At 42.1% G+C, this 245,534-nt stretch overlaps 8 protein-coding genes and 1 long non-coding RNA gene across 46 annotated transcripts; 4 read left to right on the plus strand and 5 right to left on the minus strand.

The window, feature by feature from the left end:
• Positions 1-17,787: 17,787 nt before the first annotated feature.
• Positions 17,788-21,137, plus strand: ZFAND2A (zinc finger AN1-type containing 2A). 3 transcript variants are annotated; one of them, XM_075104919.1, is made up of 6 exons: positions 17,788-18,087; positions 18,703-18,797; positions 19,449-19,580; positions 19,786-19,937; positions 20,466-20,555; positions 20,966-21,137. In XM_075104919.1, the coding sequence occupies exons 1-6, from the start codon at positions 17,793-17,795 to the stop codon at positions 21,033-21,035; spliced, it is 834 nt and encodes a 277-aa protein (XP_074961020.1). In that variant the 5' UTR covers positions 17,788-17,792; the 3' UTR covers positions 21,036-21,137. The 3 variants fall into 3 exon arrangements, with proteins under 3 accessions (XP_074961020.1, XP_074961021.1, XP_074961023.1); XM_075104920.1 differs by having other exon boundaries at positions 20,986-21,137; XM_075104922.1 differs by lacking the exons at positions 20,466-20,555; positions 20,966-21,137 and having other exon boundaries at positions 19,786-19,941.
• Positions 21,138-23,865: 2,728 nt separating this feature from the next.
• Positions 23,866-164,616, plus strand: CHLSN (cholesin). 15 transcript variants are annotated; one of them, XM_075104944.1, is made up of 5 exons: positions 23,866-24,080; positions 25,557-25,702; positions 130,272-130,447; positions 159,821-159,902; positions 164,232-164,616. In XM_075104944.1, exons 2-5 carry the CDS (start codon positions 25,574-25,576, stop codon positions 164,412-164,414), a joined length of 570 nt encoding a protein of 189 aa, XP_074961045.1. In that variant the 5' UTR covers positions 23,866-24,080; positions 25,557-25,573; the 3' UTR covers positions 164,415-164,616. The 15 variants fall into 15 exon arrangements, with proteins under 15 accessions (XP_074961045.1, XP_074961047.1, XP_074961046.1 ...); XM_075104946.1 differs by lacking the exon at positions 23,866-24,080 and adding an exon at positions 24,100-24,350; XM_075104945.1 differs by lacking the exon at positions 23,866-24,080 and adding an exon at positions 24,381-24,398.
• Positions 37,145-66,785, minus strand: GPER1 (G protein-coupled estrogen receptor 1). Its single transcript, XM_075104923.1, has 4 exons — positions 59,632-66,785; positions 43,380-53,154; positions 42,680-42,826; positions 37,145-41,318 (listed from the first exon to the last, which is right to left on the minus strand). Exon 4 carries the CDS (start codon positions 40,881-40,883, stop codon positions 39,813-39,815), a length of 1,071 nt encoding a protein of 356 aa, XP_074961024.1. The 5' UTR covers positions 40,884-41,318; positions 42,680-42,826; positions 43,380-53,154; positions 59,632-66,785; the 3' UTR covers positions 37,145-39,812.
• GPR146 (G protein-coupled receptor 146) lies at positions 68,547-123,191 on the minus strand. Of its 16 annotated transcripts, XM_075104934.1 has the most exons (9): positions 120,969-121,043; positions 118,801-118,854; positions 97,913-97,954; positions 95,673-95,799; positions 91,716-91,826; positions 86,074-86,125; positions 85,396-85,503; positions 77,833-77,967; positions 75,775-76,213 (listed from the first exon to the last, which is right to left on the minus strand). In XM_075104934.1, exons 1-7 carry the CDS (start codon positions 121,006-121,008, stop codon positions 85,465-85,467), a joined length of 465 nt encoding a protein of 154 aa, XP_074961035.1. In that variant the 5' UTR covers positions 121,009-121,043; the 3' UTR covers positions 75,775-76,213; positions 77,833-77,967; positions 85,396-85,464. The 16 variants fall into 16 exon arrangements, with proteins under 16 accessions (XP_074961027.1, XP_074961028.1, XP_074961029.1 ...); XM_075104935.1 differs by lacking the exons at positions 77,833-77,967; positions 120,969-121,043 and adding an exon at positions 121,454-122,732; XM_075104926.1 differs by lacking the exons at positions 77,833-77,967; positions 91,716-91,826; positions 118,801-118,854; positions 120,969-121,043 and adding exons at positions 68,547-73,060; positions 121,454-121,530.
• LOC142062499 (uncharacterized) lies at positions 152,518-157,942 on the minus strand. The gene is made up of 3 exons (XR_012662457.1): positions 157,736-157,942; positions 154,894-155,005; positions 152,518-152,748 (listed from the first exon to the last, which is right to left on the minus strand). It is a non-coding gene; the product is annotated as an uncharacterized LOC142062499 (long non-coding RNA).
• Positions 164,617-181,324: 16,708 nt separating the features above from the next.
• On the plus strand, positions 181,325-195,516 carry CYP2W1 (cytochrome P450 family 2 subfamily W member 1). Of its 5 annotated transcripts, none has more exons than XM_075104963.1 (9): positions 181,325-181,393; positions 186,075-186,237; positions 187,517-187,666; positions 187,777-187,934; positions 190,359-190,529; positions 191,563-191,704; positions 192,029-192,213; positions 192,798-192,939; positions 193,441-195,516. In XM_075104963.1, the coding sequence occupies exons 1-9, from the start codon at positions 181,340-181,342 to the stop codon at positions 193,626-193,628; spliced, it is 1,353 nt and encodes a 450-aa protein (XP_074961064.1). In that variant the 5' UTR covers positions 181,325-181,339; the 3' UTR covers positions 193,629-195,516. The 5 variants fall into 5 exon arrangements, with proteins under 5 accessions (XP_074961064.1, XP_074961065.1, XP_074961062.1 ...); XM_075104961.1 differs by lacking the exon at positions 181,325-181,393 and adding an exon at positions 181,858-183,647; XM_075104966.1 differs by lacking the exon at positions 181,325-181,393 and adding an exon at positions 186,549-186,658 and having other exon boundaries at positions 186,151-186,237.
• Positions 195,517-196,489: 973 nt separating this feature from the next.
• Positions 196,490-210,501, minus strand: LOC142062501 (cytochrome P450 2W1-like). The gene is made up of 9 exons (XM_075104960.1): positions 210,170-210,501; positions 207,572-207,734; positions 205,558-205,707; positions 205,307-205,464; positions 204,335-204,508; positions 202,418-202,559; positions 201,857-202,041; positions 201,205-201,346; positions 196,490-199,431 (listed from the first exon to the last, which is right to left on the minus strand). Exons 1-9 carry the CDS (start codon positions 210,365-210,367, stop codon positions 199,241-199,243), a joined length of 1,503 nt encoding a protein of 500 aa, XP_074961061.1. The 5' UTR covers positions 210,368-210,501; the 3' UTR covers positions 196,490-199,240.
• A 4,639-nt stretch (positions 210,502-215,140) lies between these two features.
• Positions 215,141-225,157, minus strand: LOC142062500 (cytochrome P450 2K4-like). The gene is made up of 9 exons (XM_075104959.1): positions 224,838-225,157; positions 222,415-222,577; positions 222,064-222,213; positions 221,609-221,769; positions 220,190-220,363; positions 219,522-219,663; positions 218,779-218,966; positions 218,143-218,284; positions 215,141-217,727 (listed from the first exon to the last, which is right to left on the minus strand). Exons 1-9 carry the CDS (start codon positions 225,033-225,035, stop codon positions 217,522-217,524), a joined length of 1,524 nt encoding a protein of 507 aa, XP_074961060.1. The 5' UTR covers positions 225,036-225,157; the 3' UTR covers positions 215,141-217,521.
• A 7,007-nt stretch (positions 225,158-232,164) lies between these two features.
• On the plus strand, positions 232,165-235,472 carry COX19 (cytochrome c oxidase assembly factor COX19). 3 transcript variants are annotated; one of them, XM_075104968.1, is made up of 4 exons: positions 232,165-232,403; positions 232,534-232,645; positions 233,608-233,721; positions 233,913-235,472. In XM_075104968.1, the coding sequence occupies exons 1-3, from the start codon at positions 232,322-232,324 to the stop codon at positions 233,693-233,695; spliced, it is 282 nt and encodes a 93-aa protein (XP_074961069.1). In that variant the 5' UTR covers positions 232,165-232,321; the 3' UTR covers positions 233,696-233,721; positions 233,913-235,472. The 3 variants fall into 3 exon arrangements, 2 of the variants coding, with proteins under 2 accessions (XP_074961069.1, XP_074961068.1); XR_012662458.1 differs by having other exon boundaries at positions 232,168-232,403; positions 233,608-233,755; XM_075104967.1 differs by having other exon boundaries at positions 232,169-232,403; positions 233,608-235,472.
• Positions 235,473-245,534: the final 10,062 nt, after the last annotated feature.

Here is a 245,534-nt window from a genome sequence, read left to right on the forward strand (position 1 = left end):
CCAGGATTTAGGTTTTTGCTTTTAACTAGAATAAAAGCAATTTGCAAAGGTAAAACTGTTGTGGGAATGGAGGAACATTTCAGCTGATCACTAGAAGAAGCAAATATTTACCAGCTCACTCTGAAGAATTGGAGACTGATGTGGAGAGCATGGTCTTTGTCCTGCCTACAGCTTTGCTGACTTCATCAAATCAGACCATCTTCATTTACAGCTATATTTTCCTCTAAAACATAGCATTCCTGGGAAAAAAGAAATTGTCTTCTGAAACTTGCACTTTTGCATAGTTTATTTAAAAGAATTTCTGCTTGGCTGATCCCAAGGATTCAGGTAGGTCATTCAAGCTCCGGTCTGACTAGCTAGCTCAGGTTCCCTGCTCCAGGCTTCAGCCTTCCTTGTCTCTTCATACAGAAAAGTTGCACACACAAAGCTGTTCCCAGGGTATATCCTCTGCTAAGTTCATAGCTGCATCAAAACTGAGTGTCACAGGGAGATGTGAACTGTTGCCCTTTCACCAAAACCAGAGGAGATGGAAAGGAAAATGGACGGAGAACAGGTCAATGAGGGGCTGGTGCCAGCAGAAGCGCTACTGCCCTGTGCTACCCCATGTTGGGGGTTATGTCCCTGTGTGTGCTGCTGAGGATACTCCATAACCCACACCAAACGGATCAAGTCAGATTACCAAAACCTTCATGTTTAACTTCAGGTCATTCTGATGAAGGTGATTAGGGACCAACCACACAAGCCAACAGCAGGCACGTCGGCAGGGACAGTGACCCTGGGCAATGAGGGTGAGTGGAGGCATGCAACCTCGTCAGCTGGGCAATGCATATTGGTAGCAGCCCCTTGACTTGTGTCTTTATTGCCTTTCCCATAACCTTGGCTCAAAAAAAAACGTCCTTGTGACATGCTCGGAATTGGCTCTGTTGCAAATAATAATGCAGCGATGACATGGCACAGAGCAGTGGATCTAAACAGAAGAATAGTAATGACTGAGGCAAAATTGGTAACAAACCCCTTTGTCTAATCCTCTTTCTTTTCCTTCACTGTCTCTTGTTATTTTGATAATAGTTAAAGTTGAAGACATCAAGGAAAATGGTGACCCTCCAAACAGCCACTCAGCTGCAGCCAGCACGATGGGAGCCGAGAGGTAACCTGCCCCTGTGACTGTTCCCAGCTCTGCTGCTGGAAGTTTGTGTGGGTAAAGGTGACCCTTTGGGTCATCTCCCACCCTTTTCCCCTTGTCTAGTCCATGAACAACATCTCCTGGTGGAGCCCATCTCGCCATGCAGAGGGGCTCAGCCCTGCAGGAGAGGGGGCTTCGTCAGCAAGCACTGCAGAAGCAACTGTAATGCAGATAAAAAAGTAGGAATAGGAAATAAAAGCTACTGAAATTGAGCAGTGGTTGACACTGAGAGAGGAAGAAAAAGCCTCAAACTTTAAAGGCAGTGTTAAAACAGGGCATGCAGAAAGTGAAGTCAATTAGGCAAAAGAATCGTTTGCTGACGGAGGTCGCCAGGCCGAATTCCTAAAAGGATTCATGAATCGACTGAAAATACCCTTGGGATAGTTTGAGCACGGACTGAGTTACTGAAGGGCAATGCCCCAGATGACCCAGGAGACCCTTTCCAATCCTACAGTATAAACAATGACGCTATTAACATTTGTACTAAGTACCTGCTCGGGCTCCCCTCCTGCCACCGCAGCACTTCAGCTCCCACCCAGAGCAGGAGCAGAGGCTGCGAGATGTGCTCTGCTCCCTACCTTAGCCCAAAGAGCATCCTTCAGGTTCCAAGTGATTGCTCTGGTTCCTTACCCCTAAAACCACCCCTGTAGACAGGGAATTATGGAAAACCCTCATGACAATGGCAGGAGCAGAGAGAGGCCAGAAAGATCAGTGGAAAAGCCTGATGGAAACCCTGCAGAGCTGAAAAGAACAACGGGAAGGCTGGAGAAAATCACTGGCAAGAGAAGACACCCAGGGCATGGAGACCTTAATGGCCCTGTCATGCCGAGAAGGCACTTGCAGGGGATGGGGGACAATCTGGGGAATTAGCAGGCATGTATCATAATCGTAGAAACAAAGCCAACTACATCTGAGGGAACCAAAAAAAGCCAGATGGAGTTTGGATACCACATTAGGAAATGCAGCAGGATCGTGGGGCTGACCAAGATGCTGCAGGTGACCTTTGCTGTTGGGATGTGCCATCCCACTGGGGAGGATTTATCAGTGTTCAGACCCCGCATGGACTAGGGGCTGGTTGGGGAGTGTTGTATTGTCTATGGCAGGGGCAAAGCCATTTTGTTATTAACTACTTCTCTTTCCCATAACATCCCTGAGGACTAGACCTGCCTGAAATGACACCCCATGGTGTCACCGTTGGGCACTGTCCTGGGAGGGGACAGAGCACTGTTGCACCTCGTGTAGATGTACAGGTCTGGGTTTAACGTGAAGGCAAACCTGCAGCCCTAAATCTCCAACTTGTAATTCAGGTACTGAGGATAAAAATGAAAACAAGGTTAGATAAAAACATTCACTATCTGAACTTAATTATGCATCCACAGGCTGAGGCACATTATTCATCCTCCAACCTGGAAACAAATTAGTCTAATGAAGCCATGAGTTAAACTGGAGAAAGGATGTAAAGGCTGGAGAATATTTGTGCTGTGCTTGAGTGTCAAAACCAGCACTGAGCTCTGGGTGTGACATTTGTCACCAGAATCAGATGCTTCCTACGTGTGGTGGTGTGTCCAGGACCTGGGTTTTGCTAAGAGCAGGTTACAGTTGCTCATAAGTGGGAATCTGAGGTGATTAGAGACTGATGAAATGTGAAGGCTTGGTGCAGGCACAGGGACTCATCAAAACCAGAGGCCATCAGAGGCCATGGGTCTATGGAAACCCAAACAGCAGTGACAGCTGCCACTGAGTCAACCCAACTTGAGGGACACATTTAGCCCCGGCACAAGTTCCCCGGTGGCAGCCAGCATAGCCCCATGGAGAGTTTGGCTCCAGTGACCTCTAGTAAATGTGGAACCAAATCACACAGGCTGGGAAGAAAAGAAACCGATAACTAACTATAGTGGGATGGCAGCTCTCTCTGGGTTTATTGCACAAGTGTTTAAGAAGCTGAAAACTGTAATTAAACTGCCTGGGAATGTATAATCACAGAAAGGAAGGTCTTTTGCCCTGCTCCTTCCCTGCAGAATTTGGAGAGAAATGCAATTACATCATAGGAAATGGACTTGATAGGCATTTAACCCACACCGCCCAGCACCTCCGTTTTGGTCTGGTTGCTTTGGCCACCTATAAAAGTCACCCATAAACTATAACTCCTGGCACAAGTGGGAGAAGCCTGGGTTTGAGGATAGTTAGGGGTTTATCCGCAGCACACCACGACAAGTCTGGTGATATATAGCCCAGGTCTGAGCTCTGCAGCAGAGCGCAAAAGGTTCAAGCAACCTAGTAAAGACCGTGCCAGTACCAGAGAACAAGTCCCTGTAGGCCCCTGGCTGAGCCATTCTCACCGCTTTATTTTCTCACTCCTATCCTAATGTGCTTAACTATAAATGACCCCTTTATTTTTTATATCTCCATTTCATTTTTCCCCTTCTTCCAAGGAAGCAGTAAAACAGGGAAGCCGAGAAGCAGGGCTCTTATTGTAAAGTGAGTGCTGACACGGAGCAATTCTGGGGACCTCACAGCTCATGTTGAACATTTGTATCATCACAAGGAGGCTCTGGGCTTCTCCTCTGAGACCCAAGCCCTAATCCTGCTCCTAGGTTCCCAGAAGAAGCCTGTTGTGATCACACAGGCAGAGGTGAGCTGCATCTGGGCCAGAGGCCCTGACATTCACTGCATGAGCTTGGCACTATTTTATTTCCAGTTTTGCTGGGTGTTTTATTCTGTGCTGTCCTGGGGTTCATCACAAGGATGGCAGATTGGGGGGAAGACAACCCAGCTGAGCACAGCCCCCCAGACACAGCCCCTCTGTTGTGCTCTTTGTCTCCAATATGCAGAAGATGCTCAGCCACCCTGGGCAGAAGAACAACAGCTTGCTGTTTATTAGTATAATTTTTAAAGGTGCCTCGTTGTATTTATTTGCTGTGTGGTTAAACATTTATTATTTATATTTAATTTTCCCAGATTCAAAGGGGCATCACTAGGGGCTGAGTGTCTGCAGATTCAGTGCAGCTCCTTCACACACTTATTTATGTAACCTTGGCCTCCCCCAAGGGGCTCCCGTTTCACTATGTGCCATCGGCCTCTTAATTGGCCTCACAGATCACACCTTCTCCTTCAGCTCACCCAGGTTCCTGCAACTTGTAATTTCTAAGATATTAAATGTGGTTGAAACACAAGAGTTCAGTGAATTAAAGCCAGGAAGTTTCCTATCCCTCCTAAACCTTTACTTTCAATTCCCTCTCCAGGGCAATGGCCAGACTGGGGTCATCGCAGTTGGTCTGGAGGGCTCAGAGAGGACCAGGCTGTGTCCTGGGCAGGAGATGGACATCCCAGCTGGTGTGCCCAGCTGTTGGTGTGCCTGGCTTCACACCCAGCCGTGTCTTCTTGATAAGAGTGTTTGGCACTAATTAGGCTCCAAGCAGCTGATGAACCTGCAGGGATGTATGGAAGCTGTTTTTGCTATAAGATACTACAAGAGAGGCAGGACCCTCTCCTTGGGACCCTTTTGCACAGCCAGTCCAGCCCCCTTGGATAGACAGTGAGTGGTGGGATAGAGGAGAGCCATCCTCTGCCTCTGAGCCACCCCAAAGCCACCTCTCCCCGCTCCCTAGTACTGTAGCTCTCGCCCAGCTAATGGTTTGGGTACCAAGCTTGTACAGGCAACCAGGCTGGGCCCCCTACCAGGACACAGACTCAGTGGTCTAAAAATGCAATTTTCAGAACCGGGGAGACAAGGAACTCCCATTGATGTTTCCCCAAGAAGTAAAACCATGTCGAGGTGATGGCTTGGGATATTCCTTTTGCAATACATCCTCCTGCCAATGCACCCGGAGCACCTTAGGGACACCTCTGACCCAAAGATGCTGCAGTTCTCTTCCAGCCACTAGCCATGGTGCTTCATGAACAGATCATCCAGGGGTTCCATCCAAACACAGCCTAGAAAATGCACTTACAGCTGTTAAACTTTATTTTAGACAATACAGATCCTGTAGCAAGGAGCTCCACGTGTCAGCAATAAGGCAAAGACATCTGGAGAACTCAACCATGTGAGCTTTTCACCAGAGTAACTAAATCTCCAGGTGAGGGGCATTGATATCCCTGGTACATTTTTACACAGTTGCCAGCTGTTTGGGTTTAAAAAGAAACTTCACTTCTATAGGTAGAGCTATTTCAATATTAATGGTTTTATACCTTCTCCTTAAATATATCACAGGCTACACTTGGAGATAGAGCTTGAGAGTAAACATTGTTATGCTGGAGCTGTCATCTGTGAGTAATCACAGACCTAATTGAAGCTGGCCAGCCTATTAAATAAACATTCAGCATAAACGAGGGAGCAAAGAAATACCCTTTAGTTTGGTAATAGTTGAAATGATGGAAACCAGTACCTGAGTCAGGGACTAGGATGATGGGGCTGGAGTAGCAGGAGAGGCAGGGAGGAAGGTTTCCCTGCGGCAGCTCACAGCAGCATGTTGCAAAGCAGCAAGAACCAGAAAACATCAGCAACCAGCTTTTGGAGGGAGAGCAAAGAGGGAGCTTCCATGGGGCAGGGTACTGGCCATGGCAGGCCTGGATTTTGGGGCAAGGAGACCACAGCCTCAAGGAGTCTGGCTTTATTGCATCCAGGGAGATATGACTTCCCACCACCTACTGTTAATAGCTGGGCTAATGCCTGCAAAATAGCCTAACAGAAATCATCCTCCCAGCATCAAATACTGCCTAATCACCCCACTGAAATGGGCAATGATACAATCTTGAGCATTTCTTGCGTTCCTTGGGGAATTGCCTAATCCTCCCTGTTGTCTGCCAGTTTTTCCTGTCCTTGGGAATTTCATGTATAGAAAAGGCTCTAGCTTTTGAGAGTGAGGCACTCACTGCTGGCGGCTCTCGCAGCTTGCTGCAGTGCCGCGGGCAGCACTGAGGCACATGGGCATCCGAGGCTGCGCTCTGGGGCACGTAATGCAGAACAGGCAAATCTTCGCCCCAGTGAATCTCACGGCATCCTGCCCCTCCTCATCCTCTCGCCAGATGTTGCACGGATGTGTGCAAGCGGCGCTGCCTCTTTGGGAGGTGATGAGAAGAGGGTGATGCACCGAAGTGACATGCTCAATTTCCCTCAAAGATGGTGCAGCCACAATAACATTTTTCCTGCTGATGGCGTCCATGTGTCTCTCCCTTTTCACTGGAGCTCTGTTACACACCAGGATGTGGCACAAGCGTGTGTGCACCTTCTGTTCCCCAAGCTGTCCCTGCCTTTCTGGGGAGGATGAGGTGCCTGGCCTTCCGTGGTTAGTTTAAGAAAAACACTCTCCCAGTGATCAGTGCCTGTATGAAGTAGATGTATGGTTTCAATTCTGTCCTTGAGCCATGGATCATTTAATGTTGTCAACACATATACATCCTTCTCAAACATCCCACTGAGAATTTCTAGGGACTGTAGACAGCTTAAAGCTAGCATTACAGCAGCAGCTTCATATTTGCTTTCAGATCCACGTGCATTTTTTAATACTAAAGCTTGCATAATTGCTGCTGAGTATCTAAGCAACTTCTTCAAAGGGACAGAGGCGTGTTAGCAGTAGAAGAACTGGTGGCAGAGCAGGAACAAGGCCCATTGTTGGCTTACAGTTTCCCAGCAGCTGCTCAGAGATGGTGTTTGAGGAGCCCTGAAGAAGCGCTGGGTTGGGACCTCCCAGCTTGGCGTGTGTTTGAGCATGTTTTCTTCCTAACCATGGGGCGGCTGGGGTGGGCTCGCCAAACAGCCGCTGATGCTAGGTGTCCGCATTAACAGCATTTTAGCGCTGCACATATCTTGCCGTGGGAGCTTGCACTGACATTCTGCTTTGAAAAGTGGGATAGGGTGCTACCAGCTTTTTTTTTTTTTTTGGGGGGGGGGAGGTCTGGATGTGCTTAGAACCACAGGGAGATGCTTTGTGCAATGAAGATGACCTGGCATGTGAAAGCTCCATCACAGGGCTGACTGAGGCAGGACTATGAAAGGGGAGACAAGGTGGTTCCTCAGTGCAAGAGAAGGATCTCCTGATGTTTCCCAGCTGGGGAAATGGAGTTGCAGCTAGGTGGGGGCTTTTACCTTCTGGTTTTGAGCATTGCAGTCTCTCTGCAACTTTCCACTGAGGTGGGAGGTGTGCTGCTGTTCCATGGCAGAGGCATTAAGCTCTGGTTGGGATGCCCATCCCCACAGGCATCAGTCCCCTCTGGATAAAGGGCAGTGACCACACCAGGGAGCAGGTCACCCTCCTCCTCGTTAGCTTCCACCTGCTCTCTTGGGCACCAGGGAAAGAGATTGATGTGAGGTGGTGATGTCCGGTGGCTGGAGCGTGAGAACGGGAGGCTGTGGGTTTGCTGGCGAACCTGTAGCAGCTGATGACCGCTGAGAGGTATCGATGAAGCTCGGTACCCAAATGCTTCTCGTGCCTTTGGAAATGTAGAAGGGCTGTGGGTGATGATGGCTCCCTGGCTGCGCACCCAGTGGCAGGGCTTGGGGCTGCAGGGCTCTGCTGCAGGCATGGGGGGCAGCTCCTTCCCACCTGAGGAAGGGCATTTCTGGGGCCAACACCAACTTGAGACGTCACCCTGTACCGAGGGTCCTGTCCTCTCTTCATCCCGCTGGCAGCCGCAGGGCCCTGCGCAGTGCCACGTCAAAGGCACCTGGTCAGCCAAACTCCATTTACTGTGTCTATGTATTTATTATATTGAAGCCCAGGGTAATTACTTTACAACCCTGAACATTAAATATCATTTGTCTTATTCCAGTAGGTGCAAATCTTTATGAATTTTATCTGACGCTTGCTCCCTTCAATTATCTGCCATCAGAAAAAGTTTACCATTGCTGCAAAAATATCAATTTGCCAGAGGTTGCAATACATTTACTCTCCACCTCTGTAATTTACAAACTTACATTCTGTGATTAGAAAGAAAAATGGCTAATAGGAGAAATATTCATGCAAAATCGATACTGAATAAGATGCTGCCACCTTTTGGCTTAACCTAATTCTACATCTGGGGCCAAATTCATCCCTGGTGTAACTGCTTTGCTGGGAGAGGAGCTACAGCTGCACTAGGACTGGCTGTGAGGGATGGTGTGGGATGGGGAGATGAGGCATGATCTGGAAGGCTCACACCATGACTGTGAATGGGGTTTGGGAAGATGATGTGGTGGGGTTTGCAGGCTCTATTAAGAGGAAATTTTCCATGACTGTGCTTTTGTAACTGAAGTTTCCTTCTTGCCCACCCAGAGCCAAAGTGTTGGTTCCCAGCAGGTTTTTCTCTCCTTCCAGCTCCTCAGGAGGCTGTTCCTGGAGCTGTGTCCTGGGCACAGGGACAGGCACTGGGTTGTGGGCTTGTGTCTGTGCTGATGCGCTGGGAAAGATGGTCTGGGGTCTGACGAGATTCAGCATGTGGGTGAAGGTGTCTAACCAAGGTCTGAACTGGTTAGATGGTTCATTTAAGCTTGTAGGCAACCTCCACTCTGTCTGTCTGCAGTACAGTTAGACAGTATGCAACGCAGTGGGACTTGCAACACTGTCAGTCTTGGTAGCTATTGAATGTGCTTCTTCAATTACATGCCACTGCAATGGGCCGTGGTGCCCAAATACTGCTATGCTTTCAAAAGAAAACAAAAAAGCATTTAATTTTTGTAGTACAGGTATTCCAAAGTGCTAAGTACTACAGCAGAGCAATTGCAGTGCTGCTCTGTCTCCTTGCCCAATGACACAGGTTTTTTTTCCAGCTGAATACCCGCAAGCACACGATTAAAAGCTCTTAGGATTCTGTGGTTGTGGGATTTCCAGCAGAACTTGCTATTTCTCTCATATCTTGCCCCTTTGTTTCCCCAAGTCCAGGGCAGAGTCTGAATTCGGTAATTGCCACCTGGATTTCCTTTGCTGTCTTCCCAAGGAACTTGTTTGAATAAATTGAATTGGCAAATGTATTGTTCAGCTGCAGAGCATTGTGTCAGGAATAATGCAGGTATTACCAGTCGGTCTATTACAGCACTGAGCGCACTGCCAGGGACAGCAAGCCGATGCGGGAGAGCTCCCTTTGAACAGCTTCCTCTGTTTCCTCTTCAGAAAGAAGTGCACTTTTTTTGGCTGGTTGCTCCATGCTCTAAAGCAAGAGCAGAAGGAGCTACTTGGAGCTTACTCAGCGTGTGCAGAAACTCTCCTCCACTGGGGAATTTTCTGCTAATAGTTTCCTATGGCTTATATTTGTGTTTCCTTCACTAGGTGAGACTTGGGTGCTGCCGTCACCTTGTTTTCCATGGAGCATCTGAGCAGTCAGTCCCACCGATGCCAATGTCACATCTGTGTTATCAGAGATCAGGGCAGAGTGGTGAGGACAGGCAGCTCCTGAGGCTGTGCTCCCTGAGGAGAACAGGGCATTCAGCTGTAGGGCTTTGCTGAAGGACTCCAAGGACTACGCTAGGCTGTGGAAACTCAGCAATTGGGAGCTCAGGAGCTTAATCAAGGCACTGACCAGGTGCTGGGCAAGCTCTTTGAGTTAGGAACTGTCACCCACTACATTTCTTTTCTGCACCAGTGCTCCCAAGATGGAGGTGACCTGAATGTGCCAAGGCATGAAGTTTAAAGTTCCTCAGGGATGTAGGCTCACCTGAATCCTCCCTACCTTGACAAGATCAAGCTCTATGGGAGAAACAAGCTCTCCTGTGTGTAGGTCCCTGCTGGGTGGGGGCACTGGCAGGTCAGCACACACCAGCTGAGCGCAGTCACCACCATGACACTGACATCTCTCCCAGTGCCAACAAACGACTGTGACAGCAGGGACAAGAGTCCAGCCCAGGACCTCCCCAAGGAGAGCTTTAACCAGTGGGAGACAGCAAACCTTGTGCCCTCAGCTGCAGTTTTCTGCAGGAGATGCAGAGGGTTCTCACAGGCGAGTGGTCCTGCTGGGAGGATGCTCCATGGGACAGGGCAGTGGCACCACCTCCTCCCTCAGCTGGATCTTACAGCACGGAGGGCTGCCCAGTTATTGAAAAAAAAGCTCAGTGTGGGGATTCTAGCAAAGGGGCTGTCTGGAGGCCCAAGGCCCGCCAGGTGAGCAGGGTTCTGCAGAAGCTCCATGGCCGCGGAGGTGACCCCGCCATGCGGGTTAGCAGTGACATGGTGCCACCTCGTGGCACTCGTCTCCGAGTGTCACACGGCCTTGTCCTTGTGGGATGGACATCTTTACAAGGGGAGCATCGCCCTGCGGATGCTCCACCACCTCCCAGGGCTGCCTGGTGCCTCCACGGATGTGGCTGGTCCGTGGGCTGGTAAAGGCCACCAGTAAATGGGTGGTTAGGACTAACGGGTGAGGGACTACTCTCTGGAAAAAAAGGGAAATAGCTAAAACTGTTGTCCTATCCCCTAGCCTGAGTTGCACCTGCAAAGGAGGGGCTGACCCAAACTCATGCAGTCTGATTCAGAGTCATCGCTTTTGGAGATGATTTCTTCAGGGCTGTCTGCCCACTATGGGATCCTTGTGTGAAGGGTGTCTCCTCCCCAGCTCAGCTATTCCCCATCCCGATCTATCCTTTTTCCCTCTGGCTCCCAAGGGACCAGGACTCCCCTAACCACGCTCCCCTGCTCACTCACAGGAGACCCACTCATCTGCACAAGAGATGGATTTGTTCCTGTTCTGCACACACGGCATAAACCAAACCCCACTTACGAGGGTTCAGGTTTATCTCTTAGTGCTACAAAATGGGAAAGAAGGATGGCTCCATTTATCTACATTAAAAAAAAAACAACAAAAAAAAAGACAATGCTGAGGCACTGCTGTTAAATCATTATCAGTGGAAGTACTTAAGGACAGAATCTCAGTTTTCAGTGAAATGCTTTAATTTGAAGCCATCAATGTCATAAATCAGGAGGATCTGGGGTCTAATTTCCCTTGCTGATTGATGGTATCATGGTAGTGTCTAGGAACTCTGGGGCTCAGTAGTCATGGACTGGGTCCTGTTGTGCCATTTGCAGTACAGACCCAACAAAAAGACAGTTGTTATCCCAGAGATGTCTGCCATGGAGCCCCCTAATCTATTTTCTGCTAGGTATTGGCAGCTGACATTATAAGACATTAATGTTTGATCTGTGACCAGAAATCACCTGATAAGGGATTTATTTTTCCACTACTATTGGAAAGGCTGTTGCAACATTTCCCACCCTTTGACACAGCCTTTTCGGAGCTATGTGCCCTCTCTACCTGCCCTGCTGCCAGCTTGGCTGCTATCTGTGCTCTTTCCTTCTGGGCTGGGACATTCCCAAACAGCAAAGCAAATGGCTCAATTCTGCTGATTTTTTGTTCCTCCTATACAGTACAGAGTGATACTGAAGAAGGAGATGCCTCTTCTTTCTAAAAGGATGCCCCTTTTAGAGCACCCTGCCTGGATGCTCTAGAAGGGGGTTGGAGACATAGTGGGTGTCAGAAGCAGTGGGAGGTATGTTGGGGTTTACCTCTAAAAAGCCAAATCTGAGGTTTCCCCTGGAGGGCTAAGAGCTGGGAATTAGGAGTACTTGGTCTCTAACTGAAGTTCAGTCTACAAATCAAAGTATTTTTTTTTAGTATAACCCAAGGAGAGAATGTAACTCTTTCATACAGGTATATATCACCAAAAATTAACAATCAGAGCAGGCCCTTTCCAGTTTACTTCATCATTTAGGAAGGGGGTTTTAAACAGGAGATTCTTTTATCGAAGAACTGAGCTTATGCTGGTATAATAGTATCTGCGTAAATCCAGTGGCATAACAGTGGCTGTGGCGATGAGCCCTTAGGCACTTAGCAAGGATTTGCCAAGGAGCCTAAGGGCTGATGCACACTTGAAACTCAATGGGCTTTAGGTGCCTAAATGCATTAGGCTGCTTGGAAAATCCCGGCCTTTGAAGTTAAAGTAGGCACTAACAAAAAATGGCTAAAAAAATTTGAAATAATAGAAGTCAGGCTAACGCTGCTGTGAAGGGACCTGAAACAAGGCAGCGGGAGGTGGCTACCAAAGGTGGCCAAGAGGCTCCCCAGCATGAGGGTTCAGGTGAGCTCCATCCGAGATGTCTCTTGTCCCATCAGGAATTGCAGGATGGCCTGTCTGAACCATTTCCTCTTCCAACGGGTGTCTGCTTTTGTGGGAATGATCCAAGGCGTTTGGCTGGGGACATCCGCCTTGTGAGTGTATGAGGAAACATTAAAAATGTCTTTTTTTTTCTTTTTTTTGTTGAGAAGAATCTTAGGACATTAAAAGTTGGAGAACTCATCTTCATTATTTCTCTTTAAAGTTACTTATGAATTGAGAAAGGCTCTGCTCATATTTCTCTTTTATTTGCTATCTCCCCAGGCTAAAGTGTTGTCTATTTATCTTACAGATTAGGTTACTTTTTATGGGGATCCTGCTATTATATTTCACCTCTAACTTTGTTAGTTTGTGTTTGATATTAAATTATGTTGAATAAAATGAGCAGCTCAAGGACATTTTTCAGCTTCATCCTGAAATGAGGTTCTTAATCCTGTTTCTGGGTCTGCCCCTGTAGTCCAGCCCACGGGGACAGGATTGGGTATGCGAGAAGGGCAGCAGAAGTGTTTGTATCAACCATGGCCTTTGCAGGGTGAAGCTGCAGTAGAATCGTGCCTGCAAAAGCAGTCGGTTCATGTACAGTGATTTTGGAGGCATCTCTTTAGAAATGGGTTCTAATAATATTGACATCATCACAAGATAAGATCCAGGACTAGATAAATCACAGCCTCGCAACTCAGTGCTCCTTTGGGGATTAGAAGAAGTCGCTGAGCTGTCACTCTAAAGCTGATCATGGGCTCGTTTAACTATGTCATCCCATAAGACAGCCCTTTCAATTATGTCAACCTGTCTGCTCTCCCTAGACTCTAATTTTAGAGCAGCAGTAGCTAATATTCTTGGAAAACTGATCCGCCTCCACAGATCTCTCCTCTCTGTCTGCTGCTGTTAACGGAGTATCCTGTGGGGAGATCGGACTGCTTTACTTCCCTTCCTGTAATAAACCTAATAAAAATAGGTACCATTAGGTTCCTTTGTGTGTGGTCTCTTTAAGACACTTATCTGAGCTATGTAATGGAGATGTCACTTCTCCTCCACAGAGGGATCTGGCAGCACCACAGGGTCACTGCAATAAAAATAAAATTCAGTTTTAAAAGCCTGGTATGAAATTATGAGCTGAAAAGCAGGACGATGGGATTGGAGTTCAGAGACCCGGAAAAGGCAAATGTGAGCTGGAGTCACCCGAATGTTAATGCTGCAGCAGAGGCTCTGCAAGCTGCAGCAGCAAGCAGGGTGCTCCTGGATGGTGCGGAAGGACTGCAGGCGATGGGGTGGCCCTGGGGACCCCGGGGACAGGGGACTTGTCCATGTCTTCTGGATGGTGCTGGGAGGAGTTTGGGGCACACAAGGCAGAGGGGAGGTGGATGGAGCTGGCTGTCTTGGCCATGGGCATCTCTGTGCTGTGCTGCCCATCATAACACACCTTGGTGGGAAGGGGACAGACCCTGCCCTGAGAGATAGGATGGAGCCAGCTGCATCCCTGGCTCCCCATCCATGCCATGCCTGTGGCTGATGGTGATGTGGGACAGTCATCCCTGTGCCATCCCACAAATGTCCCCCTGCCCTCACAGGCTGGCAGCACAAGAGAAAACGATGCCACCCTTGGGCTGTCCCATTTGGGTAAATCATCATGTCTGCCATGGCATTCAAGAGCAGCAAAGACTTTCTTCAGCCATGCAATTAGACCTGCTCTCTCTCCTGGGCAATGTGACAGTCCCTTCAGCCAGGTCAAGTCTCCCTCGGCCATTGCTCCTCTGTGCTTGGCCTCCACCAGGCTGGACTGGCCATACTGGAGTACAGTGGTGTGTAGGTCTGAGGCTGTCAGAGGATTTTGTGTTTTCTGCAGAGCAATTCTAGCCTTCTCCAAAATAACGACTCTTTGGGGCCCTGTTTGAAGGAGCAAACATCCGTGAAGCTGAGGAAGGCTGTGATCCTCCTCAGAGATGTTTTACTCCCTCTTTAGGATGCAGTGTGGGTCCTAAGGCAGACCATGCTGGCAAGGTGGGGTGGATGGTGGCATTTAACTCCCTGCAGAGCCACCAAGAGGCAATCCCAGGTCCCACGGGAGAGGAAAGGAGGGACAAAAAGCAGAACCACAGGACAAAGGAAAAAGCAATAGCCCTTCTTCCTGAAAAAAACTAGAAAAGGAGTAAAACAGACAGAGGGGAAGAAGAGACAGCAGAGAGACCGTGCAGAGACAAGGGAGGGAGGTGATTCCCCATCCATCCCACCCAGCATCACCACTCTGGTGGCAAAGGCCAGGCCTTCCCTTTGCAGATCAGGTTATATAAAGGCCACATGCCGTGGGCTGCCGGGGAAGGATACCTCCCCCAGACTCCAGCAAGTTAGTTACACGTAGCTTTCCTTTCATAAATCCATGTTGGCTGCCCCTAATCAAATTCTGCTTCTCAAGCAATTTCCCTTGCTAATTCCTCCCGAATCAGTTTTAACCCACCTATCCCCCTTGTTGCTAAGCTAGCCAGCCTCTAATCACATGCTGCACTGTGTGATCCTTTCCTGAGTAATACGGGGTTTGGCACTTTCCTCCGGTTCTCAGCAGCCTAACCTGTCAGGAGCAACCTTCTAAAAATATCACTAAAGACCTCGGCTAATTTCTAATCCTCGTTTCTATTAAGATGGCTGCCTGTACTGTGTGGGTTTCTAGACTTGGGATTTACAGTCTTCCTTAAGAGCATCTAATCTGCACAGAGCCATTTCTGTTGTTATCCATACAGAAACTCCTCCCTTCCCCACCATAAAACATGATCCCTTTGGCAGCGGCTCTCCAATTTGCAGGGCAGCATCAGCCAGCCAGCGAAGACACCAGCCTCTTCCTCTCCACCTAGCTCACCCCGCTGCTTTTTGGCAGGCCTTCTTGGGGGAGATCACTGGGGTCCTGCTCCTCTTGGGTTCTGGGTAGGTGCTTTATATGAGAAAAATCAGCTTGTGAGCTCAACGGGGCAAGTGATTTTCTTTGCACTTCCCAAGTTCTCAAGTGTTATGTAAATAGTATAACGGAGCTGATGTATGGATGCATAATGGAGGGAAGTTCTTGAAGTACCTCATACAACTGGACTTTCAATTACTGTTTTTATTTGGATATTTTTTGCTGTTTCCTCTTTCTTTTTAACACTCCCTAGCCGCCAGTTCTCAAAACCAACCAGGTCAGAAGAACAAAGCTGGGGACAGTGCCATGCTCTGGCTGCTCCCCACTGCCCCTGTATACACTAGGTAGCTGGCTCAGCTCAGTCAAGTGAAATCCTTTTAATCGCATGCTGTTGGCCAAAGGAATCCGGTGGAAGATGCTGCATGACTGTATTGTCAAGAACCAGACACATCTGTGTGCTGGAAGGAGCACTGACTGCTAATGCTCTCCCTGGGCTTGAAACCACCAGGGTTTGCACTGAACGTAACTTGAGAGGCAGGTTCTGCCAGCAGGGAGAAGGGCACCCTCAGCCCACAGATGGGACCATCAACAGATCAACAGTGCAACATCTGATGGAAACATCTACCACCGCTGCACAACGCTCTTCTAGGACACAGCTGGGCAACAATGGCTCTAACTTACACAGTCAAAGCAGTGTCAGCCTGGTTCCTTCAGCTGCTGGTTAAACAGACAGGGCGAGGAGAAACCATGTAAATCAAAGGACAACACTGCTTTGAAGGCAGGTGGCCAGGGAAACATTTACACTAGGGACTGGAAGCTTCTTTCCATCATGAGAGCAGTGAGGTTGTGGGACAGCCTTCTGATGGGAACGAACTGTTGTTAACATTGGGTTTGGTTTGTCTATGAAGCGAATTAGATGAAGTAGTTATATGTCTAATAGAAGCTTGAATTGAATGACCCAGAAGATCTCTTCTAACATCAGTCTCCGAAGTCTACCTGCCTATAGCCATGCTGGGCAGAGGGGCAGGGCTCAGTCTGCTCGGCACAGCACTGCCTTCCATGCTGCTCCCAGACTTGAGCTGGTATCTCCCTGTGGGGCTACATCGCACCCCCAGGTTGTCCCCAGGGCGGGTTGTGGGTGCTCCCAGCATGGACAAGGCGTGGCTGTCTGGGAAGACCCCATGCAGTAAGCGCCACAGCGAAGATGCAGTCAGTTTGCCCTTTGCGAACCAAGGACCTGCAGCAGACTGCAATGCTCTGCCATCACAGTTGTTCTTTGGAGGAAGGGCTTTAAATGAGGATCTTTGGTAATTTTACGGGTCCAGGTGGGAAAATTAATATGTGCAGGAAGGCCTGGGAAGAGCGTTTGGCTGATGATGCAGTACCATTTAATCCAGCAGGACTGTGCTGTTGGGAAGACCGTAGTGCTGGCACGGCCGGCTGTAAGCTGGCACGCACCGCAGGAGTCATGTGAATGCCGCGTGGCAGGGTGATGTGGAAGATAGATGACTGGCACATGCCATTTCCAGACTTTGACAGCATAAATTGACCTTTGCAGTCAGTCACCACATGCCTTCCTAAAGCTCCTCTTTGATCCCATAGCTCCACCCTGCATCTGAGTCATGTACCACAGGAGAAAGTCAGGTGTTTTCTGGGGAGAACAGGGGCAGAACAATATTTTGTTATTTCTCAATCTTGTAACAAATGTCATTAAATGAATAGCTCTCACCTCCTCCATGCGAAGCCAGTGTTGTTACACACATTCAAAGATCAATGTTTCTAAACTACACTTCGATCCTGACGTGCCTCATTACAGTGAGATAACTATTTAAAAACAGAGACCAACTGGGAAAGTTTTTATCCAGCTGACTTGTACAAACCAAAAACAGAGACCAACTGGGAAAGTTTTTATCCAGCTGACTTGTACAAACCCACAGCTGCAGCTGAGGCTTGTCCACCCAAACCAGTTAGCACATGCTTAAGTCCTGCAGCAGGGCCTTGAGCATCAGCCTGCTGTGATGAAAACACCCCTTCGCACTGCACCCTCTGGATTTATTTTTAAGTTTGGAAGTAACATGAGTTAAGCATTGCAATCCAGAGGGATGGTGCAGCAGCCTAAGCCCTGATGAAGAAATGAAGTGAAAACGGATGAGGTAAAGGGCTGTGACACTCCAGTGTCCTCTGGAGCAAACCAGCCCAACATGGGCTTTTACGGGACACTCTCCCACACGTGCTTATTTGGGACACGTGTCCCACAGCCAGGACACCCCCCCCGCCATTCCTTTAAGCGCCTGTTCCATAGGGTGTTCACAGCAGCAGGACTGCTTGTGTCAGGTGGAGTGTCAGGTGGACGTGATCCTCTGGGGATGCTGGTAAGGCCCTCGTCTTCATCAGCAGCACCGTCGTCACCGCCACCTCTTTCATCCCCACCCTGAACTTATCTCCATGCCCTTCCCCGTGCCCTGTTGCCTTCCCTTCCCGCTCCCCTATTCCTATCTCTCATCTCCACCTCCGTCCCTTTCCCTTTCCCTTTCCCCTTCCCCAGCCCACGCCCACGCCCACGCCCACGCCCACGCCCACGCCCACGCCCACGCCCATTCCGCGCCGCTTCCACGCCCACCCCAGATCTGCGCCGTCACGGCCCCCAGCGCATGACTCAGCACAGCCCCCGGCCGCCGATTGGCCGCCTGCCTAGAATGCGTACTGGACGGCGACGGAGGGCGGGGGGCGCCATTGGCTCGGCGCGCCGTGACGTCATCCGCGGCGGCCGGGGCGGGCGGGAGCGTGACTCAGCACGTGGGCGCGGGCCGGGGCCGGCGCATAAAGGCGGCGGCGGCGGCGCCGTGCCCGTTGCGGTGCCCCCGGGGCGAGCGTCCCGCCGCGCCGCCCGAATGGAGCTCCCGGGGCTGGGCGAGCACTGCTCGGAGAGCGCCTGTCGGCAGCTGGGTAAGGGGCGGCGGGGCGCGGCTGGGGGCTGCCGCGGGGAGCCGGGCTCCGGGGGGCTGCCCCGGGGAGGCGGGCTCTCTGCCCCCGAGCGGCGCCCGGTTGGGTTGCGCTCGTACGGGACGGGCAGCCGGTGTCCTGGGGAGGCCCGAGCCCTGTGCCCCCGGGCGGCACCGGGGCGCTCCGGTTGGTGACGGGTACCGGTGCTGCTTCTGCAACCCCGCTTAGATAGGTCCAGCAGTTGGGCCAGGGCGTCTTGTTCTCCTGTGTGGTTAAACCGTTCAGGGGTGTTCTTTTCCTAAAGAATAAAAAGACTCTGGAGTCTGGGCTTCGGGTTTGTGCTTCAGCTCTTGGCTACTGCCTCGCTAAAAGTTTCTGTGCTGAAGGAGCTCCTGAGGTATTTATAGCTTGTGTTAGTCTAATGCTGGATAAAGAGATAAAATGTATAACTCTTAGTTCTTTAGTTTTAACATTCATGAAGAATGATGCTTTTTCTAGAGATAATTCAATTGTCACTAGGCAAAGACTTGCTCTATAACTAATTTGTAGTCTTCTGCAAGTACTACAGCTTTTAGCTCTGCTCTATTAACATCTGTTTTTCTTTTATTCTTCTCCCAGACTTCCTTCCTCTGAGATGTGATGCATGTGGGGAAGTCTTCTGTAAAGATCACATCCGCTATGATGATCACAAGTGTAGCTCTGCCTACAAGAAGGTAAGTTCCTGTGCAAGAGGCAGTAATTCATGCTGCAGAAATGCTAAGTCATGTATAAGGGCTGCTCTGAAACTTGACTTATGGTTTCAATAAAAGTGGATGGGCGATCCATAAGATGTAAGTTAATGATAGAGCTGAATTTCAAATATATAGAAACATAACACTGTGGATGTCAGTACCACTAGATTCTAGTTTCTTTCACTTATGCTGCATCTTCCCAGAGATGAGTGCCTTATATTTTAAGTCCTGTATTGTGGCCTAAAACTTTCTGCAGCCCCTGTCCTTTAAGTTGAAGGACAGCAAATATGAAACTACAGAAGGGATAAATAGAATAAGTGGAGCCAGACCTTGACCTCTGGCCCATACTTGGGCTTTGAAGTCTTCAAAGGCTGTATTTCTAGAAAGCCTAGAAGCATATTTAAAGTCAACCTACCAAATACATTGCTACAAATTGATTTGACAAAGCATGCCTGACTAATTTTTTGGATAACGATTTGCTTTTACCCATGTGAAGTATACCTTTAAGAGCGTTAGTAAATGAGTAGAACATAAATCACTTTTGAATATGCTTCTATCACCCATGGCTAAGAGAAGGGGGAAGGACAGAAAAAAAATTGGGTGGGACTTCTGATCTGTGTTGTGTGTTCTTAGAATGTGCAGGTTCCAGTGTGTCTGCTCTGTAACATGCCTGTCCCGGTTCAGAGAGGGGAAATACCAGATATTGTGGTTGGAGCCCACATGGACAAGGACTGCAAATACAATCCAGCACAGCAAAAGCAGAGGGTAAGGAAACTGCTGTTGAAGTCCAAACTGTCTGGCTAATGCTTGTTAAGTTGGGTTTTCTGACAGCAAAATGTGCAGAAGCTTGTTCTGTTTCGTCTTAATTCTACGGGTGCTTGAGCATTCATGCTTCGGCTTGGTTACTACTTGAGAAGCTGGTCACGGAAAGCAAGTGAGCATTGCCAACTTTGTGTCCTCTGTTATTTAGATATTCACAAACAAGTGCTTAAAGCCAGGCTGCAAAAGGAAAGAGATGATGGAAGTACTTTGTGAACAGTGTGGTGGCAACTTCTGCATAAAACATAGGCATCCTCTGGATCATGACTGTAAAGGGAGCAGCCATCCCACCTCCAAGGCAGGGTAAGCTGCATTTCTGATACTTTGAGCTCAGGCTGAAATTTCAGAGTATCAGGTTGGTGGGGAGCTCAGACAAATAGGGAATTCTGTAAACTACTGGTCACTTCAATAAAATAGCTACTATTTTCTCTTTTGGGCCTAACTTCTGACAGTCTGAGCGCCAAGATAAAAAGCTTCTTGTGAAATGCCTTCACAAAATTCTTCCAAGCTTACCTATCTTGATAGTGTGACTCAGTGTCTCCTAACTGCAAGTAGATACTGCCATCCCAAGTACCCTTTGGGATCTGGATCTAAATACTAGAATCCTAAAGCTTTCCCAGCACCCTGAAGTAACAAAGAACAAAATACCTTGCTTAGCAAAATTTAAACTTAGTTTTAATAAAAATCTGTCTCTTGCAGGCAGATGTACCTTCTTGTTCTGTGCAATAGGACTGTAAGACTTGTGTGACAGGTGCAGATAATTAAACTGGAAGAGTGAAACTACTGGCAGCGTGTGTAAGAGGTGCTGAGCCTGGTTATATTTCTTTGCAGATATGCTGCTCTGATGAGAGCCTCTCAAACTGCCTTCAAGTCAATGGGAGCAATTGGAGTGCCATCTAATGGGAGTCTTCAGCACAACAGGTATAAGCTGTAGAATGAGAAAAAACAAGGTGGTTTAAAAATAGTCTTGTGTCAACATGGAGTAGGAGTGCCACTGTCATACCACTAACTGCTCTAGAGCTGGTAGCTGACCTTTAGTTGGTGTTAGGAATGTGGTAGAGGGGTTCTGACAGCAGAAGTGAATCTTTACTTCTCTGTACTGTAGTGATTAAAACAGCTATGTAGACATAAGTATTAGGACATCAAGTGGTTGTAACAGCAGGCTGGTCTCCCACCTGATCTGTGTGATGATCGGTTAACTTCTGGAAAAATGGTATATCCTCAATGCTGAGGAAGTACAGCAAGCATCTGAATTAAAATGAATGGCTCAAGCCCTTCCCTGCCACGGTGTATCCTTGTGACTGAAAGTTTTCATTGTGAAACTCTTACAGTGTGTTCTTCTGTCTTTCAGATGCAGATAGTAGAGGCTCTTCATCTGGATCAAACCTCTGTCTAATTTAAAGTTAATCTTGTATATAAGTCTTTAAAATTTTCTATGCATTAACTTATTTTTGTATCATACAGTTTTATGCATTCAATAAACTGTCACCGTTTTCAAGCCAACTTTATTTGTTCCTATATTTGGAATAACAACTGTAATACTATGAAATCCTTGGTGGAGGAAACTGGGGAGTGGTGGTAGGAAGAAGACTTAAATTAGTATGAAACACAGCCAGCTTTGTGTAGGAAACGCCTAGTTCAGGCTTACATGATCTAAGATGAAAGTCTGAAATACAAGCCACTGTCATATCTCAATCCTTTTGGAAATGAACTGGCACACAATGCAGCATTCTGCTTGACAAACAGCATACATCAACATGAAGCCAGTTTTATATAAGCTGCCTCTTGGTTTCTGAATGTCATTGGAAGTACTTGATTTACAAAGTCATACCTCATTTTTCTAAGCCTTCCCTAAGCAATTCACTGAAGGCTAGTGCTCATAGAGGCATGCATAGCATACTACTTAATAATTTATTGCCCCTTAGATAGAAACCTAGATTTGCATGGGTATTCCTTGCAGTTGGGGTAAAAGGAAGCCAGAGGAAGTAGTGTTAACTGTTTGTGTCCCATGTAATGAGAATGAGGCAAAAAACTGGCATAATCTAGGGAGGCTCCTCTTGCTGTCTTCCTGAAAAGCTTAAACAAGTGAAGACATAACAGATCTGCTCCATCTATTGTCTTGATCGGCAGTCTTGGCTCTTTAAAACTGCATGAATATCCAGCTGCTTAGCTTGAGGCCTGAAATATTGGAGGTTGATGAAATGGAAATGTGCTGTTAATGAACAATGTTAATTCCCCAGCTGGGATCGAAGTAGACCTCTCATCCAGCTAATTGTGAGAAAAATGCCAAGGCCTACTGATGATGTCAGGGGTCAAGACCTCAATTTCATGTGTCATTGGAGCCATTCCTCTGCACACTGGGGATGGTGGGCTGGTGTGTTGGTATAGGACTGCCTGAAGGGTAATTGCAGTGTCTTGAATCACCTGCAGCTGTGAGAGCCCAGTGCGGTTCTGCTGAGGTGGGAGGATGAGCAGTTTGCATAGCAGAGAATGCTGTGTTCCTTGTCCTGGCAAAAATAATCCTTGGTAATACTGTGAGAGATGTGAGCATAAGTGCAGTTAACGCATGTGCTTTGTACAGCCATGAGGTGTGCTGCAGTTGCGCAAAGACTGTTGTGTGCCTTGTTTCTCTTTGAAGAGTACAAATGCTGCTTAAAGTGGAAATGTGGATTTATGGTCCTTCACAGAGATAGCATGTGAACAACCAACATGCTGAGTTGTGGGCCTTTCATCAGAAAGTGCAGAGATGATGTAATTCCTGGCCAACGCAGAACAAAATATCTGTGCTGTCTCATATTTGTGTTTGGCTCAATGTGACTTCTCATCCAGGAGTTGTTTTTGGAGATGATCAAAGCTATTTGGAAGGTTTTTGTCGGCCAAACTGAATATATAATGTAGGTATGAGTTACTACTGCTAGTTCCATACAGTCTCATTTTATGTAATTGTAGTCAAAATTGTGACTTGACAGTATCTGTAATACTGTCTTTAACCACAGGATGTCACAATAGGATGCATGATAAAACAATCATTCTAGGAAGTCTAAACATAGAAAATATGTTTTCCCTATTCACATTGGAACAAAAGCTTAAATTACAACTTATTTTAGATACCGCTACCTACTGATTATCCTGTGTGTTCCAACACTGTAACTCAGCCCTAGCGCATTGCTACTGTACTAGGACTTTTATTGTCATCTTTGTAATATGTAACAGGCCACAGGTTCCCAAACAGTGCTGTGTGACCCACTGGTGGTATGGGAAGGGGTTCCCAGTGGATGGAGAGCAGGTGCTGGCCCTGGCGCGAGGATATGGACCCGGACTGAGAGGCTCTGCCTGGCCCAGCAGCAATGGGTGGGGAACAGGACTGGCACCCTGTGGCGTGGGGAGGAGGAAGCAGAGATGTAAGGTTTACCTCTTCCTGTCAGTGCATATAATGGCACAGAGAGCTGTTACAACCAGCGTCCCAGCTCTGACAGGGAGCAAAGCAAATGGAAACAAAAACCCTGTTTCAGGTTGTCATGAAAAAAACACTCCACCTACATGTCTGGTTTTGGTAAATATTTTTGCCTTTAAGTTACCAAGGGGAAATGGAAATGTTTGTGCACATGGTATTTATAGAAAATGAAAACATGGAAACCAATTTGTTCCCTGGAAACCTTGTCCTCGGAGATGTTTTCTCATCCCCTCATACTGCAGCGTTTGCCTCTTCCCAGCGCATTCCCTCAGACCTGGTCAGAACAGCAGATAACGCTCTTTCTGACACAAAACCTCCAGGATCTGCTGCCTAAAAGGAATCGCCACCATTCTCCAGAGGGCTGCACCTCACTGTGTTAGCAGCCAGCATGGCACCTGCGCGGCCATGCGCAGGCCTGCTGCAGCCCCTGGCTTCTGTGGGGAGCACTGGGGCCGGCCTACCCCGGGGTGTCCCTCAGGGACAGTGTAGGGGGGTGCTGCCAGGTCCGGAGGGGACCCCAGTCAGGCCCCGGGTGGGGTCCGTGTCAGGGGGGGTGTGTGTGTGTGTGTATCCTGTCAGGCCCCGAAGGGGTCTCTCTCAGGGCAAGGGTGGATCCCTGTCGGGCCCGGAGGGGATCCGTGTCAGGGGGCGGGAGGAGCCCGGCCCGGGCCGCGGCCGCAGTCCAGCCTGGCGCTGACCACGCACGCAGCGAGGGGTGGGGCCTTGCCCCACCCTTCCACGGGAGGCGGGGACATCAGCCGTGGCGGATCTCGGCGCAGAAAGGTGACGTCAAGCGCGCCTCCAAAAGCCGGCGCCTCCGGGTAGGCGCTGTAAGACTGAACGTGGCTTCCTATTGGCCACTCAGGAGATTGGCATGGCTAGGACCAACCAGACGCCTCCCTTCTCTCCTTGTAGCCAGTGAGAGGGAGGGGGCGGGCTGCGGCGCCAAGCGTGGGGCTCAGTTAAATGTACAGAGGAGGCGGGCCGGAGAGGTGGGTGCAGGGCGGGGGTGCGGGGAGGGCACGTGCTCTGCGCCTGCAGCCCCGCCATTAGGCGTCCGATGGCGGCAGGAGTTCTGGGGTCTCTGTGCCTCGCCGGGCCTGGCTGGGGACTGTGAGAGGGTTGGGGGGGCTCCGCCACAGGCGCGGCGGTGGCCGGGAGGTCGCTGCTCCCGCCGCCCCCTGTGCAGCCGCCTTCTCGCGTCCCCCCGGCCCCTCAGGGGGGGTTGCTCGGTGCCGGCTGTGCGCTGCTGCGAGGAGCTGGTGGGTGGTGCTGGAGGCAGGATAGTAACGCTGCTTTTCCCGTGAAAGGTGGTCTGGTGGCTGCTTTTGAGAACATACCACTCGAATTAAGAAAATTCCTAGTCACGAAGTCTTCACTCACTCCTCAATAAAAGGAAAAGCGACCCCAGGGGTCTGGTGTTAGAAAGCCAGTGGCTCGGTGCCTCCCAAGGGCTCCCCACCAGCTGAGGCCGTACGTTCCTGTCCGGGTCCGGGTCTAGGCCTGGCCTAGCAGGGGTGTCGCTAACTGAGGCGCTGCTGTGGCGGAGGTGTCAAGGGCTTGGGTCCCTGTGCGTTGTGGGGAGGTTCCCACCCGTCAGTTCCGCGAGTTCAGCTGTATCGGTGCCTACCAAAGTGGGTTTGTGGGTTGTTCTATCTTTCAGAGTGTGCCTTGAGTTAAGTATTTGTGGTTGAGTCAACTATTGTATTTGTGCTGTGGCTGAGAGAGTGACTCTTCTGGAGCAGCTGTTGAAAACCACTTAAATCGGTTTTCTCTCAGAGAAATAATACGCAATTAGGGCTAGAGCTGGTTTCTGAGCCAGGTTTTCAGTAACTCCTGTTTGCCTGTGCCCTTATGTCAGTGTAAAATGAAAGATAAAGCTCGTAATTCTTCAAGCATAGTCCTTCCACATTCTGTATAAAAACAGAAAAAATTTCAGTATAAACAGAACCGGTAGTTTAAAACTGTCTGTTTAGTGATAAAGTAGGCTTACTTTTTTGCTTGTGGGTATGTGTGTATGCACACATAGGTATGTTAATAAGATGGCTAACGGTCCCATTAATGTGTTTTGAGAAGAGGGAGGTCTGATCGGTGTTGTCTGAGGTAGACAGTTGATGAAACAGTTCAATATGGCACGTTACAATGTGCAGAAAGCAGTTATGGGGGATTGCTACCAGGAGGGTCAGCGAAGCATTTTCCACAACGGCATCTGTGAGGACAATAGGCGTTGAGTTTTCTACAGGAGGATGACATTCTAGTTTTACAGTAGCTTAGCTATAATATATTCCTAAGGCAAACATGATGAAAATTCTCCAAAATGGATCAAAATTCAGTGCAGATGTACATTTCATAGTTAAGTAGTCACAAATAATCCCCGTGCCAGTGCAATTACAGTATAACTCTGTCTGTGTGCAACACTGACAATATAAAAAAAGATTCTAATTGCAGTTTTGTGGTTTCTGTTACAGAATAGCTCTATTTTAGAATGCCAAAAATGAAGGTGGAAAAAAAAGAAAAGAAGGCAGAAAAAAGAAAAAAGCTAAAGCAACACATAGCCCAAAAGGGAGAGCTGGAATCAGAAACTGAACCAAAGAAAAAGAAACAAAAGCTGCAGGTAGGTTCTCCCAGTTTTGACTTTAATTCAATAAAATGTGGATATATTGTTACCTGTGATGTGATGGGTTTAGAGATTCAGTACTGAATCTGAATGTACAATATTTGCTTCAGTTGCATTGATTCATTGGATGTGATATACCTAGAGTGAAAGTTAGAAGAAGATAAATTAAGGCAAACCTGGATATGATTGTAGCAGTCAGAGTACATGACCTCTGTTTGTTTTGGATGCTTCTGTGAAAGGCAGAGGGTGGATGAGAGAATGTGTGTGAAAGGCGAACCAAATGGCTTTAAGCAACTGTCATACGGCAATATAGGCGTAGCTTAAGTATTCATGTGATCCTGAGGGGTTGGAAAAACATGAAAGATGCTTTCTTGGAAATCCTCTTGATTTTTGGACAGAATGTCAAGTGGCCAGAAGGTGTCAGCAGTCTCTTTGTATTACTGAACATTTTATGAATTAATTTTATGAGAATGAAATTATCAATATTGAGATGTCATTTAAGTGGAAATTTAAAGCTGTAAGTTTTTTGTGATTGAAATGATAAATAAACAGGGTGATTCAGTTCTTCTGAGTGGTTACTGTAGAACGTGGATCAAAGAAATACGAAGCAGTTTGGTATGGTTGAGAAGTGGAGAAGGAAAAGAAAGGTTTTTTTCTTCAGGAATTATCAAGGTGATGTTAAGCCATGGTCTTAAAAACTCTCTTATCCTGGCCTAACATAAAATAGATGTGAAAGCTGCTTGTTACCTCATTTATTACGAGATGTTTAGCTCAATGGAGGTCATATAACTAAAAAGCAGTACTTCCTGTTTTGTTATTTAAGCTCATTGGCAAGAATATTTTTGAGAGCTTTTGCACACGTGTCTCTAGCTGTAACATTTAGACTTTGTGAAGCATAATATATGAAAAGCCAACCTATTGATAGTAGCTATTCAGAGGTCCGTAAATTCTTGCAGTTTTGAACTCAGCAGAAATGTTCCTAACTAAACTAGGGAAAGATTGCATCTTTGTCTATATCAAAGCAAAAATAGAAAATCTGGTATTTATAGCTTAATAAGAGGGAATGTTTCTCCTTTCGTTTGTGGGGTGTGTATTACAGACTTTAGATTCACAGTACTACAACTTAATTTGAGTGAAAATAATTTTCCAGGATAAAACAGTGTGAAATTGAAACGTCAACATTAAAATTTTATTGCCTGTGACAATCTGTATCATTTCGTGTGAAAGGAAAAAAAAAATCCCAAGTGGGCTTCAAACCGCTAGCAAGTGGGGCCTTTTTGGACCATCCAATGTGAAGTGATAAGTTCTTAGAACCCCCAAATTTTTGTTGGCCATGCAGACTCCAGGACCGTGAAAGAAAGAGCAAATATTAAATGGAAAAGAATCCTTAATACTATTAGGAGACACCAGTAGGCACAACAGTTCTAAAAATTACAAAAGTTGGAGTCAGTGGGTGGCTTAAATATGTATATAGTGTTAGTTTTAGGGAATACTATATAAGGTCTATGACAAGCCATTTTTAGCATCAGCTTTATAAACTGTAGCTGTTGATAGTACGAAAGTATAAGTTAGTAGACCGTATTGTTTTGTTTGAAATGGCTGTTGAGAATGAAAAATGTTAGTCAGATCTTAAACAATTTTACTTCAGAAATGGTTAATGAAAGTTAGCTGTTTACCAGTTTACGATTGTCACTTAGCATGTGTGCTCCCAGCTTTGTGTGAAATACTCAGTTAAGCCACAATGGCAGTTATGCTTTAAAATGCTTTTGGTCATCAAACCTTGTCAGCATGCAAAATATAGTAAAAAACTGAAGTAATATTGCTCTGTGTGTATAGGAAGATCAGGAGGAGCTCTGAGGCTGCAGTGGTGTACTCAGTTAGTCTGGATGGTTCCAAAGAAGAAATTTGGAACAAAAATTAAGGCAACTGCTGAGAGTGTTTATTCTGCAGCCTTACTGACCTTGATTTTATTTCTGTTACTTTAAAATAAGCTGGAACCTTGGTAGATCTACAGAAATTCCTGAAGCATGATGGCTGAATTGTGATGAGCTTTGATTGACTTTTAATGCAGTAACTAAATTAGAGAAAACTTTTTTTGGCGTTCTTAAAGTAAGAATGGGTAGACTCCAGTTTCTCCTACGGATTCTCATATGTGATGGAAAGAACTCAAAAGATAGCTATATAATAGCTATATATATATAATATACATTGCTCTTGGTGGGAGAGAGGTTTCACTGGTTCATTAAGTTGCTTTACTTTCCCATTATTTACTTTTTCCTATTCTAGTACAGCAATTTTAGTCTCCAAAGTGGAGAATGTAAATCTCTAATTGATTTTGTTATAGAGCTGCAGGCAGGCAAGCTGAAATGTGTCTGCAGTGATGGGATTTAGTGTGCATTGATCATTCCTTCATGAAATTTGTTTCAAAAAGTCTTATCAGCCAAAGACTAAAGCATTTTTCCTTGGAACAACTTGACCTTTCAGAGTAATCTTGATGTTTTATTGATTTTTGTCTACTCAATTTCTTCTGTTTACATTAAATAGCAATGAGCAATTCAAGACCGATATAAATGTTTTCATGAATGATCTTAGAACCACACAGCTCTAAATGACACATTTCTAGTGGAGCTGAGCAATGCAAGTTTTTAAGCTTAATTCAGCCTTGTTTTTTTCTGACATTTTCATAATGGTACTATTTTATTTAGCTACTTGGCAATAAACCCCACATTTTAAACATTGATTTTTTTTTAAATGCCTGGGCATGAGTTTTACTTGGTTTTTAATGATTTTGTACTTTACTAACATACTTGTATGTTAAACCTTCATATAGTTGGTGATTATTCTTTTGAATTGTCACATAACATAGGTATAAAGTAAAGATATTTTAAATGTGCTATCTAGACTGGTGGTTTGAAGTTAAATACTGGCTTCTTGCATAAAAAATTCCTGATGGACCTTGTCTGAGACAAATTAATTTTGTTTCAGTTCTCTGAAAAAAATATTTACAATGTTATTAAAACTTGAAATAACAGAAACATTAGAAGTGCTGGTTTGCAATTATCTGTGTCTTGCTTCTGTTTACGGATTTTGTCACTCTTCAAAATTTCAGCTGCTTTAGTGCCATGAAGCTTATCGAAACAGCAGTACTGACACTTACAACACTGTAGGTAGGGAAAAACATGTTGTGGTTGGTTCGTTTATGAAGCATATTTGAGTTCTACCAAGAATGACCTTACTGTATCAAAGGATCTTTTAACCTTGTAATTTAAGGGTAGATCTTGTTTCTCCAGTACTGTTTTCAGAGCTGCAGGCTTTCTATAGAACAGTAAGAGATTCATCCAGAGTTGAACATCTATTAGGCAAGACTTAAAATTCATGATCCATAGAAAACAAAATTAATTTCCTGTTCGCTCCCAATTTAGTCTAGCAAACATTGTAATTTTAAGGAAAATTACAATGACTAAGAGGCAATCAATCTTTATAAATCAAATCCCGTTGTTCATGCTGTTCATGGTTGAAGGGTACTTTAGGTAATGCTCGTGCACTCAGTGGGTGTTTCCTTGTATGTTCCTTGTTATCTTCAGCATTGCAAATGGCTGGAGGAGGAAGAATCAACATTTTCCCCAGATAAAGGCAAAATCAGTGGGAAAGGAATTTAATTTTTGAGATTCCATACAGATAGTACAAACAATGGCAAATAAACAAGTAGCTCATGGTGTTTCTTTAGGCTAGTGTGCAGGTGCCCAAACAGTAAGATCTGTTTACTAAATGGAAAATGGCAAAATTAGTAGGGAAAGGGTTTTTCTGTTCAGCTTTTTGGAGGTTATCGTAAAGGCCAATAAGGAGTTATTAAGCTAGTACTACACAAAGCAAACCACAAAAAAATATTCTTTAAAATCATTGTTTGCTTGTAGTGGTGGAAAACCCCATAAACTTATGTGTAAGCTGTGGAGATAAGCATTTTGGCATGAGCTTGGTGGAATAGCTAGGAATGCTACTTGGATACTATCTGTAATGCTGCTTGTAATCAGGTAACTAGGTTAGTAATTTGAATGATTAATGAATACAAACCAGATATTCATGCTACAAAACCTATCAAGCAGATACTGTAAAGCTATCATAGGAAAGTGTGCTTATTTATTTGACAACTCACTAATTCATACCAGAGCCAGTTGTTGAAATAACGAGTTGTAGATGATTGGCAGACACACTCTGTTATCCTCTGTTTTTCTATTAATTTATTTTTTTTAAATAATGGGAAGCTTATCTTGTAACCATCAAAATAACTTGTTTTGTGTCTTCACATCCTCAAAAATGCCACGAAGGTACAACTTAGTGTGGTGTTGACAGATTTTCTTCTGATCACCAGGCTACCGATATTAGCTGTATTTTATATACGTTAAAAATATATTTTGGATACTGCTTGCATTGCAATTCTGCTATCAACTCTTCCTGCCTTTGTTTAGTTTTGCTTTACTAGCTTAATCCTCTGTTGTATGCATTAGTGTTATCCATGTTTATGAAATTTTAAGACATATGTAGAAAACCAATCTTAAATGCTGAAAAAAAAATTCCAAAAAGTTCATTTTATTTAGCATAACCTCCTAAAATGAGAATCTTGTCTTGTACTGGGTTTTTTGACAATTGTTACAATATCTCCAACATACAAATAGAGTTTTGTCCAGGTTATGAAGAGAAGATGACACAATCTTTCATCTTCCCCCCCCATCCCTCCATCTCCCCCCATGCCTTGATGTAAGGATACATCAGCAGTTAGCAGTTTTCTGGTGTAAAAAGGGGGTGATAGCTATTTCTCAAAATGGCAAAGTTAAATGTCAGTATGGATATTAGTGCGCTCTTGTTAGTTTGCTTGTTTTGGTCAGCCTGTAATTGAAATGTTGGACCTATTTCTCTTTTCCTTGATCTACCTTTCAGTTGAATGTTTATTCTTGTTCTATTTGTATTTTTTCTTACTTGTACAGAGAGACGTGTGCTGGCCCACTGGCTTCTGATTCCTTCGCTGCACGATGGCCTTCTGATAGTTGAAAAAAATTATGATGCTCTAAACCCATTTGGCATTTATGGCAGTGTGACATCTTACTTGGTTTGTCTGCTTTCTTAACATCTGTGCAATATTTCTCAAATTAGGAAAAAGGAAATAAAAAAAACCCCAAACTTTGAAGGCAGCTGCTTATGGGACTGAAACTTTTGTTTCCTGCTAACATGTTTTCATCAGAATATTGACAGAGTTGCTTTAAATTATTTTATTAAATTAACCATACATTTATTTATTTTTAAAAAGAGGTAAATTTGATTGTGACACCATATAGTGTTTATAGAGAATAGTAGGCCTTTTGTAAACAGACATGTCTAAGAAGGTACAAAATTGTGTCTGAAATACGGATATGCATAGATTAGGCTGAATAATTTTACATGCCTTTGAAAATTATTTTTGTAATGGTAGGAATAGATTTCCCAGGAAAGAGTATTCACAGCTGGGAAAACAGTTGCTACTTTGAAGATGGTTTTCCCAAGCGAAAGGCTCACGTCCCCAACTGTGTTTGGTATAAACAATATGTGGTGTATTTCTTACTTTTGTTTAAAGGAATTGTGCATTCTTCATTACATATTAACCAGCAAGAGCTTCATGCTAATTCCGGGTATTTGCCTTAATCTGTATGCATTCAAAGTTAATTCCTTACTGTTATTAATATAGCCAGGGTATTAAAGTGATGGGGAGTTTGGTGGTGAAACACAGCAGTCCCTCCTTTGCTGTTATGAGGGGAAATTCATCCTTCTCTTGGAGCACATACTTGACGTTTCCTCTCGGCTCCCATTCTTTACTTAGTGGTGAGACCTTCCTTGATGGTTTTTGTTAGGTTTCCAGTATAAATCCTTGCTTTCATGACTTAGCTGCAAATATATTCACAAAATTGAAATTCAGTACAGGATTCCCACTTGTGGGCTGAATTTGTTGAGTAACGGTCTTTGAGTAGTTGTTGAAGTAAGGAGCAGAGGCTAAGTCTGCTTGACTGTGTGACACCCAGCTCTAGTCCAGTGAGAACACTTTTTTTGTCCTTTGTCAATTATGATTTCTTCTGGTTCTATGTTAATGACTTCTAACTCATAATAGAGAGAGGCATCATAAATTAAAATTGCTGGAAAAGGCCCAAATTGCTGAATATAGAAAATTTGGCACAAAACCTCCAAATATGTATAACTTCAGTTAAAAAAAAAAAGTCCCATTACATGTTTGAATTCATAAAACACATTCCACTTGGCAAGAAACTAAGTTGTAAGCTTGAAAGGATAAATGTTTGCTACATTCTGATACAGGATAAAGAACAGAGAAATGGGCATTCAAAGGCAATTGTAATTGACAGGGCTTCAAACTTGGAAGTGTGGACAGTATAAAAAATTAATGCAAGCCTGATTCTTATGGATTTGTTAGTTCCTTTTTATTGCTCTTGGTACTATTTTGTTAACGTTAATTTGCTCAAGAAAACCCTAAAATGGCATGGACTGTGGTATTTAAAATATGTTTATTCTAAAAAGCAGCAATTTTCCCTGTCCTTGACAGAATGCTGCTGCTTTTTTAAACAACATAAGAGTCTGGTATAAGGATTTTTATAGAATACAAATTATTCTGTATTGATGGAATATATTTAAAAATCATTTAAAAACACCCGAAACAAAACATTTTGGAGTAGGTAAAAGGGGAATGATAGTTGCTTCCACAGTATGAATGAGAAACTAGAATTGCTTCACCAGAAACTTCCTCCTCCAAAATACCTTTTGGGTTTAGATGCAAAATTGTGAACCACGTGAAAGATGAGTGTATATTTATGTATGTTAATTAATAAATTACAGCATAGATAAAATGGCTCTTGGGTATTAGATCAAAGCCACACAGATTAATAAATACTTGGGAAGTGCTTGTCTGTTACATCTAACAGGTAATTAGAACAGAAAACTAATCTTTTGACTTTTAGAAGCTGCCTGAAATACCAAGGATACAAACATGGATGTAGTCAACAGGGAAACCTCTTGCTTAAAGAACCAGACTCCGTCTTTGAATGCATTTGCCCGTTTCTAATTGAATCTCACAAGAGTTCTGTAGGATATCAAACAGAAGATCATCAACCAACAGTTTATTAAATTTCTCAGCATTGCCTTAATACTTTGCATCTGTAAACCAGGCTTTTGCAGACAGCACATACACAGAAGGGAAGACAAAGCTCTGCTCCTACCGTCTTACAGTTTGAAACATGTCAAAACTATTCAGAGAATGTACCAAAGACTTAGAGGTGCATCGCTTAAAAAGCAGCAGAGTGGTTATATAAAAGAGAATAGAAAATTTTAAGTATGTGGGGAAAATACATGCTTTTAATAACTGTCATTCTATCCTACCTTTACATCAGGTACTGAATCATAAATAGAAATTATTCATATTTACCTACTTGTAAAATAACTAGGTGGTTACAGAACTGTTATACTGAACTGTAACACAAAGCTCACTGAAATCGGTCATGGCCTTTTTGTGGACTCAGAGTAGACTTTGGAACCTTCGTGTAACTCATTAGCTGGTTCTGTTCCAGTTACATTTGGAATAGACGAGTTTTTCCTATATTAGTATGTGTCCCATCTTCCATGGCTATTCTTACGTCCAAGTCTGTAGCTCCATGATTTTCTAAAGGCATTTTTAATAAACGTGTGGGTTTTGTTTGTTTTCACAGTAAAAGTTTATCATGCTTCATTTAAAACATGGTCTTTTCTTTAGAAAGATTTGTCTAGATTAAGTTATGGTCTAGTTTGGGCTTAGAATAGGAGTGGCTGACTGTCCTGATCCTATACGCCTTGAAATAAAGTCCCCTGGCCAAGAACCAAAACACCTCAAAATCAGTGAGAGTTGAGAAGAGCACAAATGTAGCAGGAGACAAGGACAGTTTTCCATGGATCTTTCTGGACCACCTCTTACAGGCTGAGTGTGCAGTTGGGTCCTGTGTGATATGATGCCAACTTTAGCAGCATCTTGGCCAGCAAGTTTGCGCTTCTGACTGCATGACACTTCAACAGTGTCATGCCTCATCAGCCATCTTTACATTAGAATAAGAAAATAACATGTCATGTTTTCTCACCGTTTGAAGAATATGAAGCTCTTAATATCAGAATTTTTCTGACTTTATGTATTTTAAAGCCAAGCAAGTTTACAAATTAAGTTTCCACATACGTCACTGTCTATCTGTATCTTCCTGTCTTGCTACTCAGTCATTGGGTGGATGTTTGGAATATCTTCACACTGTTTAAGTGAGCTTTTTACTTGGTTATTCACTCAGTTTGCTCTGTGCAATTCACTCATAGCGAAGTACTGGAACACAAGCGTTAAAAGGCTTCTATAGTCAGGTGAGGGCTGTTTCTGTTTTGTAGTTCTGAATGGAGAGAGAATGAAAGCAAGAAAATCTTATTTGCCATTATATTACTGTTTCTATTGAGAGAACGCTCAGGAAAGGAAATGCTTCTGCTGCCGAGACAGAGAACAAATCTATCTCTACCACTGTTAGGCAATTCTACACTGAGCTCTCTTTGTAAAAATACCGTAACTCCAATTTCTAAGGATAATTTAACAATATCCCAGTAATTTTCCTGTTTCTCTAGTATCTCTTTTTTCCACAGTTTTTCTGAAGTCCTTCCAGAAAACACAATCCATGCAATTTGAAAGGGTTTTAGGCCTTTTCAGTGATTTTGCTTGCAGGTCAAGTGAGCTGGGACTTGTAAGCAAAGTTGCTGCTTTGGAAAGGCTTACCCTGCTGCATTAAATATTTATTTAGAGTAGGTATATTAAAAAAGTTAGGGCTTACTTTTTGGTAATGAACAGTTCAGTAGTTTGTTAATTTAGGACTTCAAAACTTCTGTGTGTGTACATATATATACCTGTAGCAGACTGTTTGAACAATTAGAGAAAATAGATTGGAAACCTGAACATTGTTTTATGACCTGGGTTGAACAACTTCAAAAGCCGCTCTAAACACACAGGTTACTTTGTCAGACTTGGAGAATCATGTTTAAATTTTGTAGTGGAATTCACTGGACATAAGTAAAATAACTGAAGTAGCATGTAAGAGACTGAGTTGAAAGTAATGAGCTGATCCTGCACTGTCTGACGTCCTGAGAAGGCATTGCTTTTTTGTTGTCATCTTGGGTGGTTGGCTCAGTATGTAGCTGTTTATTCTTTAGCTCCTGGCTGTGTCATGCTGCCATATGATGGAATGGCAGTCTAAAAGAAGCCAAAAGCCAAGGGCTAAAAGTTTGGTGTATCATATGTCAGTGTGGAATAAATAGTTTGGACAACAGTGTTGAAGAAAGGACCTACATTAAAAATATGAATGGAGGGTGTTCGGATTTTCAAATCCAGCATTCCCCTCTTTAAAACATAGCACAGGGCATGTACCACAAAATACCTCCCTGGCAGCAGAGCGTAAGAATATACAGAAAAGATGGTCTGCTTGCACGTCTTAAAAATTACTTGCTCCCTATCATCTGATGTTGCAGATTTAACATAAAAAAGATAAAGTGCAATTCCAAGGTGGAAATGGTTTATTGGTGACATATTTATTAAACAGAAGGCAAAAAATAATAATAATTTCATAATGTAAACAATCTTTGAATGAGGAACAGCTAGGTCTAACTGTGTACTGATAGGCTGCTCTAGATGTAATTGGTAATGGAAGTGTAAACTTCGATTAAAGAAATAATTTAATCAATTGAATTAAACAGTGAATTTGGCCCTATCCTCTTCTATGATAAAAATTTAAAATATTTGTCTGATGGTCTGAATGGGTAAGGTGAGACTTTTGGAGTGGAAGGAGAGGACACTGCCTCTTAAAATGAAGCTATTTGTAATTTTCAATCAAAATCAAATTAATTCATTGGTTCACCTTCATGAATAGCTATTGAAATTCAAAGATGACTTCTTCATATACTCACTTGTTCTTCCTACTTAGGCAGAAACAAGTTCAAATGGAATTAAATGATAATCAGGGTTGAACTTGACAATCCTTACGGGAAACCACTTTTTAACACATTTCCTGTGCGACAGTCCTAACCATTCAAAATTCTCCAGACAACTTTTTCACTTCTGCAATCTTAAAAAACAGCTGAGAGAATACAGCAAAATCCTTACACGGGAAAAAATTCAGTTAGCTTCTAAAAGATTGGAGCCTGCACTGTACAGCCACTGAATTTTGTTTAAAACACAGATACTTAGTCTGACATTCTAAAAGCATTTCCATGTTAAAACTTCGTGTTCGTTTTTTTTTTAAAGCTTGTGTATTTGCAAGTTTAGCAGAATGGATTTCATATGCCGGATAAGCCATATTCAATTAATAATATAAACATCAGATTGGCGGAATACAAGATGAACCTGTATCTCCTACATTTGATAGAAACAGTATTGAAGAAAACCATGTTTTAAGAATTCTGATTTTTGCTTTTTTAAAAAATATTTATCCTATACTGTATGTTGTCTTTTGGAATTGGTAGATTGACTGTTCTGAATGCTAGTCTTCTGAGTTTCTGTGGACCAGAAAGGGGAAGGAAAGGGTGACTTTTCTTGTCTCTTGCCCATATTATGTCAAAGTACTGTGTAGAATCTGGGATCTCCCGACTCACTGATTCAAATTCCCTGTCACGTGCCCTCATGTCATGTAATGCTTTTCATAAATCAATCAAGCTTCATCTTTAAACTGACTGACTTTGGTTTTCCTAGATGTAGATGTGTTGTGCCTGCACAGTCAGTATTTAGTGTATCTTCTGAAACTGTTAAAAGGGTGCAAGGTTACAGCAGCTCTTTAACATGTTAAAATGGTCGGAGGTAACTATTTCTCTCCTGTCTTTCCACGTGGCTGAGGGAAGACTGTTGCTTTCAGTCACATCAGGTTCAGCCTGGTGCTAGTTTGTGGTGTTAGGATTTAGTTTGTTCCTAGATATTCAATAATACTCTGTGCATTCAAGACATTTTTGTGTTAAGGGATTATTTTCAAGAGCGGTTAACTGTTTCAGGGATTCTTTGATTTCTTTTTCTTTCTTCTGTGTGCTTGTCCTAACACTAGACTTTTGTCTGGAAACTTGATATAGAATATTGTAGCTAAGATTGTAAGCATCTGTGATAAGCAGGTTTTTAAATCTCATAGTTGTCATCAGTCCAGCATTTAGAAAGGCATATGGAATCCTTTCCTTAAATTAAACAGTTTGTGAGAGACCAGGGAGAAAAGTTAAGTGAAGTAGTTATATCAAAATCCTTACTCTCCGTTCCCCTTTCCCCTATACTCCAGAAAAGGTTTTGTTTACTCATGATCATGCTCTTTAATTTTAAAGAAAACTATATAGAGCACAGGTCTTTTGGTTTGTGGATAAGCCATGGTAATGAGTTATTGCAAGACGATGGGCTGCAGAAAGCATGTTATAAATATATGAAAGTTCTATGGCATTTCTGTAAATATTACTTTGTACATAGTTGCTGCTAAAAAAGTTTTGGGAAGAAGTGTGCCATTTTTTCACCTGGGAGAGGACTTTTTCTTCATTTATAGTAAGTAGTACATTTAAATTTAGTCATTTCAGGCACAGTTCCTAAGTCTGTACTGAAATATCAACAGTAGGAACCTCATCGGGTAGTTTAGGCTTTTAATTTGGATTTTAATGTGCAGTAAGTTGTTTCAGGTTGAGTAAATATTGTTTTCTTTATGCTATAGTAATCTGATCTTTCCTAGATTTCAATGTGATATCAGGACATTACTGAATATGATCATGTGGAAACAAACTATTTCATAGTATGTATGAGCAGGCATTTGCTATTACTGTCTGTTTATTATTATAAGCTGCTGAACAAAGACTCTTGATTTGTTATCTGCAGTGGTGATGAAAGGGCTTCTAGCATAGCTGTGATCAAAAAACAGATTCCTATATTGGGAGGGAGGACAAGGGGAAAGGAGTTTACTCCAATGAAAACAAAATGAGCAACAACTACAGTTGGCAAAGTGCATTCCTGTAATCCCAAATAAGTTATTTATTCATGGCAAGTGTCGAGATGACACAAGCCTAATATACCTCTAAGCTCAGGTGTGTCTTACTTCATGGCATTGCATTGCCAAGAGAATTATCCACTCCTTCAGTTCTGTGTTGTCTGAAATAGCCATCTTCCAAGGTGTCATTAATGTACAGTCAATAGGATGTGAGGAATTGTGGCTAATTCCAAAAGTGAAAATAATGAGGAAAAGGGCTATGTGTGATGTAGCACAATGGTGTGAGATTTCTTTGCCTAGTGTTGTTTAGCAACTCATTCTATGCAGAGGAGGCACGGCAGTGCAGGCATCTTTCTTCAGAGAAGATATGTTTGGTGTTCTACAGGGAAGATGTGACTCAGTTACGTTTTTCCTTGGACTGTGATTAGCAGTCACTTGCAAATAAATCAGCTGTTGCTGCAAATTCCACCCTGCAGTTCCTGTTTCAGTTGCAGGAATAGCTAGCTAGCTATCTCAAATTCAGCCACTGTCTTGTGGCCTTTCTGTTTATAGGTCAAGTCTTCTGTGGCCAAAGCTTCCACTAGGAAACTAAGTGTTTCGTGAGAAATATGAGTGGAATCATTGTTTTCACTGTTTTCTTTATTGCTTAGTAACTTTAGTTATTGTTTTAAGTGTCTAACTATAAAAATCCTTTAAAATCCGTTCATGTGCTAATTAATTCATATGACATTTGAAAACAGGACAAAGCATCTTATTCTGCAGAGTTCTGGTGCGTAAGTCAATGAACACAGAGGTGAAATGAGTTTGTTCACTTCAGAGGTGCAGCAAGTGATGTTTTAATTTTAATGATCTTGCACACTAATCTCTAGTAACTTTATAGCTTTCTCTGAGTTCAGCAGTAACTTGTGCTAAATATGAATCGGATTTAAAACCCAATTATTTTCTAGCAGGATTTAAAAACTATTGTTTTGAAGTATGTGATGCTAACATTTGTTTCCTTAATCTTCAAATGAACAAAGCAACCAACATGCATCTTAAAATCTTGAAAGGCCAGTGGTTCTGGAGGTGGGATAGATGGTACACAAAGGGCAAATCTGATGACAGCTAATCACACTCCCCATTATGTAAATTCTTCCTTTCTAAAATCTAAGGCTTCTGTCATTTTCATGAGCAGTTCTTATACTTTTTTGCAGAACCTGACTCTTTTTAAAGCCACAGCATTCTGTTCTGTGCCATCAAAATAGGCCTGCTAAATGTAAGGAGATCTCATGCAACGTCAATTTAAATCCAAGGGCAGATATGAATGTACATAGGTACACGCACTGGCATTTTTGACAAAAGGCCCAATTATGTCTACCCTGGGAAAGATTGTCATGGGCAATCCTTAAAAGACAGAATGAAGCTTTGCAGTTTGCTTCTGTGAAGTTCTTTGAGATGAGCTATATAGTTAGATTATTTCAGTTTTGATCGAGTACTGATGTAAACAGTAGCTTACATCTGTGTGACAAAAACTCTCCACTGTGCTAGATTATATTAAGATTAAAAAAAAGTTAATAATGGAAGACATGCTAGAATACAGTGACGATAATACTATGTAGTTCTTCTAACCAAAGTCATTTATCTTAACATATTTGGATGAAAAAAATCAATGTTTTCTGCATCTCCACACCAATATGTTGTAATGATTTTTCCCCACTGTTATGGCAGCTTCATTATTTCAGTGGAAGTACCTTATATACACCAGCGAAGTAGCGTCTCTGATAATCAGGTTACATCTAGAGTCTTCCTAACTTGATAAAATTTTCTTCTGTATTGTCATTCATACATGTATAATACAACATAAAGCTCCTTCAGTGCTCAGCTTTTAATAATCCTGTTCATAATTAAATATAAATCTGACTAAAACATATTCTTCTACATTAAAGTCTTGTCATAAAAACATTTTGAATATAAACCTTCAGTACTCGGTAGAGCAATACAATATATATATACACACACACACAAACGCACTTTTTTTCTGTTAGTTGTAAGCATCTTGTTCAATATTTGCACAACTTCACAGTCGTATGTTTTATACAACTGCTACTAAATCAGACTTCTGATTGCTCATTACTGTCAGGAATGACAGACGTTAAGGCAGCCTGGCAAAAGCGATGTAATGTTGACATTTTTGTTTTCTGTTCAATATACAGTCGCAGTTTGTCTCTGAAGGTTTCCCCTAGAAAACTGTAAATTAAGGGGTTCAAACAGCTATTAGAAAAAGCTGCTAGGTTCACAATATGCCCTGTTAAAGGATAATCATGTCTGAAGGATGGGCTGCTTGAAGAGGCAGGCTCGCTTTTCTTTTGAAGAAGTTGGACACTAATGAAGACATTTTCAGGTAGCCAGCAGATAAAGAAAACCAAGACAACAACAAAAATCATTCGAAGGGCCTTTTGTCGCCGCAGACGAAGACTCCTATGCTTGTGTGCTTTTATAAGAACTCGAACAATTAACGAGTAACAAAGACCGATGATCACAAAGGGGATAATAAACCCCAAGGTTATTTCTAGCCACTGGATTTCTTTTACATCTGCAAAACAAAAATAGACCTCTCCGGTGTGTTGTAAATGCACAGCTGTAAATGGAACTAGTGCTGCAGAAATAGACGCCATCCATATGAGACCACAGCTTAATCTAGCGTGTTGCATAGTGCGAAATATGTTGGACCTCATTACTTTTGCCAGTGCTATGTATCTGTCAAAACTCATCCATGTCAGAAAGAAAATGCTGCTATACATGTTGATCTGAAGGAACAAAGACATAAAGGTACAAATAATAGTGATATCGTAATACTTTTCATCAAGATTAAAAACCTCAATGAGAGAATCAGCAACTAAAATGAGATCCGCTACTGCAAGATTTATGAAGTAAAGGTCTGGAATAGTCATTTTTTCACGAAAGCTTATGTTGACAACCAGTATCAGAATGTTTCCTACAAAACCAATAGGAAAAAGAAATATTGTGTAAAGACATGATAAGAAAAGACCAATGACATATTGTTGGTGTTCCGATTTATCATCTAATCTAGAAGATATGCTTTCATTACACAAATGTGATCCATTTAGGTTAAAAGTGCTGTTACATATAACAGGTGATATTGAGACAGAGTAAGTTTCCATGGTTAAAATATCTGCAGAAAAGATATTAGTGCTCACAGTTTGGTGGTAATGCCAAAAAAATCAGGTTTTTGGTTGTTTTCAACTAAGTTCATAGGAAGCATTTTCAGTGGAATGGAAAAAGATGTACAGTTTTGTATAGGAAATGAAAATTCTTTAGAAGTCAAATTAATTAGACTTAAAATTGACTGAACTATAACAATAACAGTACAAATAGTGAATTTCTTAAATTTTTTTACAGATACTATATAAATTGCAAATGAGAGAATTTGCAGTTCTTGTATGCCTTAAGATCATGTAGGAATCCTTTTACCATTATGGTACTTGGATCTCTTTAACAAAAGCTTTTCATCATCAGTGTTTCTTCATGCAAGTTGGAAGGTAGTAGAATTTTAGCTCCATTTGTTTTCTTTTAATAATCAATGAACATCCTTGGACCTGCAATTTGCAAATGGAGAATCATTAATCTCATACTCCAGCATTGTACCATATGCTTCTGCTAACTTCACATACACAGCTGAGGCTGTAGGAAATGTCATGTTTGAATATGCGAACGTTTGGCTAAAAGAATTTCAGTTGTTCTAGATGGTAATATATTGTGAGGGCAGATCTGTTATAATTTTGTGTACCCTTCAGGGACTCACTATTGGAAAATGTAGAAATATAGAAAATCAGATGAGTGAGTTTAGCCTCCTGAAGAAAAACTTTATTTTTTAATGTTTAGATACATGTAAAAAAATTATTTAATCATCGGCTTGTAATTAATTAATTGCTATTAAAGTAGCAGAGTCTGTGGCTGAGAAGGCAATGGAGGTGAAAATCAGTTGGTTCCTTCTGCTTTCAGGGGGAAGGAAAAGGCAAATTTTAGAAATGAAAGTGATGCAAGCAGCATATTGATTTACACCAACATTATTATACTCGATTTGCTTTTCTTTGTGATTAATTATGTTGCACTGACTTCCAGATAGGAATGGAAAATATCAGTTATTCGATTTGTTTACTTACAAATGTTGAATGCTAGGGACTTGAAGCATTGCTAGAATTTCTTTATTTAAAAGAAAAAAACCCAACCAAACAAAAGACACCCCAAACAAATAGAACAGCAAGAAAATTATAACCTAGGGTATTTTGTGTTAAATTTTAAATATTTTGAATTGCTTTAATCTTCATTTTACTACCAAAATCTTGATTTTTTTTTTTTTAAATACACTAAAACATATTAAAAAATTAAATTGTTTACTAGTAAAATCCATGTATATTTCCACATTTTAATGACTTAGTCCTGCTGATACACAGTCTAGGGGAGGAAAAGGAGCAGAGCACTAATGGAGTAGGAGTGTTAGAATATTTTCGGTCAGAAATATAGCTCTGAGTTTGCTTAGATGTATTAAAGTTATCAGAAGTAGCTAGCAGATACTTAAGTACCGATATCTGTTCCAGAGCTTTTATTTCTTAATGACATAGGCATAAGTACACAGTAGCTGTTGCTATGTTTTGAATAATTTTCATAATATGAATCGTTATGCTATGAAATTACACTTATTTGAAGAAGGTTCAGGGTTTATTTCAAGCAGCTCTGGAAGTCAGACGTGAACTATTGTCTTCTATGTAACATCCTTTCATTTTTGAATAAGGCAGTAAAACTGCTTTAAATACAATAAAAGATAAGTTAACAGTCTAAGCAATTGATTTTAAAGATCGGTCTGTGGTCAGATTTTAATTACATCTGAAAGGCCACCAAAAGCCAAGCAATTACAAGCATTACAGGTAACCATGTACTGTGAAACACTTTATTTTACCTTAATTCCATTTCTCCAGAGCTGATTTTCCTCCAAACAACAGAAGGCTGGTTCTTGCTCAGGTACACGCTTAATGGATGTGTCAACTTCGACTGTCGTGTCAGTAAAAACTTGTATTTAGGTGTGCAAAGCTGCAGTGAATGCCACCTGTTGACGATTCAGCAGTAAAAAAAAAAATCATATAAAGTCTATTCTGCTTTAAAACGTCTTAAATAAAGGATAGTTTACAACAGGAAAATGCAGATCTTGCTGCATGTCCTTGGCAATAAAACAAGCTTTATAGATTCCCAGGGTTGTTCTAATTTGTGTGCAGTTGAAGTGCTGCTGAACAGCCTTATAAGGCTAGAATTAACCCTGTTTCTGCTGGTTTCTTTTTTACTAGAACTAGTCAAGCATCTTTTCTCTCAGATTTGTCAGTTTTATTTTGCCTAATGTTCATTTTACCCTCCTTTCTGCCTTTCAGAAGGCATTTTTTTCAAATTATATAGTCCGTTCAAACCTACAGCTCAGCTGATCAAGAATATTTATTTGCAAATCATAGCTATGCGTATTTTACATAGCTATAAAGCAATAATTACTGTTAAATGCGGTATTTTTTAGAAGCTCTGGGCAATATAAAGAGAACTATTCAACTGAGGGAAATCTAGCAGCTGAGAAGGGTCACTTGCTAAACTGACAGCATACATTTGAGTTTTCTTACCTTCAAGTCGATCCCATTTTGCCTCTTTGTATTTTAATTTTCAGGTACACATCATCATCATCACACTTCTTAGAATTACTCATGTCAAAATCACATGGATAAAATAAGCTTATTTTGCAGAGAACGTGGAACCTCAGTCTTGCATAAAAACACCAGTATTGCAGGTGGAGTTTTGCATTTCATCTGCGGGGGGGGGCGAAACTACTTGACGTTTCCAGAAACACCACCTACCGGTGGCCAGAAGTCTTAGAACGGAAAGTAAACCTTTTTTCTCACAAGAGAGAAAAGTTATTTGTGTAAGTTCCTTTTTATGATTATATTGATCTGATACATGCATATTGAGTGCCATTAATGGATATGCTCTATATTGATGCAGCATTCTGCTGCTACTGGAATAAGATGAGTTGGATCTCGGCATTTAGGATTTCAAGAGCCAGTATTACAGTTTCAGAAGTGTGGAGGAAACAATTAACATGTCATTATAATGGATGTATTACATCTATAACAATGGCAAAATATTTTTAGGTTACAAAAGATCTCATCTGTAGAAAAGCGAAGCAAAAGTTCTTTACACAAGTGGCTTTGGGAGTAGAAAGCACTTTGTCCTCTAGTGCCATTGAGGCAAATATATTATTTGCTGGTCTATTGTAACACACTGTGCATAGGAACACAGCATTTTGGCAGTGTTACTAAAAATGATTTTTAGGATGTTCTTACACAATGGCTCTTCATAAATAGTTTTGATATAAATTATTATTTAGGTTAAAAGAAAGTTTGTGCAAATTCGTGCTGGTAAAGATTTTCTGACCAGAAGACTTCCACTGTGTGTGGAATGGCTTTCTGGAGTGTCTTTCTACAGGGTTATGAGGGCAGACAGCCTGAAGTATTTTGCTTTGAGAAGTGTACAAATATGATTGCATTATAGCACTTGAATAATTGTAATGTTAGAAAAATCTTGTGATACCAGCTTTGAAGGTCTTAATTTTTCTCTGTGGTAAAGAACAGGATTATAAAGTCTTTATTGTTGTTTGTTGATCATGTGGTTTTGCTGTACTTAATTCTGTCCTTCAGAGCTTTCACTGATCTTGTAAGGGCCAGAAGGATTTTTTTACTTTGCTTTATGCATAATGTTAGCTTCGGGGTGTTACTTGTTTGTAATTATGGGGGCCTGGATTTGATAATTGGCTGGTCTGTCTGTCCTTGTTTTTCTAGCTGTGAATATCAGCTGATTTGATATTAAAATGTGTAATTCTGAGTGCTGATTTTCCTGCTTGAATTCATTATAAGAAATATGTCACTTTGCCATGCTTCCAGGATTGTTAGGAAATTATCTTTTGAAAGACCCATGAGGTAGCTTTTTCCTGCTGGTAGAACTATGAAGCATAAAAGGCCAAATCTAGTATTATTCTATTGTAATTAGTGAGTTCTGCATTTCACTAAATATTTTATGAGATGATCACGTGAATTCTCTGAATCCTGTTTCCTAAAATGGATGAGAATATCTTCAGGCTCTTGTTTATGCACTTAGATTATTGTTACTGATTAATCTATCTTAATCTCACTGTTTGTCACTTCCATATTCCATAAAATGCTTATAAGTAATTTTAGCAGCTGCTGAACATTGTGCCCTTTCTCTTTCCCTGTCAGTTGCTGATATTCCATGGGACTTTATAGGGAGTGCCTTAATGATCCATAACTAGTCACAGTTGTGATTAAGTATTACAGGTCTCCCTGTTGTACCTTGGTGGTTGCTGAGAATATGCATGAAAGCAACTGGTGCGACAGTGTTCATATAATGTCAGACCTTGATAATCCAGCATTTAAAGTTTTCCTAGCAGTGTTTTTTAGATCTGTAGTAGTCAACTTCTAGGACGCTGTATATAGATCAATAAACATGTCCAACACTATAGAGTCCTTAAGGAATGCTAGTGTAATTGTCTATGATGTACTTGGGTGCACCAGGAGGCTTAAAGTGGGGTATAATAGAAGATATTCTATGTAATTCAGCAGGCTTCAACATATGTGCCTGCTATTGTGTGGCAAAAAGGTGACAGCTGAGGAGGAAGAAAGTGGGAGATGTAAGTAAAGGAGAGAACAACACAAGCGGTCTGGTGTATCACAGCTCTTAAGCCACCACTATACAGCAGCCTTTCCAGCGGGGTGATAAGTGGGATAAACCCTGTGGGATGTAGGAGCTGTTAGATTCTGTCAGAAGTGTAGAAGTGCTGTGGGTATGAAGCTGTTGAGTCCTGGAGTAGTTATATCAGGGCTAGGGTGTATGAAGCTGAAAAAAGTAAAGTACTGTATTGCATGGAGCGGGAAGGAAGCATAAAATTGTGTTGGAATGCTTACAGTGTAATATAACCATATGCAGAAGAAATAAGATTTGTATGAGAATGCCTACTGATATTATCTCCAGAGGAAATACAGATGCTGTTGTAAAGTTCATGAAGTTTCGCAGGTAGATTGATGTCCTCCAAATTCTCATCTTTTTGTTAGCATGGTGTCCTGGTTTCAGCTGGGATAAAGTTAATTTTCCTCCTAGTAGCTGGTATAGTACTGACTCTGACCTCTTTCAGCCACTGAATGACATCTGTCTGTGTCCATTACCCTGTTCTAGAGCACCCTCATACTTTATCCTGTCCAGCCTCAGTAACTTTCTCTTTCTTGCAAATAATCAAACTTAGTTTAACTGAGTTGGAATTAATTGTGTTCTATACCTGCAGAAAACCTTGGACAGAGTGTATTTTGTGTTTAGGCTTTTCAGCTGCTGATAATTCTGAGAATGCATTTTTCTTACTAAAAATAATTTTTAAAAGTTCAGCCTTTTCTTTTGCAGGGACAACACCTGTACACATTCAAACTCTTCTAGTAAAAACTTTTTGTTTTTCTTAAAGTGTATATCACAAAACTCTTGGGGGATAATATGCAAATTTTACAAAATTGGATCACAAAATGTTGTACAGTGAAAGATGATTCATCACAGGACTTCAGGTTCTATCCAAATGCGATTAAAAAAAAAATAAAATTCGCAAAGCTTCAATCGTCCTTACCTTAATAGTTGAGTCTCGCAGTCCTTTGATGGACACTTGTGCCGTGGAAGTGAAACGCATTCTTTCATTCTAGCCAATTTATGAATCAATTTGCTGTGCAACATATACGGTGTAAACATTATATAGAGTACTTATTTTGGCTGAATTGCTTGAGCTTTCACCCTACCCCAAGTCTTCTGCAACTACCTCAAAATCAAGATAAATAATGCTGTAGCCCTTTCATGGTCTGTAAGTTTGCAATTAGAATGTAACTAAGGCCAGGTTTAGTAATACATGTAGGGGTGTAGCAGCTTGAGTTATGATTCAAGTGTGCAAATCCAGTCTCTCTGCAGCTCAGATGTTGTTTTGCAATGGGATCAGATCAAATTTGAGCCAGCTGTTTCAGTAAAGATGAGTCCTTAGTCTCTACATGTTCTTTTCCAAAGCATGTTACCAACTCAGAAATTCATGCTTAAACTTGAGCAGCCTGCTCATTTCTCCTCTTTTACTCAATGGAACGGTTTTTTTCAAAAGCAGGCCAAAGTCTTAGAAAGATACGAATATTACCAGTACAGAAGTAATATATTCTTCCTTGAATTTTCCAGTGTATCCCTTCAGTTAATTTTGACAGCATGCCTATGAAAATATATGCTCTATTTCTTCTGGAACATCCTGTTCTAAACTAGGTGAAGCCTGGAAGAAGTAAGCGTTCAACAAAGCTGTTGCTGGTATAGTGGAAAAGGAAAAATCTCTCCAAGCAGGAGGATTTTATTTTGTTCCTAAAAATACACTTCAAATTACTAATAATTCAAAAACTCTTAATCTTAGCCAAAACTGCTTTTTTCTCCCTCATATAAGACTATTTTAGAATGCCTTTTGGGGACTGTTTCTGTTCCTTCCCCTATTGCACATAGGGGTGTTTGCCCTCATATTCTAGCTGGATGCAAATAGATTTTTATCTAGGACTGTATGTTCATTGTCTTGAATTTTAATGTAAGCTCTGAGTAACTTTATCAAAAATGATTTAATGAAACGTTTCTGTATTGCTTTAAGTTATATTTGTAACTATTTGAATTATTGTTCTGCATTTTTCAACCTCTTCTCTCCTGTTTATCTCTGTTTTCTCCTATTCTGTTGCAAAGTCTTTTCATTGTACACAGAGATTTCTTTATGACATTATAACCAGCCATCCAGAAGATAGCCTGTTTTTTCCCATGACAGTAGCTGTGGACAGGGAAGAGACCAGAGAACATTCACTCGCGTCTCTCAGATTGCAACCAGAAGCTATACCCAGGAGTACTCATACTTATACATAGCAGTTCATTCTTGACAAGATGTACTTGTTCCCAAATCCTAGATCTGGCAGTAGGCCCCTACAGGTTTTATTTCTCTGTGAGGTTTGGTTATAGTTCTGCATTAGCTGTGTACCTTTCTGAGAGTATCATGAAGCATCCTTCCACCCATGTTGAATCTTCAGGCTCCTTACAGGTGCATTATTATGATTCACTCACCATTAAAGCAGATTCCAGGTCCCAGCCAACCTTTACTAGAGCCAACATTTACTGACTAGGTTTTCTTTTAAACGCCTTTAACAGTAACTCAGGACTCAACACCGTATTTATTCTTTCATCTTCAAATATAAAATATATGGAAGCGGTGAATAAAGAGGAATCCTTTGTGCATCGTTACCATCCTAGAAAATAACCTCCTTACCCGCGGTGCAGCTGAAACTATGATACTCTGTCTGAATTGGGATAAACAGCTTGCATCTTCTGACATACTCTTTCACTCAGCCTGTCAGCTTTTTCAATGATGTACAGCTCTTACAACTCATCTCTTCAAACTTCTTTTTGCAGGGCTGATCTTCAGTCCATGTTGTTTAATCTCTCTCTTCTCAGGTACAGTACAAAACCTCTGATGCCAGCTGAGAAATCCTTTCACAAGTATGAAATGGGCTCTTGTATTCAGAGAGATGATTCTTACCTACGTACTTCCTTTCTCACCAGGTTCTATAATAGTCTGTTTATACGTAGTGTTCTTTAATTACCCATCTGTTCATGCTGGCAGCAGAACAAAATTGAACAGGAAAACAAGCTGACATAATACAATGCAGACATCTTACCAGTTGATTTTTACATCTTGCAGAAATGTTCGTCCTTATGGTCCTAGTTAGTGAGACTATGTATTGCCCTTCATTTGCATGCGATGCAGTCATGGCCCATAAGTTGCGCAACTTGGATGTCTAAGACTAGATCCACAGATCTAGATACTAGATCTATATACTGTATTATTATTGAACAAATGTCCTTTATTTTTCCATTTATGCACTTGGCTGTTGTTTTGGGGAAGATATTCCTCTTGATCTATCAGTGCTCACTTTTCTCTGTCCTAGGCAGCCTATGCTGATTTACACCAGCTCGCCATGCAAATCTGGACCCTGTCAAGAAGACCTTCCAAAGCATACAACTGCAAAAAAATACCTATCAGTTTTGTTAGCATCTGGGTATCATGCAAAGGCACATATGTAAGCATCAAAGCGGCTTTTCTCAGAACCCTATCAGTCACTTGAGCCTTCCACATCACACCACTGTATTTTTATAACTTTGCAATCTAAGTCTTCGTCTTTATCCAAGATGTAGCAAAATTCTGTGCCTTCCCTGTTTCCATTCTCTCCACCTCTGTGAGGAAAAGCTGAAACTGAAACTAAATGTATAAGATGGCTCCTGGCCAAATTCAATTACAGTAACAATGTGCTCAAAGCAAGCGTTTAAAACTTTGCACCTACATCTCACCCTGCACTGGCTACTGATTCTGCAGGGCTACATCTGAACTCCTATAGCACAGCTGTTTTATTCTCTGATGCAGATTTGTTCCCCCATTGAGCACCATTTACCCATGACTTTTCATTTAAACCTATAATGCTCCTATCTTGTCTCCAGCAGAGCCCTGATTTCAGTTTGGAACTGGGGCTTTGCTTTTAGAATCACAGAATTATTAAGGTTGGAAAAGAGCTCTAGGATCATCAAGGCCAACTGTCAGCCCAACACCCCCAGGCCTCCTAAGCCATTCCCTGAAGTGCCACGTCTACAAGTTTTTTTTGAACACCTCCAGGGATGGTGACTCCCCCACCTCTCTGGGCAGCCTGTTCCAATGCCTGACCACTCTTTCAGTGATGACATTTTTCCTAATATCCAATCTAACCTCCCCTGAGGCAGCTTGAGGCCATTTCCTCTCATCCTATCACTGGTTACTTGGGAGAAAAGACCAGCCCCCACCTCACTACCACCTCCTTGCAGGTAGTTGCAGAGAGCGATAAGGTCTCCCCTCAGCCTCCTCTTCTCCAGGCTAAACACCCCCAGCTCCCTCAGCCGCTCCCCATCAGACTCACTTTCCAGACCCTTCCCCAGTTCCGTTGCACATCCCTGGACACGCTCCAGCACCTCAATGTCCTTCTTGTCCTGAGGGGCCCAAAACTGAACACAGTACTCGAGGTGCGGCCTCACCAGTGCCGAGCACAGGGGCATGATCACTGCCCTGCTCCTGCTGGCCACACCGTTCTTGATACAAGCTGGGATGCTGTTGGCCTTCTTGGCCACCTGGGCACGCTCTGCTGGCTCACGCTCAGCCATGTGCTGACCAGCACCCCCAGGTCCTTCTCTGCTGGGCAGCTTTCCAGTTGCTCTTCCCCAAGCCTGTAGCGTTGCATGGGGCTGTTGTGAATCAAGTGCAGGACCCAGCACTTGGCCTTGTTAAACCTCATACAACTGGCCTTGGCCCATCGATCCAGCCTGTCCAGGTCCCTCTGCAGAGCCTTCCTACCCTCAGGCAGATCAACACTCCTGCCCAATTTGCTGTTGTCTGCAAACTTACTGAGAGTGCACTCGATCCCCTCATCCAGATAATTGATAAAGATATTGAACAAGACTGAGCCCTCAGGGACCCTGCTCGTGACTGGCCACCAGCTGGATTTAGCTCCGTTCACCACAACTCTCTGGGCTCGGCCATCCAGCCAGTTTTCTACCCAGCAAAGAATAACCCCATCTAAGCCATGAGCCACCAGCTTCTCCCGGAGGATGCTGTGGGAGACAGTGTCAAAGGCTTTGCTAAAGTCCAGGCAGACAACACCCACAGCCTTTCCCTCACCCACTAGGAAGGTCACCTGGTCATAGGAGGAGATCAGGTTGGTCAGGCAGGACCTGCCTTTCATGGACCCATGCTGGCTGGGCCTGATCCCCTGCTTGTCCTGCATGTGCCTGGTGTGCGCACTCAAGATGAACCGCTCCATAATCTTCCCCTGTGCTGAGGTCAGACTGACAGGCCTGTAGTTCCCCGGATCCTCCTTCCAGCTGTTCTTGTAGATGGGCATCACATCGGCAAGCCTCAGTCGTCTGGGTCCTCCCCTGTTAACCAGGACTGCTGGTAAATGATGGAGAGTGGCTTGGTGAGCTCCTCTGCCAGCTCCCTCAGTACTCTCGGGTGGGTCCCATCCGGTCCCATAGACTTGTGAGTGTCCAGGCGGCTCAGCAGGTCATAAACTGCTTCCTCCTGGATTATGAGGGGTTTATTCTGTTTCCATCCCTGCCTTTCAGCTCGAGGGGCTGAATACCCTGGTGACAACTGGTCTGACTATTAAAGACTGAGGCAAAGGAAAGCATTAAGTACCTTAGTTGCCTTTTTAAAAACATGCTTCAGTTATACTGTTCTGGGCTGACTTTCCTGGTTTTTTAGTTAGTATATTAATGAATGTGACTCTTCCAAGGCATGTGACTTCATACCTCTGAATGGACTCATCAAGAATGGATTAAATCAATAATTGTCATTAGTCTTAATGCAAAGTTGAAGCTGAGAGTACATTAGCAAAAAGCTTTCATTCTTGCACAAAGTTTTAATTATCCATCCTGTTGGTCTTTCCAGTTCAGTGCCTCACAAAGGACCTGAAGCTTTCCTTCATGGACCAGCATTTCCATTAATTTGAATTTTTTTTTGTGGCATAAGAATTCAGACAAAAACCTTAAGGGTTACAATAAAAATCTAAGAGGAAAATGGAAAAAGGGAAGAAATGCTCAGTTTGGGGATGTGTGTGTATATATATAATATAATCAAGTGGTACAGTAGACTTATAGTATTAAATACTGTTTCAGGATTATAATGGATTCTTAAGCCTTACTTCACTGTTGCTGCTACTGGGCTTTACCAATGTTATAAAAATAAGCTGTTTGTAGGGCAAGAAGTCAAAAGAGGAAGCACACCTGAGAAAATGCTTTGGCTGTGGATTTTTACCTTTGTTCAAAGTTGCTTTCTGCTATGTTTTTGTTTGGATCTTTGCCGGGGCATTGATATTATTACAAAAGCATGCTTCTATGGCAACAGTACTTTTCTTTCTACTTGGCTTTGAAGTAATACTTGCAGAAAATAGGCGCTTACAAAAAAACCCATATATATATGAAAAACACCCCAAACAACCCCAGACCATACATGTTTTCTCATAGATCACTGCAAATACTAGAACTAAATATTTTTTTTCTTCTAGTACTGCTAGCTGTAAGATAGTCCAAGTTTGGGTTCTAAAGGAGGAACAGTTATCCTTTTTTGAAGAAGTAAAGAACCAAACCAAAGCCCACAAAAAAACCCTAAAAAGTAAAGTGGATTGACAGTTCTTCAGAACAGCAAGTATTACTGAGACCCACTTTCAAGTGTTGTAGTTGTTACTGGTATTTCAAGGTGATTGTCGGCAGTGTTTTCCCTTCGGCACTTCTGTATGACTTTAAGTACTTCATCCTTGCATGGTTTATGAAAACAAAGTATAAATAGCAAGCTAACACAGCTCTCACAGAACAACACTATTTCTGCGATATTCATCACAAGCTCATTCTTTTGAGTTCCAATGCTCTTCTGTAATTTGAACGTTGTCCTGAAGAGAATCATAACATTATAAAATAGACGGCATATAAATGTTGTTATGCTTATAATGTATGCAGCAGGGTAAGTACGGATGTGCTGTTGTAAGGCCGTTGCTTCAGCAGGTGCTTCTTTAGCGAAGAGAATGGTAAAACAGAGTATCTGAAGGTATGACGGGATTCCAAATCCAAAGGTGAATTTAATGATCTCATATTCAGGCCATGCAAATAATGGATCTAACTGGCAGTCTGTTTCCAAGGAATAGTTGTCTGTGCCAACCAGTACTGCCTCAGTCAGTGACAAACAGAAGGTATATATAAGTACAAATCCAACACACAATATGGGTCTTTGGGTTGCATTGCGAAGAGTAGTCCCTGTTGGAAATCTCTTAAGTAATAGTATGAGAAGTGTCAAAATCAAAACATACTGAGAATTGAAATAACTGAAGTTGAAAAAAAATGACAGTACATTACATGTGAGGCGGGTTACTTTTAAATAGTCAGGTCTAGTAATGACAGTAAATGATAAAAAAATCATTGTAATATTGCTGATGGTGAAGTGTAGAAGGAGTAAGTCTAAGTTTTCTATGGCTTTGTGCTGCAAATAATTCTTTATGAAAATGATCAAAATGCATATGCCAGCTATTAATCCTGTTGGTACAAAAAAGGCAATGTAACAGTGCATAAGTCTTGATATGATGTTTTGTGACGCTATGAAGGCTTCGATTTCTTCTGCGGGGATGAAAGTCAAGTTCTTGCTCGGGTAGCTGATCCATGTCATGCTGTGAGGTGTCATCCTTCCTTCCTTCTGTACTGCCCTTATTTCCTGTTCAGCGGAGTTTGAAACTGAAATGGAAAAGGAAGGTGAAACAGGTTTTAAAGTACAGTTTGTAACATCTCTAATTTGTGTGTTAAATATTAAGTCCAGTCAGGAGTATGAACCATTTGTTCAGAATAAATGTAGTGATTTTTTTCTGTGATTATTATGTTCTTATGTTAATTTCAAGCTAACCTGCGTATTATCTTTTGCCAGAGAAATCTGGCTTTTTATTTTTTTTACCTGGTTCCTGCTCCCACCACTGTCCCCTCCCTTTTCCTCACTTGATGCCGACAGGACTTTACTGCAGCTCAGCTTTGTAGACAACAGCCAGGATTCTGCGCAGTCATGTCTCCTGTAGAATAAACGGGCGAGTTGGCCGTTCGGTGGGTGAGGAAGGAGTTGGCTCTGTGATTAGGTGGAGCCGCTTTTCCTCACCATCTTGCCACAGAACGATAAGGCAGTACACAGGGCAATTCCAGTGTGGGGGTTGCGGCTACAGCCACAAAATAGCTTCACTGTACTGTCGCAAGGGTGGGAATTTTGTATCATTTGAACCCAGCTGACAGTCTCAAGGCTCACACCCCATGCTGAGGAAAATGCAGAGATAATCACAATATGAGGCAAGAGTTGCATTCCTTCCTTTGTTTTGGTTTTGCTTCCTTTCTGTTATGAAAAAAGCCTTTCATAACTGCAGTCTGTACTGAGGAGCCCATATAAAATTAATGTGAATGTTTAAGAACTGTTATGAACAAACTGCTTTCATACTAAAACATCTTTATACATTAATAATGCTGTCATTTTTAGATGTAGCTCTTGCATAAATCTGCAAAAAATAATGCTTTTCTACATGCTTGACTTTGAGAAAATTATTACCGGTGCATTAAAAGTCTATTGATAAAGTTTTAGCAAGGAACATTTTTTACAGCTGAATTATAGATTCCTCAAAATAGGAAATTTTAAGGCTGTTAGATGTAATGACTCTATGCTATGTTGATATAATAATTCTGCTACCCTACAAACATTCGGAGGATCCTTTTTGAAGCCAAAAAGCTTTGTAGGAGAACATGGTATGTACTCAAGGAAAATTGAGTGTAACAGATATGGGTATATAAATATTACAGACCATCTTAAAGGATCATTAACTCGATTTCTAAAAGAAAACTTCTGTGCACCTTGTACTGATTGATGCAGAGGATAGCATACTTTTTTTTCAGTTACAAAGGATAAATACTTTCAAACGTAAAAATGAAGTCACTATTCTAATAAATTTTGAATGTCTGATTAAGCGTGGTCCTTAGTACCAGAAAAAGTTAAACATACAGGCATTTTTACAGCGTAGAATGTTGGTTTTTTTTGAAAAAAACCCTTCTTTATTCACAAGGCTTTCCATTTTGTATTAGAGTTTGGTGTTTTTACTTTGTTCCATTGTACGCAAAGGTGGTCTGTACAAGGAATGTACGTGGTGCATCAGGCAAAGACCAGACAGTGGAGTTCTTATAGAAGTTTCTGTACAGTTGTATTAGTAATAAGAGCGATGTACTTAGTTGTACATAACGCATTTTCCATAAAGGGGTTCTAGTGAGGTTAACTCTTAAAGTGAAAGGAACTTTAAATTGGTAAAAGTTCATAAAGAGAGATTAATGTTTTTAAGCAGTGTTCATTATAGATAAGTCAGTGTCTTAATACTGTTTGACAGTTCATTTATGGTTGTTACCTCTGACACTACTTCACATTTCTGATATTTCTAATCTCTCCTCAAAATTGGAATTCTAATACTGGTTTTAATTAGAAAGTGGACTTATCAAAGTGGCTTTGATTAAGTGTATATATAATCTTATATAATTATAATTTCATTTATATAAAACCATGGAGTTATGTTTTGATTCAGCAGTGTTCTTTGTCCCCTTTTAAAGACGGAGTTTATTCCTTTCAATGAAAGGATATTTTTGGAGAGGCTTTACTACAGGAAGGACTGATGCATCCAGGGAAGTTTTTGTTACAGGTGCACTCACACACAGGAGGGGAGAATTTGGCTGGTTGGACTCTGGCTGTGTTCTAAGTACTGAACTGGAGTACGCCATGCAGGAAAGCACTGATGGGCAAAACTGGTGGAAGTCTTGGAAGGAAGTGAAGAGTCAATATAATGTTGAAGCTTAAAAATAGATTGTTAAATATGAACAATCGTAAGAAAAATTAAGTGAAAAATCTTTTCAGAGATGATAGGTCTTGGGAGGAAATACTGTTGTCATCTTAATTGAGGAAATATATCCTAAATGCTTGCAGTAGAGCTTTTGTTTCTGTTCAGCTCATTTTTAATATGAACCACTAAGAAGGACTCAGGTTTGTATTAAGTACTCAAACTGAAAAGTGAGAATAGTTAAAAGGAAAAAAACCCAAACCACACACGCAAAACCTCACAACTGTAGTCAACTGGTTGGCCTCTTTTATTTCTTCATACTAGTGATTTCCCCCTTCTAGATTTTCATTTCGAAGTATCTCTTTTGAAATAAAGCTGAGCAGTCTGATTTCTAAATTGTGTTCTAGGCTTAATACTGAAGAACTTGGGGGGAAAAATGTAGATGTCTCATTAATCAGGTAGCTGCAATACTCTCTACTTCCCTCTTGCTCTATGACTGAAAGTGATCTACTGTGCAGAAAGAGGATGTGGAACCATCTGAGCATCTGCAGAAAGCTTGTCATTATCATTCCACACAGTAGTTTCAGGAGGTTAAGAAGTATTTATGTTTTGAGAAGCTCTTTCACCAGTCTCTAGTGAGACTATCTTCTAGTCCCATCAGGTCTTTTGCAGGATCGAAGATTTTAATTTAGTTCCGGCACTGTGAAGGTTTCCATTATCTTCTCAACAGCTTTCACACCCTGAGCCAACTAACCACATTCACTGTGCTTGCAAAGAATCTCAGAATAGCTTAGCAACATTCAACTTTTATGGTAGCATAATTGCAAAGGAAACAAAAGAGACAGTTTCACAGGAAATCATAAAGCCTTACATCAAATTACAGGAAAACCAAGGTGCCAAAACCTGGTTAAATTTGCTCAGAGTATAGCTTTGGTACTGATACTGGGTTCATCTTTGACCATAGCAAGGTATTTTTTGTTTAGCTACTCTGGGCATTTAAGACAAAGTAAGGAATATTAGACTTAATGAAGTATATTCCAGCGGTTGCAACCTACTGTGTAAGAAAGTGCATGTATCATCTTGGTTTTTCTTTCTGTATCCACCAGTTTGCATGTTGCGATATTTTAATGATGGACCAGCACAGTGTTATGGAGAGGCTATTGATGTGTTTAGGCCTCATTTGTTACAGATGTCAAGATGAATGCCTGAAATAGTTTCAGCTGGGTTGTAACTCTCTTTTATTGACAGACCATTATTTAACATTACTGTTTAATGATAACAATGATGTTGTAACAACTCTCCACCTCGACATTGCTATTCTAACAAAAGTGTGTGTCTCTCAACTTACCTCATCCGGGGAGGGATATAAACGAAATAAAAGTAATCTCTTCAACCTAGAATTAAAATACTCAATTGAGGGGAAATAACAGTGCAACTGTATGTCTATAATTATAATCAGTGTAAATATTTAAATTCTGACTTAAGGAAAAATTTCTGGGTGCGCTGTTTTAAAGGGAACTTCCAGAAAATGACACAAACCACACAAACCAAATCTGACCAAAACAACGAACTGCAGCTTTGCTATGGTTAGTCAGTATGAGCATGATGCTTGCTTGAATTCAGTAATTCAGTTTAATCACAGAAGAAAAAATACCTGCTAGCAGATTGTAGCTTATTCTGAAATATTTTTGGTTTGGTGAATAAGATTAAAGTTAACACTGTAGACATTAATTTTTCCCCCCTTAAATTATTTCTATAAGTTATCGTTCTGCTTTAAAAAAGAAAAACCACCAACATAATAATAATGTCACACTGTTTTCTTATTTCGTTCTGGTTTCTTACTAAGTATTTGAAAGAGAGCAAATGGCAGTTTTGATTTCGGATTGTGGTAGGAAAGGTTGTGTGCAGATGTCAGCAATCGAATATGCCTAATACTTCATACAAGCTAATAAGAGTACGTTCTTCTCTCTAACATGGTCACCCTAGATACATATTTCTGATTTATGAACTTATACTACAATCTAATTTTTTTCAATATTTTGTCTCTTCATAACTATTTCAGTGAAATTTGAGGATATATAGCACATTACAAGATGTATTGCTCATCACCTCATGAAGTCGCTGCATTATGTTTTTTCTAGCTGAGATTATAAATTGGACCCTGTCAGAAACGTCTGACTCCTCTGAAGTCTCTGCACCTGGTTGATTGAATGTAGTCACAGATGGCATAACCTCTCTATATATTTGTTTACATCAGAATGGATAGTTTTAGAAAGTCTTATGACTGTAAGGTGCTCATCGATCATGTAAAGCAATTCTTAGAAATTGTAAGCCTTTGGAGTTTCAGAACATTGCCAAAGCATTGTTTGTTCCTTGCACTAAAGTAAATATATGCTTAGAATAATAATGGGATGAAGGAGCTCACAACTGTTGCTGTGATAAGATGAACACATTGGCAATTTTTTATAGACTTTTGGTAACACTCATTTAATTTAAAGTAAAAAGATAAGTTCCTTGGGAGCAGCAGAGCACTAGAGGGTGGTTTATTTCTCACATCTTTTATATCAGAATCTCCACGCTGCCAACCACAGCATGGTTTTCAAAGTGCTTTGCATTACCATCATAAAAAAAATAAGGAATTTATTATGTAATTTTTCTCTGCTATGAGAAAAACTGGTACTCCCTCAGTTCTTGTCTGGTTCTTGGATTTACTGCAAGGACATTTTTTTCAAAATGCATGTCATGTTTATGCTTTGCTTGGTGGGGGGCCCAAGTCCTTTACTCTTTCTGTGGGTTCTGTCAGCTTAGAGTGCAAACACCTCAAGACCTGAATGATTTTTTTTTTTCTCACAACATACGATGACATAAACTGACTTTGTTATTTCTATTTACTCACTGGTAACTGAGAGTAATACATAGTGCGTCAAAGCTCACATATGTTGAAGCTATGGCAGAACCCAGGCCTATTACCATTTCTCCTAATATTAATTAATTAGTGAAATCTGCAATATGCTACTTGCGTTATCTTTCCCTGTGTTGTCATGCTCCAATATTTTGTCCCTCCTTTACCTCTACCCCCCCTCACTTTACTTTAATTGACCACCATTCACATGTTGCGAATCTTTCCTTAACTTCATGTGGCCTCACTTTTTTTCTCTTGTTTTCCTCTTTCTGGCTCTGATCCCCCACTATCATCCACTCTGCCTTTTGTGTCAGCAGTTAAAGCAAATACGTTTGATTTTTACTTTCTGAAGCACAGTGAATACATTATCCTTCACTTCCAACAGATGGAGCTGAGCAAATGGGCATAGTGTTCAGAAGGCAGTTTAAAAATAGCAAGTTGTGAAAAGACTACTTTCAGTAGCAAGAGGACCTAGTCTCTAAGATTTCACTGCTTTTGGTCCCCTGTCACCACTTGAATGGTTAACTCCTGCAAACAGAGAGCCTGGTTTAAAGAAAACTTTTGTTTATTTAAAGTCTAGAAAGAAGAGCTCTTAAAATGGGGAGTTTTTCCCTGGTAGCCAGAGCTCTTCCTCTATAAAGGTTTGGCAGGGCAGTCTTCCTGCATTCTGTCACCAGCCTTTAGAAGAAAAATATTCTTTCATCCAGTCATAAAGCAGTGCACATAATATTCTTTGTGAAACTCGGCTCTTGGTGGCCATGTCCAGCATCGACCCTTGAAAACACTTCATGTAATTTGGGGGGTGAATTTGTCCTTTCTGTTCATACTATGCCTGCCAAGTTAAAAGGTGGGGCCAGCTTGCAGTATATGAGAGACTGAAATGTAAAATACTGTATTAATCTTTCTTGTAATGTCAGAATTCCTACACTTGGGCAAATATTTGAGGTTGTAAAGGTTTAAGTAATCCTACCCATAACCTCTGAAAAATTATCAGTTTCTGAGAAACTGAAAGCTTTTGTTTTTACTTTTCCGGAATACAAATGAATCGGCAGTAACTGAACATAATCTCCAAGCAGCATCGCTGACGTGTTTCCTGTCCTATACAATCCCTGTGGTGTGGTTAGGATTATCCAACAATGTCCATCCTTTAAAGGACTGCTCTTAGGCAATGGTTGGAGCCTTTTGTCCAGAGCACTGAACGGTATTTCATCATCTAGCTATCATCAGGAGTTAAGTACTTACCAGAAAACAGTCTTCACATTCATGCTATTTAATATTTTATAACTTTATAATAAATTTCAGCTTTCTGAGGATGTTTCCCAGATATAGTATTTTACTTCGTGTAGTTCAAATGCGCTTAAAGAAGGGAAAACTAAAAACTTTACATCATAACCTTAGCTTCACAATTTTAGCCTCTTGTGTTGAATAAAACATTGCATATTCAAAGTAATATAAAGCACTTACCTTTTGAAGAAAATGCTCCACAGATAGAGCCGGCTGAGACTTTCACTGTGAATAGTCAGATGAAATATAATTATTGTTTGGAGCATATAGCCCTTTTTATTTATGTAGAAAGCAGGGTGTATATATTACAATAACTTCTTTAGCTGCTGTACATCACGATGAAAAATCCAGACGCTCGCTGACTACAAAAACATACAGTTCTGTAAAGGAAACAAGAACTTGGTTTAAGTCATTCAAACCATAGGCGTTGCATGTTTAGCAAACCTATGGTTTCATCATGTGACTCTGAAGTTCAAATTATCCTCTGCAGTGAGATATTTTAGAACAGAAAAGTAGTGTTTGTCCCTGCCATTTCTAAGTATGCGAGGCCATCCAGTGGATTTTTTTTTTTCCTGTTCATGAAGTAATCCTATGCGTATTGGCCAGCGTTTGCAATTACATTTTTTTCTAGTGTGCTGTTTTAAGTGCTAGAGGTCTAGAAAAGGAGAAGCCTGTTGAAAAAATACCAAGCAAGGCCTCTTGCTTAACAAGTCAAAAACTCAAAACAAAGTAGTGCATGTCAAAAATATTAAGATTCCTTCTTAGAAATAGGGTGTATTTCTATTTTCCCATGGATATTAGCTCTCGGAACACTCCCAGTATTGTACACATGCAATAAATTATTTTTCCAGATACTCTGCAATGAGCACAAGGTGTTAAAAACCAGCATTTTGACCCTTTAGTCTGGCTCATCATCAGTATTCTTAGTGACTATGTTGAATAGTGTTCTTAAAACCTCAGATATAAATGAGCAAGATAGGGTTGGCTCGTGTTTTTTTTAGTGCATGCAGCCTTGCTGTCTGGAAACCATAGGTAGCATCATGTTTTCTCATACCAGCACATGGGGAAGAACATTTTTATTGTAACCTTTTAATAATCTGCAGTGGCTTTTGTAGGCTGAGACGATAATTTGTGGCTTGATCAGAACTTTCTGTTTTCATGGCATCTTATTTATTGCACTTTTAACAAGTGCTGTTGAAAAACGTGTGGAAAGAGCCAAAACACTTCGAAGAAATGAAATGAGAGAAATGTGTACAAGTCTAGATTTCAAAATTGGAGTTGTGGATTACCTGAAGAAAATATTCCAGCACTATGTCTACATTTCCACCTGAAGGTCAGCACTGCAGTAGCTCCAAATACTGTTTTGAAACTAGAGGTGTGCATGGAGGGTCTTGGGTTGCAGCAGTGGCCCAGAGACATTTCAGCTTTCAGGTTGAAGGTGCGTGTTCTTTGTGAAGTAGCTGTCCTCCAAAACAGCTCTTCAGTAGCTCAGTGGCTCTGTGAAATGTGGTGTCCAATGATCTTGTTGTTCAGAACACCCTAATTTCCATACTGACTTTGGTTTTGATCATCTTAGCATAGTAGTTTGTTGGACTGGGTAGATTGTTTCCCTTATATTTACAGTAGTTCCTCCAAACTGTTACTGAAAAACCTGGATAAAGCTGGCAGTGTAGTATAGGTGTTTTGTATGTAGCATTTGCTTTTGAGGGTACCCACATCGAGGTTTATTTTGTTGGTGTTAATTTCTCGTAGATAAGAATGGTAAAGAAAAAATACACATTGGAATTTTATGCCTGCCAGGCAATTCCCAACTCCCCCCCGCCCCCAACCTCCCCTGTTGATTTTCCATGAAAGACTGAAATTTGAAGCATCACCTTATTTTTTCTAGGACTTAGGGCTGTGCAGGCAGCACTCTAAACTGTGTAAGTGTAGTCAAATGATTGTTTTTGAAATTGCAGTAAAATTTCAGAAGGCATTTGGTCATCAACTGGTAGATACTAACTTGACTTTTTAGCTTCCAGAATGGATCACACGTGTGCATGAGGCAATGCTGAACAGCTATGGCATCGGTTTGCTGTACTTTCACTGAGGTGGTCTGAATAGGCACGTGATTGATAACCGTGACTCTGCTGGGGGTCAGGGAGTGAGTAAAATTATTTCTTGGCTGAGGGCCCCCAGCAAACTGCTGGATTTTGTACTTTTTTTTGAATTTGCATTGGGTGGATGTACACAAGGCTACCCGGCTGTGCCCTCTGTGATTATTAGGAAAATAAATGCAAATTAATGGCTGCACCAAAAGTTTAAGGAATAATCAAACCACTATATATAAAGGTTTAAATTACTCAGAGTTAATTAGCAGTTAGTGATCAAGGAGTAACTCAAGTGAAGATACACCCTAACACAGCAGTATTAAGACATTTCCTGTTTTTCAGTAACCGCTTTTCTGACAGTGCAAGGTGTAGCAAAGCAGAGCTGCAGGGGAACTTATCGTCTACTGAGAAAAAAATATAAATAAAACCAGAAAAGCAAAAAGAGAAAAGTTATTTCTTTTTCCTCCCATCTTTAAAAAGAAAAAAATAATCTAAGAGAAAGCTCACATCTTCAAAACTTTGTTCATATTTACAAACATTATTTCATACTTTAACTGAAACCTTTATTAAACCTCATTATTCAGTGGTATTTAAAGGGCAAGAACATTTATCATACTTTGAATCAGGAGCAAGTAGCACATTACAATTTCGGAATGTGTACATAGATTCAAAAAAATCACATCAGAAAGTATCCCCATTTTACAGGTGGAGAAACTTGGCTACTGAGGAGTTTATTCTTCCAAGTTGATGGAATAAATTGAATGCCAGAGAAGAAATAGAGGTTAGAAAATCAAGGTTTCCCAACTCTGTATTCTTTATTTTGTTTAGACCATGCTGATTCCCCTCTTGCTAGCTGCAATTCTGCCAATGGAAACGGACAAAACTCAGTCTGAGGTATCTTAACAGCTATATGGTGTGCTTTTGGCAGCAGCTCACTGTGCTGTTATTGTCACAGTTAATGCGTTACTAAAAGAAAAGCAAGCTAGTGCTGTTGCGTGACCAGCTGTGTCTTTCGTTAAATAATAAAACAGTTTATTTAACTTGCTTAAATGATCACAGGGTGCAAGTCATATGAGAACAGTGGCAAACAGACTAGTGTTTAGGTGTATAAATGTTTCAAAAAACTACAAAATGTTTTTTGGTGGTTAAGTGACTGTGTTTGGCATGATGCATAATTTTACTATTTTTATTAGTGATTTATGATTTCTTGGTTAGTATGTATTAGTATACATGCTCTCAAGGGAAGAGGTTGATTTATGATAATGATGTTCTGGATGGGGTTGGAAAGGTTGAAGTTGCAGAAGTTAAATAATTGTGAGATGCTGTGACAGTATTTAAGGATTCGCTGATAACGCATACAATTCCATTAGCCACCTACAATGTGTTGTGGTGGGCAAAACTCTTGTTTATTGTATAGCACATCTTGTTGTTATGGCAAAATATATCCAGTACTGAGTGACAGATGTTACTATAAATAAAGCAGATGTGAGCCACTTTTCTCTTGACCAAACCTGATAATTTTTCTCAGTTGACCCATATTACCGATGTGTGTAGCAAAGTGCAGATGCCTGACAGTAGGTTTAATTTGAAGTGAGGTCTCTCTCGCTCATATACGTGTTTGCCAGATGAGAGAAACTTCCGCATCTTCTCTAACAAACACCTTTCAATGCTTCTGGCTTGTGAGAGGCTGAAACCAGGGAGATTTCAGTCTTTTTATACTCTGCCTTAAATCAGATACATCCAGTAAAGTATTATGGAGATTGTGATTCTGTCTTGCTCACCTTCCTTCTGAATTGCTGTGATGAGTTGTTCAGCAAAGAGTCGCAACACTCAGTTGAGCAGCAGAGCTCTTGTTCGCTTGGTGCACCATCGAACACCACCGTCATCAAGGACAGAGGCCAAAGGCTGCAGTAAACTTGCAGTTAGTCTAAGGATTGGGCTGGATTGCTCTAGGGTAATCATCATTGTTAGGGAGCTAATCCTGCATGAGAAGCCTGAAGTCTGTTTATGGGCTATGCTGTTGTCTTCTGTTCTTGATTAACATATCTCTTCCTTCCTTTTTGATGTAATATTGTTAAGAAAACCGTTCCTGTGTACTATGATGGAATTGTTTTAGAATATTAAATGGCTGTTATTGCCTGTTCCTCGGTGTATTAGGATGAAAAGCAGTTGCTGTGTTACTGGAATTTTGAATTATGAAATAGTCTAAAATGCTTTTCAAATATATTTTTCATAAACTAACATGTATTTCCATCCTAATTTTTCCTCTAGTGTTGTTATGTAATGACAAAAAAAAACCCCAAAACACACTTGAGTGTGTGATATTAGCCACAGTTAGTCAAAGATTGTTTTGACTCTATTCGAGAGCTGAGCTTACATATTGGAAGCCTTTCTTGGTGGCATTTTAGCACCTTAAGGCTACTTGTATTAATGCAATTACTCAAGATTCCTGGAAAAATATAATTTTTGAGAAGAGCATCTATTCTAAGGCTTTTGTTATATTGATGCACAGTTGCCAGTCACTTTGTAAAATTGTTCTTGTGAAAGGCCTTATTTTTAATATTCTGTATGTTTAGTTCTTTTTTACTTGAGAGCAAGCAAATTTGTGTCCTTGATTAAAAGAACATGGAACATTAGGCCTTTGACATAAAAAATGGAAAGAAAAAAAAAAAGGCAGAGAAGTTGTACACAAAACCAAGAATTGTTAGCTTGAAAAAAGTTAAAGGAATTTTGTTTATGGATTAATTTTAGAATAAAAAACCTTGCATGTCTTCAGCGTATTATATTCCCTGCATGTTTGGTTTTGGGATTTTTTTTGAGTGTGGGTTTTTAAAATGGAATTCCGATGCTTGTACTGATTTATAAGGTACATGAAGCTATGTAAATTTGTAAAATTTGATAATCCTACTGCCTCTGCTTGAACAGGGTTAAAAAAGAACGAGTTGGAGATGTGTATACATAAGCACTTGTATTAATAATTACCTACGCCTCAGAGGCTGGTCATAAATCGACATTTCTTCCTTTTATTCTAGAACAGCCGTGCTCTGTGCTGTGTGATTGCTGCCTTCACGTCTCAGGATTGCTTGCCCATGATTCAGTATTAGTGATTTTATATTGGCTTATTTGGGCATTGTTTGTAATGTAAGTTGTTTTATAAACAGTATTTTGTTATTATTACTATACAGTAATGTTTCCATCAATCATTCCTCAGTATGGGTAGATGACCTATGTAACTCAGCTATGAGAGCTCAAAAATTGCCTGTACTTCCAAATAATATTCTACTTCTATTAAAAGGCGGAAAAAAGCTTTTTCTGATGGCATGTTTCAGAAGAGAGCTGGTCTCTGCGTAGCACACTGCAGGTGCTAGAATGATTATTTAACTGCACACAGGCTGACCTGAAAAATCTCAGAAACTTCTGTATTCATTATGAAATCTATTTCATTGTGAATTAGTGAAACCATAACTTAATTAGAAAGAATTACAATGCTCTGGAGCTGAATGGGAATGGCACTTCCTTTGATCATCTTGTCAACCACAATGACTGGTACCAGATGTTTCATAAAACAATACAAGAAACATATGCTTTTTAATAAATATTTCTTTCTTGTGAATAATCAGACCTAACAGCCTGGTTAAATATCCTTCTGTCACATTCAGAACCAAAATTAACCGTTGCAGAGATTTGTTTCCTCTTACCTGCCTCATTCCAACATCAGTTGTAGAAGTTATGGTTAATTTTGTTTCTTCTTACAACTACTTGCAGCAATCCCCTTACTGCTTGCAGGCAGGACCAGCTAGTACAAATCTGCGTTCAACCAGAAACTGGGAATCATTTTAATTTTTTTTAAAATAATGATTAACTTAAATCCTTTAATTAGTTTTACTGATCTTACTGCTTTTGGGAACTGCAAGAGTATTCTGCGAGTGACCACCAGGTGGAGTTTCTGAAACAGCTTTGATAACCTAATACCAGAATTAAGTTCAGAATGATCTTTTAAAGGTTTTGGAGGTGAGTTAAGAGACAGTTGTGGAAATTCTACCAGCTTCAAGATAAATTTTAGCTTAAATTTACAAATGTTGTTGTTAAAATTGGGCTTTTTGATTAATTTCGTAATTGATAACACATAGGCTAACATGCAAGTGATGGGCAGAAGAACTTCCTATTGTGAGATTTGTGAGAAAACCACTTCAATTTAGGAAGTTTATTTTGTATTTTCCAAGGTTAACTTTATTCAGAGTTGAGCACTTTCTCTGCATTTTTATAGCAGAATTATTTCAACTGTTGGGCAGTATACTTGCAGGTACAGTTTCTCCAAGATGTCACTAATAGTGTGTTTTTCTTTCTTTTCTTATTAGTCGTCTCTCCAGGTCTCTGAGTTGGGAGTATTTATGCTGCTGCTTATTTGTCTTTCCATATAATGCATCATCAAGCACTTTTAAACTAGCTAAAATGGCTTCTCTTTCTGGGTATAAATTTTGTTTGCTGTAAAGAATTTTTGGTTGGAAGGTTTGTTTTCTTTTTAATAAATACATTTGTCTATTTAATTCATAAATACTCTAAGAATCTGGTGTTTAAAAAATCTTACTGTCATGATTTGTAATACTACAAGAATTCTGTCTGCTGTAGACTGTGAATAATTTTGACCATTCTTGTGAACGTAATTAAAAGTGCCAGTTCTTTAGAAGGAAGGAATATAAGGAAATCACGTGGAATTCCAAGGTAAGGAAAGGACTTGGGAAAGGAAGAAAGTGGAATGACAAAGTAGATAATAAATCCGCTTCTGTCCTGATGGGAAAAGAATGTATTCAGCATATGTCAAAGCATTTTGATATATGTCAGGGAAATCTAAAGGAAATACAACAGACGAAACATTTCACACTTCAAATTTGTTGCCATGGCACTCTGCAGAGCTGGTTTTGTATGTTTAGATTGCTTTCACTTGGAAAAAGTATTGCATGAGATAGTTAAGAAATACACAAGGTTTCCCTTACTAAGAAACTGCCGAAATTAATCTTAGAGCGTATGTTTCAGACTCATCAGTGCGTTGAGCATTTTACAGCTGCAGAAGCTTAGGCAGAAGTCAGTAGTTCTCCAAGTCCTAGCTAACAGCAGAACTGAGAGCAGCACTTGGCCAGGTTCTGCTTTTGTTTTCTCTTACCAGTCCTGTGCTGCTCATGAGGAGGCCTGCAGCCTGAGCACTCTACTGCTCTCATTTTTAATGAGCAATGAGAAATGGGGTTTTAGCTATGTCCTTACCCATAGCACAAAAACAATTTCATTGAATTGTAGTTCCCCCGCACTCCCCACCCCCACCTGCCCCCCCCAAAAGTGTTATTTCCGTTTGAGTTTTCTGTTAGTCGTATTTTTTTGTAACCTTGGGACCTATTTTCCTATGATATGATAGTTAAACGTGTGTTTTCTGTGAGTGCTCCAGAATGTGGTTGTCTTCAGTAAATCTCTTTGTATGGACAAAAGAGGGCAGATTCTGGTGCCATGTTGGCCTGGTTTGTACTAGTGTAAACCTATTGACTTGGTTATACCTGATCAACTCTTTTTACTTGCATTTCTGTAGGGGTTCACCCTTCGCAAATTTGTTACCTGCTGCTTATTAACTAGCCTAGCCCTCTTCTCGTTTAAGATCTTCAAGTCTGTTGTATAAAAGGATGAAAAATCCAGATGAGAAACATAGGCTTTTTACATATAATTGTTATACCTTCAAGCTCTGAGGAATGAAGCGTAAGAAAATCAGTACTCTGTGTTTGTTTAGAGGTGCTGGGTCTCCAGTTAGAGTAACAGAAAATACTCTTCAAGTCATTGTATGGAAGTAAGGGCATTTTGTCAGATACTAGGCTTTGACCAAATGATATAATATTGCAATTTCCATTTTCACAGTTGCCATTTTCATTTATTTCTCACTGTGCCTTGGACTAAGATTTTTTCTTTAAGGAATTCAACAATAACTATTTTAAATAGAGTTTACTTTTCCTTGCTGATTTCCTATACTTTACAGAAAATTTAAAGGGCACAAATTAATAATTTTGAAAGTATTGCCAGGAGAATATTTTCATGTACGTGGGGTAGACTAACTGTTCCATGGTGAGTGATCTTTTGGTTCTATGCAGTTGTTACTGCAATAAATGTATTATGAGTTACGTCATATTCTTAAAGCTAAATTTTCTTCTGGATGCCAAAGGTAGGGGTTATTATATTATCTTGTTCTGGGAACCTGAGAATTTCTGCAGGGAGCTGATTTCCGAGATCTCATTTGTGGCAGCACAAAAGAGAGGAAGTGACAAGGACATGGCCGATGTATTCATTAATCAGCAGCCTTGTGTGTCTGTGGTGCAATGTTACTCTGTCCTGTGAGTTGCAGGATTCTTTATGCTGAAAAGGGTTGGAGAGTGTGTGCCTTTTTGCTTTCATTCCCAGCTAACTTCATGATGCTGAATAATGAGATTTTAATGATGTAAAAATTATGGCCTGGGAAACCCGGTAACTTAACATGTCTGATTTGACATCCGAGCCATGCAATTTGTTATGTTTTGATTCAGTGAAGCAACATGGGTTTAACCTCATCTACAACAGGTTTTTATCAAGAAGTATCCCCCACCCCCAAAATGACACAGCTTAGTGACCAGATACGCTTTAACACTTTTTATTGAGAACTTATTGTGAGTCAATAGTTCCTTTATGAGGCTTTGCAGAACAACCATTTCTATAGTATTTTGACATAATATTGAAGGCCACTCTCTTCATTTTAACAGAACCAGAAATTTTCTAGGGGTTGATCACTTTCTTTCATTAACTGAAATTATGTCTTCAGAGACCAACTCGATTCTCAGAGGAAAACTTTTGAAACTAGGACCTCTACTAGGTTAGTCAACAAGGACTTGTCTTGAGCTAGCTATGTTAATAATTTAAGCAGAAGCAGAGAACAATGTTTTTGTTAGTTCATTGATTTTACTTAATTGGTGGCTCAGCAAGAGGGCTATAAGCCATAGATCAGCTCACAAAATCAAATTTAATATTTAAGAAAATAACACTGTTAATAATGGCACTGAACTAGTGCGTACTTTCTCGTATACAGTATATACATACAGAAACATACAGTACACCTTACCGTTCAGAGGTTTACATTTAAATGATACACTTTAAGAAATAATTTAATAAATTCTTTGCAAATTCTTTTTACATCAGTAGGCTGATTTTTATCTTTTATATATACAGTATTTTACTCATTTATTTAAATGTGAAATAGATAAGCTCCTATTTACAGTCATCAGAAACCTTCAGCTAAGTGAAATGGAAAGGCCCCGTTCTTGAGAACTTTGTGTTAAAGGTTTGTCCATAAAAATTCTTCCATATTTATAATACCATGTATTTCCGTAAATATTTTACTGCACTTGCTTACCTACTGTTTTTTATATAAATATTGCAAAGTTCTTGCTTTTTAGGATACTGCTTTTTAAGAGATACCGTGCGAGGGTGCTGCAGTTAAGTTCAGAATTTCCTTAAAAGAACAGCAGTCAGGCAGCTCCATGGCACAGTTTCTTTGAGACAACTAATACAACAAATTAACTCTGAAAAATATTAAGCGGATATCAGTCTTGTTCATTAACTTACGGAAGTTGTTCATCTATATGATTGCCATCGCATTTAGTATATTATCAAGGATACATGCAAACATACTTAACTGCTGCCATAAAAAAGGTCAGGAAAAAACATTGGAATTTCAAGGGTAAATTATATAAAAAAACCCCTTGTCCTTTCTCCATCTGTTAAATAGCAGCTTCCATTTTACTACATAAATTCGTATGTAATGTCAAATCATTGAATAAGATTTGGATCATCGTAAAGGAGTCAGTCTAGTCAGGTAAATGTGAGTGGTGAATGGCACCAAGCGGGCAAGACCAAGCACGGACAGAAACAGAGGAACAAAATGAAAATTAAATAAAATAGCACATTCAGATAGAAAAGTGGAAAAGATGAGAGGAGAAGCTAAAGAGAGATGATAGAAGAGCCATGTTCTGAAACTGGGGATTTAACATGGAGAAAAAGGAACAGAAATAAATGCAACAGTCCTGTTAGAGACAGAAAGTAAGATGTCTTACGAGAGGGGGGAAATAGAGGTAAGGAAGCAACACAGAGGTTAAAATTGCACTTAATGTCACCAGTTCAGCTACACCATCCTGGCAGTGTCCCAGTTCTGGAAGTTTCTATTCACACCAGATAAGCCAGTTCCTCCCTGCTGGAATTTTTCCTGCATAATAGGATGGAATTTCTTTAACAGATTTTACATGAGAGATTTAATGTGGTGCATTAGGAAACCTGATTTTCCTCAGATGGGAGGAAGAGGAGCCTATTTGCTTGACAGTTTTAAGGAAAGACTTATTTCTTAAGCACTTTTGTGTGGAAGTGAGCTTGAATATTCAAGATGTGTAGAAATTAATAGCAAACCTCTCAAGTTAAGTGGGAAAAAACCAACCGACCAACCCAATGGCTTACCAAAGCAGCCAGTATCATGTCAGCATAGAGGCACTGTAAATTAGTGTGTGACTCAGACACAGTGATAAAGAAAGGCTTAATTCCTTAACATGGTTTTCATCAGTGGGCTAAAACTATGAAGTAAATTCATGTAGTTGCACTGGATAGTTTTCAGGTGGAGAAAACCCCACAGAAATAGGTGTTTTACTGTACAGGATGTAAGGGTTAAAAAAAATTTCAATAAAATATGAAAAATTATTTAAAAAGTAAAGATTAATGGAGAGTCTTCCACCAGGCTGTTGATAACTTAGAGATGCTTGTATATGAAGAAGATAAGCAATTACTGAATAATGTTGAAGGGAAAAGATCCAAAAAGGCTGTCCCTCACCTGCTTCTCACTTAGAACTTAAGCATGTCTCTATGCTGACAAATTAGGACCGATTATCAGATGAGATTGTGCTATAAGCAATGGAAAGGGTTCAGTTCTGGTTTTGCTCTGTGGTTTTTTTTTAATTCCAGAAGCTTGAAAAGCCACGGTTTTTTAATAAAGTCATGTGGAACTTGAGTTGTGTTATGGCAGATTAAGCAACGAAATGATTCTGCTGTGTGGCAGGGCGAGTGACAAAGATGTCTTGCTGCCCCAAAATCAGTAGGAGAATATCCGTTTAACTTCTGCCCTTCCTCAGTCATTAATAATGCAACAACAGCACAGCAACAGGTAATCCTTGGGTGAATTTTTTGTGGTTTGCTGTTGTGGGCAACTGTTAATTCATGTTTGTGTTTCTTACATATTTCATATACTCAGTAAAATTTGGCAATCTGGATTGGATTTCTTCATCCCCACCATGAAATATAGAAACTATACTTCTATTGTGTATTCAAGAATCACATTAGGAGGCAGTCCATTTCTGCAAGGTCAGCAAAAAGCTGATGCTGACTAGGACTCCAATATATTGCTCCCTTTTTAAAATCTTGTATGTATTGAGGGATCTTTTTATGGTTTCCAAACTTCCAGTGATGCCCTAGATTAAAGAGGATTCATTTGTTGCAAACATATCCCTTGAAAATACAAAATGTTAATCATAAACATATTTATTTTTTAGATAATTACTCTTGTTACATGAACATATGTGGACCATAACACTTAGCCAGAGTCTTTACTAGTTAAATTTTGATTTAACTTTGTAAACCACTGTGTCCTTCATCTTAATATGCGCCACAAACATCTCTCAGTTCCCCTAGAATTAGTTAATAAATATTTCTGAATTCTTGAAATGTTTTAGGATGCAAACAAAGCACTTGAAAAATAAAACATGTTTTTGTTAATTGTTATATCTAGAAAAAATCGATTTACCATAAACGTTAAAACTTAGGTTAGTTTGTGCGAGAAAATAGTTTCTGAAAATGGTAAATTAGGCTTCTTTGAGAGGGGATTCAGTGAAGGAGAGAGAAATTAAATAATTTAATTTATAATTAACATTTACTACTTGGGCATGTATAATTGGATAATATGATCTTTAGTAAAGATCAACTATATCGTCTTCATTGAAAAATGCTATTTACTTCATCACGGATAGCACGGTTACTTCTTTGTACAGAAAATAAGGTAATGCCTTTTTCTATACAAGATAAAAGGTGCTGTGTCTTCAGTCAAGGCTTCAATAAACTGGGTGGTGGTTTCTTCAGACAGGAATATGAGAACGCTGAAGACAGCGTTTAGGCTTTGTAACCAGTTCAGTGCACTGAAGTATTAGATGTCACAGGTATTACAGCACATAGGCCAGAGTCTCACGAGATTTCAGCAAACAATTAACTATTTGAAAATTAAGACTGTTTTCATTTAACTGTAATGGAGAGCTCCTTCTAGCCACTTGGTTGGGACTCTCATGTTAATGACTCCTGAGTGCCGACACAGCAATATCACGGTCCCAGTACTGGTATGCTAAGTACTGCAGGAACAGGGCACCAGAAGGCTTTTTCATACCTACGTCATAACTTGCTGTACTACTGTGCGTTCATGAGAACACCCTTGATTCCCACAGTGTATCTTTTTAAGCAAACGTCGAAATTTGTTGGGAAAGTTTTTGTTAATGTATCTGTAGAGCAGAGGCATTACAAAGCTGCTTGAGAAAGCCAAGAATTTTGATAAAATCTTGGTAAAATGTAATATTCGACTGTAATTTTCATCTGCAATTCTTCCTTGTGCATTAGTAAATGTGCTTACCAAGAGAATAACATAATAGGGTGTCCATAATGTGAACTGTGTACAGACTGTGGCAATCAAAAGCCTGTGAACCGACGGATCTAATCGTCCAGTGTCTTGATCTAGTGGTGTAGCCTCTTTGCGTAGTCGCAGGATTAATACAAGTGCATACAGTACAGCGATAGCTGGTACGACATACCCGATAAAGACCATAATGGCATCTGCTGCTTCTTTGTTCTGCATCTTGGAACATTCAGTTATTTTAGTGGATACGTGATTGCAGACGTAGAACAGGAGAGATGAAAAACTTGTAAGCATGGCACCACCCCATATGAATCCACAAACATGTTTGGTGTTGTACACACTTGACATGTAAGTTCTAGGCAGAGCACGTTCAATGTAGTAGTCCAAACTGAGTAATGTAGTAGAGTACATGGTAACTAAAGACGAGACGTTGAATAAAATAAGTAAGGTAATATAAACTTCATTGTTAGAATTCCAGACGGCCCATTTTGTATTGGCAAGACCTAGAAGGTACATTGGTGCCAGAGCATTGATGATGAGACCAGCAATGGCAATGTTGACAAAGTAAACATCTGGCATAGTCATGGTAGCTTTGTTATAGAGATTGACTAGGACCAGCAAGCCATTGTAACAAAGGCCAATTGGGAAACATATAATGAGGTAGAGTAGGGAAAAGACGGAAAGCACAAGGTGGAATTCATGGCAGAGATGCCGGTCCTCACTGTTCTCGGTACTGTTGTTTAAGGTTTCACAGCTCCACATAGTGATTTTAGCTTTGTATCTTCTCGGCTGGTTACCAGCTTTTCTGTAGAGAGAAATAGTGAAAGTATTGATGAACTGTTATATTCTAAGTGAAATACAATGTAGTACAAAGAAAATGTTTTAAAGATAGAGATTATATGCTTCACGTAACCGATCAACTGATCAATTTAAGGTTCGTTTCTGAAATGCCTTTTGATCTTCTGAGTCTAGAAGAAAGTAATCTGTGAATAAAAATTTTATTAGACTAGTAAACGTTATGAAGTTTTAATTTAAGTTAAATTAGTGGCAAATTAGTTGATGCAGGACACACCAGAAGTAAATAATAAATTGTGCATCTTCAAGATAACTACCGATGTAATATACATGAAGATTAGTACAATGTTCTTTAAAATTATTAAACAGTACATTTTAAATAGCTAATAATATATAAGGGTAGTGCTGAAGGATTGAAGGGTATAAGCTGAAGCACACATCTTAGCAATAAGATAAATAGAGTTCTCTAAGGTGTTAAATAAGCTTTCTCTTGAAAAGCTAGTTTCTTGGGAGGCACATCCAAGGCAGTATGGTAGATGTATACTGGATCACTGATAAAATTGACAGAGACTAGAGGAAACTGGGAAATGAGGTGAGGGGTTTTTTTTAATAGGTCAGTTCATATTCAGACTTCCAACCTATAACCATTTAGTTCTGAACAATGGACCTCTGTAGTCTAGGGGACCTAATATCAGGGCAGCCTGACTTTCCAAAAAGGCAAGAATTTGCTATCATTGCCTCTCAAATAGCTTGAATTCTTTAAAAAGTATGCTAGTATCAGTTGTTGTTGTCCAGCTATCTTTGCTTTATCGTCAGTAAAGAGATAACATTTCAACTGAAATCAGTGAACTTCAAAGCAATCATGAAAAGTCTGTTTCCAAAATGCAGAAATAAGTAATCTCTAAAGTACAGCTGAAAACATTCACAGCCTTAAAATCATGGTTATTATTCCTGCCAGCCCAGTTCTGGGACGGTGTAGAATTTGTGCAGCAGGTGACTTCCCACGTCATGTGTACTCTGATACTGTCAGATACCCAGCATTGTTTTGTGTTCTTCCCATTTAGCACGTATAGGAAAGTATAAGTACACATCCCTGCATTCTTTCCAGAGAGAGAACAAGTTTTAATCAAATCCACAATAAACATTGTGCAATTAAAATGAATGTTACTAGACAACATGCTATACCATATGGCTAAATTATACAGTATGGGTTCTGTAAGCATACAGATAACGTGGTTGCATCTGTAGTGCTAATCCTTTGACACTTCAGCCATAGCACAGAATTTGTTCCAGAATCATGTCAACTTCCATTTTTTTAGTTCCCATTGCAGTTGTTTTGTGTGCATTTTTTTCTGAACACCATAGCCCGTGCCAGATATCTGGCTAAAAATGCAGTCATTTTAGCTGGGCAAACAAATTTTTATTCCGCTGCCATGTGTTACATCTCCTCGGGTAAGTGGCTTCTGTGGCAGTAGCACAAGATGCAGTTCTGCTGTTTTCAAAGCTTTCTTTCACCTTTGTGGAAAAACTTACTTTTTTGTTTGTTTTTCTCAAAGCAGTTCTTTAGCTGTAGTATTGCACATGAGTAGAAAGTATGATATCTTTATGTTGTCTTTCAATCCTCATACTATTCTTGAGCACTGAAAACAACCCAGTTTATTTTCAGGAAGCGTCTGTTGCTTTAAGTTTTTAAGAAAGTTGGGGTTATTTTTTTAAAGAAAAGCTGTTTTGCACAGTTGAAGGCAACCAAAATTACATCTCATTGAACTGTTATGACTTGATTCAACCAAAGCAGCAGACTGGACTAGATATTGCAAATATATGCATTACAGTGAGTGCAAGGGTGACTAAGCACAGGCACAGATACAATCATGTAATTCCATTAGGTAGGTTTATTCTTAAGCATGTAGCTTTGATTACTCCAGACTGAATTACATCAGCCACAGAATACTTGCCTGTAAATTGTCTCAGATGATCAACAGTCTTTGCTACCATGCTTTACCTTTCATAGAGCGGGGGATGGCTGGTTTCACAAATGTTTTTAATGATTACCCCTTTTTTCTTTACATCCTCAAAATGCAGTTAAATAAGGCAATTCTATTTTAAAGATAGAATGGTAGGCAATTCATTGTGTTAAATAGTAATCTTATGAAATTACAAAACTTACCTCCAAAATGAATAAAAATAAAATAAAAATTTCTGGAGAAATTTGAATTACTTCTAAAATTACCAGACGAGGTATTTTTGCCACTAATGTAGAAATCACCCATTTTTAATTGTCGCTTACCTGTGAAGGCACTGAACCTGTTTGCTGTGCTGTCCCGGCCCAGCTCAGCATTTCTTACCCTGCCATCTCTTTTGTCGTTTTAAAGCAAGTTTTGTCTTCACAGACCCTGGCTGGGTACACCCTTGCGATGCTTCGGATGCAGCAGTTTGACTCGATCAATCTAAACTAACCCCTTCTCCAGCCAGAAGTAGTTTTGCAGCCCCAGGTTGATTGCGTTGCATAAGTGAACGCTGCAGTCCTCTTGTTTACTGTGGGCTGACTCAGCCTTCCCTAATGCTTCCTCTGGTCTTGTCTGCTTTTATACTTTTATCACATTGAAAATTAAAATCAGAACTTAAAACGTAGAAGGAAAGCGCATCCTGGCAGCTGCTGCACTCTCTCCAGCCTTCCTTTCCCACGGCCCTAATCTCAGCAGCGTTGCTGTTAAAGCCTCTTACCTTTAATTCACGTTTTACATTCCTCCGCGCTGCCGGATCCGCACGCGTTTGATAAGCAGCATTTCTGAGGAAGGAAGCCGGCTGCAAAGCCCTGTCTTGTTTCTCTTTGAAAACATGGTGATCGCCTCTTGCCAGCGCCTGGGCAGCGTGCTACTCTGCGCGCCCGCCGTGCTGCACTTGTTTTTCCTCTATAAGTTACCCACAAGTTTCTGCTTGGCTTGGCAGGCGGCAGGCCCCTCCCTTTCCCTGTTTACAGCCAGTTTCAAGAAGTGAGAGGCTGTGCTTGGAGGGGAGCGAGCCGTTGGATCCAGCTCGGTTTAGTCTCTGGGTTTCAGATTTACCACTTAAAATATACGGGCTGCTGGAGCATGCAGGTTTGTTATGGTATTGTCATCTGCGCTGGGGTTCTCCGGAGACATCGGAGAGGCTGTTCCATTCCCTGCAAGTGCAATCAACAGCTCTCATTCAGGAGTGTGGGTTTTATTTTTAACCTGGGTTGAGAATATGTGGCTTTGAGGTTTCATTTTTATAGGCCATGCATCCTCAAACAATCAGTTTTTTTAAATTACTGTATTATGAAGCACGCAGGTGTTTGTGCTGCTTGCAAAGGTGAGCTAGCTTGTAATACAAGCTAGGAAGAAAAGTTTCTGAGCATTTACTTTGAATGTGAAGATTTTTTTTTTTGGTGTTGTGAAAAGGCATTAAGTGAGCCTCATTTTGTGATGGTGTTATGGATTCCATTCTGGTTCCTTGTTTGAAAAGTTGAAAAGACAATTGTTCTCAGTATTTGCATGTCATTTGTAATTAATGGATGTGAGTGGGTATATTCTCTACACCTTTAAAACTGATCATTTTTTGAAAGAGTTTTTGAACTGTAGGTTGATAACTTATCCCATACTGAATTTGGTACTGTGGTGCATCTGTTGTTCATGTGGAAACCCCTTAGACTTATGCACTAAAGTTACTACCTTCAAAGTATGTTTTTAACTGGTATCATCAACCAACACCAAGAGCTGCCTTATTTTTTCAAAATAATTAGTCTTATATTTAGAGATTCTGAGGCTTTATTCCATAGGAAATAAACACCAATGCAAAATCCCTGAATTAAAAATTAAGCTGGTGTTTATGGAATGAATACCAGAGAAACACGGAAAATGGTTACTCAGGGTGGGCTGAGTTACTCCATCTGACTGCAGCTTGATTTTTTTAGGCAAGGTCTGTGCTTCTTGGTTTGTATTTAACAATTCATTGTGAGTATTGTAAAACCACTGCAACTCCCAAATGGCACAAAACTCCTCAGTTCCTATTTGATACATAGTCCACAGATAGAATTGCGTATGTGCTAAAGATAACTCTGTTACAAACTAGCATCGAGTCTTTGCTGCCTCAAAACTTTAGAAGGACTTCAATCATAGTAAATTCACTGGGGAAACTGCAAAATAGGAAAGGTATTAGTGTAGAAGTACTTTTAGAGTTCTGGTACTTGGCCAAAAGTCAATTTCTTTACATGACATAGAAATTGAACCTGGTTTTATTTAGATAAAAACTAGCACGAGGTACTTAAGAAAAACTTCTTACAACACCGCACAAAAAGTTAAGAGCACTTGGTGGCAAAGATTATTTTAGAAAAGATGCATAAATGATATTCAATTAATGAGAAAAACAGCGAACTGCTGCTTAGGTGTATTACAGAGTCCGTAGCTGCAGTCAGGGTTTTTTCAGGCATTTTCATTCATCATGCAGCACTAAGTTGCAGAGCAGGTTGGGTAACAGTTTCAAGCATGACCATTCTACACTCTGATTGTTTTGTTTGACTAAAAAACCCCAAACCTTTATCCAGCTGTAGCACTATCTCATGCTCTGCAGATTTTTTTTTGTTTAGACAATAAATGATTTGTTTACTTGCTCTGTTATTGTCTATATGTGAAATAGCTCTTCTCTAGGTTGTCTAACCTCTGAATATGTGTTTTCACAAGCTGTAATATCATTAGAAACCTTACATAGCTAATCAAGCTGTTGCCAAGAAAGTAAGTCTCTAAACAGGCCTAACACTCCTACCTTCATCAGGTCTTCTAGAGTTCTCACAGGATCTCTTAATTTCTATAGAGACTAAAACCCGAGTGTCCTGCATAGAGGAACGCTGAGCGCTGTGCAGAGCTTTGCTGGATGGCACAAGTTTCTTTCAGATCAAGACTAAGAAAACAGAAAAGATTGGCCTGAAGTGTTAAATATATGCATAAACCATGACTTAGTAGATTGTCAGCTATTCATCAGTTTGTAAGGTGCTTTTTGAAAGTGACAGGCTAATTATTATTTATGGATTAATTCTTAAAAATGTAACTAATGGATGATCGGTATTTCTGGAAAATAGCATACCTGCAGTTAGTTGTACCTTAAGGGGAGCACTCTGAGCTCTCAAGTGCGAGAGAGTGAAGTGTTGCACTGCCATTACCTCGCAGTCTGGGTAACGTGACTTTTTTTTAGGCTCACCAGCTTATACACATGCCATAGGGACTAACAGAAGACTTGCTGGCTGGACATACAGAAAAGTAAAACTATACTGCCCAAGTTAGGTGTGAGGGGAAAAAATGCAGCAGTGCAGGCAAGTAGGTTTCAGAATATACTTTCCTTATGCAGTTGCTGAGTTGCTGCTGTTTATAATATAATGATACAGCTCAGATAAAATGCTTTTAGCATTAGTGGAGAAGAAAATCCTGCTTGATACTGGGTGCTGGGCTGAAAAACAGGCCCCTTCCAACCCTATCATTTCTGTCTTTGTGGTGCAATCATTGACCAGTTTGGCAGGTGGTATGTTTATAATTGATATCGGTTCCATTTTATAATGTAGTTAATTCAGCGCAATATGATGTGAAAGAACCCATGACTGAACAAAAAGAATAATTGATATAAAGTAGCATTGACTATAACCCTGTCTTGGATGTTTAAAATAAAGCACAAATTAAAAAAAGCAATAAAAAAGGTCAGTTGGAAAAGGGGTGGTTTTTTTCTTTCCACAGAAGCACTTTCTGTCTGTCGCGCTGTGAGAGGGAGCATGGAACAAGGAGTTTGCCACCCCTGGCAAGTGAACTCATGGGAAGAGCAGGTGCCCAGCCTCCTGGTCCCGCTGATTTCACCCTCGCCATTAGGCACAGTTTTTGGCTTTCTAAACCCATTCCCTTTGCAGTATGAACTTGCTTTAGTAGCAGCATAACAATAATTAAAAACTTTGAAAAATGACCTTTGACTCATACCATCCGACTGTTGCCTACCCCTGCTTAATTCTGCACAATGCTGTGAGTCTATTTCCAGCTTTATAACTTCTTGCCTCGCCTTCGTCCAGTGTTATTCCTTAAGTGTTCATTCTGTCCAGACATAAATGCTTACATGCATTTCCCTGTTTTTTTAAAAAGTACATTTCCTTGTTTTTCACATCTGCCTGGCCCTTATTTTCCGCTTTATCTCTCCCTGATGACTCCATTACAGTTAAGGCTGCACCTCCCATCATCGTTTGCTCGTATGACACACATGATGTCATATCAGACTTATCACAGGTTTTCTGACTACGATACTCTTTCACTTCTTACTTCTCTTACTTTCCCATGGGACATCTCAGGCTGTTCTTAGGCATGGTGAGTCAACAACAAAAATTGAATTCTCAAGAACTATAAGGGTGTATTCCTGTCATGTGTGGAATGAATACAGAGGTACTCATGCTTCTGAAATCGATCTTCGCATTTTGCTCTGGTCATCCTTTGAGGTTGCTCACTCTCTGTTTTTCCAGAAATTCTGAATATATATAGTCTTCAGAGCACTCAAAAACTTAACTCCTTCTTGTGGGCCCTCTCTCACTTGCTAGGTGACCTTTTCATTGTTCCACAGATGTTGGCAGCTGTTGTCACTTGTTTATTCTTTCATTCTGTAAGCACCATCTTTGTGGCAAATCATCTGCACAGCAGCTACCTGCTCATTCAGATCCCACTTGTGCCATCATAATCTGCTTACTGCCCCGGCCTCTTGGCAGCCTTCTGAACAGATGCAACGTTCTTCTGTTTTAACCTTTCGTTTACATTAATGTTGTTGTTGTTATTATTATTACATAATTCCATATAATATAAAAGTGTTAACAATGGCAGCTGCACACTTTGTTTCTGTTCAGATTTTTCATATCTTTGGGAGTCCGAGTTCATGTAAGGCCATGTCAGAAGTAAGTCTCTGCAAATTGCTGTCACAGATCAGTAAGCATCAACAAATGAGTTCAGATGCTCCTTTGGTTTGGAAGAAAGAGAGGAAAACTTGATTTTAAGTTATGGCAACTGCTTTTCAAGATGTGCACCTTTGGTATATTAGGTTAGAACTGAAGAACTTTCTTCTGTGTTCAGAGTTCATAGAAGATAGCTCAAAACAACACGTGTATCCATCAGAAACGGATAACTGTATTTTCTCTCTTTTCACTTTTTCCCCCCTTAGTTTTTAAGCAGCTTACAGCTTATGAGAACAGATAATATACTCCAGTAAAAAAAAAAGACAAAAAGATCAACTACTCTGGAAACAACAATAAAAACTGCCAAAGGGTGTTTTTAAGAGCCTGTTATATGTGTTAGAGAGTGGCAGGATGGTAGTGGTCTGGAAGGCTGTAATAACCAAGTACTGCAGGGCAGAAGTGACAAAGAAAATTCCTTCAAAATGGGGAGACTGAGTTCTGTGGAGAGGAGATAGCCCAGCATTAAGGCCCCTAAAGATTTGTGTGGAAGGAGTCCCATGTTCAGACACATGCTATCTGCCAGGCACATCTGCCACTCCCAGATAAATCCTTTTTTTAATGCTGTTTATTTCTTTGTAATAGGGCCTCTGCAGGAGTTAGGTTGCCAATGGCTGTGTCCTCCTCACAGCTGCTCAGAAACAGCTGCTCTGGGGGCTCTGCATGGGTTAACTCTATAAACTCAATCATGTTTTGTTAAATTCTCTGTGTCCCAGTGTCTGATGAGTGTGACTGGTCGTCTGCTCCACCTCTTCCTGACTTAGCTTTATCACTGAATTCCAAAAGATCCTCTATATGGAAAACCTGACATCTTTTCTTTTTTTGTTCACCATGAGTGAACAGTGCAGCTTTTAATACATCATAGATGTGTTGTGGCTTAAGATTTCATTACTGCAAGAAGTGAAATGAATTCTATTTTTGTGCAGTTCTAAAGATAGGGTATTCCATCGGGCAGAATGAATTTACGCAGCGGTTACCTGTATTAGTCTACAAGCATTAGCTGCCTGCGTTTCTGAAATGAGACACAATGTTGAGATGCTCAAATATCTACTAGGCAATAATTTTCTTAAAAAAATGAGCTATATGCCAAACAAAACCCCTGTAATTTTACTAGTATTCATATTCACTTCCAGTAAGTTATGGTGTATTAAATAACAAGAATAATTAGAATGAATGTAGTATTAGAAAAAAGGCTTCATAAGGTGCTTTGAGTTCCGGATTTTATAAAATTGACTAATTGGAATAGAACTGACAGCTTTTAAGCATCAGCAGAGTAGATGGCACCTTTCAGACTGTTGAATACAAACAGCCAGTTAGTGCTACTACAGTTACTGGTCCATGTTTTCAGAGCACTTGGAAGCTGATTTTGATGCAGCTATCCTACTTTAAATCTAAGTGGCAACAAACTTAAATAAAATTCAGTGTCAAGATGATTGAAAGTTGCTATATATATTTAGGTTTTTAACTGGTTCAGTGAAAAAAGATCTTTTAAAAAATTTAATCTCTGGCAGAATTTTCACTGTGTTTGTAACTGGTGAGCCACAGAAACCAAAAGACTTAATTAACACATAAAATTTCAGTTTCTTGGAGAGCGCACAAGCCCATTAACTGTAGCAAATATTTTCATTCAATGTAAAACTGAACGTAAGTTGTAGTTTCTTTTCATAGGAACTACTTCAACTCAATGGATCCTTCAAGGATAACATGCACCTTCAGAAAGCATTCTTACTATCATGATGTTGATGTTCAGAGTAGCTGGGACTGAGTAGATTTACATGATAGATGCACTTCGTCCCACTGTTTTTAATAAGATTATTTAGTTCATTTTTCTGACTTAAGGCATTGAATATAGTAGGTGGGTGATTTCATTAAAGGATCTTGCTTACATGATAATCACCAATATTTAACTATAGGGTTGTTTTCCCCACAGTACCTACAGACACTTAAACTGTTGAACAACAAGTCAGTTAAGACTGGTTTTGGGGTAAAAATGTTTATGAAACTTATAAATTCCTCCTTTTTATGTAAAGATCACCAGATCATGGAGACAAATTTAAAATCATTTGCTGAGGCCTTTTTCATATTTGAGAAAATATAAAATTACAAGACTTCGTTTCACTGATTACTTTGTTTGGATCGTTGGTGCAAACAGATCACTTGCACCTCTTATGAGAGAGGAAGTGGCTAGATCTCTGCATTTCCAGCATTTTCGCGTTGCCCGGGTTCCAGGTAAGGAATGTGTATGAACTGAACTTTGTGCTTCTGGTCCATGTAAATCAGCATCACTCCAGTAAAGAAGACAGATTCTTACCAATCAGAATTAATGCAAATTATCCGTATTCTAGATATTGCAGACTGAATTTATCCGGGGACAGAGCATCAAAGCACACTGACTCTGCTGGAATTACTCTGTAAATGAGTTGGCCCAGTGAGTTGGCAAGGTGGAAACAGCAGCTCTTATCTTAACCGATTGTTGTTAGCTTCACCCATGCCTGGGACTTGTGACAGGGAACACTGCTGAAATTTGGCAGTATGAAAACATTCCCCAGAGATATTTTGCTGCCAGTTGCAAAGACTGACAGGAGGCACAGATGGTAGTTTTCCTGGAAACTATAATATAATGCCATTTCCTGTTAGAAACATTGGTGAAAGCTGACCTAGTGACTCATCAACAAGACTTCGCGTTGACTGTGTAGGAAACTCTTGTGAAACAGACTTAGACTGCAGAGACCAGGCTTTCAGTAAATGCAAAAATATTGACATAGTTCTTTCTCAGATAATATTTATAATAATGAATATAAAACTGATTTGAGTTTAGAGTTTGAAGGGGAAAATTGGCCCTCAGCAGAGTTGTACTGAGGCTAAAGTAACTTCAAATATTGTTACATCCATTGAAGATAAACAGATATCTTTCCGATAATTGCCAGCAAGCCTGAGACATCTTGTTCTTGACACTCGTGGCTTTTAATTTCTATTGCTTGGTGAAGGAAATCCCATTTTCTAGCTGCCTCTTGAAGAAACTTGTGTATTTACTGATTACATGTTACTACATTTACAATGACTGAATAAAACTTTTTAATTTTACCTTCTATGAGGGCTAGTATAATATTAATGCTGATCTGAAGGTCGCTATTATTAGACTGTAAGATTTGGAGTAGGAATTTTTATTTACCAGAGGCTTGAAATTAAATAAGAGGCATCTTACCGACAGGAATGGGTTCTGATTTGTCCATCTACTGCTGCTACTCCCCACTCCACTTTATCAGGGATGTTTTTTTACCACTATTTACCAAAATTTTCTACCAAGAGTCTTGATTTCTTATAAGGCTCCCCGTTGCACCGATTATATATGGAACAGCCCTGCTATCAAACTTGAAAAAGCCAGTAATAACATTTAGCACTTTTTGTTACAGGATGCTGCAAAGGGTTTGACAGTTTTAAGTGTTTGATGATTTGATTTGAGTCCTTGGCTATACTTCACAGGTGTGTGGGTGGGGATGCTTCCTTAGATATTCTTAATGGATGTCAATTTTTCCAGCCCAGTATGAGGCTGGGTAAATGTTTCCAAGGGCAAAGAAACCAAAACTATTTTTGGGGAAAGAAATGCCTAAAGGAGCCTGGAAGCTTTGTAAACCAGGACTCTCTAAACCTAAAGTCTCCCATTCAAAACCATCTGTGAAGTTACACCTTGAGTGTACTACCTGTAGCCACCTGTTACCTGCATTCTGTCCAATCCACAGTATTTTGAGAAGCCATGGTTAGGATTTGTACAAATTCTTGGGACTATAGCCAAATAAATGACGTTGAAATAAATACTAGTGCTTGCTAATTGCAGTGTATCAATTCACACACCATACAGCATTTTCTGTGGGTTTTTTTTTTGGTGGGTATTTTTTTTCCCTCTAATTTGAACAGGTTTTTTTTAAAAGATTTCTTAGTGTCCTCGATAGGTACACATGTTTTTAAAAGTCTTGCACACCGCAGGAAGAAAGCACAACTTCTGTAGCAGATTTTGTTACTGCAGGAGCTGTATAGAGGCTTGATATATAAAATAAACTTATAATCTGCTTCCTCCTGTGCTAATGGGTGGAAGCCTGAGGAGTAATTAGTTTGTCACAGAGCCAGTTTCTTAGTAATGATTGATAAATGGTTGTTTGTACATAGCCCACACAGACACAGGGTGCATACCAACAGTAAACCACAGATTGCAGGGAGGTCACTGGAGCCTCCTAGCCTATCTTCACTTAAACGAGCATTACATTTAGCTGCTGCGGAAAATATCCAGACTATTCTGATAAACTCTTATCTGATGTTCGGGTCCTGTATGCAGAATTCAGATGAATCATTCTGATGTGCAGATCACATAGATGTTCACATGAATCACTTTGTCCAGACATTTCATTAGGTTTTTTTCACCATTTCAGAATCAGTCCAACTTCTGTTGAAATCATGGGGTACTGTTTTGACTAAAATGATGGGGCCAATCAAATATGTGAAGGATGTGATGCTGGCATGAGAAATAGGGTGCTGCCTTTTTATGCTGGTTTAGCATTTATATAAAAAGGACATAAAGTTCAGCTGACAGAGCCCTAAAGGAAAGTAGGTCTTCTGCTAAGTACAGTAGAAAACAGATTTGCAATTATCATGGTGATTAGCATAGTTATAAATGCTTATGGAGGCTGAAAAGGACAGCAGTCGTTCTGCTTATTCAAAGCTTCTGCTGCAAGCAGTTAGGAAATTTTTGGTGCTTTGAAGTTTGCCTTTGGCTTACCTTCTTTTACAATATAAATGAAAATGCAGCTTAATTGTGATTAATTAGTTAATTAGTTACTGCTGTGTCTTTTAGCTGCTTCGCAGTAATATTTTAAAGTATGGTTTGCTGTGTGTTTTATTATTATGCTACGAATAGAAGATTCATAAGTATCTCACTTTCATTGATAATTTTGCTTTATTAAAGACTAATTAGATTAACTTTTGATCAGTTCCTCTGCTATACTGTTATACTTCTAGATCTAATATACAGAAAAACTGAGATCTCATCTATTCGGAGCAATTAATAAAACACTTAAAAGCACATGCTCAGTACATAAAGAAATAGTAAATAAGAAATCCAGCCTGATGTGCAAAAGCATGAAAATATGCCTAAGAAAAAGCCTAATGTAACTTTCTTTTGGACAGCCAGATAACAAATTTAAACAATGACCTTTTTCCTGAAAAACTGCTATCTAAACACTGAACATTGGTTTGTAGAGATGGCACTATTCATTTTCACTGATCCACGTTTTATATGCATTAATGTAAACTGTTTCTAGGCTCTTAAAAACCAAAAGCAATCTAAAAGGTGAACTTCTTAAAATTCTCACCTGGTCGGCACGGCCTTGTTGTTTCTTGATGGCTGGCAGTAACATTTTGCCCATCAAGTTAGACCCTTTTCAAAGTGAGCTCAGTAGAAACTCCAATCTCTCATTTCTCTAGTAGGAGTAAACAATGGGAGAGCTTAGAACAAGACCGCTGACGCCGCTGCACTGCCCTCGGTGGTGGCACCAAACTCTGTGTATACATGTGATTTCCCCTGCACATACATACACATAATCCTTTAAGCTTCAGCTGCACGCTCTTATTGGCACAGAGGGCTGTTGCAAAAACAGGGGGCCTGATCCTGCCATAAGGACAGTTCTGCGTACTGTGTTCATAATTGTGAAAGGGATTTTTAGGGGTCTTTTTTTGGAACGGACATACTGAAAGGACATTCCTGTGGTTCGAGAACAGTTCAGCCTTTGGTGTAGTTACGTAACAGGAGACAAATAGCGGCTGCATCAAACTGGGAGAGCGTTTTCAGTGCAAGAAAATAATTTTTGCCATAGGAGTAGCTATTCTGCTGTGCATGTTACAGAGTAATAAACCTGGAGCAAAATAAGCCAAACTAGCAAAAATATTATGTTAGTAAAATTTTATTTTCTTTAGAGCTACTCATCACAGCTGTGTTTCTGGAGAGTCATATCCCTTCCCGCCTTTGAAAAACAATGCTATTTAGCAAAAACCTGTAACATCCACTTGCCCTCTGGAGAGTTCAGACAGTAACCAACATCAGACCTGAAAAAGAGCCAATGTGTGCTTTAAAAAATATTTACTGTAAACCTCAGAATTATTTTAAGCATTCAGAAATAACATTTTAATTAAAAGAAAAAAAGTAAGGAAAATGCTACTGCTGTATCATCTTACTTTAATGAGATGCTAGGTAAATGTAAATTCTTTCAATTTGAATAAAAAGCATGTAATACCATGGTTCTGGCTACTTAGCTTGAATACAAACAGTCCTTAAATAATTTACCTTTTTAAACTGCAATAAAGAATTAATTTATGTGTTTTCCTTCCTCCTCAAAGCAATAAAGTGTAATATATGCTTTTACTTATCAACCAAAAATGAGCTGACCCCTAAAATGAATGCAGAATTTGTCATTCATGTTAGGCATGTATATAGCATCTGTATTTTCTTTAGTGTATTTAACATACCTGTATTTTTTTTACTTTATACCATTAGTTGCTTATTTTTATTCTTACAGTATCTTATAAGCTAAAACTTCACAACGGGACTCTAAGACAAACTCTAAGGTTAACACCTGGGAACTTGAGAACTTTTTTGATTGTTAATATTTACGACCTAACTGTTTGCCTAGTTCAGGTTTTTTTTTTTTTGTTCCTTTTGGCTAAGCTTTTATTGTTTATATAAAAGTAAAAAAACCCCAAGTCTCTATTTACAATCTTTATAACATAGCGGCTCGGTTTGTAGGTCCCACGTTAATATTTTCCATTAAAGGCTCTATTGTTGGAGAATGGTCAAATTGTAAAATAAACAAGCACTTCTTTAATCTCAGAAGTAATATTTCTATGAGAAGGCAATGTGGGGCAGCCCGGGATTATGCTTTTTTCTTTTTTTTTATGGTTTGTAATATTTTATGCTTATCACTCGTTTGGTTAAGCCACTATGCATGGTTTGTATTTTGAAATACAGAGCAAAACCCCCAAACCTTGTTGATTTACGTTTGATAACATAGCAGTGACAGCTGGGCATAGAGTTTAAGGTAAAGTGTGCTTTCCTTCTGAAATTCAGACCTCATAAACTCTAGCGCATAGGCTTTTTGCAGGAGAGAAATGCAGAGATTGGGAGATGGAATAATACTCTTTTGGTCTCTAGGGAGAGCAGAGGGTAATAACGTGGCTCCTTCAAGTCTGTTGCTCTCTTGGTTTTACAGAGGCGACTGCTTGCTGTCATAGGCCCTGCCAGTCATCACTTACTTCAGTTTGCACTGTCCACAACCTGCTAGTTTTGACATGATCCTGGTCAGGTTTGTCTAACACACTTCCCTGAGGCTTGTTTGAGTGTGCAGATACTTAATCCCCTACATGGTTATGCTCTGTAACTATCACTTGTCAGTGATCGTCTGGAGTAACCTGGGGTAGTTGTGGGGCAGAGGAGACTGTCATGCTTTGACCAAAAAGGTCCAAATTTTAACAATATCCTCACTTGTAGAACTTGCCCAAGTATTTCTTGGGGCAGACCCATGGGGCTTTGTGCTGAGACTCTGTCCTGGCCAGACAGCTGCAAGGGGGCTGCGTGAAACAGTGAACGAAGGTGTTTGAGGTTTACTTTAGCGACTTATTTAACTCTGCCTCATTGCAAAGTAAGCAAGTGCCAGCCTCAGTAAAGGTGGAGCCTTTTCTGTGATCTGCCAGAAAAATTAGCCCATACTTAAAACACCTTTAAACACAAGCCAGATGTTTTTTCTGTGCATGTGGTAGAAGTCCAGCTGGATGGGAGTCCAGCCTGAGAGTGAAACACATACATAACCTATCATACTTTACCACCACTGAGCAGCAGGGATCACAGAAGCCTTGGGTGTCTCCTCACATGTTTAATTTTCAGATGCAGTATACTGTTGCTATTGGCTTGATTAACATGCTGAATTAAATATGGCAGTTCCCTGTCCATCCTCCCCCAAATACAGTTCTCATTGTCGATGGTTCTATGAAGTTAACGCACAGTCCTAAAGTTCCTAATTACAAGTAACTTTTTTTCATATGAAATTTGTAATTGAGCAGTGCACGTTTTCATTTACAGAATAATTCATAGTGGTTCAGATGACGAAGTCACCACATTTTTGAGGTGCTGATGTTTCTGACATGCTGCCATATCTGATATGAATTGATAGACAATTCTGGTAATACTTTTTACTTAAAGGAGCTAAATAAGACGAAACCTAGGAAGTTCTGTTCAGTTTTGTTTGGCAATACAATGACTTTCAGAAGTTCATCTTTTAGGAGTGCTCTATGGAGTAACTTAGACTTAGGTACTGAGTTAGTGATTCAGATGGATTAAACAAATCACAAGGTTAAAGTGAAAGTAGTTATTTAGGACTGTGGTTGCCAGAATATTATTTTTATGAGCTGAAGTGGTTTCGTTGAAGCATCACTATGGCATTAGTGAATTAGTGGGTGTACATTTGGACCCATGTGTAAATTGTCTGTAGAGAATAGTTATTCATATAAAAGGATTATCAGAAATATTCCTCAATATACATTTATCTTAAGCTGAAATGATGGTACCTTCAGAGGAACGCAAACTGTTGGTGCTACATGGCAAAGGGACTGTGGTGTGGGCAAAGATCTCCTTGTTCAGTGCACAGAATTTGGCCAGTCCCCACTGACATTTCTTCTTATTTTTCAGTACTGTTGTTTTAAGTGTAGAAGTAAGATGTAATATTAATGGGATCCATTCAGGACTGTTTGTGTTTTATCTTAGTGTGAGTATTCACCAAGGTCATATTTGGTTATAACATGCCTGAAAATGCATTAATTACTTAAAAAATGAAATTGCATGTGCAGATCAGCTGAAGTAAGCAAGGCTTAATTGTAAATTTTAGAGTAGTTGCTTTAGAACTGCCTTTTATACAAGCACACCTTTTGGTCCTCTTCATTTTTTTTAATCTGATACAATATTTCAGGTTGTAAGCACTTTGATGGAAAACCTTAAAAAGGCGACCACAATTGTACCAGTGCTGCAACCCTATTAATCATACGTTCATTCTTCAGAACCAGCGTCTCTGGTTTGAGAAATTCAACCAGCTTTCCCTAAGGGCCATCTGCAAACAAGCTCTGCTGAAACTTGCTGCGGTGGCTGGATGCGCCGCTGCCCTGACGGGACGGCACAGCCTCCCTCCTGCCAAGGGTTACTGGCCTCGTGGCAGCCTCAGCAGAGGGACACATGTCCCTGCACTCTCGCAGTCTGACTTCCAAAATGGACCACAAAAGTCCACCCTTTTAAGGGGCATTGCAGTGAACTCAAGCTGCTGAGTCAGGTGCATAAACGTAATTTTCCTTGCCCTGGCTCCATCACTACAGGAGTGGGAACCTCCAGTGGGTCAGTGGCAAACAGGCTGGGAGAGGAGCGATAGCATCTGGATCCATCACAGCTCCTTCCTCTGCTGGCATGATTCAGGATCCTCATGTGGTTTTCATGAATATCCCTCACACCTGCTAACCCAGCTAATTCAGAGAAGCTTTCCAAAAGTATTCAGAGCTTCTGATTCACTTCAGCAGCATGCCTTTTATTTATTTATTTTGAAAAGACCATGATTCTGTTTCAAAAATGTGGTTCTCTGCTAAAAACGTAGGACAAAAACTGAGCGTTGCATACAAATAGGAGTGATAATAATGGGCAAGGCAGGAGTATTTGTGTCTTTTCTAGTGAGTAGGCTTTATAACTTGGGCTCCTTTATATTTGACATCTAATTTGAATGGCCAAACGACGAAATTCACTGTTAGGTCATTGCTTGTGTAGATGTATTAAGAGACGTATTCTGGTGCATCTATGTGCATCTTTTGTCTCTGCATACTTTGGATAATTTTATTAGTTATTGTTTGAAAATGTCATTTGGCATTAAATCAGTTTATTTAGCTATTGTGGGCTAATCCAAACATACAGAATACACTGCTCCTGACCTTCTCCTGTCAGGCTTTCAGCAGCTCTTCCCTTTGCAGACCTCAGGTGGTGGGGACAGTGGAAGGGCTTTAACCCTCTGGGTGTATTTTGTGAAGACTACAGGACAGGGTGCAGGCACTACAGCTCACCTTGCAGCACAGGAGAGGAGATGTATAAGAAGGGAAGAAGTCTAGGCCTTACTGTCTTCCTTAAGAAAATGCTTGGGTACAGCCTCCCCACCCTTCAACCCTGTAAAAAAGATGTAAAGCAGGCAGACTGCATGCTCTAGACGTGGCTAGCTGGCAGGATTTCATAGCCAGCTGACCATGAAGCGCTCCTAGCTTCTAAATCTGCTTGACTGAGCATTGTTTCTTGAAGCCTTCCAGATTTTGGTGAAAATTATTGCACACAAATCTTTTTAAAAGAGGTTGTATGGTTGAAGAACTATTTCTTTTAAAGGATACGGAGAATGGAAATGGACTTAAAACATCATTTCCTCTAGCTGTCCATTTTACTGTTGCCACTTTTGATCTATGTTCATTTGAAAATACAATTTATTAATAAATCTCTACCCCGACAGGTATTCTGATAGCGTGAATCTGTTGTATTTGTTGTTAATAGCAAATTTTAAAGGGAAGAAAAAAACAGAGGAAGAATGCAACAAAAATCTTGACTGCAATGAGTAAAAATTAGACTGTTTGTACTATGAGAAAATGAGATAATTATGGCTATATCCTGTGCTCAAAGAATGAAAATATACAACATACATGCTATGTGGAAATGGGAGAGCCATGACACTAGGACAGATTCACTGAAATATTTTCTCCAAAATAGTACTTAATAACGTGGGGGTATATTTTCAGTTGAGGACTAAAACTGACCTGGAGAGTGTTCCTGGAGTTTGGCAGCAGGAAAGAGGATGGTTTACAAACATTCCAGACCAGGAAAATATTTGGAAACCAGTAATGCAGGCTTTGGCCACTACTTGTAAGCAGCAGTAGGTGCGTGTTTTGTTGCACTACAGCCACCTGGTAGGTAAGTGCTCCATTTGTGCGTTAACAAAAACTTCCCAGCCAGTCTACTTTGCAGTTGTTCCATATCAAATTTAATTTTAGGCTTACTCTTCTTTTAAATCTGCAGAGTAGGTAGAGCCATTGTGGAGTCTGACTCTTTGTTTCTAGATTTTAGAACTATTTTTTGCCTTTAAGTGGTAGCGAAATCGTTATCTGGAATTGTTTGTGTTACATGAACCATATCAGAACAGTCTATAAAGTTCAGCATTTTCTCCAGAGTGTCTGAGATCCTACTACAAAGAGTACTCGCATCTTAAGAGTCTGACACCAAGTAGAAATAAAAGGCTGAAATAACAACACCACTAGCTTTCTTTAATTAATTGTATGTTTCTGTACTTAAGCTTTAATAGTGGAAAGTATTGCTTTGAAGACTACCTACAGAACTGGTGGATGAGCAGCCACTTAGGGTGGCACTTCAAAGAGAAATACCCAAAAGACCAACAGAAGGGAAGCTGCTTTTGGATTCTCTCGGTTCCTCCTGGCAGCCCAGAGCTTGCAAAGGAAAACAACCTAGAAATGGTTGTCCTAGTTTGTACGACTTACATAACCAGCTCCCAGCATATAAAACAGGAGGTGGAGCAGCCATACAAAGATCCACCTGTGCCTACCATAGCTGCTGGGAGAATCTTACCTGACTTTAGCAGTTTTTCCCTTCCTAGATAAGGGAGATCCCTCACACTGTCTCCAGACAAGAAACTGGTAACATTCAGGAGCCAGCTGTAGCCCTTGGTTGCACTGGTGCCTATTTGAGATTCAAGCCTTTGCGGTTACTCCAGATTTATATCTTATTGCTGAAGCAAGTCGAACAGATCTTGATTTCTACCACTTTTTTTTTTCTGTTTCTCTATGTGCAATATTGCTGTAGTTGATACTAAAGAAGTAGAAAAAAGTATCTGGAAATGGAAACCTGAATTTTACAAGAGTGCTCAGTCTTTTTCCTTTAGGATCAATTGAAGCTCCAAGAATTGTGCTTTCATGCTAATCGTCCTGTCCTATTCTTAAACTTCACCTTTGCAGCCATGCTGTAGCTCCCATTAACCAGCATCCCAGACACAGGCTAGTACTTTGTTGCTGTAGGTGACAGCTCCAGCTGGTCAGCATCCTTCGTCTTGGCAATTGTGCTCTTTGCCTCCCTGTTGGTGTCAGCCATCCTCCCAGCTACCCGCCACAGCACATCCTCTGCGCTGACCTAGTCAGCTTGCAGCTTGCTGTCTCTGTCTCCTTTGTTATTTTCTTCCCACAGCTCTGCTAATTCTGGAATTACATGCATGCTCTATCATTGTCTTCAGGTGTCAGCTGTAACACTACTGCAGAGGTGTTGAAGTTTAGTGCCATCATTTAAGGGACAATTAGGAGACCAGGCTGAGGGTAGCTGTTACTGATGATATAATAGGTAAAAAGGATTGAGAAAATTTATGCATTTGGCAGTTCTAACCAGTTTTTACACTTTATGTGAAATTAGACCCTGAAAGGAGGGACTTTTTAATAAGTATGAAATTCTAAAATGTCACCTGTGCCCAACTTCTACAGACTTTATTATCATTACCTCTGTAAGAATTAAAAGACAGTTCATGTCGTCCAGAGCAGCAAATATTGTCAGACAATGTGTAATGGAAATTTATAAGAGCCAATATTTAACATCTTGAAATGAGAAGCATCCAGGATATTTTTTTTTAATCACTTCTCTTGAATTCAGTATACATTACAGAAAAATATGAAGGTAAATATTAAGGTATTTTCATCAGATGGTTTTAAATTAATCTTTGGATTTCCTTTAAAAAAAGAAAATAAAGAACGTTTGATTAATGGAGGGACAGGGTACTCTTCAAATTGCTGTCACTCTAAAGTGTGACACTGAGAGAAAAATTACATAGAAATAATTCCATTTCCATGTTTAAAGCTCTGGTTATTTGAGTCCAGAATGCTTTTAAAACATCTGTTCTAGGCCTTCATAATGCAAATTAACTTTTGGTAGTTAGATTAATTTATAGAGGCAGAACAAAACCCCACTGAAATTAGTAGATCTGGTGTGGCCTGGGGTTCTGTCTCATAGGGCTGTTTGCAGTACTTTTTTTACTTTTGAAGTGGTTTAGAATGCTTTTTCCAACTACATATATGATGTTCTGTATATGACAGATGAGTGGTACCAAACCTGAAACCATCCGACAAAGTAGTTTTCCTTTGCTTTGTTTAGGAAGATCTTTTTGACTGTACTTTTATTTAAAGTGCACTGCTGGGTAATCATGGAACATATATCTGTTTAAGCCAAATTCAAAGAGTATCATGAACTGACACCTGCTTAAGTCTTTAATTAAAAGCAGCTTAATCTCTAACAATCTCTACATACATAAGCAGAAGGTATCTGTGTTTAATGTGTACTTTGAACTGCCATTCATTTAGAAATCAAAGATTTGTAAATGAAACACAGTATGCTAGACATGATGATGTTTGACTGGAATCTCTTCTTGGTGGCGTAGCCTAATTTTCCGGATGCTGTCAGCCCCTGGGAACAAATTCTTGTTAAAAGTTATGTATAAAGTGAAAATATAAAAAGGCTATCTTAAAAAAAGTGTGTGTATCAACTAGATATAAAACATATTTAAAATAGGCAAATATATACAGCGGGGCATGTAGTGGTGAATTGCTCTTCCTTGGAAGGGTCAGCAGAGGGAATGCTGTTTATATTTCCAGACATATATATCCTATAGAAAGAGATGGATTTTTTGTATTTTTCCCAACTGTGTGAATTTTGCTGGGATAATGTGTCTTAAAATTAAAGGCTGATCTTAGTTTAGTTAATGTTCAGTTAATGCTTATGAATGTTGGTTCATATTCTCTTTCTCAAAACTCTCAGCTTTTCTACTCCTAAAGACATCCCCAGTGTTCTTGAAAGAAATGTATAGACAATCTTGTATTTTCTTTTCCTTTTTATTTTTTCTTTTTTTTTGGCAGCTGGGGATGGTAAATGGCAGTAAGTGATAATAAGCATCGGTTTTAACTATGGAAGAGAAAAAGAAAAAAGAAGAGCAGCCTCTAAAGGTTTTGCAGACCCATAGCTGCAGTTACCCACTGGCGGCATCTGTAATGATTTCCAGCATAATACTATGTCTGATCTCACCTCTGCTATCCTCACAATCAAGTTTAACGTGGTGTTTGAGAACCTCAGGCTCTCTCCCAAATAAAAAACATTTAGTAATGATTCTTTTTACAAAATGAACATGGTCTCCTCTGCCAGGAAGGGAGACTGAAACTTTATAAGGGAAAGATGAACAAAGCCCTTCATTTGTGAGAGGGAGGAAGCTGGTAGGGAGAGAATGAAGGTTTATAATAATACAGAAATGAGTATGAAGGGGATGTAGATCTCAGCAGGAAGGAGATTGGGGCAAGCTGGAGGCATAAAGCTCAGTGGTGATAAATAGAGAGGAGTAACTTGTGAAGGAGACATGGATAATGAAAGGAGGCCCTGGCCTGGCTGTGGAATGGAAGGTGGCACATGTACCAAGCCAGTGGGGTGGAACAGGGGGATGTGAGGAAATCCCCAGTACGTGTAGTGAGCTTGGCTTGCATGAGCTTGGAAGCGTGTAACCCTTTCAACATGCTCACCTTGTCTATCTTGAATCATTGCAGTGTCTGTGTTATGTGCATGTTGAGTTAAATTACTAGCAAGGACCTGTGGTAATGCATCCAGAAAGGAGATGAACATTCCTTGAAAACACTTCAGAGCTGATGTTTGAGAGTACAATGTTAAAGGCGTTTGCTTTTGACCTCCTGCAGAGCTCACCAAACTAGTTTTGGGTAAGACAAGACAGCACAAAGAACTTTGGCTTGATTTAAATGTGAGTAGTCATGCTTTTAGGATGGAGACTTAAAATGCTGAAATGTTAGGTGGTTGGTTTGGTTTTTTGTTTGGTGGTTGGTTTTTTTAAGAAACTTTCTGTCACCCTCATTCTATGGTTTGTTTATATTGCTAGTTTTAAAGTATTTGGGATATTGTTTGGGTCACTGTTACCTGCCGTTTATAAATACGTTTGTACTTGCTGGGGCCAATTTACACTGTGATACAAAGAACTCAGTGTGATAATCAAAGGATCATGGTACTTCACCTTTGGAAAGATCAGACCTAGTGTCTCTACAAGCTGCATTCACGGAAAGGCAGCTGAGGTTATTGGGGGGGGGCGGGGAAGTATTTTAACTGAGACACAGATATTTTACTACGAAGTTGATTGATGGCTGTTGTCATTGCATGTCCAAAACTCATTAAGGTAGATCTTTGTTTGCCCTCTTTTCTCCTGTCTGAACTTTGATTCAAAAGCTATACCCCCCAGTGGAAGATTTCACTTCAGATTTCAATTAGGAAATTGGGAGTATGAGATTAAATATTATCCACAGCTGTTTTTCTATGATTATTTAAAAACCTACTGCACCACAGTATTAGCAAACTAATATGTCTATGATTATAATAGGTGGCGGGAATAAATGAAAAGATAGTCTGAATAAATTCTGAATGCATTCTGTTTAATATATTTAAAATCTTAACTATTTTTTACTGGACTGAATCAATCATAGAATAATTCAGGTTGGAACGGACCTAGGAGGTTGTGTGTCCAAATTCCTGCCCAAAGCAGGGTCAGCTATGAGATCAGACCAGATCCTGAAAACCTCTGAGAATGGAGACTGTGCATCCTCTGGGCAACCTGTTACAACGCTCGATTGTCCTAATGGTAAAAAGAAAAAAAATATTCCCTTATATGTTGGAATCCATGTGTTTTTCAACTTAGGCCCATTGTCTTTTTTCATCTCACCACGCAGCGTTGTAAAGAGCCTCAATCAGTCTTCTTAATAAGCATCCTGTAGGTGCCACGTGGTGTTTGTTAGGTCCACCCAAAACCTTCTCTTCTCCAACGTGAGCAGGCCCAGTTCCCTCAGCCTGTCATCACAGGGCAAGTGTTCCTGCCCCCTGGCTGTCTTGGTGCCCTCCCCCATTCAGCTTGCTCCAGTTTATTGAAAACTTTCTTGTGTGATGGGGGTGGTGGTGGGGTGGGACAGACCCAAAACTATGCAGAGAAGTATTAGGTTGGTCTCTATGCAAGAAAATACTTTTTTTATAATTCTGTTACGTGGAGGCTTAGGGAGGTTTTCATATGTTTTGTATCTGGCCAATGGGATCAGACTTTTTTAGTAGAGTGTCTTGCAGGTGTATACCTTATGGAAGTCTTTTCTAGGCCAACTTGAGGTTTTGGGATAATGGACTTTTTATCTTTTTGACAATGGCACCTGAAAGGATGGCTGTTCATGGAGTTGCATGCATGTAATGGGTTTATGATCAGCCTTCAGTGAAGAATATAAATTAGAAGCTTGTCTTGCCATAGCTGATATCTTACTCAACATATCCTTTCTGTCTTTACACATAGACTCTAAGATTAGTGTGGTCAAGTATATTGAAAGTAATAGAAAACAGACACAGAAAAAATTGTTGCATGTTTAAAAAAAATCATAAAATGAAGGAGGAAGAGGAAGTGCATCATTTATTATAACACCATGTAGACTAATGAAAAACATACTGCGGACTGGAAATTTGTTAAAAGCTGAACTCAAAAAGTTTCCATTCCCAAAAATGCCTCGGGGCCTCTGGCTGTAAGCTTGTGGCTAAAGAGGCCCTTTGGTAAACTGACATAAAAAATAACTACTCCATAAACATTCAGCTCCTGTTTCACAATAGTTGGAAATAAGTTTTTAAAAAGTGTTACCTATTGATACTGACTGTACTTTATCAAAGGGAGTCAGTGCATTTATGGCTAGAATATTAAATTGGGAATTAAACACTGGGGAGATGGGCACTGGGCACAAAAATGTTACGTTCATTGGACATAGGAGAAAACAAAAAAGATTAAGTGACTTGCTGAGAGCAATAGAGCAGCACTTGGTACTGGCAGAGCTGCTGTTAACATTAAATAATTCCTGGCTTCTAGTCCTTTGCTTGTTAACTACACCTGGGTGAACAACTCACCTACTCCCCACCACTCTGAGCAGGTGCCAGCCTTTGCACTTGAGCACGTTCTTCAGGCTGCACACAATTACACCCACAGAGTGCTGATGGTATTTGCACCGTCAGTGCTCAGATGATGGTACTGGCCACTTGGAGAAGACTGAGTTTTGTGTCTCCCTTTAATCTGTTTGGCTCTCTTACAGGTGCATCTTCCCTGCAGACTTAGCCCAAGCTGATTGACTGGGTGTTGGCTTTGCCTTTCTCTTCCTCCCTGATCAGCCCATGTCAATGTATAAAAATCATTAATGTGGGCTGTGGGCTTTCAGGCACCTTTAACTGTCATGATGGGCCAGTGGTGCAGGTGGTGGGGACCATCATAGCTTTGATTCCTTCTTCGGATGGACTGGCAAGCAGTTTGCACAAATAATGCTGGTTAAACCTTCTGAGTGTTGATATTCCTCCAGTCTGTTTCTGCAGTTCCTCTGCATGACAGAGGTTCCCCTGCCTGGCAAGGAGCGCTGGAGTGCCTCAAGATCATGGGACACTTCCATGAAGTCCAGATTTCACAGACCTGTAAAGATGTAGTAAATTGGATATATGTTTGTAGGAGACTGCTTAGGTGGCTGGTTTGTAATCTCTGAGGAGGAGGACGATCTGGGAGTAAATATTGCTTGCCTTAGTTAACTCTTCAGTGAGGGCTTAGTAAATTCTTACAGTGCCTTTCCACAGAAGTGAACAGTAGGTCGAGAAGTCCCAATTTTGGTAATTATTTTCACTGTTGTATATTGGTGAAATAAACATATACAAAAATAGTCACAGTGTATTGCTATAGCTGTACTTACGTGAGGTGCAGCCCAGGAGAATGTCAGTCTGAGATTGAGCCACTGGGAGGAAAAAGAAAAGAAAGAACAGGTTAAGCAATTGTTCGTCAGTGGTTGAAAGAAATTAAAAGAAAATGTAATCAATTCTGATAAATACAGATGACTTTTTTTTGTCTTATGTCTCACTGTACCATGCTCTGTGTAGCATTTACACTATCCAATGTTTTCATCCAATGTTTAGAAAATCTAGAACATAATTGTTAATGATGTTTGGTGTTGTGTTGCTGCATGTACTGACTTGACTGTAGCTGAAAAATGTGATAGAATTACAGTATCACACTGGTGTTGATGGTTTTATTTACATTTTTGAGGTGAACCGAGGATCTTGAATAAAAATTATAGATTGGTCTAAAAATAGAGACATACCTTCCTTCTCCTCACTGAAGATGTCATGCTTGGTGGGTTAAAACTGACACGTAACAGTTCCGATACGAAATATTTGTCATGTAATATGATACTATGATAAATGTCAGTTTGGTTTGTTATTGTAGAAAGTAGTGGTTTTGGCATACTGTGTTACGCTAATTTGCCTTGGATACTAAGTGTGTATTTTCCCCTTTGCGCATTGTGGGGAAAAAAATATGGAGAACAAGTATATTTTATTAAATAATAAAAAGAAAAGTATAATATATCTGACAGCTCAAAATTTGTAACCATTATTTCAATATGCAGATGTAACTTACCTAAAGGAGAAGAAAAATGAAGTAAACCACTAATTTCCCTATGTCTTACAGTAAATGTATATGTATACCCACATATATATGTAGGCATTAAAGACGTTTAAGGGTTTTAGCTTAGATAAATGATTGAACAGTAGTATTAGGAGAACAAGATAACTTTTAAGGATAGATGGGTTTTCCCCTAAAAAGAAAGATTAACTAGTTCAAGGGTACTTACCTATGACTGAATTTTGAGGTAAGCAGGATGCTTTATTTGGGAAAAAATTGTTTTAAGATAGCAGCCTGTGCCATTTCATTCTTTTATATTAAAGTTTTATTGAGATGTGCATTAATGGTCTGTTAAAGATCTGATCTCTTTCTGATGCACATTTTTCCTTCCCCTTTTCTCTACTATTAGCACTGGTTCTGCTCTTTACTACCAGATGTTACAGTCAGAGCTACCCAGCATCTCCCCTGCTCCACTTGGCCTCTCTTTGTCCTCTGTTTCACATATTGTGGCTGACATTTCAGGACCGAAGGAAAATAAACGGTGCAACCAGTATTTTGCTTGCAATTTTAGTCTCACAATTTGATGAAGAATAGTAAATAGAAGCATGAACTGCTATTATTATGTGGTCTTGATCTTAAGAGAAAGGGATTTCTGTGTATCTGACATGGCTAAATTGTATTTGTGGTGTGTCACACAGGTGGAAATCACCTAACACCAACGGTAGTGGTCTTAAACTATGCTGTAGTGGCTGGCTGCTTGGCCACAGACTGGCTAGCATCTCTTCTCAAGCACAAAAATAAATGTGTCACTAATTCATGTGAAGAAAAAGCCAATCTTCTGTTTATACTGTCATACAAATTTAAGTTGTGTTGAAGGCCCTAGTAAGTCAGCTGCTCCACACATTAGAGCAGAAAATGTATGTGGAGAGCTCTTTTCCTCTGTTTGTTAGATGGGAAGGAGGTTTTAAGTAGGTAGCGGTGGATGTGAAAAGGCCTGGCTCTCATTGCTGAAGTCCCACGTGTGGAAGAGCTGCAATATCTTCTGGAGCTCTGGGAGCTCCGCCCATGGAGGGACAGGCGATAGGAGATAACTTCTCCTGACTAATGCAGTCCTTCAGTGCCTTAGCTGTGGCCAGTGGCCTCATATCCATGGATGTAGGGATATGACTGGAATTTGACATGTGAATTGTTGTGAATTCAGCTGGCTAAGCTGCACAAACTTAGTTGTATGCATGGCAAGGTGCAATACTGAGATGTGCATTCCAAGGGCTGCTGTCGTGTGCTCATGGAGCAATTACGGGTGGGTTGGAAAAACGACCTGTCCACAGTGGTCACCCAGCAGTCACCAAAGAAAAGCTTTGCTGCTGCTAACCTACTCCAGATTCATGAGACTAACGTGTATCTCATTGACTTCCTCCTTAGTGACTCAGTAGCTCTTCTGGATTGATTTGATTTTCTTGCTTTCTGATCCTTGTTGAAGTACAGTTTCTTTTATGTAGTAAACAATGTTTCAAGAAAGATTAAATCACAACATGAATCATAACTGAAATGCTGAGCTGTACACACTGCTCTTCACGTCTGTAAGCCTGTGGAAATGAATAACAAGTTTTGTAGTGACAGGCTTAAAGTGGGTTTGCAGTTTTGCTGGGGGCTGAACCCACTGGCTTTTGTCTTTTAATGTAAGCAACTTCAGTGGAATAAAAAGCTGGTTAATCACTTTGAAGTGAAGTTGTGGCATGGACAGAATGAGCATAGTATTTCTAGATAGCTGAAAGAATGGAGTACTTTTTCAAATGTCATATGTAATGTATAATTTTATTCGTGAGGCCTGTTTTATATTCTAACAAATATAAATCATGTATCGTATTCATCCTATATAATTCTGAATCACAACATAAAATTTTGCAGCACTATAATTAAGAAAAATGAAAGAGATAAGGAGTAGCAGCTGTACAGCTAATGCAGGAGTTAATTTCGATGCGTGTTTTAGACCATTAAGTACAATAAAGCAAAAAGCGTTGTGTTGCCAGCACAAACCAAAGGAAGGCAGTTAACTACCACTCCCTTCCCCTGACCAGCATCGCTGGGGATACCGTAGAGCCCAGGCTTCACTAAAATTGATTCATTAGTTCAGGCAGTAGCATGTACTAGGAATGTGGAAGAAGATATAAATCATTGTTGCAGATTGTCTTTTAGCAAGGAAAATATTTTTTATTCTGCATGGGAATATAAATTTTTCTCTATGAAAATGTTTTTATCCTTTCAGGTTGGAATACATTTTATAAACTTATTTAACAGTTTGAGAGCCAGGAGTTCAGGGCTTTTTTTTCTGCCTGTCAGGACTCTCCGGAGGCTGAGATCTGCAGGCCATCCAATACATCATTGTTCGCATTGTACTTTTTTTTTTAACAAGTCTGAAATGTTTTCCTTGTGTGGTTTCGCAACCCCATATTCTTTTTCCAAACAGCGTGAGTCCTATCGCTAGATCAAATTTAGAATTCACTGCTTCCAACAATTGTCTGATGCATCCACATGTTTACACAGCATGACATTGGCATCCAGATAGCGTTGTCAAAGACTCCAGTCAGTACTACTGTTTCATGCTTCCTCCCTACTTAAAAAAAAACAACACAAAGCTACAGGCGCAGTTATTCTGGTGTTTAGGGAAGCCGTGAATGGCCCCTCTACTTCAGCCACCAGTATTGTCTCACAACATTCTGAAAACAAACTTTTTTAATCTGGTATAAATGAAAACGTCAACTCTCAGGTGTTTTATCATTCCTTGTTGTATCAATAAATAGATCTTAAAATGCTACTGGATGGGAGACTGGGAAATAACACTTCCAGACCCAATCCTTTTTCTGTCCTGAGTTCCCCAGACTGAATGAAAACTTTTATCTGCCTATGGCCCTACTACCAGCATGAGTACTGCTGTCTTGCTAAAGGTCCCAGCTACTTCTCCCTGCCACTGTATCTGTCTTTGTGTTGATATAAGCATTTGCGTAGCCTTATGGTGAATCAACTCACCCATCTGATGCGTCTGAAAACCAACCTACCAAGTGGCAGGCTCAATCGCCTGGCATTTGCATAGCATGGGAAGACCTTTTGTAATTAACTTGCCCATGTATTTTGCAAAGTGTGTAATTCCTGTTCTCTGTGATTGGATGTAAATAAATCAGTAGCAATTACTTGGCAGCAACCTTCCACAGTCGTTTGCTCTGAAGAAACTTAGTCCCTTGTAACATTAAGTGAAGGAAGGGGGGTTTGGCTAGGACACCAAAACCGTTCTTTTTTTAAATGCCCTCATGGGATCTTTCACTTCCACACAAGCAACTGCTTGAACTGGCCAAGTGGTCTTGATTTAATGCTGCTTTATGAACACTACTTGTCCCAGCTGCAGGATGTCATAACCTCTATTTCCTTAGCTTAGATTTGAAATCTGGAGCCATATGATTCAGATAAACCACAACTGCCCTCACTTTAACTTGATGTATTTGTTTTGAAAATACCATTGTTCGCTCCAAGTTTTAGCTCCTAAGTAAATTAAGCTGATTTGCACTGGTAAATTGGGAGTACTTACCAATTTGATTTAAAAAGAAATAAAAAATCCTGCAAAGAAAGCTGACGTAATTTTTAACTCACGAGTGCCAATGACAATACTTAAAAAAAAAGATTTTTTTAAAATAAAAAATTATAGATTGTCCATAAGATAAGTGTAGCTCTTATGCAAAAATAATTTCTTAAAAAAATAATTGCATGTTGTACAGTATTTCAGTGAAGGACAGGAAGCTCCCAAAAAAGCTGTTGCTGTGGACAGGTTTCAGAACAGAGGATGAGGAGCAGAACTGGGTTGGCTTTGCATTCAAAATTTGACTTTATGTGGGCTCCTGTCCTTGTGCAGCTTAGAAGCAACCTTTTGGATTCGAAGCAAAGCCAACTTGATTTGTAAAAGTGTTTATCTTGTTCTCTGGCCATGTTCAAATCACAAGAAAATATTAGGGCTGACAAGCCTAACTTGATATGCTTCTCAATTAATATTTTTATGCTAGATTACAGTACACATAGATATGAACAAATATGAGATTTGTAGGGACTCAGGCGGTATGTGTAAGTGGCAGATACTTGCTGCCTTTGCTACTGTGGTGTAACCACGTATGTCTACGCTCCACAAATACAGTCACTGCAAATACTAGTGTCGGAGTTTAGTGCCTTTGCATGTAACTTGTTGAGTTACAGAAATCTCAATTTCTCTGGCAAGAAAACTTTACTATGGCACTCAACTTTTCAGTTCTAGGCTCATATGTACAATGTGTGTCAGGTCCTCTCAACTACCTGTCCTTTTTGGCATTCTGGCTCCCGTTGAAATTTATGTGCTTGTTTGTTGGTTTTTAATTATTTTTTAAGAGTAATTTAATCCTGAGTAAGTGGGCAGAATAAACGCTGTGCCACGTCCTCTCAGAAGATATTTGATGGTTTGCTTAAAAAATGTAAAATTAAAATAACCCATGAAAAAAGTCTTTGCCACGCCTGAAGCCTGTTTAAAAAAAAAACCAACTACAAACACACCCCCCCCCCCCCCCTTTTATTCTAACAATTGAGACATAGCACAAAAAATAGAAAACCCAAGAGGGTCTGCATGTTTACCCCATCACTGAAGGTCAGTCTAAATGGCCAGTATGTCCTATCCTATGAGGTTCTTGTCATTACTCATTACATAAAGATGTATTTACAAGCTCTAATTTGTAGAAATCTCTTGCAATTAATCTTATAAACTTAATAATCTAATTACATTATTTACCTTCATTTTCTATAATTTCCAGTTTGTAGTGGTATTATGTAAATTTTCTTTTTATTCATAAATGCTCGGAGAGACTAAACGAAGTTTGAGGGCTGGGATACTTCCCCAAATACATTTTAGAGCTGTTGGTCAATCGATGAACTGATGCTGCAGTCTGAAATATAAGTAGGCCCAGCCCCAGCAGCACCTGCTGGTACAGCGCGTACAGGATGATAAGTTTGGCAAATCAGGATTTTTGTTCAGATAACCTGCAGGCGGAGCAGTCTTAGGGTGTCTGCAGAGTTGCTTCTTGTTGTCAGGCATATCTTACAGAGTGGAAAAGTACTGAGGAACTTGCACTCAAATGCTGCAAGTGGCCTTACAATTAAGATGCAATTTTACTTGACGGATTTATGCAAGTCTACCTGCTGCCATACTACACGGACTGAGTGAAGTTTTTCTTCCTCTTTCTACTTCCCCTCTGGGAAATACCTCTCCAAGGGTAATGCGGTGTACTGGTTCTGAGTTTGGTGTAAGCCAATGCAACTATTACAGATTTAAAAGCTGGTTTTGGTGTCTGAAGGCAATGCTATGGCACTGGGGCATGAGCTGAGTTCCTTAGCAGTGGTTACATGACACACACACAGAGCTTACATTTCTCATGTCTCTTTAAGTCAGACCTGCAAAGCGTATAACTGGGAGAGTGCTTTCTCTAACCTTCTGGCAGCTGAGAGGCAGTGGGTGCTGCTGGGCTAAATGGCACCATTGCTGGCCCTGGCCAAGCAGCTCCCCAGAAGGGCCCGTGTGTGCCTCCTGGCTCACTAGCTGATTTGAACACAGGCATTTTCTTGCCAAGCAGCTGCTCATCTGAACATGACTACCTCCTGCAAGCTGTAGCTGGGATGTCTGCCTTGCCTCCCTTTCTGGTATAAGCCTGATGGTATGTGATTACTTCTCAGCTAACCTGCTGCTGGGACAGACAGCAACAAGAGAGAGCTGTCTTTGTGTCTTTTATTAGTAATCGGCATTCCTGAAGGTAAGGATTGTAGAAGGGAGGGTGAAGAAAGGATGAGGAGTGCTGTAGTGCTTGTGAATGGAGAAGCTGGAGGTGGGTTGAACGTGTTATGATAGAAAAGAAGGATGGGATTTTGCAACGAGAAGGAAATGGTGTGGTTGATATTGCCACATCAGAGTTCTCAGGGGCCCACCCATTTGTTTTGACATAAATACCTACTCTGAGCTGTGTGGAGGCATGAAGACTAGACCTTCAGACATGTGGTCTTCAGGTTTTGTTATTACTCTTTGAAGCTTGAGCTTGATGTTTTAATATTTTGTTTGGAGACTTAAGCATTTAGTTTTATAATTCTGCCCTGATTTACCTTGATTCCCCTGATTTACCTTGCAGAGCAAACTTTCGTTCCTTTTTCCAGACTTCCTTTTCCTTTTCTTTGCTGCTGTTTTAATTTTGAGATATGATATACAAGTCAGAGGTAAGAGTCTCTCTGGGAGCGAAAGAAAAAACCAGCTAAGGATTTGAGTGAGCTAACTATTTTCTCTGTTTATAAGCAATAGCTAATTTTTAGTATTCTGCAAGTCCTCAAACACAGGTCCTGCCAAAGGCACTGACTTTAACAGCAGCAGCACTTTGGAGAACATGCTCGGGTTTTCTGGCAGTGCTTACAGGCCACTTAGAAAAAACAGGCATATTGGTTGTAGCGAGTGCCTCACAGTTTGGAAAGCACTGCTTAAGACAAATTTGCAAAGAATTTCTTTTTGTGATTATAGTTATCCATTTTCGTTTCATCTACAGTAGGCCCAGTTTCCACAGTGTTTGATATCTAGGATCTGAACATCAAATCTGTAATTAATACAGCTACATTTAGAGACTAAGACGTTTGCAGTGTTTATAGCAATAATTCACTGTGTTGCGCAGTGTGGAACTCAGCATGTTTTAAACATTCTCCGCTTGTGCATGTACAGATTTTTATAGTTGAATTAAGAATTTATAACATGCTGGGTCTCATATTCCATGTCTGTTTCTAAAGCTATATGCAGAACTTGGACTAGGTCATAAATTTCTGTAGACGAAATGAAGGCTGATTAGAATTTTAATATTAAGGAAGGAAATGGCCTTGGGTAGCACACTCTGGAGCAGAACAGGCCTTCTGTTAATACACAAGAGTATTACTGTTTTCTTGAACTTTGCCTTCCAATCCAATTACTACTTGTGCCTAGAAATCATAACTCTGATGCCTCCCATTTGATAATGTTGAATGTCATCCTTGTCCAAGTTTATATCATTCCCAGTAGTAAACATGATCTTGATTGTAAAACTGCTAGATAATACTAAAATTGAATTATCGGCAGTAGTACATGGTATTTGTTGATAAACAAAGCAGAGTCATGATGGTATATCAAATTGGCCCAGTTCTGTCCCTTTTTAAATTAAATGAAATCAAGAGGTTTTCTTGTGACATGCTTTTCTTGTGATAACATATTGTATATTGTACTCTTAGTGATATGAATGAAGACAAAACATTCAGTGTAAATTTTTTTTTTTTTGGTCAAGTAAAATAACAGGAATCTATATTGTCAGCTTTCATATTAAGCACTTCTGCGATAGCATCACACTCGCAGTACATAAAGAGTTTTTATGAGGTGTAGTTCCAGCCAGCTCCTTTATCAGCGTAAGCCATCGTAGCTCAGTATGTGTCCTCCTGCGTCCTCCTCCCCTGCCCTCATGGGGTAACTGGATTGGACTAGATGCTGCATAATTCTCTGGATTTGTATTACTGAGCCTTCACTGCACACATCTTTGTTGCACATTTACAGCAGAATGTTATTACTGGAGTGTGGAATCACATTCTGGTATTATTACATGAAAATTGATTCTGATTCCTCAGTGTTTCAGAGCATATTATTAGCGTAGTTCCACTAATCATTTTCTTACAAGGGGAATGACAGTTGTAGCCTTCTTTAGATGCTGCATGTGTATTCGTAGGATCCTGATGCCCAAATATGGTGGCTAAACTTGGCTGCTTCTCCTGCTGGTTTCTGTGGTTTTGTTTCATTGTCCAGAAAAAGTAACAACATTCTCAACTCCGTAGCATCCATCACCAGCATTCATGTGATGTCCGCTTTTGGCAGGAGAAGAAAGATGTATATTTGTTTATTTGGTCCTTTAAATGTTATAGCAGCCTTCATAGATTATTATCTATCTTTAGGAAGTTTTGTTTATAGTTCTCACACCATTAAAATGTCACATTAGTGGCACAGTCTGAAACGCATTTATCCCACTCAAAAGACCCAACAGTTTATGCATAGTCTGTTATGCATGTAGCATTACTTTAGATTTCTTCCCTTTTTTTCTTTGATCACTTGTGTAGTGTGTTTGAAATGTATGCCTGATGTTGGTTCCTTTTTGTGTTCCATTGGGTGCATTTGGTTTTGCAGCTAAAAGGATTGAATACTAAATGTCCTTTTCACATGTGTATATAATAGCATTTTAGTTTTCTTCTTTGAGACAGAGCAAGGGAATTCCTAGGATTTAAGGCCTGATAAAGTAATAAAAAATATAGCAAAACCAGAAAGACTAAAATAGAAATATATTTTTATAAGGTTTGGGATTTTATACTGTCAATCAGAGCAGAAGGAATAAACCATTTCAGAGATAATACTGAAAATGAAAAAAATGCAAATAATTACAGTGTCATCCACATTTTAAGAACAGTACAGATAAATTCTGACTTTCTTAGCATATTTTTTTCCCCTATATTAACCCACCAGTGTCTTGGTAACCAGGAATGTACGGGTTTATGGTGACTTGGTATAACAAATCCAGTGCTGAGAAAAAGAGTTGTATTCAAAGATTTTTGTCATCCCCTTCTTTATTAAAGTAGAAAAATGCTAATGTTTCCTTTCCTTTCTAATCTTCCAGACTGGAACAGTATTTAATAAGCTGGCTCCCAGGGTACAAGTGCCCTTCAGAGATCCTCTTTGTAGAGCATATTAATTTTTTTTGTTTCATTTGTTGCTGTTTTTAGGCACAGCACAGCAAGTTTACTTTAGTTTTGGTATCTGCATTAGACATAGCATCTCAATAACGTTCCTGTTAAAGAGTTCTGTAGTGATTCAGTGCTGAATGTGCAATGATTCTACAGCTCTGGAGAGACTAATTTCTTTCTCGTCCCGTATGTTATCTTTAATCAGGAAGCAAGAACGAAACCATTTGAACTGAGATGCCTTCAGTTATAATATGAGCAAATATAGAACTTCAGACCTTACTAGACAGTTTTATAAACTGCAAGGGAGGATCCAATTGTGGTTTTGCCTACAAACACTTTTTATCTGTTGAGTTACAGTTTTTAATTACTCACAACTGTGAGTGATTTTGTCAGCCATGTGAGCTGTATGAGCATTCAAAACTGAATTATCATTACAAGTTTTCCATGCATTTTTACTTCTTTCCCCTCCTCAATTCACTTCACTGAAAAGCCGAGAAGAAAGGAGCACTGGTCTTGAGCAACTGGAGGGATCGCTCTTCCTTTGGTAGACAAAAATGGAAAGCCTAAGCCAGTGGTCCAGCTGACATATCATACCAAAGGCTTCCCAAATGATCCAGGCATCATACAAAATGCTAGCGTGAAACCAGCCAGGGTGGAGCTACCCAGCACTACCAAAAGTGAACAGTACTGCTCTTAGCAAAAGACACCAAGAGGCCCTGTGCTACATCATGTACCAGGAACAGTGTTCCTGGTCCTAACTGTGGAGAACTTCCCACCCTCAGTGGTACCTGCCCTGCTGGACATGGACATTGAACAACCACCCAACTGCAGAACCAGCTGAGCATGTGTGTGTAGACCAGAGTGCCCCCACGAGCATTGAAAGACTATTTGCAGCTTTGTCGAAGTTGTCTCCATGTAAGAGTTTACAGAAGAACTGGTGGGAGTCCAGCTCACACCTTCAGCCATCATTTCTTCCTGAAGGATCATGCTACCTCCAATGCTTGTTCTGGCAAAGCCATCTTAGTCTCATTGTAATAGTTTCTAATTACTCATTTCTGCAAGATCCCTGCCTGAGAGTCACCACAAGCCAAATGTTCTGTGAACAATTATCCCAAGTTGTTGTTAATTACTGTGGAGCCACTACAGCTCTTTAAAATGTATTGCCTGTACTGATACCATAAATCTACTTTCCACTTATTAGGAAGCCCTTTGTATTCTGGATTCTGTGTTAATGAAGGTACTGAAGTGCTGCTGTGGCTTATTCCTCAAGATGCTGGCTGTCATGTACAGATGACAGGTGAGGTGGAGACACAGCTACAAAAGACCCTGCTAACCAAGCAAGTTAGGTATTTGATGGTCTAAGCGTTTTTTTATTCTGATTATCAGTCTGGAGGAAGAGCCACTAATACGCTACAAAACTTTCTATCTTTGTAGTGGATTTTGCGGCTTCCTATTTGCAACATTTGTTGCATGTAAATTTTTGCACTTTGGCCAAAACAAGACTGTTTTTATTACTTTACTTCCAAATGTGTTGAAAGCGTATGTTGCTGTATTATTTATTGAACAGCACTTAAATAACTTTATATACTGAACGTATGCTAAAGCAGAATTCACAATGGCATCTCCCTCAGTGTAACTTTTGAAGTACAGTTGGTGTCCTACTGTAACTGCGTAGCTTTGTAAGGAAGACCAAACATTTAAAAGTTCTTGGACAGAATTATGAAAATTATCAATATTTTTAATTGTTGCAGTACCAGGAACATTAAGGCTAATTTGATTGAAATCCAAATACAAACCTTAATCTAAAAAGCTAAAAAGAAAGTAATGAAAGTTTTAAAGCTTTTACGATGGCTGAAGGATTTCAGAAGCCTTTAGAGGTCTGTGTGCTTTTTATATGGGTTATGTTTCTGACACCTCTCAATGTGGGTTTTAAAGCAGTTTTTTTATTTAAAAGGAAAGATAAACAAACAGTTTGGCAGCAGATCTACTCTTTGAATAGATAAAAATGCTTCTAATTGCTTATTAGAAAGTTATTTTCTTCTTTTATTTCTTGTAAATTTATAGGTTGAACAGCTTAGGTTAATTATTCATTTGCAAGTAACAACTTTTCAGTCTTTTGATCGTACTTCCAGTTTTAAACTGAAGATAAACCTTGAGATAATTATGCTTTTTGCTTCTCTAGACTTCGTCTTTTTCAGCCTGTCATAAATTTTGCATAGATTTTAATATGAAAGTTTCTACTGACAAATGTTTATTCTTTTTCCCTAGGCTGTAAAGTGACATGTTCCACTGCTGTAAGGATAGGTGTTCTCTGGTTCAAAATTTAGCCAGCAGTAATGTGTACCTGCACTTCAGTAAAGCTTCTGGAATACCTGAGTGGCATGTTATTAATTGCATCTGTATTTTTTTAAGGAAACTTTATAGATTTGCACTTAAAATATTTACTTGAGTACTGTATTGTTCAAAAGAATATTTAGGTAAATATTATGGATAAAAACATTCTAGTAGAACAGTAATGTAGTAACTGGTGTATAATTCCTTTTCTACTTTTGGCCAAATCCCTTCCCTACGAGGAGGCCCCCAAGAAGGTGGAGCCAGGCTCCTCGCTGAGGTGCACAGCAGGAGAATGTGAGAAACGGTCATCACGTGAAACAGGGTGTTTGTTATAGCTGAGTATGAGGAAAACATTTTTCACTGTAATCAAGCACACTGCCCAGGGAGGATGGGGGACCTCTCTGCTCTGGGAGGCTTCCCACACCCAGCTGGAGGAAGTCCCAAGTCACCTCACCTGCAGCCAGCACTGGCAGACCAGGAGTGGGGAGCAGATCCTGATTTCTGTGTGCCCCTTGCTTGCTCAAATTCCCCACACATAGACTCACCTTCATATAGCAATTGCTATCAAAGCTGTCTCTAATGAAATCTTGCTGTGCTGTAGAAGTTGATCTCAAGACTTTGTCTGAGACCAAATTTAATTTGCGATACTTTGGATACTGAACTTCTTTGCCCTGACATGAGGGGAAAGAGATCAGCTGCACGGGTGGAGACAACCTGAAATACGTCTAAGAATATCATCGATGTGCTTGAAGGGGATTGCAAGGAGAATAGAGGTGTAGCGTTTCTTTTAAGCAGACGAACAAATTTTACTTGCAGGCATAACCGGAAGATATCATGATTCCTCCAGACATCAGTTTTGCAGTAGAAATCACCATGAAAAGCAGCTTGTACTTAATAATACCTGATTCAATGGTAAAACATGACATAAACTGGCTGTTCTTATTTAAGTGGTAGATGAAAAGTCTTTTGCCATATCAGTTCTTACAGCATACCTGTTCTCTCTTCTTAAAGCACTCCTGATTCCTAAAGCATTTCCCATTAGGCACCAATGTCCTTACAGCGATAATCTGTTAGGAAGGGTCTAATTCAAGACCAGGTAAAAAAATCTTGAAGTCTTGTGAGCTCAGTCTAAATTTTTTTTTTTTTGTGGTCCCTGAGGGGGAAAAGTCCTTTTAGATAAATTTGTTCTCTTTCTAAATAGATAACTAGCCAAATGCCTTTCAAATATTTGTTCAACTGATCAAATATTGGTTTAGGTTTAGACAACAAATTAACCTAGTGTTTGAAGAATTAGACATTTTGTACCTGGTCACTTTTCTGTGTCATTACTTCTGTACCAATGACCTCAAGTACTTTGGTCAAAATAAAAGACCCTTCTGATGAAAATTAGTCAAACATTTCTGCAACTTGGATAATTCTTCCTGTTGCGTGCACTTGTGTTAAATTAGCGCAGTTGTATGTTTAAATTCTAGTACTATCACTAGTGAAAGCCCAGTCAAATTGCAGTGCTCTTTAATGCTGGTAATGTGGATTATTTTTTTTTCCTGAAGGAACTGAAAATATAAAGAATAGATACAATTACAGTGTTTTGTTAGTCTGTTGGTATTGGGTGAAATCAGTTTCATATGCCTATATGTAATATTTAAATGAGAAAACAAAGTCGTAAGATGGAGTAATTTTACAGTAAAGTTGATTAAAATTACTCAGCTAACTTGTTTGCTTTTTTTAAAATTTTTATGAAGTTCTGTATAAAACAAGAAAACTATGGAAGTTCTTACTCATTTTCTTTTACCCTTCTGCTTATGAGAAAGGTGCACCAGTGTGTCTAATTTATTACTTTTACTGTAGATACACTAATTAGCTGGGTTACTTTTATATAAGCTACATATTTTTGGCAAAAAAACCCACTTGGTAGTTGAACATCAGTTCAATTTTGTGATGAACACATTTCTAAGTGAGTGGGTTCAAAAGGGAGAGCAGTCTTCTGTCCTGAGACTAAATACAACCAGTCCCAGGTGGAAATTCTCCCTTTATTTGGAGGGATGTTTGATTGAGACAGGTGCCTGGTTGCCTTCTATCCCAATGGCTGTGCCTCAAGATCCTGGTAGGTATTTAAGCTGGGTTAGATACCATTCCCCTTCCTATTCTTGAAGTAGAAGCCATGAACTCCTTTTTATCAGTGTAAGTGTAAAATTTTCTACTAAGTAGCTAACAGTGTGAGCGTACTCAGAAACAGAGGCATATAGAACGCACCTTTTGCATGCTTCCTGTGACTCAGAGTTATAAGTAGATGACATTAAAGTTTTTGCAATAACATTTGAAATTCTCTCGTGATGCTCATGATTCCTCTGCTGTCTAGAGCTGGTTGTACAGCACATCACAGTGTGTGTCCGCTGTGAGTTACAGACTGCAGCGATTATTGTATGTTGTGTTTACATAATTATGACCCTTTCTAAAAGGTTGCTAGAGTTTAACCTTTAACAGGGTACTGCCGCTTGCTTTGAGTCGTTGCTGAACTGAACAATGCCTTCAGGCGTGATGCAATTGCAAGAGGAAATGCAAATGGTAGGACAGAGGATGGCAACGCGTATTGTTCTCCTCTCTTTAACTTCCTTGACCACATCTTGTCATATATTTGTCTTTGTATGGTATGTGAAGATAATTTGTTTTCTTTATTAGATTAAATACCTTAATAAAGTTCTGGGTACTGGTTATTATTAGATGGTGGCATTTGTTTATTTAATTAGCTTATTAATAAAAGCAAAATTTTATTTTGAACTCTGTTATCTTCAGTTAAACTACTGGAGCAGTTTAATAATTGACTGCTGCCATTACCCAACCCAGAATTAGAAGGCCAAAAAGAAAAAAAAAGAATTTTTACAACAGAAGGAAAAAATTGTTTCTGATGTGCTCGTTGACCACGGATCGGTAGGTGGTCAGTGAAGGGGATTTTCTCGCTCATTCTAAAATGCAGGAAGCTAACCAGCATCTTCTCACTGCAGTTATAACTTCAAAAGGCTAGAAAACCTGACAGCTGCAATTGGAGTCTGTCTCTTTCCCGGGCTGTTTGTTTCCTGGCTGTGCTTCAGAGTTTTTGATGGGCAGGAAGTCAGTGTATATGCTGAATAGCTAAACACTGTGATTCAAGGAATAACAGCTGTAGCAGCCAGAGAGCATCATCTAAAGGGAGAAAATAAATGAACATATAGCTCACCTAAGAGGACTAAGGTGAGAGAAGGACTTCCCCTTTATACTAATGCTTTCAGTATTGTGAAAATGTGAATTCTGCATGCTATAAAAATCTATAAATTGCTGTATTGAATATTGAAGTTTTTTGAATTTCTATGTTTGTGTTTGCAAGAAAAACAGCTTTTTCAAAGTGTTGTTCTTACGAAGGTATTAGGTCCATGTTGTTATTGTCTTATTGCAAATGCTCACTCTCTATGTAGAAGGAAAATTTTCTTGGATTCCTGATGGACTGATTCTTCCCTGACACATTTTGAATAATAAAAATGTGATGTATACAATATTGCCAGTCTTGGGTTAAATCACAAATTGGAAATTGTGCATTTAAAAATACTACCTCGTTGTTTGCTCTCTGATTTGCTTAATTTTCAGAAATAGTATCTGCTTTCTGGGTGATGTTCTCAGATTCTGTACTCAATGTTAATCATCCATATCTGAGCAACGAACAGGGTGAGCTGCCTGTTCTCCGTTTGGAGGTGGTTCTGTTTACCTGCTCTGTCCTGTGCTTTGTTTGGGGAGGTGTCATCTTTACTCTTGACCATCTCTCTAAACACAGATGAACACCTATTCCAGTCATATTACTTACGTGCTCAAGGTTTTTATGTCCTCCACTTTTCTCACATGTTTACTTTTGCCTTTGTTCCCCATTTTTCCATTGCACTCTCCCTTTGTGGCATTTCATATCCATCAACCTTTTTTTGCTCCTTGTGTTACCCCATCAGGGTCCCCATTCCTACCCCACAGTGTCTTCCCGTGTGCTTACAGATACTCTTGCTCTTTGTACTTTCAGTTCTCCTTCTGTTCTCTCGTGCATATAAACATTAGTTCTTCTGACTCCCTTCAGTTTCTTGTTCCTTTTTACTATAACGTTTCCCACTCCCTACTGCCTCCTTTGTCTAGCTTTTCGCAGCCTCTGACTGAGGTCATTGGAAATGTTGTCACCAGTCTTGATGACTGACATACCCTCGTGCTTCGTGGGAACAGCCTGAGTTCAGGCCCTCAGAAGCAAAAATTGTTTTCTGCCTTTGTTAGGCCTCTACTGTTTGGAAATTAGAGGGAGATAATTAAAGCCCCAAACAGTGCAATGCATGGCGCTCCTGAAAAGCAGCAAATACCAAAAGATCTGTGATAATTTGAGAGTTGGCAAGCTGAAGTTCATCATCCCTATACTTAAAAGGTAGGACACACATAGCAACATTCCATATTTTACACTGATATTTATTACATTATGTATTTTACACTTATATTTATTTTAAGGCATGTGTCTTCAGCTGCAAAAATGGGATCCCACAAGCTGCACAGGCACTTGCTTCCACCTTTCTATCACCTCCTCTGTTTGCTGCCAGAAATATTCACAGTGAATTGAATTAAGGAACTGATTTGGTTTTAAAGCAACCTTTGGGGGAGCGTAGAGAGGTAATTTTAACCCAGATGAGTTTACAAAACTGTACAAACACTTGTGTCGACCCAAGGAAGAGGTGGGAGAAAATGGAGAGTGTGTCTTTTGGCAGCAGTACTAACTTATGCAGGTTTAAATTGTTCCTGAAACTATTACCTGAGATTCTTTTATTCACAAGTAAAGCTTTCTTTAGAGCCTAAACAGAAGTATTTGGTTGTGTAATCTTTCACTGTAAGCAAATATACTACATCTGATTTGTAAGCATTTGTTTGTACTGCTGCCATCACTGAGTGACTATATTTCTTCCAGTAAGTTAATATTTCTCTTTTATATAATGTGGATATTCTAGTGTAAGGTGGGAAAGGAAGAAATCAGAGCTCTGTGTAATGATGTTAAGCTTTTAGGCGTATAGGCAGTTTAAACGGACTCACAGCTGCTTAACATATGCCCTCTGCCTGAACTCGTTTTATCACTTGGTATCTGACTTCTCTCAATATATAAAAAGTTGATGTGATTGATAGTTGGTTATACAATATTTGTCAGGGTGAACTGAATCATTATGTGCATAGATTCAAGAATATGGAAAAATAAAGCTGAAAGAACAACAACAAATCCTGACATTTTTTCCATTCATTAAGCTTACTTAAAGCAACTCTTTTTGTTTGCTGGAGTTAGTGGTTGCTGGTTTTTCTAAGCAGCAATTGCTGAGTGATTTAGGGTACATCTCTGCTCTTTTGTTTGGATTTCATTTGCGAAACCATTTACAATTATAAAACTGTCAACTTAAGAATATTCTATATTTTTTTGCCAGCGAGGGCCTCATGTGTGCTGCGTTTATATTTTTCTCTCCATTCTGTGTGCCGTTTGAATTCTTCAGTATATATCACTGTTCTCCTTTGCGCTGGTCATTAGAACAAGTCCCATGGCCTTCTTTAAAGCCGCAAGAATCTTCAGAGTAATTATGAAGTTGCATCTCAGATTAGTCATTAGATAAACAAATGTGTAAGGTCTGCTAGCCATGATATCTTGCCCATGGCTGAGCCTAGCGTAGCCGTGTAGTAATAATTGAAGGCTCTGCTGATACTTAAAACACATGACATTTAGAAGGCCAGGCTGCATCTAGGATTGAATCATACATGTAAACATTAGAAAGCATAGACCAGAACTGTTAGTTATGTTAATTACAGTAGTTAAAACACAGTCTGGTACCTTTCTGAACTCTCAGATTCCCTAAAATAACTACCAGCTGGGAGCTGGAAAATCCTATGCAAACTGTATTCGCTGCTACTTAGAGTTCTGCTCACTATGTTCCTCCTCTGCAGAATTCCTCTGGCGGCTAAGCTCAGCTTTGCATTGCGCGGAAGTTGTAGGGCCCAGGTCTATTGTCATTCTGAACGAGGGTCATCTCTCATGCCCTTCCTGCTGGTTCTGTGTGCAGAAAACTTTGGAATATTATCCATGTGGTTTCATGTATTTATTTCAGATTTACTTTTCCTATTGTTCATAAGGTATGGTGGATTTAAGATATCAAGTACTTAATCAAATTATATAAATGTTGATGTGACAAATCTAGAACGAGGGAGGAGCTGTATCACCTTTGGGGACTGAACTGCATTGTGGCTAGCTCTTTAAGGTACTTTGGTGTTCGGTTTGGTTGGTTTTTTATTTGTTTCGGGTTTGGGTTTTTTGTTTGTTTTTTTTTTTTTTCTTTGTTTTTTTAATCTCCGAGCAGCATTTCCATCTTGTTGAAGAATTCTCTCTGTTGTGTATGTTTTACCAAGCACAACAGGACTTCAGGCTTTGTTGCTGTATTTCCTGAGCCGAGGGCTCCCTGCAAGGGACGGGGAGTGCAAAAGGCCCTGGGTGGGATGCAGGAAGCAGTGGTTGTCAGCTCTGTTTGCCGCGTTGGGCCAAGCTAATTGCAGCTAAGTAGGGCAGACAAAAAGGTGCAAAAGAGCTGGCATGCAAAAATGTATACAAAACAAAATAGTTATCCAGTTGGATGCTGTAGGAGCTATTACCTTTTTTGATTTTATAGATGTAAAAATTAATGCATACTATATGAAAGGAAAAAATGTAGTTCTGTGATATATTGTTGTGCTGAACATGTGCCTGAAAGTTAGGAATTTTTAAGCGCAGAAATTCCACAATTGGTTTAAATTTGTGTTGCTTTGGGCAAGTAGCAAAGTTTGGCTTAAAACTGCCAACATAAACCATACTTCCTGTCATGAAAGCTGTCAAGAGTGATTGATGAATCAGATTATTATCTTTCATTTCCAGTTGTATCCCACGTCTAATCATAGCAAGATCTGGGTGTAGAGGTACCAAAAAAAAAATATGTTGTAAACATTTTCAAAGCCAGGAAAAGTATGAATCATGCTCCTCTTTGTAACTTGAAAGTTAGAATTTATCATGAATTTGCACCTCTTGTTGTTACTGGATGCCTGGTTGGTCATGTACAGTGGGAGATAAGTCAGTGCTTCAAAACTGGTTTGGAATTTTTGGAGTCAATTAATAGACGTTTTTAAGGATCAATGACAATTTTTATGAAAGCATTAGATAAAGGCAGAGCTCATTCAGAGAATCTGGAAGAATCCTGTGCAGGAAGTATAATATTTTTGTCTTTGCTATCTTGAAAGAAAACTAGGTGTTGACTTTCCTGGCTTCTCTCACTTTTCCAGTGTTCCCTGTTCACCTTGACTTCACATTTCAGTAACGGTGCTGCCTGCATCACTGGCAGGAGGTCATCTCTCCATTTCTACCATATGGCCCTTCCAGTATGATCTTAGCTCCCAGTATTCCATGGGAAAGTACTCATTTCTAAAGAAAGTTTATTAAAAAGAACAGGGAAAAATGAGAAAATCTCATTGTCAAACTTCAATTTTTTTTTTTTCTTTTGGAGATTGCACTTTTATTTCAAGTGTTTTAGGAAACATCTTGACTTCTAGTTTAATCTTCAGAGAAGTATGATATCTACTTTCTCATTTCACATTTGTAATACTGGAACGTCTCATGTTAAGGTAGGATCTTTATTTTAATTTTGATTTTAGTTTGATTTTTTTGTCTTAAAGTATGTTGTATTGTTTGCAAGTAAAAAGGAATACGAAGCTTTTCTGTTGCCATTCAGAAAAAGAATTCTGACATCTTGGCTTTTCTCTGGACTAGTTAAATTTAAAAAAAACTTCTTGAAGATCAGAATTTCCCTTGAGATGGACCTTCCATTTGCTATTAATCTCCTCTTCTTTTACTCTCCTTTTCTTCTGCCAAGCATGAACAACTTCACTCGCAAAGCTTTGCAACCTATTCCCACTCTAGCCATTATCCCATGTCTGCTATGGAAATGTTGACTCTTCTTTCACTCACAATTCAAATGTTTACCTTTGACAGTCTGCATTTTTAGTGCTTTTTGCTGTGCTGCCCTGGGTGCTATGAAGAAGTTGCTTGCTGTTCCTACCTTAAAATTTCCCTTTCCTTTGATCCCTGTACATGATAACAGAACAGGTATGTGATAAACTGAATCCTCCTGCTAGTAGGTTGGTCCGTGCTTTCTGGTATGTCCTGTATGATTCCGTCTGTAATTATCCACTCTATTTTATACTTAACTTTAAAATGATGTGGGCAACCGCCATTTTCTGTTGTGTTTCTACTTGGTGTATCAAAGATGTAAAATGTAGCTTCTGCATGTAAAGCTTGACTTCGAAACTAATGTGAGTTGTCAATTCAATCCACATGAATTACAGTATTTATCTTATAAATATGTATAAGCTACTTATTACTGAAATGTAGATTAACACAGTTTTGTTTTAGGATAACTTGCTAGGTGCCTTAATTCCAAAATAAGCAAACACAACACCTTGTTTTGTGCTGCTTTTCCAATGATATTCTTCAGTGTGGTCTGTTGAAATACAAACAGGCTTTATGGAGTATTTTTACTAAACAGTTGACAGGTTCTAATTTAGGGTCCTAAATCATAATTGTTTTTCAATTTTCTGCTCTGCCTCACAAAAGCATAATGAGGGCACACCTGATGCTATAAAAACCAGATGTCATTTCAGTGTTCCAGGACTGTGTGATAAATTTGGAGAGCTTAAGAGTTAGTATCATAGACATAGTTATCAGGGAGCTCACAAGAACAGAAAGCATGTAAAGCGTTGCTAAATAAATAGGATTTATAGGAATGGGTGGCACTTTCATTTCAGAGACTTTCAAAATGCAGAAAATATGGGTGGAATTGTCGTAACTTTCAGGAGACCATTTCAAACTGACAAACAATATATTCAATTTCTTTCTTCCTACCAGTCATGTTTAATGAGACAGTACTACTTGCACTTGATCATTGTGGTTGGAAGAGCAGCAAGCAGACCTGGGGGAAAGCTAGACTGTGTAATTCATGCCAACTCTTAGAAACATTATTCCTTTACCTTTCTCCTTCCGACAAAACTTCTGAAAACAGGGTGTTCGGTGGGAGCTGAACTCTGCATGAGATACAAGTGGAGCTTTATAGTACTTGTTTCTTGAAACAGGTGTAGATGCTGCATATAGGTGTTCAAAGGTCTATTCGTGGAAATTATGTATATTTACAAGAATAATCATTTCACTGGAGGTAATTGTGACAGTCTGTCACCCATCTCTGGTTATCATGGGACATAAAGTCAAATGCAAAAGTCTGTCATGTCCATCACATCCATTCCTTATTTGTATTAAGCCGTCTCTCTTTTAATAACCAAACTTAGGGTCCAATTCTCTCTCCCAAACTATTTACCCTACTGTAAAGCAAATCAGGTGGCAAGACGTGAGTAGAGGTTGTTGACACCTTTATGCCCAGTGGTTACAGTATGAATGTGCAGGACAGTTGAGGGGCTGCTTGTGTTGTGGGTGTTGCTGTGAGCGTCTATTTTAGGGTTGTTGAATCATGAAATGAGCACATTCTGCCAAAGAAATGAGTCCTGCCCACTCTGTTTCCTTGAGTGTCTCCTTTTGGGCCTTGTTCATCACAAATTGAAAACTTGTGTGTGCAGTTGAATGTTTAAATAGATGTATGAAATACATTCTTGAATATTTAACTATTCTTTTAAAAAGGCCTTAGGCCTTAGCAGGGCAAAGTACAGTGATACTAGTTTTGTTAAATAAGAAATTAATGAATAGGAATTTGTTGAAGTATTTTTTTTTTCCTTTAATTGAATGGAAGCACACAGAGAGTCTGAAAGTAGAGGATATGTACTACATTAACTCCTTTTCGCTACACATCCTATTGAACTCTGAAGCTGAAGCTAATGACAACTTGTTGGTAAAGAGGTATGAGGGTTTTTTTAGGGCTTTTGATAACTTTTTTTTGTTTTTAACAAAAAAAAAATTATTCTTAAGTAAAACATAAGGTTTCCTGTTTGAATAGTAAGAAAACTGCCTTTCCTAGGGATTGAAAATCCTTTATTATATTTTATATTATATTTATAATAATTAGTCTCCTGCTTCACTAGTCTTTCCCATAGATGGGGGAAAATGTGCCATCTCCAACTGTATGTTTAACTATGTTCCATTTTTGAGTCAGAATGGGTACCTTACAGAGAAGCTGTCAGTTTGAGACTGAGCAAACTAGTACTCAGCTGAATGAATTCGGTACTGTGAACATGAACCACTGATATAAAAAGAAAGGAGATACCTTGAAGCTTTACAGTGTTCAAGAAGTGTTAAGTCATCTTCATTTGCAAGGGATGGCAATACTCCTCTTCCACCAGTGCAGACACAAATATTATGTTTCACCCCAGATGGGCTATCCAGGTCTGTAGCAGACCCCTGGTATTTGCCCTTTGATTGTTGAATTTCAGCATTTTTGGAATAGCCATTCAACTTGTTTTGTAGAATCCTAGATCTTTCCATTCATGAAGATTTAGCTAGATGAGATTAAAACAAAATGTTTGTCCTTCCACTTCTGAAAGCGTTTAATCTACTTGGCTAACTGTTACAAAACCTTATGTACTGTTTTTAAAAAGCTCTTTTACCAACGTACATTGCTGTAAGGATGATTGACATGGACTATTAGGAACTCTTGACTATGGTGAAGACATGATTTGTTGTTGAGGACAAAGTACTCCTGATGATATGAGACTTTCAAGACTAGTAGAACTGTGAGAAATAGGTTCCCATTGGTTCTGTATTGTTGTATGCAATTCAGCAAAGCAACATGGGATTCCTCCAGATCTCCAGACTCTAAAGGAGGAGTCTGAAGGACTGGGTCACTGTTCAGGAAATCTGCCTTAATAGCATTGCATGACTGAAAAACTTTGACAAGTCTTGCCTTGTGGTATGACTGCTAGAATATCTGTATTTGGTCAAACTGTCTTCTGAGCAAGAAAACACATGATAGTTCTTTTCTATGTTGTGTATTTGAGAAAGAGCACATTCCATTAACAGTAAATGCTGTGGAAACTCATACCACTTAGCTTCTGAAAAATGCATCACTATGAACAAAAATACCCTGCACTCTGCCTTAAAGGTAATATTTACATTTTCTGCTGACAGACTATCATCTGAGTATATCATCTGAGCTTGAGAACGTCGGTACAAGTGATATGCATTGTCTAAGTCTCACCTAAGCTTTCCTTGTTTGAAATTTTAAGTAAAGACTTCATTGAGTTCCTCTTCGTAAGGATAAATTTAGCTCCAAGAGCAGTGCAAGACAGGCTTGTTGATTGGTGTGGGAGTGATTGCTGTGATTCCCGAACTAGGAAGGTGCTGTCATTTCTGCAAAGGATCTGTCAGCGGGGAGGCAAAACATGGAACAGTTTTTGAAAACTGTGGAAAGTGAGGTGAGTCTTGGGTCTGTGGATATGCCCAAAACCTCATATGGGGCCATCTTCTGTTATGAATCACAACTTTGCCTTTTTTAGTTGTAAATTAGTATTCTTTAATTACATCTGCAGGTATAATTTTGTGACTGTTCTGTATGAAGAATTCAAAACTAGACGGATAAGATCGGCGTAGAAACTTCTTACTATTTAAATTTAGCCTCAGTTATTTTCATAGCTTGATCAGAACAGTTAAAGGTTTAAAAATTCAAAAATAACAGTCCCTTACTTTTGATCATGGGGATGTTCTCCAGGTCAGTCTTTAAGTGTGTGGGTTGTTTCCATTTCCATGTGATGAGAAGATAAAATCACCCTTGAAAAGGCTGCATTTTCCAAAGAAAGAGCAACATTTGCACCTGCAGAAATACATATGCTCTTGCTATACTGAATTCTTGTGTTCCGTCAGGTGGTACTGAAATGGAGGAGATGCTAGGAAGTCTCTTCTCTCTACCATCAGAGTCATTCAGACTGTGTTTGTACCCTACAGGTTTGGGATAATGAGGTGCCTAAGCAGCCTCTTGGGGGTCCTGAGTGGAAGTGGAGGCATGCAGGTCGCCCTCCGGCTCTCCCTGGCAGTGAGCGTGTGTGTTGCTGTCATCATCTAATGATGGCCAGCACAGAGGGGGAAAGCATGGTTGCTCTTGCTCCATAGGTACCTATTTATTGTCTGTCCCTGTGAATTCCTGCCATTGCTGGGAAAGAGATGTAGCTATCATCATTTTTGCTTGCCTTGCAAAAGGCAGGCTTTGATTTCACCCTTCATGTCTCACTGAAGTCTAGATAAATCATCTGAAGTTGTCCAAAAACTTCAGAAGGATGTTGTGATCTGCAGCCGTGATCTGTGTCTTTCCCATTTTTGTAGGGGGTATCTGTGTAAAAACTGCATGCATTAGGGTAATGGCAGAATATACATGTGCTGGGTAAACTTGTGTCGGTTATTCCTAAACAACATGCCAGAAATCCCCCTTGGCTGAATTAACAAGTAATTGCAAAGGGTTTTTTTGACAAAACAATCAGACTAGCCCCCGTGCATGCAGGTTGCTGTAATTGGTGATACAGATCAGCACGTGGAACTCGGTGCAAATATGTACTCTATGTGGCTGCTATGGTGATTAAAATACATAAATAAAATAGATAAATATGGACCATATTAGAAATTCATTACTGGCACTCTATCAGATCACAGTCAGCTCCAGCGTGCGGTGTCAGTCCTCACTCCGAGCAGGCCCTCCTGGTCCGGGAGCGTGAGCCCCTCCTGAAGGGGCTGGAGTTACGCAATGGCCCTGTCCTACCTTGTCAACCAGCAAATTCAACGCAAAAACGGTAAACAAAGGGCTTTTGTGCATGTTTTATGGTTCAGTGAGGATTAGTGGCCCAACACCATTTTCAGACAGGACAAGCTTAGTGTTAACTTGCCTGAGGTTAACGAGGGAGGACGTGGGGCTCTGCAGAGCCTGAAGCGGAAAGGTTTCGGACGCGGTGCAGAGGAATCGTTAAAAGCGGGTTCTGCTTACCTGGGTCGGCGCGTTGGTCATGTGTTCCCTAATGTTTCGGCTGCTTTAGGATGCAGATTGTGCTGATCTCAGGCACTTGCTTGCAGTCCTTCCTGCAGTTTCAGAGGTCCCCTCTGCTCTGGGGGACATCCTAGCCTGTACGTGGGCTCTGGCTGAATCAGATTGCTGCTTTTCTTTCTCCTCTCACCTCTTAGCATTCTCTGACTGTAAAATCCATCCCTTTCCTGAAATGCAGAACGATGCACTTGTCCGATGAAGTTTTTCCAGGCGGGATTCAAATTCCAAACAAGCCTTTCATTTCCTTCGCACTGGGGGGAGAGCGAAGGCAGGGAGGCGAAGGAAAGCCCTTGCTTCCTTTAAATCCCCACCAGCGTCTTCCCTGTGCTGGAAGCAGAGCAGCTTGTCATGGTGATCTTCAGAGTTTAACTTTAGGGGGGAGGGAGAAAGTGGAAAGCAAACTGAATGCTGTAGTGGAGGTTTCTCTCTTCCCCCACTGGGCCCCTTGCCGACTGTTTTTATTGATTTCAATCACTGGAGGCTAGCTGGCTCTCAGAAGAAACACTGTGTAATGTGTTCTTTCCTGGCTTTCATTAAAGAAACTCAATGCAGTGCGGTCACGCTGCCGAGCTCGCCTGGCAACCTGCCTACACCCTGTGGTACCTCTTTCATTGGAGGAGATTGAGCTCGTGGTTTGGGGTTGTTTTATTTATTTATTTTTTTTAAAATTCTCCAGCAAGGATTTCAAAACAGCCTGTGCTCTGCTTCTACCTCCTCTTGCAGCCCAAAGCCTTTTTAAACTTCGGAAGAAATTGTCAGCACCCCTAAAGGGGACGACTTTGGTGGTGATGAAAACGCCAAGTGCTGCGACAGTCTCATGCTCCTTCTATTAAAATTCCTCTGTGCGTTTTTGGGGAGGGGTTAAAAGGGCTATGTGTAAGCCACAGGGATGTGGATACAAATGATTTCCGAGGGTTTTCCTATTTTTTTTTTTTTAATTCCATCTTCTCCTGATTGGTTAACATGGTTTAATTAAGGGTAAGAAAGTAAGCGAAATCCTTTGACAAATATGTGAAAATTCCTGGCAGTGCTGTAGTTGCAAATGAAGCAAAACTGCATTCCCCAAGCCTGCAGTCGCAGTGTTGTTTTAAATATTTCTGTTGTATTTAGGACTGTGATACTGGTGGAGAAAAATGAGAAATAAAATATGGTACTAATTTATGCCTAAGAGCTTAATCTGCTACAGTATGTATTTTATAGGAGCAAACAATCTATAAAGTGGTATTCAACAACCTAGGTTCTGTAAATCGTATTGTTCTGTGTGCCTATAAATGCTTTCATTTAATTTAGTAAATTGTTCAATTTCTCTTATTCAGCAGTTCCTAAAGATAACACTTTATGTGCTATTCAGCATCGAATGTAGATCTATCAAACATGTAAAGATCACGTAGCTATAAATTAAGCCTGGTTTCCAGCTGATAAAGGTGCATCTATTCTAAATTATAGCTGCAAATTTAGGGTGCTACCTGATCACTTGTGCTTGTAAGATACTATAGCTGTGTACATAAGGACACTTTAAAAAAAAAATAATTTACATGACCACTAAAAGAATCCTTTCCTGGATCAGAAAGATGAAAAGCTTGTTCTTATTTAAATCTGGCTTCCTGCAGAACTTGTTTGAGGCTTTGCAACCCAGGCAGTATCTACAGAAACCTTTCCACATCAACTTAATGTAAGTTATTCCCAATGTTTTTGTCATGAGGAGTTGAGATTCTAAAAATGCCTACCTTTTATGAAAACTTGTAATTTTTTCTTTGAGCGATGTTACAAAAAATCTTCTTTTAGTGCTAGAGACATGATGTAAGGAGGCACACTTCTACAAATGTTACTTTCATTCAAAATTTTCTTCCTGCATGGTACGGAAATTTCTTATGCCCTCTCTCGTCATCCTTCTTCTTTTCATAAGGTGCCAAATGATAGAAAATAGTTATTTAAATTCAATATGGCCATGAACTATTTTATGTAAATTCTGTAGCTGTAGTTGTAGCGCGGTTCTTTGGCAAGCCTCAGATAGTAAATAATTTGTCGATCTTCCTTTTATGAACCTTGCACCTAAGGATTTGCCAGTGTTTCTTCTCTGTAGATTTTGAACTGTGTTTATAGATTCCGCTTTTTGTTTTTAAGCTGGCAGATGGCCAGTTATTTATCTGGGTTCATATATATTGTGTAAGAAACAGAACATTTTGTATGCTGATACCATGCACGGAGCATTTTTGGGGCAAAAGTCTACTTGTAAGCAGGAGCCGTTACGTGACAGGTCGGTGGCTCCTCGTCAGTTCTTGGTCAGTGAACAAAGTCCCTTTTGACATTTCTCTATATTAAAAGTTATGAAGTAACATGAGCTTAATGAACAAACAAGGCGATACAATGCTCCTACTATGAAGCATTTCCCCATCTTTCTCTTTGGAGTTGAAAAATTTGATGCCCTCTTTATACGTTTGTCACTGTTAGTCAAGTTATAATTTATTCCTCTGAATTTCTGATGTTGCTTGCTTTGCTGTTGTACAGACTTGTGTTGCTGTGCTGGTAGAAAAGGATACAAGTCCATTGGTTTTTGGAGGAGCTGGATTCACTGGGACTAATAAGTAGTAAATTTGGTGCTGTGGCTTGGACTGTGGTTACTTGCATAGGTTTGGCAGCAAAGCTGAACCCCTGAACGGGGAGAAAGCTCAGACCTGCACAGGCAAATCCCAAAGGCAAATTTGTAATAAATGAGTATTTCGTTCATTGTGGCAATTCTTCAGAGTTTCTGACTCTGTCAACCTTGTTCTATGCTGGCAACAGACAGCTGGGGATGCAAATGTGGGAGTCTTTGAAACAGTGACAAGTGAGGAGGAGGAACAGAAGTCTTTAGATGATGTCTTCAATTCTACTGAAGTATGAGGCACGCAGGGACTTCTGGGTAACCATAAATCTGGAAACAAATTAAAAAATGTACTTACCGCTCTACTGAAACACAGTACAATTAGTGGGTTTTTATGAGTGTAAGTGTTAAAGATTTGGGAGTCTGTCTTTTACTCAGAATATGGCATCCAGTGGCAATATCCCTTTTAGCACCTTTTCAGGCCTTTGGGAAAGTTTCCAGGTGGAAGACTCCCACCTCCTTAATCACGAGAAAACACTGGCTGTCCTCTGAATGTCATTCATTCAAGTGTACTGACCTAGCCTGACCTTGTTTAGATTGAGATCTAATGAGCCCACGATCCAAGGTGGTGTGGTAGCTCTCAGCAGGCTTTGCAAATAAGCAAGTGTTGTGTTTTTCTATATGCATATGGTTTAAATTTATCACATCAATAAACAAGTGTCTCACACTCAAATATGGACTTTACAATGTTGTAGTTAAGGCTAAATTGTAGCTCTACAAATTGTGATGTCACTTTATAAATATAGAAGGAGACAACATGGAATATTTATGACCTCTAAACAATGAAGTCCTGTTGGTTAGGGTTTTTAAAATTTAAATAATGACATAATACTAAAAACCTGAATGGCTCACAAACTTGGGACACATCTTTCAGAAAAACAGTCGGGCTAATGGTGCATGGAAAGTGAAATAAAAAATTAAGGCTGTTGATATAATGAAGGAGAGGTGCATCAATAGAGTAGCGTAGGAGAGATCATCCAAGTTAAAATAAATACAGCTAGGCTTTACATTCCAGTGAAAGGTATGGTTTTATTTTCTTTTGAGTCCCAGGTTTTGGGGGAGGTTGCTTTTGCTTCTGTTGTGTTTTGGGTTTTTTTATGGTTTGGTTTTTTTTTGGTTGGGTTTTTTTGGGGTGTGTGGGGTTTGTTTTTTTTTTAATTGCAATAAAACTACCCTCAGCTTCAGTGGAGAATATACCAACAAATGTAGGTATTTTATGAAGCAAAAAAAACTTGAGGCTTTCAAATTAAAAACTGGTCAGGGACAGATTGTGGTAGGTACTACTAGGTTACTCAAGTTGACGTGGATGGATAGAAGCATAGGTGCAACTAGAAAAGTTGTTTGAGCTGTAAAGTTGTGAGTGCTTTCTCAGTATGTGTGCTGGGAGTCCCAGACAGAAGCCTGATGAATCCGATTTTCCTTGGATGATGCTCTGGGCTAGCAGAAGGTACCGCCAGCTGTAAATCCTGACTCTTTCATGCCCAGGATGGCACCAGTCCCACAGGGAGAACAATGCTCTTGCTTCAGCCAGCCCACGGCTCATCGATGGTGATGCTGGAAACAAATGTTGTTAGGGGTTGGTATTTACGTTGGGACCTACAGGGAGGGAGTAACTTGTTTTGTTTTTAATGGAGTGGTGGGGGAGAGGGATAAAAAGCTTTCTCGTAATGCAAGGAATGTGGGGGGAAGGGAGGGTACAGAGATACACGTTTACTGTAAGTATGAAGAAGCAGAGGCCTCTTTATCAGACGGGCTCTAATGATGTGCCACAGTAACTTTATTTGAAAGCTTCATGGCTCACGGAAAAGTAAACAAATTCATTACATTATTTTTAAAAGAAGATTAACTGTAGTGTGTCGTCTGTTGGACAGCTGCTGTAGTACTCTTTTACAAACACTTTATAAATGACCACCCTCAGTGTTTTCCTGGGCTTTGTGTGGCTGGATTGTTATTTTATTAAGTACCAGGGTGGCTTTTCCAATGAAAACGTTTTTTCCTGTATAACAATTATGTACCTGCCTTCACCCTAAATATTATTTTATTCTCAGCATGAGTTATAAAATGTCTTTTATAAGAATACAATATATGCTGCATTTTTGCATGTGTTTGCACATGAATGCTGGCTTTTCCATAAAAATAGCTAAAAAGTATTTTAAACAAAAAAAGCAAATCCTCTTTACTGTCCCACTTATTCTACCTTCTGCTTTGTTGCCCTTTTTTGAGCTTTGAAAGCAGAAAGTTGAAAAGATGACCCAGAGTAAACTTAGATGATACAACAATTTGTGCTGAACCAAAGTTTACATTAGACACAAAGCAGGTGTCTTTGGCAAATAAGATTGCGTTCAGGTATTGTCTTGTTTATCCACCCTTTGCTTGAATGTCACCAAGAAGAATGTTATTTAGTGCCATGTCTGGATTTTCGTTTGAAAGCATTCAACAAACACTAATTGATATAACACTAAGGATTTGTCAGTTTATAAAGTGTTTTAATCAGTCTCTCCATAAACCAATTTATCTTCTTGTGCATTCAGGTTTCAGTTATGGGTTCCTCAAACAGGTGAGGAGGGAGCAGACAGAGGAGGAAGAGCGGTCTTTTCACAGTCAGTTTGGCCTCCAGGGGTTTGCAGTGCTCTTGCAGAGCACCCCAAGTAGAGTGCTATACTAAAGCTGCTGGAGTTGAACCCAGTCTGCTCTGTGAATGTAATTCTTGTTCTTCGCCATGTTTGTGGTGGTTACATTCCTTTATTTTGGGCTGCGAGATGCTAATAGAGGCGTGGGTGAACCTCCAGACTGCCTTACTTCCTTCTGTATACTCCACCTTCATTGGCTTGTAGCAGGAGAGTCTGAGGGACATGCAGATTTGGAAGCAGTATCAGAAAGTATTTATTTTGAGGGGAAGAATTATGCATTTAAATAACTCAACAAACACTTGCATGCAATATCCCGTTTTGCTGTCCTTGTCATAGAGGAGTCTGCTTCAAAGTCCACTTGTGTACAGAGAAGGTAGACATTTCCTGGGCTACCTTACATCTGTGCCATTTCCACTGCTGCCGGCAGGTGGGTTTTTTCCTACCCAGAGACCCCATCATAGAACTATTGCCTGGCCTCGCAGGAATCTGTTACTTGCTCAGGTTGTCTTAACAAACCTGGTACAGCCGTTGCTGAGGAAGTGGATTAATTAATGGAGACATTGGCAACATCTCTATCTCATTTCACACTACTGCAAACACTGTTTCCACAGTGTTGCCTGCAGCCCAGTCTCTTCTTGTTAAATGTAATGAGCAGGACTTTAAATGGTCTTTACAGAAAGTGCTGAATATGGTTAGATAAAAAGATGGGAGCCTGACAGCCTATTCCAATCTAAGCCCGTAATTTGGAATTGTGTCAGTTTGCAATTTTGAGGTTTTGCTACTGGATTTCTGTTCTTAACTTGGAAGAGTAGGTGATATTTAAATGTTCTTTTTGTGTAGCCTGCATTTTATCACAGTGCCTGACCCATGGAGGTGGCAGTTCCTTAAACCATGATGAAGGTTATCAAAGTTTTATTTGGGACTGTGTGAGGTCTATAACCATCATATAAGCTAAGAATTAGCACCACCCCTTCAATCTTGGACTTGGAAATATCTAAAAGCAAGCCCTATACAGTGTAAGAGTTGTTTGCAGAATTCCATACTTTTTACGTTGCTCAGTTGTTACTGGGAGGTTGTGCAGAAGAGGTGGCTTAATAGTGTCCAAATCCCTCCTGCTTCCTGAGGTACATAGGGGTTTGGATACCCAGAAGCTACTTTGTCTACAGTTTTGTTAAGGTCTACGTACGATGATCATCAGAGTAGTTAGGGTCTGTAATGTGTAAATCTGTCTCTTACAGAAATCTTGAGGACGACATAGAGTAAACAGCCACCTTTTATTAGACCAGCTGTGATCTTTTTTATGCTTCTAGTCCATACTTAACAATTCAGGGGGACTATCTACTGGAAAGATACGAATGAAGCTGTCACAGACTTCTAAGAGTCCCTGGAGTCAGGGACTCGCTATATCTTGCTATGGAACAGCTTTTTATTCCTACACTGCATGATCTCACGCTAGATTTTCCTTGATAAACTCAGCCCATCTATTTAATGCTCTTCATCTGTACATGAAATAAATATTTTCATTTGGGGTATACTTAGACATTTACAGTAAATTGGTTTTCAATATGAATAATTAACTGTTCTGTCTGCAAACTTAAGGGAACTTCAGCCTTTGTGGGATATATATGTATATGTGTATGCAAGATTATGCATATGTTTACCCAAGATTGCTAAAGGATCTCCAAGAGGTCTTGGATGAAGATGGTAGTTGTCACGTCTTCTCCTTTGGCATAATGGAGATGAAGCCCCTGTGTGACAGAGAGAAGTTTTCTCAGTCCAGGGAAGTGTGAGGGTACACAACAAACAGAGTCTAAGGATCCTGAGAAAACCCTATACCCTCTCTCCTCTACGAAACAGCTGCTGCTGTTCACATTCCCCCCTTAGGTTTGAGTAAGAAAGAACAAAAAGCACAACAAATCTTAGATATGATATTTAATACATAGCTAGAAGATGCCCAGGTTACTGTACTGCCGAGAAGAGTATAATCATCTATAGAAGGCAATTTTGCAGATTTCTGCAAGTGCAGTATTTACTGTTCTGTGCATTGAGCGGAGTAGAGAGGTGATGGAAGTGTAGTGAACAGTAAAATCATGAAGCTTGAAGCTTCTTGTTTTAAATGTTACCTGTGCCCTTCAATTGCATCTATGCATATTTTGTTCCTGTGGAAATATAAACACTTTATTTAAATGTTGATTATTTCAGGCAATGAAAGAAGAGGAAGAACTTACAGCAGAGGAAAGAAGGAAACTGGAAAGAAAATTAAAAAAAGAGCGCAAGAAGAAAGAAAAACAGCTGATGAGGGAAGCTGGAATCTCTACTAAAAAGGTGGAGCCCAAAAAGCAGTCGGGATCTGAGCTGGCTCTGGCCTATTTAACCAGGTAAGAATACTAAAACCAGGTGCAGGTGCTCCCTACGGAAGTAAGCTGTAAACCATGCCAGAAATCCAGAACAAGTAATAACACATTAAAGGAAATTGCTGCAGTTAAGTACTAAGTTAATGTTTCATCTCAGTTGACACCCTCACATACAATTGATCACACCATTGCATTTATGTGACAGGAACAACTGAAGGATGTTAAGTATGGTGCAAACATTTTATGGAAAGACAGCTCCTGTCCTGAAGATCTTATTGTTGATATATAAATATTATGGGGTTAGCTGCACTTACAAAGATGAAAGGCACATCACAGAAAAGATTGCATGGAGGAAATTAGTTTTGTTTCTTAAGTGTGCTGTTTTAAGTAGAGGCCTTTCAGGTATTTATATAAGCGAATTGCATGAAGTGGTTAAGCATGAATTTAACTGCCTGCATGATATTTGGATATTTGTAAATTAAGATGGTATTATGCCACTGTTTTAAAGTTAATAGTGTACAATGTCTTTTTTTTTTGCATACCAAAGTATATAGCAAATGTAGTGGCTGATTTCAGATAGGAAGCAGTTACTTCATCTAGTTAGCGCACTTTTTTAGAATACTTAAAATTCCAACATAAAGCAAAGTCTATGGTTGAAATAATGAACTGCAGCACAGCATTCATAGTACTCTACAGACAGTAAGAGGTCATGTATAAACAGGACGATAGTGTTTATTTTTTTCCAAACTACAAAATATACCCTTTCTGTAAGACCTCCAGGAGACTGGCCTGTTACAAATAGTGGGTTACCACATGGAATAACTCCAGGGTTGCATCTCTGGCCATGCTCAAAACTGAAGCATCCAGACTGTCTGAACTGTTACTTACCACTCTCAGCGGGGAGGGAGGAAATTAATTGCATTCCAGGCAGAGGGACTTTTGCATTTTTGTTACATAACCCTCAGCACACAGCGATACCAAAATGACAATAATATTTTTGATCTGGAAAACAGCTGGAGTAGTTCACCACTGTTTTGAACTGCAAACGGATTGACAGTTAGCTTTGAACCATCTGCTCAGACTGTACTCTGGTATGTGTGCTAGTAAGTGGTGGATCTAGAGATAATGGCTTTCAGGTTTGGAAAGCAAAGGAACAAGCTGTGGGTTTTTGTTTGATATTCCACTGTTATCTGTATGGATTTTTGCCTTGTTAGGTGGGAGAATATGAAACTGTATTTGAACTAATATTTGAACCAGTTTGACTCTAGAGTTTCACTTAACTCGTACCAAATTACCTTCAAATAATAAACCTGCTACGTCATTTGGTCTTGTCATGTACAGAGTCCAAGGGCTGTAGGTACAGCAATAGGTTTTGTGGGATTATTTCAGCAAGACAATTTGAATTGTCTAGATTTAACAGGGATAGTCATAAGATGCTGAACTGCCAAGCAAACATAACCATAGACAGCATTCAAGACCCAAATGTCCCAGGACCCTCTAGCACTGTTGTAAATTACAGAAAAACAGCTTAATCCCTTTACACCTCAGATGTTTTTTCAACCCAGCAAGATTGGAAAAAGAAACAACTGGATTTAAAGTGATCAGAGTAGTAATATATTAGCTGGGGAAGGGATACTAAAATCCAAGCTCTCAAAGTCCATTGTAAAACCCCCAGCAACTTCAAGGATTTCAGTCTGTGTGTTTTTGTGGGGCTACAGGCGTGAATAATATGTGGGAGGATAACTTAATCTTATAGATGCAAGAGATTAATATAATTGGAAGTAAACAAAAGGGTGCTGTGGATTTATGTTTTGCTCCACCTGCAATAAAAAGCCTTACATGACAGAAGCGTTGCTAACTGAAGTGACATCTTAATTCCCTGATGACATGTGAACCTCCTGTAGGACAGGTGGAGCTTGAAGTACCATATGATAACTAAAACTGTAATTTTTATTTACTAAGAGATGATTCACAGCATGAGAGCACAACCATATCAAGCTTTAGCCTATGACAGGAAAATACTGAATTTGTTTTAGTGAAATTTTGTTTGATACCTTTAAAAGAAAAATGTTAGAAAGCATTCAGGGAAAGACTTTTGTTACCCATCTAGACTTTTGACATGCAAGGGAAAATTCAACTTATTTTATAGGTCATGCATATTTTAAGAGGTAGTAGTTCCGTCAGATTGCAGAATCATCTTTTCCAGCGTGTGGGATTCTTTACCAGGAGAATAAATTTCCGTTTCAATCAGTAAAGTCAAGAAGAAGTAGCAAAACTTTACTTGAAGGAAATAAACCATGGTTAACAGTTACTGTTTTGTGGCAGGTCCTGTGCTTAGAAAGCCCTGCTTCTGCAATAGCTTTGTGTGTTCTATTTAAAAAACAAAATGGAAGTAGCAGGCAGCCCACAGGCAGCACTCTTCTCTTCGCTGAGGCACAAGGTGACTTTCCCAGAGATGTGCCTCATCCTTTTAGTCAAGATGAGTTAATGAAGACAGCATTGATGAGAGGGAGTAAGTCATGCAGCGTGTGGGGGGCAGGACTGCTAATTGCATACTGCCCTTCCTGATGGCTTTGAGACCAGCGCTGCAGCAACGGAGCTAGATTCAGGGTGATGCTTCGCACAAAGAGCAATGTTAGACCAGGGCACGTGGCTGTCCGTGACAGCACTGCCGCTGTGTGTCCCCGCTGCCAGGGGCTGCTGAGGGTCCTCATAAACCTCTCTAACTGCTGGGTACAGTATGCTACAAGCTGACCAGTTCTTCCAGTTTTCCAGGTTTGTTATTAGAGTCTAAAAACAAATAGTCCGTGATGCTTTGCCAGCCTCCAGAGAGGTCAAATTATCATTTTATTGGAGGACCATGCTGGCAATTGAGAGAGACTTTTTCCCCCGTGCATATGGGATGGCCACTTGCAGCACACTAGCACACTGCAGTCCCTAGCTAGACCTGAGGGTGCTGAAGGGTTTCCCCTGTGAGCTGGGTGACATTGATAGCCCAGGCTTTTCAGCTGCTTTCTCATTTGAATGAGACCAGGATGGGTATCCACCAGGCTTTGCACTCCTGATGGAGGAGAAGCAGCCAAAAAGCTCCTGGATTTTTCCTCTCTCACTTTGGTTGGCCTATGGGAAAAGGAAAGGGGGAGAAAAAAGGTCTTTGCTTCACCATTTTTATCTCACCTTTTTCCTCGATGAGATAAGCTCAGGCGCTTTCCCAGCGTCTTCTGTCTAACGCGGCGATCACAGCATGCTTGTGGAAAGGGAAGAAAGTCACCACTGTCAGCTTCTCCACCTTGCTGGGGGAGCAGAGAGGTAGATGTGAAGATATACAGAGGATTAAAAATAGGGAGCTTAAGTGAAAAAGGGAAGCAGAAAGGTTATAAAACTATGAGAAGGAAAAAAGAAAAGTAGAATAATGAAAAAACCCAGCATGGTACTGAACAGAAGAGAAAAAAACTGGTAAAATCACTGCTGAGGAATAGGGAAGAGCATGAGTAAGGAAGGTACTAGTGGTTGAATGCACTGCACAAATATCATACTTTTAATGATGGCAGGCCTTTTTTCTTTATGATGGTAACTGATGATACAGGTTTAAAGCCAAGACTGGAATGTCTCATTACTTTGATTCTTGGAAAATATAAAATAAAAATTCATCATTTTCTGAGCATTAATCACGTTCAAGTGAAAAAATGTTGCAATTCATGAGAATGATAATTAGACTTAATTATAACCTAACTGACCTTCTGTGTTGTTAAAATGTTGGCAGAACTTGTTTGTCTTGGCAAGCCACTCTCTCCTAGAAATGTTTCTATTCTTTTTTTTGGCTAAGAAAGTTCATTGCTGTATGGATCTGCCCATATGGTTTTCTTCATCGCCCATCAAAGGAACAGACAGAGATCTGAAAAGATGTCACTAAAAGTATGTGGAATTACAAGATTGATATCATCTGAAGTAGAAGCAATAGATAATATCGTTATCTGGATATTGCTGTGAATTACCTAACTCTCTACTGGGTCTGCATGGCAAGGTTTTGGTAGTGAGGGGGTTACAGGGATGGCTTCTGTGAGAAGCTGCTAGAAGCTTCCCCCATGTCTGACAGAGCCAGTGCCAGCTGGCTCCAAGATGGACCCGCTGCTGGCCAAGGCTGAGCCCATCAGCAATGGTGGTGGCACCTCTGGGGTAACATACATAAGAAGGGGAAAAAACCTGCACAGCAGCAATTGCAGTCAGGGAGGTAAGTAAGAATATGGGAGAGGAACAACCCTGCAGACCCCAAGGTCAGGGAAGGAGGAGGGGAGGCAGAGCAGAGCAGGTGCCGGAGCAGAGATTCCCCTGCAGCCCCTGCTGAAGACCATGGTGAGGCAGGCTGGGCCCCTGCAGCCCGTGGAGGTTAATGGTGGAGCAGCTATCCACCTGCAGCCCATGGAGGGCTCCATGCCAGAGCCGGTGGGTGCCAAAGGAGGCGGTGACCCTGTGGGAAGCCCATTCTGGAGCCAGCTCCTGGCAGGACCTGTGGACAGAGAGAGCCCTTGCTGGAGCAGATTTGCTGGCAGGACTTGTGACCCCGTGGGGGACCCACGCTGGAGCAGCCTGTTCCTGAAGGGCTGCACCCCATGGAAGGGACCCACGCTGGAGCAGTTCATGGAGACCTGCAGTCTGTGGGAGGGACTCACGTTGAAGTTTGTGGAGGACTGTCTCCTGTGGGAGGGACCCCACGCTGGAGCAGAAGAGTGTGAGGAGTCCTTCCCCAGAGGAGGAAGGAGCAGCAGAGACAATGTGTGATGGACTGACCGCCACCCCCGTTCCCTGTTCCCTTGTGGTGCTAGGGCAGAGGAGGTAGAGAAACTGGGAATAAAGTTAAGCGTGGAAAGAAGGGAGGGATGGGGGGAAGGTGTTTTAAGATTTAGTTTTTATTTTTCATTATCCTACTCTGATTTGATTAGTAATTACTTTTCCCCAAGCCGGGTCTGTTTTGCCCATGACGGTAATTGGTGAGTGATCTCTCTCTGCCCTTATCTCAACCCATGAGCCTTCTGTTACATTTTCTCTCCCCTGTCCAGCTGGAGAGGGGAGGTGGGTACCCGGCATCCAGCCAGGGTCAGCCCACCACAGCCTTGCAATAGTATTATCATGCATTAAAATATCAAAATTAAGCTGCTGGAGTACATTTCTCTCCAATTATTTATGTTATGCTAGTAATATATGTCACTACGATGTTTCCCAAGGCATTGTATTTTCAGTTTCCTTTATAGATCTTACTTTTCTCGTCCCTAACTTAAATTTAGGTGAGATTCAGAGAATGTCAGAGACTTCTTTAGGGGGGAAAAATGCTTATAATAATACAAAGCAAGGACACATTACAGAAACACAAAAATGAGACACAGAATTTCTCATCAAGTGGGGAAATAGTCTGACTCTGCAGAACACAAGGTGGTTTTTGCTGAGCGCAGTGGCAATACAGCTGAAAGCAGTGTACAACCCAGGGCGATTGTTTATCTGCTGTTTGCAGAATGGAAACGTTCCAGTCCTCGGTCAAACTTCATTACAAACAGTGCCAAGCATGGGAGATTTTAAAGCTGAAACATTGCTCTTCCTTTCAAAGAACATAGAAATCTGAGGAACTTTGCTGTATGTGTCTATTTATTTATTTGTTTGTTTTTTATATATGTATGTATAATATATTATCAAGCTGATATTTATTCCTGCTGGAGCAGAGGCCATCTGGAGAAGGGAATTAATAGGTAGCTTAATGTTCATTCAGTGTTAGCAGCTAGGAAGTTTCTGATTTTTGAAGGAACCAGTGGAAGCTCGTCCTGGTCTGTAAAGAAGGCAGCAGTATTTGAGGTTTGTGACCGAACAGCTGAGATGAAGGTGGCCCTTCAGAAAATAACAGAACCATTCATCCTACCGCATTTGGGACCGGGTGACTATACTGAGACAGCTTCTGCACAAATACAACCACACTTACTAGTGTTGAAAAATAGTTTCTACGTTTATATTGGGTGGGCTTGTGTCAGATTTAGTTTGCTTTGTTGATCCATAACATTTTGAAGCTGATTTTCCTCTCACAGTTTAAGTACTTTTTTTAGCTGTGGTCAGTGATGACTTTTGGTGTTTGATTCTGAACTTAAGTCATTCTCATTGCTCCTGGCCTTAATCTTTATTAATTTCAAACTTGGCACTGGTGTTGATGTTTCACCATCAGTGGCTTAAGCTTTTCGATATTAAGAGCAACTGATGCACTAGAAATCTAAACATAAACAGATTTTTTTTCTCCCTCCAGAGACTGACGGTTTGGGTTCGATAGCAACTAACATTAGCATTTAATGTCATTTCTCCTTCTTCCACCCTCCAGGAAGGAGACTGATTTTCCTTCCTGCCAGGGAGGTACAGCCTATGTAAAAGCTCATCCGTTATCTTGAATTTCATAAACTATTGGAGAACTGCTCAAGTGATGAATCTCAATTAACCAGTAGCAAAAACTGTGTGTGAACTTAGGAGGAGCTATTGTAATTAGACACAGCAATGTTGCTGAATTCCCTTCAACAACTGGGGCTTTAAGGTGTCTTTGAAAAAGCGGGTTTTCCTCAACGATTAGGGGAATAGTGATGCAGGCTAATTTTCCTTTAATAATCATAGGGCTATTTTTTAAAGGTTCTAGGGCAAGCATTAACTATGGATGTAATTAATCTATTCATACATGCTTTTAGTCATTTTGTCACATTCATTAGTTCCAAAAGAAGCCTCATGAATCCGGAGAGTCAGATACAGGATAAATTTGCATTTGATGTTGTTATGTGGCTTTGTTTTATGTGAACTTGGGCAGGTACTTGCTACTATCTGTTTCCAAAGGCTTGCACTTTTTCTAATACTCTAGAGATCAGTGAATTTGTTTTAGCACTTCTCCAACATTCTATATTGCTTGACTTTTAATTTCTACCAGGGCCAGACCTGCCTCTAAGTGGGATTCCTCTTCTTGACCTAAATCAGCATGTCTGTAAAACTGTTTTTCCATTGATCCTAATAGTTGGACAGATCTTCCTCATTTGAAAGGAAGCCACTGTCTCTGTTCATGGCAGAAAAAAATGAGTCTCATCTTAAAGAGTGAGTTACCTTATCATTATCCTGCACTCCCTTGTGTAACTTCAGTACCCCATGGCATCTGATGAAGCCACCTCAGTTTGTTTGCAGTTCCCTAGCAGCCCCGGTGTTACTCAGAAACTCTACAAAGCTCTCTGCTGCAATGCCCACACCGTTCCTATTTTTAGGGTGCTGGTATGCTGGTAGTTAGTCTTATGGGGGTAGGTGGAGAGGGCATATTCACTGTACAGATCTGGTGCTGCTTATGGCTATTCTGCAAATGTACTCAAGCATATTCTGCAGAAGGCAAAGCTTGCTGTTAGGGGATATGAAACAGAAAAATTATTTTGCTATGTTGGACCTGTTATTGAGCAGGGCTTTCTAAATCATTGTATTGCCCCACACTTTGTAAATAGCTGCTTCTCTTCCTGGTGTTTACATCCTTCCCATGGCTGTATCGGTTTTCTCAATCTCGCTGCCCCTTCGGTGAAGTGGTACATCCGTAATCCTTCATCCGTTGCTAGTCCTTCCAGACACTGATATGCTCTGTTGCTCTTCTTTGAACTTCTGTGTCCGTGATTGTTCTGGAAATGTGAGACCTGGAACCAAATATGCTGTTTTACTGGAGCAGCCTTCCAGCTTCACGCAGAAGGGACTGAGAGTCTGCGATTCCTTCCTGCTCCCTGTCACTCTGGCTTTGGTTTATGGGCAGCAATGTTGGATTCATCTTTGAGCGATAGCACATTGAGATTTCACATTTAATTTGCTGCATGCTGAAAACCTTTTCTTTTTTTCTCCCCCAAACTATGATTCAGTTTTGTGTTAATGACAATGTTGGCACAAACATGCCAACTATAGCTGTAATAAATTTTTCGCTGACTATAAAAGGGACGGTGCTTCTCACCCTACTTCAGTCTGGCTGCAGCGAGTCAGATACCCTACTGCTTCAGAGTTGGTTTATGATATACATTTCCAGATGTTAGTGTTCTCATTATCATCTGATTATTCAAACTATGCATTTCAGATTCTATGAATGTCACGTTACACTCTCAGTAATAGCACCATACAGCTTTTCCCTGTTTAATCAAGATGTCTGATGGCAGCCTGACTTGATGATTTTCAGTCCCTGTGATACACTCGTTGACTTCTGGATTCACTTTTCTGTATCTTGGTGGCAAGTTATATGCAGAACTGTGTTGGAGCCATGCCAATGTTTTTCTAACCCCTGCATGACATCCACAGGATGTCATATTGTGCAAGAATTGCTTTCAAACCGTTATTAACTTCTTGGTGGGTTAGCTGCTTTTTATGGTTCCAATTCAACAATTTGCTGCTTTGCAAGAAGCACGTTAACATCTCACTGTTAATTTTCTGTTCCTTATGTATATCGTGTCTCTTTTTCCATATACAAATATTACAGCTATTCAGAGATCCAGGCTTTGCCTGAAGTAAGCTCACCAAAAAAGGAAGGCAACAATTTTGGTCTGCAGCTCTTCCACACGAGTCCAACGTTGCAATGCAGGTGGTTAAAGAGATGCTGGCACTGAACGGAGGAAGGTGCCTGCATGGCACAGTGCTGTGCAGAAATACTGACTCGGGTCTGGAAGCTGAATAACCGGGTTAAAACCCAGATGAGCCTGAATTAAGAAGTCATGGCTCTTGGCAAATGAGCTCAGACACTGTGTGGAGTTGATTTATAAGTTAGTTATATTGCTTCCAGTGCCAGAGCAGGCACTGAGGCTTCTTTAGCTGATACTGAAGATAAACTTGGTGTCAGTTAAAGCTAATGCTGACAAATAATAGTATTATTTACTACAGAATTCTAAAGCCAGCAACCAAAAGTAAGAATAAAAAACAACTTTAAGTAGCTTGGCTCCAATCTCAGCTATTTTTACCAATAATTTTGGGGAAGAAAATGAACCATGGGATTATATTCTGGGTATCTGTAATACTGTCCTGGAAATGTTCCAGGATGTTTGCTGGAAATGACTGAAACTATTAAAAAGTCTTCTCCGTACTAGTGTATCAAGTTTTGAAGAACCTAAGTACTTAGAAATATTTTTTAATGTATTTTGACATTTCTAGCTTGCTGGGTAAACAACTCTGGTTTCTAGAGAGAAAACAGGTGATTGCTTTGAAGATTCTGAAGTGCAAGGTTTTAAGACTTTTAAGCTTAGTTATATGTGGAAATTCTCAGATGTTGCAGATATTTCTGAGGTATTTTCAACTCATTTAGAAGTAGGAAGTTTCAGAAACATGAATGATTGCATAATTTTCCAGCCAAATTAGTAAATGCTTCTGATGCAATTCATTCAACTGAGCTTTGGAAATGCAGCGGGACCAACACTACTTTCCCTGAACCAAACCTCTTATGGTTTAGCTATTAACATTATTCTGGGTGAACCCCTTTCTATAGGGAGTGGTTTTGGAGTAGCTTTCTTACCCCTTTGCTTAGTACTAATGTACAGCTTAAAAGGTGAAAGCAAGGGAAGCTTGTGTCCATGCTAAATTTGTCTCGGTCAGAGTCAGTAGCTGTCCTATCTTTCTAAATCTGCTCATTGTCCTATTTAGTTTATGACAGAGGAAAGAGATTTCTTCTTGTAATTTCCATAACCATAAATGGTTGCTAAATTTAACAAAAAGGGAGAAATAGATTAGGAAACTCTAATCCTGCTTTATGGCTCCAAATCAAATAATTTGTCTTTCTAAATCTTTGAATTAGTTTTATGGAAGGTCACAAGCACACATCTCAAAGCATATTTCAGTAAAAGCTGCAGAGTGATTTACTTTGAAACATTCTCTCTCTTTGCGCTTCTACCATTTTTTCAGTGTGAAACTAAGCTGTCAAAATATTTACTTGGGCATTTGGTTCAAACATTCTCATAGGGAAATACTGTATTTAATAGCATCATTAACATGAATTCACAAATCCTTTCATCTGACATCTATCATTTGCAGGATCAGCTGAAAAATATGTCATCTTTAAAGGGATTTTTATTTTTGTTTTTTAAAAAATATTTTATCTATCTTCTCCCTGTCATAATAATGGTAATTTGCTCTTCCATAATACCTTTCCTGATAGCATATCATGACTGTATTTTGACAAAATAAATGAAAAATATTTTGACACTAATTTATTCACTCTTGTTATGACAGCTTTTGAGAAATTTTTATATTACCCCATTTTGCAGATGGATAAATTAAACAGTTATGAAGTTTGTGACTCACCAAAGTCCTTGCACTATCCCAAGGCCTCCTTTCGAGCAAGTGACATGAGGGAAACTAGACATAACTTTCTTCTCATCTGAACACAGGCTTTGTTTTCTTTGGCCCTATGTAAATGTCTGGTCCCAACAGATCTGTAGGATTTTGCATGGATTTTTTTTTTTTTCTTCTTTCCTGTAGCGGTGTCTCAAGACAGGCCATGAAAGGCCACTAGCATCTATACTAATCTCTAGGTGGGCATGCAATGTATGGATTAATATTCCAGATCCTCCTAGCTACTTTGCGAGAGGTTTCTGTCTTCCATGGTTGGGCTCTCCTTGCAGTTGTGGTCCTTTGCACTATTGCTGCAAATGACCAGAGCAGCTTTATTCCACTTTATTGCCGCTGAACAAAAATTCGCAGGTAGCCGGCTGGAGATTACAGACAGCATTTTTATTCTCAGTCACATACGCAAGATTTTTCTGCTGCATATGATTTTGTATCCCATGAGATTGGTGGCTCTTAAGATAAATCATAGAATCACAGAACCATTAAGGTTGGAAAAGACCTCCTGGATCACCAGGTCCAACCATCAATCCAACACCCCCAGGCCTCCTAAATCGTGCCCTGAAGTGCCACGTCTACATGTCTTTTAAGTATCTCCAGGGATGGTGACTCCCCCACTTCCCTGGGCAGCCTGTTCCAATGCCTGACCAGCCTTTCAGTGAGGACATTTTCCCTAATATCCAATCTAACCTCCCCTGAGGCAGCTCGTGGCCATTTCCTCTTGTCCTATTGCTGGTTACTAGGGAGAAGAGACCAACCCCCACCTCACCACAACCTCCTTTCAGGTACTTGTAGAGAGCGATAAGGTCTCCCCTCAGCCTCCTCTTCTCCAGGCTAAACCCCCCCAGCTCCCTCAGCCGCTCCCCATCAGACTTGTTCTCCAGACCCTTCACCAACTTTGCTGCCCTCAACATTCTCTGTGCCTGAAGAGGCTTCCCACACATCCTTGGTTTTCTTTTAACTTTTTCAAAGTTTAGTTAAACTTTTTCAAATTTTAGTTTGCTTGTGCTTATTTTTTTAATATATTTTAGCAGTAGGATTTTTAAGATTCCTCATAAATTTTCACATATATGTTGTCATAGCTATAAATTTTATTAACAGTTATTAGCCATTGTGCTGTAAAGAGCTTCCCCAAATGGGGAAAACTAGATTACACGTGTTAAGTCCATAAATATTGGGGTAAAAGTAGTTAAGGTTTCTTTGCCTGATTCTCTTTCCTGTAAAAAGTCTTTGTTTCCAAATCTAGTTAAGAAAATTTAATGCATCCTTTCTTAATGACTCTTATTTCCAGTAAAATTAAATTTAGTATTGTCGTGGTTTAGCGGCAGCTCAGCCCCACACAGCCGCTCGCTCACTCCCCCACCGGTAGATGGGGGAGAGAATCAGAAGGGTAACGCTCGTGGGTTGCGATAAGAACAGTTTAATAATGAAAATTAAAAGAAACAACAGTAGAAATGCAATGTAAAGGAGAACAACGAGAGGCGCAAAGCCCCGGGGGAGGGGGGAAGGGAGGGGAGAGGGGGAACGAACCGCCGGAACAAACCGCACGCGCCGCAGCCGCTCGCCGCCCGCCGACCCGACGCCGCGCCGCCTGCGCGCTGCCACTGCCCCCCCTCAATATACTGGTCATGGTGTCACATGGTATGGAATGAACCTGCCATTGGCCAGTCGGGGTCAGCCGCCCCCACCATGGCCCTGCCCCTCCCAGCCCCCCCTGCCACGCCACGCGGCAGAGCGCGGGAAGCTGGAAAGGTAGCTGACCCCCACAGTGAGGAGAATTAACCCCTTCTCAGCCAAAACCAGCACATTCTCCACCCCTTATTCCATACCACTTACACCATGCCCAGGTCCCATATGATGCAATACAACCGTACCAACCACCACCCCTCCCCTTCCCATCCTTTAACATAATACACAGACATCATTCCCTTAGTTCATGGATCTTCCCTGTAAAATGTCCATTAAAATGTCCATTGAGTTCACGCAGTCCATGACTCTGGGCTCCATCTGTTGTATCAGTCTTTCCGGGTGGGAGAGATGGTGTGTGGCGTTGGGTTGCTGCATACCGAGTCAGTCATCGTTCCATCACTGCTGCACGGCTTGTTTCATAGTTGATCTTCCATGGGTTGGGAGGCTCGTACTCTGATATCATTGATACAACACAGAGGTGACACACAATATTATATAGCAGTTCACATTGTGCCATTCAGTTCATTGACTGTTTTCACCCAAAATCAAATCCCCTTGAGGCACACATCGGATTTCTCCATCCTCCCGCATCACCCACCAAGTGCACCCAGGTCCTCGAGCAAAAGCAATCCCATGAATGGGTTTGCCTTTGCCAGAGGCAGGAAGAACCCAGACTGTTTTGCCCAGCATACTTTTTGTGTGCACTACAGGGACTCTATCCCCTTCCACAGTATGTAGGATTTCTGACTGGGCAGGGCCAGCTCGGTTGGCAGATCCCCTCGTGTTGACTAACCACGTGGCTTTTGCTAAATGTGTATCCCAGTGCTTGAATGTCCCACCCCCCATTGCTCTCAGTGTGGTTTTTAACAGTCCATTGTACCTTTCAATTTTCCCAGAGGCTGGTGCGTGATAGGGGATGTGATACACCCACTCAATGCCGTGCTCTTTGGCCCAGGTGTCTATGAGGCTATTTCGGAAATGAGTCCCATTGTCTGACTCAATCCTCTCTGGGGTGCCATGTCGCCACAGGACTTGTTTCTCAAGACCCAGGATAGTGTTCCGGGCAGTGGCGTGGGGGACAGGATATGTTTCCAGCCAGCCAGTCGTTGTTTCTACCATTGTAAGCACATGGCGCTTGCCTTGGCGGGTCTGTGGGAGTGTGATATAGTCAATTTGCCAGGCCTCCCCATATTTATATTTCAGCCATCGTCCCCCATACCACAGAGGCTTTACCCGCTTCGCTTGCTTGATTGCAGCGCATGTGTCACATTCGTGGATAACCTGTGCAATAATATCCATGGTCAAGTCCACCCCTCGATCACGAGCCCACCTGTATGTTGCATCTCTCCCTTGATGGCCTGAGGTGTCATGGGCCCACCGAGCTAGAAATAGTTCACCCTTATGCTGCCAGTCCAGATCCACCTCAGCCACTTCAATCTTGGCAGCCCGATCTACCTGCTGGTTGTTTCGATGTTCTTCAGTGGCCCGACTCTTGGGGACGTGAGCATCCACATGCCGTACCTTTACAACCAGTTTCTCTACCCGGGCAGCAATATCTTGCCACAATGTGGCAGCCCAGATGGGTTTGCCTCTGCGCTGCCAGTTGCTTTGCTTCCATTGCTGCAGCCAGCCCCACAAGGCATTTGCCACCATCCAGGAGTCAGTATAGAGATAGAGCACTGGCCACTTTTCCCGTTCAGCGATGTCTAAGGCCAGCTGGATGGCCTTTACCTCTGCAAACTGGCTCGATTCACCTTCTCCTTCAGCAGTTTCTGCTACTTGTCGTGTAGGACTCCATACAGCAGCCTTCCATCTCCGGTGCTTTCCCACAAGGCGACAGGACCCATCAGTGAACAGGGCATATTGCTTCTCATCTTCTGGCAGTTTGTTATACAGTGGGGCTTCTTCAGCACGTGTCACCTCCTCCTCTGGTGATAATCCAAAATCTTTGCCTTCTGGCCAGTCCATAATCACTTCCAAGATTCCTGGGCGACTGGGGTTTCCTACTCGAGCCCGCTGGGTGATCAGTGCAACCCATTTACTCCACGTAGCATCAGTTGCATGGTGTGTAGAGGGGATGTTTCCTTTGAACATCCAGCCCAGCACTGGCAGTCGGGGTGCCAGGAGCAACTGTGCTTCAGTACCAACCACTTCTGAAGCAGCTCGAACCCCTTCATATGCTGCCAATATCTCTTTTTCAGTTGGAGTATAGCGGGCTTCAGACCCTCTGTATCCCCGACTCCAAAACCCTAGGGGTCGACCCCGGGTCTCCCCAGGTGCTTTCTGCCAGAGACTCCAGGTAGGGCCATTCTCCCCGGCTGCAGTGTAGAGCACATTTTTTACATCTTGTCCTGCCCGGACTGGCCCAAGAGCTACTGCATGGACTATTTCTCGTTTAATCTGTTCAAAGGCTTGTCGTTGCTCAGGGCCCCATTTGAAATCATTCTTTTTCCGGGTCACTTGATAGAGAGGGCTCACGATCAGACTGTAATTTGGAATATGCATTCTCCAAAAACCCACAACGCCCAAGAAAGCTTGTGTTTCCTTTTTGCTAGTTGGTGGAGACATGGCTGCTATTTTGTTGATCACATCCATTGGAATCTGACGACGACCGTCTTGCCATTTAATTCCTAAGAACTGGATTTCTCGTGCAGGTCCCTTCACCTTACTTTGTTTTATGGCAAAACCAGCTTTCAGAAGGATTTGGACTATTTTCTCACCTTTCTCAAAAACTTCTTCTGCTGTGCTGCCCCACACAATGATGTCATCAATGTATTGAAGGTGTTCTGGAGCTTCTCCCTGTTCCAGTACAGTCTGAATCAGTCCATGGCAAATGGTAGGACTGTGTTTCCACCCCTGGGGCAGTCGATTCCAGGTGTACTGGACGCCCCTCCAAGTGAAAGCAAACTGTGGCCTGCACTCTGCTGCCAGAGGGATTGAGAAGAATGCATTAGCAATATCAATTGTGGCATACCACTTGGCCGCCTTTGACTCCAGTTCGTATTGAAGTTCTAGCATGTCTGGCACAGCAGCACTCAACGGTGGAGTGACTTCATTCAGGCCACGATAGTCTACTGTTAGTCTCCACTCTCCATTAGACTTCCGGACTGGCCATATGGGACTGTTAAAGGGTGAGTGGGTCTTACTGATGACTCCTTGGCTCCTCAGTTGGTGAATGAGTTTATGGATGGGGATCAGAGAGTCTCTGTTGGTGCGATATTGCCGCCGGTGCACTGTTGTGGTGGCGATTGGCACCTGTTGTTCTTTGACCTTCAGCAACCCCACCACAGAAGGGTCCTTTGAGAGACCGGGCAAGGTAGACAGCTGTTCAGTTTCCTCCGTCTCCAAGGCAGCTACACCAAAAGCCCACTTGTAACCTTTTGGGTCCTTGAAATACCCTCTCCTGAGGTAGTCTATACCAAGGATGCACGGAGCCTCTGGGCCAGTCACAATGGGGTGCTTCTGCCACTCATTGCCAGTTAGGCTCACTTCGGCCTCCAATACAGTTAGCTCTTGAGATCCCCCTGTCACTCCAGCAATGCTGATGGGTTCTGCCCCTATATAGTTTGATGGCATTAAGGTGCACTGTGCGCCGGTGTCCACTAAAGCCTTATACTCCTGTGGGTCGGACGTGCCAGGCCATCGGATCCACACAGTCCAGTAAGCCCGGTTATCCCTTTCCTCCACCCGGCTGGAGGCAGGGCCCCTCTAGTCCTGATCATGGCAGTCACAACTCACTTCCTGTAAATGTGAATCAGGAGTCCCTCTATTACACTTAGAAATAAAATCTGCGCTTCTACTCCTCTGTCTGGGGACTTGCTCGCTGGAAACTGGAGCAGCAGCTTTCCTGGAAGAGCCTCCCTGAGTGACTGTTCTTCCTTGCAGTTCATGTACTCGTGCCTGTAGGGTCGAAGTAGGCTTGCCATCCCACCTCATCATGTCCTCTCCGTGGTCACGCAGGTAGAACCATAGGGTGGCCCGTGGTGTGTATCCCCTTCTTTGAGCCAAAGGACGCTTATTCCTAACAGCTGAGACACTGCTCTGTCGAGGTGGGGAGTAGGACAGATCTTCTTTGAGTTGCTGGACCTCTTGGGATAGTTTCTCCACAGCAGAGACAAGCGAGGAAGAGATATTTGTGTCATAATCCCGGAGTCTATCTATCACCTCTGCCACCGTTGGTGTCTCGTCATCTTTCCAGGACATCACTGCCAATGAGTTTGCATGCGAAGATGGTGCGCTCCGTACAAACTTCCGCCACATGGGTCGTGTGCACTCGGCTTCATCTGGATCTTTGGATGACCGTTGATCATCCAGGTCACCATAAATCACCTCAAACACAGCTAATTCCCTGAGATACTGGATGCCTTTCTCCATAGTTGTCCATTTTCCTGGGCGATATGTAACATCTTCTTTAAAGGGATACCTTTCCTTCACTCCCGACAGGAGTCGCCTCCAGAGGCTGAGGGCTTGTGGTTTTTTTCCAATTGCTTTGTCAACGCCCCCTTCCCCAGAAAGGGATCCCAATTGTTTGGCTTCTTTTCCCTCTAGTTCCAGGCTACTGGCCCCATTATCCCAGCATCGGAGCAGCCAGGTGGCAATGTGCTCACCTGAACGACGGCTATAATCTTTTCGCATATCTCGCAACTCGCTTAAGGACAGGGATCGGGTGGTCTCTATTTCATTTATTACTTCTCCCTCCTCTCCCCGCGATGGCCCTGGTTCTTCATCATCCCGTTCTAAACGAGTTGATGTCCGCTTCCAATATTTCGTCTTATGTATGGGGGCAACTGATACTGGTACGGGTTTATTTTCTGAGCTAGCTCCGGTACTTGTTGTGGGGGTTTGAGTGGCTGCAGTGCCTGTTGTCAGGGCTGGATTGTCTACAGTGCCAGTCACTTTGCATTTCAATCCAGAGACATTCTCTTCCCCCTGGGGGCACTGAATACTGTTGAGCAGGGCTCGGTATGCATGGGCCAGACCCCAGCACGTTGCAGTTATCTGTGTCTCTCTGGAGTTCCCAGCGTAACAACATACTTTCTCCAAATATTCTACTAGTTTTTTAGGATTCTGCACTTGCTCGGGGGTGAAACTCCAAAACACTGGGGGTGCCCACTGCCCTAGGTATTTGCCCATGCTATCCCACATGCCCTGCCACTCGTAACTATCAAGCCTCGGGGCAGATTTCTGGGTGATATTCTTAAGTTGCTTAGTCAAAACCAAAACAACATGCCCAAAAACTAACAATGACTGCACCTTAACCACCCAAGGATGTTCAAGATACAAAAACGTTGTTGTAACAAAGGCACAGACATCATAGAACAAAGTTGCAAAGGTATTATTCTGTATTTCCTCCATATAAAATCTCTCAGAGGAGGAGGTATAATTGCTAATTGCCTCAACAAGGTGGTATCCGAAGTACAGTAACGGTTTCAGCAAAAACCCCAAATACCAGATAAAGCTGAAAACGAGTGTTTGTATAACAAATCTCGTAGGCAAAACATTACTAATCACAGCAGAACACAGCAGACTCAAACAACCAACACCGATTTTTAACACCAACTGCAAAAAGGACAACATGGTGCTGGGACCAGCAGCTGTTGTTATCTCCAACCCTCGAGCCCCACGTTGGGCGCCAAAACGACTGTCGTGGTTTAGCGGCAGCTCAGCCCCACACAGCCGCTCGCTCACTCCCCCACCGGTAGATGGGGGAGAGAATCAGAAGGGTAACGCTCGTGGGTTGCGATAAGAACAGTTTAATAATGAAAATTAAAAGAAACAACAGTAGAAATGCAATGTAAAGGAGAACAACGAGAGGCGCAAAGCCCCGGGGGAGGGGGGAAGGGAGGGGAGAGGGGGAACGAACCGCCGGAACAAACCGCACGCGCCGCAGCCGCTCGCCGCCCGCCGACCCGGCGCCGCGCCGCCTCCGCGCTGCCACTGCCCCCCCTCAATATACTGGTCATGGTGTCACATGGTATGGAATGAACCTGCCATTGGCCAGTCGGGGTCAGCCGCCCCCACCATGGCCCTGCCCCTCCCAGCCCCCCCTGCCACGCCACGCGGCAGAGCGCGGGAAGCTGGAAAGGTAGCTGACCCCCACAGTGAGGAGAATTAACCCCTTCTCAGCCAAAACCAGCACAAGTATAAATGAATTTTTATTAACAGTTTATTAAATGTAGTCATTAGATATTTATCATTGAGATCCATCTTTCATCTGTCCATAGTATTATACAAAAAAGACTGCATCTAATAGAATAATTAAGCAGCTTTAATATATTAATTTCATCTGAAATGACTTTTAGAAACCTTGTAAGATATATTAGGGAGGTTCAGATGTAGAACCTGTAATAGCAGGCCAGCCTGCTTCAGGACCGTATCCTGACGGTAACTAGACACCTTCATTGCCCACTGAAGTTGTGGGTGCTCAACACTTCAAACACTTGGATCTTTCCCGTTTGACTTGAGGAAAATTTGGGCATTATTCAGGTCAAATAAAACCAGAATAATTAAAATTACCGATTTCCCATATAAGTATTACAACAAACTACCTCTGGATATTTTTAAACTAAAAGCAGATTGCAGGGATTATTTACTTTATTTGAGTGAAATACCATTTGCAGTGAGTGTTTGCTCGAGGAGTATGAAGCATAGCTCTGAGGTCTGCTCTCCCCTGGCTCTCCAAACCCCTTGCCTATCACCTGGTTATGTGCCCAGGCGTGCCGTCCATAACCCGTCTTCTGGATTCAGGGAGAGGCATTTTCTGCTCTCCCATCTTCTTCCATTCAGACTATGTTCTTGATATGGCAGAAATGCAAAAGGAAGGTTGTATGTTTTCTCTGTGTCATAAAATTTAGATTGAGGAGAATTAACACTGCTGCTCACTTCCTCAAACACATTTAAACTATTCATCCGATGCCCAAATACTCAAAATTGTGGAGAGTAGTTTCATAGCTCTAGGCAATCGTTTAGTCAGCCAAAGCCAAAATTAAAATTTAAAATGCAGTTGGCAATGATTATTAATCAATTAGCTCCAGGGAGCCGTCAGGGCTTCCTAGCCAGAGTTAGAATAACAAGCAATATTTTTAAAATAATAAAACTGGATCCTTAATAAAACTTGTCTCCTGCTTCACACATTTATTAATATGATGGTGCCCAAAAAGGTATCAGTAATTACTTCTATATGAATAAAACTGAATTGGAATGAGAGCCATCTGCAGGAAGCAGTAATTGGCAGATCAGCTTCTCTAAGCATAGATTACTTAAAATCTTAGTAGTGCAATGCATATCTCAGGATATTAGAAGAGGAGAATCTGATACTGTCCTGAATACCGTAGTGCTGTGGCAGATTTTATTATGCACTGAGAGATACCTGAACATACCAGCTAAATCAAGAAAATGTGAGTGGGCTGTCAACTGCTGTACACTTTTAGGTTGATCTTGGTATTTTCTTTGGCTTGTCGCTTTTTAGAACTTCTAACTGCAAAAAGAAGAGTAAATAATTCTGCAAAGTTACAGCTTTGGAGATTCAGATGTCCAGGGGTCTGCAACACTCTCTCTCCTTCTGCCTCTGCCATCCTTCATAATGAATGCAGTGTGGGATGTCCAAATTGGGATATGAAAAATGACAAAGATGATTGATGGGTCATTTTTAAAAAAGCTTCTATATGTGTCTTTGCCATTGCTCCAGAATAACCCCAAATGTGGGATCCTCTCAGATGCACTGTAAAAGCCATCTGTGTGATGGATTATGTGAAGAGGGCTGCATGGGGCTTCCTGTAACAAAGATGAGCTATGTCTAATTAGCCAGCAATAAAAATACTCGGGTTTCATTTAAAAAAAAAAAAAAAAAAAAGCCTGCCAATGTAATTTCTGCAACAGTGCATTTAGGGCTGGCATCCAAATTATCTGCTCTTTAATACTGTCCTAAGAGAAATCAGTTAAGTAAAGGGGCTAGGTAAGAATTTGACAATCCAGGATGTCTTCTATATGCCAACAGAATATTGTTACCAGAACAGGCCAACAGTACAGAAAAGGTGAAGGTCCAGTCCTACAGCATAGGCTCAAAGTTCAGCTTCCCTTTTGTAAGAGAACAACCCCCCCTTGGAAAGAAGGGGTATTGTATATGTTTAATTAGCCTGAATCTTTGAGGGAGGGATTTCTCCTTACCTGGAGGCTTCAGCCAGAGCCCCCGGACATCACAACGGATGGTGTTGATTTGGGACCAGCTATTTGTCACTGTGAGTATCTCTGTCTGTCAAGCGAGGAGAGGACACAGGAGCTACTTCTTCACAGATGCTGCTGGCACCCAGCCTGCCTGGCCATCCTCCAGATTGCAGAGGGTGGGTTTCACCCCTTGCACCCCTCAAGCATACTGGTCTCCATGATCTAAGCAGCTCCTCTTCCTCGAGGATGTGAGGAAGCCCAGTTGGAAAGTCTGCAGGAATAGGATTTGAATCTTGTGGAGAAGAAAGGCCAGTCAGCTCCCTGCAACTGGGGCTAGATGTCCTGGATGCTGAGAGTCAGAAAGGAAGAATGTGCATGGTGCTGACTCTTAGTGCAGGTAGGCATTTGGCACGCGGGCATCTCGTTAGCATGATGAGAGAGCATTGCTTTTTCATATTTTAGTTGAATGTTACTGTGGAGCTTGGGACTGCAGATGAGCACTTCTGGTTTTGTTGCCTATGGAAGTCCATTAGGTCTTTGCAAAGGTGGAAACGGCACAGAAACGCCCAACCTGAAGTTAAATTAAAGACATCTGATTACAAAAAAGCAACGCATTTTTCCGCAGTGTTGCTGATCAGAGGCCTAGCTGGATTAGACACCTTATAGGGTGCCAGCCTCACTTCGTAGCTTCAGGGCTTCTTGAAATAGCCTGTGCATAATAACTAAATAACACAAACTTTCAACTCCATATACTAAGCAATAAATTGGCACTTTGGCATCCTGGCTGCTTCAAAGCAAAATCAGTCAGCCAACATCTTCAGTAGTCTTCATCCCTTCTCAAAAACTTTCACAGATAAATTTCCCCATGAAGTTGGTTTCTCTTCCAGCTTTTTCCTACAGCATCACTATATGGAAAACATGACACTTTCATACATTTCTGGTGTTTTCTTATTAAAAGCCCAAAATATTTGTTTATCATTGCTAGCTTTGAGATGGACCTTGAAAATTGTATAGACTTCTTTATTACATTAGTAAATATTTGACTTCTCATAGCAGCTTTTTGTAGCTTGTCTAGCTCTTCTTGCATTAACACTGTAATATTCTAAGTAGAGCTAGTAGAGGTATGAGCCAGTGCTGCTGAAATTGTAGAATTTTTTTGCATTGACACCCAGATCAAGATTAGGGTGTATTAACGCTCCAGTAACTGTATGCCCATGACTAAGTGCTACGGTTGTAGTTTTGTGGCACTGAACAATAGAATTGAACCTTCTAGATCTAGCTTGAAAGGACTTGCATTGATTGTCCTGGTGAGCAGTAAAATCCAGAGATTATTTGCTTTAGCTGAGAACCACCCCAGACCTAGTCTTCTCCCAGCAGCATAGAATTATAGTGTCAGAAGCAGTGATTTCAGCCTGATTTCAATCCACATGCCCTTCACATCCCTCCTTTGAAATGCAACCATTAGTTTAAGAGATTTTTTTTTCATTTGTTCTTAATTGTTTAATCTCACCTATTATTCTTTTCTTCTTTGAGAAGCTAGGAGGGAGAATCTTTAAAAGTTATAAAAGCTAATTTAAAATTAAAAAAAAAAGCAGTGAAAATGAGCTACTCTTTGTAACTAAGCTTGAATCCATGCCTTGGCAGGAGTGTTCTGTACCACAGTTGGACTTCATTTGGTGTAGTGGTAAGACAGAAGATAAGTGACCATATTTGTTTTTCCTGGGCCCGGTAGCATATCCTTCATCTGATCATCAGAAAGCATTTATATAAATGGATTGTTGCCAACTTTTGAAAACTATTTTACTTGCAGCTGGTTTCGTACATGATTTTCAAACAGGCTATGGGGCCCTCTTTATCTCCTCGTACCCCCCAGGATGTTCTTCATGGGAGGGAGGCATAACAGTTGTTTTCATTTTTTCCTTTCCTTATTTCTGGTCTGGGCATCAGTGTGACCAGAATTAAGTGCAAGAAAAGATGGACATCTGGAGAGGAGATGGGACTTCAGCACAGCATTGGGATAGGACTTAGTTTTATATTCCTTGCAGGAGCAGAACAGATTGGCTGTGAAGGGCTCAAATTCTGCTCTTTATTCTTCTTCTGTGATAATTCAACTCCTGCTTTGTCTTCTTTTATGAATGTATGTAAAATAAAAAACATGTTTAGCTTAGTAATATTAGCTGTCATCTTTCAAGTCTACTGCTGACCTTTTTGTTATTACTGAAAACAGCAGAAAGTTCTCAACATGTTATTACTGCTATATATATTTTCAGATCAAAATGCAATATTGCTGCAGGCAGGCTAGTACAGATACCAGCAACTAAATAATTGTACTAGAAAAAGAATTAAAAAAGAAAAAAAAAAGGAAAAGGTTTTTTTTCCCAGTGGAATGCTGGTGGCATTTGCAGGTAGGTTGGTGTTTATGAAAAGCTGACAAGTTGAATCACAGTAAGATACCCTGCATGTATTGTACTAGATAGAAGAGATATGAGCTCTGCTGATGACCTGCTGTATGATTTGGAGGCATTGTTACAATTTTCTGGGTCAACTTCCCTTTCCACTTATCATCCGTCTCATCTGTTTATACTCGAAGCTCTTCAAGGGCATGTCTCATGTTGCTTTTGAAGGGTGCCTGTAGTGGGGGAGGAAGGGGATTTCTAGCTTGGCTGAAGCTTCAGGATGCAAACATAATATAAAACGTTACAAATAATGGCAAGTGATAAAAGTGTGTATAATAAAAGATATGTGGTGATAAACATTTTATGTAGATTTAATCAAAGTTTTGCTTTAAGGCAAAAAGGCCCTTTCCTTTTGCGTTATAAATACTTTCTAAGAAAATTCTGTGACCTGTGTACAGATACAGTCAGATACAATCTGCCCTTATATTGGACATCAGGACAAATACGGGACACTAAAAAGCATGGGTTTTTTTCTTCCTGTATGTGTGATTCCTAAATTTAAAAAAGAAAAAAAAGCTTCCTGCCCATGCCTTTTCACAAGTCTTCAGTCATTATGCTGCAACTAAACCAGATGGAAGAATATATTAAAAATTGTTTTAAAACCACAGATTGAGAAATGGTGCCAGGATTTTCAACCGAAAATGTGGCACTGTTTCTAAAATATGTTGACAATTTTAGAAAGTTTTCTTCTGGGAAAAGAGCTCCATTAGTGTCTCTTCTTCTTTTCCAGGAAAATAAGGAAAACCTTTATCTCACTCATAATTAAATTATCTTCCAAACTGGATTTGAGAATATCAGTATAAATATATTAATTTTCTCCAGGAATCGGAGTTGGGAGATAAACAGGGTCATCCATAATGTGAGAAAACAGTTAAAAATAAAGGCTATGACTCCGTCTTACGTCTATACCTTAAGCTCTGCTACAGAGTAGTGTGTCTAAGATTTTAACTACAGCCATTCTGGTCAAGTCTTTGAAAATCTATTTAGAATTTAAATTTTTGATATTTTTTTCCAAATGAGGAAAATCAGCATCACGTGCACTTGAAATGAGTTTTCCTCTTAAGCACTGAAGTGCACTGCAAGGCGGCTTTCTGGGCATGCAGGGGTTGACAAAGACATTCAAAAACTATCTTTATAAAAGTGAATTAATTTTAAATGTCCATAGAGAAATAGCAGAAATCATGAATACTCAGAATAAAAAAACCCTACTTTTACATTTCCCTTTAAATAATTGTTTGTGTTATGCCTGGACAAAAAATTATTCCTATTTCACTATGTGCACTATAAGGCATATATAAAACTTCCATCCACATCCATGTATTTTTTTTATAATATAGCTATATAAAACCTCCATCCATAAAATGTCTCTTCTCCCACAAGAATGAGCTTATGCCAAATTTCTGCTCCCTCTATGCTGCTTCCAGTGGTTCCAGGGAGCCTCTTTGAGGTGCTGGGTTCCCATGCTCACCTGTTGGCCATATGTAGTGTTACAGTCACCACTGAACTGAATCGATAACAGTATCCACAGTTTCCAAATCCAGGCCTTATAAGAGCAGTGATCTTGCCTTAAACGTAAGTGCATGGTGTTTTAGAGTCACTGCTATTGTTATGTATTTCATTGTGAAACATTACAGCAAATCACTTGAGTGCCAAGTGTTTCAGCAAGACTTTAAATATCTTTAAGGGAATTTTTTAGAGTATGGTTGTTCTTTATTGAGGAAGCGCCTGTTATCCACATTTTATGGATAGGGCAGTGAGTGCCGAGATGACACCTTTTGCACTGTTTGCAGAGCGCTTGGGGAGTAAAGTGCTTACCTTGACTCCTGCAAGCCTTAATCATGTTCCGTAACATCTGTTCAGCCTCCCGTGTGGGGCATGCAGAAGAACATAGTTAATCCTTAAAGACAGGTTTCAGGGTGAGGAATAACTGAGTGTATCAAAACAGAAAAGTACCCAGGTAAATGGAGTGAGAAGAATGTGACGATTTCTGTGTACTGTTGGCAGTACACTGCTTTCAACGTTTTCAACAGCTTTTTTCAATGTAGCCTTGAATGTGGTGTAATCAGCCAGATCTCTTCATCTGTCCCTCCTTTGAGATTCAGTGAAGCTTGAGAGAATAAGACATAAAGGTCCTCATGGGTAAATCACAAGAGAGCAAGAGGGGGCTCCATGTTGACCTGGTCCTTAGGGCTGGAGAAACCTTTCAAATTAATTCCCAGATGCTAAGCCTGGGCTGTATGCTGGAGAAATCTAAATTTGGTGACAGTCTGCTTTGCCATGGATAGATATCCAAACTGGAATGTGTTTCAGGGGTGGGCTGGACAGTCAATGGCCCCAAATTATGTGCAGATGCCCTTGCATTTCACACGTCGCTGTGTTCTCATGCCTTTGGGAAGGTTATTAGCAGTCACATGTCTTTATTTCTTCCTGGTTTCTTAAGACTTGTCTCCTACCCAATAATTTTTTCAGTTGAATGAGTAAAATAGTTGGTTCTCAGCATAGTGCTTTTCTACACATAGGAGATTATTTAGTAATTGTGACAGCTTTGTAGTGTTTTGTCCTGGCCAGTAGTCTAAGCGTATGCATTGTGTTGTCTTCCTGAATCCAATTTGTAACAATGATGTTTTTCTCTTACTGTGTTTCTAGAAGCAATTTGACTACTTTCCCTTCCCCTTCTCTTTCTGCTTGGACATCCCAGAGCGTGCTCTGCCCTGCATGCTGCCCCTTGTCTTCTGTTTGCGTACTTATGCTGCCCATACTCAGAAAATGTCCTGTTTTCTGTCACAGTGTTTAGAAGGGACGTGGTTAAGTATTCTAAAGGCAAATGACATCTGTGATGAGCAGCTGGGAAGGTACAACTCGGCCATGTTTTGGGAATATATTTGTGTGAGATTACTTTAATACAGAGACTAAAAGTCATTTATGAGATAGACCAGTGAGAATCTTGGGCAGCTTTTCTACATGAGACTCTCATGCAAAAAACCAAAAGCCCAAAAACTCCCTAAGCCGCTTGATTTATTTGATTAATTTCCTGTGTATCTTCAATTTCAAAGGCATTTAGGAAGATCATTTGCACAAACATAAAGGGTCTCTTTAACTAAAGTCAACCAATGTGTTTTTTCAATGAGCTACAGCTCATAAGAAAGATTCAGCCATTAACTGTGTAAAGAAGGCAATCAGTGTTTGTACAATATATTGAAAATTAGCCCTAGGCGTACTGGAAAAATACATGTTTTATACATGTATATTTTTCATCTAACTCCATATTTTATATTAGACCTGGACATAGATACTCCTAAAGGCTACAAAATGAATTCAAACTGTGAATGAGTTTTTGATTGTCTATAAAGAGGTTTTTTTAAACTATAATGTCATTGGTCTTACTCTGTATATTTAATCACTTAAAGGAAAAGCCTTTTCTACTGCTGTAGTATGTCAAGGAAGCTTATCTGCATATAAACAGCAAAATGAGACCTCTCTTGTGTTACAGGGCTTTAACTTTTGTAGTTTAGAAGTTGAGCATTTCTAAAACTGTACTAATTATGTCATTCTGATAAAAGGAGTTACCCCTCTCACTTTGTCATGGAGTGATACTTCCCATAAGTTTTAAAGCTGACACTGGAGTAGGAAAAAAGCCATCATAGGAGTCAGTGGAAAAGTTTTATTTTAATAACTGTGTGTGTGGGGGGGTGTCCAATTACAGGGAGCAACTGCCACGTTATCTGCCTTAAAGACTGCACATCCACTACTGTGAGTGTTTTGCCCACAGTTTGGTAGGAATTAAGGTCAAGTGAAGGGCCATTTTCCTGAAAGGGCAGAAGCAGGAATTGATGCACCCATGGATAGAGCACAGGTTAAAAACTTGGCAGGATTTTCTGAAAATATGAGTACACCCGTAGTCTATTAAGGAAAATACTACTTTTTTTTACTGTACTCATTTAACATTTGATTCTAGTAGGACCGAGTGCAAACCAAAAGAAAGAGTGTGTGAGTCTCTGGTGCTATAATGGGCACAAATGTACTTTCTGTGGTTGATTATGTTAAAGTATTTGTTATTTATATGAATTATTATGGTGTATGTAGAGTGAAACCTTTAATGAAAACTAGCTGAAACTTCTGTTTGTTTCTACAAGAGAAATCACTAGACTGAAAGTCAGTGTGGGATCTTAGGTGCAGGAGTATAATGGCTTGTCTTAATGTGTAGAAGAGAGCATGTGGTTTTGGTAATAGGCTAATAAGACCAATTAACCGTATAGTGCACTCATTTGTTGGTCTCAGTTGTTTATAAACTAGGCAATAAAGATATTTTAACATCCTATAGCTTTATAGGAGATTAGTGAAATCAGCCTGTATTTTTCAAGTTAATGCCTAACAGTACTCAGGTGATAGTGTGAGTGACAGAAACATAAAATTAGCAGAGAATAAAATATTCAGAGTACTATGTGGTGTGTCTAACTAATGAATATAATTGCAAATGTATAGATGCATAGTATAGTTTAAAGAAATAAAAACGTGTTAAAAGTTTTCATTAGAAGAGGGACTGTTTTCACAGGACGCAGTCACAGATTGTCAATCAGCTTGTTCTTGTCACCCTGCAAAGATTATAATGTAAACTGTTTCCAGTCTTATTTAATGTGAAAGAGAATTTTAAACTTACCTCCTTCTTCATGCTGTGCAAATGCATGGCATTTCCTATAACATCTTCCATGTAATTGTTCAGGAGGATGAACTTCATAAAAGAATGGGTTTTTGCTAACAGCAAGCACAGAGAGATTGGGTACCAATGAGCAAGTAGCTTGCCCCGCAAGCTACACCCACAAGAAGAGCCTTTTCCACGCCATGCTCTGTTGGCTCCTTGCATTGCAGGTGGTATAGTTCTGACAGTTGTCACTGTGTTGAGCATCTTGCTGTGAAGGCAAGTGACACCAAGGGTTGAATGATCTTTATATTGCAAATACTTTGGTTTCTAGGTTGGTGCTGATGGGAGAAGGATGGTTTCACTATAATAATATTTTTTAATTTGATTCTATAACTTTTGGCAGTCAGCTTTTGGGCTCCTGCTCTTATACAGTATTTGTTCTGCAAACTTTTGCCTATTTATTGACAGTGTCCCAAAAGAGACCTCTAAATCAGTTCATTTGTGGATTTAATTTTGAGCGTGTAAAATATGATATATTGTGGTTGTTAGTGTTTTGCCTGTCCTTCCTGGTTTACAGTTATTTGTCTGAGTTTTACCTTATGTGTTGGTTACAGACATTTTTACTGAACTTACCTAGTGATAACCCTAATGAGTTGTTGATGCTTTTTCTTTCTGAATTTGAAAGTCAAGAGAGTAATTTTTTTTTCTTTTGGGTTGTCTGGAGAAGCTTCCATGAAGCCCTTCTGTACAAATCTGTGGTCTTGTTTTTTTTTGTATCATTGAATTGACTGAACAATGTATTTGCTGGTGCAGCATTCAGCAAATATGAAGGCTCTTTTGCTTTATTAGACTTGACAGTGTTTAAACAATACTAATTCTCAGACCCAGCTGGCTTTTCAATTGATTTCTGTGCTCTCTGTTGCTGTGTAAAACAAGCCGGAACATTAAAGACATCTTGCATGCTACCCTCTGGAGACTTGTTTTTCTTTAGAGAAAAATCAAATAAGTGTAAATGTTTTTTGTTTTGCTCCTGATATATTTTCTTCTGGATCTTTAAATGATATTTCAGTGTACTAACACATTTTGTACATGTTAACATGCTAATTTTCAAGCCCATACTTTTAAAAAGCAGTCTTCATTTTATAGTGAGATTTGCTAGTTTGCTCATTTGTTTATAGAGGAAAATGTCCCTTCATCTAAAACAGAACATACCAGCTTTAAAATCATGTTCAAGGTGTACATATATGTGCTGGTTTAACCCAGCTAACGTTTTGCATATTTAAAATATGCTTGCTGAACAGTCAGAGAACATTTGCAGTTGTTAATGATTTGTTTTGCCTGCTCACTTTTAACAATATTGAAGCATCCTGAAGTTTGGGGCTAAATTTTGGAATCAGAATTCCTGGGGAGAGTGAGACATAAAAAGCAGTTTTCTATCCTGTAAACACCAATATTTAAGTCACACCTTTAGACATATCCAAGCCTTAAAATATACGCTCCTGAAAAATGAATTTTCTCAGCTCTAGAATGGTCGTCTGCAATGGGCTTCAGCCATTGTTGAGGTGACCGCTGTAGCATGAGTTTCTCCTTCCAGTCCTTTAGAGACTGCTTAATTTCATATGAATTTCAGCTAATTGTGAAATACCAGCTTTCTAAAACCCAGACTTGATTCCTCACTCACTCTACCTCCCCAAATGCTCAGGTAGCCCTGCAGCTGGGGTAAGGATTTGGGGTGCTCAGTTGTCGTGGGTCAAATGAGGGCAGTGACCTCTCAGAGGACTGGTCAAAGCTGAGGAGTGGGACTTATAACTTCAAGGAATCAGTGCTTTCTGATGAAAAGTCATAACATTTTTGGCCATAATGTCTTCCTATAATCTTTTCACTTTTTTGCATGGAAGTCAGGTAGCCGTCCCTTGTGTTCTTTTTTGCTGCATGTACGAAATGCATGCTAGTATCTGTTTCATACAACGTCATGAAACTCCCATGTCGTGCATACAAAGTCACTTGGAGTCATTGTAGGAAAAATTTTGTGAATAAGGAATGTTTTGATCACATGGTATTTCATTTAAGCATTTTTTTCTTTAATTTTTAAATTTACTGCAGCTGGTCTGAAAACCCAGAAGAATGGAAGTTTCAAAAGACAAGACAAACCTGGCTTCTCTTGCACATGTATGATAAAGAAAAGGTTTGTATTAACACTGCTTTTTCTCAGAATAAACTTGATATAAAGTTTTATACATTAGTTACAGCTATTCTGTAATAACCAAAAGTTGCTATACTAGCTATTCACTTTTCTAATAATCTTTAATAATTTATAAAACAATTAATTTGTTTACAACTGAAATGCTGAATCATTTTAAATGCTTGTAACTACTCTTTTTATTTTGTTGGTGATCATTCGCCCGTGTATGGTAGATTTTTATACTTGATATATGTCAAGTATAAATAGAGCAGATTCATGTTTTATATAAATCTGGAGCTTACTGAGCATTCGAGTCATATCCTTAATTTGAATTTCTGAGTGTGGAACCCAGTACTGTAAACCACAATTCTCATATTGCTTCAGATATCTCTGGCTCCATATAAGATGTACAGCCATATTGCCAAGATGTTAAAATAGCTTTCTCATTAAAATATAAGTGAAACCTGATGTTGCTTGTAAAAAGCATAAAGTATAACCAGAAGCTAGGCTTGCATCATTACTGAAATCCATTCATTTAATGACTTAAAAAACAACATAGATTCAGTTTCCAATAAGCATCTGACCGTTGTGGTATTGAGTGGGGTTTCAGGTCATTCGTTTTGTTCTGTAACAGAACAAACATCAAGCCGTTTGCACAGTGCCTTACTTATTGATTCATTTAGTTGACATTCAGTTAGCTGACTTTCTGTGTGCACTTAAACATTTAAGCATACCAGTCTTCCTGACCCAAATTACTCAGCAGCTCTTAAGCCAATCACCTGACATAGGGTGTTGCCGTTCTGATTACAAATACTTTTAGATTACCAGGTAATTAAAGGCAAAGTTTCGTGAAAGCAAAAATGTTCGCACAGTGTAATATTTTAAAAAGATTAGTTGCAGAGTACAAATTTGATTGTAGGTATCTAGGTTGTTTGCCCTGTCTTCTATTTTTAAGTTTCTCCTCTAAAATTCTTTATCAGCCTTTCAAAATGAATATGTGCTCTTTAAAGCTACCTAGAAATTGTTTTACAGGCAGAACGGTGTTTTTCCTTTTTTACCTGTTTACTTTGGGCTTTGTGTTGAAATATACTGGGAAATACTGTAAGTAGCATTTGTTTTATGTATCAAAACACAGTTCAACTCCTTATTTCTCAACACTGAAATGAAATTTCCTTTCTTTTTTTTAATTTGATGAAAGTGCTATGATTTGTTTAAATCCACATATTTTGTAGTTTAATAATCGGATATGCATTGACTATGAGCTTTAGATAATGATTAACATCTGCATCCAGATCCAGTGAAGTTAGTAGAACTGTTGAAGTGCTTATAATTAAGCATATGATGAAGCCTCTTTCTTCATCAGGACTGTAGGGAGGGCAGAGCATCTTCTTCTGAATATTTTTTACTACCCAAATTCAACTTCCTGTCCATTACAGAATAAAATCTGTTGGTTATCCAAGCATGACTAAAATACAAAAGGAGACATGAGTTTCCTTTCTAAGCCATGTCTTTGATCTCATGGTGTCAGTTGGATGCCTACTGGAAAGCCATGCAAAGGAGTGAATTGAGTTTCCTGTACGGATAGACCTCATTCTGCAAGAAATAAGCTGAGGTTTTAAAATCTTTTTCAACATGATTTTTTTTTAAGTCCCTTTAAAAGCTGTCTGGTGGTTGGCTGACAGCTTCTAACCCAAGCCTGTATACCTACGGTGTATATGCTTCTTCAGGATCCATTATAAAATAAACACTAGATCATTTGTTGATCTTTGTCATCTGGCACAGCGTTTTTAGAAAGGAACTATATCAGCTGTCTTCAGCTTCTGGACTGCAAGGCCCTGGAGGGCTTCCTGAAGCTTTTGCAGAAGGTAACTAAGAAAAGCAAGCTTGGCGGCAGTGAGCTGAAGTTCACTCTGCAGATATCTGTATTTGCCTTGTAAATTTGTGGGCATCTGCAAGTCTAAAAAGCCTGGAAACTCTTGAGTTACATAGTACAATTTGAAAGTGATAACTGTTCTTTTCCTGCTACTATTTTGTAGTGTTTCGCCCCTTTTCCTGATGACAGTAATTATTTCACTTTGGTGTATTTCCATATTAGACAGCTCCAGTGCATATTAGCTAGTTAGGACAGAGGCAAGGTTGGTGTGTGAGAGAGAAAAAGAAGCAAGAAAAAGGTCAAAACAGTTTTAGAAAAGAATAATAATAAAACCCCTTAAGCATCACTTCCACTTGCGAGAGCCGTGGTAGGGGATCTTGATACCCAATTTCAAGTCTGACCAAAAGCTGATTTTAGGGAAGGATTGTGTTGCTTCTTGTAAAACCTCGCCAAGAGTCTCTGAAATTTCAGCTCTTGTACTACTGTATTTTAAGAATTAAAATTTGGATTTCATTAACTTTTTGCTGGCACCTTCTGTGTTCTGTTGTCCAGTCATTGCTATGGCTCTGTTGTGTGTGTAAGTTAGGAAGAAAAAATATGATATTACCTTGCTGAAATAAACCTTATAGCTGAGTTAAAGAAAAAAGTCAGACTTTTTGCACACTCAAGCATTTATCCTTAGGGCCAAATGCTAAATATTTTCTAGGCTTCAGGCAGCCACATGTCTGTCTGCACACTGAGTATTTCTAAGTTTAGAGTAGGCTTTTAATTGCCCCTTCAAGCACTTGCTTAAATAATATAACAACTGTAATTCTACAGAGTGAGGTATGACTATACTGTGAGGTCTGAGACAAATTATGTAGATAATTTGGCTAAGGTTTGAAACATAGAAATGCTGCTGAGCTTTAAAAACGCAGTACTGAGTATCTGCATTGAAGGGGCACTGTTAAGCTCAAATTGTTTGTGGCTGAATGTTTTTGTCTGTTATTAGTACCAGTTTACTGTGAATAAAAAGGTTTCAAAAATAAAGACATTTATTATTATGCTTAAATGTGTTTGATTTGTATAACAACACTTCATCTATCATCCATCTCAGTGTTAGTCACTGTAAAATTAATATTCTTTTGTATCTATATAGTTTCTTTAACACAGGAGTGTTTGCGTGAAGAATTAGAAGGTTTTCCATAGTGTATAAGTTATGAGGCTGAATGCAGACTTTAGTTTTGATTTATGACTTTGTAATATCCCTGATTGATGAAGGCAGTCTTGGAATATTCTTTCTTCCTCTTCTTTTGGAGTGATAGAAGTTCTAGTGATCAAAGTTATGCTGCCAAGTGTCGATGGAGAAGTAAGTTGTAAATTAAATATCTGTTGAAGCTCTGTCTTCTTGGAAATGTTGATACTTCGCAGAATTGAAACAGCCCTTGAATAATTAGTCTCCGATCCTTTAAATACTTACGTATGTGTTTAACTTCACTCATGTCGAGTATGCCTTTTAAAGTTATATGTGTATAGTTAGACATGGAGAAAAATACTTGCAGGATTAGGTCATTTTGACATCTTCTGATTCACAGCAAAAATATTCTCTTATTGGCTGAAACCTGTTCTACAGATACATAACATAAGATGTGCTTCAGTGTAGTTCTGTTCACCTAATATGTTTGAAAATACATTGGTTTGAAATACAAAGTAAATAATTCAGAAGTCTTTGCTAGGTTATTTCCAAGATTATTTAACGTAATAATCATTTAAATTGTGTATTGTACCAGATAAGCTGAAATTTAACCTGTGACTAGTTAATTAGAAAGGGAGTGAAGTGGGGGTAATGCAGCTGTAGATGACTAAACTGCTTTTAATGTTAGACATGTTAGTAGAGCCTATCAGTTTTAGTCAGCATGATTTAAAAATTATTTCCATATGTCTGAATTCAATTTGGTTTTCAGATTAAATTCTGTTCCTTTGTATAAGCATTCTGTCAAAGTGCTTGATGGTGGGTGGTATCTCATCTTAGCAAACAAATAATTTTGGGTAGGGATGAGGGTAATTCAAGCAAAATTCTTTCCTCAGACGTGCACGTGCAATTCTCACTGAATTTACTAAGGTTTGCGTACATGTTTCCAAAAGTAGGATTTGGCTAGTGGTTCTTTTTTCTTCCAACAACCCTCACAGCCTTGAGCTCTCTGTCAGGGAGGGTTTGCATTTGCTGATCATCATTTCCACATCTGCTTAGAATTTCCTCTCAGATGCTCTGCCCATCTGAGCACATGACAGTCCTCTCACCACGGTCCATCCCTCCTGGCAGCTCGAACCTTGGCTCAGAGGTGGGCACTGGCAGACACAAAAGCCCATGCATTTCTCCTAATTATCCTTCAGGTGATGATTTGACACAATTGTGGATGAATATTGAGAGAGAAGAAAATAAAGCAGGGTTTTTTCTTCCTTGTTTTTTTTCTTTAAAGGTTCCAGACAAGTATTTCACCATTCTACTGGATTATCTGCAGGGGCTTCAAGGCGGTGCGCGAGACATAACTGTGCAGAAAGCTGAAGCTTTTATGAAGGAATTTGATGGTTCCAATGCAGAAGACCCAAACCTGCTGGAGAAGTGTGAGCGTATACGACAAGTTCTGCAACTGCTGTCCTGAGGGTCTTTTTGTGTTTTAATGGTTGTCTGGTGGAGAGGAGAATAGGATGTGTTATGCAGAGGCTATAAATTAGTTACAAGACATAATTTCTAATAAGAATCCTAATACGAAATTTTCAGATTTTGTACTGTTCATTGTTTCCAATTGCAAATATTTATCATGTTTTGAGGTGATGAAATAAAAATATCATATTTGTTCCACAGACGTGTTGTTTTGATTAAAAGAAACCTTACTGCATATCTTTAGAAAAATAAACCTCTCTTTCTTCTTAGTTTTTCTCCACCTCCCCATGCAATTACTGTTAAATAAGAGGAGCTTTGCAGTTCTTAATAAGAGCAGAAAAGGAACCAACAAAAAGCCTGAAGGGTCTTTTACTTTGGCAGCTTTTAAAATGAGCATACAGTACAGTGCTTGCTCAGCCAGCTGTAATCTATCACTTTCAGCTTTAGAAGTATGTCATTTGGATTTGGGAAAGATCATTTTCAGTCTGTTGAACATGGGTTGTATCACACAGTTGCTTATTAGTACTTCACACGGTGATCTGGAGATACCATCCGCTTTGCTAGTTTTCCTTTTATATTTTAAAGATTTTAAATGCTTTAGGGCAATTGTTTAGATATTCCAATAATGCACAGATGGGAACAGATCAAATCCTTTGACCATATATAGTGAAATCATCTGATTGTACCTAAACTTACCCTGCGATGAGAAGTGCTGTGCTGCAACATTTTGTATCTAGCCTGCCAATATTCCATTTCATCTTTCTCTCGTAATTGGCGTCCAAAAGAGTTAATTTGTGTTCATTCGCTTTGACGTGGGACATTTGTCTCCTATGAACGTGCTGAAAATGAGTCTTTCAAGTGAAAACCAAGGGCATTAATTACTCAGAAGTTAGATGATTGGCTTATTTAATAACACTTGTGTTCAGACAGCGTTCTTGACCCGATTCTTTAACGTTTCTGCAAACATTGTTCATACTTTTATTAATAACAACTATATTAAATGTGTAGTGTTTTAGAAGAGTGGCTGTCTTTGGGAATTACGGCTTTAATTTGGATGTGTGAAGGAGGGGAGGATCTATGGATATGCAGGCCTCATTTTTCAATAAGAAGCATTTGAGTGGGTTTGACAGCCTTCACAGCCATGGATTACTACAAATCTTTAAAAGTATGAAATATATTACTAGTAACAAATAACTTGTGCTTTCTGACTTCCTGAAGATGATGTCTTCAACCAAAAAAAGACTAGAGACCAGTATGCCGTTCTCTAATATAGTAACTGCGATGGAGTTTAACACAACAGTGAGCAGAATGCAACAGAAGCCACTCTGCTGAGCTGCCAAGGGTTTGTCAGCAGCTCAGGTGCTAGTCCAGTACCATGGGGCCACAGTTGGATGGGGGCTGCAGTATCAAAGCCTTTCTGAGGCCCAAAGCTGTATAAAATGGAGCTTCCAGTGCAAAAATTAGTGAAAACGGTCTGTAATAAAAAGAAGTGATACTGACATAAATAAACTCGTAAAAGATCTTTGGATCTTATATTTTATGTGTGAGAATATGCAGCTCAGAAAAACTGCTGTTACTCCAAGCAGAAGCTGATACTTTTTTCTTTCCATCAGGGAAAATAAGAATTTCTCAGGGATGAAGTTTTTGGTGTCTTTTTATGACTTTATGGTTGCGTTTTAGGTGTCAGAGAAGACACTGTGTTCTCCCTTAGATATTTGAAAATGGCCACGTTTGATTTCTCCATCACACAAAAATGTAGGTCCTCACTGTGCACTAAATATACCCTGTAGCTTAAAAGCACAAGCATGTTGCAACCGTGTTTTGGAAGAGTCATGTAAAAAGGATTGTAAAGGTAAGATCCGGGCAAAAAGATGTGAACCTTTGGTGATTTTGACAGGTTTGGCAAGATTTGCCTTTCTTGGACCTTGGTTCTGGCCATATGCAAATGTTGACAAATCTGTGAGAAGGGAGGCTGTGTAGATCAAGATGTCATATTTCTTTTTATATCAATTAATATTAAAAGCACATAAGGCCTGCCAATCCAGAGCCCATGTGAACAGTAACATTTGGAAAAGAAGAGCTAGAGCCTCTCACCGGTACATTAACGGCCCTCTGAGAGTGAGGTCCTGCTCTGCACTCCTCTTCCTCAGCTGCAGTTCCAGCATTCCCTTCGGGGAAGGACGTTGTCTTTGGCCTCCAGTTCTTGCAGTTATGGAAAATTAAGAAGCTAAAAACTAAGGTAATTGTTGCTGTGGTTGTATTTGGTAGAGAAGTGTTGTATGATGTTTTCTGACTCGTCTCTTGGTGTATGGTACTGTTCAACGGTCAGCGGTGTCTGGAAATTGAGTAAAAGGCTTGTAAAACTTTTGCTTTGTATTGTTACTGTATATGTCTTGGGTTTCAAAGGGTAGCATGAAATATTTTAAGTGTTGTCTTGTACTTGATGTTGTAGTGCAAATAGGAAAGGACACTTAAATGCATTTTGCTTTTTTACTTTGCCCCTTTTCTTAAAAAATCTTCAGCCGCTTGGCAAACAAGTCATCCTCAAAACACCCATGAAATGCAAAACCAAACACATTTTGGGGAGATAGGTACTGCTAGGCCCATTTTAAAGGCAAGTTTGTGAGGATCCAGCCAGATTACCCAAAACAGCGTGCAAATGCAGTAACACCTGCGGCAGTGAAATTCCATCTTTTCCATATGCTAGCCACCGGGCCAGCTTCTGCTTCCTCCTCAGCTTGACGTTTTAATTTAGGGAGTTACATTGCACAATGACTAAGTATAGAAAGATTTCCTCTGTCACGTATTTTGAATGATTTATTTTAAATTATTAAGTGTATAATCAGTTATTGAATTCCTATAGGTGGTCAGAGCTGTACAGGAGATAGAATGTGGCACTTCACTGACTTTGTTTTGTCATTTGGTCACATAGAAGTGTCAAAGCTCAACATAGCTAGTAGTTTATGCAGTCATATGGACACAGATAGGACAAAATCGTCTCTCTGCCACTGTTTAAATCAGTCTGCTGTGCTAATAAAAATTGCATCGAAGGCTAGAAGTAACAGTGTGTACAGACTGACAAATTGCATCTTCATCTGCCTACTCTAATTGTCTTCTAGTTTAGTTAATCTGTATTGTGTAGCCCTGGCTAGAAGAATTTGTATCCTAAGAGAATGCTGAAGTCAGGACTTCTAGGCAAAATAAAGGAACATTAATTACTTAGAATTGCTTAAAGCTGGAACTGTGCCTCTAATGGAAGTACTAATTACTCAAAATCTGACAATGTAAAAAGTTCCCTTTAATTTGGCTGATCCTTGATATGCATTGTATATCTTCTTGGTTCTCCGCTGTCTGCCCACAATTTTAATTTGTTATCATCATTGTAAAATTACTGGGTAAATGAATTCTCTGTTCTTATTTGGAAGGGGTGTATTGTAGTTGTTGAATGTGTAGTTTATTTCCTCTCACTGGAGAATAGCTCTGCTGTGTTTTTGTTTGATTTTAAAACAAGGTGATTCTTGACTTATTTCCCATTGTTTCAGATAGCTTAGAAATGCACTTCTTTGGTTTGAGCTTGGGTTTTTGGTTTGTTTTTTTTTAAAACTTTTGCCATTGAGTAAGGCAAGTAACAAACATTAAAATCTACTCACATTTCTGCAAATCAGCATCAGAAAAAACAATCATAAAAGAGATTTAAGTTGCAAAGTCAAGCACTCAGAAAATTAGAAAACGTAAGAATGGAAATTGTCTAATTTTAATTTTACTCCTTCACGCATATATCGTATGATGCAACCTCTAACTATGTCATCAGTTCTTTATTTTCCATTGTGTATAAATGAGAAGTCATTTATTCAGTGTTTTCCTTGCGGTTCTGCTACTCTTCTCATTTTCAAAATTTAGGTCTACAAAGTAGTACTAAAGCTTGAGAAATAACTTTGCTGTGTGGATTTGATCCTGCAGAGAAGTAGTAAGTAGGAACTTTCCTATTCATTTAGTATAAGAACTAGTCATAGATGTTTCATCACAAATGTTCCCTTGAAAACATGTTTTAATGTTCTGATTAATTTACAGTCAAAATACTGAATTGATGTTACTTAATTTAAATCCAGTTTTGTTGACATAAAACTTTCCAGTGGCTTATTCTGGTTTAGTCTTTGGTTTCCTTTTATGTCCTCCTTTCTGTACAGCTGAATGAGCTGCTTATTTCTGTCCCTGCAAATAGGAATATTAGTTGTTTACAGTTATTCCAGTCATACAAGGACAGTACTAAATGTCCTTGCCTTTGCAGGACAAGCCCATTTTAGCAGTGATTTATAATTACATTCTATTTTAAATTCTTCATAAGAACATGCATAGTCAACAACTTAATATGGTAAAAAATAATTATTTTTTTTTAAAAAGTGGCTTTTTTCCTACAAGAAGCAGGGAATACCAAACTAAATAAAACTAATGAGTAAGTGGGGGGGAAGGGCAAAGCAAAACAGTGGTTTATCTTTCTTTGTCAAAACAAAGCTGAATAAGAAGCTTGTGCTACTAAGAAAGTTTGGCTGGTGTTACAGACACAGAGGGAGAGCCCTTCTGTTAAAAACAGAAGAACAGTCATACAGTTGCTCTTATTGATTCCCCCCCCCCATGCAGAAAATTTTTGGCATTCCCCAACAAAACCCACAAACACACCTACGTCAAAAAGTTAAATAGATTTCAAAATCAAATACTTAAAGGTCAAGAAATGCCACATATATACAAATGGCCAGAAGAATTCAAATTCTACCTCTCTGCGCCTCCAGCCTGAAGGCTGAATGAAGGGGGATTGTGTTGGAAGCAGACAGGCAAAAAAACCCCAAATTATGTGAGCTCATAGTTAAAGGTTACCCGTTACCCTTCTATTCATAGGAAGGTGGAATTCTATTTTCTATTAGCTTTAGTTATTCAGATGTTTTAAAAAGGTATGCTGCTGATTGAAATATCATGTAGCCTTTTGCTGTGACAACTTAAATCTATTCTCCTTGTGGTCCTACATGTATTTTATAAAATGGTAAGCCCTGGGACACAGGATCTGTCACTCTCATTTGCTTATAAGTAGGTAGACCTAGCTACGGCACTGTGAAAATCATCATTTGCTGCTGAGCTCCTTTGGACCCAAAGAAGGATGTTGACACTGTGTTTCCCTGGACTGGTCTAGAGGTACAACAGGCTTTGGCAGCATCCTTTGTATCAGCCAGGCTTTCTTAAGCTCCATGAAATTGCCTGAATCTGGTCTAGTGATGCTGCTTATGGAATTTGCCAAGTGAGCAGCAGCGTTCATCTGTGGAGCACTTTGAGATGTGAGTCTGCAGGATCTCAGCTGCTCAGGATGCTCAGCACACAGCTTAATGCCTTCCTTGACCTTGCTGCCTGTTTTCAGTCTTGGGCTGCTGAGAGCTGCAATCACTTTGTCTGCTTTCTGTGGGCTTAATTTGGCTAAACAAGCTGTTTTAAAGGTATTTTGGCATATTGAAAGCTTAAGCTACAGCCATAGTTTCTCTGGTAGCATAGATGTGTGCAAATAGACTTTATGGACTTCACAAAGATAGTACCTGTTATTAGAAGCAGAAGCTCTTGCAGGATCCTGGAAAAGACTGACCAGCACCCCGATTTACCTTGTTAAATAAGACCGATATTTCCGTGAGCTGTCACAAGTATATGCTAGCAGATAGACGTGGCGACAGACAGCCAAGAAACCATGTATGGGCATCAAACATGTCAGAGGGCAAGGATGACAGTTGGGAATGTAACCTCCTGAAGTTGCCTGGTTAAGGCAAAATGCCACCTGGCGTGAATCCTGGCTGCCGTAAGGTTAAAAATAACAAATAGTATCCCTATTACATAAGGAAATCTTTTGTCCTTGTTTAATGGAGCACTTTGATATGCTGGAAAGAATGACTGTGGAGCTTCTCTGAACTCTTCTGGTTACCACTTGGGACCAAAACAGCTGAAAATACCAGGGTGGATTGTAAGCAGGGCCCTGCGTATGAACTGCTGGCTTTAAACAGGTGAAACCTGGGTGAAATTATAGTGCCTAAGTGTGCTCATTGGCACTGTCAGACCAGTTCACTGCACTGGTGACATCTCAGCCCCGGGAAGGACTTCTAGTCCCTTTTTGTGATGATCGTGTTACTGTAACACAAATGCTCTGTATTTGTGCATTCAAAGCAGCCTGCAAACCCTTTGGATGGCTGCAGTCCGTTGGCCACAATCTGCTGCTTATTGCAATAAGGTGGATAATGGTGAAGTTGCTGAAGTTACTGTGGGTGGAACTGAAACTCACCCCAGAATTACAAACGGCTTTCACCCCACCTTGCCTGCCTGCAGGTTTCTTCCAGTCCCATGAAGGAAACACCTGCTTTGGTTTCAGTTAAAGAATTAATCAGAAATTATAGTAACGCTCAAGTTTTCCTTTGAGTCCTACGAATTTCCCTCTGATCATGCTCGACGTGCGATGCTGTCTGTGTTTCAGTGGCAGCTCTGAGGACTGCAGAAGGCAACACTTACTTTGTTTGACTGCACAGCTCTGCCTGTATCCATCATCTCTTTGTAGGCTATGATGCCTTTCAGGTCAGTACAGCTGTTTCTTGGTAACCCTTACCAAAATTTTTGGAAGCTTCCAGTGCCTGTTGTAAGTAGGAGCTTTCATTAGCATGCAGTCCTCACATGTCCCCTCTAGGCCCTCAGCTTACCCATACCACCTCTGTGCACCCAACGATCTGCTTCCACTATCCCTCTTTCTGGTGCTTGTCACTTCAGCTAGGATAGCAGAAGGCATTGGGGATTTAAAGGTCTTAATATATCATAGTCTGTAAGAACTGAATTATCCTTAAAATTCACCCAAAATTCCTTCCCAAGATGGCTCTGGATTTCAGTCTCCATCAGCTCTTCCCTGGGCAGATGTCCCACCAAGCAAATTCACACCTTACATCTGGATGTGTAGGGTGCTCTTGCTTGGTAGAGATGATGCCAGTCTGAGCCTCACCCCAGGCTGTGTGTGACTCGTAGGAACTGGAGGAACTGGCAGAGATTATTTAAGCACTTTTAAAATGGCCTTAGATGACTAAAAAGAAACTTTCAAACAAAAGGTCATCAGTGCTCTGATAACACTTGTGAGCCTTTGTTTGCTAGTAAAATATGTGTCGGTGCTTTCCGGCGTTCAGTCCATGCATTTACCTCCCCTTGCTCCTTGGTTTGGGTTTCAATACAGCATCACCTTCAGGAGGATTGTTCCCTAGGCTGTCCCTTCACATAAATGAAAACTTACCAGCCACATTAGAGTTGCTAATGAGGCCAGTCCACCGCCTGTACAGCCAGCTACAGCGATCTGAAGGGTAAACAGGGTGAAGATACAGTCACGGTGAAATGCTGCTCTTGGAAATGATGATCTCCTCGTACAGTTTGTATAGGGCACACACCTCATTCAGAACTTGGTCTATTGTCAGGTATTTGTATTGTCAAAAAGAAGAAAACCCTTTAGATAATTTTAATTTCCAGTGTTTTTAGTATGCTGTTTTATCTTGGAGATGGAAAATCTGCAGTGAGCAGACGGTTGCATTATGAATATTGCACCAGCATCCTTCTTTCCTTCCTGAACAGATTATAACTCACTTTAACTGATACGTGGAAAAGTTCAGCTGAGTGAATTAGCGAAGAAGATGAGGAAGCAAACAGCTCATCAAAGTTAAAAAATGCAGAAGTTAACTTTTCTTTCAATATAGGCCAGGTATAATTATCTGGATTCTGAGTTTGTGATATTTAAATAATTCAAAATCTAGATCAAAATTTGAATCATTCAAAAATGATCACCTGTGCAGCAATACAGCATGAAATAGCTCTCTGCACTTTATTATATCATATTACTTTTCTTTTGAATAGCCAAGACTGCCAACTGTAGAACACAGTAAGTGGAAGGAAAACTACAGTGAACTTGACAATTATTTCCAGAGGTTGTTGGTTCAGTCCTAGAAAATATTCATTTGCTCTCTTAAAAAAACCCAGGGGTTTCCCTTTTGTTTTCTAAATCCTTTTTTTTATTATTTCAGCTGTCTTAGGACAAAGGGAGGAAAAAAAAAAGTGACCACAGAGAGATCAAGAGTACATCTTTGACGTTGTTTAATGAGAAAATACTGACTTTTGTTGAATTACTCTGTTAATGCAGAGCAGACAGAGTGTCTGAGTTCATTTTTGTTTGGGCTTTTTCGGGAGGCCCAGTAGAAGATGAAAGCATGGCAGGTGACTTGGTTTATGCTGTTCCCTACAGGAGTGTTACAGATGGTTGCGACTCCAAGAGAAGAACGCAGGGAATGTGACAAATGCCATCCTTCTGCAAACAGCACGTCCTGCACGCTTTTCTGCTCTGCTTGTGCCGATGTTCCCCTTCCTTGTTAAAAGAGCGGCATTTCAGCCAGCAGAATGTATCAGTCAACCTTTATTTGCATCGCTGCTCTGGCCATGGGTCTTGTATACCTCATAAAATTGCTTTAATGGTCAAATTAAACTTTTGACCTGCTATACAGCTGCAAGCCACTGGTGTTCTGAATTGTCTGCAGGAACGCTTCAGAGGATGCTCTGTGGACTCCAGCGTCGGTCCTGGCAAAGGGCAGCCGAACGCAGGTAATGGAGAACACAAGCTTCAGACATTTTAAACAGGAAGCTAATTTCACTGTAACATTGAACTGTGTAAATGCTCTTTGAAAATGGCAACTACATGCCTGCCTTGGTATCAGCTGCCATATAAGTTGCCGATACTTTTTTTAATTTTGAGAGCTGAAAGGTATTTCCAGTTCAGCCAGTTACAGGAAGATAATTATCGCTCCCACAAAACTTTTTGCTGCAGAGATTTGAAAACTATGAAATACTGTGTCCTGTTACAGCAGCCCCTCGGATTAAAATGTGCTGTAGCATTTCAGAGTCATTTTTTAATATTTGGAAATGATTAAATAATTGTCTCAGAGGAGGGAAGACAGATGTCTCCATTGGCTTATCTAGAAAATCCTGCCATTTCTTTCAGACATGACCTTTACCTAGGTCATCTTATCTTTCTTGCAACTCAACTAGATCATTATAATGGGCACTGGCTTGACATCCCTTGAAATGGGTTCAAAATCCGGCCCAAGCTGTTTTGTGGATGGAAGAAAGTAAAATGCTTATAGTCCTGCTCTGATTGTCAGGATGCTACGGCTATAATTCAAGTCATTAAGCTGAGTATATAAAGCTGTTCATAATCCAAGTCTTAAGAATCTGAAAGGTCACTTGTGGTCCAATAATCCTGAATAGTAAATGTGACGAGCTAGCAGTGACTGTCTTGATCCTAAAGCACCTCTTAAAATAAATGCTGGTCTCTGCCCCAAAAGCATATGCACGTTATTTCAGCATGATCCAAGAGGCTGTGCAAGGAATAAGCAGCTTGACTGTTGCACAATGTCATGCAACACTGATTATTTGGAAATTATTTCAATAACTGGACCAAAGGAATAGGCAGGAGAGTGCTCAAGTTTTTAAAGACACACCCTCCGGTGGCTGCAGTGGTCCAGTGGAGAGATGTCTGCTGCAGACTGCTCATCACCAAGATCCCCCAAATCCTCCCCAGAATCTGCCAGTGCAGCTGGTCATGTAAATAAAATGAGCAAAGGTGGCTTAGAGGATAGGAACAGCAGGGCTTTGCTCATCCCCTGGTCCTGACAGCAGTGTCAGAGATCATTCATACAAGAGGGCGTTCACACGAGTGATGGGGACAGCGGGTGTGAGGAGAGGGTAACATCTGGCCAGAGGTGCAGCCATTGGCATTAAGCAGGCAGGGGCCTGAGAAGATCTGGCTGATCCTAGGTAACCATAGCCCAGCTGTGACCAGCTTGCAGGGGTCTGAAAGGCGGCGGCTTTGCAGAGCAGCCCAGAAAGGGGCTTTGGTACCTGGCGATGCAGGATGGCGGCATGGAAGGAGCCCGGGGGTAGTTTTGTGGCAGGAAAGGACAAGTGGCAATGTGGCTGACCTGGAGGATGCACTCGTGGACTGATGGGATAATTTACAGGGTTGATTCCATGTCAGACTGAGCACGTGCTTTGCTATATCAGAATTAGGGAGCTCAGTCTACCCACCTCCTTGACATCTCCTCCGGAAGATGCCAGAGGGGTAAAGAAATAGAGGACTGGGAACACTTAACCATTTATGGGACCACTTGTGGCATCACCTGTTGGTATCTGACACTTCTTTTCATCCTTGTTTTTGTGCCGAGGGCAGTTAGATGACAGCTGGGAAGAGGGCTGGATGACTTTGTTTTTCCTCTTTAATATCTCTTTGCCTTTGTTCAGTATTTGGAGTGATTTCATCTTTGTATTGTATTTATTCAGTGGTGCTCTGGATATGGTTATTTTTGTGCCCTGAAGGGCCTACTTTTCCCTTCCATATTAATATATAACTTCTATTAACATCGAGGCATGGTGCCTGCATAAAGAAGCACTGAATGGCTAAACTGTACTTAAATACCTATGACCCCTTGGCTTTTCTATATGGAATGATTATTAATACTTTGTCCTTGCCATGTTTCATCAGAGGATGCTGCCACACAAGGCATAGCTGGGGAGGTCTGATCATCCCTTTATTACAGAAGGGAAAAACAGAGGGAAAGAGATTAAAAGATTTGCCAGCAACACAGAGCAATCAGTGGCTGTGCTGAAAATAGAAACCAGGCTCCTGGTTTCCATTCCCCAAAGCTGGCCTCTAGACAACACGACTATATTAAAAATGTAAATGCAAATATAGAAAATATTTCCCTTTTCAAACCTTCCCTGCTAACATTTTGTGCCCTTTTGACTCTGTGATTCACAGAATAAGCTGGTAGCACTTGGATCAGAGATTCAGCAACCAGATGGGCTGTTCTCGGTGAATATAGCAAAGGAAACTGGACTGAACCACCAAAACCTCAGAGTGACCAAAAAGCTCATGGCAGAAAGTGGGAGGAGGCTTGTGTCTATTTTGAGACAGAAAAGTATTCAGTAGCTGTAGGCTACTGTTCAAAATACTTTGATTACTGTATTTAAGGAAGCCAAAAGTGATACTGTCGTGACAGTCAGTCCCTCAGCTTTTGTATTCTAGCAAATATTCTCTCTTATAATGTACCGCAGATATGAAGCTGGCAGCTTAAGGGCATGCAGGCATTTTAACTGTTTGGTATTAAGTTTGCAGGTGATGGGTAAATCAAACACAACTGAGGTCTGAAATACATAACCAGAAGGGAGTAGTGAACTGAGTCTCACTGAGGTACCGCACAGCTGCAGGGCCTCTTGCTCTTCAAGCCAGAGACGCTGGCAATACCATTAATGGTCTCATTCCTTTGGGTTTGTCCCAGCTTTATTTCTGTTCCCATATTGTTCCTCTATGCTGTAAACAGGCGTGATGATCAAAAAAATAAAAATAGCCTGTGGATGCAACCCAACCAAACAGCCAGAGTAAACTTCATGGGAGAAACTGAATTTAGAAATGCAGCCCCAAGTCATGCCAGAGAGAGTCCATGTTAAAGGCTTTTTAAAGAAGCTATTAGAAAGCAGTTTCCTTTTAAAGACACTTTCCTGTGCTCATTACAGGGCCATAATGCTGCAAAATAGGGCTAAATTCTGACAGTGTTGCTCTGGAGCATGTCTTTGTATGAGCTGGGTGAGGCTGCACTTGTTCAGAAACCCCCTGTGGAGCTGGTGGCGGCAGTGCACGATTCACCATTGCGTCCAGCAAGATTGTGAACACGGCACAGAGGGATCGTGGACACATCATCATCGGGACATCTGAAAGCAAAAGTGAGTGTTATTGGAGCCTGTGTAGGGGATCGAGCCTCCCTGCAGCACATCCCAAATTCCTGCTGTTGTTAACGGCAAGCTGTAATATAAACGAATGGTAAAACTCAGCTGATGTCAGAGGGACAGGAGTTGGCCTTGGTGAAGTTGATGCATCTCAGAATCACACAGAATCACAAACTGGTGGGGGTTGGCAGGGCCCTCTGGAGGTCACCTCGTCCAACCCCACTGCTGGAGCAGGCACACCCAGAGCGGGGGGCACAGGACCGCGTCCAGGCAAGGTGTGAATGTCTCCAGGGAAGGGACCCCACACCCTCCCTGGGCAGCCTGTGCCCCTGCTCTGGCACCCGCACAGGGAAGGGGTTTGTCCTCATGTTCAGGTGGAACTTCCTGTGTTCCAACTTGTTCCCATTGCCCCTTGTCCTGTCACTGGGCACCACTGAAAAGAGCCCAGTCCCATCATCCTGACACCCTCCCTTTAGATATTTTTAGGTATTGATGAGATCCCCTCTCAGTCTTCTCTTCTCCAGGCTGAACAAACCCAGGTCTCTCAGCCTTTCCTCATAAGGGAGATGCTCCAGTCCCCTGATCATCTTGGTAGCTCTCTGCTGGGCTTGCTTAAGCAGTTCCACGTCCTTCTTAAACTGGGGGGCCCAAAACTGGATGCAGTACTCCAGATGTGGCCTCACTAGGGCAGGGTAGAGGGGGAGGATAACCTCCCTCCATCTGCTGGCCACACTCCTTTTAATGCAGCCCAGAATACCATTGACCTTCTTGGCCACAAGGGCACGTTGCTGGCTCGGGGTGACCTTGCTGCCCACCAGCACTCCCAGGTCCTTCTCAACAGAGCTGCTTTCCAGCAGGTCACCCCCAACATGTACCGGTGCCTGGGGTTGTTCCTCCCCAGGTGCAGCACCTTGCACTTGAGGTTTCCCTCAGCCCAGCTCTCCCTACATCTTACAGCTTCCCTAAGATCTCTCACCCCAGTGCTCAGCTCCTTCCAAATCCCCTTCCGTTCAGCAGAAGGCCAAAGTAAATGAGATGAGATGAGGTGAAATTTAAACCATGGTGGCAAGCCTGAGGACACCCCCTGGTCTCTGGAGCTCCTTGATATGATGGGTTCTGGGACCAAGTGGTGCTTCCTGCAGGTCACTCACCTGCCCAAGAGTGGGAACATGGTGGGGATGTGGGATTGGCACCTCATGGTTCACAGTTCTGGGATAACAGCCCAGCTAGCCTGCACAGATGAGCTCGGCTTTGGTTGCAGAGTTAGTCAGGGGTTGAGATAAAGACCCAGGAATTTCTTCTTGCAATATTTTTTGAAATTACAGTGGGCTCTTCTTTATAAAAAGAAGAGTACTTAAGAATACTTCACAGTTATTTAGAAGAGTTTATTTCAAAAACCAGATTTACGTTATCATAACTATGAGGTTGCAGTGCATAAGGTACTGACTGTTTCTGGCTTCCCGTCCCATCGTCTCCAGTTTCACTAAGGCTTTGGAGCTCTAAGACTATTTTAATGGCTAAGAGAAGCCTGTTCAGAAAATATCTTTTGTGTCATCTTCACACTCATAGCTGATATGATAGCAAGAAAAAAGCAGTTTTCCTTAGCAAAACTGTTGCCTTTTCCCTTTTTTGCTGGCTTAGGAGAGCAAAAGTTTCACTGCTGAAGAATGAACGTGACCCACTTTTCAATGCTCAACTAGCAGTTCTGAAATACATCCACATTTTGTGAGGTTAACAACATTGTAGCCACCAGTGTTGGATTTTTTACTGGTTCAAGACCATATGTCTCTGACCTAATTAAGCTTTTACTGGCTAACAGTTTATGGAGCAAACCTGTACAGATTTATTGCCTGGTTCCTGAAGAATCGCTAGCAAGAGGGAAATGAAGCTGGCTAGTGCTGTAATCCTTTGTAAAATGGGCAAGCGCCTCATTCACTTACTCCAGGTTGACAACTGTCCATGTTGTATCATGGTCAGATAATACTGCTACATTTTAACTTAAAAGTACTGATTGGATTAAATATTAATCTGTAACCTCAAAAGGAGTGCAGTGTCCCTTTGGCTGGTGATGCAGTGCAGTGATAGGTTAACATTTCAAACCCCCACAATTTGCAATTAATAAATAAAATAAAATAAAATAGAATAGAATAAAATAAAATAGAATAGAATAAAATAAAATAAAATAAAATAAAAATAACAAAAATTCTGGGGAGGTCTGGGTTCATTTAAAACAGCTCTCGACCAAATGGAGGTGGGCTCATTTCTCAGTATTGCCACTTCTGAAACTACAGGTTGAAAACCACAGGCTGGATTTTACAACTGTAAGTCATATTTCAAGTGCCATGGGTGAGAAAATATCCTGATCGTGATAGATTGAGTTACTTCATTATCTGCTGGGGGCACGTTTACTGTGTCGCCCTTTTTGCTACGCCTGTTAGCGATGACTGCGATTCTGCTTTTGTTTCTGTCACTGTCTCATGTGGCCTTTGAACTAATTCCGTCCCTTTTCCATTTGGGTTTTTGTTTTACGAAGCAGGGATAATGGCAATTCTTTTGCTGGAGTGCACTTCACATTCAAGTGAAGGGTAAAGTGCGGCTGCTGGAGAACAGCTAGCATCCCTGAAATGCGTGATGGAGCACAGGAACTGGGAGCGCAGCAGAAGTATGATGGGGCTTTTTAAAAGGCAATCTATACACGACTGAAGAAGCTTGTATTCCACTTAACACCATTTATGCACTTTCACCTTCCCCTGACAAATGCCTGGCCTGCAGCTCTGAACAGAAAACCCCAAACCTCTCCAAACCCAGTAAGGGCTGGTGCTCCCGAGCTCTGTTACAAGGCATAAGTACACGATAGGCAACTCTCCCTAGAAGACAAAGCTTGTGCATGGATTAGTGACTTAAAGGCACTTTCTGTTTTCAGGGTCAGTAGTGTTTTGGCTGTGCAAGGTGCAGAGGGGTTTGGGCGGTGGGGTTTGGGCCAGAGCTTGCTCGGGGCTGTCCCGGCTTCGCTGCGCCAGGCTGTCACGGTTGTCGGCACGTGTTAATTAGCTGAAGAGAAAGGTCTGAGGCAGCTCGTGCTGCTTCAAAGGGCCATTCAGGGTAACATTTAAAACACAGCTTGCAAGAAAAATAAATGGAGAAGGGCTTAGTTTTTTCCTGTGGCTGCCTGCAAGCTGTGGGTGCAGAGCAAAGAAAGTGCTGCCGAGGCCACCCACGCCGGAGGATGCCGGCTCCTTCCCAGCCAATCTGCCCTCTGCGTGGGTCCTGCAGCCTCCCGCTGATCCCACCAGCGTCCCAGGGCTCAGCCCCCTGGTATTCTTGTGCTCGCTTGAGCGGGGCTGCGTGGAGATGGGGAGGAAAAGCCCACTCGTGGGCAGGGCGGGCAGGAAAGAGAGGGAATGGTGTTTTCACAGTTGCAACCTGAAAGCCAACCTGGAGACCTGACTTTTTTATCTTGGCAAGGCTGGCTTTCGTTTGGGGTGTAGCAACGCGGGACTGTGGAGGCTTTGCCTGCCCATGATTTTGTGTTTGCTTTGGAAGAACTGCTGGTCTCAGGCTCTGTCAATGCCAGGAAGGCAGCGGTGGCATGAGGATGTGTCCTAGGCTGCTGTGGGGTGATGTGGGCAGCAGAGATGGATGTTCCCACAGTGCTGGGGGCAGCAGCGTGGTTTTGCCACCCAGGCACAGGCTCGGATGTGCAAAGCTTTCTGTGCAGGTAAATGCAGCGCAGGCAGGGCAGGGCTGCCCATGGGTACCATCAGGGAGCAGCAGGTCACGGTGGGAAGCAAAGTTTTTTTCAGAAAGAAGAGGGAGGGAGAGAAGCTGAAATCTTCATGCAAAAAGAGAGGAGTGAAAAGTATTTAATTTAAATGTGTTGCATTTGTGCATAATTAAGCACCAGCTAAAACCTGGGATTGAAGTTTCAAGAATCAGAGGCAGGCAGTTGGGATGAGAATGCCCGGGAAGGAGAATTTAAAAAGCATGGTAGATCCTCCTTTACAATGTGCTGCAACTGGATTTACCAGTGGTGCTGGGGAAGGAGGAGCCCAGTGTGATGATGATGAGCAAACCCTGAAGCCTCAGAAAAGAGTAAAAGGTCTGAGAGCAGAGTTTCTGTCAGGCTGGCCCCTGGAGAGACTAAATGTCTTGGCCCAGTGCTCATCAGGGGAAGCAGCTTCAGACTGGAGCTGCCATGTGTGCTAGGGGAGCATTCGCCTCTGCTGTGAGGTTATTTCATTGTAATCACCTTGAAAAATATTCTAGAATAAAGGGATTGGGCAACCTGCTTTGAGACTGAGGCCTTTCGCTAAAGCAGAAATTAATTCTTTCCTGTTTGTTGAACAAAGCCACCAGATGCCCAGAAGGGACGTTATTTCGTTAGTGCTGCCCACCTACGGGAGAGGCTGGGGACACAGTTGTGTGTGACAGGGGCTTTGCTGCAGGGTTGGAGAGCACATCCCAGCGTGGTCTGTGTGCAACTGCTGCGCGTGCTGGTGAACAACATGACGCTTCTTAAAACTGCCAGCTGATGCTCTGGGGGGCAGATTTATCCACCTGATAAATGTAGTCCTCAATACCACAGTGCAAGATTTTGAAGGCTCTCTCTCCTCCTGATTCACGCAGGAGCAGGGCTCGAGCGGCGTGCTGTTCCGAGGCCCCTTGCTATTCCAAGTTACAGTAGGATACATCCAGAAATGGTGATTATCACAGTCTGAATTTTAACCACACCTGCCCATTGCTGGCTCCAAGGGCAGGTGCTTTCTAGGTGCTCCAAGGGCGGTTTCTGCTTTCTAGTCCTCTCTGCCCAAGAGTTGCTGATTTGGAAGGGCTTGACTTCCAAATAATTATACACAGCCCAAGGAATGACTTCCTTTCCCAACTACAAATCCGTGGGTGGTTCAGACCCATGCCCTCTGTGTAAGGGCTTTTCTTTCTCTGTTTTCCTTTCCATAATTTCTCCTGTGACTTGTGCCATGACCCTGCCCTGACTGGGGAGGTTTGATTTTTTTCGGAGAGATCATTTACTCCTAGATAAAGATTAATTTTCATTTTAATTTTTAACTTAAATCTCTTAGGTGAAAATGTTTTTGCAGGCCATCTAAGATGCTGTTATCTTTGCCCAGCTTTGCCTCTTTCACGGGTTGCTTCACCCTGCAGGTAATGAATAACCTCTCCTCCTGCTGGGCAGGCTGGGTTTGTGTGGGGAGGTGGGCTGATTGCTTCCTTTCTCCCTTCTCTTCGGGAATCAAAGACATTTTTAGTGCCAGAGTGACATCTCTCTGCCTCTTGCTTTTGCTAATTCATACGGTGTGAGACGATGCTGTTCCTACACCGTGTCCCGCTTACCTCCTCTCTGCGGGGAGCCCAAACAGAGCTCCCAGAAATGACTATAGCGAAAGGGTAGGAGCTGAGTAAGCCCCAGGGAAGCAGGGCTCCAGGCACAACAGCTGCATTCACAGCCCGGCCCTGACACAGGCTCTGGGGCTGTCCTGGGGCACAGCCCTGCGCTGCACTCCTCAAAGCCACATAGACCAGTCATTGTCCAAGCAAGGATGCAAACGCATATATCCAGACTCCCGGTCTCCTGCTTTTACCACAAATGCTGTTGTTTGTAATGCAAGTGGGTTTGGGATGGATGGACGGTTCCTGGGCAGTGGACGGTTTGAGAGAGGACTGGATATAAGCTGAGATCATGTCCTTTCCAGTCCGTCTGTGGCCTGCCTGAGGTGGATGCGAGAGTCCAAGTTTGAATGTGTGCTGTGTCCAGTGTAAGTGTGAACCTTGCTGCACCTTGGAGCAGTCCCAAAGCATCCTCAAGGCTGATGCCATCTCATATCACAGTATGGAGCAGACAAAATCCTTGTGATCTAAAAGGGCTCAAAAAAAAGTTATCAAATGCTGTTTTCCTACCTACGGGACCATTGCATCATTTGTGAGATTGGGGTAATCTTACAAAAGTGATGTGTGTTTCCACTGATGTCTCTGACAGGTCTCACTCTGTTAGGCGCTGCCTGAAACCAGTAGGAACAGATCTTTTAGAAAGACTTCCACATTCATATTGTTTCAATAATCCAGTTCTCCAAGACATGTTTTTTATGTTCCTTTTGTTGTGTATAGAGTGGAAAGTGGTACCGGTTAGCACTGGATGGGGAGCAGGAAGAAATGTTCCTCGCTGAAACACTCGCTCAGGAAAGAGGGAGGCATGAGACTGAATTACAACTTCGGAGTTTGCAGTGGTGAATTAGTTTTTCACCACCCTCTGATGGGGAAAAAGCCAAGAGGAGGTCAGCAACTGCATTTTATTGAACTTTCTATAATGTAGCCCGCAGTAAGGAAGAGTAAGAACTGTAAAAGTGCCTTGTTAGGTGTTTTACACAAGGCTGGCAAATCACCCAAACCAGGCTATGGGGCTACCCGGCGTAAGGAGTAGCGGCTTTAGGTCTGCACACCGTATAGATCTTTAGGACAGCCCAGATTCAAAGTGTCAATAAATAGGAAGAGTGCAGAGATAAGCAACAGAGCTCCCAATCTGCAGAGGCAACAAGTGCGTCCGGATTTTTTTTCATGTGAAGATTGTCCAGTTTTGTTTTCCTTCGCTGGGAGAAAATGCTTCACTGTAAGGACACAAGAAGGTGGGAAAGGAGGGAAGATGCTGTCCACCCAGCTTCACACATGGCCTGGAGCAAGTCCTTTGCCTGCAGGACCTGCTTCTCCTTCACTGTACCGTGGGATGAGCAATGCTTGTCTATCCTGAAGGATTATTGTGGGATTGGCATTTTTAAGATAGAGAGCTGAAGGCAGAGGGTAAAGAGCTGCCTGTGTTCGGAGAAGAGGTTAGATGAAGAGGATGGATGAGAGGGATGAAGAGGAAATCTAAAGAGAAATTTCATGATTGATGCAGAATAATAAAGCAGATATGGGATTCCCAGGTGCTGGGAAATTATTGCGGGCAGAAGGATCTGAGCTCAGCTGTGGAAGAGAAGCAAACCTGCCCCGCCGCGCTCGGCGGGAAGCCGGCAAGCCTGTACCTTTATGAGTTGTGTTTGGACTTTGCCTTTTGCAGACATAAATTCCAGTTTTTGTGGAGAGCTGGGGGTGGAGGGGAAGATTGTGCAAAGTGCAGCAAAAACCCTGACATCATTTACTCTGAATAAATATAATGCAATAATGTGAGCATTCTAATAAAGGTGTCTCAGTGGCTTTCCAGAGAGGCAAGCTCCATCAAAATATGGCTGCCTTCACACCTCTTTTCATCTGTGGGGTGTGCGCATTGCTTTTATCAGCTGCGCTCTATGTTTTAAAACTTTTTAAGCAATCAGCTTTAAATATGCCTCCTGGTCCGTTTCCTCTTCCAATCATTGGCAACCTACATTTGCTGGACATCAGAAGGCAAGACAAGTCGCTAATGAAGGTAAGAACAAGTGTCCTTTGTTTCTGGGGTGTTGAATGTCAGCATGCACCTATTTAAAATTCTCCTCTGGTGGCAGTTCTGAGATGAGTTTTGGTGCCAAATGCTTTTTGAAAAATCTGTGATGTTTTAAAGTTTTCGGAGTGACCAAGGAAACTGTTAAATCCCAACACTGCGGAGGGTGATGTTAAAGATGAGCAGTGCTTATATGAGAACTACTCACACGTTGAAAAATATGCGTATCTGCATCAGAGCAGACCGATGGACCTAAATTTTGGCATCTTCCTTGCGTTGTGAAATACTTTAAAATATTTGAGTGTCCACGTAGCCAAATTAAAAGATTGATGCCAAAATAGCTTGCATTTCTTATTTGTGTTGCCAGTTTTTCATGAGAATGGAAATTAATATAGCACAGCCCAAAGAAGAGATGTAAGAGAAATAATCTGAAACAGTGAATGACTAGGACTTACGCAAGACAAGGTTTTCTGTAGGAGTCACAGTTGCCTTGTACCTGTGTTCCAGAAAAAAAGGGGAAAATTTCAATGTATTTGGTCTCTCAAAGCCAAAATGTGGCTCAGCAGGTCAGGACGTGGGGTGTGAATATCCTGCACCTTACACCAAGCCTTGTAACATCAGGTTGCCAGCAGCCCTCTAACCAGCTTAGCATTCCGTAGGGAAGAGGAGCTGGCTTTCCCCGTCTCGTTCCCATCACCGTGCCATGCAAGGGGCCTCCAAGGTGTCCTGGAGATGCATCTTCGTCTTACACCAGCCAGCTCACAGTGGGCTCAACACCCAGAGCCTGGGAGGTGGGAAATGATTTGGACTGTGGTTCCTGTTTCTGGCAAGACAAGGAATCCTTCTGCAGAGGAGGGTAGGGGAGAAGCGGTTTTTGGCGTGGTGCATGGACGTGCTGGGAAGAATGAGGAAAGCACAAACTGGAAAGGAGGTGACCTGAGGACCCAGGAGCAAGGTGATAGCACCTTAGTAAAGCACAGGCTCTGGGAAAGGTGTTGGGCACACTGGCCACCCCGATGCCCTCTTTCCCCCATTGAACTGTAGCGTCAAGAAGCCAACTGGAAGAAGGGTCTACTGCTGAAATCAGCCAGGAAAGGGGTCTGTGGTTGCAGCCTGGGGGACCCTCTCACTGTCCTCTGCCCTTTGCAGTCTGCTCTGCCCTGACTGCAAAGGGCAGAGGACAGCAACAGGGTCCTCTGGGCTGCAGCTACAGCTGGGGTGAGATTTTATATTGGGCTTGTGGAACTGCACGAATGATCTGAAAGCTGACTTGCCAGAAGACTTTTAAGGTATTAGCGAACAAATGACCTGGAGTAGAAAATCCTTCCTGAAGGGAGACTCCCTAAAGGATTTCCATGTGAAAGTTGCACAGTAGATGATGCAGCAACAAAAATGTTATTTTGAACAAATGATTGAAATCAGCGTCCTGTGAACTATTTTTTTGTGTAAATTCAACAAGCCTGGCTATATTGCTGAAGCACTGATTAGACTCTGCCTGGGCTACCTGTTTGCTTTGGAACAGCAGGAGGGGTCGCTAATCTTTGGAGCCTCCTCTGGTTTACGTTGCCAGAACTGGTCTCCTTTTATGGGACACCAGGCTTGATCTTGCGATAGCTTTATGCAGTTCTCACTCCATTGCTCTCAGTCAAGTCTTAATTCCTTGTAAGGCCTGGCAGGACCATGTTTGTAAGCCTCCAGAGAGCTCCTGCTACACACTATCTCAGATCTCATTATAAAGTCCTGCTGTGCGTTCGCTTGAAAAATATGGTGCAGCAAAAATAAAAAGTGGAGTGTGGTATTGTGGTAATTTTCTAAGGCAAGTCGAAAGAGCAATGGTTTCTTATGACTTCATATGTCTATCCTTGGTGAATCATATTATATACCTCTTTGCATTAACTGCAACAAAGCTTTTCTTTAACTTTTTGTTATAAATAAGGACACCTGCTCTTTCATATTCTTGTGGTGGACGGTAGCGTTACAGCCTGCCTGGTCAGCAGTTGCTCCATAGATGTCTGACAGATCTTGGTGATGCTTTTATGCTGCTGTTGGTGCCCAAAATGTCGTGTTACCTTCTGCCTCTTTTCACAGAATCACAGAATCACAGATTGGTAGAGGTCGGAAGGGACCTCTAGAGATCGTTTTGTCCAACTCCCCTGCTTGAGCAGGGACACCCACTGCACCAAACTGAGCCCAGCCAGCTCAGAAAAAAAGTGGTTTTATGGAAGTTGTTGGGTTAAACAGACCAGTGTTTGTTTGTTTTGATCCCGCTTTCATTTAAGCGTCTCAGGGCTTTATCTCTGGCATCCCTCCAGCCCCTCTGGCCACAGAAGGAGGAGGGAAGGCAACTATTCAGCCACCCCAGCAGGACATACCACTCCCACTGATGACCTCCGCACTCTGATTTTTCTCTCCTAGATTTCAGAGAAATACGGCCCCGTGTTCACTGTCCATTTAGGGTTTCAGAAGGTGGTGGTGCTGACTGGCTACGAGGCAGTAAAGGATGCCCTTCTGAACACGGCAGATGAGTTTGTGGACAGACCAGCTATACCAATATTCTACCACATCCAACATGGAAATGGTACTGCCAGGTTGAAAAGATAGGGACGTGCTTGCTGTGCTGTTTCTCAAATCTGTTGTTTCAATTCCAACAGCATTTAAGAGTCTTGAGCTGTGTCCTTATCATCGAAGGATACATTTTGTGGGGCTTGGGGGCAGTTGTGTGTTTTCTTAAGAAAAATACTTCTGGGGATCTTATTTGCCTTATCAGTTTTTTGCTTTTAGTGGCACTTGGGTCAGATTTCAAGGGGTTTCTTTTGTGCAGTGCAGAGGGAAGGAAATTATTTTTCACAGTGTGAAGGCTGAGGTCCTTATGCAATCTCTTTTCTACAGTTACTGGGAGTTCAGACAAAGCGTGGATCACACATGACTCATGATAAAGACTGCAAGAACTGGCAAGAGTGCAATAGCACGGGCTGTTTGTACCTCAGACAATTACTTCTGTAAACAGATTTTTGGCACGTTTTTGAATTGCATGTTAAAAAGTAATACATTGCCCAAGACTAGACATTGAAAAACAATGAAGGGAATAATCCAGGGCTGAAAGGGAAAGATTTGATGACCTAATATGTATATAATGCATACAGTGCGTGGGGTTTTTTTTCATCTTGTTTTTAAGAGTGAGGCCCAGTGTGAGGAAGGGTACACTACGCTACTTTCCCAACCACCATATGAAGACGTAGACTATGGTCAGCCCTGGAAGCCCTCCTGGGAAGGGAGGACTTCTGAATTGTACACAAACACCTCCGTGCCCTCTTAGCTGAGCACTTTTTTTGGCAGATGGGTTGGCCAGCTAGGGGTTATTCCCCAGCTGTAGGCAAAGGTGCCCCCCTGCCACCCCTCCTTGTCCCCCAGCACAGTATACAGTTCATCCTCTAAAACATAAGTTGTTTAGTGAAATCGTTTGTCCTGTTCATGACAGGGATAGAGTGGTGTCATCTGCTCCTAGCCTTGCTCTCTGAAACAGCTGGGTAATTTTTCTAAGGAAAAACAAGTCAGCCTGAGACAAATACCATGCATAGAGCTTTTTACTCTGTATGGCTGCAAAGAGACAAAGCTATAAATAAGCCAAACCAGAGCTTTGGTGTGAGCAGCACCCAACTGTTTAAAGTATTTCCTCCTGCTCTCCTGAACCTACCTGGGGTGCTGCTTTCCCAAGCCAGCACCCACAGAGCCATCCAGTCCTCTCCCAACCAGGCTCAACCAGGTTGCAAAATACCTGAGCTCCCCAGCTGTGCTTTTGGTGTTTCTGAGAAAATCCTGTACCGCCTTGGCAAACACAGCGTGCAATCCCTCCGTAGGTGTGTTCTTTTCTTCTCAAGAGCTCTGGAAGACAACGCGGCGGTTCACCGTAGCCACCATGCGGGATCTTGGCATGGGGAAGAGTCTTGGAGAAGAAAGAATGCTTGAGGAGCTTCACTTTCTCACTGAGTTGATCAAATCCTTCAACGGTGAGCTGGAGATGGCATCGAGTGTTTCATGCTACTTTACAAAGCCACTGTGAAGACCTCTGGGTTGCTCCAGAAATGACCAATACAGTTATGATTTTGTTCACTTCTAGGTGGACCTTTCCAATTACGATTTTTGAATATGGCCCCCACCAACATCACCTTTGCTATTCTTTTTGGGAGAAGGTTTGATTATGAAGACCCAACGTTTCTCACTCTGTTAAGACTCATAGATGAAGTTATGCACCTTCTGGGCTCTCCATTCTTGCATGTAAGTTACCCTCCTGAGATGCTCCAGTATCTCATTGGAGCTGGTAGGTCAAGCTGACTATTACTGGATGTTTTTGGAGAATCTTTAGGGTACTGAAACGTAAGAATCATAGAATGGTTTGGGTTGGAAGGGACCTTTAAAGTTCATCTAGTCCAACCCCCCTGCCACGGGCAGGGACGAGATTCTTTGCTTTGGGTTTTTCTTCCTTTATGAAATCCTCTTGCGAAGGAGGTCCAACATCACGTGGTGGCACTGGGTTGCGATGCTGATGTGACCTTGCCAGCAGAAGGGATGTGCCTGATTCTTCTACAGCCAGAAGGTGCAATAAGTGAGGCTTCCAATGTGGTGGGACTTGGGGCAGGCAGTGTCCAGGAGCATTAGTGGAAATCCACAGAAGCACTGTAGACTCTGCCCTTTATGTTATTATTTATAGTCACATTATTTTGCAAACTTTATGGTTTATGGCAAATTGTAGTCTCCCATGAGGAAACAGACCCTGATGTAGGACTGGGATCTGGGCAGCCATCTTCGGCATTTCACAGTAACTGCAGGAAAATGTTCCTGGAGTATGTCTCCAAAATGTCTGTAGCACTTTTGACAGAGAGTTCAGAGGGACTCTGCTTACCTGTTTTTTGATGGGGTTTTTTTTTTGCTTTTTTGTCAGTATTTTCCAGCAGTACCCACAATAAAACACAACATGCCAGCATCTCCTACTCCCTAGTATTTTTGGTCCAAAGAAGTGTCAGGTCATAGAATCACAGAATGTCCTGAGCCGGAAGGGACCCATGAGGATCATCGAGTCCAACTCCTGTCCCTGCACACACCACCACCAATATTCACACCATGTCTCTGAGGGCCTTGTCCAAGTGCTTCTTGAATATCACCAAGCTTGGCGCCGTGGTGCCTCCCTGGGGAGCCTGTTCCAGGGCTCCACCACCCTCTGGGGGAAGAGCCTTTCCCTAATGCCCAGCCTAACCCTCCCCAGCACATCTCCCTGCCGTTGCCTCGGGTCCTGTCGTGGGTCACCAGAGAGAAGAGATCAGCACCTGCCCCTCCTCCTCCCCTTGTGAGGAAGCTGCAGACCACGATGAGGGCTGCCCTCAGCCTCCTCTTCTCCAGGCTGAACAAACCAAGGGACTTCAGCTGCTCCTCTTAGGGTTTCTCCTCTAAACCCTTCACCAACTTCATGGTAGAAGAGACAGGAGGGAATCAGGTGCCTCTTGGAGGGCATGGCCCAAGTTAGTTTCTTTAAAAACACCCTGGTGATAAAATTATTAAAATAATGACATTATTTGTGCACATACAAAGGAAAATACCCAGGCTTGTTCCAGTTATTTTCTGCTGGACGCTGTGCGAACATCCCAAAAGTAACCTCTTGTCTTAGGAATAATTGCACGTGTATTTGGAGGTTACTAGGCTTTGGTCCCTTGCTACAGCTTAAGAAACTAGTGAAGTTAGAGGTAGCAGTACGAAGTACAGAGCTGCAGACATGACACACAATTCCCATTGTAGCATGAAATCATCACCTGCTCAAAGGAGCTGCATTGGTATAAAAAGAGTATCCCAACTAAGAGGCCCTCATCTGAGCCAAGGGCCCTTGTTAAATTTAATTCGCCACCACAAGGACTAGAGTATTCGTTACTTAAGGTAATACTAGAACAGCCATCCAAAAAGCTGTCAAAAAAAAGGATGTTGATGAATTTATTACCTGAATGAGACCTATTTACAATAGTTACAATTTACAATAGTTACAATTTACAATAGTACAATATCCCTTTTCTTTTAATCTCTGTGGCAGGTTTAGTTTTTGCAGGAAACAGCAAAAATGATAACCAGTTAGCAAGAGCAAGAGATTTGTGAATCTTACTCTGCAGCCAGTTTATTTATAACATTGAGAAATGGTGTAAGTAACCCCCTGCACATAAAATGCAACTGTTTATTGTGCTGTGAAATTTAACGATGCTGAGAACTGAGTGTAATTGATTTATAATTCATGCGAAAGTTAAAAATGATGATCTAACAACTTTAAAACATAAGTATTTTGGCTTGCTAAACATTCGGAGTTTTCTTTGCGTAATGCGTAATGCTTTGTCTTTTTGCTTTATTACCTCTTTAAAAATGTAATTTCATTGTTTTGTGAGTTTACTATCACTTTCCCTTAATTGTATTTTTTTTAATTTGTGTTTATAGGCTCCGTCTAGACTACTCTGATAGGCTCCATTCATTTCTGTAAAGAACTTTTAATAAGAGGAAGTATTTTTGTACATTAAAATTTTTTAGTTGCCAAAAAAGGGAGAGTCCAATCACGTGTCGTTTGGTTCCTCACATAAATGATTTCTCCATTATGATACCGGAGTTTTACAAGGTAATCAGTGAATTTAATTTTTTCTGTGGTTTTTTTTCCCCCCTTTATTTTCTTTTTAGTTATTTAATTTCTATCCATTCCTTGGATTCCTCCTCAAACCTCACAAGCTGATACTGAAAAAAGTAGAAGAGGTGTGTGTGATCTTAAGGAAGTGCATCAAGGAAAGCAAAGAAAGTATTAATGAAAACAACCTGACGAGCTACATTGATGCACTGGTATTCAAACAAGAGGTATTTCAACAACATGACGACGCCTAGTGTGGTATCTTATACAGAGATGCTCCGTGTTACTTGTCTAATGAACATGCTGTACTACGGTCTATATGAAAATATTTAAATTTTTGGTAAACATCCTCCTATTTTAATATGTTAAATACTGCTTACTGAAGGAAAAGCAAAAAAATAATTAACTAGACCATATCGCATGGATGTCTAAAACTTGTCCGCAGGTGCCAGCTACAGTCCCTTCCTTGCTGCAGAGAGAGAGAGAGAGGGAAGGGTAATGTCATTTTTCCAACACACTCCGGGCAGACGCATCCCTACCTACGGGCACGGGAAGAGGCAACAGATTCCTGGTTGCAGAGATGCAGAAGTTCCTGTTGTGCAACCACATCACCTGCTCCCATGTAGTGGATTTACCAACAGGAATGATAGTGTGGAAGTACAGCAAGGAAGGATTAGTCTTTATTTGTCCTTTTTCTCCAAGCGTTTGCATCCACGTACTTGAGATGGGTGGTGGGCAGGATGGGTACTTGGGCTCGACGCTTTGTGCAAGTGCCTCAGGTGTTGCACACAGGAACAGCATGAAGCAGGGCCAGCAGAGTTGATGTGCCAATGGTGTCCTCGGTTTTCCTGCGACTCCTAGAGTGCCTGGCACACTCCCGGACAAACCCCATCTCCCCAGCTTGGGAAGGCACTGTCCTGCACCTCTCAACAATTATCACCTTCTTAGGATGCCCAAGCAGGGGATGCAAGTCCTGAGTCAATTAAGTAACCACTGCCCAGAGCAGATAAATGTCATGTGATGTTGGAAAATTAGTGAATTTGTCCAGTTAGTTCATTTTCTGGGGGCAAAATCTCAAGTGTGAAAATATTTTTGCTGAAAACTGGAGGATTTCTGTAATGGTATGTCAATGCAGTGCACCTTGGCGCCTGTAGTTCACACACATCATACTGTAGTGTCGCTGAAGACTACATTGCCCATCCTAGTTCTCACTTTTCATGCTAACAGTAGCGGGTTTTTTTCCTTTTTATTTCCCTGAAGGAGCAAAATAAAAGCAATATGCTTTTTCACGATGCAAATGTTTTGGCCTCTGCGCTTGACCTGCTCATGGCTGGCACTGAGACCACATCCACGACATTGCAATGGGCCATCCTGCTGCTGATGAAGTACCCCGAGATTCAAAGTAAGACACCTTCATGGTTTTGCTTTTCTTATGAAGGGTACTGAAGTACTCTGCAGTGACTTCGTAAGTGCGGCTCACCTGTAGAAGCTTTTGTAGCCTCTCATGCATCCAAAATCTAAGCATCTAGGACCTCTCCACTTCTGTCCAAGCATTGTATGCTACCATTCAGGACCAAAGGATCTGAGGGGTTGTTCCCTCTCTGCTCCCAGGGGCTAGGCAACCTCCTGCCCTGGGGTAGTCCAACCAACAGTCAGCACGAGCTGGGATTTGGATGTGCTTTACCACTGAGGGAGACTCACTTCATGGCTTTCCTTTGCCCTGCAGAAAAGGTGCACACAGAGATTGAGCGAGTTCTTGGCCCTCGTTCCTTGCCTACCTTTGAGGACCGGAAAAACATGCCATTTACCAACGCGGTGATCCACGAGGTGCAGAGATTTGTCACCCTCCTGCCACATGTTCCACGGTGCACCGCTGTTGACACCCACTTTAAAGGCTACTTCATCCCTAAGGTACTTGCTGCTCTCCAGACAAAGAGGAGTGTGCAGCACACCAGTGACCCACAGGGCGAAATGTCACAAGGAGTGGGGGAGCTTGAAGCACAGGGCTTTTGGTGAGGAAGAGCCAGTTCCCTAATCCCCCATCTTCTCTGTGTCTGATGGCAGTGTGACTTCAGGGCTATGGACACAACTTCCCATTTCCCATAACTCAGTCTTAATAATCTGGAGTCCGTTCTTTATTCTCTTCACTCTCCATTGCCCTTCATGCCCTGTAGAGCAGCTCACCCTCTGGTCATTGCCTTGCTTGAGACAAGTAGAGTAGCTGGGCGGGAAAGAAGCCTGGTCCACATCCTTCTTCTGCTTCATAATTCAGGAATAAACAACAACAATTGTTTAATCACTTGTTAGTAATTCCAGTGAACTGGGCATCCCCACTAACTGAGGGTCATATGGTCATGTACAAGCCTAGAAATTCCTTCTTCAGAGGTAGAAGTTTGCTTGCAGACAGAGCCCAAGGGGAGGAATGGTTATGTGGCTGAATGGGCAAAGCCAGAAGCTTGCTACACATGCTAAAGCAGAGCGTGGTTGTGCTGCAGGGAACAACAGTGATTCCTCTGCTCACCTCCGTGCTGCTGGATAAAACGCAATGGGAGACGCCAGATGAGTTCAACCCTAGCCATTTCCTTGATGCAGATGGGAACTTCATAAAGAAGAAAGCATTCCTGCCCTTCTCCACAGGTAATGAAAGTGTTTGATCCTGCAAAGGGCACTGAGTTCCCACTGCCCCTCAGAAGGTCGTAGCCAAGGGGCAGGATCAAAGCGTCTGTTGGGAATGTCAGTGGTGGGGATGGTTTAGAAATAGCTGCCCAGGGTTTTGATGACTTGCACACAGCCCCTTGGCCTACACTGGGAGGCACACTGGGTCCTGGTGTTTATAGACACCACTGGGACCTACAGAAGACTTAAGGCCTTCAAGCAAGAGTTCAGCCTTCCCTCTGCCTTGCGAAGGCCAGTTTCTAGGGTGTCCCAGGTCAATTCCTTGCAGGCTCAGGGTGAAACAGCCCTGTTCAAATGCCTGTAGGAGACTAACAGTGATGGCTACTGAATATCATGCCACACTATTTTGCATTTCTGAGGCCTATACTGTCCCTCACACTAACAAGTAGTAGGGAAGAGGTGTCAGGTTGAGCCACCGCTTACCCAAACACTCCACCAACAGCCATGCTTTTGGCATTGCAGGGCGGAGAAACTGCATTGGAGAAAGTCTTGCCATGATGGAGCTCTTCATCTTCTTCACAGGCTTGATCCAGAAATTTACTTTTAAGCCTCCACCTGGGGTCACAGAATCTGAGCTGGACACGACTGCAGAGGCTGGATTCACCATGAGACCCCATTCACAGTGTGCCTGCGCTGTGCTACGCCAATAAGCCCAGGGCTCTGAACTGAGAAAAATCCACATAATTGTCTTGTGTGGAGCCTAGCAGATGCACAAAGGGGAAACCAGATCCCTGTCCAGTAGATACAAGTAGAGTTGTCTTACTCCAAACCTTGCCAGTGCTGGCTATATGCTTAAAATATCTGTTGAACAAATATTTTTTCTAAGAAGCAGAGGAAGACTGGTGGGTAAGGTTACCTAGAAAATCCCAGACAGATACATGACTGGAAATGACAGGACAAGTACTACTTTACACTTCAAATACACAACATAAGAAAGTTATTCTAGTTTTGAGCTTCTGGGAGAAGGTGATTCACAAGAGAGGATCATTTCTTCACTTGGAGAGCAATATTAGATGCAAATGTTGATCATCATCTAATCCCTGCTCTTTTCCCATTCCCTACTGCACACAGGATAAATTATTCCCAGATACCTGCTTTTTCTGTGTCTGATGGATGTTCCTCCAACATTTTGCAGACTTCTGGTTTTGAATCCCAGATGCTGAACCCTGGACATTTTAGGTACCCCTTGCTCTGCAGGATCTCAGCACAGTTCCTTGGGAGTCTTTGGCTCTTTCTGTGTACAGCTCTGCTATGCCTGCACTGATGTGGGGCTTAACAGCTCCCCCCAGCCAAGTGAAGACACTCACCCCGCTGCATTTTCACAAGGGTAGCTCAGATACATAAGCACAACTTTTCAGAGCTCCATGAACAAGCAAGCATGCAAACGTTGCAAAGATGTTTCTAAAAAGCTCTTTCCTTAAGCAGCACAGAAGCTGGGCAGATCTGGGCAAAGTGACAGAAAACCTGTCCATCTCCCCTTTCCTTCTCCCAGGTTTCTGTAAGATTTGTCAGGACCCTATCTTTTCCCAATATCCCCATATCTTCTCCTCCTCCTCTGAGATGACTAGAGGTGGAGCCTCATCACATCCCCTCACCAGTGAAGGCAACAGGACTCCTTTACAGCAGCTGGCGTCTTCCTTGGTCTGAAACGCTGAGTGAAGGAGCTGATAGCACTGCAATGGAAGGTGGGTTGAGCCATTGTCCCACAAAGTGTTTGAGCTGGTTAACTCCAGGGAGGGATCCTAGTCTGCTGTACGATGGGGAGAAGACTCCTCCTGTTCCCTGCAGACTACCTGATTTTCCAGGTTAATGGTAAATAAACGGTGCCTATGTCTTTGCTCCCAGCCTTGCTCACAGCTGAATGCAGTTGGACTAGGGGTGCATAAAGCCTCAAGGCTTAGCTCTGCCCTCCTTATCCAGCCCTAATTTGTGGTTGGTAGGGCTTTTTACCCCAGTAAGGACTGCAGGGCTGGGCTGTCTGTGACTCAGAGGGATCGTGGTGCCATCTCGTGGCAAGAAGAAAATAGAAATTCTGTTCTGCACGATGGTATTGCCCTGGTCAGTGCGCAGAAGGGCTGCAGATACAAGGCAGCCCTCCTTTTACAAATCTTTACAGATGCTGCAGTCCTTTACCTGATCATTGCCCCTCTGAGAGCAGGAGCACCTGGTCCCAGCATCACGCAGCGCTAGGGATGGCAGGCTGGGCTATGGGACGTGCTGCCCAGCCAGCTGCATGTGGCATGAGCCACAGACACAGTGTGAGTTGGATTTGTTCAGATCTTACCTTAAAAATCAAGCCACCTGTCCTGCCCCAAGATGTTTGCTTTCAATTCAGGTCACTCTGTTGCAAGGCATAAACATGTTTTGCAGCTAGAGGGAAGACCCTCAGGGCCACTGAGGAGTACGGGAAATGGTATTTCCACCCCTGAGAGCCAATGATTTCTGTGAGATTAATCTGTAGCTGAGTCATAATCAATGTTCTGCCACCGTTTGGCTGAACAAATAAATGGGAGGCAGGCACTTTCTTTTGCGGAGATATATTCAGCTGTCTAATTCAGTGTGCTGGGGAGTGATCACTTCCATCTGCTAACACAGGCACAAGTAGGATGCACTTTCCAAAGGAATCAGAAAAACCTGTTTCCTATGGATGTTTGCACCTGGTAGCTCATGACTCTTGTTGAGGCACAGGTATTGCGCAGTCTGCTGGATTTCTGTACGTGGGCAGCACTGCCGCAGGCTTTGCCGGGCAGTGCCAGTGCGGAAGGTGGTGTCCAAACAGAGCAGGCTCTTAAGGCTGCTATGCCATGTAGGAAGGGATCCAGCTCTCACCTTCAAAGCCAAGATGCCGAGAGTTCATGGCAAGGGGTCAGGTCTGAGGTTCCACTAGCGAATTCATGCAGTTTTGAACCCAGCCCAGTTTTGTCCCCCGGGAGCACTAGTTTGTTGCATATCTGTCTTTTGAGTTCATACTACTTTTGGTGGGGCTAGAGCAGGAACAGTCCTGGCCCCTCTGAAGCCAAGGGCACAAGTTTGTTGTTTTGGTTTTTTTTTTTTTAAATTTCAGCAAGGCCAAGACTTCCTTCATTGAGCTGATATGTGGCTTGCTCCTTAGTTGCTTTACCTGTCTCTCCCTGCCTTCTCTGAAGAAGACCCCATCCTGCTGCCACCACTCCTCAAGAGTGACGTTGGCAGCAGGTGATGCTTTGGGAGAACAAGAGGTGAGAGGGTCAGGGTCCAAGGCACTAAGCAGAAGGACAGCATCAGCATCAGTGAAGCTCTGGTGGGGACCTTTCATTCAGCCTCTGCAAGCAAGAGGCAAAGACAAAAAAACCTGAAAAACCAAGGCTAACCCCAGGACTGACTAGTAACCCATAGCTGAGCACAAAGGGAGAGCTTTTTGCCCTGGAGAAACCACTCTGCAGATATGGAGGGTCTCCTGTTCAGCTGTTTTTTAAGTAGGATCAGGGTATGTGAACCTGTGAGATAAAAGCAAAACTTAAAATATTTGCCGTCACTCTGTGCTCAGGATCAACCTTTTATGGCATTTGCATTTCTGTGTAATGCAAAGTTGGGTGGCAGGCATATGAAATATAATGAAGACATGGGATGAAAACTTTATTGGGTTCCCATGAAGGGGGAAACAAACACTATGATAAAGCATATGATAAGATAATGCATATGGAGAAGTGGCAATTCACAGACAGATAAGTGGATAAAAAAAATCTCCTGAGCTAAACATCAACTGGACTAAGATTGCAGAATATGATTGCAGACAGGAGTGCTACAGACAGGGACAACAGCCAGACAAAGCTGCAGAGGGAAGGAAAACAACGTAAACCAGGTCTCATCTAATCCCTGATCCTAATTCTGTGTGTGTGTGTGTGTGTGTGTGTGCAATACAAGCACTGTAAAATTAGTCACCATTTGCAAGGAAATTGCATGGCTGGTTCCAATGGCCAGACCATTCCAAATACCGGCTTGACTGCTGATGTTGGCTCGTAACATTACCCAGGAGGTCTGAAGAGAGGAACAGCGTTTGCTCCTATTTAACAATGTTAGGAAAGACAGAGATCCATAAACCTAGAAATGGGTCTAGTTTATTTTTCTGGATCATTAGCCTTTTATGACTGGTTGCTGGTACAAATCTCATGTGGCCTTATGATTTAAACTGCAAACAAAGAAATGTAGATCTTGTTTCTTTCAGACGGTGAAGCAGTGTTGAACTTGGTGGTAGCAGCACTTGCTTATCTAAACAGGTTTGCAGACTCTGGGGCATCTTTCAGGACACTGTTCCAAGGCAGAAATAACCTCATCCTCAAATCACATGAATCAATCTGGTTTTTTCACTCTCAGTGTTTAACTTGGCTGCCTAGGCTAGTAGGATTTTGCTAGAAGCTATGGGTAATCAGAGAGCTTGGAAAAGTTCACAATGTACCTATGGATGGTTCAAGTATGTGACGCACAGTGTATTTCTGTGGCTTCCAGCAAATGGCACTGCATCTTTCCAAAGGATTTTAGCCAGACTTCTGTGACATTATGAACGCCACTGCTTTTTCCTGGGATCCTGGGTGTCACAGCTACTACTCATGGGCTGCACCCCCATCACCAGACCACCTCCTTGGCCCCTCCATCAGCTCCATGCACAGTCTGTCTTAAGAAGTGTGTTGATGGTATCCACCCGAGAGTACTGAGGGAGCTGGCAGAGGAGCTCACCAAGCCACTCTCCATCATTTACCAGCAGTCCTGGTTAACAGGGGAGGACCCAGACGACTGAGGCTTGCCGATGTGATGCCCATCTACAAGAACAGCTGGAAGGAGGATCCGGGGAACTACAGGCCTGTCAGTCTGACCTCAGCACAGGGGAAGATTATGGAGCGGTTCATCTTGAGTGCACACACCAGGCACATGCAGGACAAGCAGGGGATCAGGCCCAGCCAGCATGGGTCCATGAAAGGCAGGTCCTGCCTGACCAACCTGATCTCCTCCTATGACCAGGTGACCTTCCTAGTGGGTGAGGGAAAGGCTGTGGGTGTTGTCTGCCTGGACTTTAGCAAAGCCTTTGACACTGTCTCCCACAGCATCCTCCGGGAGAAGCTGGTGGCTCATGGCTTAGATGGGGGTATTCTTTGCTGGGTAGAAAACTGGCTGGATGGCCAATCTGCCGGAGGGTAGGAAGGCTCTGCAGAGGGACCTGGACAGGCTGGATCGATGGGCTGAGGTCAACTGTATGAGGTTTAACAAGGCCAAGTGCTGGGCCTGCACTTGAGTCACAACAACCCCATGCAATGCTACAGGCTTGGGGAAGAGCAACTGGAAAGCTGCCCAGCAGAGAAGGACCTGGGGGTGCTGGTCAGCACATGGCTGAGCCTGAGCCAGCAGAGCGTGCCCAGGTGGCCAAGAAGGCCAACAGCATCCTGGCTTGTGTCAGCAATAGTGTGGCCAGCAGGAGCAGGGCAGGGATTGTGCCCCTGTGCTTGGCAGTGGTGAGGCCCCACCTCAAATATCGTGTTCAGTTTTGGGCCCCTCAGGACAAGAAGGACATTGAGGTGCTGGAGCGTGTCCAGGGAAGGGCAACGGAGCTGGGGAAGGGTCTGGAAGGAGAAGTCTGATGAGGAACAGCTGAGGGAGCTGGGAGTGTTTAGTTTGGAGAAGAGGAGGCTGAGGGGAGACCTTATCGCTCTCTACAAGTACCTGAAAGGAGGTTGTGGTGAGGTGGGGGTTGGTCTCTTCTCTCAAGTCACTAGCAATAGGATGAGAGGAAATGGCCTCAAGCTGCATCAGGGGAGGTTTAGATTTGATGTTAGGGAAAATGTCATCCCTGAAAGAGTGGGCAGGCATTTGCACAGGCTGCCCAGAGAGGTGGTTGAGTCTCCATCCCTGGAGGTGTTCAAAATACGGTTAGACATGGCACTTCAGGGAATGGTTTAGGAGGCCTGGGGTGCTGGGTTGATAGTTGACCTTGATGATCCTAGAGCTCTTTTCCAACCTTAATGACTGTATGATTCTATGATTTGTCAGAACATGATCATGGTTTCTAATTCATCCTATGCACCTCTTCACAGCACAGGAGCAAAGAGGTGGTCAGCAACCTATGGGGCAGATGTAGCAGTGGGGGGCAGTGGAGTGGGTATGGATGGAGACAGTGGGCAGGGGATATGAAAGAAGGTGATGTGGCAGGATGCAGGGTGGAGAGTCCTAGCATAGCAAAGTTTGATCTAAGCAGCTTCCTCAATTGTTGGGCTGCTCTTCAGCAAGGCTGTGCTTATTCACGCAGGACAGCACAGGTTGCCTGAGGCTGAGGCCTTAATGTGAAAGTGGTTTGGGGGACAGTAAGGTCCAAGTCAGACTCTGAAACTCCTGGCTGGGGTTGAAAAGTAAATGTCTGCAGCAACCCTACAAAGAAGACAAAGAGTTCCATCTTGGCAAGGCTTTCTCCAATGCAGTTCCTTCGCCCTGCGGATGAAAGCAATGTGTTTACTTGATGGAAAGATCAAACTAGAATATTTGCCATGGACATGTTGGCATCTGAGATGTTGCAATGGAAGCAGGAGTGAAACCTTGAAATGCACCAGAGCGTTTTGGAGCAGAGGAGCCCGTGTTGCTAAAGGTAGCTCTCCCGGTCACACTGGTACAGTGTGCCCGTCTGGTCCCTTTTATCCCACGGCTACCTGCAGCAGCAAGTCACAGCCATGTTACAGGGTTAATATGCATTTATGATGTACCCTCTCCTCTCCTTATCTCTTCCAACTCTCTCAACATCTTTAACCCTTTCTCTTTAAAGAGCAGCCTGACAGAAAAATGTCACCTCTTCCCAAAGCGGAATTGTTTGAAACTCACTCTTCCTGTGGAATTTATTCTAATATCCCACTTTTCCAAATGACTGTGTTTCTTCTTTCCTACCCCCAATTTGTGTAAGATTCCCCTCCTTTGCATGTTGGTCCCTGTGTGGCTGAAGCACTTGGTGGACAGCGAGAACTGGCTTCCTAACGTCAGAAGTCACTGCTGAGGGGCTGTGGTTGGAGCATGTTCTGGAATCCCTTCAAGCCATCCTTTCAGGGGAACAGCTGGAAAGTTTATGGGTGCGCCGGAGGATTTGTAGGATTCTGCAGGAAATTTCCATTCATAGTACTTATGGGCTTCTGCAGTGCTGAGATTTATTAAACTCCGACCAAGACTGCTCCAGCCAGCTGTGCCCTCTCATAATGCATGCTGCTGCAGCCGTGGGGACATGGGCTGGGAGCCGGCATTTCTGGAAATGAGCAAACTTTGGAAGCATTTATAGCTGTCGGGAAGGCAATGCGTGATATTTCTTCTTTTAGGATGGCTCAGGGGAGAGTTTCTCATATCTAACAACTGTTCCTACCATTAGCTCAGTTTAAGTCCCAAGGGGGTTGGGTTTATGAGCCTCCAGGGAAAGAATGTTAATCATATTTTGCAGGTGAAGTTAAAAAATATTAAGTTATTAAAACAAAAAAAGAAAAATTTGTGACTTGACCAAAATGACAGACGGAGATAGTGTCAGGATGCCAAGTGCTCTATCACCTTCTCTAACAACGGGGCTGTGCTTCTTCCTCTAAAAGAACAGGTCTTACTGGGAATTCTTGGGACCTCTTAAAAGTGCCACTGGAAGAATCCCCACCCAAGGTGATTTTTAGGAATAATTCAGGGCCTTGGATTTAAGATTTCACTGAGTAATACAGTTTGGTGTACTCGGTCCTACATTGGGTCTCTGCTGGCTATGATACCCAGCCAAGGTGCAAGGCTCTCTTCCTTGGCTCTGGTGGGCAGTGGGTGAGGCCTTGTCGAGACCATTGGCACATGGGACTTGCCTCAAGACAGGACTTGCAGGTCCCTGGGCTGTACCCTCACTTCCAGGAGAGGTCAAAAACCCTGTACACGTAGCTATGCTGGCATCCTCACCAGTCGTGTCTGGTTATCCACCTACTGACAGCTTTGAGGCATTTTTCCACCATCTTTTGGATGCATTATATCTCTTTGTCATCTCTCCTGTTGAACCTTTGGGAACCAACCCTTTCAGTGGTGGGAGAGGTGTGCTCTGAGAGCAGCCACTTGCCTGGATGCAGAATAATTGACTCCTTTCAGTTGCCTTGTTGCTTATTGACCAAGTTAAAGGCAGTAGTTAGCCATGAAGGCACCGTTAATGTATCTTGTAATAAAATGGTCCTGCCGTAGCTTCAGCTCTGTGCAGATCAGCCCTTTAGTTACCTATGGAGAAGGGCAGGAAAGCCTCTCTCTTTACAAAATTCCCTTCAGCATCAAGGAAGTGGTTGGGGTTGAACTGGTGTGGTGTTTCCCATTGCGTCTTATCCAGCAGCACTGAGGTGAGTGACGGGATTACAATTATACCCTGGAAGAAAAGTACATGAAGGCACAAAAGATAGCAAAAGTGCTCTTTTTGTTCATTTTGTGACACAGACTTCAGTGTCCCAAGAGATTTGCTCCACCCAGGGTAGGTAGAGACCCTGAGGGTTTTATCCCATCAGCCAGTAGAGAAAAGTCGGTGAGATCTTCCTAGCAGTGCCAAGGATTGAAGCCAAACCCCACATGGTGCTGTGAAAACCTCAAGCAGAGGGTCAGATTCCCTGGCACATACTTCACTGTGCAGATGGCATCAAGGAGGTAAACCAGGGTCACCTGTGCAGTGAGGAAGTCCTGAGCATGAGAGGGACTGAACTGAGTCCTACAATACCAATCTCTCTGCACTCATCATAGTCACTGGAGAGGAAGAGACTCTTCTGGGGGTGATTTTGGATGCTTATTTTGGGCTTCAGTCTTATAACTCCCTCTAAAGAAACCAGTCTTCAATGGCACTGGCAAAAATGAGGTGGTGTGTTCCTGGGCTGGAGCAGTTACCTACCTTGGGAAGGAAGTAGCCCCTGAAGTGGGTGTCAACAGCAGTGCAGCGGGGAACATGGGGCAGGAGGGTGATAAACCTCTGCACTTCGTGTAGCACCGCATTTGTAAATGGCATGTTCTTCCGATCCTCATATGTGGCCCAGCTTCCAGCTTTGACGGTTCTCCCAATCTCCTCCTGCACCTTTTCTGGAAGGAACAAACTCATTGGATTCCAGCAAGGAAGCCAGTTCCAGATTTGGTTTTGGGAAAACCCTATTTCTTCAGGGTATGGAGAGAGAGGATTCTTAAAACATCAGCCTGGGTTTACCTGCTCTATTTCTAGTTCAGGCATGTGGATGGGTTATTTCCCCAGCGTCACACTGATCTCCACTCAACCTCTCTCCCAGCAAGGCACAAGGACTATTTGGTTGTGACTTTGATCAGGATCTAATCACATCAGGAGTTCATAATAATAAACAGTTGGGATTCAGCTTTTAAGGCAAAAGAGCTCCTGTGGATCTGAGGCCAGGCCTCTCCCCTCCCCATATCTGCCACGGATGGAGCATAGGTGAAAGGAGCTCACTTTGAATCTCTGGGTATTTCATCATCAGCAGGATGGCCCACTGGAGCGTTGTGGCTATGGTCTCTGTTCCTGCCATGACCAAGTCAAGTATGGATGCTATTAAGTTGTCATCATGGAAGAGGCTGTCTTTCTTGTTTTTCTCCTTGAAAAACACAAGTGGTAAGAAAGTTTTAAAACCAGTCTTAGTATTTAGCAAGCTTGGGAAATACTGCATATCCTACAACACTGTTGACTACGATCTTGTGTTCATCACAAGATGAATTCTTGTGTTCATCCTTTGTCACTATGTTTCCTCCCACATCCAATAAAAGATGGAGATTCTCCTTAGCCCTCCTTTTGTTGCTAATGTATTTATAGAAACATTTTTAACGGTCTTTTACAGCAGTAGCCAAATTAAGTTCTAGCTGGGCTTTGGCCCTTCTAATTTTCTCCCTCCATTACGTCAAGACATCCTTGTAGTTCTCCTGAGAGGCCTGCCCCTTCTTCCAAAGGTCATAAACTCTCTATTTTTCCTGAGTTCCAGCCAAAGCTTTCTGGTCAGCCAGGCCAGTCTTCTTCCCTGCCGGCTTGTCTTTCAGCACATGGGGATGGCCTGTTCCTGTGCCTTTCAGAGTTCCTTCCTGAAGAATGTTTAACCTTCCTGGACTCCTTTGCCCTTCAGGACTGCCTCCCAAGGGACGCTGTCTACCAGGCTCCTAAGCAGACCGAAGTCTGCCCTCTGGAATTCCAAGGTAGCAGCTCTGCTGACACCCCTCCTTACTTCTCTGACAATTGAAAACTATCATTTCATGATTGCTATGCTCAAGTCGGCCTCCAACTGTCACATCACCCACAAGTCCTTCTCCATTTACAAAAAACAGGTCCAGTGGGGTGCCTTCCCTAGTTGGCTCCCTCACGAACTGTGTCAGGAAGGTCTCTCCCACACACTCCAGGAACCTCCTGGACTGTTTCCTCCCTGATGTATTGTTTTTCCAGCAGACATCTGGTAAGTTGAAGCCCCCCATGAGAACAAGGGCTAGCAATTGTGAGACTTCTCCCAGCTGCATATAGAATATTTCATCTGCCTCTTCATATTGGTTGGGTGGTCTATAACAGGCTCCCACCAGGATATTTGCCTTGTTGGCCTTCTCCCTGAGTCTTACCCATAAACACTCAACTCTATCATCACCATCATCAAGCTCTGGACAGTAAAAACACTCTCTAACATACAGGGCTACCCCACCACCTCTCCTTCCTTGCCTGGTCTCTCCCCTGTACAGAAGGCGATTCAGCTAATCCTGGCTTTGAGGGACTCCCCCTGCCCAAGGGCAGGTTTGAATCCCCAGCAATGTTCAAATGAACTTTCAGGCCATTTCTGCTGGCTTTTAGGACTTTACTGACCCTTCCTCTACATAGCTGGGTAGAATACTTCGTGCCTAAGGTTGGCCCAGATATGGTTGGAAAGAAGAAAAAGCTCATATTTATTTAGCATTGAATGAAATCAACTCATGTCAAAACTGCAGAGTCTCTACTAAAGTAAGAGGCAGGGCAGGGCTAGAACTTGTATGGATGATTTATCTTGCAGCAACAGTATCAATAATTAATTGATTTGTTGTCATAAAAAGAAAGGCAGAGTCAGCTTTCATGTGAATTCATGCATTTTCTACTAAGAACAAGGAGCTGATCTCACATTATTAGTGCTGTTTCAGGAGTGAACTGAGACAGTGTCTTTCAATCATTAATTTTGATAGAAAAATCCCTGCAGTAAATTACACCAAGTGTAAGAGGCTGGTGTCTGATTTCAATACCACTAGAATAACTGCAAGGATTTCAATAGGTTTACATGACATGACTAAAATCATGACTCAGCAGCTGTTTTAGCTAGAAAAATCCAAAAGAGACATTGCAAACAGTCAACAGAGATAAGCAGTCAAATACCTCTTGTTGCTTGAATATCAGTGCATCAATGTAGCTCCTCACACTGTTCTCATTGATATCCTCCCTGCTTGCCTTCATGTATTGCCTTAAAATGACGCGCACATCTTCTATTTTCCCAAGCATAATCTTGTGGGTTTTGAAAAGAAATCCAAGGAACGGGTAGAAATTGAAATACTAATGAGGAATTAAGAAAAGAGAAGCATTAAGTCTGCAAAAATATCAACATGCTGAAACAGCTTCTTCCTAAGGCGTGACACATCAGTCGAGTTTTGTCTGGCAGTAGTAGTATCTTAGCATCCCAGGGACTTTTTGGGCATTTTCATAAGGGAGAGCTTTGAAACCTTTCAGCCTGTATTTAGTACTACCTAATTTTAAGCATTTATGCTGTTCTGTGGGAACAGATCCTCTGCCAGTAAGAGCCTGGCCAGCTTCTCAACAGAGTTGGGGCTCCAGTGTGCCAGGCCACCAGTCAGTTTAGATCAGTAGAAGACTGGTTAGTTTTTTCCAACATCGGTTATGATGGATGGGGTATGATAATTTGAAGATAAGCAGAGTTTTCCTGGTACTCTCCAAGGAAGCATTTTTAATGCAGTCTGTGAAATCTCACTCACCTGGACATCAACACTGAATGTGCCTTTTTAGAAAATGCAGCAAAGACAAAGAAAGCCTAGATGGTGCAAGTATGTTGAAGAAACAAAAAAAAAAAAATCTGACAAGCTAAAATAACCACAGTTCAGTTCTCACGTTAACTCCACACAGGTGTGCAGGATGGTTCAAAAGGAGAGTAGCAAAGGTGACTCTGGCTGCACCCTTGTAGTGACCAAGGTGGAACGACAGAACTGTCACATTTTAGGTGTAAAGGCTGGTTCAGAATATCTGAAAACTGCTGCACCGAATTCTGTTGTTTGGGTGGCTCACAAATGTAATGTGCCAGTGTAAAAAAAGTGTTAATCTGTGGAACAGGTTACTTACGTTCAAGTATGGAGATCCCAGAAGAATCATAACTTCATCTATGAGTCTTAAGAGAGTGAGAAATGTTGGGTCCTTATAGTCAAACCTGTCCCCAAACAGCATGATGAAGGTGATGTTGATTGGAGCACAGTTGAAGGACGTCAGGCTGAAAGGTTCCCCTGCAACGGGAGGGGGATAGAAATATTAGTGAGATGTTGCAGCAGCAGTGACACATATGAGGCTGTACCGCACCGTGATGGTCTCCAGCTCACCTTTGAAGGATTTGATCATCTCGATAAGGAAGTGAAGCTCCTCGAAAATTCTCCCTTCTATCATTTTTTTCCCCATGCCGAGGTTGCGCATGCTGCATACGGTGAACCTCCGCGTTGTTCTCCACAGCTCCCCGATAGAGAAGAACAAACCTGGGCAGGCCGTGAGACATCACCGCTGGGCTCATGCACGGAGGAGCCCCGCCGCACGAAACAAAATAGGGGACTGGATGAAGAGGGATCTCCACAAGTGTTTCTGCTGCCCAGTTTCCCATGGATTTGGGGACTAAGGGTTTCCCATTTCTGTGTGCCCCATCCCTGTGTCCTCTCAGTTCCATTCTCCCAGTCTCACTGAGCCTGTAGTTTGGGAAAAACAAGCTTGCACCCAACCCAGTCTGCCCCAGCCCTCTCCTGAGTGCAAGATAAGCAGGTACGGCTTTCAGACCAGTACTGGTTGGCTGTAGAGCTGGGGAGAGATGTTGGTCTAAGTCACACAACCTTTCTGACCCTGTCTGGTTGCAGATCTAGGGCCTCAAGCAACAACCTGGTATCTTTGAAGCTTCTCCCTTTGTCCTATTCGAGTCATAAAGATATTTTATCTATGTGAGACAGGATAATTCAGCCTCTTCAACCCTGGCTAATGAACACTGTATTTTCAGCAGTGGCAAAAATACTATCACTTTGTAGAGGTCGCTGAGCTCATGCCCTGATGCTCACTAACGCCACCAAGCAGGGATGGGTATTTCATCCTGTCAGAGTGTTGGAAATAGCAGAAGGAAAAAATGTGTCAATAATCCAAAGACTATCTTAGATTGTGTCAGTTCAAAAACTGGATTCCAGCACTTCACACCTTCATCTTGGCTGCAAGGTTTTAAAATGTGTTTGCTTTTTCTAGAATAAACAATATTTTAGAGCTGCATTGTTTTATTTTGGAAAGCAAAACTTCTTTCTCTAAAAATATCAAAGCAAATTTCTAAACTTTTTTTTAAATTTTTTTTTTAAATTCAGGCACTTTCATCTGGATAATTCATTTTCTGCAAACAGCTTTGGAGTCAACAAATTGGCAGTTTCTGAAGAAAAAGTTTCATTGGAAAATCTGTGACCACTGTTACTTAGCAGCCCCTGTGAATTTACAGCTTTGGGTCACCTCTAAGTGAGCTCAGTCTTGGGCTGAGAAGGTAAGTGTGAAAGGACTTATAGTGCAATACTAAGTCTCCCACAGGGATATTTTACATGTAAATTAGCTCTGAAAAATGCTTTTGTCCCCATCAATTCCTTTTCCTTATGTAGCGATAAATTCATCTATTGATATTATGGCTGGGTAATTTAATTTCTAATTGTAATCCCAACTTCAGCCTGTGACCAGCATATAAAGCTGCCTTTTGGATGCTCAGAGCTAAAGCCTCAGCTGAAGCAGGGGGTGGAAATACAAGGCAAAAAGTCCTCCAAAATACTCAGTTGCCCTGGGAAAAAACATGAAGTTGTTTGTGGGGCAAATTTCCAGCCTCAGCCTATTGCTTCTGCCTGAACCTCTTTCACATGGTCCACCCAAGAGCTTTTGTGGGGAGGCAAGGCATGGAGGAATGATGATGTCCAAATTGTGGCACCTGGCAGTGGGAGAAAGGGAAAAACCCTACCGCTCCAAACAGCCAAACCAGTTAGTCCAAAGTCCCCTGAAACCATGGGGAAGGTTTGTAAATATGTTGGTGGTGGAGAGCCACTCTCATTGATGTCTTACAGAAATTAACCCCAGAACTACCACGGTGCCTTTAAAAATCCCGCTCCTCACCCTCAAATGTTTAGGATATGATTGGCTTCAAATGCATTAGCAAAAATTATGGTAGTGAAAAGCCAGAAGGCTTTGCATGAAAGCAAGGAAAGCCAAATATTTTGTCAGCTTGGCTTCAGAAGGGTCCAAGGGGGATGTTTAAAAGCTGGGCTCTGGGGAAGCACAGTTAGGCTGGAACTAAGCGACGGTGCCGTCCCTCCCTCCCACCCCCGCTCATTTCTCTAGTACCGTTTCCATTCTGAATTTGGTCAAATATTGGGATGGATGGTCTGTCTACAAACTCCTCTGTGTAGTTCACAAGCGCCTCCCGCACAACTTCGTACCCGGTCAGGACCACAACTTTCTGGAACCCAAAGTGGAGGGTGAAGATGGGGCCGTATTTTTCCGCAAGCTGAAAAAGAGGCGAGCTGTGATGGTCAGGAAGAGAGGGAGCGTGCACGGGGCAAGCACCCCTCGCTTTCTAAAAGGACATATTACGTCCTGGTGCCCTGCTGGGAACGGCTGCGGAGCCGCTACCTGCAGAACAGTGCCTGTGAGCCAGAGCTCGTTGTGGTCAAACACGAGGCATTTTGTACAGATGCCTGGCTGGTATCCATATGGACTTTAGGGTTCTTGCCATGAAAGTACCCCCACCCCCAACAGTGCATTACTAATCTGGTTTTGCTGTTAAGGAGCAAGTAAGCTAAAAACAGGAACAAAACCAAAAACCACCTAGAATTAAAGACCGGACCTCAAATGGCAACACAAGATGGCAAACCAGAGAAAGATGAAAACAGAGAAGACATTTCAGTGCAAATAATGATGCTGTTGCACATGAAAGCTTTGGTACAATGCTCCTCTCGTACCAAAGCACTCCTGCATCCCTGCTACTAGGTCAGAGGAGCTGTTTTTCCCACACCAGGCTTTTAGTTTGCCCTGGATGACCACAAATTGCAAATTTGTGCCCCTCTGCTCAGACCTGCCTTCGGTACCTAGAGCTCAGCCAGGCACAGCAGGGAAACCCATGGCTGGAGTGGAAGGCTGCCCGAACCACTGGCTGTCCCCATGCTTGTTCATAAAATGATGCTCGTTTTGCACTGAAAGGCTCTGGAGATATCTTCACCAAGACACAGAGAGACTCTTTCACTGCCACATGCCTCAGGATAAATTCTCTGCAGGTCCCTGCCAAAGCTGTGCCTTCCTGGCAGCTTATAAAGCCTCAGGGGGCTGAAAATCCGCCAGGAGCACGCAGTCTTGCTGGCATGTCCTGCTTCTGTCTGCAGAGCTGCTGTGCTTTGCACTCCTCTTCTTGCCAAGGAAAGGGCTCTGCACAGAGCGAGGCAGGCTGACGGGGGAATCCACGCGCTATAAGGACTGTTGTGTGTGTGCCTGCCACTGTGTGCCTGTTTTACAGGAGTGGGACTGTCATGTCCCCCCAGCCTCTGCCCTTGTATCTCCTTGGCGCTGCTCTGGGGACGGTGGGAGGCTGACTACTGCTGCCTACCTCTGCCCTGCTGCTGCAGCTGCTTGTTGCTCCCTGGCAGCTTGAAAACAGCTCTCGGGGACAGCTGAGAAGAGTGGGCTGGGCTGGAGCAAGATGATGGGAAGCCACAGTCCAAACCTCCTGGCACAGTGTATGCAGGCAGCCGCAGCTGTGCCATGTCCACCGGCAGCTCTTGCACAGGAGAGGGGGGCAGCCCTCCGTGCCCCACAGACACCCCCATTAGGGTGCCCAGCCAAAACCCACTGGTGCCTGCTGCTCAATGCAATCACCATGTTTTGCTCTCTGTGGGTTGAGATGGAGGGATAACCCCTCTGGAGTAATCCTAAAGTAAAGGCAAACATAGGCAATACCAAATGTAGCCTAGCAGGTGATGAAAGCATGCGGAGGTAATTCCAAACCACCATTCAGAGACTGCAGCAATGTCTGCCCAGCCCCACTGGGTAAACTGACCCCAACCCTGACATTGCCCATAACAACACCAGGTGCCGGGAGCCTCACCCCATGGCAGTGCTAACCCACCGCTAGGCTGCTCCCAGGGAACCGCCAGCGTTTGCCGAGCACTGGCGTTACGGGAGCCGCGTCGATGCCTCGCTGTGAACTGCCGCTGTTTGTTCGCTCACTCTTTCCCTGACCCTGGCGCAGGTCGATCCCCGAGGGTGCTGTCTGCTCTGAGGGAACACTCAGCAGCTTGACATAAACACCCTGGGCTGTGCCAGCCTCGTCTTGCACTGAAGAACAATTTACCACCATAAGTGGGGTAAGTTGTCTTAATTGCAGGTTAATAGAATAGTTTACAGGCTATTCATTCTGATTCCTTAGCGCAACTTTTCCATCCCTCTCTTGCACTGCCATCTAGATTTTAATGCGTATCCAATTCATCAAGAGGGAAGTGGATTTTGCAATGGGGCATCTGGATTTGGCCCTCTCCAAAGCAGTTTTGGGGTCACTGCATCGTGGAATTCCCCCTGCCAGTTCTCCAGGGTGGAGGGCAGGGAAGCAATTTCATTCCATGTTAGTTATGTCCTCATGCTTTAAAAAATTTCTGGGTGTCCAAGCTGTCAAGTTAATATTTAAAATCCCACAAGCATTATATACTTCATGTACATTATCACAATTACATGAAGAAATCCCACATTACCCAGAGGTCTTTTTTTAATGGTTGATTGCTCATAAATTACATTGGATCAACTATAAGAAGCCCAGAAAAATATTATAAAGCAATTTTTACACCTTTATAATTTAGTTTGAATTTAAAAAAAAAAAAAATCCCCGAAGTTCTCACTGCTATATCCCAGGCAGCTTTAAAGTGCATGAGGGTCTGGATTTGGGGGTTTTTGTCCTACCTTCATTAGTGATTTATCTTGCCTTCTAAGATCCACCAAGTGCAGGTTACCAATGATCGGAAGAGGAGTTGGACCAGGAGGAAATTTAAAAGCTGAATTTTTATAGCCAGTTGAAAAATAGAGTACAGCTAATAATACTGCTGCACATAGCAGACAAATTAATGCAGGATCAGAAATAAATGAAATTAAAAAAGACATTTTTTAAGCAATAATCTGTTTCTGGGGGGGTTAGAAGCAATAAAAATGCAGTGGCACTGTTCAGTTTCTGCCAGCTGGCTTTCTGTTTGCTCTCTGCGATTGCTACAAGCACTCGATTCTTATTAAGGTTTGTAGAGTACCTAAATAAATACTGCATACTCCACCCTCTTTAAACACCTCAGAGAATGTGGTCTAAGCAGTTTGCAAAGCCTGTCCAGAAGTAAAGAGAGTTTCAAATTACAAACCCATGCATGTGTGTGCAAGAACACATACATGGGAAAAGGTGCTTGGCATTCCTCTATAACCTCCTCCTCCCTCTGAGACCTCAAGGTCCTTTATTAGCAGTACTATGACCCTCCAAACACTCCGCTGATACGGGGAAATAAAAAGGTTTCTCTGAATCCTATTAGTAACCTCCAGATTAAGATTTGGATAGGATTTGAGATCTCTGTGTTACCAGAGAGACAAGTAGTATCATTATGGGAGATTTTAGCTTTCTTGATGTCAAGTGGAGATCAAAGGTTGTTAATAATGGTAAAGCCCATGTATCCCTGGGGGTTGTGGCCCATAAACTTCTCCATAAAGTTGGCTCTGAACTGCCCAGAAGGGATGTGATTTCAGACTTTGTGTCTGAAGTAGAGGACATGTAACAGCTAGCTTGGATCAAGTGATCGTGAGTGGATTCATGAGTGGAATCAAAAGACAAAATTAGATTTGAAACCTCTGGGAGGATTCTTCATTTTGCAAGAGCAGCTTCTAAGAGATAGAGAGAAGTTAATGAAGTTAGTGGAGCCAGCTGACCTGTCAGGCTTCAGAAGGTGAAAAAAACAGAAGAATGGAATTATTTTAAGTCAAAGATATGAAACATCTGGAACTTGCATCCCTTATAAAGGTTTAAATCTTGTACAGAAGGGCTTGAGATCTACCTAGTTGAATAGTGGCTTTCAGGAGGATATTTGGAATAAAGAGCCAATGGAATAAGATTGTTCAGGGAAGAGAGAGTTGTCTGTACATGATCAGGAAGCACAAGGCTAGAGGTACATTTATCCAAAGGTTAGATCATATAAAGACTATTATTTGGCAAATATGGGTCCTCAGCCTTGCAAATGCAAAGAAGGTAGGGAAGGAAGTGGACCTAATGTGGAGGGCAGAGCCATGGTAGCACGGTCCCAAAGCTAACAGCTGCTTGGTAGCACACTGGAGCTGCCTGTGTGGTGTGGAGATGTTAGAGCGCAATAGCTGCCCAGAAGCAGAAGCAAGTGTGTTGCAACATTTCTGGGATTATTGTTTTTTATTAGTTTCCAAGAAATGGGCTGGAGGCAACGGTTTCCTCTAGAGCATGCCTAGGATGACTCAACCGTGCCTGCCCAAGTGAGCAAAGAGGCAGAGGGGCTGTAAAGACAGGCAAGAAGGATGAGGGCTGGCACAGGGAGCAGAATGTGGGCACTGCGATGAGAACTTGTGATGGCACGTGCTCTGCGCCCTGTGCAAAATGTTTGTTCCTGCAGGGTTTTGTTTGACCGGCAGCACCCTGCAGTGCAAAAGTTACATGTTGCTCTCCTTTTATTTCATGCTTGCCCTGGGAGCCGATGAAATCATAAAAAGGCCTTTCAGAAAGAGACTAAATTATCTCTGAAAAGCTGGAGGGAGTGTATGGGGGTTTTTAAAACCAGGGTCTGCGTGCAATGCATTAAAATGACAAAGGTAAGTCAAGCTCTTGCAATGACAAGAAATTCCTGTCTCAATAATGTGTCTGGTACATGTTTCACTCCAGAGCCGCGCTGCTACGTGCGCTCCTGCCTAAGCACACAGAGCCGAGCACAAAACACCTGCCAGGCACTGACACTGCTCCGGGTGCATTCCTGGGGCAGCCGGGCCCCTCAGGGTGCTCGCAGCCGGGTTGTCCTCAGTCCCTCCTGCCCACGTGCCAATCCTCTGCCACACCATGTGAAGCAGGTGGTGCTGGTGAGGTCGTGGAGCATGGGCATCATCCACTGACCCCCTAAGCACAGCCACTGCGCTGCCAGTCAGCCAGCCTGGGGCGAGCCAGCCAGTAAAGCACCAGCCCTGCACCCTTTGAATTAACCTAAATCCCCCCAAATCTCTGTGCCTTCCCTGCCAGTCCCATTTTTGACTAGTGGTGTATCCAGGGCTGCAGCCTCAGATAAATCCTGCTGGGTTTTACTGTGACGAGTTCCTCTGAAGCAAGGGCAGGAGCCACAGGAATCACTGTAAGAGGCCAGTCAGAGAGCCATCCAGAGCCACGTCCTGCCTCAGGCAGCAGCCAGACCCAGGGAGCTCCGAGGGCACTGTAAGATAATGTATTCCCCAGACAAGAAAATGGTTTTTTTCCTGGTTTTGTTTGTTTGGAGTCTGTTTTTATGTTGAAGTACATTGAATTGCATCCCTTATCCAGTGTTAAAAGGCTGTAACAGGCATAAAAATCTATTTCCTTCTGTTAGTCTAAATTCGCTGCCATTCACTTTAATTTTCCATTTTGCCTCTGTTATGAGAAAAGGTTGATAGAAGCAGATGACTCATCTCTCTGGGACATTGCATGGCCTTATTCTTCCTACTTCTCTTCTCCATCTGCACTTTAAGGTGAATAACCAAAGCTTCCAAGCCAGTATGCATGGGAAGGGTTTTCCTTCTCCATCATCATTTTTCTTTCCTCCTATTCCAACTTCTCCTAAAGTCAGTATATCCTTGATGTTCACAAGTCCATGGGGCCGGATGGGGTCCACCCAAGGATACTGAGGGATCTGGCATGGGAGCTCGCCAAGCCACTCTCCATCATTTATCAGCAGCCCTGGTCAACCAGGGAGGTCCCAGATGACTGGAAACTAGCGAACGTGATGCCCCTTTACAAGAAGGGTCAGAAGGAGGATACGGGTAACTGTGCCGGGAAAGGTCATGGAGCAGATCATCTTGAATGCCATTACACGGCACATGCAGGACACCCAGGGGATCAGGCTCAGCCAGCACGGTTTTATGAAAGGGAGGTTCTGCCTCACTAACCTGGTCTCCTTCTATGATAAGGTGACCTGCTTGGTGGATGACGGAAAGGCTGTGGATGTGGTCTACTTGGACTTTAGTAAGGCCTTTGACACTGTCTCCCACAGCATTCTCCTGGAGAAACTGGCTGCTCATGGCTTGGACAAGTGCACTCTGCACTGGGTTTAAAAACTGGCTGAATGGCCGAGCCCAGAGAATGGTGGTGGATGGAGTCAAATCCAGTTGGCGGCCGGTCACGAGTGGTGTTCCCCGGGGCTCAGTGTTGGGGCCGATCCTGTTCAATATCTTCACTGATGATCTGGATGAAGGGACTGAGTGCACCCTCAGTAAGTTTGCAGATGACACCAAGCTGGGTGGAAGTGTCGATCTGCTGGAGGGCAGGAAGGCCCTACAGAGGGACCTGGACGGGCTGGATCGTTGGGCCAGAGATTCAACAAGGCCAAGTGCTGGGCCTGCACTTGTGTCACAACAACCCCATGCAACGCTACAGGCTTGGGGAAGAGCAACTGGAAAGCTGCCCAGCAGAGAAGGACCTGGGGGTGCTGGTCAGCACATGGCTGAGCGTGAGCCAGCAGAGCATGCCCAGGTGGCCAAGAAGGCCAACAGCATCCTGGCTTGTGTCAGCAATAGTGTGGCCAGCAGGAGCAGGGCAGGGATCGTGCCCCTGTGCTCCGCACTGGTGAGGCCCCACCTCAACTACCGTGTTCAGTTTTGGGCCCCTCAGGACAAGAAGGACATTGAGGTGCTGGAGCGTGTCCAGGGAAGGGCAACGGAGCTGGGGAAGGGTCTGGAAGGAGAAGTCTGATGAGGAACAGCTGAGGGAGCTGGGAGTGTTTAGCCTGGAGAAGAGGAGGCTGAGGGGAGACCTTATCGCCCCCTACAACTACCTGAAAGGAGGTTGTGGTGAGGTGGGGGTTGGTCTCTTCTCCCTAGTAACCAGTGATAGGATGAGAAGAAATGGCCTCAAGCTGCACCAGGGGAAGTTTAGGTTGGATATTAGGAAAAAATCTTCACCAAAAGGGTTGTCAAACAGTGCAACAGGCTGCCCATGGAGGTGGTGGAGTCTCCATCCCTGGAGGTATTTAAAAGGTTAGACGTGGTGCTTGAGGACATGGTTTAGTGCTGGACTTGGCAGTGATAGGTTAGCGGTTGGACTCGATGATTCTAGAGCCCTTTTCCAACCTTAACAATTCTGTGATTCTATGATTCTATGATTCCTTTTGGAAATGTGGTGTCTGGAGCATAATACCATCTCAACTCCTTGTCTGTCTCCCTGAGAGCAATGCAAGAAAAAGCTTTGCATGATGTCTGAAGCACTTTGGGAATCTGGGAGGACTCCCTAATTCACCAAAGAGTGAGTTCTGAAAATTGTGCCTCTAAGTCCTGTGAGTTAGCAAAGATACAACCCTAAGTGTTGACTTGCTAACAAAGCTCCAAGGTCCCAGGTTTCTTATATCATTAAACTACATCAACACATGGACTGTGTGTATGATTTTGATAGGAGATACTTTTGAAGGGGACAATTATTTAAGTATTAAAAAGATCTTTTCAGCTGTGATTTTGTGGAGCTAGAAATCCAATCATTTCCTTCGAGCTGTTTGTGGCTACGAGTATTGCTCACTCTTCGCATTGTTAAACATGTCTGGCTGCATGTTGCCCAGGGACCCCTGTGCTCACCTCTCTAATGTGGGTGTATTAAAGGTGGTGCAGCCCAACTCTATAATTTTGACCCAAAATCACTTTCATCCTGCAACACCAGATAGATCAACTGCAACAGAGCAAAATATTTATTTATCAGGCTTGCAGTAGTTAGACTGCAAATAGAGCAACAGCAAACAAAATGTAAGCAAATGTAGCAGCAAAGGCTTTCGTGTTACATAGCTTGTTAAGCAGACTCCTTGAGATGTATGCAGAAGCTGGAGCTGGCCCCATGGTACAATGCATGTACAAGTGCTATACCAGTACAAGCACGAGGTACAGTACAACTATGAGAGTGCTGCCTTTAGTCACATGAACTATAAAGCTAGTGTGAAGAGTCAGTGCCTTGGCCATACAAAGACCACCCTACTTTGTCATCCCTTCATATTCTCTTCCTCCTTTCTTTCATTTGCAGCACAGATCAGCTTTAGAAAACAGCAATTTTATGTTATGCATTTACCATAACTGCCCCCTCAGTCTCTGTAACTTTCTGTTTCTCCCTTTTTTCTTTTCATCTGAACCTGTCTTTCCCGCCTCCAACCCAACATAAAAGCATCCTCACTGACTCACTCACTGCTCCCTAACTCACATGTGGTTTCCTGCCTGTTTCATGCCACATGAAGCAGCCTCCTCTCTGGTAGCTGCACCACCATTCAGATTTCACACATGTATCATGCTTCCCTCAATGGGTATAGCCTTGCAGGTATGGCTAGTTGTTCTTACTCCTAATGGCTGCTACATGAAACAAATCATTAATTGTAGTAATCAAACAGTTGCTCTAGGACAGCTGCAGTCTCTGGGGCGTCACCAGCTTTCTACAGAGACCCACATATAACAAGGTAATGGTCCAGGTGAGTGACTTGGTGACAAAGTCCAACCTGTTTCTCCTGCCAGACTCTATTGCCAGTTTTACATCTACTTTCACAGTGACTACGTTCAAAAGCCTTGACAGTGATGCAGGATCTCTGCTGGCAGAACGTGAGCATTATCAGCTCTGAATTTGTAACTTCAGTTCCTACCTAAGCAGCCAAAGCACTTCTGCAAGCACCAAAATTTTGCTTGCAGTTCTTACGGCGATAGCCCTGCTCCTGCTGTCTACCGAGGACGTGTAACTTCCAAGGGAGCCCGTGGCAGTGGTATTTGCTCAGCAGTGCAGCCTGATCTGTTACTTTGCCTGGAGACCTTGCTGCCTACCCCTGACATAAGGAATGTCTGGAGAGGAAGACAGCTTGAAATGCCAGGCGCTGTGTATCTGGTGTAGAGCTGAAGACAGACAGCAACAGTTTCTAAAGAGTTTAAGCCCCATTTTCAGTCAAATGGAAAATATTGTCCCTATTCCTCCCAACACACCTGATACACGAGACTGAAGTTTGAATTAGGAGCCTGTGGATGGTTCACCCTGCAGACAGCAGAGTGAGCAATTCAGACCTTATGCCAGTTGAATCATCCACTGAAAGATCCTCCCTCCCTCTATCTGTGGAGGGCAGAGAGGATCTAGAGAGCAACTATGGCTCCTAAGGTGCAAGCGGAGAAGAGGGCTGAGCCCCTCTCAGCTCTCTGATGGGAACATGGCAGTCCTGTTGCCTGGACCCAGGCTGCATCACCCTCACACTGCCTCAGGCTTGTGTCCAGCTTTAGCCACGCCGATTCAGAAACTCGTCATTTTCTGTGGCCAGTCATTTTCGGCCAGTTTGGGTATCTAAGCTGGCCCAGTAAGGGATTGAACAGGTGCCAGAGGCAGCATGAAGCCAGGAGAGGTGAGGGAGTGGTAGAAATGCCTTTCTTAGCAGAAGCAGAAAGCTGCTAGATTGGCCCCATCATAAACAGGCTTTTCAGTATAAAGTGTCTAGTGTGAGTTGGAATGAATCCACTTCCCAAACCACTTAGATGTTTTCTGATAACTGTCCTGTGCCTGGCTCTTGGCATCAGCCCATGTTACACCCTTGTGTCTAGGACTCTGTAATAAAGATAAGGCAGGTTGTATCGTACAATGGAAGCTCAGTCTGAGGCTCAGCTGAACAACTGTCCTGGGGAGATTTCTAGGTCCATTAGGTGTCTGTTGTCTCCAGTTGGGCCATCGCTAATCAGCTCTGCTATAGAGCTTGGACTGCAGGCTGAGAAACTCCCCGTGGAGGCTCTCAGGGGAGAGCCTCTGATGGGTTACATCTATAGAGAAGGCTTGAAACGATTTCATTCTTTCAAACAGCCCTGAAAACTGCATCTCTGATGTGCTGTTTCAGGAATGAATCACACTGTTTCTGAGAGCAGTACTCAGGGGTGTCTGAAGGGTTTGCATTGTGCAGACACTGCAAGAGCTTTTAGAAAGAATCACATGAACAAGAGAAAAATAGCAGTGCCTGGTGTCTTCCTTCCCCTAAAGCTCAGGTACAGACAGCTTTTTTCACATGTAACTAGACCTGCTTTCAAGCTTAAAATGTTCACTACTCTATGTCATCTGACCATTCATAGGGCACAGCACAAACCAGGTGAGGCATGGGGTTCAAGGTAAAGCCAACATCAGCAGTGAGATCTAGGTCTGACGTGTCCACTCCTGGAGGGGTTTGGAAAACGAATTTACGGAGCAACCCTGCAAAGAAGAGGAACAGCTCCATTTTGGCCAGTCCTTCTCCAACGCAAGCTCTTCGTCCTGAAAACAACCAGGAGAGAAGTAAACGATCAGCACTGTAACTGTTAGTGTTGATGTCAGAGACCATCTAAACTAGATGTACAGTCTGTTAGAGTAGGCTGCTGAGGTAGGAAATCTTTCCTTCCTTCTCTCTGTATATTAGAGGTGTAAACTAGACTTAGAGGTGCACACTAGACTTGGTCACAAACCACACAGAAGCCTGTAGGTATGTGAAATTATTCAGTGGCTGTAGGTAAATCAGTGTCTCCCAGATGTCCCAAAGAAGAGGTGGTTACCTACAGCAATGGCGGATGGGAGAAATGACCAGAAATCCCTTATCCTATGTTCCGTGTCCCTTACTTTCATACCTTTCTTGGAATCAGGGGGAACTGTGCCATCAGCCTAGCTCCAGGTGGTGCACACACACCCCTCTCACCTATGGAGAATGGAATAAATGCCTCTCTCCTAATGAAGTTCCCATCAGCATCCAGGAAGTGGGAAGGGTTGAACTGATCCGGGGTTTTCCAGTGTAACTTGTCATTCAGAGCGGAGGTCAGCAGCGGAATAATCTCTGTACCCTGAAAGGGATCAAAGAAACTCGCTGTAGCTGTTTGGAGCAGATCACTTTCCTAGTCGAGCTAGGCTGCTTTATTTTTTCTAATGTGAAGAGGCAAATAAGACTGAGCCATGGCAAACAGAACTAGGGGATTCTTCCCTGCCCCACCGTGGCTCTGCCTCTTATCAGTAGCTGCCGCTCTCTTTTTTTTGACCACAAAACATTCCTTTCTTACAGAACCAGATCTTTCAAGAAAGATGCTGAAGTAGAGGTTCCACATTTGGCATAAGAAATTCACACCAGTGTGATTTAATTATATTCTCTGGTTATTCTGGGTTCAAACCATAAACCACAGTCCAGTGCATGTTTATAACAGCTCTCCTGGATCCAAGAAAAAGGATCACATCATAGATTAAACCACGCATCACAGTGTCTTTAGATTTTGATATTTTTCTTCTTGTCTGCTTTACACTGTAAGGAATTTGTGCAGTGTAAGCAGCTATCCTCAAAGCTCACCTTAGGAATCACATAGCCTTGGAAATTCACATCAGTAGGAGTTGACCGTGATACACCCATTGGGACAATATTGGCAAACCTTTGTATTTCATGTATCACTGCATCTGTATAAGGCATTTTTTTCCGGTCCTCCAACTTAGGCAGCTCTCCTGGTTCAATGACATGGTTCATTTCTTCCTGAATCTTTCCTTGGAGGGAAGAAAGGATTAAGAAGCTGATAACCCTCTTATCTTGCAACCAAAATGGCCTCCAGTTTGGCCAGGATGAAGAAAAGGGAGAACTTTGAGGGGTATTTGGGAAGAGCAGAAGTGGGTAAGTCAGGGCATGGCATGGTTTTTTCAGGTGTTTTTTTTGAGCCAAGGGAGCTTGAAAGCAGTCACTACAGTATATCCTATGCCTTATTCTGATTACACACCTTTGTTATCCCATAGCCTTCAACAGAAACAAGATCAGAATCAGCTCCTGAGCAGACCTTTAGTGACGTAAGCCCATAGCCTGCAGGAGAATAACGATGGGGGAGCTTTACTGTAACTGTAGGCTGGCCCTTAGCCTCTCCCACTTGGCTGGGCTGGTTTATTGCAATCCAGCTGAATAAAATTCCTTTGTAAAATCAATGGTTGTTATCTCTCTGAGAGTACTCAGAATAATTACTCTAGACAACACTGAATGGGTCCCACTCCCTTCCACAACCAAAGCCTTAAGCATGCAACAGTATATTGTACAACACGACCTCTTAGCCTTACTCTGAATTTCTGGGTATTTCATCATCAGGAGAAGACCCCAGCGCACAGTTGTAGAAGTAGTCTCAGTCCCAGCAGCAAAGAGGTCCAGGGTTGAAAACAACAGGTTTCCGTTGTTGAACATAGTGTGGGGTTTCTTTGACTCCTTCAAAACACACAGGTAACAGCCATAAGCTCTACAGCAAGTGATACCAATATGTGACTGTGTTGCCACCATTTTTATCTGCATTTTATCTTTTTGTGACTTTATGTACTCTGGGAAATGAAATGTTTAGTATTTTAGCATTAGGGCCTATGCTGTATGGAATTTGTCTGGTCCCAAGCATATGTGCAATCCCCAGGTCTGGATATGAGGTTAGTTGGAATCTAGTTACTGCAACGAAGTTTATCACTGTACCATTCTTGCAGGGAGGTTTGGGATGATCTCCTCCTTACGTATGCTGAGTGGTAACTTATTTCACCTACATGGGACATCTTGACAACTAGATCCCTTTACCAGCAGTTTCAGTGGAGCTATGGAGCGAGTACAGCACAGCTCACTGTGAGTATGAGCTTTGATATACTCTGCTCACTGCAGTTCTGTTTCCACTCAATCCCAGTCCCTGACAGATGGTCAGTCCTAATAATAAGACAGAGCTAAGAGAACAGAAATACTTTGAGACTTAAAGTACCTGTTGTTGCTTCATCAGAAAAGCATCAACAAAGCCTGTTAAGTTATTTTCATTGAACTCTTCTTTGTGTTCCTGGAAGAGCTTCTGGAGAAATGAATTCAGTTCACTAACATTTTGTAGCACAGTCTTGGAAGCTCCAGAGAGAAATCCAAGGGATGGGTAGAAATTATATAACTGTGGAGCAAGAGGAGTCTTATTGTTAATTGGCTTTTGAACATATACTGGTATCTCAAATCACACTGCTGGTCCCTTGTCCCATGCCCTGATATTTCGGGCCATAATTCCCCCACATTTGCTTGTACAGTCCAAGCAGCTATGAATTGCTGCAGAAACAGAGTGTTCTGTCTGTTACACCTCTGCATGAGTCCTTGCCATGACTTTTGGGAGACTAATGAGCTTAATATTCTTTCAGGGCTTCTAGCTGTGTAGATGGTGGGACAAAGGGTCTCAGATGTGAAAGATGGGAATGTGAGCATTGTACTTACTCCAGGGAAAGCCCTTGGGTATATCACATCCTATGGCAGCAGAAGGGACTTGAACTGGCCATCTCCACAGACAGACAATATTGCCGTGTCAACATGTTGCTTTCCAAGCCAATTAGCTTAGGCACAGGACCGAGCTAACCCAACTACACTGTTCCTAGGAGCTGGACTGAGCGCAGCATTGCAGTATGCCATATGGACATATGTGCTGTCAGGAGAAATGAGGGGACTCACCCCCATCATCCCATGAGAAGTGTGCACATCTTCAAGGAGACCACTAGCTGCCCGCCAGACAATTAAACAAACACCCGCTGTTAGCTGGCGCCTCATCCTGGGAGACTGTCTGTACACAGTGTGTAGCTCTGACCTGTGCTTGGGTGGTGCTTTTTGGGCTTAGCTACTCTGGAGTTACAGCTGGCTGCAGACCTCAGTGCAGCTCAGAAAGACGACTCCACTGGCATTCAAAGCAGAAGCTTTATGTCAGGAAGGAATGGGTTTATATCAGCTGCTAGCTTGCTAAGATTGAGTTTCAGTAGCCAAAACAAAAGAAAATGAAGTTTGTCAAACCTGGCTCTAGGAGAGGCAGAACTAAGACAGTTACTGAAGGTGTAATACAAAGAGGCAGATGGCATTTCAGGGCCGGTCTCTGATATCAGAGACGTAGTGTGCTTCTGCTCTTCAAAGAGGGTAAAATGGTTCCTTTTGTAAAGACTTTGGGTTTTTTTCTTTTACTAATAAGCTTCACAGATTAAGCCCAGGGGTCTGGGAATCTACGTTGTGGATTCAGAACCGCAAATGTGTTCTGTACAGGCTGGCTGGCTGATAATGTTCATATTCTCACTTCAAGAAGCAAGATGTGGAAGGCCTGGAGGACAAACATGGGGAACCAGATATCCTCAAAAAAGCTAAAAGCCAAAATGTAAAACCAATCTCTTACCAGCACCATAGGGGAGCCCAACAGCTTAGTATTTTCATTCAACAGCTTCAACAAAGCTAGAAATACAGGATCATCATATTCAAACCTCTCTCCAAACAATATAGAGCAGATGACATTGGACACAGCATTGTTGAGTATCATCTTTGTATCAAATGGTTTCCCTGTATTTCAAGCAATGAAGACAAATGACGATGTGAGTATGCCTGTTTCAGTCTGGTTTCCTGTAGAAATGTAGTCCTGAGCTCCTGGAGAACAAACTCCTTTACCACCCAGAAATGCACAGCAGGGAACTCGGTTTCAATGTTTTTAAGGTCTCAGTTTAGTAACCTACTTCAGCATATGCTGAACTTTAACCATGAGATACCATTTGCTCAGAGTTAAACTTCCATTAATCTTTATCATTCTCATTCTACTAAACATGTTTTCTGTTTCTGGATGAAAGCCTTGACACTCACCATGATATGTTTCAAAGTATTTGATAAGAGAATTTACTTCCTCCAGGATTCGGATCTCTATGGTTCTCTTTCCCATTCCAAAATCTCGCAGTGTGGACAAGGTGAATCTTCTCATAGTTTTCCATAGCTCCCCATGGCTGAATGCTATGCCTAAAATAAAGGTATAACAGCCTTATGTTACCTGTGGTTAATAAATGTTTGTATGGCCTTCTTACACGCTGGTGCCAAAGCTGCTTGATACACTGTTATATGAACAAAAAGCAATCTGTAAAGAGGAGGATACTCTTTTGCTGTAAGAATATAATGAACATAGACAAATTACAAAAACTAACCAACCAAAAGGTCGCTTACCATTTCCTTGTGTCATTTTCCTAAATATGGGTATTTCTGCCCTCTCTCCAAATTCTTCAGCATGATTTAAAAGGGCATCCTTGATGGTTTTGTACCCAGCCAGTACCACAGCTTTCCTGGGTCCAAAATGCACAGTGAAGACATTGCCGTATACCTTGGAGAGCTGTCAAGTTGAATAAATATGTTCATTCAAAACCAGGTCTGGACCCAAACGCTAGCACTAGCCACCCTGGGTGGTTTCGAGCCTGAAAGGAGCCTCTCAGCCCTGCCTGAAGTCTCCAGGTGCTGCTGTAATGCAACTAATGAGCAACAGCTATCAATTGTCAGCATCTCTGCTTGCACCCTCTTTGCACAACAGGGTGTCTGCTATCGCTGCTCCTATCAGAGGAGAAGTCAGTAAAATGCCACTGCATTCCTGTGGTGTTCTGCAGTAACAGGCCAGCACAGCGATACCACCATTTGGAGGCTGGTTAGAAAATGCTGTAGCAGGCAGACCTGTTTATTTTAATGCTGTTGACCTGAGGCAAGCAGGCGTGCACACATCTTTGAGGCTGAAGCCACAAATACTATAAAAACAAAGCTCAACAATAACTCTTTCTTTCAGGACAGCACTTGTCTCTAATTATGGCAAGGTGGGTAGTGTTGCAGTCATTGCGAAATTATTTGCTGGCCACCAGAAACTTGAATCCAACTAGGAAGCATATTCTTGCAGCTAATGTCACAGGAGCTCTAGGCTTTTATAGCAAATTAAATATGAATCATCTGTTACACAGAAGGGTGGCTTTGACAACATAATCATTCACTCAGTATTTTAGACTTCGTTTAAACACACGGCAAGCCATCCGCTCCAAATATCTTCTTGCTTCCAATGTGCCTGGGTTACCATTTGCTATGCATTAGATAGATACTGAAAATTGAATTTCAGATTAGAAGCAGCTCCTGTTATTACACCAGACAAATTGAATTTGTTTTCATCAAATGGTGGTTTGACGGCTTGGGAGATAACATTAACACTGGTTCTTTCCTCCCCGGCAGCTCACAGAGTGTGTGGCAGAGCCAGGGGCAGGGAATCACAGCCACCTCCCAGCCTTCCTTTGGTCATTTATTTGCATTAGTACTTCTTGGCATCAACCCTGTTTTTAATCAGCAACACAAATATTGGATGTGGCAGGCCTGTAAGCCTAAAGAAAGCTGCTCGGCAGATTATAGGAAATCAGTCGGGTGCCTCCATGTGACATTTGTATGACAAAATCCCCCAGTACCGCCAAAAATAGTTACTCTGCCATACCGGCACCCTCAAACATACCTATGCTCAGATGGGAGCGCAGGACCAGAAGCCCATCAAAGCTGCTCTGCACAATCCTCTGCACCATAAATCAAGACAGATAAATGCTGTGTGACCGCCATAGGAATTCAGTACCTTGGTCGCCCAGGATGCCCTTCTTCTATGAGTAACTAGAGAATTTTGGTGTCAGGTGGGCCGAAGGAGCTCACTGGGGACTGGGTTCCCCTGTCATAGCGTTCAGTAAGCACACACATGGGGTGTGTGACAGGTCACTCATGGCACCTCAACCATCTCTACAGCAACCAGAAGAAATCTGAATTCACATTGAGTTGTCCCCACCTCCCTGTGGGAGCACAGCAGGCCACACCTGGCTTCAAAATATTTAAGTCTTTTTTTTTTTCTCTTTTAGAAATAAAAGTATCCGTGGAGCTACGTAAGAAAAAGTAATTTGATTACCTAGACGTATAAAAGCCATGCATCAAGTCTTAAATAACCCTGGCCAGTGTGTCTGTAGGGGAAGGGTTGCCAAGGCAGAGTTTGCATTGGAGGGATATAATTAGCTTTGGAAACAAATGTGCACAGGATCCATTTCCTCTGGTGTGGGGGTGACACCCTTCCTCCCTTCCTCCCTTCCTCCCTTCCTCCCTTCCTTCCTTCCTTCCTTCCTTCCTTCCTTCCTTCCTTCCTTCCTTCCTTCCTTCCTTCCTTCCTTCCTTCCTTCCTTCCTCCATCCCTTCCTCCGTCCCTCCCCACCTTCACTGGGAGAGGTCTGTCCGCAGTGAGACATCTCATGATAGCAAATAGTCCTCACCTGTCAGCAGACTGGCCCAGCTCAAGTCTTACCTGCAGCCTCTGAGGGGCTCGAAATACCGACAGTATGGAGCAGATTGCAAGGGGTAGGACACTACACTTGTGTGTGCATGAAGGAAGGAATGTGTGTATTATATTTATATATATAAACACATGTATGTGTGTGTATACCTCTGAAGGTAAAGTCACTCTGCCAGCCTGCCAATACACTAAATATTTCATTTCTGCCCTCCACACAATGGAAACACAATCACATCTCCACGTCCCTAGTTGCATTTCTCACTCAGGAGTTGCACATTTTCCTCCTGCCTGCTCCCTCAGACCCTACCTCTGTCAGTGACTGGAACGGCTTTTTCAGGTCCACCACATTCAAGTTCCCGATCAGAGGAAGAGGTCGTGGCCCGGGAGGCAAACTGCAAACCGACGTCTTCAAGCTGGTAAGAAAGTAAAGGAGAGCGACCAGCGCTGCTGCCAAACAGAGCAGCGAGCTAGAGCCCATGTATTGCAGCAAAATCTGTGTGGCCATGTCTAGACCAAAGTGTGGGTATGAGCATCTTGGGGTCCCTTTATAGCCCTTCTGTCATTGCTTGACCACACCTTCTAAGGAAGTAGCTTTACACAGACAAAAGGACTCCGAGGTCTTGTTTACGTTCATTTAGACCAGATGTACTGTTTTTTTCCTGCCAAATAGCACCCTATTTTATTCTGAAACATGGATTATCTTAATCTGGAGCTCCTATTTCATCTACAACACTGGGGCAAGGTGTTTGTTTTCCAGTGAAAATCTATGTTACGGGCATGTTGTGGTCCATGTGATTTCACAGGCAGAATTAAGGGACAGGACCCATGCCGGATTGCTGTCATGGTGCCAGAGGGTCACAGGACTCAGCTGGACCACTGGCGATGCAATGGAGGAAGCAGAACAGGAGGAAAAGCCCACAATAATGCATGGCCTAAGGCATGGCTGGCAAGGAAGTCCTCAGGGAGGACAATGCTGACCAAGGAGGAGTTGGAACAGTGGTGGCATGAAGCTGTGCTAATGCAGCTCTGATTCTCTTTGCTTTCCTGCCACCCCAGTAAAATCTCCTCCTCAAGCAACACAGTATTTTCACTGCTGACACTGTTATTGATCTTTACCCCAAAAATCCTCTACTGGCAAGCCCAAAATGCCCCTGAAACCACCCAGTCACTATTTTGCAATTTACTGTCCAGAGGACTGTGTGCCTGGATGTCCGTCTCTGTCTGAGCTTGGTGATGACTCCTTCCTGGCTGTCCTGCCTGTTTATGAGCAGATGCGTGCAATCCTCTAGGAGAAACCGTCCCTTCCAGGCCGTGCTTCTGCCTAGATTGAGAAAGAAATCCTCAGTCTTTGTAACCTGGGAAGCGCCAGGATCAGGCTCTGCAGCTGGCCAGGACAGAGGCTGCCTGGGCAGCTATTGCAGAGGGGGTGCCAGCCAGGAGGAGCACACAGCAGCAGCTTTGGCACTGCAAGCGCAGTGAGTCATGTACCATGCCAGGGCAGAGTCCTGCAAGAGCCTGCATGCTCAGGCAACAGCTCCCCAAGAGCCACCTGCACCCTTTGCATCCTTGGGGAATGACAACAAAGCAGAAGTGATCATGAAGGGGAGGGCACAGTTTCAAATGGCGGCTCTGGGGAAGAAGCCAAAATCATGCTCTACCGTATATTCTCAACTGGGGATATTTTGCTCCCCAGTTGCAGGTTCTGTCAGATAACTGGGCCGTGCTGCTGTTCAACCCTTTAGAAACCTTTAGTTTTAATAATACTTTTGCTAGAATCCTCCAAGGCTCCTGGGTGCAGGCTCCATTGATGGAAAAATGACGATTATTTATTAATAATAATAAAAGTACATTAGCTGAAGGCAAGGGGAATCAATAAACTCTAACTAGATTGACATGAAAAAGGTGCTTGCGTGTCCACTGGTTCTCCAAGGCTTGTTATCAGGAGTGGAGTTTTTCACAAGGGAGAATTGCCTTGTGCAGAAGAGGACTAGGCAGGGCAGGCAAAGAAAGGAGGGCAATGAGCGGTCACGTCCATCTCAAGATTTGCTGCACAACTACGAAGGTCTTGGTCTGCACTCTCTTCTCACAGACATTTCCAAGAATATGCTGTTCTGCCAGACTCTCCTCTGAGCAAATGGTGACCACTGGGACTCTTCAGACTTTATAAGATACAGTAAGAATGAGGAAGAAAATCCTACATGGGTGCAGTTGCCTATTGATGGAGGGAATTTACTGTTTCTGTTTACACAGAGCCACCACTGCTCTGTTAGAGCAGAGCTGGCTACTGCCATAGGCAGCAAGAGCATCTTCTCAAGGCTTTCAGACTGTTTAAAGCCTCAGGTTGTACTTGGTGATAATATAGGGTGAAATCCTTTCTCAAGCAGTGAGCCCATGGTCTTGCAAAATGCTGGACTGATGCATGCACTGCAGGAAATGACAGGTGAGTTCTCCAGAGGGAGGGAATCGCTGCAAATTTAAAATACAACTAATGTGATGTCCTCACCTCCATTTCTTCCTTGCATACCTTCCAGTATGCAGTCCTGAACAGAGCCTACAACTGAGTTGTTGGCTTGCAGGTGAGCCTTCCCACACAGGACCGGAGAGAAAACATTGCTCCTTGATCATGTGCCTTTGTCCTTCTACTAGCCCAGGCCAGAACTGATACCATCTTCAGGTAAGCAGACTTTGTGGGCATAGCTCAGGGAAATAATCAGTTCCTCCTAGAAAATGAGCCTGTACATTAAACAGCCAGAGTCATCTAACCTCTGTGTGCTCATCTGGAGCAGGACATATAATCTTCTAATGGGACATAGGTTAATAATGTTACAGTAACAGTAGGATAATGCAGAGAAAGAGCTGTTATAAGGTCATAATTCAGTCAAAGAGTTCTGATAGCATAATAAACCATGAGAGTGAACACCAAGTGCCTGTGTGCCTTGCAAGGCTCTGCAACTGATTTACAACCTCAAGAGATGCCTATCAGCCCGTGCATTGTTATCAGGGATATATAACGCATGAGCACACCCTATTAAACATTAACATTTTTAAAGACTCAGATGTGTTAAAACTCAGGGTGCTCCTTGCTAATGGATTTTGCTCACCTTGACAAATGCCAGTGCAAAAAGAAATCAAAAGCTTTCCGACTCTGACCTCTTTAAATTTTTCATAATTATTGTATTGTTTTATTGGACTACACCCGCTTCTTCCCATCCTGCAAATTGGTATTTCTACAGGGTCACTACAGGGTAATGATCAGTATCACAAGTGTTTGCTATGCTCATTTTGATACAAATAACTCGTACTGAATTTCTTTTCATTTATCTTTCAAACCAGTGCGTGTTGCACATCTACTTTGGGAAGAAGGACTCCTGAAACCTACTTTTAAAAATAATTATTTTACGGAAAATTTTCAGTGAAAGATTCTTGGGGTTTTTTTTCCATACTCTGAGCTGAAAGATTGTATGGATGGGTCTGGTCACTGGAAGAAGAAAATTTAAAAATCTCTGCATGGAATTAGTGCATTTTCTGTGTGCAGAGCCCAAGGTGACAGTATTTCCCGCTCATGTTAAGCATTTAACTCCTTTTAGCAAGAAACCCTTCTCAGGAACTTTGTTGCTTTTAAAAGCCTTGGTCTTGGACCAAATAGATGTAATTCCTTCATGAGTCTCACCCAGTGACAAAATACAGGGGAGATCCTGGGATTTGGTGCTGGTAATGTACTTCATAATATGCTTATCTATAAAAATATTTTCAGGAAAATCCATTGTGACTAGAGCCAGAAGCATGATCTTCCTGACGCCACACTCACACCAGCAAGCCAAGGCAGCCGGACCTGGGAAGCTAGTCTTGAGGAGGTCAGGGTGTGAAGAATTTATTTTCAAAATACGACCAAACAGATTGAATGCCTCAACATAGTTCCAAGGATCTTTTTGTTCTGGATCTCTAGCTTCAGTCTATCTCAAAACAGTGTTGCAGAAACTATATTAATCCAAGGGCAATTTGGGGCATACCATGAAGGATGATCTTACAGTAGGTCTGTAAGTATCTACAGAGCCTGGATCCCAGCATCTTACTTTTGGGCCCCCCATCTTGATGCAGATAGAGATGTGGACTTAGATATACCAGAATTGCAACTAGCAATGTAAGGAAAAAGTTTGCTTTGGCTTTCAGCAAAGCGTTGCTATTTCTACCACGTTCCCCTGTAACCTGATGAGGCTTTGGCTCAGTCGTAACAGAAAATGAGCTATCGTTCTGTACATCTTTGTAGAGCACATAACATATTAAGGCCCTGACCTTACTGGCATGAAACTATGATTTCCCTGTAAGTGCAAAACAATAATATTTCATTAAACATCCACTACAGAAATCCCCATTCCCCAGACTATTCTGGCAATATTCTGCATTTTTGCTTGTCTAGGAACCTGAATTAAAAGGTAGAAAAATGGTTTATAACAGCCTGTGGCAGTGATGTAGCAAGAGACCTTATGTAAGAGCTGGCGGCATGCTTGCCGCGCGAGGGTGAGGCGTAGGAATGAGTGATCCTTTGAGGATGTTTCTCTGAGGTGTGTTCTGTGCCTGGGCTGGGAACAGCAGTCTCAAGGGCACAAATTCCAGCGCCTGAATGTGCTTGGTCTTGTTCAACTGATTAATTTCTTACAGTTATCCCAAGTCAAGCTACAAAATCCCCCAGTACTTTACTCAAAGCCTTTAACAACTTGTTGATAAATTATTTTCAAATTAACTACCTGATAGTTTGAATCTGTAGGCTCTTAAAAGATGCAGTATGGTGAGAGAGATAATGAAAGTCTCAGACTTTACCCTGTCCATAACAAGGAATAAAGGTTCTGCTCTAAGGTAGTACTTGAATTGGTGCTTCGAAAAGTAATACTAAGTGTGCAAAAACCCTCCGAAGGTACATTTGTACAACAGATGGATAAGCACCAATAGTGGAGTTAAGTTTTCAGTGTGATCTGACAACACTGTAAAAAACGTTTTTCAAATGTTCCTTTAGTGGATAATTAATGACTCTTTAGTCCATAATTAATAACTAACAGCTCTGATGCAAGAAAAGGAATTTTAAAAAAATTTATCCAGCTGTGTAACTTGAAAAGGGAAGGTCCAAGATTTTTCCTAGTTTGGGGAACCTTCTAATTTGAGCATTCTGATTTTTGGAAAGGGCTCTGAACCCCAGACTAGAGACACTGCAAAACAGTGGTTGCTTTACAAATTATCTGATCACTCTTGTACAATAGGCATCTTTTTACTGAGACAGCTATTTCAGATTTCCCCAGTGCCAGGAAAATCTCTCACTTCTTTGAAAGATAATATGTGAAAAGCAGTTAATTCTCCGTTAGCGGCACTGCTTTTTGTGGCACTGTTTTTATTGAATTCTTTTGGAACTGGTTGGCTTAATCTGCAAATGAGATTTTTTTTCCTTCACACTGATTATCTAACAGGGGTTTCATTTGATCTCCTTGGGAAAAATACATACTAGACTGCTAAAGCACATGTATTACATTCTAAGACAAACTGTACATTTAAAGAAAACTTTAGAAGATACAACTGAGATTTGCAGTAAAAACATTAAATAAGCATAACCAAACACCTGCTGCTGACCTGAATTTGGGTAACTACAAAATTTAAGACGCCAAAGAAAGACACCGAGTTAATTAATAGGCAATCAAAACATTTGGATATAATAATATAATATAATATAATATAATATAATATAATATAATATAATATAATATAATATAATATAATATAATATAATATAATATAATATATAATATAATGTAACGTAACGTAACATAATATAACAGGTTGATAAGAGCCTTTGCATAGGATTGTTGCTGTCTATTTGGGAATAATTCCACTGTGCGATCCTGCATATCCTTTTCCTTTGATTTCTTCCTTCATCACATGGGGAATCAGCAAGACAACCACTGTGCCAGAAACTAAGGAACGTAACTTGGGCAGTTTGCTAAAATCAGGTGCTTTGACACTTCAGTTAAACTTGTCCAGATAAACTAAAGCTGGTTCTCTGCTGCTCAGTCGTCTGAGATCTGGGAGACAGTGAGCTGCATGCATTTATGAAATGCAGTACCTCCCTTTTACTGTTAAGTGTTATAACAAAGTCAAGTGGAAAAGTGCTATTTACCATATAGTAAAAAACATCTATTGTTCATAGCCCTGAAACCATAATAATAAATAAAACCTTATGTTTCAGGCTGTGTAAACCAGTTGCTTATGTAATAGAACATGGTGTAATTTTCCATTTACAACTTCAACACTGTAATAAGAAAGCAATCAAAGCATAAACAAAACGCACTTTACATGAGACTGCAGGTAATATTTCCATAATGGCTGTCCTTAACAATTGCAGCCATTTTCTTTTTTTTTTCCCCGCCTCAAATTCTTTCTACTTATCTCAGTCATTTAATTAAAAGAAAATCAACTTAAAACAGATGAAAGACCATCTTAAACCAATTGCAGCTATGGGCAAAGAAGAAAAAAGACTCTTACAGTGTAATCCACTGTTAACACTCGGGTGGGTTAAATTAACGCCGTTTCTCATTCTCCTTTCAGGATGAGATCTGAGGCTCTGGAGAGAGTGTGCTGTAAACCTGTGGGCAAAAGGGCTGTTTGCCTTGGTCACCTGTCTTGAGGACCTGGAAGGTCACCATTTCCTAAGCATCTGCCAATGACTGCTTGGTTTTACTGGCCTCATCGGCATTCGCGCTGCACAGTGGGAAGCCGCCTGCTCGCCCATCGCTTGTAGGAGGCATAAAATAACTCAGTGCTGTCCGTTGGGTTTGTGCATGGGCATTAAACCGTGAGGATCCACGAGGGATGAGCAATCACTACGCTATGGCCACAGGCGGCTGATGGCGGAGTTCGTGTCACTGCAGCGGACAGGGATGGCTCTTCCAAAATGCTGCTGGATTTCTAAGTGCCTCCCAGGGGTGCCGATCCCCAGGGCTCTCGGATCACACCACCAGCCAGAGCCAGGTTCTGAAAAATGTGTTTTTAAGCCAAGATGCAGTGCTCAGCAGTGGTGGGTGAGGAACTTGTTCTTCGTGGCAAAGGGGACATGGGAGCCTGGACTCAGCACAGGCCCTGGCCGCCAGCTCCTCGATAGAAATGGGAGAGGCTCGGATGAGGCTGGATCCTGTATAGACGGATTTGCTGACACCAGGCTCTGAGTTTTCTCTTTTTCCCTCCATTTCTAATCGAACAAACGTGAGAGGCCAAACCATGTTTCCCTGCCCCTCCACAGGCAGGCTGCCCGTGACCATCCTCTCACCCTTCCTGCGCAGAGCGTTCAGAGGCGAATTAGGAAAATAACAAGGTTTTATGAGAAGAAATCGTTTTATTTCGCAGAGACCGATGGAGCCCTGGGGGCAGGGGCGGCGGCAGCACAGCGAGAACGCCACCGGCGCGGCCCTCCCGGTCAGTCGGACCGGCCCCGCCGCCCCAACATGGCGGGCAGCGGCGTCTCCGTGGCGACCCGCGCCGGCGGCCGGGGCCCGCGCCGGTGACGTCAACCCCGCCCCCCGCCCGCGCGCCCCTATAGCGAGGCGCCCCGGTTGCCATAGCAATGCCGATGCCGTTTCCATGGCGGCGTGGTCCCGCCCCCTCGCCGGCGCGGCCGCCGTAACGCGCCTACCTCGATGCGCTCGGCGCTCGCAGGAGTTGGCGACGATCGGTGTTCGGCTCCCTCCGGTGGCGAGCGTGTGACCGGAGCGACCCCGGCTCGGCCCGTGTCCCCCCCCCCGCCCCGCCGGCGACATGTCCACCGCCATGAATTTCGGCAGCAAAACCTTCCAGCCGCGGCCGCCGGACAAGGGCGCCTTCCCGCTGGATCACTTCGGTGCGGTAACGCGGGCCCGGCCTCCCCGCGGCCTAGCGCCGGCCGGGCCTCCCCTCAGCTCTCCGGGGGGCCGCGGGCCCAAGGCGCCGCCCGAGCCCGGGGGTAGCGCGGCCCTCGCTGTCTCTTCCAGGGGAGTGCAGCGCCTTCAAGGAGCGGTTCATGGAGTGTCTCCGCAACAGCGGCTACGAGAGCGGCGCCTGCCGGCAGCGCGCCATGGCCTACCTGGAGTGCCGCATGGAGAGGCAAGTGGTGCCCCGGCCAGCCTCGGCCCGGCCCGGCCCGGCCAGGCCCGGCGGGGGGCTGCGGGGCAGCCGGGTGGCCCCAGCGGGGCGGGGAAGCGGCGGGGCTCCCCGTGCGGGGCGGGGAAGGGAACCCGCAGTGCAGTGAAGGGCCCACGCAGGAATCTTGTATCCTTGTAAGAAACTGGTGCCTCTTCAGCAGCTCATTTTTGATGTGTAGATATCCACCCCTGAGGGTGGGATAGCTGCGAGACTTGGCCAGCTTCTGCTCCATATAGTCCATCTTTCTCAGTGTGAAAATTTTAGATTTTTTTTTCTGGCTATGGTTACAAGTTAAAAGATTAACTTGTTCCCAAGTCCAAGCAAAAAAAGAATTGTTGGTTGTTTATCCAGGGATGTTTCTAGTCTTGCATTGCTTTGCAATGTCATCTATTCTGTGGTGAGTCAGGGAGCTCATTGGGTGTTACTAAGTGCGCTTCAGTACAAAGGGCACTTGCATACACTGAATGGGCTGGTGCTGAGAAAGGCTGCAAATAAACAGTTTGAAAACTACTACAGCAAAGTATAGTGGCACCACAAATGTTGCTTAAAACGCAGTCGCTTAAAAATCTGGTAAATGGGACAGATGGAATTTTAGGAAGCTCTTATGCAGTCTGTTAATTAAAGGTTAACTAAAAGTAGTTAATTAAAGGTAGTTTCTGAGGAAACTCTTATTTAATACCTAATATCAGGAAACAACACAGTTAATTGGAAAACCGTTCTTAAGAAAAAAAAAAAGTATCCCTGTATGTTGCTTTCCCAAAACTGAAGTTTCTGAGGCTTTGCAAAGTGACAATCACTCCGTATGGATGTCTTGGATTTTTTCAGGGTAAATAATATGAAATTAAATAGAAAATGCTGCTGTTCTTTTGGTTATAGAATCTGTTCTGCATTATGTTTTTCTTTTTTTATTGTTTTTAACTTAGGCAACTTATGGCTAATGAACCACTGGAAAAATTGGGATTTAAAGATCTGATAGATGAGAAATCAGAAGCAAAGCCTGAAAAGTTGTAATGAAGAAAGACAACTTCACTCCTCATGTATGGAAAGCGTAACTCTTACGTAGTACATATTGTACGTTCTGTTCATATTTCAATAGGAAGCGTTTCCCTAAGAAACCTTTTTTCCCAAACCTGATTTTCCTAAAATCTGATTTTTGAAATGAGCAAAAGTACTGTCTTTGTTTGCTTTCCTCAAGTATTTCTTAACTTTTTTCTTCCAATTTCTCTAGACTACTCTTAAAGATCCATAAGAACATTTTGTCTGGGAGAGATCAATTACTGCCTGCAGCATTCTCCACATCTCTGTAAGAACAGAACAGCAAAGCCTTATTTTAAAAAGATTTTAAAAAAACCCCAAACCCTAAAACCCAACAACTTTATTGTGTAGATCTTGAACTACAGATTAATCTTAATGTGGATATTACTAATATGCTTACAGAGTTACTTGTCAGTGGAAATAAAGCTGTGGTATTTGCAAGTTGCTTTTCATTAAATGCAGGTGTTGATCCCCATCTTTGGGGTAATCTCGTTCTCCCCCTGCTACAGAAAACACTTAGATACTGGGGCAGTGTTTTTTTTCAGTCTTTTAACTTCCGTCATTGTTGGGAGAGTATTTCTAGTTCCGGACACCAGTCAGGGAGTGATTCTGCTTTTTATTTACCATGCCAACAGTGTTCACCTAACTTTTATTTCATCATTTAGCTGGGAATCTTTCATTATGGATATATTAATCTCTCCAAGTAGAGCTGCCATACGAGTTTTTTAATACCTCTATGGTGAAATCAGGGTGGAGACAGGAATGGTATTTATTTGTGTTCTAAGTAACTATGAACTCCACATATAAATGGGACTGGACAATTTTATTCTTTTAAAAACAAATGTTTTATGTACAAAACAGGCTAGATCAAAAGTTCTATTTAAGAAATATCGTGTTTGATTCCAAAACATGTAGCTGCAGCCCATATGCTGAGAAGGTAATGCAGCAGGCCATGCAGTGATGTGCAGTCAGGTCTGAGTGTGTCTTTAAGGTCCCTGACAGGTTTTTGTGTAATGTATGATGAATATTCACAGCCAGTGGTATTTCTCTCACATACACTAATGCAAATTAGTTTTTCTTAATTAATACTGAGTTCAAGCCAAAATAATTTGGTCTGTTAGCCCCTTAGAAATATGTTTTAAGCAGACAATAACTGTAAGTCCTCTGGATATATTTCCACTGTATTTCCTGCCCTGCTCTTCTGTTTGGTATGGGTTTTTTGGTGTTTGGGTTTTTTGGTGTTTTTTTTTTTTTTTTTAATTTTATTTTAAACCCAGTGCAGCATTTCTCTGTGTATCTGGCCGTCAAACTGCAAACTTTATGGTCAGGGCCTGTAGGTAGCGATACACACACAGTTTGCCAAGGCAGTTCTATACTTTCTCATTTATTTTGTGTCCTCTGTTTGATACATCTCACGTTTCCTGCTGTCTGCTATTAGTCCTTTTGCTGCTGCTTCTCTCCCTGGTGCATCTGCTCACACAGATCCAGGAAAGGGTAAAAGAACACTTTCTGCTCTTCATATTGGTGGTTGGAGCTGGGATTTAAATTGTTGCTCGGGTCTAATCTGATTGAACAGACTGCAGATATTTCAGAGTGGGTCCGTGTTTGAAAAGAATGTTCACTTGCTGCTGCATATTTTTATTCTACTTCATTCTACTCTCTAAATTATATCCTTTGGTGAGATTAATACATTTATAGAAGAGAAAGCAGTGATTTTATTGCTGAAACAGATATTAAAAGACTTTATATTAAACCACTGAACAAGAGCTTTCTTTCAGTGATACAGAGTAAGAATTATTAAAATAATCTCCAGCATCTCAGAAGAAAGAAATCAAATTTCATGCTTCTGTGCTCTGTGAATATTATAAGGTGAAGTGAGTCCCTGGTAGGTATGAAAGAATTCACCAGTGGTGGTGGAGTCATCCAGGCTGTTATCAGTGGTAATTTCATCTTTGGGATGTTATTCTGCACTGTCATTTGCCCAAACAGCTCCTTCATGAGTTAGATGCATGTTTTCTCCTGAGACAGCTGATACCATCTCTCTCCTCCAGGTTATTACAGAGTAAAAGAGGTGAAGTTTTTGAAGCCTTGAGTGACTGAATTTTGATTGTTGAGCTGGAGTGATAGTTGCCATTTAAATGAACTGAGATTACACGCTGAAGGATGAGGCACTGGGAACTCTGTTTATAGTGACTGAGACTTAAATTTTGGACCTGCTGCAGGAGGGATGGTGAGGGAAAAAGCAGTTTCAAAAAACATCATGGCATTCTGAAGTGAACAGTGTAGGCCTGTAGCATTACAGCGCTGTAGCCGGCAGGACCCTGCATTGGCCAGGCTTGACTGTGCTGCTGAGCCACTGCGTCACTAACTACAGAAATAGTAACTGCCGTCGTCGTAGGGAACCTTTTACTAGCCCGAAGAAGATAACGTCTTCATCCTGTCCAGATCCATGGGTATGTTTCATCCTGCACGGTGAGTCAGCATCACAGTGCTGTCCCCTTCCTGCCAGGACAAGAAAAGGGCTGTGAGTGGATAGCTGCAAACTCAGGGAATTGGCAGAGAATTTCCTGGCTGTAAGGCATTAGCTGGAGAAGAGAATATGTTTAGTGGAGCTGTAAGGTGAGCTCAGAGTTGGTGAGGGCCATCAGTTGATCTTGATTGAGATCTAATGCAACTGAGAATGGTGGAAAAACAAGCCATTCATCAACGCCAAGCCTGGGGTTAAACAAGTTTCCCAACTTGCTCTATGGGACAAGTCCCTGCAACACCAGGGTCATCTGGGAGAAGTCCCAAGTGCTATTCAGTTTATTCCTGCCAATATACAGATCATTTTAATTAAAGCCTTTCCATATAAACCCCTTTATTTTAGTCTCGGTTGTGGGATCCTCGTTTATGCTCCTTTAAAATGGCAGCAGTGTATAAGCCAAAGGAAAGCCCTAAGTTCGTAGTTATCTTTCCTGTTCCTGTACCGAGGAGGAACATCTCCAGAAGCCTGACACCGCGTTGGGAAAATCTGTATTCTGGAAACGCCAGGCTGAAGTGTGCATGCTGTGGGGGAGGCAGTTTGTCAGGGGCGCTGATTTCTTTATGGAGCTGTTTGGAGTTGATGAGCTGCTGTGCTGCGTGTGGCACCGGGAGCGAGGTAAGTCCCACACAAGTGCATTAATCTTCGTGTGAGAAACCTGCCCGTGTGCTGCCTGCACCAGCGCTGCGGTGAAGCACCACCTGCTGACAGACCCTGGGAGCTGGAGCAATGCGAACAGTTGCGAAACAAGGTTCGGCTCGGGTTGATGTACGAACTGCCAGCCTGGCTGTAACTGTACAGGTGTGGAAAGGGTAGCCTGGAGCAGGAGGAAGTGTTGACTGTGTTGGAGCAGAGATCTATGTCAGCTGTTAATACAATAGTAGAAATCGATAAGCGAGGGGTCTGTAATCGTCTTTCCTGTAGCTTTTCTTCAGCAAAGCCTCAGTCACACCGTGAATCTAGGCACCCTCCTGCTTGGGAACCTGTCCCAGGGAGTCCCCCGGAGGGATCTGGGTCGGTGGAACTTTCCATGTTGGCACTTAGGAGAGCCTTGCCTGCATGTTCCCCCTTCCCTTACTCAGATTAGAATCAATTCAACCGCAAAGAGCTTAACCTTGATGGCTGCAATTATTTACAGAAAGAACATTGCTGCAAGCCAATCCTCATAATGTCTTCCTGGGAGACCTTGAGCTCTAGGTGTACCTCTCCAAACAACCCGACCTGCAGAACAAGGAAGAAAGGGTTTGACAAACATTTCCGAGGCTCTGAGCGTTCTTTCATAGAAAAGCCTGTACAAAGAGAGCCTTCTGTGCTTGCACTGGAAGTGGGCCATGGTCCAAAGTCCTTTGTAGGAGCACAGTAAGCCTTTGCCTCTATGCTAGGGAAGGATTGTTGCTGCATCTGCCACCTGGAAGTGGTGTACCTGGTGTAGCAGCAGGGTTGCATCTGTAGGCACCTGCAAAGTGAACGTTTGGGGTTTTGCACAGACTTACACACAAAGCGTGTAGCCAGCTGACCTTCACGCTTGGTCGTCCCCTGAATCCTCTTCCAAAGCGTTCTCTGGAGTTTGTCCCGCCTGCTTCAAGGCCACAGATGTCCTTGCAGCTGGGCATCACACTAACCGCGAGTAGTCACCCGCTCGGTTTCCTTTGGAGACCACTGAGTTGCTGGCCTTTGCTGGCGATTATTTGCCCTTTGCGGCAGAGAACAAAATCACTTTCACTTACTGCTGCTTTCATAGGTTTGGCTTAACCAGTGCCAGCACTGGGAGGGAACTAGACCAGTTAGAGCACCTGTTGAATTTCACCCTGTTGTTGTGTCACTCCAAGCAGGCCTGGAGAGCACTGGGAGGCGATGCTGTTTCCACAGAGCTGCTGGAACTAAACCTGGAGTGTTGGATCAGGAAATACTATAGACAGACTAAGAGAGAAGGAGCTGCCTGCTTCCTGCACAAAACGCCTCTGTTGCATCACTTGGTGCTGTAGGCTCTGACAAGTGCCTTTGGGTGTTCTGGTTCCACTGGAGAGCAGTATGTTTCTATATTTCTAATCCATGATTCCTGGGAAGGGAATGATGTTTCTGCTAGTAGGTGAGAATGCAGTCATTTCTGGTAGCATATCCAGTGACCCCAAAGGACTTTAGTTACTTTTCTGCCTATAATAGATCCCCCCTGGAAGAGATCCTCCTGCTAAATTGGGTATGTGGCACATTGTACCAGGTTTCCCACAAAAAGCTCAAACTCAGATTATTTTAAAAAAAGACTGTTTGGAAGGGCATGTGCAAGGGTCTGTGTCCCCTTCCAGGGTGTTTCAATGGAAGTTGGATGTCTGATTAATCTTATCGTCGTTCTTTTTTTCTTTTAATGATTCTGCTTCTGTGAATAGCTGGTGATGCTGCAGTTCTGTCAGGATGCAGCAGATTTTCTAGCTTACAGATTTCAAGACAAAATGCCTTCCTTCTGGAATGAAGGTGCCATATGGCTTGAAATGCATAATTGATCACTGCTCAAAATAGGAGCTTCACAGAAAGTCACCTAGAAGTCCAACGCATGTATACAGAGTACTTGATAGACCTTGGTGCGTTTTTTGTTTCCTGGGACTGATGATAATACAGGGACAGGTTTTTATGGCTCTTTCTAGAGGTCCTGATGCTTGTGCTCTCTCTCTAGCACTGCACAGACTGTTTCACCACTGGATTGTTTATTCCCATTATTTCAAGAGATCTTAGGACTTGGCATTAGCAGGTACATCAATCTTGTGCTTGCTGATTCCTACTGGGCTTGGTTGGATGAAAAACACCCCAGACACGCCTGGCATTCACCATATAGCCCAGGAAAGGCCACAGTTATCCCTGAGTGTGAAACTGTTCAGGTGCATCAAATTTGGTGGGCTGAATCCAGCCCTTACTGTTCCATCCTTCCCCACCTCCAGTGGGACGTGTGGCTGTCTGCATGAGCAGTCTTCCCCAGCTCCCACTCAGAGTAAGGCAGGCTCCCACCGATGTGGGAGGGATGCTGTGGTCCATCTGGCTTGTGTCCTGCTGGCTGGTAATGAGCAATACCTTAAACCACCCAGTACTGTAGATGCTTTCCTGTTCAGGTCCTTATGAACTATGGCAAACCCTGTAAGAGCAGCAGTGGAAAGTAGCCCTGCAAAAGGAGAGCAGGAGGGTGAAGAAACTAAGGAGACTACCCAGAATGACCCAGGCTTTTAACTTCATCTTGATGATTTTAAAAAGCAGGCTGCTTCTGCAGCCCCTTTGGGGAACTGAGTGCTTTGGCTATTTCAGTAACTTCCTAGGAGCTGACAGCTCTAATTTCTGGGGGATTTCTAGTTTCCTCAATGCTAGCAAGCCCTGCTCAGCAAGAACCTCCTTACACACCTGATTCTGATGCTGCTTGCCAAGCTGCTAATCAAGTATAGCATGTGGGAAGGCAGTTACATGGGAGGAGGTGTTCTGCAAGGGAGTCAGCTCCAGTTTTGTTTGCTCAGTTTATATTTCTCTGTCATCAGTCTGTGTTCTGGGTTTCAGCAGGGTTTGGAGGCACGGAATCTCTCCTTAGTGGACAAGGCAGGAGAATGATAGCACTACAGAATCTGGGACACCACGACTGCACTGAGGATTTGGTGCTGTGTGCTGTAGCCTGCTTAGAGGAGCAATCTGCTGGCAATCTACACGGGGCTTTTCCTTCTGGGTTGCTCTGACAGCCCAATGGTAGTGTGGCTTGCTGGATGGTCAAAAGGATTTCACCACTCTGAGGAAGCCAGTTTTTGGGCAGGCAAACCCAAATGGGAAAAAAATTCCTGCTGCCACTTAGGAATTGCACAGAAGCTGCAGATCAGATTAGTGCTGAGAAAATTGCTGGCAACTCAGGATGCTGAACCAAGCAGGAGCAAACCCCCCTTGATAAATGAGCCTTCACATCCCCATGAACAAATACCAAATAGGAAATCCCAGGGGTGTAATGAGGCTGGTTGCTTTCATTGCTGGGGTTGCCTCCCTCAGCTTTTGCCCTTTAGTGTGGACGTGGGAGTTATACTGTGCTGACTTCAGCCCATGGATTTAGCAGGCTGTCTTTAACCCCTCATCCTCACCACCCATCGCTGTGACCCAGCTCTTACAGAGCACACGCTCCAGGGTGTGCCTGTTGTTTGGCACATCCCTGGCGTGCGTGTGCATGCTTGGAGTGGTTGCTAAGGCAGCATAAATCTGTCCCCTCTATGCATTCAAATTTCTGTCTGATCTAGATGTATATACTGGGTCCATGCAGCCCAATGCCAGACTGGTACCTGCATGGGAGAGCACAGGCGATGCCACAGGTCAGATGTCTGTGTGCACAGACATCAGTGTGAATGGTACAGGACAGCAAAGTGGTTTGAGTTCAGTTCCCGCTTCCCAAACTGTGCTGCAGAGTCTGGTGGAAAAGAGAGACTGCCCACTGCCCCCTACTAGGACTCAGCACGGAGGTGGACATCCTGGCCTCCTCGCGTGGGGAGATGCTGAGCCTGTGCATGTGCAGCACAGAGCTGTAACCAGAACCAGGTCACTGCAGGGCTTAGGTGATAGGAGATGTGCAAGTTCTGGTCAGAGGGACAGAAACGTTGAGTTCACCGGCTGCTGAAAAAGAACCAGATGGGTGAAAAATGAGAGCATGTCTGGAACATCTACCTCCATCCTTTCAGCGTGCGCGGCAGGAGACTTGCAGGTGTGGTGGTGCCAGCTAGAAACACTCGTTTGAGCAGAGGGGTGTCTTGATTGATGGCTTTATTTCAGCTTATTTTAGCAAGTAATAGGCGGGGGGGTGATGTTTATCACTGAAACCGGAGCTGGCTAGTACTTTAGATCACAGCTCTAATCGGTTGGACTGACTTAGACAGTAAATCACTTCAGCTGCACTAATAACACAGAGTGACGGGTATAGTAAACCCTCATTTTGCAGCAATAACCTGGTCCTGCTGGTTCTTTGACTCAGGTTGGTGCTTCTGCGCTGGTTTGTTTATTAAAGCTCCTTCACAAAGTCACTGTGTGGCTGCTCCAACTCAGCCATCGAAATGGCTGTTCCCCTGCCATTCCCCAACCTGGCTTGGGCTCTTTTTATAGCCTACTATAAAATTGTTTATTTTTGCACCTGTTTACAAAGGCTTTTTAGCCACAGGGGTCTCATGATGTTGTTTTCATGGCTTCTGGAGCAGGGCTGCTCTGTTGTTGCTAGAAATAATTGCTGTTAATTAATTCTTTGCTGATTTTTCTTTGGCAAAGCATGTTGAAATAAGTGAGCAGCATGCTTTGTATCTTGATGTTGTGGGAGCTCTTAGGAGGCATGCAGTGACATCCAAACAATCCCATCAGCAGCCAGAGGAATGGTAGGACATGGTCTTCAACTTTCTCTGGACAAAGTTAATTTGGGAGAGGCTCAATTACCATCTCCAGCTGTTCGGCAGCTTCCTTCAGGCTGTCGTTTCTCATCTCTTTCTAGACAAAAACCACAGCTTTGTTTCCATCTAATGCTTTATTCAAATTACAGCTGAGCAATGTTACAGAAAGTGATGTGGTCTCAGATGTCTGAGCCAGACCGGCAGCTGAAGGCAGCAGTCCGTGATGTGAGACCGGCTGCTGGGACCTATACTTCTCCTCTTCTCTGTGTGCTTTTAAAATGGTTTGTCTTCTTTCTGAGGGACTTGGGCTCTGCTGCAGAGACTTCCAGGCCAGAAGTGACCAGAACTGCTTCAGAAGACCAGAAGTGCTGGGCTTCAGCCCCTTGTTCTCAGTCCTGTGGTCCTACCTATAGCGTCTCTATCATTCTCTGGCACTGGGTCCCTGGGAGGAGCAGCCACCGGTTCCCAGGACTGCCAGAGCAGGCAGCAGGTGGCTGGGCTGCTTCTGTCTCCGCCCTGCAATGGGACATCATGCAGTCCAGTCTCCCGCTTGAATGTCTCCCAGCTGTTCCTGGAAGGATGAGCTATTTGAGCCAAGAAAAGATTAAATTATTGGAATTGAGCAAAAGCAATTTCCATGATAAGTGCTTGCCCTGCGGTTTGCACGTCGAACCTGTCCTGCTGCTGTCTCTGACTCAGACTGAATTGATGATGGCCTGCTCTGAATAATCACTTTACCTTTTCTTGGAGGAGCTCATACCATGACATATGAATCTCTTCACACACATGTTGGCTTCCTCCATACAGAACTTCCCCAGGCCTAAGTCTTTTAATTAGTATAAATCAGGAATAATGCTAAAAGCAGTGGTCTACCACTGGCATGGGTGAATTATTGACTTAATTGGTCTAATTTCATCTTCTCTGAGAGCAGAAGAGAGCCTGTCATTAGGCCACAGAAATCAGCATAACTCCAGTCAGGTGCCTGGTAGCTGCCATAGAGCCAATTCCCCCATCTGCCCCCTCCCTGTCATATTTCATGTCATATGAAATGGGTTTGGTACAACAGCAACAGGACTGTTACAGCACGGTTTTTCTTGTGTTGAGATTTCCCCATGTGCGTGGAGCAGACGTACAAATATCCGACATCCTCAAGCTATTAATTACCCCCTCGCTCCCTAGGATGTCTCATGGCTCCCAACCACGCCGCCAGAGTGACCAAGCAGCCCCTGTGACGGTGTATCAATTCCCAAACCAGCCCATCACTGCACCGAGCCTGGCCAGAGCACAGGTGGAAAAGAAACTGAAAGGATTTCTTGAGCACATGATGGGCAGACTCGGAAAAGTGGTTAGAGCTACTTTCCTTTTCCTTGAGGTGTAGCCATGAGAGAGCAGTTCTCAGCTCCAGGGTGTTGCAGAAGCCTAAAAAGAATGGAGTTTAAGTCAATCAGCAGAGAGATTTTGCTCTGCGCCCTCGTCTTGTCCTCATTCTCCATGTTTCTTCTCCCTTACAGAGGATCTCTGTGGTTTGGTGTGCATGATGTTACCTGAATGGCTGTTAAATCATGGGAGAAAAGGACTCCCCTTTTTCAAACTGGTAAGACTAGGCTTTGCAACAGAGTTAGCCACTATGCAAATGTAATGAAACCCTGATCTGCAAATTACTCCGCAGTGAGGCACTTTTATTGTTGCTCATGCCTTTTCTTCTTTGAGGGCCGGTGCAGGTGCAGAGCAGCTCTGCAGACATAGGACTTCAGTCTGTTATTTCTGCAGCCTCACGTAATTTTCTCTTGCATCATCCTCTTCAACTTGACCGACGCATCCTAACCATGCAGGTGCAGTGAGGGTGCTTTTCTCTGTTCTACAGGAGGAAAATGCTACAGGGTCCATAAAGCAATTTGCTCAAAATCAGAGAAAGTTGTCATCAGGATCAGATTTTCAGTTCAGAGTTTTTAATTGCCCTGGTTTGACCTCTCTGCTCTGTGGCATTCCTCCCTCCCAGCTGCAGCCACTCTTAATTTAATTGGATAACCCAGAAAATAAGATAGATAATTTTTTTAAAAGAAAAACCTCTAGGATTTCAGTTTGTTTCTTTTTTTTTTTTTTCTTTTGAACAGGAAACCATACTGCAACGGAAACTAGCTGCTTTAGCATGGGCGCGGGTGGCCACTGCTATGGCTTGCAAGCATAGCAAGAGCTATGAGAGCTGCAAGAGCTGCCTCCCCTATGGTGCTGAGGAAGCCTAAGAGATCCAGCCTGGTGTATCTGCTACTCCAGAGAGTTTTGCTTGAATGCAGTTGCAGTGGCATGAATTATTGATATTTCTGTTAAGGTTTGCTGTTCACACATGAATTTGTAATGCTTCCCCACATTACACTGTGAATGTGCTCCTGGACCACGTAAAGTGTTGAGTTTAACACCCTTTCACTTGCATGGTTGTGACATTGATTTAGACATTTCAGGGCTGGGGCTACCAAATTAACGAAAAAACAGTGTAAACAGCTCTTTCCTAACAAAACAAGGTGGTCTTGGGGTGAAAGGAGCTAATATGGAAGGGCAAGGAGTAGGTATAGTTATGTCTGTGCATTTTCAGGGCGTCACGACAAAGATGATGGAAAGGTTTCCAGGAATTTCTGAACATCCTTTGGCCTGACCTCAGAGTCTGGCATTTCCACAGGCTGCCCTTGCTGACACTATGCTTAGGACCTCGGGAGACTGTATTAATAACGTCCGTTTCTAAGGCAACAACCTTGCAATTTAGAAAAGACTGCGTTAAAAGTGTGTTTACAAACACATTTTACCCATAAATATGTAAGTATTTTTATATATATGTATATAAATTTATATCAGACTTTACAAGTCACTTAGCAGTGGAGAGACTGAAATCGTCTGAATGAGGGTGATGTATTGACAGTGACAAGTGGTCTCCAGAGTTTGACCAGAGACTTTGCAAGAAGTAGGAGCAAATTCATTAAGCATTCTGTGACAGGTCGTATCCCCAGGCAAAATGTGGGGAAAAGCTCAGACGAGGTGGCAGCTCCTGCAGGCACAGGCAGGAGGGAAGAGTCTGATGTGGACAAGCCTGAGCAGAGATGCCCATCAGCCTCCCGGGAGCCTCTGCCAGCCCTGCTGGGGCAACCTTCACCCTCTACCCCATGGGACAGTAAACTCTGATGCTGTCCCTGCTCTATACCAGGAATCACAATTCTTAAGAGCCAATGTCCATGAGGAGAGCCTTGCTGCCTGCCCTGGATCAACACCATGTTGACCAACACTGGAGCAATACTCAGCCTTTTAACCTTGGGTAAACCAGGAGAAAATCTACAGAAATACCCTTGTATATGTGAGATTGAATCAAGCCTTTGATTTTGCACTGAACAAGAGTTTATCTTCAATTCTGGCTCATTTAATCCCAACTTTTCTCCCTCTCTGTCTCCATGTCCCCTCCACCACATGGGCTGTTTGCTTCCCGATGTGAAGTCTGGAGTAATTGTGATGGGACTTAAATGCTGAGGACCGCTGTTGATCAGCCCTTGCTGGTCCCTGTTCTGCTCTGCCAGTCCTTTATGAAATGCTCCCCTCTCATCATTGACAACAGGCTCTGTTTTATTTGATTTTATTACAAGATATAAATTTCTGTCTGCAGCCCTGGCTTCCAGCACACGGAGGAGAGAGGGATTGCCTAGCAACCAGGAGAACAAAAAATTAAGAGAATCAATAAGTCTTAATGGAAAGCTAAACAGAGACTTTAAAACCAATCCCTCTCCCTTCTTCCAGCCCCTGCCCTCGGTAAGTTCACGATGATGTGCGGCATCCTGGCTATCGCATGAAGAATTCAGCAAGTGCATATTCTGGAAAAGCCAAAGTGCAAATGAAAACCCAACCTAACTTGGTCTTATGTAAATCTCTGATCCTATAA

This window comes from Phalacrocorax aristotelis, chromosome 10, assembly GCF_949628215.1.
Source record: "Phalacrocorax aristotelis chromosome 10, bGulAri2.1, whole genome shotgun sequence".
Taxonomy (NCBI): domain Eukaryota; kingdom Metazoa; phylum Chordata; class Aves; order Suliformes; family Phalacrocoracidae; genus Phalacrocorax; species Phalacrocorax aristotelis.

What these genes read in the sequence shown, in the direction of transcription:
- LOC142062500 (XM_075104959.1), bottom strand. Translation starts at nt 225,035, where the DNA reads ATGGCCACACAGATTTTGCTGCAATACATGGGCTCTAGCTCGCTGCTC. An exon ending in TGGGCTCCCCTATGGTGCTG is followed by an intron (nt 220,364 to 221,608) that starts GTAAGAGATTGG and finishes CTTGCTCCACAG; the next exon opens with TTATATAATTTCTACCCATC. An exon ending in TTCTGATGAAGCAACAACAG is followed by an intron (nt 219,664 to 220,189) that starts GTACTTTAAGTC and finishes TGTGTTTTGAAG; the next exon opens with GAGTCAAAGAAACCCCACAC.
- GPR146 (XM_075104924.1), bottom strand. Translation starts at nt 73,017, where the DNA reads ATGTGGAGCTGTGAAACCTTAAACAACAGTACCGAGAACAGTGAGGAC.
- GPER1 (XM_075104923.1), bottom strand. Translation starts at nt 40,883, where the DNA reads ATGGAAACTTACTCTGTCTCAATATCACCTGTTATATGTAACAGCACT.
- COX19 (XM_075104968.1), top strand. Translation starts at nt 232,322, where the DNA reads ATGTCCACCGCCATGAATTTCGGCAGCAAAACCTTCCAGCCGCGGCCG. An exon ending in CTTCCCGCTGGATCACTTCG is followed by an intron (nt 232,404 to 232,533) that starts GTGCGGTAACGC and finishes TGTCTCTTCCAG; the next exon opens with GGGAGTGCAGCGCCTTCAAG. An exon ending in CTGGAGTGCCGCATGGAGAG is followed by an intron (nt 232,646 to 233,607) that starts GCAAGTGGTGCC and finishes TTTTTAACTTAG; the next exon opens with GCAACTTATGGCTAATGAAC.
- CYP2W1 (XM_075104961.1), top strand. Translation starts at nt 183,465, where the DNA reads ATGGCTGCCTTCACACCTCTTTTCATCTGTGGGGTGTGCGCATTGCTT. An exon ending in CACTGGTATTCAAACAAGAG is followed by an intron (nt 190,530 to 191,562) that starts GTATTTCAACAA and finishes ATTTCCCTGAAG; the next exon opens with GAGCAAAATAAAAGCAATAT. An exon ending in ATTCCTGCCCTTCTCCACAG is followed by an intron (nt 192,940 to 193,440) that starts GTAATGAAAGTG and finishes TTGGCATTGCAG; the next exon opens with GGCGGAGAAACTGCATTGGA.
- LOC142062501 (XM_075104960.1), bottom strand. Translation starts at nt 210,367, where the DNA reads ATGTCTTTTTTAATTTCATTTATTTCTGATCCTGCATTAATTTGTCTG. An exon ending in TGGGATCTCCATACTTGAAC is followed by an intron (nt 204,509 to 205,306) that starts GTAAGTAACCTG and finishes ATTCCTCATTAG; the next exon opens with TATTTCAATTTCTACCCGTT. An exon ending in TGATATTCAAGCAACAAGAG is followed by an intron (nt 202,560 to 204,334) that starts GTATTTGACTGC and finishes GTGTTTTTCAAG; the next exon opens with GAGAAAAACAAGAAAGACAG.
- CHLSN (XM_075104944.1), top strand. Translation starts at nt 25,574, where the DNA reads ATGCCAAAAATGAAGGTGGAAAAAAAAGAAAAGAAGGCAGAAAAAAGA. An exon ending in GCTCTGGCCTATTTAACCAG is followed by an intron (nt 130,448 to 159,820) that starts GTAAGAATACTA and finishes AATTTACTGCAG; the next exon opens with CTGGTCTGAAAACCCAGAAG. An exon ending in ACATGTATGATAAAGAAAAG is followed by an intron (nt 159,903 to 164,231) that starts GTTTGTATTAAC and finishes TTTTCTTTAAAG; the next exon opens with GTTCCAGACAAGTATTTCAC.
- ZFAND2A (XM_075104919.1), top strand. Translation starts at nt 17,793, where the DNA reads ATGACTCAGCACAGCCCCCGGCCGCCGATTGGCCGCCTGCCTAGAATG. An exon ending in GTAGCTCTGCCTACAAGAAG is followed by an intron (nt 18,798 to 19,448) that starts GTAAGTTCCTGT and finishes GTGTGTTCTTAG; the next exon opens with AATGTGCAGGTTCCAGTGTG. An exon ending in CAGCACAGCAAAAGCAGAGG is followed by an intron (nt 19,581 to 19,785) that starts GTAAGGAAACTG and finishes TCTGTTATTTAG; the next exon opens with ATATTCACAAACAAGTGCTT.